This window comes from Acomys minous, assembly GCF_964271855.1.
Source record: "Acomys minous genome assembly, chromosome: 18".
Lineage (NCBI taxonomy): Eukaryota > Metazoa > Chordata > Mammalia > Rodentia > Muridae > Acomys > Acomys minous.
In genome coordinates, this window is record NC_140501.1 from 48,776,739 (window position 1) to 49,059,875 (window position 283,137).

At 47.0% G+C, this 283,137-nt stretch overlaps 9 protein-coding genes and 2 long non-coding RNA genes across 18 annotated transcripts; 5 read left to right on the forward strand and 6 right to left on the reverse strand.

Annotated features, from left to right (window-relative positions):
- Positions 1 to 30,401: 30,401 nt before the first annotated feature.
- LOC311589409 lies at positions 30,402 to 50,243 on the reverse strand. The gene is made up of 3 exons (XR_014776537.1): positions 50,124 to 50,243; positions 33,243 to 33,357; positions 30,402 to 31,599 (listed from the first exon to the last, which is right to left on the reverse strand). It is a non-coding gene; the product is annotated as an uncharacterized lncRNA (long non-coding RNA).
- Positions 50,244 to 55,341: 5,098 nt separating this feature from the next.
- On the reverse strand, positions 55,342 to 59,668 carry DOK2 (docking protein 2). The gene is made up of 5 exons (XM_084766987.1): positions 59,496 to 59,668; positions 58,183 to 58,464; positions 57,873 to 57,960; positions 56,954 to 57,135; positions 55,342 to 56,365 (listed from the first exon to the last, which is right to left on the reverse strand). The coding sequence occupies exons 1-5, from the start codon at positions 59,565 to 59,567 to the stop codon at positions 55,751 to 55,753; spliced, it is 1,239 nt and encodes a 412-aa protein (XP_084623113.1). The 5' UTR covers positions 59,568 to 59,668; the 3' UTR covers positions 55,342 to 55,750.
- Positions 59,669 to 68,561: 8,893 nt separating this feature from the next.
- XPO7 (exportin 7) lies at positions 68,562 to 169,038 on the forward strand. 3 transcript variants are annotated; one of them, XM_084766985.1, is made up of 28 exons: positions 68,562 to 68,709; positions 126,691 to 126,837; positions 129,351 to 129,444; positions 130,347 to 130,513; positions 131,646 to 131,738; positions 134,500 to 134,604; positions 136,125 to 136,290; positions 137,538 to 137,611; positions 139,364 to 139,483; positions 140,531 to 140,677; positions 143,107 to 143,279; positions 145,057 to 145,250; positions 145,863 to 145,968; positions 146,566 to 146,701; positions 147,202 to 147,275; positions 148,395 to 148,475; positions 149,476 to 149,539; positions 149,905 to 150,013; positions 150,960 to 151,066; positions 155,080 to 155,168; positions 156,106 to 156,213; positions 161,076 to 161,158; positions 161,527 to 161,741; positions 162,098 to 162,236; positions 163,364 to 163,524; positions 164,253 to 164,351; positions 166,344 to 166,471; positions 167,496 to 169,038. In XM_084766985.1, exons 1-28 carry the CDS (start codon positions 68,692 to 68,694, stop codon positions 167,587 to 167,589), a joined length of 3,291 nt encoding a protein of 1,096 aa, XP_084623111.1. In that variant the 5' UTR covers positions 68,562 to 68,691; the 3' UTR covers positions 167,590 to 169,038. The 3 variants fall into 3 exon arrangements, with proteins under 3 accessions (XP_084623111.1, XP_084623110.1, XP_084623112.1); XM_084766984.1 differs by lacking the exon at positions 68,562 to 68,709 and adding an exon at positions 126,105 to 126,211; XM_084766986.1 differs by lacking the exon at positions 68,562 to 68,709 and adding an exon at positions 126,106 to 126,211 and having other exon boundaries at positions 131,646 to 131,711.
- Positions 169,039 to 179,242: 10,204 nt separating this feature from the next.
- NPM2 (nucleophosmin/nucleoplasmin 2) lies at positions 179,243 to 187,375 on the forward strand. The gene is made up of 9 exons (XM_084767504.1): positions 179,243 to 179,430; positions 179,822 to 179,928; positions 180,038 to 180,123; positions 180,216 to 180,338; positions 182,637 to 182,730; positions 183,905 to 184,065; positions 184,331 to 184,371; positions 187,007 to 187,040; positions 187,129 to 187,375. Exons 2-9 carry the CDS (start codon positions 179,871 to 179,873, stop codon positions 187,171 to 187,173), a joined length of 642 nt encoding a protein of 213 aa, XP_084623630.1. The 5' UTR covers positions 179,243 to 179,430; positions 179,822 to 179,870; the 3' UTR covers positions 187,174 to 187,375.
- A 5,408-nt stretch (positions 187,376 to 192,783) lies between these two features.
- FGF17 (fibroblast growth factor 17) lies at positions 192,784 to 197,987 on the forward strand (the record flags this gene model as incomplete). Of its 2 annotated transcripts, XM_084767567.1 has the most annotated exons (5): positions 192,784 to 192,818; positions 192,981 to 193,017; positions 195,684 to 195,861; positions 196,096 to 196,202; positions 197,644 to 197,987. In XM_084767567.1, the coding sequence occupies 5 exons, from the start codon at positions 192,784 to 192,786 to the stop codon at positions 197,935 to 197,937; spliced, it is 651 nt and encodes a 216-aa protein (XP_084623693.1). In that variant the 3' UTR covers positions 197,938 to 197,987. The 2 variants fall into 2 exon arrangements, with proteins under 2 accessions (XP_084623693.1, XP_084623692.1); XM_084767566.1 differs by lacking the exons at positions 192,784 to 192,818; positions 192,981 to 193,017 and having other exon boundaries at positions 195,455 to 195,861.
- Positions 197,988 to 201,709: 3,722 nt separating this feature from the next.
- LOC311589257 lies at positions 201,710 to 213,692 on the reverse strand. The gene is made up of 3 exons (XR_014776473.1): positions 208,193 to 213,692; positions 205,003 to 205,172; positions 201,710 to 203,814 (listed from the first exon to the last, which is right to left on the reverse strand). It is a non-coding gene; the product is annotated as an uncharacterized lncRNA (long non-coding RNA).
- Positions 203,580 to 228,136, forward strand: DMTN (dematin actin binding protein). 4 transcript variants are annotated; one of them, XM_084767565.1, is made up of 14 exons: positions 203,580 to 203,780; positions 215,643 to 215,812; positions 216,682 to 216,837; positions 217,690 to 217,734; positions 218,070 to 218,169; positions 218,491 to 218,547; positions 218,816 to 218,968; positions 221,852 to 221,976; positions 222,459 to 222,564; positions 225,727 to 225,791; positions 225,959 to 226,011; positions 226,356 to 226,425; positions 226,694 to 226,774; positions 226,887 to 228,136. In XM_084767565.1, exons 2-14 carry the CDS (start codon positions 215,795 to 215,797, stop codon positions 226,998 to 227,000), a joined length of 1,143 nt encoding a protein of 380 aa, XP_084623691.1. In that variant the 5' UTR covers positions 203,580 to 203,780; positions 215,643 to 215,794; the 3' UTR covers positions 227,001 to 228,136. The 4 variants fall into 4 exon arrangements, with proteins under 4 accessions (XP_084623691.1, XP_084623688.1, XP_084623690.1 ...); XM_084767562.1 differs by lacking the exons at positions 226,356 to 226,425; positions 226,694 to 226,774; positions 226,887 to 228,136 and adding exons at positions 216,017 to 216,091; positions 226,181 to 226,340 and having other exon boundaries at positions 203,581 to 203,780; positions 225,959 to 226,007; XM_084767564.1 differs by lacking the exons at positions 226,356 to 226,425; positions 226,694 to 226,774; positions 226,887 to 228,136 and adding an exon at positions 226,181 to 226,342 and having other exon boundaries at positions 203,581 to 203,780; positions 225,959 to 226,007.
- A 2,240-nt stretch (positions 228,137 to 230,376) lies between these two features.
- Positions 230,377 to 249,698, forward strand: FHIP2B (FHF complex subunit HOOK interacting protein 2B). The gene is made up of 17 exons (XM_084767561.1): positions 230,377 to 231,682; positions 238,494 to 238,572; positions 241,370 to 241,542; positions 242,596 to 242,700; positions 242,792 to 242,914; positions 243,965 to 244,204; positions 244,296 to 244,492; positions 244,758 to 244,866; positions 245,074 to 245,150; positions 245,587 to 245,776; positions 246,293 to 246,438; positions 246,570 to 246,698; positions 246,830 to 246,920; positions 247,041 to 247,184; positions 247,520 to 247,660; positions 247,849 to 247,949; positions 248,110 to 249,698. The coding sequence occupies exons 1-17, from the start codon at positions 231,638 to 231,640 to the stop codon at positions 248,246 to 248,248; spliced, it is 2,229 nt and encodes a 742-aa protein (XP_084623687.1). The 5' UTR covers positions 230,377 to 231,637; the 3' UTR covers positions 248,249 to 249,698.
- A 3,295-nt stretch (positions 249,699 to 252,993) lies between these two features.
- Positions 252,994 to 255,954, reverse strand: NUDT18 (nudix hydrolase 18). Its single transcript, XM_084767651.1, has 3 exons — positions 255,649 to 255,954; positions 254,615 to 254,828; positions 252,994 to 254,387 (listed from the first exon to the last, which is right to left on the reverse strand). Exons 1-3 carry the CDS (start codon positions 255,808 to 255,810, stop codon positions 253,792 to 253,794), a joined length of 972 nt encoding a protein of 323 aa, XP_084623777.1. The 5' UTR covers positions 255,811 to 255,954; the 3' UTR covers positions 252,994 to 253,791.
- Positions 255,955 to 260,682: 4,728 nt separating this feature from the next.
- On the reverse strand, positions 260,683 to 278,831 carry HR (HR lysine demethylase and nuclear receptor corepressor). 2 transcript variants are annotated; one of them, XM_084767650.1, is made up of 19 exons: positions 278,690 to 278,831; positions 276,779 to 277,427; positions 275,353 to 276,148; positions 273,988 to 274,138; positions 273,711 to 273,898; positions 271,569 to 271,733; positions 269,975 to 270,064; positions 269,712 to 269,827; positions 267,585 to 267,666; positions 266,718 to 266,881; positions 266,378 to 266,611; positions 265,953 to 266,118; positions 265,647 to 265,716; positions 265,246 to 265,376; positions 265,003 to 265,122; positions 264,787 to 264,902; positions 262,645 to 262,809; positions 262,097 to 262,225; positions 260,683 to 261,902 (listed from the first exon to the last, which is right to left on the reverse strand). In XM_084767650.1, exons 2-19 carry the CDS (start codon positions 277,388 to 277,390, stop codon positions 261,840 to 261,842), a joined length of 3,558 nt encoding a protein of 1,185 aa, XP_084623776.1. In that variant the 5' UTR covers positions 277,391 to 277,427; positions 278,690 to 278,831; the 3' UTR covers positions 260,683 to 261,839. The 2 variants fall into 2 exon arrangements, with proteins under 2 accessions (XP_084623776.1, XP_084623775.1); XM_084767649.1 differs by having other exon boundaries at positions 267,585 to 267,669.
- A 5-nt stretch (positions 278,832 to 278,836) lies between these two features.
- HRURF (HR upstream open reading frame) lies at positions 278,837 to 281,670 on the reverse strand (the record flags this gene model as incomplete). Its single annotated transcript, XM_084767652.1, has 2 exons — positions 281,545 to 281,670; positions 278,837 to 279,285 (listed from the first exon to the last, which is right to left on the reverse strand). Exon 2 carries the CDS (start codon positions 278,939 to 278,941, stop codon positions 278,837 to 278,839), a length of 105 nt encoding a protein of 34 aa, XP_084623778.1. The 5' UTR covers positions 278,942 to 279,285; positions 281,545 to 281,670.
- Between the last annotated feature and the right edge of the window lie 1,467 nt (positions 281,671 to 283,137).

The following is a 283,137-nucleotide window of genomic DNA, read 5'->3' on the forward strand; positions in this document are numbered from 1 at the left end:
GTCTTTCACCACTGCCGCTGCTGCCAAGCACAGCGCCAGACGTGTGGGTTTCTTGTGCGGAAGTCCGAGTCCTGTCAGGTTCAGGGCAGAAAAGGGTGAAGTATGGAGTCAAAGGTTCCGCCTCTCCCAGGAGTGTAGGTGTCCGGGCTGAGAAGGGTAGAACACAGCACTGAGATCCGGGCCAGAAGATCCCCAGTACAGGCGGAGGTGTGGGAGAAAACATTTTTCTGAAATGAGTGTTAACTGCTCTTTTAGCTGGGCTGTCAGCACCAGGCCAGATGGTAGTGGGGCGCTCAGAGCTCCGAAACCAAGAGGCAGCGGCAGGAGCCCGGTTTGGTTTGGGTGAACAGCTTGCTGCTCGCCTTCACAGATGGGTGCTGTGCTGGCCAGAGTTAGGTGGCAGCAAAGGGCCCGGCCTGACTTGGGCAAGTCAGTGGCTACGTCAAAAACACTGGCAATGGCGGAGGCTCAGAGCTCCGAAACCAAGAGGCAGTGGCAGGAGCCCGGTTTGGTTTCAGGTGAACAGAATGGCTGCTTTGAGAACAGCCTGCCGCTCGCCTTCACAGATGGGCGCTGTGTTGGGCAGAGCCCGGGAAAGATACACGGTAGCAGCCATCTGCACTGACATGCTGGTGGAAGCTGGAGGCAGCAAGCAGCACGTGGCTGCCTCACCAGCACTCAAACCTGGAGGTCTAGTGGTGAATTCTTGGGAGAAGTGGGGAGCCCTTCTTTCCCCCAGAATAAATGATGAGTCTCAGACAGTCATGGTGGAGGAATGGAGTGTTTCTGGGGTGATTATGTGTGAGTCCCGGGGATGCTTCATTGGCATGCAGCAGCACAGTCCTTTCATAAGGGGAACCCAGTACTTAATTACCCTACGGGCAGCAGGGTTGGGGTGGGGGCTGGGGAAGAACTGTGGGTACCAATAAAAGTATGGGGAAAAGGTCATTGGCTGAAAGCTGAGGTACCAAGACATCCTATTAGGATGGGGGAGGGTATTTCCAGCGATCTCCAAGTGCACTCTGAGTGGGGTTTCATCAGGAAAGGGTTGGGCCCGTAATCTCCCTGAGGGCTAAGTGACACTCCTTGGAGGATCTGAGGAAGGGGGGTCCATCATTTTGGCCCTGAGCTCAGGGCCTTTCCGGTTAACGCCAGGCCTTGCCCTTGACAGCAGGGTCCAACAGGCTACTTACCTGAGTGTCGACCGGCCTAGCCCACTCTGACTCTGACCTGTAGCTGAATGCACATTCACTCCTCTGAAGGAAATGAAGAAAACCAGATCATTGTGAATGGTCACAACAGGCTGGTCACTCTGTAATAAGTGTCGTTTCCCATTGTTCAGAGACCAAATGCTCAGAGTCAATTTCAGGTGAAACACCCTCCTCTGGGTGCTCAGTTCACTTTTCTTATCCTAGGCCCCTCTCCAGCTTTAAGCCATGTTCAGAGAAATGCCAGCTTCTTTCCTTTCCTTATTTTTGACCATAGCCCCACTGAGCCCAGGCCATTGCATTTTTCTTGTGTACAACGCCTGGCCAGGTTGCTTCGAATCTGTAGAAGACTCCCGTGTATCCTGTTATTTCCCCTTCAGCCTTGTCCCCACTCCGTCTGTCCTGATTTCATTGCTTTCGCTATAATGAAACATCCTGACAAAGAGCAACATGGGGGAGAAAAGGGTTGGTCAGCTCACAGTTCCAGGTTAAAAGTCCACCACTCAGGGGAGGCCACGGCAGGAACTCAAGCAGCTAGTCACATCACAAGCAGAGAACAGAGAAAAACAAATGGACCTAAGCTGCCTGCCTGCTCCTTCTGCTTTTGTGCTCAAGCTGGTTTTCTTCACTCTTCTTTTTTCCTTAGATTCTTTCTTTTATTAATAATTTCATACGCTCATGTAGTGTGCTATGATCAAATATTCCCCCAGTCCCTCCCCTCCAATTCTTCTATCTTTGACGCCATTATTCCCTCTCAATTCCATGTGTTCTTTTTTTTTTTTTTAATCCCACAAAGTCTTCTCAGTGTTGCCAGTATATGTATAGGCGTGGGGCCATCTACCAGAGCACAGGCACTCCTTCCGGGGTCTCATTACTGAAGAAAACTAACTCTCCATCTTCATTCATACAGTTCAGGAGTTGCTGCCTAGGGCATGGTGTCACCCACGACTGGCTAAATCTTACTACATCAATTAACAATTAAGACATCCCCTGCCCCCAAAACTATGTATAGGCTAAACTGATCTAGACAATCCCTCATTCAGGCTCTCTCTCTCCAGATGATTCTATGTTGCATCAAGTTGACATTTAAAACTAACAGTAATGCCACACGAGTGAGTCCATCTCCTCCTCACAAGCACCTGTTCAGATGTGCCTGCAGCGTTCTAGAAGTACAGGCATGCCCTTTTCAAGCATGGAGCATCGTTCTGGATGCGTTGGTCTTCATAAGTGGTATTGTCTCCTCCTCACAGGCACCTGTTCAGATGTGCCTACAGCGTTCTGGAAGTACACGCATGCCCTTTTCAACCATGGAACATCGTTCTGGATGCGTTGGTCTTCATAAGTGGTATTGTCATATGTACACTGTTCTACATTTTGTTTTTGTCAGTCCTCACTGTCTTGTTGCCCTCCTACCTGGCTGGCTGATTCTAGCAATGCACAGGATCCCACAGTGAGCACCCGTCACAGTCTGCTCTTCTATCTCCCATCTATCCCCTTCCACCACAAACGATGCACTCAGCACGTGCCCCTTCACCCATGGTGGGGGACTCTCGGCAGGACTCTCTGCAGGATCCAGTCCCAGGAGCATGACCATTGGACCATAAGGCACACTCAACTCAATAAATTCATAATTATTTAATCTGGCATCTTAGTCTATTTGTGCTGTTATAACAGAATTCCACTATAAAGAACAGAAGCGTTCTTTTCTGGAGTCAGGGGTATTCAAGGTGAAAAGGCTCACACTTGGCCTCATCCCATGGCAGGAAGCAGAAGGATGAGATGGCATGTGAGAATGAGATAAAAAGAGAACGTATCCTTTCACCAGATGTCCATTCCAGAGATGACTAACCCACTCACTCCGTGACAGCACTAATCCACCTGGAAAGGTGTTATAAATGGTACAACTAAAGCAATTAAATAAATAAACAGCACTGAATTTGCCGGATTGCTTTCCAAAGCAAGTAGGGCAGTTCACACACACACACACACACACACACACACACACACACACACACACACACACCCTGAGTCAACAGGTCCTTCTCGGCCATGTCCCCACCAACTCCAGGTCTTGTCTTCATGTAGACCTCTGTCGTCTTGAGGAAGCCGGTTCCTACCAGCTGCGCTTCATTCATAGCCCTTGGGCCTCTTTTCAAAGACGTGTTGCCATTTGGTCTTTGTTAAAGGTGAGTTAGGAACTGTGTTTCTAGGGCATATAAATTTGAGGATCACATCAGCTAGAAGTTTGCCTCCTATCTTGGGACAGAAGAGGAAAAAAAAAAAGATGAGGGAAATTCCAAAGCAAAATAAAAAGGAGAAAGCAGAGGCAAAAACAAAATTATTTTCCTGTGTAGATAAATGGTTTCAGTTGGTCAACAAAGTTACCGTTACCCTTACCAATGGGAAGCCCAGGTTACAGCATTCTCACAAATGTGACATCTGAATCATCCTCAGAGTCACTGGTCCCTCCAGGCTGGGTGAGGTAGAGAGTCCATATTCCTAGCAAGTTCCCAGTTGGTGTTGATACCACAGGCCTGAGAACCACTGCGTTGAGAACAGGCCATACGGATCATCACAAAGCAAGACCTACAAAAACCCCAGCAAGCCTTTCAGAGGACACTAAACCCATTGGCCACAAGAAATACCCAACTCTTCTACATGAACGAAGGCCAGCTCTTACTTCCAGGATCCACTGGCTGAGGTAACAAAGACACTCAAGGAGCAGCAGTCAGAGGTCCTCAGAGTTGTCCGGCATGCCCCGTGGTAGGTCTTGCCCTGGCCGTGATGGAGAGGTCAGAATGAAATTGAGGAGAGACAGGAGATCCTTAAATGCTACATCTGGAACCTTACTTGACTCCCTCAGGCCCGACTCAGCCTTGCTCCCTCTCTCTCCTGCTTGACAATGGACCAAAATCACACACGTGAAGTGGAAGTTTCTGGTTTCTTTAAAAACTCAGTTGGGTCAAGTGATGTTTTGCTGGAAGCTGTCTCCTGGGAGAAGTGTGGTTTTTGACAACTGCAAAAACGTCCTTGTGTGGACTCTGAGAATACAAATAGAAGCCCACCGACAATGAGAACGCTTTGGTATTGCTACTCCTTGCCACAGTTTCCATCTCTTCCCTGGGCTTCACCGGGCTTCACTTCACAGAGAGAAACATTGCAGAGAACTTCTCATGGTAATCTGACTGATTCAACAGAGCCTTGCTGTTTCTGCTGGACCATGCCATGGCTGTTGATTCATATTGCTGTTTGGCGTTTGCTATTTGACTGGACTACTGCTATCTTGACAATGCAGAATGGAAGCGCCCCAAGGAACTATGTTTTTAAAAGTCCACACCCTCCACCTTTATTAACCTTCCTTCCCTCCTACCTCTGGTCAGTGGGTTGGAATGAAGGTAGAAGCACTTAAGAACCCAAATAAAGTAGGTAAAAAAAAAAAAAAAAAAACCAATGCCTATACACATGACATTGTCATTTCATTCATTTTTAGGTTCACATCATCTCTTTCATTTTCACAACAACCCTAAGGGCATTCATGTGACAATGTAGACACACTGATGCCAGAGAGGCCTGCAGCCAGTTAAAGATACCTTCCCCTTTCTCCAACTCATCACTGTCACTGCTGCTGTCCCAAAAGAATGCCACACAGCTTCCACCTGGCCACCATGCTGGGCCCTTCCATTGATACATCTGTATCAACCCTGAAGTTCTAGCCTTCAATGTCTTGAAAGGCAGTTGAAGTCAAGTCCAGCCCCTCCCCTGTCCAGGCCATTGGGAACTTGGTTAATCCCAGAGCATGCTCCTACAGCTGGTCGCCTGCCTGTCAGCAGAGCCACACCTCTCTTCCTCAATATATTTGTCTAACATCCTTGCTTCTCTAACCACAGACATATTGCAGTTCAGACAGCATCCTGAAGGACTTCCCTGCTCCTTCCAAGGCACTCCATCGGACCTTGACCCTTGCCCTCTTGGCTTGTGTCTGCCTCTTCTACATTGACTCATCTTTGCCACCATGTCACAAGGTCGTGTGTTCCATGAGGCAGGCAAGAAATGGCCTCTTGCTTGCTCCCCTGTATCTAAGGCAGGAAGGCAGTACACAGCCCCACAGGTGTCTCATCATCCCCGCCCCCCTTTAGCCAGCCACAGCAGCAGGCAGGCTCAGCTTCACTTTTAAAGGCAATGGGAGGAGGTGAGAGAACTAGCTAAGCAGGCATGGTCCCCTGCAGACCCTCGGTCTCATTCTCTGCATCCTTCCATCATTCTGACTGTGGCTGCATCCCATCATAACTTCGTGGGTCTATAGGGAAGAACAAAAGAGAGATACACAAGGACTGGCTCCTCTGGGAGACACCAATACTATGGAACTTGAGACCCTGCCGGGAGAATTTTAGGCTCAGGGCCTGGCCTTGGGGATCAGGGGTGGGGGGATGGTACAAAGCACAAAACTCAAGTCTCTGTCTCTCCTACTCTCTCACTCTTCACCTTTGGCTGAGGTCATCATATAAAGTACATATTAAATTGTCTTAAAATGGAAAAAAAAACTTGCCTGAAGACAATCTGAGATGGAGAACTAAGAGACAGAGGATCAAAGCCAATGTTCATACACAAAACACAATCATACATATGAATGTATATATGAATATGCAAATATACTTTGGGCTTTGGCTTTGCATCAGCAGATAGAGACATACCCCCTACTATGCACAGGTGTGCGTGTGCATACACGTGCACACCTTTGTCTCTTGTGCAGGCCATCCCTTTTCCTGGCCCAACCCTGGGGGCAGCTCTTCAGAGCATCATGCTAAGCATCTCAGAATCAAGCTTGCAGCTGTGATGATAGAGAGAGGACCAGGCCAAGAGCATCTCTAGAATCATGGGGAAAGGAGGCAGGTACTTGGGGCCAAAGAGAAGACAGGGCATAACCTAGCCAGATCAGTCTAAGGGGAGATCACCAAAGGCATACCCAAATAATAAGATGTAAATTGCCAGGGCTGGGGGCTCAGAAGTTGCTTATCTGCAAACGGGCATACCAAACCTCTGTTGGGATTAAGTTCAGTTTCTTTTCTTTCTTTCTTTTTTTTTTAACCCATTTTGACAGAATGAATGTGCAAGCTGAGGGAATGTGGAGCAGCACCATGCATTCTGCAGAAAGAAAGACAGAGAGCCAGCCACACAGAGCATCGGAGTGGGCTACAGAGAAGCAACGGCAGGCATTATCAAGCCTAAAGAGCACCCAGACTCCAGCCAGAGCCTCTCCCGGGCTCTGGGTAAATCTGCTTGCAGCCCAAACCCCAGGAGACAGATGCAACTAAGATGCCAGCCTGACAAGCAGCTGTGCAGGGCATGGGACCTAAAGGATGAAAAAGCAAGAGAGAGGGATCAGGGAGAAGCCGGGGAGAGCAATCAGAACAGACGAATGGATGCGACAATACAAAGAAGCCAGGTGCAAAAAGGGAGTGGTGCTTACAGCAGAGTCTCCCTGCGTTTTCCAGAAACAGAACAGAGTTGGAGCAGGGAAAGCCACTCACCAGCCTCCTAATGGAGCAGCGGTTCAGAGGGATTTGGAATAGAAAGACATTGGTCCTAATGCCCAGTTGGGGTAGGCATGTGACCTTGAGCAAGGCACTTAACCTCTTCAACCCTAGTTTCATTATTGGTAAAGCAGGGAAGAGAGATCCCAACTCCCCTAAAGAGAGAGGTGGGGGGAGGGAGGGAGAGAGGGAAAGAGGGAAAGGGGGAGAGGAGAGAGAGAGAAGGAGGGAGAGAGGGAGAAAGAGAGAGGAGGAGAGCAGAGAGAGGGAAAGGGAGAGAGAGGGGGGCAGGGGGAGGTGAGAGAACAACCAAGGCTCTCATGAGATAATGGATGTGAACTGATTCATCAAGTGCTACACATCTTCCTAGCAGGCAATCAAGTGAAGGTAAGAGCCTTCCTTACCACAGAAGCCATTAGGTGTGCTGGGATGTACTGGGCTTCACCCCTAATGTTTCCCATTCACAGTGATGTGGGGTGAGGTCAACCCCAAATGGTCTCCAAGTCACATTTGTCCTTTCTTCTGGCTCTGGCACGCATCACGTGTGTGGCCCTAGGCAAGTCACCTTTGAACTTCCACTGTGCAAAGGACATGGATCTGGGTGGTCCCTAGTCCTGGCTAGGAGCCTGTTGCTGTGATGGTGGTGGTGGTGGTGGTGGTGGTGGTGGTGGTGGTGGTGGTGGTTGTATTTTCTTTTGGGGTTTTGTTTTGCTTTGTTTTGTTTCTATGCAGATCATGGGTCCCACTACATGTTCATTGATGGTGACCCATAAGAACTTGCTTTTAGAAGTAGGTTGTTTTTGCTCCTTAGAAGTACTCCTCTGCATCATCATGCAGAGGAAAACATTCTCACTTCCCTCCACAGAGGAGAGGATGGGCCTTTCTGTCCCTAAGAGCTGGGCCAATCTTACTCTGGAACATGGTGGTTGTGGGTGTCTTTCAGTGGTGCAGAGCAGGGACCTCTGTGTCTAGCTCTCAAATCCCAACAGAAGAAAAACTGGGAGGACATGGGTACTGCACTATAGAGTGGGGCCCCTGCAACAGAAGGGGCAAAAGCCTAGGGAGTGTGAAGAAAAGAAAGGGCCTTGGATGTGCATGAGTCACTGTGTCCCACCCCCCTGAAGTTCTACATGGTGATCTAAAGAAGTGTCCCCCAGGCTCAGGCATTGGTGCCCAGTTGGTGACCCTGTTTAGGGCATTTTAAGAGGTGTGGAAAGTGTATCGCTGCGAGCAGGCTTTGAAAGGAGCCCTTCTTCCAGTGTGTCCACTCTACCTGTGCTTGCGCCTGCTATGAGACCTCTCAGCTTTCTGCTCCTGCCACCCACCTTCCCTGCTCCTTTGCTGCCACGTCTCCCCACCATGAAGGACTCTAATCCCTCTGGAACTGCAAACCCAAATACACACTCCTCCGCTCCTCTGAAGTTGTTCTTGGTCACGCTTTCTCCCTGCAACAGAAAAATAAGCAGTGCAGCCCAGGACCCACAACATGCCAAGTCCGCTCATCCAGACCACAAGCTCTAAGAGAACGCCAAAGGAGTTCCTCAGCTGAACATAGCTCAACATAGCACCAGAGCACATAGCTAGCCATGCCCCTCGGGCCACCAAGGCAGCACCCTACTGTGGCTGGGAGCTTGTCTCAACAATGGAGCTTACCCACTAGGCTTGTTTTACAAGGACTCTTTTCTTTGCCATGCAGGACATTCATCATGTCTTTACGTTCAAGGAATTTGGGCTCATGCTGGCCACAACCCCAAATGTCCACACCTCCAACTTGCAAGACCTTACCTCTGCCCTAGTACCATGGACACTTGGGGCCAAGTAACTCTTTGTTGTGAAGACTGCCCTTTGTGTTGTAGGATATTGAATTATGTCCTGGCTTTTCTACCTATTAGATGCTGGGGTTGGGGGGGTGGTATACTGCTAATTTCTGACCCCCAAATAAGTCTTATTCATCTCCCTTGGTAAAACATGCAGATAGAAAGGGATACAGCTTTTAGCCACATACACCCTACTAGATACCCCTAGCTGCAACACCAAAATGTCTCCAGATACTGCTAAATGCCAGAGAGGCAAAATCTCTCTCAGATGAGGACAACTTACTTACAAGTTTGAAGAGTACAGAGTCCAGAAAAAAATAATCGGGCTACAGGCCTGACCAAGAGAATGAGCAGACATTTGCTGTAGCAGGCTTTCTCTCCCCCTAGTCTTCTTGGACCCACTTTATCTCAGACCAAGACATCTGATGGATTGCTAAGGAATGATTAAAATCACGCTTCCCCCCGGGGACCATCACTTCCTGCAAAGAGATTTGGACCATATGATAGAATCAACTGGTAGATTCCATGGGCCTCAGATGCAAGTCATGCTGGAATATGCTATTAGAGGGTCATATGGGAGAGGAGGGCAATTTAGGATCTAAGGGGAGGGACTCAGAAGCAGAGCCCCACTCCTGGGCCCAAATCACAAAGCCCAATTTTGAGTCTAATCAAGCGACTATTGATGTCTGGGAGTCCAGTGGATCTTGGTCTCCCAGCAGGAGCTCCCCTTGATTTCAGAGAGGTCTGTCAGGGCTAAAACAAAAGCCTGGCTTGTGGATGAAAGAGCAGAAAACATCAATGACTTGGAAAAAACTAGGGGGAAAATTAGCCATGGGGCTGGTGGGATGACTACACAGTTAAGGGTGCTTGCTGCTCTTTCAGAGGACCCAAGTTCAGTTCCCAGCAGCCATGTTGGGTAACTCCAGCTCTATGGTTCCAACACCCTCTTCTGTTCCCCATGAACACTGACACACACATGCTTATATACACACTGAGGTACACAACAACACAAATAGGAAAGCAAATCATTCTGGAAATAAGGAAAACATTCTCCAAGCATCAACACTAAGACACCGAGGGAACCGAAACAACCAAAGCCCATTAATGGTGAGTGACAGACCATTGTGCCTAGCAGGGTTTGAAGGAAGAAGAGCTTCTTGTTGCTCGGGGACACCAGGCATTCACCAGGGACACAGGAGAGGAATCGCTAATATCCATACTTGATCATGATCTGGTGGGTGGATGCAGGTAGAAGGCAAAGCCGATCTATAGGATGGGTGCTCTGCTGGCTTCCAGGATAATACGTTGCCAATCTTCATTGGCTTTGGAAATCGAAGCAAACTCCTCCATTACCATCTACTGTGGTTTGAATGTGCCCCCAAATAGATCCATGTGTTAAAGGCTTGGTGTCCAGTGTGATGCCTTTAGGAAAATGATAGATCCTGTGGGAGACAGGAAGTAGCCAGAGGTCTGGGCTCATTGGCTGCATGCCTAAGAGTGACTGTGAGACCTTGTTCACTTGCTTCCGGGCTGGTGATGAGGAAGTCCTTTGCTCCACCCAGCTGCCACCCAGCACTCTAACCAGAGACCTAAAAGCAACTACTTCATCTGATCCTAGACTAACGCATCTAAAAGCATAAAGCCAAAAGTTACCTGTATTCTTCCTAAGTTGATTGTCTTAGGAATCTGTTACAGTGACAGCAAACTGATTAGCACATCATCTCTCAACTAAATCAAGCTTGGCATTTATGGAGTTTGAGGAAAGCTGGGGAGAAGGAAGGCTGCAGGGTGAGCCACACAGTAAGAGGCAGGAAGAACTGGCTGTGAACACAGAGCAGCCTACAGTCAGCTCACAGTCAGCCAGGCAAGGGTTACTGTGCCTAAAGCAAGTAACTTACTCTGTGTGAGTTTCAAGGTCCTCCCCTATAAAACAGTGCTAACAAGAGATACCTACATCAAAGGACTTGAGGATTTAATGGTGTGATAGTGTGAAATATATATTTGGTCTTCTGGTTTCCTGGCATACAATTACTAAAATCCTTAAACTATCCAAAGTGATACATGTCTTTTTGTATGCCAATGAATATCTGGTGGCTGACAGCCCCAAGGAAGAATAAAAAGGCTGGCTTCTGGAATATCAAGACAGGGCTAAAGGGTTGGGTCTTCCAGCCTTGCTTCACTGTCAACCTCCAGGCTGTGAAGAAAGTCAAATAATTTAGTCAATAATGTCTATGCAATGAACCCTCCATAGACTCTCAGAAGGATGCATTCCAGACAGCTGAACCCATGAGCCAGAGACAGATGTGTCCTTTCCCACACGTCTTGCCCTACACAGCTCTCCAACTTCGTCCCTATAATGTAGCTACAATAAACTAGTGGGTGTTTCCCTGAAGCCCTTGAGCTGCTTTAGCAAATTAAACCCCCCAAGAGGGGGTTGTGGCAATCCCTATTTGTAGCTGAGCTGGAAGAAGCACAGATAAAAAGACTTGAATTTTGTAATGGCATCTAAAGTGTGGGTGGGGTAAGAACAGTATTGTAAGAGTGGGCCCTCATGGGATCTGACAGAATAGAATTGAATTCTGTGTCATCTGAATGGTATATGCTGCATAATTCACTGTATTATGAATATGATATACAATCTATTGAGTTTATGTATTGACATATTGAAATATAATTAAACATATCATTGTGTATTCTATCGGTTTGTCCCTCTACAGAACCCTGACTAACAGAGAGCCCACACTAATTTCTCAACTAGATCCTATTTTTAAAAAGCCCAGAAATACATGTATGGCTCCCAACATTTGCTCTCATATATCTATGTGAATTGTTGAATGAGTACACAGGAAGCAACATATACATGTCATATATGCATTATATAGATATAAGTTGTTTATTCCTATGGTCTAAGAAATAAAATTCTATACGTATCACCTTAACGCTTTGCACAGCATAAAAGTCCTCAACAGGTGCACTTTTTTTTTTTTTTGTGACAACTCTTCCAGCACTCCAGAAGTGGCCTCTGCTCCCTCTTCTGTACAGGGAACATCTGCTGGCCTGGGCCACAGGCTCAGGGAACACTGACCCCAGGTGTCAGTCTCTGCATCCAAAGATGACCCAGACCTCCTGATGTCCCTCTTACAGCTCCAGAGCAGTTTCCTGCAGAGGAAGGTCAATTCCAAGAGCAACCGCTGTTCAGAAATCATAAAATGTGGGACATGCTGGTGTAGCCTGTAGCTCCTGGAAACTGTGAGTTTGTCTTCACTTTCTGAACCTACCAGGCAGCACGTGGGACATAGAAGTGGGGTTTAGCACCCAAGTAGCCTCCAGCTGGGCATGGATACTCTCAAAAATCAACAAGCGTTACCCTTCTAGGGCTTTGCCCACACCACCCTTTGAAGCAATGATTAAAGGCCAGCACACACATTCGGCACTGCAGCACTGACGATGCTCCTGTTGCTGGCCTGATCTCAAACAGGCAGAGTGGGAGTGAACCCTAGGAGAAGAGACAGGGACAGACCTTCTTTTTATAAACTAATTTATTCAGATTACATCTCAATTGTTTTCCCCTGACTTGTATCCACCCATTCCTTCCTCCTTCCTGTTTTCACCCTATTCCCCTACCCTAGGTCTATACCCGAGAAGGACCTCCTCCCCCACTATGTGGTCATAGGCTATCAAGTCTCATCTTGGTAGCCTGCTTATCCTTTCTCTGAGTGCCACCAGGACTCCCCACAACAGGGAAGTGATCAAATATGGAGCAGCAGAGTTCATGTCAGTCAGTCTCTGCTGTCCACACAACCGTGGAGAATGGGATAGACCCTCTTGGAAAGGAATCAGAGGCCTCAGTTTGCCCTAGAAGTCGAGGCAGTGCCAGGAGATCTCCTCAGAGAGTTGGACACTTGGGAGACAAGCAAGGGCCAAGGTTTGCTTACCAATAGGCACCCACAGTTCAGCATTCTTTCCATGACAATCATCAGGACTCTGCCAGCTCCTGTAGGCAGGACCACGGTGAACTCAGTGGACTCGCTCTTTCCTGAACAACCACGCCTACAGTCACTGTTTTAGTGAATGAGTAAATGTGCATCTGCATTCTACAGATGGCTACTTCTGTTTGAAAGAACAAAGCACGGGAATATTAAATCAGTTTATGTGAAAATACTCCATAAGCTAGTGAACACTGTTGGTGCTGATGCTGGATGGTTTGCTAAGACTTTGCGGTCACCACGTTGCAGCATCTTGCCCAAATCTTTTGAAAACAAATCAACAGAAATGCTCCTGGGGGCCCTCCGACAAGTGTCAGCCACTGAAGGAATCTATACTTAAGCATCTTAAAATATAGGACTCTTACTTGCCCTAGTAACTTCCTCCAGGTGGGGAGCCCTATTTTGAAATTACCCTACTGTGAAATCAAGAGTAGGTAAGCTCCCATCAGGCTCGGCACATCAGGTGTCTGAGTGAAGAGAAGTGTGGCTCAGGCCTCACTGTGGCCTCCTCCCCTGCTCTAGTCAGCCAATCCCTGTTCCTCTCTCACCACAAAGCGGGGGGTGGGGGGGGGTGTCTCTACCGCCCATGATGTATCTTCTCTCAGAGCAAAACAATAGCTCCCAGCCTTCTAATTCTATCCTGTGTTCTGTCCTTGAAAAGCAACAATCATGAATCCAATCTAACTCCTACTAGGAAAATATCCTGTGGTATTGGACTCACCGTCCTGAGGCCACTTCCAAGAATGCCATGCCATTACCGACCTCTAAGTCTGCACTGTGGTGAAATAAACATGATCCATCTCTGGCCGGTGATGCTTCGCCTCGCCCCACTGAGGCTATATACAGTCACAAGATGCCAGAGAGCTCTGATAAGCCAATTGCTTACCACTTGAGAGTAATGTCACCTGGCTGTGAATTGATAGAGACGCCTCAGAGATCACCATGAGTCAAGATGCCTTCAGACTAACTCTGTGTCTTTGCAATTATAAACCTTTTTTTTTTTTTTTTTTTTTTGCAAATCTTTCCCAAGGACAAATCTCTCTTAATTATGCTACAGTGTGCGTCTGCATCCCAGAAATTAGAGGCTTCTGCTGGCATTATGACTAGATACTTATCTTCAAGCTGGAATACGTACCCGTGACATGCTGATGTGCTCAGCTCCCAGCTCCCAGCTCCCAGCAAACACTCTCCAAAACAGCCTTGGGACAAGCAGCACGTGGACACAAAAAGAAAGATGGATCAGACATGGTACCGAAGATTAAAAGGAAAACCACTAGCTTCACGGAGAAAAGACACCTCCAGCCCCCAACCTCAGCACCAAACCAGAATGAGGCAACAGCATTAAGAGCCGTTTTTGCTCCTCAAAGGACAGAGGCAGAGAAGTACTGAGACACACACACACACACACACACACACACACACACACACACACACACACACCCGCCACTAAGCTATGGGAGGTGATGCACAACCTTTTGGTTTGAATGTCAGATGTCCTTTGTAAGCTTGTAGGGTTGAATTCTTGGTCCCCAGGTGGCGGCACTGCTTTGGGACGTTGTAAAGTGTTCAGAAGATGGAGATTTGCTAGAAAAGTTGCGTAGCTGAAATCCCCAACCGCACTTCCGGTTTGCTCCCTTTCCCAACTGTGGGCACAGCACGACCAATCGCATCCCATTCTTGCCACCAGGCTTTCCCTGATGGGCTGTATTCATTCTTAAATGGTAAACCACAGCATTTAGAACACACAAAGTTACAAGTGTAATGTCTGAGCGAGGGACTCAGGGGATGGTTCACTCTCAACAAGTACACAAGAGGAGACCTATGGAGATGACGCACTTCCCCCAAGAAAGCTGGGGTCCTTATAAGTAGATTTTAGTCGTTAAGTATCTTAGTATCTTAGGGTTTCTATTGCTGAGGTGAAACACCATGACCAAAGCAACTTGGAGAGGAAAAGGTTTATTTGGCTTACATTACACAGCGCTGTTCATCATCAAAGGAAGCCAGGACAGGAACTCAAACAGGCTTGGAACCTCAAGGCAGGAGAGCTGAGGCAGAGACCATGGAAGGGTGCTCCTTACTGGCTTAGTCCCCATGGCTTGCTCATCCTGCTTTCTTATAGAACCCAGCACTACAGCCCAAGGTAACATCACCCACAATGGGCTGCCCTCCCCCCCCCCCATCTATCACTAATTGAGAAAATGTCCTACCAACTTGCCTATAGCCCTATCTTATGGAGGCATTTTCTTAATTGAGGCTCCCTCCTCTCAGATGACTTTAGCTTGCATCAATCTAATGTAAAACTGTCTTCAAAAACAAAAACAAAAAACAACTATGTATTATTTTATATTCAACAGATCAAAACAAAACAATCGATAGTGTCAAATGCTGGTGGACCAGTAGATACTCCATTGGTTGCCTTTGTGTCCCCATGACAAAACAATAGAAACAAGTTAAAGGAAAAGAGAGCTGCTTGTGCTCACAGTTTCAGAGTGACCGGGCTATCATGGCAGGAAGGTGCGGTGGAGGAAACAGGACAGTATGCCAGTCCTAGCTGTGGCTCTCTTTTTATTCTGTCTATACCCCAGCTGTTGTGCTGCAAATTCCTCCAAGCTAAAACACTCAGGAAGGGAGGTGAAACATTCCATCCTGCAATGAAGTTCCTCAAAATCTGGGAAAATAACCACTCAAACACATCAGAAAGATAAATAATTCCAAAGCACTAGAAAATCCCCAAAACTGACTAGACTCACTAAGTTTCTCCCTCCCCCCCCCCCGTTTTTGTATTATTAAAAAAGGGGGGACAGGGCTTTTTAGAGACACTCTCAGATCAGACCAGCTGCCTGGGAAAGCCTCAGACCAACTGAGCTGCCTAAAGAGACATGCTCCGACAGATTAAGCTGCTACAAGTTGTGCAATGTGCTCTAGGTTCCCAACTTTGTGAACTTTCACCCAGTTGGGGTTGGCTTTGCGTGATGCAGCTGTCTTTGAGTCCTCTCTGCTCCAGTAAGTAACCACTCACCCACAATTCTATAAGGAAACCCAATAAACCATACTGGCTTCACCACATCGGACTTTAGTGCTATGGTCACTTTTGTAGATCACGCGTTCCTTGTCTGGAGTGAGTAGATCTCCCTAGATATAATGTCACTCAACACCAGCTTATAGGATGCAACTGACTCTTTCCCTCATCTGAAAATACATCACAGGTGTGCTTCACCAACCTCAAAACTAATTCAAAGTCCAGTCAAATCAACCATGAAGGCCAACCATCACAAATACCCTGGTCCACCCAGGACACTTACCTACCTCTAGTCACGTGGAAGACGTAAAATTTCCATTACCCAGCAGGCCAGCTCCTAACTACCCAGAAGTCTCCTCTTACACACAATTCTGCCTTGTGCCACTATAGTTACTCATGGTCAACTGTGGTCCAAAAATATTGTCCTACTTTGTTTTCTATTGCTGTGGCATGACCATGAGACCATTGACCAAAAGAAACTTAGAGAGGAAACAGTTTATTTCAGGTTGCAGCCCATCAAGGGAAGTCAGAACAGGAACTCAAGCAGGAACCTGAAGGTAGGAACTGATACAGAGACCATGAAGGAAGACTGCTTACTGTCATGTTCTCCATGGCTTGCTCAACGTGCTTTATTTATTTATTTATTCACTTACATCCTGATCGCAGCCCCCCTCCTCTCCTCCCAATCCTCCCCTCATATACCCCCCCTCATTCTCCCCTCTCCTTCTCCTCAGAGAAGGGGAAGTTCCCTCATGGGTACCAACCCACCCTGGCACATTAAGTTGCTGCAGGACTAGATGCATCTTCTCCATCTGAGGCCAGACACGACAGCTCAGGTAGAGAAATGAGATCCAAAGGCAGGCCTCAGAGTCAGAGACAGCCCTCGCTCCAGTTGCTGAGGAACCCACATAAAGACCAAGCTGCACATCTGCAACATATGTGTAGGTAGCCTACAACGAGTCTATGCATGCTCTTTGTTGGTTGATGGTTCAGTCTCTGTGAGCCCCCATGGGCCCAGGTTAGTTTACTCTTTAGTTTTCGTGTGGAGTCCTTGACCCCTCCAGCCTCCTCAATCATTTCCCCAACTCTTCCATAGAACTCCCAGAGCTGTGTCTAATGTTTGGCTGTGGGTCTCTGCATCTGTTTCCATCATTAACCTGTTTTTTTTTTTAAACAATCCAGGACCACCTGCCCAGAGGTTTGCACTTCCCACAATGGGCTAGGACCTGCTATATTAATCATTACTCAAGAAAATGCCCCCACAGACTTGCCTAAAGGGCAATCTTATGGAGACATTTTCTCATTAAGGGTTCTTCTTCCCTTCTTTCTAACTTTGTGTCACATTGGTAAAAATAAACAAAACTAACCAGTACTCCTATAAAATGAAAGATTTGAAAATAGGCTATTTCAGAGGCCTTAAATAATTTGTACTATAGGATATAGTTGCAATTATTCTTTTTTGCAATTACTCTATTTTATTATTATTTATTACTGTCAAGTAGCAGTAGAGGTCTCTTAAGGTCAAAAGGACTATTGTATGTTCTAGAAAAGTTGTGACAGCCAGAGCAAAAGGAGACCTATGTCTCCTTGCATAAATAAATACTTGAGTGCCCAACAGTAATGCTGGAAAGAGACAACATTAACAGAAGAATGGACAAATGACTTTGGAATTTCCATACAATGAAAAGTATACGTGGTTGAGGAAATTGAGCCAAGATAATAAGAATCACATGAGTAATCATTAATAATGTCGAAGGAAGAAAAGCAAGTTGGATATTTATGTGATGCTTTCATATATACTTTGAGATATGTAGAGCTATGTGAACCTTATACATACATACATATACTGTGTAGCTATGACCTCCAAATTGAAACATCTTCACCTAGAAGGAGGAAGAAAGCTCATGAAACTTGGGAAACTAAAGACACTTACAAGGCTCAGCATGGTGGTTCAAATGAGAAATGTGCCCGTAGACTCTGGCATTTAAACACTTGGTCCTCAGTGTTTGGTTCTCTCTTTGGGGGAGGTCATGGGGAAGTACGGACTGGCTGGAGGAAGTACATCACTGGGGATGAACTTTGAGAGTTCAGAGCCTCACCCTACTTCCAGTTCTCCACCCCTATTTCTGTCTCTGTTGCTCCTCTCTCTTTCTCTACCTCCTCCTCCCAGTTTGAGGTTAAAGATGTGAACTCTCAGATCCTATTCCTGCCACCATGCCTGCCCTTTGCTGCCATATCTCCCACCATGATGGACTCTCAACCCTCTGGAATCTTAAGCTCAAACAAATTCTTCCTTCCAAATGTCCTTGGTGGTGGTGTATAGCATCAAGAAAGTAACTGATACACTCATGATGTTCATGAAACTTGTAAGATTTGGCAAGCTCAGAAAGTCACAAGGCCCCACCCCCAAAGTTATAAAAACAATAAAAAAAATTATTAGAGGAAAGGAGAGAGTCCCTTCAACCTGCAAATTGGGCAGGCAACTCCAGGAGTGTAGCTTTGGTGAGTCCTTACCAATTCAGACGGGGAGGCAGGTGTCTTTCTGTGGTTCAACTGCCTTTGTTTCTTTCATACCTTGGTAAGCAACCTTTTACCTACATTTCTGTAAGTAACCCCTTACCCATGTTCCTGGAATTCTAGTAAATCCTGAAGTTGATTCTATGGCCTGTCTGTTACCAGCGCCCTATGCATGCAACAGCATGGAAACATGTATATGGTTTTATTTGCTTGGTTTTTTGTTTGTTTGTTTGTTTGTTTGTTTGTCTGCTGTTAGAGGTTGAACTCAGAATCTACCACTGAGCCTATATCCTCAAACCACTAGAAAGACATACATGGCCAAGTATAAAATTATGAGTGTGGGGATAAACTCCCAATTCAAAAGAGTTGATAGCCACAAAGGAAGAAGATGGGAAGGTGGTATCAAGGGTGCTGTGGGATTATCCAATGAGTTTCCATTTAATATTTAACATTTATTTAAAAGGAAAGAGAACCTGAAGCGAATGGGCCAAAATGTTAAAATTGGACAGGCCCCATGTGGTTGATAAATGTCTTTCACCTCTCTTTGTTTCGTTATTTTTCAAATATTTCACTACAACAGAATAAGAGAGTTAATGCATGGGGGTGGGATATCATAGGTGTCCTATCAGAAGCCACAGTCTGGGACATGCTTGGAAATGAGTCCCCAAGCCTCTGTATGTGTGCCCTCCCTGCCACCAGCAGCCCAGCTCAGACTTGAGTGAACCCAGATGAGTCTCGAACCTCCAGCTGAATGGAAATAGGACTGGCAGACAGGAAGTGAGACTCTCCACTTCTCCTCTCTCTTCTGCTAGTCTGTATTGATTTTTTCTCTTTTGTTGTTTTTGTTGTTTTGTTTTGTTTTGTTTTGTTTTGTTTTTCAAGACAGAGTCTCTCTGTGTAGCCTTGGCTGTCCTGGACTTGCTTTGTAGACCAGGCTGGCCTTGAACATACATCGACCCGCCTGCCTCTGCCTCCCAAGTGCTGGGATTAAAGGCATGCACCACCACACCCAGCCCATGTATTGATCCTTTCTTAGTGGTCCTCATGATCCCAAGATGTTTTATTAGACAGATGTTCTGCCTCCTCTATCATCTCAAGAACTAATTCAATTTGGGTCTCAAAATCTGACACAGAAAATGTTTGCCATGGCCCAGTGTAACCCAAGGAGTGAAGCAGTTAATTGGACTCATGGTTTCAGGGGGTTAGACAGAGTTCATGATGGGGAGGCAGCAGATGGCAGGCAGCTGGAACAGCTTCAGAGAGCTCACCTTTTAATCCACAAACAGGAGGCAGAGTGCACACAGGAACTGACATGAGCCTTTGAAACCTCAGACCCTATCCTTAGCAATAGATACATCCCCTCAAGGCTTCACCTCCTAATCCTGCTCAAACAGCCACCAACTGCAGTCCAAGTGTTCATACCGTAGACTTACGAGAGACATCTCATTTAAACCACCACAGATACCCAGACCCAAGTGTTTCAATATGGTAGTAGAAAACAGACACAAATGACAGTCGAAAACATCTCCAGGCATTGTCAATGGTTTCCTAGGAGGCCCTTAGTTGAGAATCATTGTGTAATGTTTATTCATCATTAAAGTGATACATACAAACATAAAACCGGGGGCTGGAAAGATGGCTTAGTGGTTTAGAGCAGGTGCTGGAGTTGTTCTGGAAGGGGACCCAGGTTTTATACCTGGCACCTACATGCTGGCTCAAAACCATCTGTAACTCCAGTTTCAGAGAGTCCAGTGCCCTCCTCTGGCCTTCACTGGCACCTGGAACTCAAGTGATGCACATATGTACATGTAGGGCAAACATTAATATATATAAAATAAAATGAATAAATCTTAAATTTAAAAAAAAAACTAAACTAAAATTGGGCTGTGGGGAAGGCTTAGTCAAAAGAGCACTTGCTACCCAAGCATGAGAGCTGAGTTAAAAGCCAGGCACAGTAGCATCCATATGTAATCCCTGCACACTTAGCAAGATAGGATGTTGAGACAGGAGAATCTCCAGATGCTGACACTCTAGCTAGCCTCCCATCTCCAACAGGAAGAAGGTAAAGTCTGATACCTACACTTATCCTCTGACCTCCACATGCATCCTGTGGCAATGTGTGCACCCACACTTACACACATGAACACCCACAGATTAAAACAATATTAAAAATTGTTCATATACATGGGGTACCATGTGCTAGGCATGTAACTAGCAGTACTCAAATCGAGCCAAACATAGCTGATGCCCTCAAGCATTCATCACTTTTTCGCAGTGAAGGCATTCCACATCCTTCGAGATTTTTGAAGCATCTGGTAACTGTTACCTACAGATGCTCAGCTGTGCAATAGTGCCTATTGCTTGTTTGTTTGTTTGTTTGCTTGCTTGCTTGCTTGCTTGCTTGCTTGCTTGCTTGCTTGTTTAGAGACAGGGTTTCTCTGGGTAGCCTTGGCTGTCCTGGACTCACTTGGTACACCAGGCTGGCCTCGAACTCACAGAGACCCACCTGCCTCTGCCTCTCTGAATACTGGGATTACAGGCATGCACCAGTGCACCCGGCTGGCTTGTAAAGTCATGATCTAGCCCACCAGTTGGCCTCAACCCATCCAGCCCCTCCCCTCTCTGAAGTCCCCTGGGGACTTGAAACCTAGTTCAAACACAGTCACCAGGGGACCACAATAAGTCTAGAGTAGTAAGGGTGTGTCCAGATGCAATTGACTTTGCTCCCAGTTGTAACTTCTGATTCCATTTGGAGCCAGTAGAGGCTGCAGAGTAATCGAATTAGGCAAATATTATGGGGAAGAAAATGGGTCTGTAAGTAGCTTAAAGTGATGGAAATGACCTGAAGGTGACCATGCAAATGGTCTGTATAATATCCTGTAATAACCCTGTCCAGGCAGCCCGAGGAGGCTGGCTTCCAATAATGAGGTGTCTGATTAGAATAATATTCAGTGGGAGAATGTGTGAGTGTCCGCATAAATCAGACCTGGAGAGCCTCCCCAATTAGCCAGGAAGGAGACAGGTAAGGTGAGTGCCAATTCTACACGGGGAGGCTGCCGGGCGAGCCGCAGAGGTGGGGAGGGAAACGAATCATCCTCTTAACAATTTGTGACATTTTACAGCACTTCACAGTTTATAAACCCTTTTCCTGGGCAATATTTCATCTGATCCTCCCACAGTTGCTTTAAGGATTAAATGAGACAACTTCTCTTGGGAAATAATGTTATCTTTGGGTTGTGTTTTTTTTTTCCCACCAGCAACCAGCGTGTGCTCAGCACCTAAGAGTTGTTCAGCAAACCGAAGCCTCTAAGGACTATTGATGATCATTTTCCAATCACCTGCTCTTCTCCCCCCCCCCATGTCAATACAGGAGACACAAAGGGACTCGCATCCACCCTCAGAGAGCCTCCTCTCCCTTCCTCTGCCACTGAAATAATGGCTACTCCAGAGTAAGCCTCTTCCCCAGTGGCCCCATCTCTGTTCCAACAACAGGTACAAGACCAAATGCACCAACAGGCACCGCCTGCCCAGCTCACTGCATTCATTTGGAAACTCATTCATTGAGACTCCCATCCTACAAGGGGTCATGCATTCCTACATAAATTCAGAAGAAGTTATTGCATGTCCGGTATGCATCAAGTCCAGGCACAGAGGGGAAGAGGAGAAAATGGAGAAAACCCACAGTCCTGGAAGCCCAGGTCTGCTGGAAGAAATGCTCTGGCTACCTGACCAGTGTGCTTTCGATATGACATGGGCTCTGCTGACTCGTGTTTTTTGAACATTTGTTCCCCCCAGCTATTTTGTGGAAGGTTATGCAACTTTCAAGTGAGAGGACCTAGAGGACAGAGGTAAGAGTTCACCAAGGGGGAGGCCCTTAGGGTTATACTCAGCGGCTAGGCCCTGTCACACTCTACTTCTAGTGTGCTGTGACATGGACAGCCTTGACCCATGCCCTGAGCTCCTCAGACTCATATACACCCTCTCCACCGTGAGAGACTGAAACCATGAGTCAAATAGGTCTTTCCTCCCTTAAGGTGTTTCTGTCAAGTATTTATTGATTATGGTCCTGGTGATCCCAATGTAACTAACATACAGAGTCAACAAGCCACGGGAAGAAAGGGCTTTCATGGGAAGGGCTGGACCACACAGCCTCAGGAAGATGAGCATCTGGGATCCTTCTGTCTGTGACTGTGGTGATGTTTACAAGGGTGTGCACACCTGTCCCCTTATCCTTGAAGCCAGATGATTGAGACGTCAGAATGAGCTAACTGCAAAGCGAAGTTATCATATATAAGGGCAGGATTGTTGGTTATCGGGAGCAGCTCTCGGCCGCCATGCAGGGGGGAGGGAGAGAGAGAGAGTGCTCAAAAGGAGAAGAGAGGGAGAAGAGGAAGAAGAGAGATACAGAAAATAAGGCGGGGAGAGCAAGAGAAGAGAACCAAAATGTCTGCATTATATAGTGAAGAGAGAAGGGAAGCCCCTGCTCCTGGGCTGGGAAGTTTGGGGTAAAGGGGGGGCTGGCAGGGTGATGGCAGTCACACCTTGCAGCAGGTAGGGACCGAAGGATGCTGGAAGAACCTGGAGCTGCTTGTCCTGGGTCTGACGCATAGCACCCACCTCCAAAGACTACTTCCTACCCTTGCTGCTTCGCTGATAATGAACTAGGACCAAAGAACCTGAGTGTCTTGCCTAAGACAACAGAATTAAAAAAAAAAAAGCAAGAAGATTGGTGCCAGAATTCAAGTCTTAGTCTTATGTGAGTACGTGGGGGGGAGGGGGGGGTTGGGGGAACGGATGTGGTACACGCATGAATGTGTGGGTCCCCATTCCCATGCATGCACATGTAGAGGTCACACCTTCCCACTCATGGCCCTTTTTTTTTTACCCAAGAAGTTTTTTCTATAACCCCAGATATATAAGCATATAAGAAAAGGTATACGAATCACGCATTTACTAATAATAAATCACCATAAATTCATTATAGAGGCTGGGACGACGGCTCAGCAATTAAAAGCACTTGCTGCTCTTGCAGTGAACGCACATGGCAGCTCACACTCAACTGTAACTCTAGTTTCAGGGGACCCAACACCCTCTTCTGGCCCCCCATAAGCACCAGGCCTGCACCCGCTGCACACACACACACATGCAGGCACTCACACATACAGATAAAACGAACATAAATAAAACGTTTTAAGAGTCAAAAAAAAGAAAAAGAAAGATTGGATTTATTTTAGAACAATTCTTCGTTAGATGTATACTTTTATCATGTATCGAAGACTAAAACGAATTTGGATACTAATAATATGGAGTGCTCTCAGCTGAGTATTTGATACTTACAGACTGCAGAGAACCCTCAACTTTGTTCAGAGTGGGTCAATACTTAAGATGTTATGATCCTCAGCGCTCACAGTGCCGCCTCTCATAAATACATAGGACAACACGGCAGACATGTGCTTCGAACCTGCTGAGGTTTGAATAGGACACATCCTCCATAACCTCAAGTGTTGGTACACTTGATCCCTGGCTGGCACTGCTGTTTGGGAAGTTTGTGGCGCCTTTAATATCTGGAGCCTAGCTAGAGGAAGAACTAACTGAGAGCGGACTTGGAGGTGCCAGGGTCTGGTCTTATTTCCTGGTCATCCTCACACTCTGCTGCCCTTCCATGTCCCTGTGCCACGCCTTCCCCGGCGAGATGAACTGATACTCGTACAGTCAGACTAGATAGACCCTTTCTCCCTTAAACTGCTTCTCATTAAGCCCTTGCTTACAGGCATGGTGGGAGGGGGCGGGGCGGGGCGGGGCGGTGGGAGGGGGCGGGGCGGGACGGGGCTGGGCGGCGGAAGACAACAACTAACACAGGACCAGTTCACAGTTGTATATTCCAGCCTAATTGCAAGCCAAAAAACCATGTAATAATTTTCCACAAAACTTGTCAGCAACTCAAATAGCAAGTTTTAAAAAGCAAACATCCTAATGCAAAGCAAACCAAAGACACGCTGATGTGGTGCTTGTATCCTGAGGAACGACTATAAGGAAACAGTTTTTATTTTCATAATCAAACCGTTGTATCTCTATAAGAACAGAAACTGTGTGTACAGTAAAAAAAAAAAAAACACACACACACACACACAAAAAAAAAAAAAAACTGCAGTCCATATCATGTAATAGTCTAACCAGGGTGCTCCAGGCAGCGTTCGTCAGTGCTGTGTGACACGATGGCACGCCCAGTGCAAAGTGTGCACACTGTGTGTTCAGAACAAGGCTGCAGTGAAGTCACACCATACAGCACGGACACTTTCTACCAGAAACATTCCTGACACGTCACTCATTTGATTTTTTTTTTCCTCGTGACACAGATATTCAGTGGCATGATCCCATACAGATGTCATGACCCATGCATGGCTTAAGGGGCTGTAACCTGTATCACACACTCCTAAGTAAAAAGGCTAAGATTCAGGCTGTACCCTAAATTCCCAGAAGCCCTTCCTCCTGGTTCCCTCCCAACACTGGAAGGCAAAGTTAAAGAAGTGTCTAGCTGCTGCCTCGCAACCTATCAGGAGCCGGCCTGTGAGAAGCAGAAATGAATACCCACAGTTGAGAAGTACTGTAAGCAGAGTCAGATTTCTTTTTTTAAATATATTTTATTAATTTATTCATATACATCTCAATGGTTATCCCACCCCTTGTATCCTCCCATTCCTCCCTCCCTCCCATTTTCCCCTTACTCCCCTCCCCTATGACTGTTCCTGAGGGGGACTTTCTCCCCCTATATATGCTCATAGGGTAGCAAGTCTCTTCTTGGTAGCCTGCTATCCTTCCTCTGAGTGCCACCGGGTCTCCCCATCCAGAGGATGTGGTCAAATATGGGGCACCTGAGTTCGTGTGAAAGTCAGACCCCACTCTCCACTCAACTGTGGAGAATGTCCTGTCCATTGGCTAAATCTGGGTATGGGTTCGAAGTTTACTGCATGTATTCTCTTGGCTGGTACCACAGTTTGAGCGGGACCCCTGGGCCCAGTTCTGCTCATCATAATGTTGGATCCTAAAAACCTACAACAATAACATTTTGATGGAGTCAGAGTTCTTGCATTCCAGCATGCAGAGCGAGAAGGGACCTTAGAGACGAGCCTGTCTGCAGCACAGACTTGACTCCTTTGCTTTGTTGTCCCTTTCAGTTGAGTCCCCTTCTAGCCCTTCCCTTGCTTTACCACACCACATTCTCCTGATTCTTCCCCCATGAAAATTTTCACACTGGTGCTTACTGGGTCCAAAGAGAAAGCATTTTTTTTTTTGTTTTGTTTTGTTTTGTTTTTATGTAACAAAGTGTCTGGTTCAAGAGCAGCTATTGGGCCATTCCGTTACTATCTAGGGATCTTTACTGGTTCATTTCCTCTGCCGGCTAAAGAATTAAGAGGCAGGAAGACTCTCAAGTGTGACAGGAAGCAGTGGAGAAATCTCAAGCACAGCAAACAGGAGCAGACAGAATTGCAGTAGAAGAGGAACTCTTACTAGGCTGAGGAAACACAAAGACAGTAGGCACACAGAGAGGGGCATCAAAGTCTGGCTTCTTGAGTTTTTAAGTCTCTGAAGGATCCTCGCCCCCCTCCCCAATTTAGGGTTGGCCGGTTCGAAGAAAAGCAGATGGCTGACTGGCCCACAACTGTGTGTAAACATGTCCTAATGAAGCAGAGTTGAACTGGTTGAACCAGAAGGCTCCCTACTGTATAAGCCCAGGGGGACTTTAAGCTTCCAGGCTTTGGTCCTAGGTCCAGGGCATGGGAAGAAGCCAGCCATCTTGAAGGTCATGACTCCTCTCTCTCCCTGTCTGCCTGCCTACCACAGCTCCTGGTCCCTCACTGCCAGCCCATTGTCAACATTCAGCTGTATCATCATACGGAAACCTTAGGTTGTTTTGTGGGGTTTTTATTTTTGTTTTCTGGGGTTTTGTTTTGTTTTGTTTTGTTATCTTAGCTGGATCTTTTGGGGATTTTGGTTATCTTTTAGAGGTTTTTTGCTTTTTGGTTTTTGTTTTGTTTTATTTTGTTTGTTTTTTGTTTCATTTTGTTTTTTTAGACTTTAAGATGCTATGCACACAGCACAACAAAACATTGCAGGACCATTGGTTTGTAATGTCTAGGATCGAGTCACCATTTACCTCTTACTTCTCTTCTTCCCCTCTCCTCTCTCCATTGGTAAGTCCATCAAGAACATGCACTATGACCCACCCACAGCTGAGGATTGCTGTGAATGCAGCCCAAAACAAAATCATGAGCTTATTTGTAATACGGTGATAGTTGTTGGCATTTTTTTTTCATAGTTACATTGCACTGTTCTTGGGGAAACACAGATGACAGCACCCTGATACAATGTCACAAAGTTGGACTTGTCGTCGTTCAACTTATCACAGCAGCCATCAATTTTAAGGAAGACTTAGGCCAAAACTAGCTTAAAGAAAAGACAAAGCAGATAGAGGGGAAACTCTTTCATTTCCAACCCAAACAGACATTTTGAGAATATATGTTACCGGCCTGAGTGTAAACCCTCTCAGGTCTCAGAAGGGAAATCACAGCTGTCCCTCCACACATATATTTCCACAGGCACCCCCTTCTGCATTAACCTGCTTCCCGCCCCCCCAGCACCATGATTCCATATAAATAAAAAATGAGTGCCTATTCAATTGAATTGCTTTTCTGTTTTGTTTAATTATTAGTATTGTGACAGTATTGTTTCCTGCCATTTCCAATGCAAATGAACAGTGTTTCTGCTTCACTGTGAAGTAAGCAATGTTTTATGAGCTGGCCCCTGGTAAGCCAACTACCACTTAAAAGACAACTCTCACGGGGATGTACGTGCCAAATCCCAAAGACTCGACTTTAACAAATCAGGGCCTGGAGGTGCAGTCAATTGCATGCTGAGTGCTGCCTGGGAAAAATGTTGTTGGAGGGGCACATTTTGCTTTTCACACCGCTGGTGCTAGCTTCACAGACTGTGTGGGTGAGAAGCATACTTGGCAACTACTTAGTCCACCCCCTCACCTCACAGAGGGGGAAATGTTTACATGTGAGAAAACAGAGCAATGAAGTAACATGGCCTCATACTCACAGCTAGACAGCAAGTGTCCTGGATCCCCAGGCACCTGACACAGAGTCTGCAGCCAATTCAGCCGAAGGAAGAAAAGAGAAAACAAGGAATTGGAGGGATGCCTCATGGCTTTGCTGCTCTCCCAGAAGACCCAAGTTCGATCCCGAACACCCACATTCAGGGGCTCACGATTGCCTATCAGTCTACCTCCAGAAAATCAAATGCCCTCTTCTGCCCTCCTCCACTGGCACACACAGCACACGTTCACATTGTTCTGTGGGGGTGGGGAGTTCAAGACAGGGTTTCTATGTGTAATAATTCTGGTTGTCTGGGAACTCTCTTTGTAGACCAGGCTGGCCTTGAACCTCACAGAGATCCATTTGTCTCTGCCTCCAGAGTTCTAGGATTAAAGGTGTGCACACCATGCATTCACAAATTTACACATAAATAAAGTAATAGAAATAAATCTTTTTAAGAAAGAAAAGAACAAGCAGGGCGTGGTGGCGCACACCTTTAATCTCAGCACTCAGGAGGCAGAGGCAGGTACATTGCTGTGAGGTCAAGGCCAACCTGGTCTACAAAGCAAGTCCAGGACAGCCAAGGCTACACAGAGAAACCCTGTCTCGAAAAACCAAAAAAAAAAAAAAAAAAAAAAAGAACTTGGGAGGTAGAGGCAAGCAGGATCTCTGAGGTCAGAGAAAGTTCCAGGGCAGCCAGGGCTACACAGAGACTCTGTCTCAAAAAAGGGAGCGGAGGAGTAGGGGAGGCTAAAGAAATAGCAGTGTGGCGAGGAGCACTTTTCTTCTTCCAGAAGACCTGAGTTCAGTTCCCAGCACCCATGTCATGTGGCTCATAACCACCTGTAACCCCAGCTCCATGGAATTTTATGTCATCTTCTGGCCTCCACAGGCATACATATACAAGAGGCACACACTACATGAATAAAACATAAAATGGATCTTGAAGAAAAAGAACAAGAAGAACAAGAAGAAAAACAAGAACAAGAACAAGAAGAACAAGAAAAAGAAGAAGAACAAGAACATGAAGAACAAGAAGAAGTAGAAGGAGGAGGAGGAGGAGGAGGAGGAGGAGAAGAAGAAGAAGAAGAAGAAGAAGAAGAAGAAGAAGAAGAACGAGAACGAGAAGAAAACAAAAGCAGTCAACATTTCTTACATTCATTCAAGCTGGGTGAAGGCTGGGCCTGGTTCTAGGCATCACAGCTGCTCAGTAACCGTTCTCTCCAGTTATGGATGAGGCTCCAGGAATCAAGCTGATTGCCAGCCACTTATCTGATGTCTCCTCCTTTCAAAGCCTGTAGCTGTCTTCAGTCTCCAGAGCATAGGAATTATTCTCTATCAAGAAGAACCAAGAGGGCCTCTTATTTTCAGACCACATGACAGGCAAGAAAATCTTCACTATAGGCTGGAGAGATAGCTCAGAGGTTAAGAGCACTGACTGCTCTTCCAAAGGTCATGAGTTCAATTCCCAGCAATCACATAGTGGCTCAGAACCATCTATAATGAGATCTGGTGCTCTCCTCTGGTATGCAGGCAGAATGCTATATACATAATAAATTTTTAAAATCTTTTTTAAAAAAAGAAAAGAAAATCTTCACCATAAAGAACAACAAAAAGGAGAGGAGAAAAAAGGAAACCAACATCACAAATGTTTCCCTGAGCTAGTGGAAAAGTGAAAAGAAAAATAAAAAGCTCCAAAGGTTTAAGGAAAAAAGAATCATCTGAAAGCCCACGTCCAAGATCCCAGGGTGAGGTCAGTGGTAATCACGTGAACACTGTTTACAGGGAACTTGGGTTTTAGTAGGTCAACATGAAGGACAAAAGTTAACAGATAAAAGGAGAAAGGAGAAAGGTTGAAAGACAACGGAATCATTTATTTATCTCATACTCTTAAAAAGACACAGCAGAAAATAAGAATGCCTACAGAGGGAGCTGGAGAGATGGTCCAGCCAGCACTTACTGGAAACTGAACCTGAGTTCAATTCCCAAAATGCTCATAGTGACCCACAACCATCAGAAATTCCAGTTTCCAGGGATTCAGCGCCCTCTTCTGGCATCTTCTGGCACTGTATGAACATGATGCACAGATATATGTACAGCAAGACACCCATATGCATAAAACAAAATAAAAATAATAAATAATTTTTAACAGAGTACCTATAGAGAAAAGTCAAATGGGAAGAAGTGGCATGGGCTGTAAATCTCTGTAGCCAATCCCAGGTCAGGAGAGTAAGTCGCAAGTAACAGTCACAGAATAACTATGTTGGTTGGACTTTACATGGACGCGTCCCTATAACGTTGACCCATATGCATCAAACCATAAACCAGTGGGCTCAGAGAAGGGGAGTGGCTAAAGGACTGTGAGAGCCAGAGGCTTGGGAAGACCTGACAAAATAGCGTCTTTTTGACCTGACAGGACTGGTCCACTTGTGAATTCAGAGCACCTGTGGTTGCCTGAACAAGATCAAGCTGGTCAACATCTAGCATGGAGAGGGTAGGTGCTCACAAGCTTCCATGCCCTACTACGGAGTCTGACATGGACTCTGGGGATGGCCAATGTTCAATAGAGGTGAAAGCTTGGTAGGTTGGCCGTGTTCTATGTATACACCCTGTGTACATGGGTAGCACAATGTGTGGGGTATTTTTTAAGAAGATTTGACATTAAGAGAGAGAGTGGAGGGGTGAAGAGAGGATCTGAGATAAGTAGGGAGTTAATATAACCAAAATGAATTGTATATGACGCTCCCAAAGAATTATAACATTATATTTAAAGTAGGCCTAAAATATCAGAAATGGAGTTTTACTCATCAACCAATTTCATGTTTTAATACTTTGATTATTACAACTTTGGGTTCAGATAGAGGACAAAGAAAGAAAATGAATGGTTGAATGGATGGGTGGATGGATGGATAGATAGATATAGGAACATAGATACATACATACATACATACATACATACATGCATGCATACATACATATGTACATACATACATACATATGTACATGATAGATAAGATAGGTGATATACTTATATCTTCACAAATATACATATACAAACATACATATACAAATGTATATACATACATACATACATACATACATCATTTGATGAGAGAGATATGTTCTGAGAAACAAATCATTAGAAAAGGCCATCTCCTGAAGCAAAAATCATGTAGCCTTCATGGGTCTACACTAGATTCTCTGTGTGTATGTTATGGTTGTGTAGCTTGGTGTTTTAGTGGGACTCCTAATAGTGGGAGTGGGGGGGAGGGTGTCTTCAGCTCTTTTGCCTGCTCTTGAGACCCTTTTCTTCCTACTGGGTTGCACTGTGCAGCCTTGACAGGAGGGTTTCTACCTAGTCCTATTGCAATTTATCATGCCTTGTTCGGTTGATATCCTGGTTGGCCTGCTCTTTTCTGAAGGGAAATGTAGGAGGAATGAATCCAGGGGAGAAGAGAGGTTGGAGGGGAGGGGACTGGGAGGAGTGGAGGGAGGGGAACTGTGGTCCAGATATAATGTATGAGAGAAGAATAAATTAGAAAAAAAGAGAAAAAGCCATCACTGTACGAACATCACACACTTCTTACACAAACCAAGGATGTCATGATACCTTAGCCCACATAATCTTAAGGGTCCACTGCCATGTATTAGATCCATCTTTGACTAAAACATCCTCGTGTAGCATGTGGCTGTACATATGTACATACACAAATATAAACACACATACAGCTCTTGGTTTAGAGCTGTAGACTAAAGTGAAAGAACCAAAGCGTGGGAAAGGCTGATGAAGTTGCAAGCCATCAGTCCCTGTTGTAGGAAATGGAGGCCTAGAAAGAGATGCCACCAGAGCATAATCAGAGTCCAGATGAGATCTCCTTGTTGTTGCCTGTGGAGGCAAGGTGGCCCCCCAGGAATGTTCACCCTGCTCAGCTCTGGGCCAGAAAGCTTGTCCTTGTGCCCCCTGAGGAGGGAGTGACATAGCAGGGCTAGCTCTGCATCTGACTGACCAGAAGCCAATTTCCTTTCAGTGTCACCTTGGTAAGCTGCTTCTCCCCAGACCCCTTTTGCAGAAACACCCATCGCCTTCCTGCTGACTTCTCTCTCATTCTGTGAAGAAGACCTGGCCTCAGGAAAGGATTGTTTGGTCTTCTCTGTATGTGAAGGTATGTCACTCTTTTGTTATCTGCTCCATTAACTATTTCTTCCTGTCCTGGAGGATTAAAAGAAGGTCTTATAGTAGCATTTCTGCCCACTGGCACCAGCATCCCAGCCTGAAGGGAAGGAAGCATATCCACAGCCTCTTTGTCAGCTGGGACAGACATGGCTGGTCCTAAGGGGTGAGGTAAGGGTTGGCTTCATTCTTCACCGTGTTATCTCCTTCAGCTGCCCTCTTCTTTGACCTGGAGTCCTCTTGTCCTCCTGCCTATAAAGTTGATAAAGGAGCATAACAGATAAGATTATGAGGTTATGAATCTGCTATTTTTTTTAACATGCTTAGCAAAATTTCTAATTCTAGATAAAGTCTGTCCCTTCAAAGCCTTCACCTTGGGGGACATGACATTTCTTTCAACAATGATCCTATTCATTTCGGAATCCCTGTTTTAGGAATATTCATAATTACCAATTATGAAATGCCCACAGATCAAAAACTGTACCAGGTACTTTATCCAACAAAGCAATCCTTAACAAACCTCATCAGAGGCCATAAAGAACCTTTTAGACATCATACTTAAATTTCAATAACTTTAGGCTACTTCCAGAAATCAAACTTACCCTTGAAATGCAAAGAGTGTCACCACCACCACCATCTCCCTTCTTAGAGAACGGATGTCAGGAAAGGATGTCCTATGCACAGTTGGGTTTCCCAAAAGAGAATTTAGAAATGCTTTGTTCCATGGTAACTTCTTTGTAAAAAGTCCATGATCTCCCAAGATGTTTTTGTTTTTTTCTTGTTTCTTACTTACAAAAAAAAAAGTGTGTGTGTGTGTGTGTGTGTGTGTGTGTGTGTGTGTGTGTGTGTGTGAAGGGGTACACAACACAGCCTGCATATTGAGGTCAAAGAACTTACAGGAATCCATCTCCTGCTTACACAGTGGAAGAGCTTGAACACCTGTCTTCGGGCTTGCCAGCAAGTATCTTTTCTCGCTAAGGCATTTTGCCTTGCACCTCCTCCACCTCTAAAAAGATTTCTTGATGTGCAAACTCACATGTTGTGTGCTGGAAGGGGAGGGCTATGTCCGTGTGTGCATGTATGCATCTATATGTGTTCTATCATCCCAAGTAAGTCAGAGACACAAGCTACACCCTCAGATTTCCCTAAATGGCTGTGAGAAGGAAGAAGGCAAGAAAAATGTGTTACCAACTTTCCTTCCTGTTCAGTGGGAGGCCTTGCTATGTCTCTGTGGACTCCTGTCTGGTTCTACACATTCCTTCTCACTCCACTGGCTGAATTTCTGTTAGCTTGGCACAGCTGTGGTACAGGAACTAGCTTTAAGATGAAGTGTTCGTCTTACCCAAGAGGCCCCTTTCTACCCTAGGTGCTTATGTGAGACCTATCCTTAGCGGGTCATGGGAGAACTTTAGGGTCAGCACACTCTCTGCCCCCATCAGCTTATCTTACACTTAAATATGAACAAATGAGGTTTTCTTGACCTTAAGTATTTCAAGAATCCATTGTCAAGCTCCCTTCTAAGCTGACCCACGCCCCTCAGTGCCTCTAGTATAGCAACTCCAGGCTTGCAGGGTCAGTGAGGTTGCTCAGCTTGGAAAGATGCCTACAGCCAAGGCTGATGATCCAGATTAAATTCCAGGGACACACAAAGTTGAAGGAGAGAGCTACCTACTGCAAATGTCTGCTCAATCTCCACTTCCTTGCTGTGACACACCCACATACACACACACACATACACACACACACACACACACACACACACACATACACGTACACATGTACAGTGTGGTGGTTTGAATGTTCCCCACAGGCTCGACACGTGAACACTTTAGTCCCCAGTTGGTGGCGCTATGGGCCTTGAGAACGCTATGGGCCTTGAGAATTAAAAGTCTCACCCCATTCACTCTCTGCTTCATGGCTATGATTGAGGCTATGAGCCCTCAGCTTCTTATTGCTGCTGTCACACTTGCCGACTGTTGCCAGGCCTTCCCAACATGGTAGATTCTCCCTCTGGAACCATAAGCCAAAATAAATTTTCCTTCATTAAGTTGTTATGGTAATAGTATTTTATCTTAACAACAACAACAAAAGCAATATACACAAAATTTTAAAAATATAAATATAAAAAAAATGTAAAAATAATTCTGGAGTTGCCACTGGTCATGTGAACCCTTCTAGTACTCTCCTGGAAGCCCCTTCTTTTCTCTCTTCAAACTTGCAGCACCCCCTTGATTCCCTTCTCAGCCCATGATCTTTTGCTTACATGAGAAAAGAGAAGTTACTGTGCCCTACTCCCACCCCTCACCTCCCCCAACCCCCACATTCTGCAACTCCTGATACAATGACTCACCAGCAGCAGCCAATGAGCAGAAGACTTACACCTTCCAGGAAAACATACTGCCCTTCACTCACATTGCAGGCCACGCCCTCTCTGTTGTATCTGCTGATCTGATTGGTCAATCCTCCTGATCCTGCTGACTACATTGCCCCAGGGGTTATCATTTGACTTCTCTAGAAACACTCAGTCTCAAAGCCACTTCGCTCTGTCTTGTGGCTTTTAAATACTCAGATGCTATGTCTAATCCAGACTCTTCTGAGTTCCAGATAACAACTCATACTTGTTACTGCTCAACCACCCTAGACACGTGGAGAAACCACATCTTAAGTAGGATTCTTGAATCTTCCCACCAGGTCAATTTTTCCTCAGCCTTCCCCATGTCAATCAGTGATGCTCCATCCTTCCATGCCAAAAGCCACTCTCCCAAGCATCAGGGGTCAGATCTCAGCACCCACCATCTCCGCTACAGTCACCCAGACATTCACCACCGCCATGTTGTCTGGTTTGCTGCAGGAGCTCCTCTATGCTTCCACACTTTGCTCTCAATGCCTATCTTCAGCATAGCAGAACGAGATGCTTAAAATTAAGTCCAATCCACAGCCTCTGGGTGACCCAGTTAGGGAGAAGCATTGCTATAAGAAGGACAGACTGGATCTGGTATATGGTAACGCACTCAATACCAGTACTAGGATGCAAGGATGCAGAGGCAGGCTAGTTTCTGTGAGTTCCAGGCCAGCCATACCCTGTCTCAAAAAAAAAAAAAAAGAAAGAAAGAAATGGAAAAAAGAATGCACCAAAGAAATAAAAGGAAGAGCCTCCTCCGCAATCCACAAAGTTGATCTAAAAGAGTAGAAGGGCCAAGGAAAAGATGGACCACACAACAACAACAACAAAAAGTCAAGCTGAGTACTGCTCCAGTTGTGCAGTTCCCTGGCAGGGAAGGAAAAACCACATGACCTCTCCAGAAGTACACCAGACAGCCTGAGGAAGAAACTGAGTGGCGGTCCAACCCCAGAGACAAGCCCACACAAACCTCACACACTTGCAGGTTGCAATGCGGTGGTGCTTCCTCTAGCGTATGGCTCGGCAGCAGCATGGAATCCCACTGTGTCCTTCGGTATGACTAGCAGTCCAGTGGAGGGGTCCTAATCTATGAAACTGAGAAATACTATCCTGAGAGACCAAATAAACAACCACAAACCTATCCTACCACAGAGACAGCCCTGAGAGGCAGTTGTGAAGAGCAGGAAGGCTAGCGCAGGCCAGCCGACTGAGGCTAACGTTAGAACTCGGTAGCCTTGAGCCTGAAGCCAGGGAGGGACTCGCCCATCTGCCATTCATTGATGCAGCGCTCTGAGCTCTGAAGTGCCTTCCCAAGGAGATGAATCCTTAGGACGTCTTGAAAACCCAAAGGCACACCCTTCACCTCTACAGATCACAGTACTGTGGTTACTTCCACATGGGAAACAGCCTCTAAGATATTAGCCAATCTCCCAGGGGCAATGAGTTTATGACTATCCAGAGTATGAGAGACCCAGCTCAGCTCACAGACCAAAGCTAAGTGGGGCGGGCAGAGTCCCCTATTAGACACACACACACATACACAAAAAGTAATGGTATCTATCCAACAGTTCTGGTAAGCATCAAACTTGTCCAAGAAAAGTTCAACACCAGCAGAAACCACCAGAGAGGCGAGACTCTTGAATTCAACTGCCCCTCCACAGCCCTATGCATGCAGCTGTCTGTCTCTAAGTTACAAAGGAGCACTCCAACAGTTGGGGGGGGATTTTCCTTTTTAATTCCATATCCTCTCCCTCTCTTGCCACATTGTGTGTCCTCTCCTTGCTCCCCCCCAACTCCCCCCACCCACACCCACCCCCCGCCCTGCGCCGCCGCAGCAACTGTGAAATCCAGAAGAACACGGAACAATACATGTCAGTGTCTGAAAGTAAGAACTCCCAGCCACGGCTGCTGCATCCAGCACAGATGTCTTCGAAAACTCATGGATAAAGAAGGGCATTGCGAGACAAGCACAGACTGAGGCAGTTCACAGACACCGAGGCAGTACCACAGAGAATGCTTTAAAAAAAAATACTATACACAAAGAAGGAAAACAGTCTCAGCCTCAAGAGCACAAGAAAGAATAGCTTTCATGAGGGAATGGACAAACGAAGAAGAGCTAGGAAGGAATGCATTATGGCAAACCTAACGCTAATGGAGAGGAAAGGAATGAATATTAGGGGCCTGGAGAGATGGCTCAGAGGTTAAGAGCACTGCCTACTCTTCCAAAGGTCCTGAGTTCAATCCTCAACAACCACATGGTGGCTCACAACCATCTATAATGAGGTCTGGTGCCCTCTTCTGGTGTTGCAGGTGTACATGCAAGCAAGACACTGTATACATAATACTTTTTTTTTTTAAATCTTTTTACAAAATGAATGAACAGTAATCCAACCAGCCAGAAAAACAACCCACAAAAATCATAAGGATTGGTACCCATCTTGAGAAAACCAAAGCCAGAAGCCCATAGAATGTACCCAAAAGATGCAAATTAAGTAAAACAAAACAAAACAAAAAGGACATCTACAGCAACTAGATAACAAGGCCAGCGTAGACAAGCGGCCTCCACACTAGCCTTGCCTGTTCACGCCTATTGTTTTTCTTCCCTCACTTGGGGGCCCTGAGCTCACATACAGCCAGGCTTCCTCTTGTCACCGAAGAAAACCACTGTGATGAACTGAAGTCGACTGATCTTCATGTCAGAGGATCCAGGTGACAACCACATCACTTGTCACCAACGTAATGAGTGATGTTGAGCAAATCCCTTGGTCTTCGGCTTCCTTTCTGCAAGAGTTCAGACTGTGTTCAGAATGTCTCCCTTCAGAGCTCAGTGCTTCTGGGACAGTGGCGATTTCGTGAACGTGCTCTAAGAGGACCATCTTCACTTCAAACAGACCTGGGGAAGGGCCCAATAAAGTCACAGGAGTGAGTCTCCAAGGATGAAATTCAAATTGACTGGCACATGAGGGACTTTTTTTTTTTTTTAATAGTGACTGGAAGGGACACTCCCAACACAGAGTTGGCAATCTGACTCTACACGAAACCTGTTTCACCGTAGATTCTAGGCCTACCTATGAGCCTCAGACCCCTACCTCCTCAGCAGAGCCATGCCTGTGCCCCGCCCTCTCCCCCCCCATCACCTTCCCACTATCAAAAATCAAGAAGCCAAGCCAAACGCAGCACTTTTGATCGTCAAACAGAAAACTATAGGTATTTTATTCACTTGAGTGTCTGTACACACACACACACACACAGAGAGAGAGAGAGAGAGAGAGAGAGAGAGAGGAAGAGGAGGAGGAGGCGGGTGGCCGATATTGAGGGCAAGAAAAGGCCAGGAGAAAATCAGCTTTGACAACCTAATAAATGTCAATTTCTGAGGGGGGCTGAGTGGAAGATGGATCCTTAGAACTTTAATTGGAGACATGGTGTTCTCCCTTTGCCAACAGCCCCTCCTGCTAACAGATCCCTCTACAGATAGTAAGTCCCTTGCCTACCTCTAATTGATGGTAGGCCTCTGCCTGCCAGGATTTGTTTCTGCGCTGTCAAGATGCCAGTGGGATGAGCCGATGCCCCTCAGAGAGAAGCAGGAAAGCAGCAGGATAGGGACCCTCAAAAGCAAGAAGCCCAAGGGGCTGAGCAACCACACAAACAGTGTTCTCAGAAGAGGCATGGTCCCTCCTGACTGGAGAAATTTACTTCTGACAAGGCAGCAACTCATGTGGTTTCTTAATGGCTCCTAATCAGGGCAAGATAAGGCGTGGGGGGGGGGCAGGGGGGCATCTTAAAGAGGCATCTCCTTTTATTTACTGCTGGTTTGGACCCCAGAACCTCCTGGGTGCTAGTCACATGCTCTACCTCTGAGCCCCACCTCTGGTCCAGAGTCACTCTTTTGATGACCCCTGATATGGTTTCAAATTTTTGCCTGTGGCAAACATCACTACAACAAAGAGCCATAAGCAGATCCTTGGCACTTATGCAAATATATTTATAAGATACATTCCCAAAAATGGACTTGCTGGGTCAAAAGAGCATTTAAAACATTGACAGCTACTGCCAAATTACCCTCTGTAGAAGCTATAAACATTTCTCTTCCTATGAGAAAGATGAGGGTGTCTATTTCCTCACAGCGTCGCCATTATAGTGTGTTATCAACTATCTGGCCTGTGGCCAATGTGATAGGTGAGAAAATTGTTTACCACGGTGCAATTTTAATTTACATTTCTCTTATTCTAAATGAGGTGGTGGGTAGTCATCTACATTTAAGAGCCATTTGTGTTTCCTTACATTAGACACACTTTGCTAGCCATTTATTTCCTTTGATCTTCCTAATATCCCTGTGAGATACACGAGGCAAATATTCATAATATCTATAGTTGAAAGTGATAAAGCTAAAGCTCAAAGCATTTAAGATTCTGACTCAAAGTCACAGGTTGATGATGCAGACCCAAGACACCTCGAAGGGTTCCCTTCCCCTGAGCCAGTAATTGTTTTGTTTTGTTGTTGTTTTGTTTTTTGCTTTTTGTTTTTTTATCTTCTCTTCTCAATTAAGGTGTAGAAATTTTTACCTACTTTTGGATATACACACACACACACACAGGATGATATGTTAGAAAAGCAAGCTGGGGACCAGGTTGGAACCCAGATTCCAGTGCTGTGAGTCACTGGTTGTGTGCCTCTGAGCATGTCCCCTGATGCTCTAGGCAGGCCTTCTTTCTATATCTGTAAAACCAAGATTGGAAGTAAATCATCAAAAGCTCCTTTTAGGAAATGTTTATAGTGGGCAGAACTCCATGAATTTTTTATTATTATTTCACCTTGCGTAGAGGAAGTAAACATCCTAAGATGAGAACTTTCAAATCAGGGCCGTTTACGTGAACCTAGTTTAATCAAAGGTGAGGAGTGGACAGGCAGGAGGGTGAGGGGAACGGGACTTCGGGGAGACCTGGGAAGGAAGGAGGTGCTGTTAAGGTGATAACGCTGGAGTCCGATGTAGAGTTTGCAGTGTTTCAAGCTGATTGATGTTCAGCTGAGGGCTTAAAGTTGACCATGGGGGCGAGCCAGGCCACAATGGAAATATTTACATCACGGCACTGAGCAACGCTGCAAATGGTAGCATTTCGTCTCACTTGCCCAGAGTTGCTCTTTCACCATATTCATCTCTGCCCAAAGGGAAGCAAAAACTAATAAGCAACAGGGGCAGTGAGGCATTGACAAGCAGTGTGTAGGGTGGGAGAACTGAGAAGAGTTCACAAATGGCATTGCCGTGCTTAGACAGGAACTACTGACCACAGCCTTACTCAGCCAGGGCATCAAATGACTCCATGTTACCTCTACGGGAAAGAACGTGGACCCTAGAGCAAGCTGCAGGGTTCCTATGCCTGCTCCCCAAAGACTAGCTGTGTGACCTTGAATAAAGGTAAGGCTGCACCTCAGGTGCTCCCATGACAGACGGAGAAGTAATAACCACTGTAGCGCTCTCGGTGGGGAGTGAAGATGAATAAGTTAGTACTGCTAGCATGTTAGAGCCGAGCCATATGGAAGCTACAGCTATACTGAGCTGAGAATAGGTTGGGAAGGCACAAGGTTTCTGGTCCACCTGTAACCATGGGATCTTGGGTAATTATCTTCTCCCCTCTCTGCCTGATTCTATACCTATAAGCAAGGGGGTTAGATCCAACCAGCCTCCTCCTTCTCTATCCATCACATGGGCTCTGCTCACAATGAGCTCCACTCTAATTAAAATGTCCTCCCCCCCCCCTCATCAGCTAGCTCTGCCTTTCCCACAGTAGACCGCAATGTCCTCTTCCCCTTCTTTCTCCACAGGGGCCTCCCCTGTGGCTTGGCGCCCTTCCTTTTCCCACCACACTCAAAGAACATTCTAGAATAACAAAGCATGGGTCTCTAAGCCTGCGGTGCTATTTTTTTCTTCTTCTTCTTCCTCTAGTTTAGGGGTGCTTCTGTGACACCATCCCTAGAAATCTGTGATGCTCGAGTAGTTGGGCTTCCTTCCACTGGGCCTCAAGTACCCCAGAGCTACACCCTCCATCAGCCCCAGTAATATCACATCACACCCTGGGGAGCTGTCAACCTCCCCCACTAGCGTCTTCAGGCAGCTCTGTGTGGTTTTCTTCCGTGTCCCTTCACCTAGTTAGAGAAGGTCCTCCTCCATAGCAGAGTGGAGTAAGGAGGGGAGGGAGTCGGAGCACGGTGTGAAACAAGCCCTTATCTACCCCGCCTGTCTTCACACTGTAACCCTTTTCAGCCTGGTGCTTCTCCCAAAACTGCACATGTTAATGTGGAAAAAGAAAGCGAGATCACCCAGATTCAGACCTGGAAAGAACAGTCCAGCCTGTGGAGCTGCCTGTATGCTGTGCATTGCACTTGAACTAAGGCCGGGTGGGCCTTTAGTAATGCAATTGTCTTTGAGTCATTTCCGCCTCACCCATACTCCTATAAGTAATCCCAATAAAACCCATCAGCTCACCAAGTTTGACTTTGGTGCTACCCATACTTTGGTCTACTGTGGGCTCCCTAATCTGGGGTGAGTAGACACATGTGTTGTGTCTCTCTAGGAAAAGTTTTGTCCCACAAGAGGGAACAAAGCATGTGAGGTGAGATGGCACCTCACCCACTAGTGTGAGAAGTAATCTGAATTATTACAATGATTGGGTTGAGAACCAAGTGCATTGGCAGAGCATGCACCCATGGATGTATCTGGGATGGTGTTTGCGGAGATGATCGGATATTTCCTGAGACAATCAGGTCACCAGGGTTCTGACCTAATGAATGGATTCATCAGTCACTTGACAGGTTCATAAGATGCAGCATTGTTGGAAATAGTGAAGAGGAAGGGATGGGGTCTAGTTGAAGAAGGTAAGTCACTGGGCTGTGTCCTTCAGACCATATCTTGCCCTGACCCCTTCTTGTATTCCCTGCCTCTGTTTCCTGTCCACCATGAGGTAAAGAGCCTGTGCTGCCGTAGTGTTTTATCTCTCCACAGGGCCAAAAACACAGAGCCAAGTGGCTGTGGACTGAACCCCTCTGAACGTGTGAACAAAACAGATCTTTCTTCCTTTCACTTGTATTTATTTTGGTTACAGCCAATGAAAGTAACTAACACATCCAAGAACTAGCTGGTCTGGAGCTTTCCAGCTACTGTCACTCTACCTGCCTGGAAACACCCCTCGATGGCTTCTCTTCTGCAGGGGTCTTGTCTCTGGTTCTTGGAACACTGGGTGGAGAAACAGGGTACATGGAGGAGGCAGGTTTCAGGGTGCATGCACCTCTAAGATGGAGTAAGATCTCCTTCGGGGCTGTGTCCCAGGTGTCTGCTGGCCATGTCCTCATCCTGGCACTTGCCATCACAAGCTGGTCCTTCCCCCACAGTCAAGCCCCGCCAGAAACCTCCTCCACCATACCCTCCCTGTCTTCCCTGCTGCGTTTTTCCCCATGCTTCCTGCCATCAGACTCACCTTCACCTCTAGTTACACTTTGTTTCTTGCCCACCCACCTTCTGTGATCTCCACAGGAGCAGGGCGGTTTGGGGTTTTTTTGTTTTGTTTTGGTTTGTTTTTGGTTTGTTTGTTTGTTTGTTTGTCCATTCTCCAGTCCAGCAAAACCGAGACTACCACAGCTATTAGTGTTTGATCAATAGTTGTTGAATGAATTTTTAAAAAACAAGCAAAAAAAAGGCTCCTGCCCTCAACTCTAATATGCACACACATGTAAACTATTAAGATCAGATTTCTGCGTGCCACCTAATTCCTATTAAAATGATCATACTTGGGGTATTGGCTGATAATGGACTCCAGGCATGACCAATTTATGGGGGACATTAGCCTTTTATAAGGTAGGTTTTAAGAATGATTTTTTTCATCTTTTATGAGCCCATGGGGGGAAGCCATCATGGATTAATTATATGATAGAGGTCACACACACACTAAGTGCCTTGAAGACGGTCTGCACGTAGGAGTCAAGGCCCCAAATCACACGACAGCCAGCCTCAGTCCCTTGCTGGAAGCACTTAGCTCTTCGGCTTCTAGGAGAGACTCCTCTCAGTCCTAGCCCCTGATGTTCCCAGCAAGCTCCCCTTCCCCAAACTGGCCCCTCCATAGGAGACCCATTCTGCCTTTGTTCAAAAGCTGCTGTGTTTATGTGGAACCTGTAGTTGGCTCTCTCTGGAGCAAGGCTCCCTGTAGTTGGCTCTCTCCATAGCAGGGCTCCCAGCCAGACTGGAAGCTGCTTCCCAAGTTCCTGCTACTTTAGGCCAGGAACCTCACATGCCAGAAGAACGAGCACACTGGCCCCAAGCAGTAGACCCAACAGCAAAGGGCCACAGTGATGACAGGTGAAATGAGAGACCTTAGCAGGAGTGTCGGACCTTTAACACCGTGACATGATACTGTCACCTACAAAGTTCATTCTGTAGAATGGCCCAGTCAAGCTACAACAGCAGCAAAAAGATAGAAAAAGAAATCTCCCAGTGTTTTGAGTAAGTTTCTGGCTTGGTGTGTTGGCCTGCATTCATAGCTACACTCTGACATATCTGACCTATCTACCAGTAAATGCAGCAGAAGAGGGCCCTGGAGGAACTGCCCCCCACCCCTCACAACCATCAGCTCTGGTCTTGGCCATGGATCCAGACAGGTGCACCCCTGAAAAATGGGGACAGGGGCTACAGATGATCCCTCCTTATGAGAAGTTCTCCTCAGTTTGGTGGTGGATATGGGACCCTAAACTGATGGGCAAATGCTGCCTCACCTTGGGGACAGTGTAAAGGGGATAGAATCTAGATCCACACTCATCCCCTGGAGGAGGAGCTAGCGGGGTAACAGAGGCCAAAGGGTAGTCATGGATGCCAGCAATGGCATGCCTATAGACATGCAGAAGGTGTCTGTTTGCAGACACTACAGTGTGAGCGCCCACTCAACATCCTGCCCAGTGTGAGCAAAACACCCCTTAAGCTACCAGAATACTGGATTGTAGCTATCCATACCCCTAGGTCTGGAACTGAATCTCATTTCTTCTGGGCTCTGTAGGAAGGGTTTCTGAGCTTTCCCAGAGTCAGGAAAAGGGCAACAAACAGCACTATTCTGTATGGGCCAGGTAGTAGAGTGCAGATGCTCACTAGTTAGCCCCTAAGTGCAGCCCCACCGCACAGATGGTCTCCATTGATCTGCCAGAGATTATGCCAACTGGTCTGTTCTCCAATCAATTCTTCTTCTAGCTCTCATCCCTCCTCCTCCTCAGACTGTCATCCATCTCTCCACCTGGACCAGCAGGAAGAGGCAAGCTCTAAAAGGAGTCGGAGCCTAGCTCTTGGGCACCTGTCAGCTGCCAGGGCTGACAAAGCCTCCCTCTGTCCTAGGGTTTTGTCATGACATGGCTGTTTCCGCAGCTTCTGGCTGAGCCCCAGAGAGACCCAGTGGAGCTAACAACAGGTGAATTGTCCAGGTACAGTGGTGCCCGCCTATCACCCCAGACAGAAGGATTGTACATTAGAGGCCAGCTTGGAAGAAGAAACAAAACAAAACAGGTGAACATGAGTTGTTTATGCTTCTGTCGGTCCATCCTGTGATGACTCATGGGGACTCAGACAACCCTGTGATCCGAGAACATTGGCATCTGATTCTCATTGGGTGCTTTTGGGAACAAGGACGACTTGATATTGAATAAAGAGACACAATTTGCACTCGCCTTATTTAACCCACGGGTTGATGGATGCTACTACTCATGGCTGAGATATAAAAACACTAAGGCTGATCTGGGCATGGTGGCACATGCTTTTTATCCCAGCACTGAGGAGGCAGAGGCAGAAGGATCTCTATGAGTTCAAAACCAGCCTGGTCTACAAAGTGAGTCCAGGAGAGCCAGGGCTGTTACACAGAGAAACCCTGTCTTTGGGGGGGGGGGTTGTACAGGGGGGAAGATCACTAAGGCTGGAGCCTCTCCTCCCAGCCTACCCCCAACCACTAGGGATTTTGTCACTTAGTACAGACCCAGAGTCTTCCTAGTTCTTTCCAGCCACTCCTTTCAGCCATTTTTTTCTAGCACATATCCACTCCTTTGTGAATCCTGCCAGCTCATACAAACAGTCTATCAAGGATGACCCCCCCCCAACCACCACACCTGCCTAGGACCCAGAGTGTACAACAAGCAACCAAAGAATGGAACACCCAGCCAATAAATATGAGACCAGATATCTACACCAAGAAATACTCCAAAATTAAAATTAAATTTAAAAAAAGAAATATTTCAAATGTCATAACTCTAGATGCCTAGATTTCTGCACAAAAACAAAACGAAAACAAAAGCACAACATGAACAGCCAAGACAAAACGTCTTCTCCAGAAGCCAAGAACGACATTGCAATAGGTCTTTTAAAAAGGCAATTTAGCTCAAGCACAAGACACAGACTTCAAAATAGCAGTTAGGATTATGTTAATGACCTTAAAAAGGGTAGGAGTAAATGCCTTAATGAGACCATGACCAAAAAAAAAAAAAAAATAGCTAAATGAAATAATGAAAACAATTCAAGACATAAATATAGAATTTAACAATGATATGTAATCACTAACTTAACTAAAACTGGAAATGAAGTTCTAGTTCAAGATGTCAAACAAATCCTCAGAGGTAAGCCTTGCCAACAGATTAAAAGACACAGAAAAGAGAATGTCAAGTCTTGAAGACACAGTAGAAGAAATGAATATACCTCAGTCAAAGGAAAGGTTAAATCTTAAAAAAAAAAAAAAATCCAGGCAAAAGTATCCAGGAAATCTATGGACACTATGAATACACCAAACCTACAAGTGATAAAAATAGAGAAAAGAGGAGAAACCCAGGCCAAAAGCACAGAAAATATTTTTAACGAAATCATAGAAAAAAATTTCCCCAATCTAAAAAAAGAGATGCCTATCATGGTATGAGAGGCATACAGAGCACCAAACAAACTGGACCAGAAAAGAACTCCACATGACTTAGCCGGACAAGACACTGGTAGCACAGGCACTAAGACCAGCAATGAACAAATGGGACCTCATAAAACTGAAAAGCTTGTACAGCAGAGGCCACCATCATTCAAGAAAAGGAGGTTAGCATCTAAAATACATAAAGAACTAAAAGAAAACAACTAAGCAATCCTTCTCAAACTTTGGCACCAGCCAAGGACAATACATGCAGTAAACTTTGAACCACTACCCAGATCTAGGCAATGGACAGGACATTCTTCACAGTTGAGTGGAGAGCGGGGACTGACTTTCACATGAACTCTGGTGCCTCATATTTGACCATGTCCCCTTGATGGGGAGGCCTGGTGGCACTCAGAGGAAGGACAGCAGGCTACCAAGAAGAGACTTGATACCCTATGAGTGTATACAGGGGGAGGAGGTCCCCCTCAGGAACAGTCATAGGGGAGGGGAGTAAGGGGAAAATGGGAGAGAGGGAGGAATGGGAGGATACAAGGGAGGGGATAACCATTGAGATATAATATGAATAAAGTAATAAAAGATTTTTTAAAAACCTCAGATTGCTTAATCTTTCTAAGATCTATACTTCTATCAATAAAATGTAGATTGTAATAAAATCTGATTAAATTAGGGGGAAAAACTAAACAAAAGCTAAAACAAACAAACAAACAAACAACCCAATTTAGGATCACCTAGGGGATGGGAACGTTGGACCCTAGAGTCTACTTGGGTGGGGGGTCGTCTCGAGAGACTACTTGAGGACCACAATGCTGATGTAAAAGCACAAGGTTTATTGCTGACATGGGTCAGGGTATCTCAGCACTCACTGCACATGGGTGTGCCTTTGGAAATTTTCCAGGAAGAACTTGAAGGGAAAGAGCCATGCCGACTGTGGGGCATCATCCCACAGCTTGGAAAACTTAAAAGAGCAACACCAGGAAAAAGCGCAGTATCTGCCCTCTATCCCCAGGCCCATCGTGATGTGTGCTGTTCTTTGCCCCACTCCACCACCACAATGGTGCTTCTGAAACCACGGGCTGAAATAGGTTCTTCCCCCTGTAGGTTGTTGGCTATTTTGGTCACAGTGACATCAGGACCGCTTTCTCTCGGGTTGAGATAATACAACCTCTCCAGCCACTTGGCAGCAGCAGGAGCCATTCTATTTCTCAAAGAAAGAGCCTGGTGGTGGCGGGGGGGGGGGGGGGCATGGAGGGAGATGATGGCCTCAGTTCAATCCCCAGAACCAACGTTTATAGAAAAAAGCCAGATGTCATGGCAAGCATCTATAACACCAGGTGAGATTAGAATTGGAAACAAGAGAAGCTAAGGGCCAACGTAGCAGCAGACGCAATAGCAAAGAAGCGGAACAAACTCCTCAAAGTCGTCTTCCCATCTCTACACTCATGCTGTGGCACATGTACCTCCCTCCCCCTCCCCCACACTCACAAAGAAGAATAAATATAAGAATAGGAAGGAGGAAGAGAAAGAGAAAGAAGAAAAGGCCTCTGAGCAGCGTCCCCATCAGCTGTTGTTCTCCAACCTCCGGACAACCCCCCAGTCCCAGGCACCTCTAGTCCCTCTCTCTGTCTTTGACGCAAGCCCATTCATCATGAGTCCACATATCCTTCTCAGCTGTATCCATCCCAACTCACCCCCCACCTTCTGCCTTCTCTGCACCAAGCTTGAACCACTTTTCTGGGCTTGTGGAGAGCTGCGAGGTGCCACGCCTTAACAAGGCGCAGGTTACCGCCATCCCAACTGTGAGCGCTCTCTAAGATAAACAAGTCCTTATATGGCAAAAGGCTGTGCAAGGGTAACTGGTGATCTGATGACGAGCAGTCCTGCTCTGGCACGGACCTATGAGGAGGTGACACCTGGCATGAGCTGATTGGCCCTTGAGTTGTACTTAAGCTTGGCCCTTCCCTTCTTCGGGGCCATTCCCACTGAGCTTAATCCTGAGTAAAGATCTCGAGAAGAAGTCTGGTTGTTGGTGTCTTATTTCCGCTGGACGGTGCAGCGCCGACATGGGCTCAGTGATCAAGCCAGTGGGAAACGGGGGTGGGGGGGTGGGGGGGCAGGGAGGAGGGCAGGGGATGGGGGGAGGAGGCGCGGGGCTGGCTGTTGCACCCTGTTTCAAATTGTCTGCAAAGTCAGTCACGGTGGCGCACGCCTTTAATCCCAGCGCTCAGGAGGCAGAGGCAGGCAGATTGATGTGAATTCGAGGCCAGCCTGGTCTAAAAACTGAGTCTAGGACAGCCAGGGCTACACAGAGAAACCCTGTCTCAAAAATAAGAATAAAAATGAACCAACCAACAAATCAAATCAAATCAAATTCCCTGCAAAGCAGAGCTCCTCTAGGACTACAGCACAGAGGAACAAGTAGGTACTTGCTGCCAGAAGAAACAGAAAAGGACTGCGTCCCCCCATCCACACAGCTTGCCCTTGGTTCAGATCAGTGAGGTGGCCAACAGGAAAAAAAACAGCCTGAGTCTCGGCTGCCCTCAGTTATTGTGAGCCTCACACACACCCTTGGGCATTTGCTTAGGGACTTGTAGGGTGATGTTGTGGAGGGAAGAAATCCTTGCTCAGAGAGACCTGTCCTTTTAGGGAGATAGAATAGGGGAACAGGAGTCTCCTTCCTTGTGGTACCCTTCCTGTCCACATACAAAGTCATAAATGAACTGCCTGAGGATGTCCAAGGCCTCCAATTCAGACACTCTGTCCTCCACACCCAGCACAGTTTTCATAAGACAGAAGCGTGTCTGAAAGAGATGGAAAAGTTGGCCTGGCCTCTGTCTCCTTAGGTGGGAAATGAGGCTGGAGTCCAGAGGATTCCTAAAGCCCCTTCAGGCTCAGGTATCCTATCTCTTGCACTCTGGGTTTCTTAGCCTCAGGGGACTCCAGAGAGCTCTAGCCTGTGCAGGCATGGGCTAAGGCAGAGAGCCATGTCTAGGGGCTGCTGCTGGTTTTTGTTTGTTTGTTTGTTTGTTTTTAATCAGTCAACCCCTGGTTCCAGGGGCAGGACGTTGGCCATCTTATCTTCCTTGCCTCCTGGCAGCTCTGGGGAACCTCATTTTCTCTGAGGAGTTGGACACTCCAACCATCTCACAGGAGGGCATTTTAAGAGGCTGGTAGAGGGCTGGAGAATTGTCTTCAGAGGTTAAGAGCACTGTAGGCTCTCCCAGAGGTTTCCAAGTTCAATTCCCAGCAACCACTTGATGGCTCACAACCATCTATAATGTGATCTAAGGCCCTCCTCTGGCATGCAGGCTTTCATGTAGGCAAAGCACTGTATACATAATAATAAATAAATAAATCTTTAAAAAAAAAAAGAGGCTGGGAGAATACATGCTAGCCCTGAGTTCTACACACACACACACACACACACACACACACACACACACACACACACACAGGCATGCACACAGGCCCACTAGGCAAAGTAAACATAAGTTCCTGGCAGGCTCGGATAAGAGATGAGAAGTTTTTAGACAAACCATCCTTCAGAGCACCACAAATCATGGCACATCTTGCGATCCTAGCTACTTAGAAGGCTTAGGCAGGGAGAGGAAGATTTTGAAGGCAACCCGAGCTATACAGTTAAGCCCCAAGACCGTGATAAGAGAGAATAAAAGGAGTCAGGGAGAGAAAAGAAAAGAGAAAAGAGGGGAGAGAGGGGGACAGAAAGAAATAATAATAATAAAAAAGCTATATTGTCTTAAGTGGTTTGGGGGTGCCTTATTTTATCTTAATTTATTCATTCGTTGGTTCATTTATTTAGAAACAAGTTGTCACTATGTAGCCCAGGCTAGCCTCAAACTAACAACCCTGACTCAGCCTCCCATATGTTGGGATTGTGGGTCTGCCTGCCATATGTGGCTTCTAAGCAGTCTCTGTGCTTTATGCCCTCTCCTCCTCAACCTCCTCCTTCAACACCACCCCTCCCGGCCCAGTTTCCCTTTCTGGCTGCGGGGCCGTGATCCCAGGACCTGTACTGACCACGCCAGTTGGCACTAGCTGGGCCACCTGGTGCTTCTTCCCAGCCAGAGGCCAGCTCCCTTGCTCCAAAGTAGTCCCCGCCTTATGTGAGAGGATGCTGCTAGCATGAAAGGCCGACTTCCCTGAGGCTGCCTAGCCTCCAGCCTTGCTTCCAGCCAAGTTTTTCTAAGGCTATGCAGCGGCTTGCCTGCCTGGCTCTACCGTTCCTAGACATCAGATTCACACACACAGGAATCTCCCCCTCCCCGACCTAGCAGTGGAAAGCAAAGGCCGCTGGCAATGCTTTCCTGACCTCTCCCTGACCTCTCTTCCTCTTTTCTTTGCTCTTTAGAGCCGAGGTGTGTCTCTCTCCTAGGCAAATCCTTCTACCTTTACAAAGCCGGCTCCTCTGCGAAGACCACGGGGAAGCTGCTTGTCTGTGACCCAGTGACCCTACTAATAATATGACAATAACTTGCCTGCTGCTCTGTGGAACTGTCAGGGTACCCCATGAGATTGGGGGTGGGGGTGGCGGAGACGACACCAGAGTCACCCACATGTGCCAGGCACTGTCCTGGAAGCTATGCTTTCATTGTTCCTTTCATCTTTGTCATAAGCTTCAAAGAAGTGTAATGTTACCCCTGTCCTTTTCCACCAGCAAAAACCGGTACTGGTGCCAAAGACACAGCAGCCATTGAACCCCCGCCCACAACACCAAGCACTCTATAAAGATGGAGGTGTTGTGGATACCACTCCCCCTTTCCCCACCAACCCTGGCCACAGCTTGGAGATTGATGGACTCAGCTCTGTGCCGGGCAGTAGAGGACCAGAGCCAAGCAGTGATGTACAGCCGCCTGCCACGGGGAAGCCAGCCTAGCACCTAATCGGATCAGACACCCCTCCCAGGATTCCTCTGCCTCCGTCTCTCAGCTCACCACCTCCCCCAGCCCTACCCCGCCTGAGGTCTGCAGCTGCCCCAGTTGATTTTATAAATGGCCCTTGCAGGAGGTGGGCACCTTGGCTAATTGAATCAGCGCCCGGGAGGCAAGAGGCGGTAGGCTGGTTAGCATCAAGGCTGAAGGGCGGTGGCAGCAACAGCTTGAGTGGAGTCACTAGGGAGGAACCTGAGTGAGCCAGAGAGGCCCAAGCAATCTGGACCTTCCCAGATGCCCTAGAAGTCTGTGGTGGAACCTCCTGAGGGGCCTGACATCCCCCGCTGTAAGCAGGTTTGTGCAGATCACAGCCAACACACACACACACACACACACACACACACACACACACACACACACACACACTTTGTACACTCTGGAGAAAGTAGGAACAGAGGGAAATGAGAGAGTCAGAGAAGAGAAGAAGCAATAAGGATGATGACATAGCATATTGGCAGTCGTGGATTTGGATTCACACCTCTAAGCTGGGACCTGAATTCTTACCTGCCCTGACGCCACCCCAGTTCACGCAACAACTTCTCAGCCAGTGGCAAGCTGTATATAAAGCCTGCAAGACTAAGGCAGATGAAAAAGTCCTCCTGCCTGGTATGTCTATGCTTCCTCTTCTATGCTTGGATGTTTATAAACACAAATATCATTATGCTACCATTACACCTAGTATTTTGTCATAAGCAAGCTCTACATGTGTGTATCCTAGGTGAAACAGGCTATGCCATACATGTAGAAAATATACATGTAACAGATACAATGTGAATAATATATAATATACATCATATATTACATGCACATATCTATGCCATATACTACGTAGCAAATACTGTATATTTACACATAGACATATCTAGGCATACATACACACATACAATGTACCTTAGGTATGTAGTTAGATATCATGTAGGTATAAAAATTCAGTGGTGCACCGAAGAGCATTCATGGACTGGACCCAGGCCCCCTACATGTATGTAACTGATAAGCAGTTTGTTTTGTTTTGTTTTTTGTTTTTTCGAGACAGGGTTTCTCTGTGTAGCCTTGGCTGTCCTGGACTCACTTTGTAGACCAGGCTGGCCTCGAACTCACAGCCATCCACCTGCCTTTACCTCCCAAGTGCTGAAATTAAAGGTGTGTGCCACCATGCCTGGCCAGATGAGCAGTTTGATCTTCATGTGTGTCCCCTAGTAAGTTGAGTCAGTGCTGTCTATGACATGGACTCTGTTGCCTGCTTTTGATCATGTCGCCCTAACGGGGCTGCCTGGCCTGGCCTCAAAGGGTGAGAACGAGCTCAGTCCGGATGTGACTTACTGTGCTGGGGGGGGGGGTTGGGGGGGCGGGGCTCCTCTTTTCTGAGGACAAGGGGAGGGAGGATAGGATGAAAAGGGTGGGAGGGAGGGAAGGACCAGGAGGAGGAGAGGGAGGGGCTATGATTCACATGTAAAGTGAATATATAAATTAATTTTTTTATTTTTTTTTAATTCAGTGGTACAAGAAAACCTACAGAATCAACTATCCTGGGCTCATAGGGGCTCGCAGAGACTGAACAGGGAACATTCATGGCACTGACCTCGGTCCTCTGCACCTATGGTACAATTTGTAGCTTGGCCTTCAAGTGGGGACTCCTAACAACAGAGGCAGGGGCTGTCTCTGACTCTGTTTCCTGCCTTTGGGACCCTTTTCTCCTGCTGGGCTGCCTCAGTAGGAAAGGATGCAGATGCCTGCTGCAAATTGGTATGCCAGGACAACATGGGAGGCCTCCCCTTTTCTGAAGAGAAACCAAGGAGGAGCGGATAGGGGAGGGGACTGGGAGGAGAGGAAGGAAGAGAAACTAGTCAGGATGTAATGTAAATAATTAATACAAAAAAAAAATCAGCGGTGACGATGTGTAGTGACAAATTTCTCAGAGTATGTCCATTCATTAGGCAACCTATGATTTAATCAATTAAAAGATTAAGTCAGTTTCTAAGTGTCCTGGGTACAACTAAGCTCCTCATAGTACCCGCAGGTACGAAATAGCTTGCCTAGAGCCCAGAAAGGGTTTCTGGGCAGGATGTCCTTTGCGGATCCGTTGCCCTGCCTGGCAGAGGCTGATGATCTGTTTCCTTACAAGTCAACTTGCCCCTGGCAGCAGCTCTTCAAGGAAGCCTTGCTTCCATGTGTCTGTCTAAAAAGGGTGCTTCTCTCAAGCTACTTTTCTCACTGATCCATCTGTGGCCACTTCTGCTCGCTGCTCTCCACTGGGAGCTCCTTGAGTTGGGACTGGGGCTGTGGAACCTTCCAGAATCCCAGTTTCTGAGTGAGGGGGACATATAGTGGGAGTTGCTTTGTGGCATTTGCTAAATGAATGATGCACACATCATGGAGACACAGACGCAGCTAGAGCTGGCTAGGAGGCACTCATAGCTCCCCACAGGATGGGGCACACCCACTGGCTCATTTCCTCTGAGAGGGCTGAAAGCCTAGTCAGCGGTTCCCCAACAGCCCTCTAAAGACTTTCGTTGCCCCTCCCAGCTTCCCCAAATGCTTTACTTCCGCAGCTACCAGCCCTCACCCCACTTTTCCCCAGTTAAGCTGTCCGCCACTTCCCCTTGTGAGATCACGTGATGTCAGAGTAGTGCAACTAGAAAGTTCTGTCCCCTGAAGGAGAAGGGGCGGGGATCAGCTCAGAATCCCATGTTTTGAAAGCGTATCCAGTTCTGGAGTGGAATCCTAAGGATCTGAAGAAACCCCCGCTCTAAAATGAAGACTCCAGAAGCTGCGCCCCCAGATCCTACAGGCAGGGAAATTTGTCCCTCAGGACTAGGCACCCACTACGCTTAACCCGGTTGCAATTTCCACAGGCTGACACTGCCCCCTGCTGGGCACATCGAGGACGATCGCGTCAAGTGAGGAATTTAGTAATGTGGCTTCCCTTTTTTTTTTTTTTTTTTTTTTTTTTTTTTTGCCTTGAGGCACAACCCAGCTACCTGACTCCTGCCCCAGTGTTCTTTGCCCATGTCGTAAGGAGCCTGGGCTCCTTGGATAATCGGACCTGCACGGACCCTGGAATTCAGATTGGATGCAAACCTTGGTACAGACAAAAGGGGCAGAGAAGCCTCTCACAGCTTACTCCTTCAATAACTGACAAAAAGCTACTATAAGACAAAACTTAGGTGCCCACTCACCTGGGGTCTTGAGGGTATCAATCTGTGTGTCTCACTCATTGTCGTCTTGGACTCTTGAACCTACTCTAGCTCCAAAATGCAGCCATCTTTTTGTTTTGGTTGTTTTGGGGTTTTTTGTTGTTGTTGTTGTTTTGGTTTTGGTTTTTGCAAGACAAGGTTTCTCTGCGTAGCCCTACCTATTTTGGAACTCTGTTCTGTAGGGCAGGCTGGCCTCAATCTCAGAGATTTGTCTGCTTCTGCCTCCCTGAGTGCTGAGATTAATAGTGCACCAACATCACTGCCTCACCACTGCAGGCATTTTAACCTCAGTATATGAGGATCCAACCTTAGTACCCAAAACCCCTACTAAGTCCCTCACTGGAAACCTCCCTTCCCCATGGGCCACACCCAGCAGACACCCGTGCTCCTCCACAGGAGCTAACTCTGAAACAGCTTTTGAGTGCCAGGAACCCTTTCAGTGGAGGACCTACGCTATACCTCTCACCCCAAGTCCACCTTCCCAAAGCTGCTGGGTTACTATCCTAAACAATTGTTCCTACGTCACTCCTTATCCAAAAGCCTCAAACCTTTCCCTCTTCTCCCACTCGATACAAGCTCCCCACAACCTATTCCAAATCTGCCACTGTAGACATTACTCCTCCACCTATGGCAGCTTTCTGTGCTGATAAGACCTCCCAATGTTCAAGTTATCCTAATTCAACGTTGCATGCGACACACCTGACCCACCAAGAGATCAGAGGTCACTGCCAATGCCTGCCACTGAGGAAAAGAAGCCTACCCATTATTGATCAGCAGGGGGAGAGATCTAAGTTCAAGGTTCAAAATGGGGTTTCTACCGGATGTGTGTTGTTTTCACACAAGCGCTAAGTCAAAATTCCAAGCGGACAATGGCGGCAGGGGTTCAGAAGTGTCATGCCTTCCCTGCACTCTGAGCTTCCAGCTGCTTCCTGGCTCCGTCTGTAGCTTCAGTACCATATCCCCCATCAAGGATGCTCTCTCTCTCTCTCTCCTCCGGCCCCTTAAGTACCATCAGAGGCCCACCTTAAATACCACCTTTTGCTGTGAAAGCCTTTCTTGGTCTCCCGACAACAAACAGCTATTGCCTCTAAAGCGTACGGAGTTGTGCTGCCTCTTGTGTGGCACTTATGCTCTCTTCTCAGGGACAGACATCTGTGCCCTGTCCCTCTTGGCTTTTCACATCTTGAGGCCAAGGAATTCTACAGTGTGGTGTTCCATTGCGTGGGCCGGCAGGACTAAGACGTACATGACGTGACCACTCCTTTCCGGAAGCTCAGGTTTGGGGTCACAAGAGAAACCATAAGGACACAAAGTTTCTGGGAAAGCTGGGCACAAGGGCGCCCTAAGGGTTTAGGGGAAATTGCAAAGCCGGAAGGGCTCTCAGCTCTCATGGTGTCACACACACACCCTCAAATTATAAAGGGCAAGTCTGGGGCAGGAGAGATGGCTCAGCAGTTGGTTAAGCACTTGCTGCTCTTCTAGGGGACCCAGGTTCAGGTGTCAGCACCAACATGGTGGCTCACCATTTGCATGTCTGTAAATCCAACTTCTTCTTCTGTGGGCACTAGGTATGAATGTAGTGCGCATACATATGTGTAGGAAAGTGTGGGGGTCAAATCCTAGGAAGGCTGGCCAAACCCATACAACTGCAAGTCTTCTTCCTAGTGCATAAAAGAAGCAATAAGTACTGCCATCTTGAGGCTGCCAAGATAGTTCAGCGAATAAAGGTCACCAAGACTGATGACCTGAGTTCAATCTCTGGAACCCACGTGGTGGAAAGAGAGAACAGACTCCTGCAAATCGTCCTTTGACCTCCACGTGTGCAATGTGGCACAGGCCCTGCCTGGCCATACATACAAAATAAGTAAATGTGATTGGTGGGTTTGTTTTTTTTTTTTAAGTTAAATGTCAAGTCTTTCCTACAATCCAGATTTTCTACCAACCCCTTCACACATCCACTGCCATTTTTCTGTTCTCGGAAAAAGAGGTAGATATGTTTGAATATTTTCATGCTTTGATAGAACCTTATATTGCCTGTGTTGAAAACAAACTCTCCATAGTAGCATGCTCAGGGACTTGGAGGTGGGGCCTTTGGGACCGGGCGGTGAGGGCACTGCCTTCGTGGATGAATTAAGTCATCTGTGGACTAGTGCATTATCCAGGACACAGCTTTGCTGTCTCCGGTAGGATTGCTATCTTCTTGATGATTCCTCTGTGGTATCATCATGCAAGAAGGCTGCCACTAGATGCCACTTTGTGTCTGTGGACTCCCCAGCCTAAAGGCCCATGAGCTGAAAAAAAAAACAAACAAGCAAAGGAAACTTTCTTCTTCATAAACCACCTACCTAGCCTCTAGCTTTCAGTTATAGCAACAGAAAGGAGGTTAAGGTAAATGTTTTCTATGGCACCCAGACCTTCTTGGGCCTCTGACTCTGTAGACAAATGCCTAGGCCCAAGGAAGACACCACCTAGGTGAAAATTGCAGTGGGTCATCCCACCTCATACATAGCACTCAGGCCACAAAGGAGTAGTTCAAAAATGGTTTAATGAACTGGAAAATTCTGGGAGCTAGAGGGACGACAGCCTCCCTAGTTGCTAACCAGAAGCCAAGGTTGTCCCAGGAAGGGAACATACATAGGCAGGAGGCCTGGAAAAGCCAAGGAACCAGGCCATCTGTGGAAATCCTTCCGTCTCCTAACAGAAATGGCCCTAGTTCCCTTTAGACCCAAGGCATGAGGAGGAAGTGGAAAAGTCGTAGGAGGAGGGTGAGTCCCTCCAGGGCCCTCTTCCTGCTCTGGGCTGGTGACTCACACAGTACACAAACAAGGCAGGCTGAGCCCGTGGCCTTAGGAAGGGGCAGAGCTAAAGGACTCTACCTGAAGTCTCCCACACAGGACCTCCCTGGGGACCATATCTCGCATCTTCTGGCCATCCCCCTTACTTTGGGCCTTTTCTAAGAATGGCATTGTCATACTCCATTACCTGTGGCCAGCCTGGCACAGAGGACTCTTGCTGGCGGGGATTGAGACCCCCATCAGCAGTGGCCCGCCCCCTCCCTGTCTCCCCCGAGGGCTCCTGCGGTCTCTCATACAGGGTTAGAGCAGCCACTCCCTCAGGCTCATCGTATATATGGTCAGGCAGAGGGGCCACAGGAACATCCTGGATGCTGTCATAGAGTGGCTCAGGAAGGAGCGTGGGAGGACCTGTCAGGATGCCCCTGAAGCTCTTCCTCAGGGAGCTAGCCACTGTATCAAAGGGTATGGCATATTCTCCCTCAGGACCCCCTGGCCTTATGCCAGGAACCGGTGTGCCAGGGGATGGAGAAGGTAGGGAGTCATGGGGCCGGGAATAGGGGCATTCAGGCTGAGGCAACACAGCGGGCATCACGGACCCTGTGGCTGGCAGGGACAGAGGCCCAGAAGGGGCGGTGTTCTTCTGGGCAGCAATGGCCTTTTCTAGGGCCTGGAAGATCTCGTTGCCTTGTCGTGTGTCAAACTCAAAGCTGCCTTCTCCAGAGACACAGCGCCGGCCAGCCTCAAAGGAAAAAGTCACCTGTGGTGAGGGGGCGGGACGAGGGGGAGAGGGGTTATGGCGCGGATGCTTCCTGGACCTCCACCCAAACGTAGACGTTCTGGCCTCAGCCCCGGTCCATCAGAAGCTTCTCTTCAAGCTCTCGGCCCTCTGGCCCTGTGTTTTGTTTGTCGGGGTCTGTTGCTTGGTTACCTGGGAAAAGGCTCTCACTATGTTGCCCAAACAGGGCCTCCAACTCCGTCTCCTGCCTCGGCCTCCTCAGGGCTGACATTATAGTTGTGTGCCACTGCACCTGGCCAGGTTTGTCCTAACACGAACACCCTCTCCTCTCCCTCCCTCCAACTAATAGACTGACTGACTGACTCAAGAAATGTCAGTAGCTCGTCAGCCCTTCCCATCCCTTCTCCACCTCAGCTCTCTCTCTCTCCACTCAGCCCTCTTGGTTTCCACGCCTTTCCCCTCCCTGGCTCTCTCACCTCCACTCTCTCTTTGGCTGACCTGCCTTCAGCCTTCGGTCCCTCTTTATTATCTCTCTCTGCCCTTCTCTGCCTGTTCCTCTTAGGTAACTCATCTTTGGTCTCAGCCTGCTCAGTTCAGTCCCTCACTCACCTTGTCACGCCCAAAGCGCCGAAGAAACCTGTAGGGCCAGTCATAGAGCTGTGTGCCTGGCTCAGGGCCATCCCATAGCGCCAGAGCACTCACCCCGAGCCGGAGAGTGTAGGACCCTTGGAGCCGGCACCGCTTACTGGCTTCTGTGGGTCTTATGGTCACAGGATATTCCTTACAGACCCCTGGGGAGGAGAAGAAAGAACAGGGAACAGCGGGCCTCCTTCCACACCGACCGATCCTAAATAAGCATGCCAGAAGTTCGCAAGAAAAAACTTGTTCATGTTACCTGTGACCCCACCACAGATCGTCAAGCCTAACCTGCTGACCTTCCCTCTCCTCCCCTGGAAGGCACTATTCATGCCCTCAGCCACATCAGCCCAACTCTGGGCCCACATCCTTCCTGCCATTGGTGCCAGAGCCACAGCTTGGTTTTTCGCTACCCCCATCCCTGCTCTTAAAGCTACAGGTGAAGCCAGTGCCCCTCGCCCTCACCCTCGGGTGGAGCTTACAGGGGAGAGTCTCTCTGCTGTTGTCTCCATCACCAGCTCAGAAAAGCACAGAGAAAGCGAGAACTGGGCCTCCCTTATCAGCATCGCGTTTCCTATTCACAGGACACCCTGTACAGCCAAACCCAGACAGAACGCAATTCTCTCCTCACACAATCACTCAGAGCCCACACGGAGAAGGAAGGTCAAGACCAAGACCCTCAGCCTCAATCAGGCAGGACAGGCTGAGCCAAGGGTGACAGACACTAGGGCTGGCTGGCCTCCAAGCACCTTGTGCCACACCAAGAAGCTAGAAGGAGAAGCTGATAAGCTGAGCCCAGCGGGAAACCACAAGGCAGGAAGACTTGACCGAGCCTGCAGCCACCCTCCTCCCGCCCGCACCTACAGAGCGCCCCTCAGGCCCCTCCCCTCACCTGTGCTGGAGCTGCTGTACAATTCATTCTCCTCCATGCAGGGTCTGTCATTCTTTTTCTCCAGTCCTGGCGACTCCTTCCTCTGGCCCTAGGGAGGCAGTCCCACGTCTCACTATCAAAACCCACCCGGAGGCCTCCCTCTGACCCGTACTTTCTTTCAGCCTGCTGGCTCTGACTGCACTTCAAATTGGGTTCCCATAAGGAAGAGAAAAAAAAAAAGACTTCTTCGTGTCTTCTACCACCTGCCCACAGGAAGCAGCTAACGTTCCCCCTCTCCCTGTGTGCCTGTGAACCCCTTTGTACCCCTCACCGAGAAAGCCAACAGGCAGATGGCCTGTATCCAGTCACTGCGCTCTGCTGAGGGGGCAGCCAACAGGTACAGACGCTCCTTGGTCTCCAGGATGAAGGCACTGGTGTCCCGGGGACTGCTGGCCTCACTGCCTAGCTCAGCTACCCGTAAGCAGTCACTGAGGCGGACAACCTTCCGAGTGGCGTCTCCTCGCCGGGTCTTCTCCGGGCCATCCTGGAGCTCCAGTCTGGCTAGGGCACAGCCAGACTCTCTATATAACACAGCTGTAAACCGGCGCCACTTCTGAGCCCGAGCATGGCAGGTGGAGGCCAAGAGGGAGCCATCAGAGAAGGAGAGACAAGTCATCAAAGAGGAGAAGAGGATCTATGGGAGAGGGGGTGGGGCGGGGCCAGCAACGCAGGACAGGGAGAAAGAGGTACAAAAGAGCCAGGGAGGCGGTGAGGACGATAGAGACCATGGAACGAGAGGGCTGCAGATGAGCCAGGGGGACCAAGATCTGCAGGCTGGGCAAGGGGCACAGTAAATGGCCTATGGGCACAGAGGGCAGGAAGATGGCAGGCCCATCTGGCAGGGACTGGAGAAGAGAAAAGCCCGAGGTACCAGAGCTCAGAGAGGAATAGTGAGGAGAGGCTAGCTTAGACCAGAGACAAGTCCTCATTCCGTAGGAAGGCTCTGGCTCCAAGGTCTTCCAACAACTTTCTTTTTTCTCACACTGATTCACAAGATGGACCATGAGAGACAAACAAAAACAGAGACCAAGACAGGGAGTGAGCCGAGCCGTGGGGATGGGGGGGAGGGAGAAGCCCAGCTGGGTGACCGAGGCAGGCACAGGAGCTTCTTCTCCTTCAAAGAAGCTAGGGAAGGAAGAGGTTGGGACAGCCCGGGGCTACAGCTTAGTAGCAGTCAAAGGTGAAAGAGCCTCCACTGTCATCCAGAACTGCCACCCCAACTCTTCCTTCCATCCCCTTCCAAATTAGCCCCCATTCAATACTAAACAAGACGCCAAAAAAAAAAAAGAAAGAAAGAAAGAAAGAAAAGATGATAATGTCAGCATCTGCTTCCTTCCCCACCACCCACAAACACACACAAGCACAAACAGCCCTCAGCAAAGAGGCCAATTCTTCGGGGCCTGGTTTAAGAGGCAAAGCACCTTAAGAAGGCAGATGCCTTGTAGAGTTCTTGTCTAACTTGGTGGAGCACATGGTCTCATAAGGATCAAGGACATTAAGATCCCCCTATACCCTAGGAATCAACAATCCCCTCCCCTCCCCGCAGCTGCCGGTGGCCCGCCGGGAGCCCAGCCTCCCTCTGACCTTGCCGAAGGTCTGCTGCTGCTGAAGATGCAGGCAGCCCTGCTTCACGGCCACCTCCTCCATCCGGACCATCACCAGCCGCCTCAGCTGGCCACTGCCATTGCCTCTGGCCTTTCTCTTCTCTCTTCTGGGCCTGTTCCCTCTTCTCTCTAGTTCATTTCCTCTCTGCCTAGAGTTTTTCTACACTATTCTAGTCTGCTTGATGACGACAGGCTGATAGGCCTTGTGGTTTCTTGCTCTGTGTGTGCACTTTTTTTTTTGAGTGCACTTCATGCTCAAGCTACCTTCCTGCATTTCCAGTGAGTAACATACAATTTCAAAAAAAAAAAAAAGCAAAATGCCACACTTCTTCAGAAGCTGGTGTGAAGGACTAAGCAGAGGAGAACAAAAGAGACCCAAAATTCAAGGGGCACAAGAGGACCAGCAGCGAGGGCTCTACACTCAGACAGGATGAGGAGCATGTCAGAGGTGAAGGAGCCCTTCGGAATCAGTCCACACAACGTACTCATGGAAAAGGGAAACCTGACGGGGGTGGGGGGGTGGGGGGGTGGGGGTGGGGATGATGGCCTGAAGGGGCTATTTGAAGGCTACCAACTCAGAGCCCAAGTTTCCCAGCTCAGGCAAAACTGACCCACATACCCAGTGATGGAGTGACAGACAAAACAACACACAAACACATGCATGCGCCCAGGTGCACCTGTCCCATTGCATGAAAGCATTTCCTGCCTGCCAATAACACAGACAATATACATCCCTTATGGAGAGTCTAGAAATAAGAAAATTCGAGCTGGGCAGTGGTGGCGCATGCTTTTAATCCCAGCACTCGGGAGGCAGAGGCAGGTGGATTGATGTGAGTTCAAGGCCAGCCTGGTCTACAAAAGTGAGTCCAGGACAGCCAGGGCTGTTACACAGAGAAGCCCTGTCTTGAAAAAAAACCTTTAAAAAGAAAGAAAGAGCCGGGTGTGGTGACGCATGCCTTTAATCCCAGCACTCAGGAGGCAGAGGCAGACAGATCGACCTGAGTTCGAGGCCAGCCTGGTCTACAAAGGGAGTCCAGGATAGTCAAGGCTACACAGAGAAACCCTGTCTCAAAAAAACAAAAAAACAAAAAAAGAAAAGAAAAGAAAGAAAGAAATAAGAAAATTCCTTCTACAGAAGGCTGACTCCCCAAGCACATCTCAGACTCTCGAGTGTTGCACAGACACTCAGGTTTCATGTGGAACTTAAGTCACAGGAGCTTCAGAAATCCCAATTGTTTGAGTCTCTCTCAGCAGCCAGTTTTTACTCCTTGACAAAGGCACGGTGGACCATGAGCCCACCTGTTTGCAACTTACCTGAGATCACAGAACTGTGGAGGCAGGTAGACTGTTAACAACAGAGTTTTTATTTGTTTGTTTGTTTGACTGGTTGGTTTTTGGTGTTTTCAGAGACAGGGTCTCTTGTGGTGTGGGACTGACTCTGCTGGATAAGATGGAAGCTGTTTGCTCTCAGTCTATGTTGGTAGAGTCCCTTTTCTCAGCCCGGATCTTATAAGGAGCATCACATAGACCTTAGGGAAGATTACAGGCCCAACCCTTTCCTGATAAGGAACTAGTTCAAACACAGGGAATTTCTGGAAGTACCTTGCCCTGTGCTGAGGAGATCCTAGTCTCCAGCAAATGGTCTCTAATCTTACTTAGAAGTTATCCCCTCATCCATGGGATGATTAAGTACTGTTTTCTCCTTCTTGTGATAGAACCCCCTTGTTGCTGCATGTAGATATCACGTACCATTGTATGTAGAGGAAGAATCCTGGCACCCTTAGCCCTAGCGAATCAGACACATTCACTCTCAAAACCCCTCCCCCGCCTGCCCAAGGTTTATAAATAAAGGCTGGCTGGCATGCTGTGGGTGTTCCCTCTCTTGCTTCCCATTCCTCCACCATGATCTCTGAGACTCCATTTATTCTGGGGGGAACTGCCACTGGATCCCCATGGTCAGGCAGTGATGGGGTTTTGGACATCCACCTGCTTTCTCTGCTGTGCTTAGCACAAGGAGATGTAACACTTGGTATCATCATGGGCTTGTGGGGCTCCTGAGTCTCCACCGACTTCTGAGACTGGCAGTCTCCTTCTAAGACTATAACACTCTGTGAAAAACTCATGTTCCACCGGGACCTTAGGACCTTTGATCTCAAGGTCCCTCCATTCTCATCTGGAGGTAAGCAGGGCCTGGACCAGCCCACCGGACAAGGGACCCAGGCCACGTGTCATACAGATGCTGAGCTGAACGACAATGTAGCCTGGGCTGGTCTCCAATACATGTTTCCTCATGACTAGCTATTGCAACTTTTTAAATCATATATACGAGCTTGAGTGCGTGCGCGCGCACACACACACACACACCAACACACACACACACATCATCCCTGTGGAAACCCTCCTGCCTCTCCCACCCACAGCGCCTGCTGTGATTGCAGGTGGTACTATGACATCTACTTATATAAATTCTGGAGATCTGAACTCAGCTCCTCACACCTGCATTACAATTGGTTTACCATTGACTCATTTTCCCGGCGTAATGCAACACGTGTAATGTAACTTCTCTCAGGCCCTAGTCAGAATGCAGATCCATGCAAAAAGGGAATCTCTTTTGGGAAAAGCCATGTTCTATGGTGAAATTCACCTTAGATCCAGATGGCTTAAAAAAAGCAGTCTGGAGCCAGGCGTGGTGGAGCACACCTTTATTAATCCCAGCACTCGGGAGGCAAAGGCAGGCAGATCACTGTGAGTTCAAGGCCAGCCTGGTCTACAAAGTGAGTCCAGGACAGCCAAGGCTACACAGAGAAACCCTGTCTCGAAAAACCAAAAAAGAAGAAGAAGAAGAAGAAGAAGAAGAAGAAGAAGAAGAAGAAGAAGAAGAAGAAGAAAAGAAAGAAAAAAAGAAAGAAAGAAAGAAAGAAAGAAAGAAAGAAAGAAAGAAAGAAAGAAAAAGCAGCCTGGAACAGTTGGGGCAAAGTGAGGATTAGACCGTACTCCTGGGGGCAATCCATTTCTCCTACCACAGGGTTTCAGTTGCTCCTTGTTCATGCCTTCTGCTGTAGATGCCATGTGCAGACCAAAACTGCTTAGAAAGGCGAACGGGACAGCTCTGGGTTTTGGGGATGTGTGGCTCTAGTTCATCACCCTCAGCTTTGCTGCCAGGGTTTGAGCAGATTGGGCCACACACCAAAGGAGAACCATCAGTGTGTGGTGGGTACACTGACTTGAGAAGCCGTTGGCACTATGAAATGGGCATGGCCTCCTGTGTCCTTAGAGCATCATAGACTCTTCCAATTGTTTTTCACCTGGGTGATTTTACTTGAACTCAGGTATATAAAACAGATATACAGGGGCCGGAGAGATGGCTCAGAGGTTAAGAGCACTGGCTGCTCTTCCAAAGGTCCTGAGTTCAATTCCCAGCAACCACATGGTGGCTCGTAACCATCTATAATGTGATCTGCTGCCCTCTTCTGGTATGCAGGCAGAAAACTGTATACAAAATAAATAAATAAATCTTAAACAAACAAACAAACAAAAAACAGATATACAAATCAAGCAGTTACTGATGAGCAATCATAGAGAGATGTATTTAAAAAAGAAGCCTTTGGTATACATTACCGTTTATTAAAAACAGAAGCAGGGCTGGAGAAATGCCTCAGCCATTAAAAGGCTCACAATCAAAAATATAAGGACAAGCAAATTTGCATACTGAGATGGGTGCACTTGCTCGTTGTCACACAGTAACTACATGCCGCCTGAATATTTGATAATGCTCGACATGGAAACCTCATGAATTAATCAGTCCCCACGAGCTACTCATTGACAAGTCAGGAAACTGAAGTTAGGGGTGGTCTGGACAGCTCCTGAAAGGCTGCCAGGGTCTCCCAGCTTCTCTCGTCTCTGCCTGCCATCTTGCCTGCAGGAACTGCAGACGCCACCACAATACCAGTTTATATAGCTCTGGTCTCAACGCTCTTCAGAGCCAATGACTGTTCTGATTTTATTATCGTCAATGCTAAGAAGACACTGCACATCCACACAGTACCGCTGGGTGTGGTGGTACATACCTGTCAGCCTAACACTTAGGAGCTGCAGGCAAAAGGATTTGGAGTTCAAAGTCATCCTTGCCTACATAGGTAGTTCACAAGGTAACCCTTGGCTACAGGAGAACCCTCCAAAAAAAACACATGCATACATACTACATATATACATACATACATATATACATACATACATAGTACGAAGTGGCAACGGTATGTTTAGGGTCATTTCAGAAACTATTGGAAATCCTATGCAAATCCCAAGCCAAAATACATGTAATATTATCTTTTGTGAAACAATCAGCAAGTCAAAGAGCAGTTTTTAAAATAAAATATTCAAACAGTACAATCCAAGGACATACTAATTTTATAGGTGCTGAGGAATGATTGTAGAAAAAATATTGTTTGGTTTGTTTTTTTTGTTTTTGTTTTTGTTTTCTATTATCAAGCCATGGTGTTTCTGTAGCAGCAGAAAACCTAGTGCGTGCTATAAAGACTCAGCAATCCGTGGTATATACTAAGTGTGTCTGAAGTAAGCTGTTTCAGGTAGAGTCTCTGGGATTACATGGCTTGACCATATGCGGAGCAAACAGTGAGCATGTTACCTGTTCAGAACTGTGGCTGTAATGAAGTCTCACAGTGCAAAGTGGGAAAGTGGTACCAGAATGACCTAAGAGTCATTACATATTTGGTTCCGAATTAACTTTTAGTTTTGCATGTCCAGAAAACTTTTACAGTTGTTGTTGCTGCCTGTGTGTTTGCTATTCCCTCCCCCACACTCCATATGGAATTGTGACTCCAGATACGACCCTAGGCTCTAGAGAGTCTGGTCTGCCTGGAACTTGGGTGGTCTTTGCCTCTGCCTCATGGAGCAAGATCAATAGCCTTCAAAACCTAATGTGCCAATCTTGTTAAAAGTGCAGGTTCAAGCTGGTGGGGGGGGGGGGATGGGGGAGGGTGCGCATACCTTTAATCCCAGCAGTGGGAAGGCAGAAGCAGCTGGACTTCTGTGACTTCAAGGCCAGCCTGGTCTACAGAGCAATTTCCAGGACAGCCAGGGAACACTGTCTCAGAAAAACAAAAACAACAAAAAAAAAAACGGTTCAGGTCCTATAATCCCAACACTTGGGAGGTAGAGACAAGAGGCTGCAATAAATTCAAGGCCAACCTGGTCTTCATAGTGAGTTCCAAGTCATCAAGGGCTACACAGTGAGACTATATCTGAAAGTTTCAAACGCGAAACAACCTAAAGAATACAGCTTCTTATTGGCTGGCTCTGGGGTGACACTGCTGTGGAGTAGTAGGCCAGGCCAGGACGTGCCTCGCAAGAATGCAAAGAATGCTTTCTTTTCTCAACCTCAACTGCTCTCACCTTCCAACCTGAAGGTAAACGGGATTTATACCACTCAGAACCACAGGAGGGCGCCAGAGTTCGCCAGATTCCTTGGAAACTTTTTAAACCTGACCCCCCCCCCCCTCACAATATTCGACACCCCCATCCCATCCCTGGCCTGTAGAAGCTGGAGTCATACTCTCCCCACAGCCATAGTCTGAAAGAAGACTGCTAAGGAGCTAGGGCCGACTAAGAAGAACATATGGCTGCCATCAAGCTCAGCTTCACCCAGCTGGCTTGGAAATCCTGCAGTAACCTGAAAGCATTGCGGAGCAGCAACCACAGTACCTTCTGCTTGGCCTCTGCAGAACCACGCCAGCAGAAATCAAGACACTGTTCCCAGACCCAACAGTGGTGCAGAGAGAGTTAGAGGGCTTCGGGATCTCCAGGCACCAGTGTGGGGAAGCAAAAGTGTCACCAAAGAAAGAATTCCCGTGGTTCATACTGAGGGGACAGGTGGGGGTTCGGCCTGGCCCTCTGGGCTTCCTTCCTCAGGGGATTAGGAAACTCCAAAAGATCTTCTAGGTGGGGACAGCTACTCAAGGGCATACAAGAGAAAGGCTTAAAATAGGCAGAGAGATGCAGGCGTGAGAAGGATGAAGGGTTAGCCAAAGAGGTGAGCATGAGACCAGAGCTGGTGCCTGCCACCTCAGCTCCAACGGTCCCTGACTGTGCAGAGCAGGACAATATACATGCCTGAATTCATCGCTAGCCCCTGCCCTTTCCCCATTACATACATACAATGGGCCTCTCTATCCATGGTATCATAAACTATAATCCAACAATACTAAATGGGACACTTCTGAAACAAGTACTCCTCTTGTGTGTGTGTAATGTCACACTTTTATTGGCCTATTTTATTATCTATTATTTTTCATTCTTTTTTTTTTTTTTCAAGTTACGGTTTCTCTGTGTAGCCTTGGCTGTCTGGGACTCACTTTGTAGACCAGGCTGGCCTCAAACTCAGTGATCTGCCTGCCTCTGCCTCCGGAATGCTGGGATCAAATACATGCACCACCACGCCCTGCCCTATTATTCATCTCTTAACTGTGGCCACTTTATAATCCCAGCACTCCGGAGGCAGAGGCAGGCGGATTGCTAGAGGCCAGCCTGGTCTACAAAGGGAGACCCGGGACAGCCAAAGCTACACAGAGAAACCCTGTCTCAAAAAAACAAAACAAACAAAACAAAACACAAACGAACAAAAACAACTTTATCTGTATGCTGTGGAGAAAACAGCATACAGATGTTCCCTCCCATGAAGTTTCAGGCAATACATCCTGTACAGATAAGGGAAACATTTCACTAAGAAAAGAGAGAGTTCAGAGCCGGGCGTGGTGGCACACGCCTTTAATCCCAGCACTCGGGAGGCAGAGGCAGGCGGATCGCTGTGAGGTGGAGGCCAACCTGGTCGGCTAATCCAGTCCAGGACAGCCAAGAGTACACAGAGAGACCTTGTCTCAGAAAAAAAAAAAAAAAAAAAAAAAGAGAGAGAGAGAGAGATCACATCTCTGGCATCTTGAAGTAGGAAACAGACTGAGTAATTGAGAGAGAGAGAGAGAGAGAGAGAGAGAGAGAGAGAGAGAGAGAGAGAGAGAAAGAGAGAGAGAGATAGAGAGAGACCACATCTCTGGCATCTTGAAGTAGGAAACAGACTGAGTAATTGCAAGAGCAAGAAGTCCAGAGCTGAGCCCAGAACTGAACAGAGCACTGTGAGGGAGGTTTATAAGAGAGAGGAACAGTAAGAGTCCTCTTAAGGACTTCAAACCAAAGTGTAATCTATCTGTATTGTGGGGTATGGGGATTGAACTACCAGGAGAAATACAGGAAGAAGGGAAATTGTAACCGGAATCAAAATAGGGTTTCGGAGAATTTTAACAGGACAAGGATACCAGCATTGAAGACAGAAGGAGTCCAGTGGGGTGTGTATTAGATATCTATTCAACTGACCAAGAGGGTGAAGGCTGTGGAGGACTAATGATGCCAGATGGTCTAGATGATTCCTGAGTTTATTTTTGAGAAACTGGGTGAATTGGGTGAGGTACCCTTAGAAAGAGAAGAGAAAGGGAGAAGCAAACGGATCCGGAGATAGTGAACAGAGATTGGAGTGGTCTAGCCTACCGACAAGCTACCGATCCAGCAGTCAAGTAGGGAAGCCAAAGATGTCACCACCACGAAGGCCTCGAGAATCTACAACTGGCACTCGGGAGGCAGAGGCAGGTGGATCTCTGTGAGTTCGAGGCCAGCCTGGTCTACAAAGTGAGTCCAGGACAGCCAAGGCTACACAGAGAAACCCTGTCTCAAAAAACAAAAGCAAAAACAAAATCTACAACTGAAGTGCAACACAAAGTCAGGAATCACGCAAACACACCCCCCTTCCGTGTCTCTATGGAATTAAACATTGGCCACTGAAGAATGGAGAAAGAAAAGAGGGTGAGAAAGTGAAAGAGTAACAGGGAAAGCTTGCCAGAAACGACAGTTGAAAGCTCTGCTTTACTTCTGCCTCCTAAATCTTCCGAGTCAGTCTCTTTCACTGAGCCAATTTCGCAGGCAGATGCCCAGTTACAAGGAAGTCTGGGTAATGTAGTTCCTACTTGTCCTACCTTTGCGAACTAGAAGACTACCGAGAGGAGTACTGAGGTTGAAATGACTGCTGAAAGCCAGGCCAATATATCCGAAACAGAATTACTGTGGGCCTTACTACCACTCTCATTTGCACCTCAAGCCGCAGCCCCCAATAAGAAAGCAGGTTTAGCCCTGTTAGCAAACTTAAAATAACTAATGTTGTAGAAATCCTGCTGATTTAATCCAGGAGCCTTGAATACAAACCAGAATGGAAGCCAGTGGTAAATTGGAACCGGCATTATGTAGCACAGAAAATTGTTGGTGGGGACTCCACCTCGGCTTGCAGGTATCGACTTCACCCGACCCGAGGGTTAGCGACTGAGTACCTCTCCCAACATCTGACCCTTTCTGGGGGCTGCCTGTAGCACTGGTCAAAATAGCAACCGATTTCGGAAGATTAAACGGCGGCTGGTTACGTTTTTGACCATCAGTATTTATTAAGACGTTAATAAAAAAATAAAATTAAAAAAACAAAGCGATTGCTACTGGGGTTGTTGGTGAAACTCGGGTCAGAACACAATGACTCTGGTCCAGTAGAACAAGATAAAAACATCCACACACGCAGACGCGCGCACGCGCGCGGCCCAGTTAAGAACAGTGTCCTGGGAAGTCAGGAATGGTGCAGGTATTCCAGGTGGGAGGTCTTTGGCCTTGGGGCTGGGACGTCCAGAGGCAAGCACGTGGACTGGAGATGCCTCGGGTTCAGGGTGGAGCCCTGACAGCGAACCGAGCAGCAGGCAGCCTGGTCTAATTCCACGCGGCGCCCTCCCGCGCGTGAGATCGAGCGCGGCCCCTTTAAAACCCATGTAAACAAAGCTTTGTTCCCCCAGCTCCCCCTCCCTTGCGCTTCCCCGGCCCTCCGCTTCCTCCCACCCGGCGTCTCCGGGCCGCTGACGTTGCCCGCGCCTCTACGCCGTCCCAGCCACGCTGCGCATTCTCCAACCCTGGCTGGCCGGCCGGGGCCTGCGCAGCCGAGCGGCGCTACGCCTCGAGCGTAGAGCGCCAAGCCCCCAGTGCGCAGGCGCAGCGGCGACGGCGGCGGCAGCGGCGGCGGCGGCCCCGGCCGAGGTGCGCGCTGGGGGGGAGGGGGGGCCTGAGAGGAGCATGAATGGAGCAAAATGGCGGATCATGTGCAGGTGAGCGAGCGCCCGGGGAGGGGGCGGCCGCGGGAGCGGGACCACCGAGTGCGGGGAGCACGCGGGCCCCGGGACTCGAGCCCGCCCGGGGGGCCCGACAGGCCGCGTCGCCGCCGCTCGGAGCCATCGAGCCGCCGCCCGTCCCGCAGCGCGGGGCCTTTCCCGCCTCCCGGACCGGGGGCCTCCTCCATCCCCTCCCACCCGGCCCCACGCCTCACTCGAGTCGCTGGAAGGATTGAGTGGTCAGCCGGCTCGCACAGCCGCGGCCCCAGGCCTCCACGCAGCCCTTAGGGGAACCCTCCAAGCCGGGAGGAAGAGGACCCCTCGCTGACTGTCCTAAGGGCCCCCCCAGGTCACACCGCCGGCCCTCCGTGATTAACAAAAAGAAGAGCCTCACCACGAGAACCCCGCTTCCCAATTCTTTCCTGTCGCCTCTCTCCTCATGCCCCCAAATCCGAGAGACCGCCCCCCCCCGTCCGGTCCCCTGCCCCGAAGCGCCCTCCGCTCCCACACTTTCCAATGGCACAGCCAGGAAGCCCGAGCACCCCGTCCTCCAAAATGGGAGCTGAGGCCTCGGCCCGCCTTCCCCTCGCGTCCCCCTTTGCTACAGCCTAGGAGTTGAGCGCCCACACCTCCGGTGAAACACGGGGTGGAAGGGGGGTGTGTCTGAAACCAGAACTCAGAGCTGGGTGCAGACAGCTCTCGGGAAGGGTCTTGATCCTGCTCTGGAGCTGAACCGGGAGTGGAGGGGGGGGGGCGCGTCTCTTTGGGGCCAAGCGACTTTTTCTTATAGATACAACACAGGCCGGGGGAGGGGGGTAGCCCACACCTAACCCAGTAGTAGCAGGAGCAAGTGCAAGCTGTTTCTTGCAAACTATGTAAAGTTTTTTTTGGGGGGGGGAAGGGGGCGCCGAGAGACTCCTGATACTCTATGACAGTGGTGCGGATCCATTGTCAGGAACCTTCAGATTTTCTAAGTAGCAGTCCCCAAAGGTTTGGGGTTTAGTAAAGATTAAAGAGCAGAGTCGCCTTTATTTGGCTTACGGTGTGGCATCTTTCCCCAAGTTCAAAGAGTAATCTTATTCTGAGTATGTTCAAAGAAAGTGGAATGGTGAGACTTCTAGACGTTTCTTTGACAGAGAAGAGACTGATTAAAGACTCACTTCGGAGGCTTGAGATTGGTGGAGTTGCACTCTGGAGTGGGAGGGACTTATCAGCGTAGAATTATAATCGCAAAACTTAACCACAAATGGAAGACCATAAGATCGTGTTCTGAAGCATCGTGGTGGCCTAATTCAGAAGGAGCAGTAAAACCTGACAGAGTGATGCTAATAATAGTGTAGAAGGGCACAGTAGTAACTGTTTATACTATAAAGAAGTGGAGGTGTTCGTATGATTTTTTTTTTATTTAAAATTTTTGGATCTTAAAGTAGGTGTTGCAGAATTACTTCTTGCACTTAAAGGAACAGAGCCAAAGCACACAACTCATGTGAGAGGTGCTTAAAGTAAACCCAGATGAACCAAGAGGTTTTGATTTTTTGAGTCCAGTATCTAAAGGCGGGGAGGAATGTGCAATGAGTATTCCAGAACCTTCTGGTTGTGCAACGGATCGAATCCAGGGCCTTGAGAACAGATGCCTTGCTTTGGAGAGGGCAGGGGAAGTCATTACTTACTTGTGAGGGAGAGGGGAGGGGGGCCCAGACAGACTGTGTGTGTGTGTGTGTGTGTGTGTGTGTGTGTGTGTGTGTAAGGGGGGGAGATGGCTCCCAGCACCCACGTGATGACTCAGAACTATCTAGAAGTCCACATCCAGGGGATTAGACACCTGACCTCTACAGGCATCAGGTATACACATGATGTACATATATACATGCAAGTATTCATATATGTAGAAGAAATCCTTTTTCCCCCTTTAGTTTTTAAATAAGTGTATATCAATGGGTTCTGTCCCCTCTAAAGGAGCATCTCTTCATAGCCAGTCCTCCTGTCCAGTATTTTTAAAGCAATACAGAATGTCAAAATGCATCAAAGCCCCTTCACAGCCTTTTTGCCACAAGAAAGGTCTCGTTTTTAATGGGATGTTTTAATCAACATCTCTCAAATGCAGGGAAGTGTACTTACTTTATGCGCCCCTCTGAATTAATTTGGAATTCTGGAACATGCTGGGTTTTGTTTATTAGGCTGCCAGGCTAAGTGTAGTTAGTATTGGATTTAGACCCTTTATGATGATATTTTTTTAATATTTATTTATTATTGTACAGTGTTCTGCCTTCGTGTAACACCTACGCGGTAGGAGACAGAGCTCCATATAGATGGTTGTGAGGTACAATGTGGGTATTGGGAATTGAACTCAGAACCTTTGAAAGAACAGCCAGTGCTCTTAACCTCTGAGCCCTCTCTCCAGCCCTTATGGTTGTGTTTTAATACAAAAACCTTCCCATAAAAAGACATATTCTTCCCCAGGTTGAGTAGAGACTAGTTTGCAGAACACTGGAGGGGGTACCTGCTCCACTGTTGCACGCACGGCTTGTGATTAGGAAGCCGCAGGTTTACAACTCATATCTGTGAGGGGTCCTGGAGCCTCCATCTTACCTCAGACTTCGTATGTAGCCAGTGTTGGCCTTGAATTTCTAATCTTCCTCCACCTTCTAAGCAATGGGATTTTAGGTATGCACCGCCACACCCGACTCAGGTTGTGTTTTATTGAAGAGTCTAAGTGCCATGAAACTTTAGTCATGGAAGTATCATAATACTTGGTTTGTGTGTAAGCTCTGTTATTGTCATAGTCAGGAGTCTTCAGTGGCTTTAATATAATGGTTTTCTTACTTAAAAGGTCTGATCGTGCCAGGCAGTGGTGGCACACACCTTTAATCCTGGCACTTGGGAGGCAGAGGTAGGCGGATCGCTGTGAGTTCGAGGCCAGCCTGGTCTACAAAGCAAATCCAGGACAGCCAAGGCTATACAGAGAAACCCTGTCTCCAGAAGGAAAAAAAAAAGTGTGATTTAACTTTGAATAATGTAGTTATAAAGCATTACTTGGGAGGAAAATGAAAACTATACAGTTATGATGGATAGATGGATAGATGTGGCAATTTAAAATCTTCCCATACTGGCTAGTTAATGCAAAGAGATAACGATAACTTGGAGAACAATGGTACTGAAAAGATTGATAACTTCAATAGCTAACAGGAGCATGAAGAAAAGGAAAGAATCCAGTATAATTGTATATTAAATAGATTGCTTAATATGTATATGTGTTAAACATAAATTTAATAAAAATAATTCTGGAGATTTGTTTATTGAGCTTTGCTTAAAACTATATAACATAAAAGACTTTGCAAAGTAGTCATAGTTTGTTTTAAATTTCAGGTGCAGTAATTAAATATTGACCGCCAGTGCAACTCTAGCGAGTTATGAAGAATCATTACAGCTGGCAGGTTAAAATTTAACAGAGTCCAAAAATGTAGCCTGATTATATACCAAAAGTGATTGCTGTTTTGTCTTTTTGAAATGTGCTAGGAAATGATAGGCACAATTAGTATATTTTGAGAACTCCACATGAAAATAAATAATAACTGTAGTAACTTTTCAACTAAACAAATTGGTGTCAAATTCTTATAGTTTACTATGCAAAAAATGCAGAATGAGAAAGACTGAGGGGCCTGAAGCTAAGTGCTAGATTCTCATGATTGCTTTGCAGAGGCAGCAGTAGCAGGCTTCAGCCACACAGAGACAGAGTGAACACGTTATTTCAGTGCATGGTTCCCTTCCCCGGATCCCTTGCAAATGTGATTTTACAAAATAATGTCTGTGATGTGTTTTATTTTTGTCATGAGCTTTCCCTGTGTTGTCTTGGCTGCCTTGAACTCCCAGGTTCACGTGATTCTCATCCAGCCTCCTGAATAGCTGGAGCTGCAGGAGTATACTACTCTGCATACATATAAGATTGCCTGCTTATATTTACTTGATAACTCTGACATTTGTTAGATTTCCTCTTGTGAGAAAAGCCTTGAGAACAATGAAGGGATATATCTGTGTGTGGCACCATCCAAATGCTTAAGCAGTAAAATAGAAAGTATATAATTGGGATAAAATAATCTCTAATTTGGATGGAGGTAATAGAAGCATTAAGAAGATCCCTGTCTGTATCTTACAGGAAGTAGCTTCCATAGTCACCAGCTGGATTTTCTGTGCTGGTTAGATTTTAGAAGTGATGCTGTACCATTGCCCTTCAAGAAGTGAGGTAGTCCCTATAAACCAACAAGCTAATATCTCTCTGTAGGTACTGCTACTTTGCTCCCTTCAATATGTGTAAAGAAGATAGTCTTTTGAATTCTTTTTGCTTATTTTAATGCCAGACATTTGTTATCTCACAGATTTTCTCAGGGCCAGGGACCTGGGAGTGGCTTATCTCAATGGTCCTGGTTCAGGGTCTAGTTTACAATCTGCACAGTCAGCTGGGGCTGCAGTGTCAAGGCTTGACTGAGGATGGAGGAGCTGTTTTCAGACGCACCTTCTTTGATGGGCTCAGTTCGCTGTGAGCCCTTGGCTGTGGTTCCTCACCAGCGGCTCTCTGCAGGCTTCAGTTCTTCAGCAGCAGCCTCACCTCGTTGTCATCTTCACAGACTTAGCTTTGTAAACTTTCTAATGACACCTGGTCAGTATAAGTGAGTCATCCTTGCTTCTTCTCTAACTTACTGAAATATGATCTACCTAAGACAGGTATAGAAATTTTCATTGTTCAGTTTGATGAAATTTCATCAAGTGAATGCTTCTTTGTAACCAACTCCCAAATTAATATTGTCAGGACCCAGAAGCCTTCCTGCTGCCCCTACTTACACCCTGTCACACGTGTCATTCCCACCCCCACCTCCCCCAGGATATCTTCTGTCATTTAGTTTTTTAACTTTTAAAAAAAATGTGCATTGGTGTTTTGCCTGCTTGTATGTCTGTGTGAGGTGTGTCGATCTTGGAGTTACAGACAGTTGTGAGTTTCCGTGTGGTTGCTGGGAATTGAATCCAAGTTCTCTGGAAGAGCAGTCAGTGCTCTTAACCTCTAGGCCATCTCTCCAGCCCCCTGTCAAAAATATGTTTTTACAACTCAGGCTGAGTAACTTGAGACTTTAAACTTAAAAACCAGGGGAAAGGCAGTAGTTATTCAGCTTATAGGGTATTTGTACCCATTTTTGAAGCTATGTTAGTACGCTCATGAGAGAAAGAGGGAATGTACCTACACAAAATTCTGTAATTTCAGATCGTTCATGAGACTTAGAACTACAGTTTAAGGTTTCGATCCTTTTTAGGTATGCATGTTCACAATATTTTATTAAGGTTACACATTATTTACAAATGGTCCTCTTGTGACCTCTTTTTGACCTAGTGGAAAGTCATAATATGTTCCTAGACAGTTATACCCAAAAATGTACGTAATGACTTACAGTGTTCTTTGGATCCCACAGTGCTAGAGGTTGAAACCAGGGCCTAGCATATATGTCAGGCGATCTACTACTCATCACGTTCTCGGCACTGTAATCTTAAGTGGTTTTTAGTGTGTGTGTACGTGCAATCGCCTTGGAGCTATAGTTATAGACAGTTGTCAGTTGGCTGACATGGGTACTGGGAGCCAAACAGGTCCTCTGCAAGAGCCGTACACACTTTTAACACATTAATAATTTCTCCAGCCCTTTCTCTCTCGGTGGCATTTGTTAGTGTGGTTTTTTGGGGTTTGGTTTGCTTTGCTTTGGCTGTCCTGGAACTTGCTCTGTAGACCAGGTCTCCCTGCCTCTCCCTCACGAGTCCTGACACCACTTCCAGCCCCTACTTTTTAATAAGTCATTCAGAATAGCCTTAAATTTTGAATCTTTCTGCCTCAGCCTCCCAAATAGCTAAAATTACAGGCATGTGGGACCAAGCTGGACTCTGACATACATTCTTGAGAATAATTTGTAGTGACTACCATAAGCCATCTTCTGTGTTGTGGGGACTCAGGAAGTACGCTACCCTCAGGGTTTTCTGTGTGAATTGGAGTGATAGTAAAAGCCTAGGTTATAGAGTTAAGACTTTGTAATGAGAGGCATGCTTTTGTTAACATGTCCCTAAATATGGAGCATTAATTGGTTAATGACCTTTTCCTCACATTATAGTACCTCTGAAGAAAGTAGTTCACTCTTTATAGCCTCTTTTAAATTTAGGAAATTCTTAATAGAATGAGGATAGCAAGAGGAAGCTGAGTTTCTATTGCTGCAAAGAAGTACCATGACCAAAAAGTAAGCTGAGGAAAGAAGTGTTTATTTGGCTTACACTTCCACATCACTGTTCATCAGTGAAGGAAGTCAGGACAGGAACCTGCAGGCAGGAACTGATGCAGAGGCCATGAAGAGGTGCTGCTTACTGGTTTGCTCTCATGACTTGCTTGGCCTGCTTTCTTATAGAACCCAGGACCTAGGGATAGCACCACTCACAATGGGCTGCGCTCTCCTTTCTTCCTCAATCACTAATTAAGAAAATTTCCTGCCGACTTGCCTACAGCTCCATCTAATGGAGGCATTTTTCTCAACTGAGGTTCCCTCCTCTCAGATGACTTTAGCTTGTGTCAAGTTAACATAAAACTAGCCTGGACAAATGACCCCTTGTCACCTTAACACACAAACACATCGCTCATCACTGTTAAGCCAACTTTCTCATTTTAAAAATATAAGTAATTTTAAAAGTTTCACAGTCTCTACAAATTAAATACATTAAAAATTCAGTACCAGGGTTGGAGAGATGGCTTAGAGGTTAAGAGCACTGACTACTCTTCCAAAGATCATGAGTTCAGTTCCCAGGAACCACATGGTGGGTCACAACCACCTATAATGAGATCTGGTGCCCTCTTCTGGCTTGCAGGCAGAATACTGTGTACATAATAAATCTTTTTTCCCCCCTAGTACCTTTAGCCAGGCATGGTGAAACACACCTTTAATTCCAGCACTCAGGAGGCAGAGGCAGGCGGATCTGTGAGTTTGAGGTCAGCCTAAGTCTACAAAATGAATTCCAGGACAGACAGGACTGTTACACAGAGAAACTCTTGTCTCAAGAAAACCAGAAAAAGAACAAGAAAAAAATTAAGTACCTTTAACACATCCAGTCTTAGTCAGTCAGTGTGTCTGTCTGTCTGTCTGTCTGTCTGTCTGTCTCTCTCTCTCTCTCTCTCTCTCTCTCTCTCTCTCTCTCCCTCCCTCCCTCTCCCCCTCTTCCTCTCCCTCTCTCTCCCTCTCCCCCTCTCCTCTCTCTCTCTCCCCCTTCCCCCATCCCCTGAGACAGTGTTTACTGTGTAGCCTGGCTGTCCTAGACTCACTTTGTAGACTAGGCTGGCTTAAAACTCATAGTGATCTGCCTGCCTCTTGCCTCCCAAGATTAAAGGTGTGCGTCACCACTCCTGGCTCACATCTTGTCTCTTTAAAATCCAAAATCTCTTAAAAGTTGGGAATCTCTCAACTGTGGGCCCAAATTAAAATTAAGTTAAATACTTTCTTACTTCAAGAGGGAAGAGCCAGGGCACAGTCATAATCTGAACAAAGCAAAACCAAACTCTATCTGAAAAACTCAGCCCCCAATGTCTGGGACCCACTCACCGTCTTCTGGGTTCCCTCAAAGAACTCTGGTCAGTCTCTGCCTCTCACTCTGCAGCACAATCTGTCCTCTAAGCTCTGTCAGGCCCCACTCCACTGCCGCTGCTGTTCTTGCTGCTCATCCCATGGTGCTGGCATCCCTAGAGTGCTGGGGTCTTCTGCTCGGCTGCACGTTCACCAATAGCCTCTCCTACGCTCTCTTCGTGGTGCGCAGCCACAGCTTCTCTCCATGACTACTTCAGTCTTGTTGTTGAGGGTGCACCTTCACTATGGCCTCTCACAGTGCCGCGCCTCAGCTGGTCTCCATGACCCCTTCATACCTACAAAATGAGTACCACCAGGGTGACTGTCCGACCCACACACATCCCACACAGGATTTTTCTGTAGAACAGCCCTGGCTGTCCTAGACTTACTTAGTTGACCAGGCTGGTCTTGAACTCACAGAGAACCACCTGCCTCTGCCTCTTGAGTGCTGGGATAAAAGGTGTGCACCACCACACCCAGCCCACCTGAGTGACTGGTTGTTGTTGTTGTTGTTGTTGTTGTTAATTTGTTGGGATTATATCCCAAGTGGTACCCCGCTCTTGTATCTTCCAATTCCCACTTTCCTTTCCTCTTCTTCCCTATTCCCCTCCCCTAGACCTCTGACAGAAGGCAACCTCCTCCCCCACATATGACCACAGCCTATCAGGTCTCATACTTGGGTGACTCTTACACTGCAAAATTTGGCTACCAGTGCAAGGTAAAACCTTGGCTGCCTCTGGAACATAGCTTCTGTGTGCTGACTCTCATGAAATCTCAGAAGATCTCACCTTAATAATTCTGGTGTGTGTGTGTGTCTGTGTGGTTTTTTGAGACAGGGTTTCTCTGTGTACCATTGGCTGACCACTCACTCTGTAGACCAGGCTGGCCTTGAGCTCACAGAGCTCCACCTGCCTCTGCCTCCCGAGTGCTGGGGTTAAAGGTGGTGCCGCCACTCAGTTCCAGGTAGTTTCTTTTTAAGCATGCTAATTTCTCAGCTCCAGCTAACCAGCATTTACTGGACAGTTGTGCCAGTAAAACAAAGGTTTCACTTCAGTAGTCTTGGTCACTTTCTAATCTAATTCTTCAACCCCAACTGACCAGAGTCACAGCATCTTAATTCAAAATAACAAATGGTCCCAATAAATTTTTTAAAACTTCCTTCTAAAACTGCACAAGCCAGACCCCTATCAGCTGCATTGTCCTCAACAGATTCTTACCTTCCAAGCATCTACCAGACAGCTCACAGAACTCTCTACACTCAGTGGCTTTTCTAGCCCAAAGTTCCAAAGTCCTTCCACAATCCTCCTAAAAACAGCATGGTCAGGTCTGTCACACAATACCTTACTATATGGTACCAACTTGACTTAGGGTTTCTATTCAACAAAACACTGTGACTAAGACAAACTGGGGAGGAAAGGGTTTATTTGGTTTACACTCCCACATCAGGACATGAACTCAGATGGGGCAGGAACCGATGCAGAGGCCGTGTATGGGTGCTGCTTACTGACTTACTCAGTGTGCTTCCTTTTAGAACACAGGACCACCTGCCCAGGGGTGGCACCACCCACAATAGGCTGGGCCCTTCCTCATCAATCACTAATTAAGAAAATGCCCTATGGGCTTTCCATAGTCCATCCTATGGAGGCTTTTCTTAACTGAAGTAGGTTTTCTCTTCTCAGATGACTTTAGCTTATGTCAAGTTGACATAAAACTGTCCAGGACAGGAGCATATATCAGAGTCATAAGAAAGGAAAAGGAATTGTTAACCACAAAACCTGGACCCTTAGTAATTCTGAATCTGCATCCCGGGCTCTTGACCACTTCACACAAATAGGTACTTTTATGTATGCCCACAAAACACATACACTCTTACTGCCATTAAATGAAAAGGATGTACTTCAGAGAAAATAGAAACCACCTACACATTAGCACTAATTGGACCTTCAGATGCTTGCCATTTTAGTGTTCTCATTTAACATTCAGAGCCATCGGTAAGATAGGCACCGTGGAGATGTTAGTGGTGGAATTTTCCTTGAAGATAGGTTGACTGTTAAGACCTGCTATCCCTAGAAGTCTGGGGGACCATTGAAAGATTTAGATATGATTATGGTGGCTGTAACTATGAGACTTAATGGGGCTAGGGAAAGGAGGTATCATCACTTAGCTCTTCACAGGAGATTGCAGACTTCTGATACATCTTCTTTAGGAAGATGTCACACTTCCCATATTTTGCCTGAATTTGGGGAAGGGTGAATACCAGCATGTTTCCAACCAAAGCCCAGATTGATGGGAGCTAGACTCAGAAATTACTTATTACATTTTGTTTGCTATGCCAGTCTGGGATTTTTACTACACTGTCCTAATAATGGTCTCCATCCAGCAACAAGTTACTGTTTCAATTAAATTAAAAATTAAATTCTTCGAGCTGGGCGTGGCGGTACATGCCTTTAATCTCAGTACTTGGGAGGCAGAAGCAGGTGGATCTCTGTGAGTTCGAGGCCAGCCTGGTCTACACAGCTAGTCCAGGACAGCCAGGACTACAAGAGAAATCCTATCTTGAAAAAAAAAAATTCAGTTCTTTAGTCATACTATATGGCTAATGACAGTTGCAATGCATCATGGAGATACAAAATATTTACATTATTATGGTCATTTTGCTGTGTGTTCATGTGCAGGCTGGGGCTGAAAATAGGGTATCTATCTCAATCACCCTCCATCTAGTTTTTTAGGGTCTCACTGAACCTGGAACTCAAAAATTTGGCAAACTAGCTGTCTAGCAAGCTCCAGGATTCCTCTTGTATTTGTCTCCCTCAATGGGATAATAGGTACCTCCCACTGCTCCTGGGTTGGTTAGTTGGTTGGTTGGTTTCCGAAACAAGGTTTCTCTGTTCCACAGAGTCCTGGCTGTCCTGGACTCAGTAGACTAAGCTGGCCTCAGACTCACAGAGATCCACCTACCTCTGCCTCCCAAGTGCTGGGATTACAGGCTTTCACCACCACGCCTGGCTCTCCAACCTGCCTTTTTATGTGGGTCCTGGGAATCCAAATCAGGTCCTCACCCATACCCACAGCCCATACCCCCACACCCCGCCATCATGGACGTTTCTTTTGAACAGTGCTAATTTATAACAAGTATGCATTGAACCAAAGAATATGCAGAAATGGGCCATGGGTTAGACAGTGTCCCCATGTGCCAATAAAAATAAGCTAAATCATTCTTTCAAATGTGTGTGGATATGGATAGGTGTGTTGAATGACTTAATTAAGATTATTTCCTACACTGTGTTCTGTTCTCTTGGCCAAGTGGTGACAAGCAGTGTACTCATAAAAAAAAAAAAAACTTAACTTGAAAAAAATCAACTTAATGTTTTCTTGCCCAAAGCACTTAACAAAAACAAACCTAATTGATATTCTTTATATAGGTATAAATAGAAATATGTCACATAGAGGTATCTTAGAGGCATCTAGAAGGTTACATGTTAAAACAGCCCGTCTGCCACTTCAGATTTCAAATATAACTTGTCACATCATTACCTTATTCAGTGTCTCTCAGATGTCCCCTAAATGTGTCACCTACTTGCTAAGTAACAAACTGCCATTGTTTAGGACAGTGTTACTGTATTGGTGATTTGGTAAGGTGAAATGATATCTAAATATAGTCATCAGTAAACATTAATCAGGCTTTAAAAGATCATATTCTGCACCAAAACTTTTAGGCATATGAGGATATAAATATGATTAAGATATAGCTCAAAGACCTTAACAGCTAAAGATGTATGTTTAATTTCATTTGTTTTTGTTTTTCCAAGACCAAGTTTCTGTGTATAGCCTTGGCTGTCCTGGAACTCCCTCTGTAGACTGGGGTGGCCTTGAACTCAGAGATGCGCCTGCTTCTGCCTCCCAAGTGCTGCCATTAAAAGTATGCATCTCCACACCTGGCCTAGATAGCTTATTGCTAACAGCAAATGAAGAGCCTGAGTGAAATCCTGATGATTTATTTTGCAACAGTTGTCATCTTTGGGTTTTCATTGCTGTGATGAAAGGGAGGAAAGGATTTATTTGGCTTACACTTTCCTATCACTGTTCATCATTGAAGGAAGTCAGGCAGGAACTCGAACAGGACAGGAACCTGGAGGCAGCTGATTCAGAGGCCATGGAGGGGTGCTGCTTACAGGCTTGCTACACCATCATGCCAGCCCACAATGGGTGGGCCTTCCACTAATCACTAATTAAGTAAATGTTCTACAGACATGATCTTATAGAGGCATTTTCTCAGCTGGGGCTCCTTCCTCTCTTATGACTCTAGCTTGTATCAAGTTGACATAAAACTAACCAGTACAACTGACCTCTTGTTAACTTAACGAATGCATCACTGTTAAGCCACAACTTTTTCTTTCTTGTTCATCTCCAAGATCATGCATAAGCATCACAATATAAAACATAAACTTATAAAAAGTCCCACAGTCTTTATAAATCCAAACACTTTACATTTCAGGCTCTTTAAAATCCAAAGTCTGTTGGTTTGGTTTTTCGAGACAGGGTTTCTCTGTGTAGCCTTGGCTGTCTTGGACTCACTTTGTAGACCAGGCTAGCCTCAAACTCAAAGAGATCCACCTGCCTCTGCCTCCCAAATGCGAGGATTAAAGGCATGCATCACCACTGCCTGGCAAATCCATAGCACAGTCACAGTCTGAACAAAGCAAAACCATACTTCAGCTATGTAAATAAGATCCACTGGAGGTCTATTGGGCTCCTTGAGAGGCTTGGTCACGTCTCTGGCTCTGCTCTCTGCAGCACACACAGCTCTGCTGATGTTGGTGTTGTCCCATCTACGGTTCTGGCATCTCCAAAGTGCTGGGGTCTTTTGCTGCATCTGGGCTGTACTTTGAGTATAGCCTCTCCTGTGCTCTCTTCAGGGACTCCAGCCCTACTACACAGTGCCAAGCCTCAGCTGCTCTCCATGCCTCATGCCTTCAAAACCAGACCACATAGGTGACTCTCACACTATCAAGTTTGGCTGCCAGCATGTGGTACAACCTTGGTTGCCTCTGAAACACAGCTTCTGTTTACTGATTTTCAGGAAACAGTTCTCAGAAGATTTCACCGTAGTGATGTTGGTCTCTTCTTAATCATTGTTAATTTCTTAGCTCCAGTTGACCAATATCTATGATCCCAGAAAAGCTGAGGTCTCACTTGAATGGTCTGGTATCTTGTTAATTACAGCTGACTCTTCAGCCCCAGCTAATCAGAACCACACGTTCTTGGTTGGGGGGGGGGGTTGATCGGATTTCTCTCTGTGGCCTTGGGTGTCCTGGACTCGATTTGTAGACCAGTCTGGCCTTGCACTCACAATGATCCACCTGCCTCTGCCTCCCAGATTACTGAGATTAGAGGCAAGTACCACCGCTCCCAGCTAAACCACACATTCTTAACTCAAAATTATGCAACAGCCCCAGTAGAATCTTTAAGTAACTCTCCTACTTCTCTCCAGAATGTCACAAGTCAGGCCTCCATTGTCTACATTTCTCTCACCAGTCTTATCTTCCAAGCTTCCACAGAATAGCTCACCAAGCTTTGAACACTCAATAGCTCTTCTAGCCAAAAGTTCCAAAGTCCTTCTATAGTCCTCCCCAAAACATGCAGTCAGATCTGTCACAGCAGTGCTCCACTGTCCAGGTACCAATTTCTGTCTTAGTTGATGTTATCATTGATGTGATGAAATACCATGACTAGAGCGACTTGGGGAAGAAAGGGGTTATTTGGCTTACACTTTCACATCACTGTTCATCATTGAAGGGGATCAGGATCAAAAGCAAGAGCCTCCAGTCAGGAAGCTGATGGAGAGGCTGTGGAGGGGTGTTACTTATTGGCTTGCTCTAGTTTGCTCAGCTTGCTTGCTTTCTTTTTAAATAATTCATTTGTTTTTATTTCATGTACATTGATATTTTTCCTGCATATGTGTCTCTGTGAAGGTGTTAGATCAGTTACAGACAGTATTAAACTGCCACGTGGGTGCTGGGAGTTGAACCCCTGACCTCTGGAAAAACAGTCAGTGCTCTTAACCACTGAGCCATCTCTCCAGCCCCCAAGCTTCCTTTCTTATAGAACTCAGGACTACCAGCCCAGGCATGGCACCACCCACTATGTATGGGCTGGCTCTTCCCTCATCAATCACTAAACACAGTGTTTCTCTGTGTAGCCCTGGCTGTCCTGGACTCCTTTTGTAGACCAGGGTGGCCTTGAACTCACAGATCTGCCTGCCTCTGCCTCCCCTTCTCAGAATGTTGGGGTTATAGGCATGTGACACCATGCTGAGCTCTACGGCTGAATCTTAGTGAGGCATTTTCTCAAGTGAGGCTCCCTTCTCTAATGAGTCTAGCTTGGGTCAAGATGGCATAAAACTAGGCAGGACAAGTAAACTCAGATTCTGTTACCTTTGGCAAGAGCAAAATCTTTCTGATAGTACTGAAATTAGTATACTGGGGTTGTTTTGTTTTGTTTTTCGAGACAAGGTTTCTCTGTGTAACTTTGGCTGTACTGGACTCCCTTTGTAGACCAGGCTGGCCTCGAACTCACAGCGATCCTCCTGCCTCTGCCTCCCGAGTGCTGGGACCAAAGGTGTGCGCCACCACACCTGGCTAGTATGCATTTAAAAAAAAAGATTTATTTAATTTATTATGTATACAGTGCTCTGTCTACCAGTACAACTGCAGGCCAGAAGAGGGAACCAAATCTCATTATACATGGCTGTGAACCACCATGTGGTTGCTGGGAATTGAACTCAGGAACTCTGGAGAAGCAGTCAGTGCTCTTAACCTCTGAGCCATCTGTCTAGCCCTGGTATACATTTTTATGTGAGAAGAGAAGCTCATATTCTTAGAGGTTTGCGTAAACTATACAACATTGACCACTGTGATCACTATAACCTCTTAAATGTTTTGTTGTTGTTGTTTTAATTGGGGCAAGTGAAAGATGCGATTCTTGTTTTGTTTTGAGTAAGTTGGTTTGTGAGATGATCACAGTATGTAGCCCTGGCTGGCTTGTAACTTGCGATAGAGACTAGGCCGGCTGCCACCTCACAGAGATCTGCCTGCTTCTGTGCTATCATGCCCAGCAACTAAAAGTAACTCAACATTAAACTGTCCTTGATTTGGTTTATCTCTATAGATAGATGGATGGATGTGGTTAGTTCTAGGATCTAAGGGTTGAACATAGCACCTTGCACATTATAGGCAAGAACTCTATCAAGCCTCTCATTCCTATTTTTTTCCTTTTGGAAAAACAGATTCCCTTCTCACAGTCACCTCATCTGCTTATCCCCCATCAACTTCTTTTGGGAATAGCCAGAAAAGGCTTCTTTTTAAAACTCTTCTATAAGAAAATTCTTCTAAATCTTTCATGTCACACTCTACCTGCTCTTTCTTATTTGATGACTTACTTTGCTGAAAAGTTTTTTTTATAGTTTATACAGAAGTTTAAGTTTAAAAAATGAATTGAAAATGATTGAGTGTGTGGAGTATGTATGCCAAAGCCTCTTTAGAAATATCTACGTATAACTCTTTCACTTTTTTTTTTTTTCAGAAAATAAATATGGAGCTATGATATTTTTTTCCTCAGAATCAAAGTACAGGGCTACAAGATTAAGTATTTCTGATTTCTTTTATCTTTTTCTCTTTAATGTTCTGTTTTGAATTGTGTTATGCTTCTGCCTTGTTGAGCCTTCTAAAAAGAATTCAGAGTGTATTCAGGGTTTTCTCGTGGGAAGAGATAAGGAGAGATGAGAAGCTTTCTTGTGGATTTTTATGTCAGTAAGAACTGTGTGTCCTTTTTTGTGCCTATATCTCTTATCTTCTCTTTCATTCTTCCTGACTTTCAAACGTTTGTATCAGGAGTTAGGCTAGATGTAAGTAGGCCAGAGGAGATTCTAAGTCTTAAAATAAGCAGCTAGTCTTAAAACTATAGGTTGTTCATTATGTGTGTGATATGAGTCTAAAGAAATAAAAGTCAAAATGAGAGCATTCAAGGAAAGTTGGCTGTATGTTAACTAATTAACTATGTTAATTAAGGAATCAAGGACATGTTTCTATACAGCACAAAAGTATTATTTTGTGTATGATATTTATCATATTGTTCTGCCAGGATTGTAGGCATAGATCACATTCTAGGACTTGAAGATAGGTGAAATTGTCTTCTAATTTTGGTGGATTTTTTACTATTATTTTATGTGTGTTAGTATTTTGCTTTTATGTATGTCTCTGTACCACGTGCAGGTCTGTGGCCTGCAAAGGATAAAAGAAGGTTGTGAGTTAGTCACCTTGTAGTTGCTAGGAATCAAACCCCAGTCTTCTAGAAGAGCAGCCAGCTCTTAACCACAGAACTGTCTCTCCAGCTCCATCTTTTTGCTGGATTTTGTGTTAGTATTTTTACTGTTCTCTGTGAGAAGCCCTGTCTCAAAAAAAAAAAAAAGAGCAAAAAGACTATCATTATCTGTGTGGCTAATAAAAAAAAAGCTTTGTTTTCAGTTTGGGTACTTGTTAGAATTTGCTCTTCAAAAACATGATGCAAGGCGTGGAGACACACACCGTTCATCCAAGTACTTGGCAGACTGAGACAGGTGGATCTCTTGAGTTCAAGGCCAGTATGGTTTCCAGAGCAAGTTCCAGACAGCCAGAGCTACATAGAGAATACCCTATCTCCAAAACAAAACAAAACAAAAAAAACCCTAAAATCATTTAATATATATATATATACACACACACACACACACACACACACACACACACACACACACATATATGTATATATATAATAGTATAACTAAGCCAGGTATGGTAGCGCACACCTTTAATCCCAGAGGCAGTTCCAGCCCAGCCTCAACTATGTAGTGAGTGATAGGGCAGCCAGGTCTATGTATTGTCTCAAAGGGAGGAAGGACAGACAGGTGAACGGAAGGACAGATGGACAGACAGACTAAAATAAGGACATTTGCATTTGTAAATAGACTTTCATTGAGTGAAATGCCATTTTTCTTCATGGTGATTTCTCTCTCTTAGCACTGCACTAGTTATGGTAATCGTTTTTCAAAATGCTTAGCAACAGAAATATTTTGGATGTGAGGGGTTTTTTTCTTAGAGGTGGGATTGAAGTTTAAATATGAAATTTCTTCTATATGTACTCTTCTCCTCCCCCCGCCACCTCCTGCCCCGCATCCAACAGGGTTTCTCTGTGTTGCTTTGGCTGTCCTAAAACTCAGAGTGAGCTGCCTATCTCTGCCTCCCCAAGTGCTAGCATTACAGGGTGCACCACTGCACCCATCTTTTTTTCTTTTTTTCTATATGTACTTTTTGCAAATACCTACTTATAATTTCATCTAGTATTTTCAGTGTATTTGGACTATGACCCCTCACTTAAGGTTACTTACAGAACTTTTATTTTTTCAAAAGCAATTTTATTGTATAACATAATCCTACTTATTCACGGTGATTTTATAGAACTTTTAATTTGTGGATTCATATTAGCTTTAGAAAGTTTTGTACTTTGGGTTTTCAGACTAGGAATGGCCCACCCGTTTACTTAAGTTGAAGTTATATGTCGCCACCTGTGCATTCAAGCACAGATATATATAACATAGTATGTCATAAAAATATAACTTGATAGCTTTAATTCCAGCTGACTCTTAATATCTATTCTAGTATTTTCTAGTAACCCAAACTTTTCATTAAGAATATTTAACGTTCTTTGATTGAATCTACTACTACATGAAAGTCTGTCTCTGTCTTTCTCCGTGTGTGTGTGTGTGTGTGTGTGTGTGTGTGTGTGTGTGTCTTCCTATACCTGTGACTTTTCTTTTTCTTCCATATCTTCTCCCACCCCTACCCTTTGTCCTTTTCTAAAACGAAACTGTAAGGTTGATATTTTACTTCAGGTTGCACGCCCCATTTTTCTGTCTGTTTGCTTGTGTGTGATGTTGGAGGTCAAGTCATCATCTTACATGTGCTAGGCAAGAGCTCTTCTGCTGACCTGTATTCCCCCCTCCCTTCCAGCCTGGTTGTTTGTAAGTGGACCAGTAGATCAATTCAGAGCCCTGGGCAAGCAGGGCATGCCCAAGATGACCCCCTCCTAGACCAGATAGAAGGCACCCAGAGGCCCTGGGTGCCACTAAGATGAGCAAGTAGGGGATGGAGAGCTGGAAGAGAAAGAGAAGCAGAGTGATGTGTGCACAATAAAGAAAGGCTAAACTGTAGACTCAAGGGAAGTAAGGAACAGCGTGATGTGAGTAGCTTACAGCAGCAGGAGTTTGTTAACCACTAAAGGCCATGTGGACATCCCTGGTCTGGGCTGCCGCCTCGGACCATGTTGACGTTGTTGTGGGTTGTGCCTGGCTCTGCACCTCACTGATGCAGCATTCAAGAGAGTTGGACCAGAGAGTGTAAGAGCAGGAAAGCTGGACCCATGCCCTCGCCTAGGAAGCACAGTAGAGCTGTCCCTGGTTGCAGGTGGACCTGCCCTGAGGCTGGGAGTGCAGGAGAGCTGGCTCTGCCCCTTGGGCACAGTGAGCCATCCCTGAGAGTGGTTTACCATATTGCTGGAACCAACACTCCAACTTACTTAGGCAGGGTCTCACTTTGTAGCCCTGACTGGCCTAGAACTTATTATGTAGGTCAGGCTGGCCTCACATCCTCAAAAGTCCTCCTTCCTCTGCCTAAATAGTGCTGAGATTGAAGGTGTGCACTGCCACTCTTGACTTGCTCAGCCTAATGTACAAAGTATTTTCATGTTTTTTTTTTATTTTAAGATTCAAGGTTCTTCCAGATTAACAAACTAATTGGAAAGTGGCCTTTTTACCCAAAGTCATTCAACCAAAGAGAGCCAGAATTTTTTTTATTTATTTATTTGTTTATTTATTTATTTATTTATGCACTTTACATCCTGATCAAAGGCCCTCCTCCTCTCTTCCCAGTCCCCCACTCACACGCCCCTCCCCTCTCTTCTCCCTTCTCTTCCTCATAAAAAGGGGAGGCCCCTCATGGGTACCAACCCACCCTGGCACATTTTAAGTCGCTGAAGGACTAGGTGCATCCTTTCCCACCGAGGCTAGGCAAGGCAGTCCAGTTAGGGGAATGGGATCCAAAGGCAGGCCTCAGAGTCAGAGAGGGCCCCCATTCCAGTTGCTGGAGGACCCACATGAAGACCAGGCTGTACATCACTACTTATATGCAGGGGGACTAGGGCCAGTCCATGTCTGCTCTTTAGTTAGTGGTTCAGCCTCTCTGAACACCCTTGGAGCCAGGTTAGTTGACTCTAGAGGTCTTCTTCAGGAGTCCTTGACCCCTTCAGCTCCTTCAGTGTTTGCCTTAACTCTTCCATAGAACTCCCCGAACTCTGTCTAATGTTTGGCTGTGTGTCTGTGCATCTGTTTCCATCAGCTGTTGGGTGAAGGAGTTATACTAACTCTGTGGTGGCTTAAATGGGAAATGTCCTCAACAGTATCTGGCACCGGAATACTTGGTCAGTTGGTAGTGCTGTTCGTTTAGAGGTTACAGCCTGTAGTGGAAGTTTTGGTTTCTTTAAAAACTCAGGGAGCTGGAGAGATAGATGGCTCAGAGGTTAAGAGCACTGCCTGCTCTTCAGAGGTCCTGAGTTCAATTCCCAGCAACCACATGATGGCTCACAACCATCTGTAATGTGGTCTGATGCCCTTTCTGGCCTGCAGATGTACATGCTGCCAGAGCACTGTATACATAATAATTAATTAATAAATAAATCTTTAAAGGAACAAAAAAAAAATCCTGTTATGTAAACAGGTTTTTTTCTTTTTAATCCCAAATGTGGGATATGAAGCTGCTTTTAGTTTATCCACAGCTGATAATTGCCTCCTGCAGCTCAGAGAGGGGCATGGTCTTTGCCAGCTGCAATTAATGGAATTCTAAGGGTATAAATACTGGGGTCCAGAGACAGAAAAAAAAGTGCTTCAAAGGACGCTTCCTGGAAGTCAGAAAACTCAGAGAAAGGATGCTGGGGTCAGGGGAGGGGCAATGCTTCGAGAGACCGCTTCAAGGAGATGGTGGGAGGAGGAGGAAGGCTCCTCCTGGTTTGCTGTGCTGGACTGCTAGATAACCTGACACCTGAGATTGGTATTGCCCCAAAGACCTGAGCGACCCTAACCAGCCTGAAGTTAAGAGAGCTCTGCCTCCTCTCCATAGCCTTTTTTCTCTCCTACCTAGTGTTGGGGGGCGGGGTTAGTGGAAGGGAAATAGAGGTTAAAACAAATGAACAAACAAAAACATTAAAATAAAATAAAATAAAAACACCAACAAGAGCCATCTAGTACTCCCTCTTTTCCAGTAAAAGCGTAGGACAGTAGCATATATTTGGTGTATACATACTGTTTTCACTGAAAAGAAACTTTTCTTCTTTCTCAGAGTCAGGACTTTAAGGGAAATTACTTATTTTATATAGTGTGGTTTAGCAAAACAAGATTGGATTTGAAGAAAGACCTAAATTTTTGTTTTGTTTTGTTTTTGAGACAGGGTTTCTCTGTGTAGCCTTGGCTGTCCTGGACTCGCTTTGTAGACCAGGCTGGCCTGGAACTCACAGTGATAAACCTGCCTCTGCCTCCCAAGTGCTGGGAAGACCTAAATTTTAATACATTGAATGGAGTATCTTAGACAAGTAACTTTAGCATTCACTCGGAGCTTTACTTTTCTTGTGCATAAAATGGTGTTGAGTATATACTGACTAAATCCACAGTAATGTTAAACCCATCAGGGTACCAGAGAGGAGAATGCATAAAGGATGAGATCTGGCTCGCTGACCTGCCTGCTCTGCTGCTTGTCTATCTACTCAATTTGTACTAGGTAGTCTTGGACACTTTCCTTTTTATTGTTTGTTTGTGTGCCTGTGTGTGTGTAGGTGCCCACAGAAGCCAGAAAAGGGCATTGAATCTCCTAGGATCTTGACATTTGTGCTGGGACCCAAATTCAGGTCCTCTGGAAGAGCAACAAGTTCACTTAACCACTGAGCTATTTTTCCACTAAGGCTTTCTTTTCAAAACAGAACAAAACAACAAAATGTAGGGTTTCTCGTCTGACCGTTCTGTCAGTTTTACTCTTAACCAGTAGTGAGTCCTAGATCCACTCTAGTAACGACACCAGTCTCAGCTCCGCATGTGTGTGTGTCACCATCCATGCTCAAGTAAGAATTCTCATTGTGACGTTTAGACTTACTTTTTAAATGTGTACCCTCATGTGCTTCTAGATAATAATTCTTCTGCCTTGGCCACTCCATGTCAGTAGATATAACCAGTAGAAAATGTTTTGTTGTATTGTTTCATCAGACAGTTTGAGCCATAGACTCATTGGTCCTGCGTAACATCCAGGTCACTGGTTTCCTGCCCTTTAAGGAATGGCTCTATGCAGTGCTTTCCTCACCAGTGTGATTGCCAGGATTAAATAAGACAGTCAGCAGTATGGAAAGACTAATCTCCAAAGGGGCCAGAAAAGCAGCATTTCCTAGGTAATTCATGGCTCATGGGTCTCAGAAATTGGGAGACTGAGTACTGTGTATGCTTTTGTTTGAAACTGCTTTTACTCTTCACTTGGCAATTCCCAAGGTGAAGTTTCTTTGATTCATAGAACCCTAAAGTAGTTGTGAAATGCTCACTGTTTTGTAGGAAAAGTTTTCTGTAGGAAGAGTACCTTCCTTACATGGTGGTGTTGACTAAAATGCAAGTGAGAGTTGAGTGGTTTACTCATTGTCTAATTTAGTGTCTATTATCCAACTCAAGTGCCTTAGCACAGTCAAAATTTATGCTGGAGGCAGCAGGATAGCTCTGCATAAAAGAGCTTGCTGCCCAAACCTTTATGGTCGAAGGAGAAAACTGACTCCTGTACGTGTTCTCTGAGCTTCACTTGTGCACATAGCGCGTGAGTATACATACATAAATAAATAAGCATATGGTTTTTTGTTTGTTTTGTTTTGGTTTTTCAAGACAGGGTCTCTCTGTATAGCCTTGGCTGTCCTGAACTCACTTTGTAGACCAGGCTGGCCTTGAACTCACAGCGATCCGCCTGCCTCTGCCTCCCGTGTGCTGGGATTAAAGGCATGTGCCTTTAATTAAATAAAAAAATTAAAGCTTTTATTTATTTTATGTGTATGGATATTTATAATCTCTGTGTATAATGTGTATGCCCGATGCTCTTGGAGGCCACAAGAAGGCATCAGATCCTCTGGGATTCTTGTCACAACATGGTTGGGAACCACCATGTGGGGGGCTGGAAATCAAGTCTGTGTCCTCTAGAGGAGCAGCCAGTTCTCTTGACCAATACATGAACTAACTTTGTAGCCTCTTAAATGCTTTAAAAAGGCAAAAACAGAAACACAAGCTTACTCTGTCATAAGCCCTAGATCAGTCTTGATAGTTGGGATTCATCAAATCTATGTTCTTTAATGATGAGTGGAATAAGGGCGCAAAGAAAATTCAAACCTGTATATCTTCTGTGATTTTCAACATGTTCAAACACTGTTTATAATAATGTCTATAATTTACACAATTATTGATAGGTTACAAATTGCCACTACTAGCATACACAAATATATATTGATTACACCAATCAATTTTATCTGAGTATAAGAAAGTTATTTCTGCAGTATGTGTTGGCTCGCACTTGTAATCCCAGTACTCAGGGAGGCAGAGTCAGGTGGGTCTCTGTCAGTTCTAGGCCAGCCTGGTCTACATAGTGAGTCCTAGGACAGTCAGAGCTACATAGTGAGACCCTGGCTTAAGCAAAAAAGAAAAAAGAAACCTTAACCTCCATCATGAAACTGTTTGATTTTTAAAGGATCTTGAACCATTGTGTTCAAGCTGAGGCATTTTGATCTCTCTACTTCTCAAAAGAGGAACCTTTTTAATGCTCATGTACAACAGGAAAGGCATTTAATTGATGTTTTGCAGGCAGGCCTGCAGGAGCTGGACTTAGTGTCCTTTTCAAACTGTGCTTGTCTAGTTCTCTTAGATTCCAATGATGCTCCTAGCTGTGTCCTTCCGTTCCCATCACTGCTCCTTGTCATGCAGTATGCCACTCTACAATAGCTACCAGTTGGTGGCACAGTTATTTCCTCTTTTTTTTAGTTTATTAGTTACTAGTCACTAGCGGTTACTGCCTACTAACTTGGCTTGACTGTAGAAGATCATGCAAAAACTAAAATATCCTAAAGCAACAAGGAAATTGGTACCTGATTCTAGGTGTCTTTGATAAGACAGTGAGAATTTATTGAGTAGGTACTATGTTCAAATTGATAGCAGTTTTTGCCAGTAGCGTGTTACATGGATAAAGGAAATCCTAAGGCCTTGGAGTAATTTATAAAGGAAATAGGAATTTTGCACTAAATTTCCACTTCTATTAAACTGTTTTATTACTAAATGTCAAATAAAATAAAGATAATGTTTATCAGTTTCATATCAGTTTTTCCTCAAACTTTCTTAATATATAGCCCCTTTTAAAGGCGCAAATGATATCTCACAGATGGCAGTATTAATTTACTATTTTGATTACTGTAATAGATACAGGCAAACATATAACTAGGTATGAATTCCTTGGGGCTGCCATTTGTTTTGTTTGTTTTAATCTATAAACTGATTTACGTATTTTAAACAAAGCTAAGGGCATTAAAATTAACAGTATACATTTAACATGCTAGGTAGTACTGTCTGTAATACTGGTTGCAGTGCTATACATTTATTTTGTTTTTACTGAGATAAAATTCACCACTAAAAAGAATGACTTCCAGTATAGTCACAGTGGTATGCAACCATCAGCACCATCTGATTGCTGAATATCTTCATTTTGCCCAAAACAAACAGGATGACTACAGTGACTACTAAGCAGTCACTCTAAATTCTGAGTTCAGCATGCCAGTGCCACCATGCCATGCAATGACCCATTTTTCATTCAGTGCACAAGATATCTAATCCCACCATGTGACAGGCATGTCTTCTACATACCAAGCCTACCTCTGCTCCCTTTTAATTAGCCCTCGATTACTAAAGCATACTTGTGTGTCAGTAGGCCACCAGCAAACTTGAATGTATCCTAAAATCATTAAAGTGGTCTACCAGATGATCCAAAATGTGCCTATGTTCCTTTTTTCAGTACTCATAAAGTGAAAGTCTTTTATTTGTAAATGCCCACGAGAACGAGCAGATAAGACTGTATTTCAGGACCTCGGTTTAGAAAGACCATTAGCAGATATTCTTGATGTGTGGCAAGTGCTTCTAATGAGAAGGAGAAGCATGGGCATTCCAAACCCCTGCTACTCGTCTAAATGTTTAGGATAATGGCCCTGCTGTCTACAGATCACCTTGCCGGGGAGGGAGGCGGGACGGGAGGGGTTTTTTGTTAGTTTATTTGTTTCTTGTTTTGGTAACAAGATTTTAGTGACATAATTTTTTTCACTGGGAATATAAAAATACTCTTGAAAATTTAAAGTCGGTAATAAAGTGGGGTGATACTGTATTTTTCCTTATATTCTTTCTTTGCTCCATATGTTGACATTTTTTATAGCTTAATAAATTTTACCTATACAATGTGCCATTGTCTTCAAGGAGTAATTATTTTTGAATTTATAATTATATATTTTTTGAACTTCATTGTTGGTAAAATAGGATTTAATTTGTTTTGGAAATAACTTTCATATACTCAAATAAAGCTGGTTGATTAATCAGAATGAATTTTTATATGCTCCATAATGGTAATTTATAATCTGTCAATAGTTATGTAAATTATATATGTTATTCTAAACAGTCTTTGGCCCTGTTAAAAACTACAGAATATATGTAAGTTTGGATTTTCTTTGAGCCCTTGTTACACCATCAAAGAAGATAAAACAGTTTTAGAACATAAATTGAATTAAGCCTAAATCCATCAAGAGTGACCTAGGGCTAAGGACAGAGTAAATTTTGCTTGTTTAAAGTATTTAAGAAACTGCAGGTTTGCCTTAATAGTTAAGAGCACTGGCTACCATGTGGATGCTGTTAAGTCCAGGTCCTCTGGAAGAGCAAGCAGTCAGTGCTTCTAACCACTGAACCATTTCCCAGTACCAAGGTAACTTTTTAAGCTTTTACATATTAATGAAAACAATATAATAGCATTTGTCTTCTTACACCTGCTTTTCTTTTGCTTTGTTTTCTTTTTCACAATTGAGTCGTTATTGTAAAATAATCGTGATATGAGCTGATTCTAGGCATTATATCAGGAAGACAGCCTTTTGGGGGAAGACAACTTTTAGAAGTTTATACTACCTTGAAAAACCAGAGCGTGGGTGAAGAGGTGCCGTGAACTGAACTCAAGAGGAGATAGTCTGTTCTTTAGTTCAGGCTGGCCTTGAACTTGCTTTGTGAGCCTCCTTCCCTCCAGTCCCCCAAGTACTAAGATTACAGGCTTTTGGAGACAGTTGTTTTGTGAGATTGCTGATCTCACTGAGACAATTGTTTGTTTGTTTTTGTTTTTAAAGAATGTTCTAAACAAGGTGGGGTGCACCTTTAATCCCAGCACTAGGGGAGCAGAGGCAGGCAGATTACTGTAAGTTTGAGGCCAGCCTAGTGTACAGAGTACTACAAGGTCAGCTAGGAACTACAAAGAAACCTTGTCTCAAAAAACCAAAAAGGAAAGCAAGCAAGCATGCTTTTAACAGATAATAAAATATACTAAGATAAAACAAAAACTAGCACATTGGATTTTTGACAAGACACCCAAACAGAAGGAAAAGAGCCCAAGATAAGGCACAAGAACCAAAGAACCACTCAATCACACACAATAAAAAGAAAAGAAAAAAACAAACTGGAATCCACAATATATATGCAGAAGACCAGTACAGGCCCTGTGCATGCTGCTTCAGTCTCCTGGGTTCATATGAACTTTGATCATGTTGATTTAAAGAGCCTTATTTTCTTGGGCTCTTACACTCTTTGCACTTCCTCTTCCGTAGGATTTCCTGAGCCACAAGGGGAGGGATTTGATGGCGACATACCATTTAGAGCTGAGTGTTCCAAGGTTTTTCTACTCTGTATAATGTCTGCCTGTGGGTCTCTGTGTTTGTTCCCAACTGCTGCTGAAGTAAGGTCTGATGATAGCTGAGCCAGCTACCGATAGCAGAATGTTATTAGGAGTCATTTTATTGCTACATTGTGTGTGTGAGTGCATGCATGCGTGTGTGTTAGAACCATAGGTCTATGGGCTGTTTCTAGTTTTTGGTCACCCAAGCAATGTTGGGTATGGGCTCCATCTCGTGGAATGGGCCGTAAGTCAAATCAGATATTGGTTGGTTGTTCCTACAAACTTTGTGCCACCATTGCCCTAGCACGTCTTGCAGGCAGGACGCCATTGTAGATCAAAGGGATTATGGCTGATTTGGTGTTTACGTTTCTCCTCTGGGAGTGTCCAGAGTACCTTCCTGTAACGTGAGTTGTGTAGGTATATCTTCAGCAGTGGGGCCTTGCCAACAGATTATGGAGAGCAAACTATAGTCTTGGTAACAGCCTAGGTTATTTGGGGATTCCCATCAAACTCCTTTGGCCAACAACTCAATTAGATGTAACCCAATCATGGTACTGACAGCTTCATTTGGTAAGAAGAAAATGCCAGATGGGACTCTTGTCTCCCCCATTACTTGGCAATTTCATTTAGATAACATTTATGTGTATATATTTTACAAAGCTTCTACTATATTAGGTCTCCATACTAACCCTCTAATTTTAGCTAATTTTAATTTTAGCTGTCTCTCCCTATATTACTTCACTCATCTCCCCATTTGGTCCTCCTGTTCCAGTTCCCCCATTCATTCATAACTATTCTATTTACCTTTCCTAAGAAGATCTAGCTGTACTTCATGGTTTTTTAACTCTATACTTAACCTCTGTGAGTCTGTGGATTGCAGCTTGGTTACTACTGACTTAGAAATATAATCCACATATAAGTGACTACATATTTGTTTTTCTGGGTCTGAATGATTTTTTTTCCTAGTTCCATCCATTTACCTGTGAATTTCATGATTTAACTTTTTTTCCTAAAGATTTTATTTTATTTTTTGGCATATACATTTATATTATTACACATAAATAACCATGAAAACAGTCAGGAATTATATGCATGTTACATTCAAAGTGTTTTGGCTAATTGTATTTGGCAATGATTTACCATATTTTTTGGACCATAAGACGCACTTTTTCCCCCCCAAAGGAGAGAGGGGTTAGGGTGTGCCTTATGGTCTGATTGCTGTTTTTACTGTTTTTCTTCTTTTACTGCTCTAAAAACTGGGTGCATCTTATGGACAGCAGCAATGTTGAACTGTCTCTGTGGTAGAATGAAGCACGTTCAAGTATATGCTCAAGAGTGGTACAGCTGCATCTTGAGGTAGATCAATTTTCATCTTCCTGAGGAACTATCACACTGATTACCATAGTGGTTGTACAAGTTTGCACTCACACCAGCAATGGAGGAGTGTTCCTCTTACTCCACATCCTCACCAGCATGAGCTGTGACTTGTTTTATTGCTCTTAGCCATTCTGACAGGTGTAAGATGGAATCTCAAAGTAGTTTTGATTTTTATTTACCTGATAACTCAGGATGTTGAACATTTAAGTGTTTCTCAGTCATTTGAGTTTGCTCTTTTAAGAATTCTATCTGTACCCCGCTTTTTAAAACATATTTTATTAATTTATTCATATTACATCTCAATTTGTACCCCGCTTTTTAATTGGATTATTTATTTTATTGTTATTTGTGGGTTTTTTAAATTCTTTATATATTTAGGATATTAGCCTTCTATGCGCTGTATAGTTGGTAAATATCTTTCCCATTCTGTAAGCTGCTAGTTTGTCCAATTGACAGTGTCCTGGGCAGAAGCACCTGAGGTTTATGAGGTTTATTAATTGTTGGTTTTTCTGTTCAGAAAGGCTTTTTGTTTGGTTTTGGTTTTGATTTGGTTTTTTGGTTTTGGTTTGGTTTGGTTGAAATAGGGTTTCTCTGTGTAGCCCTGGCTGTCCTGGACTTACTTTGTAGACCAGGCTGGCCTCGAACTCACAGAGATCTGTCTGCCTCTGCCTCCCAGTGCTGGGATTAAAGGTATGCGCCACCGTGCCTGGCTTAGAAAGGCTTTGTTGTGCCAATGAGTTGAAGGCTATTTCCTACTTTATCTTCCATCAGGTTCAATGTATCTGATTTTATGTTGATCTTGGGGGGGGTGTGTGTGTGTGTGTGTGTGTGTGTGTGTGTGTGTGTGTGTGTGTGTGTGTGTGTGTGTGTGTGTATCACAATGTGAGTATGTGCAGTGAGTGTAGTTGCCTATGAAGGCCAAAGGTATCTGATCCCCTATAGCTGGAGTTACACAGAATTGTGAGGTGCCTGACATGGGTGCTGAGAATTGAACTTAATTCCTCTGAAAGAGCAGTACGTGCTCCTAACCGCTGAGCCATATTTCCAGCTTCAATGTTAGCTCTTTTATCCATTTGGAGTCGAGGTTTTTTTGTTTTTTGGAGACAGAGTCTCTTGTGTAGCCTTGGCTGTCCTGGCCTCACTTTGTAGACCAGGCTGGCCTCAAACTCAGAGCGATCCACCTGTCTCTGCCTCCCAAGTGCTGGGATTAAAGGTGTGTGCCGCCACCACCACCCAGCTTTGGAGTTGAGTTTTGTGCGGGATGATAAGTATGGATCTATTTGGATTCTTTTACATGCAGCTGTCCAATTTTACCAGCACCATTCGTTGAAGATGCTGTCTTTTCCAGTCTGTATTTCTGCCTTCTTTATAAAAAATCAGGTGGTCATACATGTGTGGATCTATGTCTGGGTCTTCAATTCGATTCCATTCATCAACATATCTGGTTTTGTGCCAACATCATGTTGTTTTTATTACTATAGATTTGTAGTACAACTTTAAATCTAGGTTAGTGATACCCTCAGCAGTGCTTTTATTATTCATGATTGTTTTAGTTTTCCTGTTTGGGGGCGTGTGTGTGTGTGTGTGTGTGTGTGTGTGTGTGTGTGTGTGTGTGTAGCTGAAAACTGTCCTGTCAAGGTCTATGTAGAATTGTATTAAAATTTGATGGGGATTGCATTGAATCTGTAGATTGCTTTTGGTAGGATGGCCATTTTTACTACGTTAATCCTACCAACCCATGAGCATGGGAGTTCATTCCATCTTCTAATATCTTCTTAAATTTCTTCCTTCAATGTCTTGAAGGTTTCTATTACACAAATCTTTTACTTTCTTGCTTAGGTTGCCTCGAGATATTTTATTGGAGGCTATTGTGAAAGGTATTGTTTCCTTGATTTTTTTCTCAGTCCATTTATTATTTGTATACAGGAGGGCTGCTGAGTTTTTTTCATTAATTTTGTGTCTAGCTACTTTGCCGAATGGTTTATCAACTGTAGGAGTTTCCAAATGAAATTTTTAGGGTCATTTACATGTATGTCATACCATCAACAAATGTATACATAGTGTGTGTGTGTGTGTGTGTGTGTGTGTGTGTGTGTGTGTGTATGTGTGTTTCATAATTGGGGGGGGCCAGTTCAAGACAGAATTTCTCTGTGTAGCCCTGGCTGTCCTGGTACTCTGTAAACCAGGTTGGCCTTGAGCTCAGACAGGCACCTGCCTCTGCCTGCCAAGTGATGGAATTAAAGGTGTGTTCCACTGCTGCCCAGCTCCTTCCATTTACTTATTGTTCTGCTTAAGATTTCAAGTACTCTATTTTATCAATGTGGAGAGTGGACAGCCTTGTCTTCTTCCTGATTTTAATGGAATTGCTTTGAGTTTGTTGGATGTGGGCTTGCTATAAATTGCCTTTATTATGTTGAGGTATATCTCTTGTATCTCTAATTTCTCCAGGACTTTTTATCATGAAGGGCTGTTGAATTTTTGTCAAAGATTTTTTCTACATCTAATGAGATAATTGTATGGATTTTGTTTTTCCATTTGTTTATATGATGGATTATATTTATCAATTTACGTTTATTGAACTATTCCTGCCTTTTTGAGATGAAGCCTACTTGATCATGGTGAATTATCTTTTTTTTTAAAGATTTATTTATTGTATGTATTAAGTGCTCTGTCTTCATGTACACCTGCATGCCAAAATTGGGCATCAGATCCCAATCAATATAGATGGTTATAAGCCACCACATGGTTGCTGGGAGTGGAACTCAGGACCTCTGGAAGAATAGACAGTGCTCTTAACCTCTGGGCCATCTTTCCAGCCATGTATTCTTGAATTGAGAATTTCACATCTATATTCATAAAGAAAATTGGTCTGTAATTCTTTTTCTTTGTTGAGTTCCTAAGTGGTGGGTATCACGGTAACTGGCCTTGTAAAATGAATTGGTCAGTGTTCTTTCTGTTTCTGTTTTGTGGGATAATTCGAGGAGTATTGGTGTAAACTCTTCTTTGAAACTCTGGTTGAATTCTTCTCTAAATCATCTGGCCCTGGGCTTGTTTTGGTTGGGAGACGCTTAATGATTGGCTATTTCACTAGGGGTATTAGGCCTCTTTACATAACATATTTGAGCTTGACTTAAATTTGGTAAGTGGTTTTGGGTTTTCCAATATAATGGCCTTAAAGTATGTCTGGATTCTGTGTCTGTTGTTAGGTCCCCTTTTTCATTTCTCATCTTGTTAATTTGGCTTAATCAGTCTTTTAGTACATTTGGATAAGAATTTGTCAATCTTACTGATTTATCTCAAAAACAAACTTTTTTTCTGCACTGAGTCTATTGTTTTTGTTGCTGTTCTGTTTTGTTGTTTTCCATCCTGAATTTGACTCTTTTGGGGTGTGCTTCCTTGTTCTTGTTCTAGCTCTTACTAATAGATGAGCTCACCAGGTTTTGGTTTTTGGTTTTAATGTAGTGCTATGAACTTGCCTTTAGAACAACCTTCACTATGTCCTATAAGTTTGGGTGTATTGTTTATTCGTTTTCATTCGGCTCTAAAAATTTTTTTTTAATTTCTTTTTTCATTTCTGTTTTGACCCATGTTTCATTCAGTAGTGGGTTGTTGAGTTCCCATGAGTTCATGAGCTTTCTCTTGTCTCTGTTGTTGCTATCTAACTTTAATCCATGGTCAGGTAGCATGCAGAATGTTACTTCAGTTTTCTTGTATCTTTTGAGACTTGCTTTGTGTCTGAGTATGTGGTCAGTTTTGGAGAACGTTCCTTGAGATGTGGAAAAAAGTTGTATTCCTTTGTGTTTTGGGTGAAATGTTCTCTGAGGATATCTGTTAGGCCCATTTCATTCATACCATCTGTTAGCTCCAGCATTTCTCTATTTAGATTTTGTCTGTCTGACCTGCCTTTTGGAGAGAGTGGATATTGAAGTCTCCAGTATGTGATGTAAGCTGTAATAGTGTTTCTTTTATGAATATGGGTGTCTTTGTTTGGTGCATAAATATTAAGAATTGAGTGTGCTCTTGGTGGATTTTTCTTTTGAGTATGTAGTGTCCTTCCCTATCTCTTCTGATTAGTTTTGATTTGAATATTTTGCCAGACATTAAAATGGCTGTACTAGCTTGTTTCTTGGGTCCATTTGTTTAGACTGTCTTTATATCATCCATTTACTTTGGGGTGATGTTAAGATGTGTTTTTTAGATGTAGTAAAAGGATGGATCCTGTTTTCACATCTACGCTGATAGTGTGTCTTCTTATTAGGGGAATTGTGATTGTTGATGCTGAGAAACATCAGTGAGCAGTGTTGATTCCTCTTATTTCCTTTGATGATGGTAGTGGTGGTGATGTGTTCATGCTTCCCTCTTGTTATTTGTTAATCTGATTACCTATTTCCTCTGTTTTTTTAGACTTAGTTAACCGCTTTAGGGTGTTTTTTTTTCTAACACAGTGGTTCTCAATCCTCCTAATACTGCAACCCTTTAATACAGTTCCTCATGTTGTGGTGACCCCACCATAACATTATTTTCGTTGCTACATCATAACTATTATGAATCGTAATGTTAATATCTGATATGCAACCTGTGTGAATGGTTGTTTGCCGGCCTTCCCAAAGGAGTCACTCCCCACAGGTTGAAGACCATTGGCACCCTCTGTAGAGCTATATTTCTAAATAGATATGGTGTAATTTGGTGTTCTTATGAATGTCTTATTTTCTTCATCTATTGTGTCTGAAAGTTCTGCTCAGTATAGTAGTCTAGGCTGGCAACTGTCATCTCTTAGAGTCTAGCACATCTGTCCAGGCCCTTATGGTTTTTAGTCTCCATTGAAAAGTCAGGTGTAATTTTAATAGGTCTGCCTTTATATGCTACTAGCCCTTTTTCTCTTGCAGCTTTAATATACTTTCTTTGTTCTGTACGTTTAGTATTTTGATTATTATGTGCTGATAATTATTATCTTTTCTGGCTTAGTGTATTTGATGAGCTGAATGCTTCTTGTACCTTGATAGCTATCTCCTTTAAATTAGGGGAATTTTCTTCTATGATTTTGTATGAGAATATTTTCTGTGTCTAACCTGGGTTTCTTGTCTTTTGATAGTGCCCCAAATTTCCTGGATGTTTTGTGCTAGAATTTTTTGTTGATACAAGCTTTTCTTTGACCAAGGTATCTATTTTTTCTTTTGAGTCTTCGATGCGTCAGTTTGAGTCCCTTCCACCTCATGGGTTCTTTGGGGAAGCTTGTCTCTGTGGTTCCTGTTCAAGTTCCTAACTTTTTCATTTTCAGATTTCCCTTAGATTTTTTCTTATTGAGTCTAATTCCACCTTCAGGTCTTGAACTGTTTTATTCATTTCCTCCTGGTTTTTGTTTGTTTGTTTTTATGTTTTTTTAGATTTCTTTAAGAGACTTATTCATTTCCTCTTTAAAGACCTCTATCATATTTATAAAAGCTATTTCAGGGTTTTTTCCTTCTGCTTCAGCTATGTTGGAGTACTCAGGGCTGCTATGGTAGAGTTGCTGGGAGATACACTGTCCTGGCTGATTGTGATTGTGTTCTTTTGCTGGTGTCTAGGCATCTGGAACTGAGAAGATTGTAATTCTAGATGCTGATGTGTGCATGTATTTGTTGAGTGGATATTTTGTTCCTTGTTTTTTGCTTCACACAAATATTATAGTGGAAAGGGAAGAGTATTTTAATAGCATTTGGGGATTGTTTTGGGTATTCTACAAGTTGTTACATGCATTGTGCAACCTAAAACTTTTTCTGACCATTCCTTTCTCTGGCAAGTGAAAACCTATTGGTCTGCAGAAGTATTTTATAATCATATCTATACGTGCAATTTTCTTGGTTTTATTGCACTACTAATTGTGTGCATATCAGAAAGCAGCATATGTGTCCCAGCTATCAAACTCAGGTCATCAGGCTTGGCAGCAAGTATCCATAACTCCTGAGTCATCTCTCTGGTCCTTAGGTTGAGATTTAATAAATGTAATTTTTCTCCATCAATTAGCACAATGTGGCTAGCTTTTATTTTGCTTTACAGGAGTGGGTGGCATGCTTTGAAGTCACTGTTATGGTTTGTGCTAAAGCACCATTGGATTTGTCTACCATTGCTTTAGTGCCTTTGCTATGCTATTTGTGCAAGTGTCAGTACAGCAAAAAGATACAAAATATTTTAGTGCCATTAAGAGCAACAGCTTGGGTCTTAGAGACCTCTTGGAAGTCTAAGGAAACTTCAGGGGTCCATGAACCATATTTTTGAGAACTGTAAACCAGAGAATTGTATGTATTCTCTCTAGCTGATATATTTAGCACTCTTCTTAGTTGTATTTTGAGGGGAAATATGAAAATAGCTTGTTTTTAATTAACCGGTACACAATATGGCTTTCCTTGGCTCATCAGGAATTAAGAACTTGATATTTTATGGCTGTTCCTTTAGGATGTCATAAATTAAATAAAATATTTAGGATTGTAGTGTTAGAATGATTGACAGTGTGTTGCAAAATACTCTGTTTCACATTGTCTGAAAACATATAAGCCCCTTCTTTACTCTTTGGATTGCTGTAACTGAACACATTTCTTTCACAAGTATATGTTTACTGTAGTACATGAGTTTGAAAAAAGAAGGGTAGAAGAATAACTTTAATAGCACTAAGGGATGAGTTATATTAGTAAACGGGCACAAAACTCCTGTGTATGTCCCTCCTTTTTGAGGGTAAGGCTGAAATGAGAGTTCTCATTTTTCCCCAAGTATCATAGACATTTAAAATCCATGCCTTTATAATAAAAAAGTCTGTATTTGGACTTGGTGGTGCTTGCCAGTACTCCAAGCATTAGGGAGGCTTTGGCAAATTTGCTGTGAGTTCAAAGCCTGGCCTACATAGTGTGTTCCAAGCAGCCTACTGATCCCTGCATGGATCTGAGCTAGGTCCTCTGAATATGCATTATGTTGTTTAGCTTGGTCTTCTGTAGGACTCCCAACAGTGGGGTGGGGGTGTCGCTAGCCCTTTTGCCTGTACTCAGTACCCTTTTCCTCCTACTGGGTTGCCTCATCCAGCCTTGACATGGGGAGTTGTGCTTAGGCTTACTGTAACTAGTTGTGCCATGTTTGGTTGTTTAAAAGGAAACAGAGGAGTGGATCTGGGGAGAGGGGAGGTGGAGGAAAGAACTGGAAAGAGGAGAGGGAGGGAAACTAGTGGGGATATGATGTATGAGAGAAGAAGAAGAAATTACAAAGAAGTTACAAACTCATTAAACAAAGCTAAGTTAACATGGTTACAGTGTAAAACTGTGTATTGGTGAGTACTTGAGATCGGTATGATCTGAGTATTCAGAAGGACTTTGGGGGGGGTGGTATTTTTTGTTTTTGAGGCAGAGTTTCATTATGTAGCCCAAGCTGCCCTCTCAGATTTGCTGTCATTCTGCCTCAGCTTTTGGAATACTTGGGTTTTAAGAGTCTACAACCATATTCATGAGAGATTTAAAGGAAACCAGTAGTGTTGGTAGACAAAGGGCATGTAAATATACTTTATCTGGGGGCTGAACAGTATTACATGTCTAACAATATAAAATGTGTACACATAGAGGCAAGATCCTCCATGTAGGTGTGGGGAAACTGTGTGTGTGTGTGTGTGTGTGTGTGTGTGTGTGTGTGTGTGTGTGTGTGTGTGTGTAAAATCCAGTTTAACATGCCTAGAGGGGGAAAAAAGAACTATGGAATTTCTGGGCAGTTTGGCATGATATGATACCTAAACCTATTGTATAACCCCAGCAGTGGTTATTATAAACTCTTTTTTAAGAATGTGGCGGTGAGCAGAGCTTGGTGGCCAGTCTGGTCTACAAAGCGAGTCCAGGACAGCCAATGCTACGCAGAGAAACTCTGTCTCCAAAAAGCAAAAACAAAAAGAATGTGCTGGTACTGATGGTTATTTTTATGTACAACCCCTTGATACCAAGAAATAACTAGAGGAGGCTGGAGAGATGGGTCAGAGGTGTTCAGAGTACTCATTGCTCTAGCAGAGGGTCCAAATTTGCTTCCCACCTGTTACTCTAGCTCCAGAGGGTCCAGCGCCCTCTTCTGGACTCCATAGGTACCTGCATTCACATGTGCACATAGATATATAGACATATAATTTAAAATAAAATCTTTTTAAAAATCACTCTAAGAAAAATTTTAATTGTCATTTTTATAAATACTAGGTTGAGGCATATAAAATAACCATTTTTGCAGATCAGGAGGAGTGGGTGTTTTGACACTTAACATATGTTTCAACCAAAAGAAGATGAAGAATTGAGCTTTGTTGTTTTCTTATTCATCCTCAGGAAAATAAGCATTGGGCCATATTCAGCATCCTTTCAAAAGCATTTATACCAGAACATTCCTGAATGCATTGGAAGGCGTCTCGGGTGCTACTAAAATGTCACATTCTCAAACTAGTGGATGTGGGACTATTTCAGTTATACTGTGCTCCTTTAAAAGCCAGTGAGAACTTTAGTGAATGTGAACCCTAAATGTATATGGTCTCATCCATGGCTGACAGTCCTCACCAGGAAAAAACCCTGGGCTTCTGTCAGTAGTACCAAATTAGTAAGCCAGGGTCCTGAAATGGGACCAGACAAATGTCTCTACAAATCAGAGTAATGTTCTAAGCTTCCTTGGTTGCTAGGGAAAGCTTTGGATACATTACTGCTAGTTTCTGTTTCACTGTTAAATCACATCTTTCCAAAAATCTCATAAACTGACACTGTTGCAGAGGTTAACACCACATGCCAGATTAGTTCATTGTCAGTTTCCACGTTTATGTTGTGGCTTCTGGTGTCTTACAAGTCTCCTAGTAGAACCATCTGTTGCTCTTTGGGATTTAGTTACTGCTCTGGCAACCATCAGAGACTGTCCCAGGCAGCCTCGGCTTCTTTCCTGCAGAGACCACTGCCTGCAGGGCTACTTTCCACTGATAGCAAGGCTCTGACAGTAACGAGAAGTAGGATGCCTGCCTCCCCATGACTGCCACTCAGTGGAAGTTGATTATTATACAGTAATTGTTCCTGAGTAGTTATAGAAAGTGCTGGCATTTAAAATCCTTTAGTTGGCCAACCATGGTGGTGCAAACCTTTAATCCCAGCACTCAGGGAGGCAGAGGCAGGCAGATCTCTGTGAGTTCAAGGCCAGCCTGGTCTACAAAGCAAGGCTACACAGAGAAACCCTGTCCCCCACCCTACCCCCAAAATCCATTAGTTAAAAGCAGTGGAGGGGGAGAGAGAGGGAGGGAGGGAGGGAGGGAGAGAGAGAGAGAGAGAGAGAGAGAGAGAGAGAGAGCGCACGCAAGCGCACTTGTGTGTTATAAAGGCCAAGAGCTTAATGCTCTTTCCCCCGCATCTTTCTGAGGTGTGGCAGCCATTCTCTAACTGAAGAATCAAGTGAGGTCATGACTACAACAGTAAACATTGTTGACTAATTTTGTTAGGGTCTTTAGTTTATTGTAGTTTAGGAAGTCTTGGGTTTCTGAAGAAACTGTAAGCTATCTATGAGCACTTTAATTATAAAATGGAAAGATAGAGTTCACTATACAAAATCTGTCTTTGGATCAGTTTTGTTTTGTTTTGTTTTGTTTCTTGAAATAGAGTTTCTCTGTATATCTATGGCTGTCCTGGAACTCACTTTGTAGACCAGGCTGGCCTGGAACTCAAAAGATTCACAAGTTCTGGGGTTAAAGGTATTGGCCCCACAGCCATCACCATTCTTATTTGGGATCTCAGTTCTGTTTGTTTGGGGTTTTAAAAGGTGTGTGTGTGTGGTGTGTGTGTGTGATTTGTGTGGTGTGTGTATACATACACTAGGTAGCTTGATTTTTTTGTTTGTTTGTTTGCTTTGTTTTGCTACTTCACAGCCACACCCTAAAATGTTTTCCTATTCAGTAGAGCCCAGTGGGCCTAAAATTACCTCATTTCCTCAGATAAAAGCTTTTAATCTTACTTATCTCTAGACTTTTAAGGACATTTCCAAAGAAGCTCTTGTCTGAAAATTTAATTAGCATAGCACCGTATGTGGAAGGGATGCTTCATGCTCATAAACTACAGAAGCTAAGTGCTGCTCGTCTGAGGAAGAACAGATTGTCTCCTGTCAGACGTGTAAGATTTGTTGGTGAAGTTCTGCTGAGATGTTTAGGAAGCTCACGTCTGTGTTCTGGGAGCGTGGCTGTTGTCATTTCGGCTGCTACAACATCAAGTTAGTTTCAAGTGGTAGTGTACACAAAATGTTGCTGTCCGCCTCAGGATACTGTCCTTAAGCTAACTGATGTGAAAGTCATGTGTGCCTTTTATTTTATTTTAAATAAGAATTACTACAGATCTTAAATTTGTACTGAAACCAAAACGCATATAAAGTGCCTAGCACAAAGTTGGCCTCTAGCAAACTAATCTTCCTTCTAGGAAGACTTGGTATCCACTGAAGAACCTTATTTGGAGGCACAAGTAGATGTCCTGCCTATTTAGCTAATCCCACTTGCCCACTAAAAGTTTGGACTATCTTTTTTTCTTCTTTTTTCTTTTCTCTCTCTCTCTCCTTCTTCCTCCTCCTCCCTCCCCATGTACCCACACATAGTCTTAGTCTTCCTTATGATGCTTTCTGGTTTGCATAGTGTTTATCACCCCTCACAGTTCCATATGTACTTCGTATGGTTAGTACATTTGTCTTCCCTCACTGGTGACAATACCAGGACGCCAACAGCCTTTGCTTTGCTCAGTAAAATTACCAAATATTTTGAATGGTGGTGTTTGTTTGATACATAGTAGGCACTCATATCTGCCTTTAAATGGATCCTACTTTCCATGTGATAGAAAAGGAGCTTTGAAGAGTAAGACGATTTCTCATGTCATGTAAGTAGTCCAGCAGAACTGCACATAAACTACTGAAAAACACACTTCTGACTCAGAAGTCAGTGTTCTTTTCATTAGCCTACTATTCTGCCCATTTGGTGTAAATATCAGTTCAGCCCTCAGCACTTGCCCTCACTTGAAGAAAATAGCAGCCTTAGATATGTGATCAGTGGGCTGTTACTGAATTAGTGCTGTTTTCCAGAGCATTGTGTTCTTAGCCAGTAGTTCAAGAAATCCTTTTTTAAAAAGATTTATGGGCCAGGCATGATGGCGCACACCTTTAATCCCAGCACTCAGGAGGCAGAGGCAGGTGTGTCTCTGTGACTTTGAGGCCAGCCTGGTCTACAAAGTGAGTCCAGGACAGCCAACGCTACACAGAGAAACGCTGTCTTGAAGAGGAAACAAAAAGAAAATATTTATGGCATTCAAACTTAGCTTCTGCTAACAATAATTATATACGTAAGTGGCTCGTATCTGACTATGAGTCATTTGGTTATGTTGGTGACAATGCTGTCAAAACAGTGAGAATCCCTAGAAGTGATGGAGGATTGGTGACACCTCAACCCAGTCACAACAGCCTTAAGTAAAAATCATCCAGTCCCACCCTCGTATTGTAACCACCTAGCATGCCAGATGCATTCACCCTGTCTGTTTTCTTTATGAGAATTTGTGATGGTTTGTTTTTTTAAAATACCAGTTTAAGAAGGAAAGAAAAATTACCTTTTGTCATTTCCTGCAACAAGTGTTTTAATAAAAGTACTAGTAGGGGTAGAGAGATAGTTTAGCAGTTAAAAGCATGTACTGCTTTTAGGGGACCCAAGTTTGGTTCCCAACACCCACATCAAGCAACCCACAACTACCTGTAACTCCAGTTCCAAGTGATCCACTGCCCATACCTGCACACATATAGTACATAGACAGACAAGGGGACACACCCATACATATAAAACATAAATTAGGGGCTGGAGAGATGGCTCAGAGGTTAAGAGCACTGGCTGCTCTTCCAGAGGTCCTGAGTTCAAATTCCAGAAACCATATGGTGGCTCACAACCTTCTATGATGAGATCTGGTGCCCTCTTCTGGTGGGCAAGCACACATGCAGGCAGAAGATTGTATATATAATAAATAAATAAAATCTTTTTTTAAAAAAGACCCTATAAAACATAAATTAAAGAAAATATTATTAGCTGCAGCCAATTAAGCCAGCCAGGCTTCTTTCCTCTCAGGGGCCTTGAGCAGCCTCTTCACAAGTCTGCGTATCCTGCTGCCAACATGGTAGTCCTAAGGGACCTGGAGACAGTTTTCTGGAGGCTGTTCATGTCTGGCTAGTTTGCATGGTGCCTTTGGGAAGCCCCAGGGCAGTGGCCAGGGTTCACACTATCAGGTCATCGTGATCATCCACACCAAGCTGCAGAATAAGAAACATGTCATTGAGGCCCTGTGTAGAGCCAGGTTCAAGTTCCGCATACCTCAAAGAAGATCCGTGCTTCACTAACTTAAATGTAGATGAATTTGAAGGCACGGTAGCTGAGAAGTGGCTTATCTTGCATGGCTGTGAGGTCAAATGCACCCCAGTAGTGATCCCCTGAGCAAATGACAGGCTCTGCACTCCAGACCTCCGTGGAGGTTCCACCAAATGATGTTCAGCAAAAAGTCTCACAAGTAGTCAAAAGTGTGTGTGTGTGTCTTCAGTAAGTAATAGTATATAACATACTTTATTGAGCTTACACATTTTGTTGGTTGTGCATGTAGTAACACAAATGTTGAAATTTACTGTCGACTCCTTCAGTAAAGTGACTGTAACGCTTTTAAAAAATGCATTACTAAGCTATATGAACTTAAAGAGGGAAGAACAAAGTATCAGGAATATAAAAAATAACAGACCAGAAGGCAAACATATTTTGCTGCCCTGTCCGAGGAAGGCTTTTTTCATAGCACATTGCTGCAGAACACTAAGCTAGGCCTGCAGAGCCACTCTCTGTCCAGCTGTGGGTGACAGTGCTGTGCCTGTTGAATTCAAGTGGATGAGGTATGTATGTATGTATGTATGTATGTATGTATGTATGTATGTATGTACAAAAATGAATATATGTGTGTGTATATCTGTCTATCTATATACATATATATCAGACAACATTACAGTAAAGTCTGAGGAGGAAAAATAGAACTTTTAAAACTGGCACTTGGATTATTTTTCTTGAATTAAAAAAAAATTATGTATATGAAAAGAAAAGAGGAGCTGGAGAGACGGTGGCTCAACAGTTAAAAGAGTACAGGTTATTCATTTTTCCTAAGATCCAAATTTGAGCATCCACATAGTGGCTTACAACCATCCATAGCTCTAGTTTCCAGGGGATCCAACATATGGTACACAGACCTTTATGCAAGTAAAATATCCATATACATAAACTTCAAAATGATCACTTTTTCAGAGACAAATACATGCCATAGACCATTTTCAAAATAAGTATTTGTTTATTTTATGTATTTGAGTACTCTATCTGCATGTACACCTGCCTACCAGAAGAAGGCATCAGATCCTAGTAAAGGTGTTGTGAGCCACCATGTGGTTGCTGGGAATTGAGCTCATGATCTCTGAACTAGCTAACAATGCTTTTAACCACCGAGCCATCTCTCCAGCCACATAGGTTAATTTTTAAAAACTCAGTTCATAACTGACCCACTCCCCAAAAGAGTTGACTTTTCATAACATTTCATAATATCACTGCTCAGTTTAATCCAGAGGACCATCTAACTAGGGATTCTTTTTGGTTTGGTTTTTCAAGATAGAGTGTCTCTGTGTAGCCTTGGATATCCTGGAGCTCACTTTGTAGACCAGGCTGGCCTCATACTCAGAGATCCACCTGCCTCTGCCTCCCGAGTGCTGGGATTAAAGGTGTGCGCTATCTTGTGATGCTAGATGTGCTTTTCTCAGTATTTATTTAATTATGTACTTTAGTTTATCTTGAGCCAGATTATTATTTCCTATATTTAAATGTAGAAGAATTTCTTCTTATTTTCAAATATCCAGCTAAAAATGAAGAATTTGTAATGTTTTTTCACATCTTCTGCAAGCAGACCTTACCAATAAATTGATTTTTTTAACTGAATTTTTATCTGTCATAGAGTATTTGGGGTTTTTGTTTGTTTTAGGAGGGGTTGGTTTTGGGTATTTTCGGACAGGGTCTCACTGTAGCCCTGGCTGTCTAGGACTCGCAGAGATCTGCCTACCTCTATGACTAATCTCTCCTGAGTGCTGGAATTAAAGGTGTGCGCCACCACCACCCAGATGGGCTTTTATTTTTTATTATTGCATTTATTTATTAGGGAATTGCACATGTAGAGATCAGAGAACAACTTTCAGGAGTTGGTTTTCTCCTTCCACCATGTGAATCCCACAAATTGAATTCAGGTTACCTGGCTTGCCAGGACCTTTGTCTCCTGAGCCATCTTACCAGCCCTGTTTTTAATTTTATTTGTTAAACTTGTTTTTACTGCTTTTACTTTGTTTTTTAGCTTACTGAAATTTTGAGTAAAAAGTAGTTTCTACATAACCGTCTCCTGTCCCATCCCCTATAGTTTCCCATTTTCCCATTTTCACTGTCTGTGTTGTGCAAGGCTACATTATATATTTGCTGTTACAGTATTGTACAGTCATTTCACTGCTCCAAACACCCCTTGTGCTCTCCTTGTTCAGCCATCTAACCCTGAACTGGCAAGTACTGCTTTTTTACTTTTTCTACTCAATCTGTGGTGTTCACCTTTCCTGGGATGTAAAATACAGTTGGAGTCATTAAGTATACCACATTTTCAGTTTGGTTTTGCATGTACTTAAGTTCTTAGTGTTTTCTTCTAACCAAGTTTTGCAATTAAGTTTGCGTACAAGTTTTGATGCAGACATGAGCTTTCAGTTTTGAGAGATACGTACCAAGGAGCTCGGTTGGTATATGTTGCGTATTTAGTTTCCTAAGAAACCACCCAACTGCCTTCTAAAGCGTCTGCGCCCATGTGCGCCCTCACTTAGCAGCCCTTATTGTTCATGACTTTTGCCAGCATCTGTCTGGTATTTGTGTGAGGGCAGCTCACTGCCGTTTAAATACAGGACCTGATGATGTTGAAATTAAGCTGCTTGGGGCTGGAGAGATGGCTCAGAGGTTAAGAGCATTATCTGCTCTTCCAGAGGTCCTGAGTTCAATTCCTAGCAACTACATGGTGGCTCACAACCATCTATACCCTCTAACACCCTCTTCTGGCATTCAGGTGTATATGCATCATATACATAAAATAAATTTAATTTAATTTTTTGAAAAAAGAAAGAAATTAAGCTGCTTGTCACATTTGTACCTGCCATCTGTGTATTTAGTGAGGTATCTGTTCTGCTTTGGAGAGAGAAGGGTTTTTTTTATTTGATTTAGGAAGTTTTTGTTCATTTTGTTTTATTGTCTTTCCTGATTTTGTTTTGTTAAGACAGGGTTGAACTCTGTAGCCCAGACTGTCCTTAGACTCAAACCAGTCCACCTGTCATAGGCTCTCAAGTGGTGGAGTTACATACTGTGCGTGTGTGCGTGCATGTGTGTGTGTGTGTGTGTCTGTGTGTGTCTGTGTGTGTGTCTGTGTGTCCGTCCGTGATATTTACATAATTGTTTGGGTTTTTTTTTAAGGTGGGGATTTTAAAGGAATGTTGAGTTTTAAGCAGTCTTGCTAGATTTTTTTTTTTTTTTTAGTGCTAGCCTGGTTTCAGGTTTTTTGCAAAGATTTTTCTTCAATTCTATTGCTAATCTTTCAATTCTTTTAAGCAAGTTAGATTCCCTTTGTAAGTGCATTTAACATTAATCATAGAAATTGTAAGGGCTAGAAGTGTAGAGAGAGATTGGGGATCCTGGCATATAGACAATCTAACCACTTAGGGTCATCCTTGGCTAACAGCTAGTCTAAAGCCAGCCCAGAATAGATGAAGCCCTGGGGAGGGGCGGAACCTCTAAGGCCCTGGAGTTTCCTGTCACAACCCCTCCAGTGGAGTCTATGTGACAAATACTACACAGGCCTGAGACTACGACCCCCGAAAAGGGAAGGATCTCCTAGACTGGGGCTGATGTTTCTGCCAGGAGAAAAACTACAGTTCTTTTCTCTTATTGTGCTAAAATCTATTCTTCTTAACTCTCCTTCACTCCCAAATCAAGACTTCTCAGACACAACCACGGTCGCTAGGAGATGGCCCTGACTCAGGACGACAGCCAGGGACTGTCCAGGCCGAAGGAGTTCTACTTCACTTCCACTTATTTTTTTAAAAATGACTAAAAATTAATCATTAGTTAATAAGTTATATTATAGCTTACAAAAAATAGAGTATTTCAAAATATTCCAGATAATGACACTCAAATATCAAAAAGAGAAACTTTAAAAAAAAAAAAAACCTGTCTTGACACACAGATGCTGCCACAAGTTTTGTTACGAGAGAAAACATTAACCCTGGACAAAGGAAACACATACATATTGATACCAAGCCAGTAACTTAAAAATGATGACATGTTTTCTATGTGGTCTGTACCCTGTATCGTTACATTCAAAGTTGTAATTCAAAATATGACAACACAATAAATTTGCATTCTGTACCTGTACTGTTCATGCCTGATTGCTCACTGACTTCCTTGAATCTGCTCTGTAAAAAAATGTAACCACAAGCCCCCCTACTTTTAAAATGATTGTTTAGAAACTTAGACTGCTTGACTACAAAATACACTCAGATACAGACTTGATCTTAAGTTTTGTCTATGTTTGTCAACTGCCTTATCTCTGTTTACCGACACTTCAAGAACTCTCGTCCCCAGAAACCTATCCCCGACTGAGCCGGTCCGTGGCAGTTTCTGAAATCTTTTTCTAGTCATTAGAATACAGTGAGAAGACTTGATGATTAATGACCTCAGAAAATTGATGAACATATGATCACTTCCTTTCCTTTGCTCTATTGAATATAATTCAGCTTTTACTACTTTAACAGGATTTTGCATAAAATACTCTTTAGGTTTGAATGCGATGCAAAAACGTTATTAGAAGCATAGGTTTTAAATCATCAATGTGCACTACCCAACAGCATCCCATTACAGTGTCAGTTACCTAATAACTCAAATAGCTCTTGAGAACTGTCCACCTACTGTAGACGTTTATGAAACATTCACACTTTGACTCCTCTAATGCCTAACTAATAGGTTATCATTTTCCCAACTTTGAAAGTCAGCTATTTAACCACTCTTGCTACATACCAAAGATTGCTATTACATCTCTTTAAAATCTGATAATATCAAGATAGTATCACACCAGTTTAACTTGTTAAAGATGTGGGGTGACACTGTTATCAGGAATATTGAACTGTCGGGAGGACTGTTTATGTATAGTCCTGCTTATAGAAACACAGTTTTTAGGGGACTAGTTTGTTAGTTATGTTCTTGTTGCTGTTATAGAATACTTAAAAGAAGCAACTTAAAGGACAAAGTACTTAGCTTGTCTCAGTTCCAGGCATACAGCCCGTTGTGGTGGGGAGGGGGTGGCAGGGGGAGACTCTCTGGGCTGTGGTGGGTGGGAGAGCATGTGGTGACTGGTTCACAGCTCTTGGAAGCTGAACAAGAAATAAGACTTGAGCCTCTAATCAGTGTTCGGCCTCTAGGGCCTTATAACATTAAGGCCATGTCTACAGGGTTCCATAACTTCCCAAACCAGTGTTTCCAGTTGAGAACCAAGTGTTCAAACACATGACATACGGGCTCTCAAATAACTAGGTGTCCATTTACTTTCTTGTGTGGCCTGCTAGTTAAATACTCCTTTTCTTTTAACTTTGCTATTTCCATAGCAGTGTACACTGCTTAGGTCTTTGTCTTGTTTTTCTTTTCTTTTCTTCTTCTTTTTCTTTTTTTTCTTTTCTTCTTGAGACATAGCCTCTGTGTAGCCTTGGCTGTCCTGGACTCACTTTGTAGACTAGGCTGGCCTCTAACTCACAAAGATCCGCCTGCCTCTGCCTTCTGAGTGCTGGGATTAAAGGTGTGCGTCTTTTAATGCAGATCATTGTAAATTCAAAGCCAACTTGGTTACAAAACGAGTCTGTGACAGCCAAAGATACACTGTCTCAAAAAAAAATTTTTTAAAGATGGTTTTAAAAACAATCACAAGCTGCTGCAGATGATGGTGGCACACTCCTTTAATCCCAGCACTCGTAAGGCAGAGACAGGTGGCTCTCTGAGTTTGAGGTCAGCCTGGTCTACAGAGAGAAGGTTCCGAGACTGCCAAAGCTACACAGAGAAACCCTGCCTTGACTGTTCATGGGTGGATATTTGTACCTCAGTGCAGCGTCCCTAGAAGCCAGAAGTGGACATTGGAGCTGAAGTTCAGACTGTTGAGTTGCCTGGTGCAGGTGCTGGAAACCAAATTTGAGTTCTCTGGAAGAGCATAAGTGCTCATAACCACGGAGTCATCTCTCCAGCCCCTAGAGTTTCTTGTTGGCTTTTAAATGTAATTATACTACACAATGCCAATTTTAAAGGTAACATTTTATATTCCTGTGCTAGGGAGCAAAGACAGGGCATAGGACAACTTGTTGAAGATCTTGGGCTTAATTTGGTGCTTGACATGTTAGTTTAAAGTATTGTGCAGCTCAGTATAATTTTTATTTTGTAAAAGTTGTTACCTTACCAACCTTACAGCTTTCTCTCCCATGAACTAAACTTGCACATGGATTAAGTAGTCATGCTCAATCTGTGTATATTGCAACGTCAAAAAGTTGGAAATCCCTACATTTAGGTGAAAGTGAGAATTCACCCCTTCTCATACATTCTGTCTCCGTAAAGAGGGCAGGAATGGGAAGTGGTCTTGTGACTGAACGTGACTTACCCCTTAAACTGTTGCTTCTAAACGGTCTGACTATTCTCTGCAGTCAGCTCACAGTTGTCTTCTTGGGACACTAACCCATCCTTTTTGGTATTCTTGGCCTGTCTTGGCTTTCTCATACCTGATTCCATTGCTGACCTTATGGATTCCTCCTGTTTGAGTGTTGCACTTTCTTAAGCAGTTCCTAGAAAGAGAGGGGGAGTGTTGGTGAGAAGTGAGTGTGACTTTGCATGTCCCTTTGTTCAGCTCACTCTTTGCCTGAGTAGAGCCTTCTAAGACAAAGATCATTGCTCTTCAGTGTTCATAAGACATTGTTTGGGGGTTTCTTTTGTTGCCACTAGTATTTTTGTGATAGCCAGAGCCGTCAGATTCTTAATCTTTTATTGTTTTGTTTTGTTTTGCCCTATCCCGTTCTTCAGTCAATAATTTTCCACCCCCTTTCCCTTTTCTACTGCTTTCTTTCTGCCCATGGAATTTTCTCTTCTAGGAAAAAAAATACTACGCTTGACTTACTTTATTTTATATGGGCGTGTACCCATGCGCTACAACACACATGTGGTGGTCAGAGGACAATTTGAGTTAATCAACTGTAGACTTCAGTCCATGTCATCAGGCTTGGTAGCAGGTGGCTTTACCTGCTGAGCCATATCATTTGTTCTCAGGGCTCTTGGGTGAAGGAAGCCTTTCATTCAGTGCTTGAGCACATCCATTACAGTGGACTGTTTCAGTCTGCTGTTCTTGAGTTCTGGGAAAGCTTTTTTAATTACTCTACTGAGAATTTTTTCTTCCCCATTCTCTGTTCCATCTGTAACTCCCATTAACTGGATGTTTCTAGAACCTAGACTCAGTACTTGACTTAACTTTGCTCTTATTTTCCATCTTGGCTTTTGTTCCATCGGTTGTACAACTTTAACTTTATTACCAACCTTCTGTCTCTTCTGTCCTATTTTTATTTTCTAAGATCTTTTCATCTCTTCAGCGTCTCTTTTTCTCTAGCATCCTAGTATTCCACAGTCACAGTTTATTTTTCTTTTAAATCTCTGGTGGGTTCATCTGTTGCAGTTAAACTACCAATATGGCCTAATAATGTTCATCATTAGGCCTATAATAATTATAATAATAATTATTATTATTGTTGTTGTTGTAGTTGTTGGCCTAATAATGTTTATCATTAGGCCTATAATAATAATTGTTGTTGTTGTTGCTGTTGTTGTTGTTATTGGCAGTATTTTCTAACCCACTAGTAGTCACAGACATAGACACCTATTTTATTTTAAAATAGCCTTAGTTAACCTGGGCCAGGGCAGATATTAATCCCCTAAACTACCTCCATAGTGGGGCAGGTATGGAATCCCTGCCCCAATCCCATGCCGGGCCAAGTCTCCATCCACGCTGGCCACGTGCTTCTCCACCTAACCCATGATGATGTAACCTTCTTCTCCTCTCCTTTCCTCCTGTCTCTTCTTTCCAAGATTCTCTCTGTCTCCCCAAGCCCAGGAACCTTAGCCATGCCTATCCCATTTGGCCTGCCCAGGTGTGATGGCCTTTCATTGATCAAATAGGTTAGGCTCTAGGCAAAGTGGGTCACAGAGACAGCAAGCAGTAATTAGCATCAAAATACATCATACCAACTCCCACAATTGCCCCTTTCTGTCTAAATAAAGAGCCCATTCTTTTTGTATACAGTAAGAACAACTATGAAAAATTATAAAAAACCAATAGGTAAGACTTACATATATAATGTCTAATCAAAAAGTGTTTGGCAACCGTGAAGAAATGTTATCTACTTTGGTAAGTCTAAAGTTTTTAACCTAAATCAATATCTATTAAAGTTCATATCTATCAACCTAAAACTGACTATCTAGACCTAAAAGTATGTTTTTAACTCCTAAACAACTAAGCTTAATTTTAAAACTAGCTGGTCTTCAACCCCATCAGAGACTTGAGAAGGAATAAATTTAATTACCTGAGTAAACAGGAAGTGCAGGCTAGCATAATCCAAAATGGAAAACGAAAAATGATACAGTTTGCTGCCTGAACATTCACCCCAAACTCTCTCTAACATTGGAGCATCATCTTCAGCCTTCTGGCCCAGTATATCTGACAGACGCATTTGTGAAGCAGGAACTTGCTTACCCTGTCTTGGCAGACTTTGGCCATCAACTCTGCCTGCATCCAAGCTTGCCCATTTTAGGCAGAATTCTGTCTGTGACAGATAGAAGGACATTTTTGCCCAGTGGCTGTTTTGTCACACTCAAAGCCATCTCCACAAGGAGTTTCTTCAATGCTCATCATCTTCTTTGAGGTAGGCTGGGTGTTGCCAGGAGTTAACCTGTCTCATTGTCAGAGAATCGGTAAAATAATAAAAACATCTTTAAATGCTATGTTCTGTAGGTCTCTGAAGATTTTGAAGACCTTATCTATCTAGAGAATTATATCTATCTGTTAAACCTAGGGTGTATATTCCTATACTTGATATGACCATGAGTTGATCAACTAACAATTGACTTGTATTACTTAATTATCCTAAACAGCCTGCAATAGCATTATCAGAATATTAGAAATAAACCAAGTATTAATTGAGTTGTATGTGTACAATACCTCATATTGGAGTAGAAATACAATGTGTAAAGCATAATATTAAATTTGAATTTTATTTCAATGTGTCAAAATTAAACTTATTTTACATCAGTATACAAAATTCTGTATCAGTGAATTAAAATTAACCTTATTTGTGAGTAACAATTAAGACCTTAAGTTCAGGAGTAGATTGAATAATCTACTTTTTGTCCTATCATCCCTACATATTTTTATAATTCCCCTTCTTTCTTTTTAACCCCTATCTCCATACCTAAGAAAGAAAGATAAAGGAAAAGAGAAATCTCTAAGTCCAACCTTGTTTTCTCTCTGAATAAGACCAATAATACCTTATAACCAACTCCCAATGACAATAAACATTTATAGCCCAAGAAAACAACCAAAAACCTACCCAACCCCCCTTAAGGGAAACAGGACGTCTTTTCCTTAAAGTTTCTTCTGGCTGATTTGGGACAAATAATACCGATGTAGGGGCCCAAATAAAATTGGGGGGGGGGGAGTGGTTAAACAAGCTAGGAACAGTATTTGTGGTCCAGTCTCTAAATGTTGAGAAATTCCAGGCTTAATACCTCCAAATTCAGTTCATGGATGGTACGGCTTGTTCTGTTGGGTAGATCTGCTAGACGCGGAGAAATTACACCAGGGGAATTGCCCCAGGGAACTGATACCCAGAAGGTTTCTTTCTTGTTCCTCTTAATCTCCTTTCCCTCCTATTTAGGGTAGTTGGGTTGTAAGGGAGGCACATGCCTTTAATGAATCCCTAATAAAGTAGAATTGTTAAGAAATTGGCGCCAACACTCTTTTTTCCCCTTTCTTCTTGTCCTTTCCTGCTTAGTTTCTGTTTGTTCCCAATTGATTCTTTTGGCTTGTTTAGCTCTGCCTTTGAAACTAAGATTTTCCTGGTTAAAACCTGATTGCCATTTATCCTCAATTACTTGTTCATTCATAATCAACATGAAGAGCCCACTCTGGAGCTGAGAGAAAGCACATAGGATGAGGTGGGTGAACTTGGGCGGCACAGTAAAGCTATCTGTGTATTTGTTGGGTACCTCCATGTCAGTGTATCTCCAACTGTAGGGAAATTCTTCCAAACTCCTGTCTGAAGAGCAAGGTCTATCCACCAGCATGGTGAGGGAGACTCTGTTGTGTGGAGTGCATGTCCTCAAGTGTACTTCCTGCTGTCTGTCTCCCATGAGAAGAAAGAGGCATTTAGAGACATGGAGTAAGGGAGAATACCTGCGTATGTGACATTTTAAATGCTTGCCTTGTACTTTATGGGCCAGCCTCTTCACTCTACTCTGATCGTGCATTATAAATAAGTTTGTTGTCTCCTTTATCCCTGCTGGAAAGGAACTTAACTGTCTTAGGACATTCAGATCAGTCACTACTGACATTTCTGGACTTTAAAGTCTTTCCTATACTTGTTGAATTGAGTTGACATCTTTTCTTTTTTTCTTTTTTTCCCCTCCCTAATCTTTTTAGTGTTACTTTAGTTGAGTTTGGGAAAGAGTAAAACTAGTGTATGCTAAATTGCAGTTTTAACCCAAAGTCACTTTAGAACTCTTCTTAAAAATTTAGTTACCTATCTATACAAGACATTTTTATGTCCTCTTACTGTATATCAGACACATTCATCTTTTTTATCCATTGTTTGTATTAGTGTTCAGTAGTATGTATGTATGTATGTATGTATGTATATACACATACTTATGTATACACACACACATATAAGACAAGTGGCAGTTGAAACAAATATTTAAAATAATTGTCAGAGTTTGAAACATATTATAGATATTAATATAAAAGTTACACAAATAGAAGAGTAAATAACTGTTTGATCAAGTATAAGAACAGAAACACAACTGTATTGTAACCTCATTATTCTCTATAACTATGCTGTATAAGATGACTGGGAACACTGAATTGGCAGCTTCCGAACCAATTTTCCTAGGGGAAACACAGGGTTACGTTCCTGCCAGTCTGGACACATGTTTATCAGCCAGTCAAGCTGGCTTCTGTTCAAAGTACATTTTTTAGTACTTATTACTGGCACTTTAACATTGAACCCTTGACCAAGAGCACCGAACAAAGCTTTATCAGACACATATAATTTCTGCATAAAGCACATCATAAACATAGGAACACCAACTAGAAATACTATGTTTAGAGGCCATTTTCAGCAGTGAAATCGCCAATAAAAAGCACAAAACTAAAACACTGAAAGCCCAAAACATAGTACTAAATAAAATATAACAAAAGACTATATACTTGTTTGTAGTGTGAGAGTCCTCCTTTAGGGAGAAATGTGTGTCCAGCAACTTTGGCCTTTTCCCTGTGCATGTCCAGGGCCTGAGAGCACTGTGAGTGAATGTAGATTTGGGGGCTGTAAATATGTTTTAACAAGTAGGTGAGTTCAGAAGGACAGAATTCATGAAGAATAAGGAGAATAAGGACCTCTGCCCTCACTTCCTCTAGCTCCACAAGGAAAAACATTTATAATCCATTTAGTAGAACCATTACAGATTTTGTGTGCATTTATGTGCAAGCAAATGTAAAGACTGCTCTAGTCTAGTAGATAATAACCAGTAGCAATTTGCATAGATTACCTCATTGATTTTTTACAACCTTATAAAGTAGGTGTGACTTCCATTTAAAAGAAGGACAAATTAAGATAATTTCCCTACCCTCAGCCAATAGAATGGGGATTAAGTATAATTCACTCTTTAATTTGTATGTGTGCATGTGTATTTATATATATGAATGGAGGTCAGGGATCAAACTGGGGTGTCATTCTTCAAGAGATGTTCATATTGGCTTTTCTGAGAAGGGTCTTAGTGGGACCAAGGGCTTCACTGATTAAGTTGGGCTGGCTGACCAGCAAGTTTTGGGAATCTATTTGTTTTAGGCTCCCCAGCACTGAAATTTTAAGCATGTGCCACGATGGCCAGCTTTTTAACCCCTTAACAGAAGTTCCAGGGGTTGAACTCAAGTACAAGTACTTTATTGACTTGAGTCCAACTCCCATGCCTGGAATTCACTTTTAAAGCAAAAAAATCAGGTGCCCTAATTGTTGTCTTCACGAGCATTTTAATATTTGTTTGTTTTTAATACCAGCACCAGGGAGGCAGAGGCAGTCAGAACTCTTCAGTTCAAGGCCAGTCTGGTCTACAGAGTTAGTTCCAGGCTAGGCAGGACTACACAGAGAGACCCTGTCTTAAAAACAAAGGAGAAAAAATGAACAGTAGTGTTATTCATAGAGTTGTAGAACTAGAATTTCTTTCAATGATCATGTGAAAGCCCAGTGTAGTGGCCATCCCTTCAGCATCCCAGCAAAAAGGCAGAGGCAGCTTCATCTCTGAGTTCCATAACAGCCTAGTCTACATAGGAAGTCTAGGATAACCAGGACTATACGCTGAGACCCTGTCTCCAAAACACAAACTCCAGATAATGAAATCTACCCACTTCTTCAGGAAACAAACTCCCATGATTAACTTGCCCAGAGTCGCACATTTACAAGATCAGTATCTAAGCTGCTTTGCATTTAGAATCACTCTTCCCTAAGTTTTATGTAGCCCTCTATGTTCAAAGAATTGTGTTGACAAAATTTGTACAATCACGATCGTTACCTGTCTTTCTGGAGTGAACCACTGAAGAGAGAATTTGCAGTAGGGCACAGGGAAAGAAAGAGCCAGGTCTTCTCCAGGAACGTGTAGGAGCCTGTCTTCTGGGAAGAACTTCCTTCTTGGCAGATTCTGGCTAATGACACTTCAAAATAAAGAACCAGTGTTTTCCAACCTTTTACCTTTTTGTGGAAAGCTGGAAAACCAGATACCATTTTTGACAATTTTGTCAAACTTCAAAGCCACACTACAAGGCCAAAACTAGAAATGTCTCAGTGTCATTTCAGACTGCTTGTGTGAAACCTCTATTTGCAAGAATATCAAAATGCTGTAACTTGTAGGCTTCTCTACTGTTCGTGACTATGACAAGGAACCTAAGCCAGCTTCTAGTGACAGATTAAATGAATGCTGGTGGGTTAAACATATAATTTTAAAAAACATGAACTGTCTGGGTAATCAGTCTGTTTATTTCATAAAAGGATTGTTGACATGTTTTGGCTATATATTACCCACAATGCAAAGAACGTGTGTGTTTATTATGTTAGAATTGATTCATATTTTGAGTCAGTATGGTGTTTTGCAGTCTCACATGGTAGCACACTTGCTATCGTTATCTAAGGCACGCAGTCCTCTGCAGGGCAGTATCGGTTGCTGAAGTGTGCAGTTTATCTTGCTTTAAGTCAGGAGACATTACACAGCACCTGCAGCCAAAAAGTGTTACTTTAACTCTTAAAAGTAGGATGTCCCCGAGTATATCCAGAGACTTTGCCTAGTTACTTGCTGAGCAAATAACAGGAAGCCTGTTTCCAGTGGCATGAGCTGATGTCACTAGTCTGCAGCGTAGTTGCAGGGTATTGATGAGCATCTCTCCCATTGCCTTCAGAAAGCAGTGGACAAGAAGTACCTAGAGAATTGGGGAGAGCTGTGTTATTTATCTGTCCATTCAAAAGGCTGCACAGATTATAAATAGACAGCTCAGTGGATATAAGCTAGACGCTCCTGGGTAACCTACACCCAGACTAGGAAGCAAAATATTTATTCATACAACTATTAATGGGCATCTGGCTTTCCATTTGGGAGCCATTCCATTTACTACCAGGTTCTGATGTTTGAATCATGTGGCTTACAACTGCCTGTAACTCCACTTTTAGGGGATCCAACACATTTTGGCCTCCATGAGCACACACACACACACATACACACAAACTCACTTAGGCTCACATACAGATACTTTTTATTTTTTAAGTTATAAGCAAGGTATAGTGGCTCACTCCTTTAATTCCAGCACTCCAGTGACAGAGGCAAGTTTGAGGCCAGTAGGGTCTACATATTGAGTTTCAGGCCAGTCAAGGCTGCATAAAAACTCCTATTTTCTCTATATTTAAAAAAAAAAAAGATGGGCCAGCAAGATGGCTCAGCAGGTAGGGGTACTTATTGCCAAGCCTGACAACCTCCGTTCAGTAACTGGATCCCATACTGCGGAAGGAGAGAAGTCCTGCAGATTGTCCGTCTCTTCACACTCTGGCCATAGCAAGTTCACACACACACTCATATAAATTAACTAATGTAAGCTAACCTTTAATTTTCTCAAGTTACAGAAATTTCAAATCTCCTGTAATCTCACTTCTCAGTGATAACTAACTTTATAGTCATCCAGATTTTCTTTTATAAATTAACATACAAATGATAATATACTTGCATTTTGCTGTTTGGTGTGTGTGTATACACAAATGCCACAGTGGGTGTGTTGAGGTCAGAGGACATCTTTGTAGAATCCATTCTCTCCTACTTTTATGTGGATTCTGAGGTCTGTGAGTTTAATAGTAACAGATGCCTAGCCATCTTAGTTGAACAGCAGCAGGTTACGTGGCAAGCACCTTTACCTGCCACTTGCTGGCCCACCGTTAGTTCTTTTAACATACCAATAATAATTGCCACCTAGCTCTTAAGAGTCCTTTAGCTACTATCTGTGATAATTGGATACTTACTATTGGCAGTAAGATGCCATCTTGACTAGACTTTTTCTAAGTACACCTTTGTACATCAATCCCATTTACCTTCTAGGTCCTCGGGGTAGCCTGTTTTCTGCCAAAATTTCAGTATCTTCTCTTTTAATATCCCTAACACTAGTGTTTTTCAGTATGCAGAATTCTAGTGAAGAGGACCTAAATGGTTTGGGTATGGCCTAATTTTTTTTCCAGTAATTCTTTTTTATAGTTGAAACATGTTAACTATGAAAGTTCAGCTACTAAGTTAGTAAATCTCTGGTTTTGGTTGGTTGGTTTGCGTGCTCGCTGCCTTCCCATTGGGACTTGTGCCCTATACCTTCTTTATTAATACCATGGTGGCTTCTGTTACTTCACATGATCAGATAGCAGTCAGGTCAAGGACACACTTTCAGAAAGACATCTACAGATTTGATCCATGGGTTTTACTCATTGCCCAGTTTTACTACTTGTATTTAATTAATAGGAAAGTATTGAGCCTTTCCAAAAAGCAAGTATCCTAACCTGTGAGTGGAAATCTCCCAAGTAGATATTTTTAAGCAGTAGGCTAATTTGACTGGTAGGTAATTTGAAATCCAATAATATATAAACTAAATATAAGATAAATTTCAAGCTATTCCTGCTTTGTGAGGTGATATTGTATCCAATGTACAAACAAAATTATTTTCCTTATGTAAAATCAACTCTATAATATTGCTGGTAACTATTAGAGGTGAGCAGGCATTGTGGCACACGCCTGTCATACTAGTTTCCATAGGCTTAATAGTAGGAAGATCATGAATCCCAGGCCAGCATGGACTGTGTAGCAAGTATGAGGTTACCCAACCTACATAGCAAACTCATGTCTTAATAAAATAAATATTAAAGGTGGTTTTTTATATGTGTGAACACAAGCATTTTTTAACATCATTGTAGCTGTTGGCAAAAGCAGTCTGGTTCTAGGTGTGTTGGTTAATGGGCTGAGTTTCTTGTAATAAAGTAGTACTTTGCCAGTTTGAAGATCACCTTCCAGTTTGTAAATGTGCTTTTATTTTGGTGACACTAGATAGAAGTTGCTCTGTGAACTATATGCATGACAGTTTTAGGACAGAAAATTGATCTTCCTATCTGGAGTGTGTGTGTGTGTGTGTGTGTGTGTGTGTGTCAAGGTTAGCATCATACAATGTGCCATAGGGAGGGGTTGACCGTTCGTTCTCATGCTGTGGTGGATTGTTGCCACTTCTTAGAATGTGAATTAGTAGCTTTGATAGCTAATTAAATAATAATAATAAAATTTAAACTCACCCTTGCCCTTACATTTGCTGTGGAAACACTAGGAACAAAAAGACCATACATACATGCCTTATTTTTCTTGCCTTCCATGGTACTTGGGTCTTTAAGACACTGCCAGTGATTGTGTGGGAACAAAACTGTTACCCATTTGTTCTGGAAACAGAGATGGAGCTGTGTATATGGTCAGGTCGGTTTTGTTGTTTTTAAACAGCCTTGTTTCCTGTTACCAGTCTTACTCCTCAGTATGTTTTGTCTGCTAAACTAGCAAATCAAAACAGCAGCTAAAGTCCCACCATGGCCTATATGTACAATTTGGTACTAAGACATGCGTAGCCATCCTAGAGTGAACAGCTTTGTTGAAATAAACATGGAGACTTGTGGGGAAGCTACTAAAACTGACTGATCCAACCTTACAGAGCGCATCATTCATTATACCTAAAGCAGCAGCAGGTCTGTTTACAGGGTATCTGTTCAGGGTGTGGGAGACCTTGGGGTGCACTCCAGAAGTTTAGGCAGTTGATATGATTACTTGATGTTGCCTGTTTTAAATAGTTTGTTCCTTTCATTGCAAGGGAATCATTCTACATGAAGAAATCGAAGTCAGATGTTGAAACAAAAACCTTGTGAAGGAGACTTAATTAGCCAAGTATGGTGACACACATCTTTAATCCCAATACTTGGGAGGCAGAGGCAGGTAGATAGATCTCTGTGAGCTCAAGGCCAGCCTGGTCTACATAGGGAGTTCCAGGATAGCCAGGACTCTGTAGGGAGACCCAGTCTCAAATAAGGGAGCAAAAAAAAAGAATGTTGGGGTTTATAGTTAAACTGATTTTATTTTCAGGGGAGGGGGGCAGTACTAGCAAGCATAAAAATGACATTCGTGCCCAGGAGTCCCACTCAAATGAAGGCACCAGCCAAGGACAATACAGGCGGTAAACTTTAAACCCCTACCCAGATCTAGCCAATGGTCAGAACATTCTCCACAGTAGAGTGGAGAGTGGGATATGACTTTCTCACATACTCTGGTGCCTCACCTTTGACCATGTCCCCTAGAGGGGGAGACCTGGTGGCACTCAGAGGAAGGACAGCAGGTTACCAAGAAGAGACTTGATATCCTATGAGCATATACAGGGGGAGGTAATCCCCCTCAGGAACAGTCATAGGGGAGGGGAATAAGGGGAAAATGGGAGGGAGGGAAGAATGGGAGGATACAAGGGATGGGATAACCATTGAGATGTAACAAGAATAAATTAATTAAAAAAAAGGGAAAAAATGACATTCGTGTTTTGTGGGATATGTACAGTTAGATTTCTCCTCTGCTTCCCTGTTTGTAAGTTCTGTGGAGTGGGGGAAGCAGTAGTGCTCACAGACCTTCAGACTGGAGAGCTAGTTTCACAGCTGCATCTCTCTCTGCTCTAAACTGAAGCTAGTGAGAAGTAGCTGAAAGTCAGGAGAAACAAGTGAGCTCCTTGCCCTCTCCAACCCTTTTGTTTGTTCCCTGTTGAAGACAAAGGATGGATTTTTATTCCTTGAGGGTTTTCTGGATGGTGCTGGTGGGATCTACCTTTGTTGCCTTTTGTTTAATGTTGGGAATTTATTAATCACATTGAATAAGAGAGGAATTCTGCCCTAAGGGCTTTCCTGCCTTGTGGAAGAGCCATGACTGAAAGTCCAAGCACGGAAAGCTTTAGGCAGGTATGAACTACATCCAAGCAATTTCCACAGCTTCTTTCATTGTCACTATTTTTATCAGAATGGTCACTTCCAATAGCAATATCCCTCAAACTACTTAACCCAAGCCTTGCTTACTGCTGTGGAAAGTTCTTAAAGTCCAAGCCATTTGTTAAAGACTAACACGTTTGCTGTCCTCTTCAGTCAAAGAGGGTGATTAAGTGTGGATTTAACCAGTTCTTTTCGCCTTTGCCTTGAACACATGTTGAGTAGAGGTAGATTTGTTTGCATCCCCTTTGGGGTTGTAACCACAGCACACACCCAAACCCTTCCTGCCTCTCTGGAACTGGTTCAAGATTTGGAGAGACGGGTTTGTGTGTGGGCGTTTCCCTCTTATCTCCAAGTAAGCAGGTGCTAGGGTTGAATTTATTTTGACCCTTTCACTTTAAATGTGGAGCTGAAGCAAGAATTGAAACACATCAGAAGAGTGTGTGCTGTACTTGAGACATGAGGGACTCGGGGAGAAAGGTGTGTACTGTATCTCCAGTGTTCTAGAAGCTTTGCAGAGGTGACAGCTTTATTCATATAGGTAGCTGCAAGCTAGCAGCTATTACCCAAAAGGAAAATACTTAAAGCCATGTAAAGGTCTGTGTTGCATTGTAAATTGTGTTTTATGTGCTAGATTTTAGCATTGGTGACAAAATATGTTTTTAATTTAGGTTTGAATTTGGTTTGAAAGAACTTAGGAGGTAGATATTTGCAAGGGAAAGTATGTCATTTGTGTTTATTTCCCAAGGAAATGACTCAAATCTGTATAGATACTTTTAGTATTGTATTATTTTGTTTTCTAATGCTTCAAATACACAGGGTTATTAAAAGCTGCTCTGCTTCTGATGATAGCCGTCCTTGCCTCACTGAACATGGTTATCTGTGTCAGGAATCCCAGGTTAGACTGCATGAGATAGGTAGTTGCCTAGACTGACATCTTTCTTACTCATCTTTTCTAGAGCCTGGCCCAACTAGAGAATCTGTGCAAACAGTTGTATGAAACAACAGATACAGCCACTCGACTACAGGCAGAGAAAGCCTTGGTTGAATTCACCAACAGCCCTGACTGCCTGAGCAAGTGCCAGCTGCTCCTCGAGAGAGGAAGTGTACGTAAGAGTTAACAAGTCCTGAGGGGTAGCAAGTTAAGGGAATGCTCTGGTTCTAATTTTAGGGACAGACTGGGGCTATCTGTATCTGTATCTGTTTCACCCCTGAACACTGTATATATGCTAGGTTGATGATAGCCTCATCAGTAAACTCTGTACACGTTTCTGTCCTGCACCAGCTTCCAGGGGTGCGTTCTCTATTTTATGCAGTGTTGCCCCCTGTCCTTTATAGGATATAAGGGGGTATATAAGTCCTCGTTGTTGTATAAACTTCATGGCCTCCTGTCCCTTTTCTCCTCAGCTCTGCATACTGCTTGTTTAGCAAGTTATCCTGCATCTGCCTCCCATGCTAAGATTTAAAGTGTGGCCATGTTTAGCTAGAGGTTTAAGTTTTAGAATTAGAATCTCTCCTATGCACCTGGTAGAGTTGGAAATAGAAATGATAGGGTAAGTTAGTGTATTGAACAACAGTGTATACCCCAAAAATTGTTTTTAACATTTAATTTCCAGAAGCCAGGAGCAGTGAATAAGTAGCTCATGCCTGTAATCACAACAGTGGCATAATTGCCATCAGTTCAAAGCCAGCTTTGGCCAAAAAGTTAGACTCTGTCTCTAAAAACTACCAAGTAAATAATTTGTGTTCTAAAGAAAATCCTTCAGACCAAAGAAATATAAAAATATGAAAGTACTGATTGGTTTAAAATAGGATTTTAATTGATTTATTGTTTAGTTTTCATTAACATTGTCCAAATGTTTATGAAATAATTAAATTATAGATGGTTAGCCGGGCGTGGTGGCGCACGCCTTTAATCCCAGCACTTGGAGGCAAAGGCAGGCGGATTGCTGTGAGTTTGAGGCCAGCCTGGTCTACAAAGTGAGTCCAGGGCAGCCAAGGCTACACAGAGAAACCCTGTCTTTAAAAAAAAAAAAAAAATATATATATATATATATATATATATATATATATATAATTAAAATCACTGATCTTTTGAAGTTCAGTAATCTAGTTTTTGTTTGTTTGTTTGTTTGTTTGCTTTTTAATATCTGTAGATTACAAAGTCATGAAAGGTTAAATACTTGTCTGACTGAGGCTTTCTGCATACAGTGTCTGTGAATTTCTTTTCTTTCTTTTTTGTTATTGTTGTTTGGTTGTTTTGTTGTGTTTTGCTTTGTTTTGTTTTTTGAGACAGGATTTCTCTATGTGGCCTTGGCTGTCCTGGAACGTCCTTTGTATACCAGGCTGGCCTTGAACTCACAGAGCTCTACCTGTCTCTGCCTCTGAGTGCTGGGATTATAGGCGTGTGCCACCACCACCCAGCACTGTGTGTTTTAATTACTGTTTGTGAACTGGTGCAGAGCATGTGTCTTGGGAGATGGATAACCAACTCCTCCTTTGGCTTCTTGCTCCTAGAGCCCACGTGCACTCTGAACTGTTTACTCTAGTTTCTTATTGGCAGTTAACAAGATAGAAGAAAGCAGTCAGCACAGTACTGAAAACCAACTGTGGTGGATTCCTCATATTTAATCTCTGCAGACTTCTCAGTGGCTTGTCAAGTTTATTAAAATTATGAATAAAAGCTTTAAACTGTGTTCATGTGTATGAGTATAGATTACATCCAAGTCACTTTTGCAGGTTTTTTTTTTCTGTTGTAGTACTCATTTTGTTTTCGAAATATCGTCTTGATGTATATAGCATTAGCTAGCTTTCCTGGCTGCCCTCCTGCCTAAGCCTCCTGAGGGGTGGCACACACCTGTAATCCCAGAACTCAAGGAGGCAAAGGCAGGTGAGTCATGAGTTCCAGGCTAGCCTGGTCTACAAAGTGAGTTAGGATAACCAAAGCTACACAGAGAAGCCCTGTCTCAAATACTGACATGAATAGTTGTCTTTAAGACTTAGTTTTGAGCCAGGTGTGGAGGCTTACACCTTTAATCCCAGCACTAGGGAGGCAGAGGCAGAGAGATCTCTGTGAGTTCCAGACTAGCTGGATCTACAAGTCCCTGACAGCCAGGGCCACACAGAAACCCTATCTTGAAAAAAACAAACAAAAAAAGATTATCCTTGACCTTCAGTTAAAATTTTAAGTTCTGAGTCTTTTCCTGTCACATGATTTTGTGTAGGATCAGCACACATGATTCCTCCTTGTATGTTATGACCAGTTGGAATGTTCTAGTGCTCTGAAAGTCCAAAATTTATTAAGAGCCCCACTGGAGAATAAGGTACTATTCCATTAAGACACAATTTTTCTCAGAAATAGTTGATCTGGTGCTTACTATAAAGCCATCATGTGCACACCTCAGCTGTGCTGACAGGCAGATACAGTTTGGAGGTGAACTATGCAACCTGGTGGGCTGTGCTGTCTAATAGCTCAGTTTCCCTTTATTTTAATGCTGCACTGCAGAAGTGTCCCAAGGTCAAACTTTGTGACAGACACATCATTAAAGCATCTCAAACAAAAACCTTATAGCTGATTGACCCAATATAATGTTCAGTGTTTCTTCACTCTTTTCCACAGTCATCCTACTCCCAGTTGCTAGCAGCTACATGCCTTACCAAGCTTGTGTCACGAACAAACAATCCCCTGCCATTGGAACAGCGGATAGATATCCGTAAGTACAGAACTTTCTGTTTTGCCTTAAAGAAATCTGGCTAGTGGTATGCTAATAGTGACTAAATAGTTGAGTGTAGTTAAATGTATTTAGGATTCAGCTTTTCCCCCTAGAGTTTTGGGTCCAGTGTAATTACTTCAGATGATCCCTAAGCCATCCCTTTGGTTACTAACACATTTTCTTACTCAATTTTTTGTTTTCTTTTGTTTTTGAGACAGGCCTGCACTTCATAGCTCAGGCTGGTCTCAAGCTCCCATTCCTGTTGTCTCACCTTACACCTGCTAGGTTTATAGGCAAGTACCACCACACCCAGCCTCTTTCGTTTTTATTGTCACTGATAACTCAGAAAAAAACTTCTTAAAGGCTTTTTTAGTTCACATAAATGGCATTATTTAGCCATGTAGGAGTACATTTAAGGCTGCTATTCTTTAGATTTGTCATTATGATGATATAAAATTCTAAATTCAAAAGTCTGTAATTTTTTTTTCTGATAATAAAACCATCACTTTAAATATCCCCATCTTGTCTATTTTTAAATGTCAGCATTCTCGGTTAGACTTGAAAACGCTTTTAAACAAGTCCTTGACAATCTCTGAATTACTCTTGATGATCTTGATAACCTTTGCCCAAAACTGAGGTCAGTAGGGTAAACTTACATAGTCTTAACTTGGAGGCTAAAAATGGGCTCAGTGATGCTAAATCATGCACAGAACCCTGGGTTCAGTCCCCAGAACTATGAAAACCACCACCATCTTTAGTCTGGAGCCCGTTTCTCAGTAACATAAAAGAACTAAGAGAGTTAAGTATTACTTTACCATTTCTGGCTATTTAATGTTGGCTTTATTTAAAGGTTAGCTTTCTGTGTTTAAGGCCTCGTTAGCATGTACTATTTGATTTCATAGGAAACTATGTGCTCAACTACCTTGCCACCCGGCCAAAGTTGGCTACTTTCGTGACACAAGCACTCATCCAGTTATATGCCAGGATCACAAAACTGGGCTGGTTTGACTGCCAGAAAGATGACTATGTCTTCAGAAATGCAATCACAGATGTCACAAGGTTTTTACAGGTATGTTGTACATATATGTGAGTGTCTGTGTCTGTGTCTATATGTGCACACACGCACCATAATAGAAATGGGGAAACAACAGAAGTAGACTTGATACTTACTTACTTTTTTAAAATTTAACTGCTGTTCTATAAATGAACATTTAGTATGCTTCAGCTGGGGGCTGTCAGGTGTTCAGAAATTATCATAGAACACACATTTTATCACACTTTGAGTAACTGTCAGGTGAGCTAACCTTGAAGTTAACAGAAGGATAATACTATTTATCACTTTCAAAGATATTTCAGATAATCTTCAAAAAAGTTCAGTTTTTAAGACAGGCTGGAGAGAGGCTCAAAAGTTAAGAGCACTAGCTGCTCTCAGGTCCTGAGTTCAATTCCCAACAACCATATGGTGGCTCACTACCATCTATAATGAGATCCGGTGCCTTCTTCTGGCCTGCAGGCACACATGGCAAGCAGAATACTATATCCACAATAAATAAATAACTCTTTAAAAAAGAATAGTCTCTTCCTTTATCTCAGCTCTAGAGGATAAGCATTTTTGGTTTAGGTAAAAATAATTAGTATCATTATTTGGCTTTTGAATGAGGTAGAACAAACTTATGTATTCATTTGCTGTTTTATTCTTCTGTGAACTTCCTATCCAGTGTATATGGGTGTTCTACCTACATGTATGTCTGTGGTCCTGGCGCCTGCAGATGCCTTCGAATTCTCTCTGGAAGTGGAGTTACAGGTGGTTGTGAGCCTCCATGTGGGTGCTGCAGCTTGAACCCAGGTCCTCTGGAAAACTGCTGAGCCATCTCTCGGGCACACATCTTTACCTTTTTCTTATTGTTATAAACAATCCCTTTTTAAACGTTGTTATTTGTCATTTGCTTTACAGAGATAAGTTTTACAGTTTCTGTTTTAATCGTGTTTAGGCTTTGGAGAACTTCCAAATTTGATATGGTCAAATACAGCAGTATTTCTTTATAGAAGGTGGTTTTTGTGTTCCACAAGGCAACAGGTTGAAGCTAATTGCTTGCTGCCTTCTCTAGGCAGTTTTCTTAACAAGGAATTTGTAACTCAGTAGTATGAGTATGTTCCAAAATAAAGCCATGCCAACTTTTTCCTGTTCATTTGCTTACCAGGACAGTGTTGAATACTGCATCATTGGCGTCACGATTTTATCTCAGCTCACCAATGAAATTAATCAAGTAAGTGCTACAGCCTTCCTTATTGAAGTAAGTGACACATTTTTTTCCCTTAGTATTGGTGCTTTCTGCTCTGTGTGGGTGATCTTTTTTGGCAGTTGTGTGCTTTTGCGGTAAGTGATTAATGCCTTCTTAAAACAAAATAGATCCATTTGGTTTTCCTCTGTAATGCAACCCACATTACTCTTTTTATTCTGGCCCACTTCTGAGATCACCAAAGTAATTTACTCTCCTATATCAGTTTTCATTATTAGTATCAGTGTTATCTTTAGAGATGAGAGTGATGATGCCTATGTCAAAACTTGCCAGAATGTGGGAGGATCTGCTAAAGTTATTTGAAAGTCAGTCCCCAGGCTTGGGGGTGTAGCTTAGTTGATAAAGTGCTTACAGAGCATGTACCAAGCCCTGGTCCTTAGACCCAACACTCTTGGCGTAGTGGTGCACTTCTGTCTGCACATGGTAGATGCAGACAGAATGATCAGGAAGGAGTTCAGGGCCAGCCTGAGCTAGAGAGCCTGTCTTTTTTTTTTTTTTTTTTTTTTTTTTAAGATAAAGTACAGTTTAAAATTTTTTAAAAATCTTTCGATAAATAGAAGTCAGTCCCCGTGTGTTACTGCTAAAAATCTTGCTGGTGATCTTCTCAGAGTGAATAAAATATTCCTTTATCAGTTATTTTTTCAAGCAGTCATTGATGTCACCAAACATTACAGAGGAAACACCAGTGGCTGTTTCTCCTCCTCCTCCTCCTCCTCCTCCTCCTCCTCCTCCTCCTCCTCCTCCTCCTCCTCCTCTTTTTTTTTTTTCTTTCTTTCTTTCTTTCTTTTTGCGCTGGCTTTATTGTTTTGGTTGTTTACTTCTATATTTAGCTGGACTTTTATAGTTATTAAATAGGCCAATATTGATACTAGTTATAACATCTCACACTTAAGCTGCCAGCATATTAATTACATTGGCATTACTGTGGCTATTGCTAATAATTTGCAGATGTTTTATTAACCCTGAGAACTTTGAACTGTAAGTTGGTACTCTTTTAATGCTCTAGATTACAGCCTGTTCCAATTGGAAGTCATTATTGTGTTATCTTTTAGATGCAGTTGCCATTGTGAACAGTAGTTTGTCAAAGTACCGATAGCTTAGGCTTTTGAGTAATTATGACGGGCCAGCCACTATTCTAAGCTCTTTAATGAAAGCTAACTGAGTTTTATTCTCCACAGTTTTGTAAGTTAGTATTGTGTCCATTTTCTGCATGAGGAAACTGACATGCATGATAACTTGTCTACAGTTTCACAGTTTGTGTGCAATAATATCTATTTGAGACCAAATAGTAGACTGTTGAACCACTGCTACCTTTACAGTAAAGAGAGCATACATACATCATGCTGGAGAGATGGCTCAGAGGTTAAGATCACTGGCTACTCTTCCAAAGGTTCTAAGTTCAATTCTCAGCAACCACACGGTGGCTCATGACCATCTATAATGAGATCAGATGCCTTCTTGTGATGGGCAGGCACACATGTGGGCAGAATACTGCATAAATAATGAAAAATAAATCTTTAGAAAAGAGAGAAAGCATCCATTAACTAAATGAAAAGACTGTGGGATGTTACTAGGTTTTACTTAAGTGATTGGGGTAGGGGACATAGATCCATTGTAAAGATCTTGGCTGCAAGCACAGGACCCCTAAATTCAGTGCAGGACAAGGGGCATAAATGAAAATGTGCCTGACATAGTTAACGTGTGTATTATGACCAGTACAGCAGTATATGGTACTGTATATGTATGAAATCTAGCAATGGCTCACATAGTGGCACATGCCTATAGTCCCAGCATGAGGGAGGCGGAAGCTGGTGGATCTCCGTGAGATCGAGGCCAGCCTGGTCTACGTAACCAGTTCCAAGACAGCCAGAGTTACGTAGTGAGACCCTATCTCAAAAACAGACAAGCAAAAAAGCATGGCTTCATCAAATGTAAGACATATACAACACAGTGATATGGACAATAGAATTGGAATATTTTGACCCTCTAAGTAATTTTCCATTATTTATTGGTTCATATTTCAGTCAAAAGTATACTTCTCTTTACCATTCTTGTTTGAACCTAGAGGTGACATTATGGAAGCTTCTGCTATGTGTGACTCTTTGGTGTGACTAAAACAAAGTGAGCCACTGTTGGATGAATTGATTAGTAAATAGAAATTTGAGTTTTCAATAAGTATTTAGACTACAAGTACTGTAGACAACCTTAATTCTTTTATTCCACTTTTTGAGTGTCTATTATGTGTTAAAAATATAGGATATATTGTTCTATAGCAGCTGGGGGAAAAAAAACAGTAAAATGAGAGAGTCTTAGAACTATTTAAGTTCTTGTTTCCATGTTGAAATAGATTAGAGAATGAAGTGAGGCTACACACCATCCCTTTATATTCAAGATCATGGCTGTTAATGGCTGTTTTGAAATTGTGCAGTTGCTTCAGCCATGATGGGTCAATTTACCCAACCTTGCTGCTCTGTCTGGTTTTGTAGCTAAGCCATGAGATGACATGCTAGCAATTGCTAGCAATGTATGCCAAATGTGCACAGTTTTGCTTTTCTTCTATGTGCTAGAGAGAAATGAAATCATGATAGCCATGAACAGCCCCCTGTTCTTCACATCTTCCTCTGTGGTCTTATTTAATATGAACTTTGTATTTATATTGGCTATTGGAAATTCTGGTTTGTTTTAAATCTATAAGAACCACCCCACCCCCTAGATTAATTTTAAAACTTGCATTGGGTTATTCTTTATTACACAGGCGGACACCACCCATCCTTTAACCAAACACAGAAAAATAGCCTCTTCGTTCCGAGACTCATCACTGTTTGATATCTTCACACTTTCCTGCAATTTACTAAAACAGGTAAGGTTGTAAGTCAGATCATAATTCCGAGTTCCTCTTCCAGGTAAGAGTGGGTGGGGTTTGTTGGATAGGTCAGTACCTATCCAAGCCCCACCATTGCTCACATCACACACATCTAGAGATGGAGAAACAGCTAGCCAGCTTGGTTGCTGACTTAGAGAAAGGATTGTGTGCTTTTCTTCCAGGTAAAAAGCAGTGAGTGTCTTCACAGGATCTAGTTTACTGCAGAGTTAGAATTGTGCTGTTTGTTGTTTTATAGCCACATAAAACATCTTTATACAGAATGAAAGCATGTTGGCTTTATAGTGTTTAGGTCTTAAGTGTTATGCGAGCAGGTTCAGATTGCATTGTTAGCACACAAAACGGGTGACTTCTGTTCCCTGCTGCATTAAAAGCAACAAATAAACAAGCAACATCTGTAAAGAGAGTAAGATTTGGATTTTTTAGCATCCATTTAGATTTAATAACCTGAAGGGATAGGCAGTATCACATAAGGAAATTATCTGCTTTAAATAGAAAGCTGGTTTTAATTTCATTTATTGATAGCATTGAATTAATCAAAGAAGTCAGGTAGAGTACTTACCTACCATGCATGAGAGCCTGGCTGGGTTCAGTCCCCAGTGCCACAAAAAACGGTAAGCCCATCATGAAGCTGTATGCCTAGGCTCCAGAATACATCCCTGTCTCAAAAAGATGAAGGAAGTGGGTAGGGAGGAGAGCCGTATACACCTTTAACAGTGCAGGTGCCTCTCCAACATGCAGAGCTAATTAGAGATAGCCTCTGGGTTTTTTGGTTCACTTTTGTGTGTTTTTATTCTAAGTGTCTGATCTTTCCCAATTTTAGCTTCAGAAACAAATTTGTATTCTTTATGTTGTCCCTATTAATGATGCCCATCCTTTTGGTTATACTCCAAATTACAAATGTTCCTTTGCCCAGCGAGCTGCCTGACAACGCTGTGACATCCACTGAGAGAAAACTAAGGATCAAATCCTCTTCTCTGATCCTATCAGAAATAATTAACCATTTCATAACTGAGGCCCAACTAGTAGATCTTTGGAAACTGTTACCATAGTTATGGATCAGTAGCTAGCAGTAAGTCTACAGATACACTGTAGATAAATATGCAGTATTTAGGGTAATTTTGTTTTAATTCTCATTAGAAAAAAATTGGTAGACAATGTGGAAAAGAATTGTAAAGCTTATTCTGAGTTCTGTCCATTCTGTCCATAGTTTTATTTCAGCCATGCCTAGAAATTATTAAGACCAACCGTCCAGGTGCCTCATCCCATATGCTTAGGATTCCCAGCGGCCATTGTGGCTACAACATATGAAGAATAAGTCTTAGCCAGGGGCTTCTCTAATATCAGCTTCATATTTTCACATACATGTGAACACTAAAAGAAAGAAAGTATAGCATCTTCCTGGAGTAAAAGCATTTTACTCTGCTGAAGTGCAGTCCTTTTCTGGCTTACCAGCCTACTTCTGAAGCTGGGAGCTCATGATGTGACAATTTTTCCAGGCATCAGGAAAGAATCTGAACTTGAATGATGAAAGTCAGCATGGCTTGCTAATGCAGCTACTCAAACTCACCCATAACTGTCTGAACTTTGATTTCATCGGCACATCTACTGATGAGTCCTCAGATGACCTGTGTACAGTTCAGATCCCCACCAGCTGGAGATCAGGTAACAGAGCTCCAACCTGAGTCTGATAAGTGTCTGTCTGTAGGATAATCCATAGGGGCCCTGTAAGTCTTTATTTACTTTGAACAGAACGTAATGTTCCCATGCCTTTGTTTACAACATGGTGAGGGGTCATAGAGGAGCCCTGTAGAATCCCAAGCATAAGAGAACTTAAAATTACTGAATAACACCTCTGCCCAGACACTTCTGAGGGGTGGGTGGGTTTGGTTTTGTTGTTGTTGTTGTTGTTGTTGTTTGTTTGATTTGTTTGTTTTTTAATTTTATGTATATGGTTGTTTTACCTCTATGTATGTCTGTGCACCACTTTCGAGCCTCAGGCCAAAAGAAGATATTGAATCTGCAAAAACTGGAGTTACATATGTTTTGAGCCGCTATGTGGGTGCTAGGAACTGAACTCAGGTCCTGTGGATGAGCATCAACGGCTCTTAACTCCTTAACCATCTTTCTAGCCCCTATTTCTGTAACTAAAAAATAATGTCATGAGGTGGCATTTACCTGTGGTGCCAGCTGATAGAGGAGGATCCCAGGTTCAAGGCTAGGATGTATGACAAGACTCTGTCTTTTAAAAAAGCAAAAAAATAATCAAAAGAATTTCAGCTTTTGTTTTTTCCAAAAGACATTTATAGAGGGGCTAAGATTATCTAAAGTTGGGCTGGAGAGATGGCTCAGAGGTTAAGAGCACCATCTGCTCTTCTAGATGTCCTGAGTTCAATTCTCAGCAACCACATGGTGGCTCACAACCATCTGTAATAGATCTGGTGCCTCTTCTGGCCTGAAGGTGTACATGCAGGTGGAGCACTGTATACATAATAATAAATAAAAATTTTTAAAAAGATTATCTAAAGTTCCACGACAGTCAAAAAGATAAACAGAGTGAGCACAGTGGTGCATGCCTTTAATCGCAGCACTCAGGAGGCAGAGGCAGGTTGATCTCTGTAAGTTGGAGATCAGCCTGGTCTACAAAGCGAGCCCAGGATAGCCTTGGATATCCTGGATAGCCAGGATACACAGAGAAACCCTGTCTGGGGGAGGGGGGAGAAAAACACTTTACAGAGAGTTGAAATCAGTACTTTTTTTAACCTGGAGGTGGGGGAGGATCTTTACTAGTATATTACTTTCTTTTTGACAAATAATCAGAAGAATGTGGTCCCTAAAGTATAATGCAGTAGTGTAATGCATGTAGGCCTGTGCAGGGCTAGTAAAGTCATAGCCTTTCTTTTTTCCCCTAGCCTTCTTAGATTCTTCGACTCTGCAGCTGTTTTTTGACCTGTATCATTCCATCCCTCCCTCATTCTCACCTTTGGTAAGTCAGAACCACAGTTTCTAAAGCAAGCCTATTTCTAAAAAGTAGCATTGTAAACCATAGGTCTGCTGTTTGCTTTTGCAAAATCATAGAAGTAAGCCAGACATGATGGTAGGAAGACCTCTGTGAGTTCAAGTACAACCTTGTCTGCATATCAAGCTCAAGGACACCCAGGGCTACATAGTCCTGTTTAAAGGGGGGATAAAGAATGAAGGAGGATTAGTTACCAGTTGATGCTGAGGTTATAACCTGAAGGTTCTAGCAGCAGAGCCTTCATTGCTTTTATTGCTCCTTCCGTTGTTAGGATACAGCTAGCTGTCAGCTCCTTCTGTCCCATCTTGCGTCTATAACCCTAGTGATTCCCACAGGCTAGTGTGTGAGGATTCATGATACTTGTCTAGCTAAACATTGAGACTGGCTGGAGATGTTTTTAACTCCATCAGGCACCCCTGTAATACCAGCACACGGGAAGTAAAGACCACTGTATTGAAAACTGAAAGTCATTCTTCCTCTCACATAACAATTTTGAAGACAAGAAAGTCCTGAGGCCAAAGTTACATAGTGATAAATAATAAAGTGAAGCACCAATGTGCCTTTCTCCTAAAAAGCACTGGGATGCTGCTTTTTAGAGCAGTAACTTACCTTAGATTACAGGGTCATTCCAGTTCTAAAACACTGTTGGTCCAGGGATTTTTGGACTTAAAATACTGTTGTTCATGAAATATATACAATAAAGTAATGGAAGCTCTGTGCCGTGTTTCTGCAATGGATCACTTTCCTAGTCATTGTACTTTTCCAAATTAACAAAGGTCTTCCCTTTAGCATAAATACAAATTCAGTGTTATTTACATCCTCAAGTTACTTCCAGAAAAAATAGCAGTCAGGAGGGTTAGGGTTCAGTGAAGCAAACTCACAGTGACCAAATAAGGCATGGTAACATATACCCTTTGGGGCTAGTGGAAGTGGAACCTGCGAGAGCTCAACCTATATACTAGGAGACAGCTATACAGCAAAAGCTGAGCCAGTTGATAGAGCAACTGTCTGCTTGTAGTCCAGCCAGGGCTGGGAAGGAGAGCACCTTTGTCTTTGTACCTTCTGACCTAGTGCTTCCTGTGCCTGAAGCCAATCCAAAGCAAGAGCAACAGCTGTGTTGCTGCTGGGAATGGAACATGTAGAAAAGACCAGAAACTAGATCTGGAAGGACAGACAACAAATAGCACAGTGAGAAAAGGAAGAAAACACTGATGTTCAGGACATGGATTTGACCTGATTGTTTTACCACAGTTCTGTAACAGAATAAAAAATAGAAAAAAGGGCTAGAGAGATGGCTCAGTGGTTAAGAGCACTGACTTGTTTTTCCAGAGGTCCTGAGTTCAGTTCCCAACAACCACATGATGGCTCATAACCATCTACTGTAATGTATTCTGGTGCCCTCTTCTGGCGTGCAGGTGTACATGCAGACAGAGCACTGTATACATAATAATAACTCTTTTAAAAAACAAAAAATCTAAACCTCAAGCCTTATTAAAACTAAAAAATGGTTAGCATTTTTAAGGCATATATATATATAGATCAAAGAAGTAGTTGAAGTAGCCATGCTATCTAAGGGAGTTTTCCAAGCTGATTGTAGCCGTGGGTCATTGCTGTGATGAACTGGGATGGATGTTTGTTTCTTTGATAAAGCTAATGAGTGTTACAGAGGCCACAGCTGCCTGTCTCACTGAGTGCATTTGTGTTGTGCCTTGCTTGCAGGTACTGTCCTGCTTAGTACAGATTGCCTCAGTCCGGAGATCCCTATTTAACAATGCCGAGAGGGCCAAGTTTCTCTCTCATCTTGTTGATGGTGTTAAACGAATACTGGAAAACCCACAGGTAAGGTTTCTTACTGCGTTAGTAAATGGCTGGGTGTAGAAGTTCATCAGGGGCTGCACATGGCAGAAATCCCAGGGAACAGCTTAGTCTGCACTTCTGAAGATCTATGGATACTGTGAGTTGCATTTGCTCTAGAATACAGAAGTCACAGGGAGAAGTCATCAGACACAAGCCAGCAAACATGGATCCAGTTGATTTTTTTCTTCCTCACGAAATTAAGTCTCTAAAGAGTGGTTTTGTTTCTCAGTGTTTAACACTGACACGATAACATACAAGGCTTTTTCAGAAATAGATTCCATAATTTGGTGACCATTTTTTGTCCCCTAAGTACCATTTTTCTTCCAGATATTATACTGTTGGAAAAAATTTTAGATACATTGTGTGTTAAGTATACTTAGCTTTGTTCCTCTCTTTTAAAATGCCTTTATTAGTTCAACAAACTGTATTAAGACATACTATGTGCCAGATTATGTAAGTGAATAAAACAAAGCTTCTGCCCTGATCAGTAATAGAGAGTAATATTCATAAGGAAATACAAATATACTTATACATTTACATCTTACAGTATTGGATATAATTATATACTAGTATATGATAAATATCAACATGAAACCCTTGAGCAGCTTTTGCTTATTAGAAAATCTTAAAGTGCTTTGTAATCACTTCAGCATACATGGAAGTGACATTAGTAAGATTCCTTTTGATCTCTGAGAAGCAGACACATCTGAGGTGGCGCCCATTTTTGCCATTGATCACTTTTAGAAAAGTAGTATGATCCTGTTTCCTACTCTGCCACTTGAGGCTAATGACCCCATCTCATGGGTGAATATTTTGAGCTAAAGGGATAATAAATGTGATCAAACCTTTTAAAAGTAACTTTGTACTTATTTCCAAGCCTTCTATAGCTGTGTTTTTCTGAATTGTGATTTGCAGCCCAGACGCTGAAAAACATATTCTTGCCCTTTCCTATGCAATGCCAAGCACATGTCATTCTTGGAATGTGGTGATCAAATTTTCCGTTTTATTTCCTTCCTATGCCATTGCCAGAGTTTATCAGACCCAAACAATTACCATGAGTTCTGCAGACTACTGGCCCGGTTAAAGAGTAACTACCAACTGGGAGAATTGGTAAAAGTGGAAAACTACCCTGAGGTTATCCGGTTGATAGCCAACTTCACAGTGACCAGCCTACAGGTTTGTCTTTGATCACTGTCTTTCTATTTCGTTATTGCAATCTTTTCTCTTGCATACTGGCTTTAACCCTATAAAAACATTGTTGGAGTTGGAGTGTTGCTTGGTGGTTGAGCACTTCCATAGTATGTGTGAGGTACTGATTTAACTTTCAGAATCATGCCTACACATACCCACAACATACCCTGCAAAGTAGTTACTATTACAGACTATTTGCATTTATTAGTATAAGGAAAGGTTTGGAGTTTTGAGGCTCTGCATTTGATCCCATCATCACAAGAAAAATAAGTTTAATAACTGTGGTTAGAGGAACTTGTAGAAAGTATAAGGACAATATTTTGTTTTACTTTTTTATTTTTAAGATTATAAGTACATATTTATCTTCTCCTTCCTATCTTCATGCCCTTCTATACATTCCTCCTTTCTTTCTTCAAAATTCATGGCTTTCTTTTCATTTTTATTGTATGCATATACTATGTGTATATACATATATATTCCTATATGTAACCCATTCTGTCTATATAATCTTACTTGTGTGTATGTTTTTAAGAGCTGACAATTTGGTGAAGTGATTAAACTGCTTCATTGTTATTATTTTTTAATTAATTTATTCAGATTCTATCTCAATTGTTATCCCATCCCTTGTATCCTCCCGTTCCTCCCTCCCTCCCGCTTTCACCCTATTCCCCTCCCCTATGTCTGTGACTGAGGGGGCCCTCCTCCCCCTCTATAAGTCTAATCTTGGCAGCCTGCTGTCCTTCCTCTGAGTGCCACCAGGCCTCCCCATCAGGGGGACATGGTCAAATGTGGAGCACCAGAGTTCGTGTGAGAGTCATTCCCCACTCTCCACTCAACTGTGAAGAATGTCCTGTCCATTGGCTAGATCTGAGTAGGGGTTCAATGTTTACTGCACATATTGTCCTTGGTTGGTGCAGTAGTTTGAGCAGAACATCTGGTCCCAGATCTACCCGTCATAGTGTTGTTCTTGTAGGTTTCTGGGACCCTCTGGATCCTTCTATTTCCCCATTCTCCCATAATTCTCTCACCTTGAGTCCCAATAGGAGAGAGTCTTCTCATCTATCCCAATTTCCTGGTAAGTGAGGACTTTCATGGGACATCCCTTTTGGACTAGTGTCCAATTATGAGTGAGTATATATACAATGCAAGTCTTTCTGCTTCTGAGCTAACTCACTCAGTATGATCACTTCTAGTTCCATCCATTTGCCCACAAATTTCAGGACTTCCTTGTTTTTAATAGCTGAGTAGTATTCCATAGTGTAAATGTACCACAGCTTCTTTATCCATTCTTCAACTGAGGGACATTTAGGCTGCTTCCAGGTTCTGGCTATTATGAATAAGGACAATATTTAAATTAGAAAGAGAAGGGCTGAAGACATAGCTCGGTAATGGAGCGCTTGCCTGGCATACTTAAAGCCCTGCATTATATTCAGTACTGAGAGAAGGAGAAGTCTTTTTACTACCTTTCTGAAAAACAGAAGATAGAACTGGGACCTAGGCTGAAGAATGAGAGAAGATAGAGCGCCAACCCCACCCCCTGTCATGTAGCAGTACATTGAGGATCTTTTGTTTTGTATTTTACGTCGGTCATCTATGAGCGTTAAGGAACAGAGAGAGCTTGGGTGGGACTTTGGCATCACTTCTTCCTAATAAGCTGACCTGCAATTCTCCTGCATTCTAATGTCTCAGACCCACCTTCATCCATCTTTCCTTGTCATCTGGATTTATACAGTCAGCACTGAACCACCTTCTTTCTCATTAAACTCTTAAATCTGAAGTACTAGTACAGCATCACTTTTTTGTTGATTTAATAAAATACCATGACTAAAAGCAACTTTCAGAAGGAAGGGCTTATTTGGTTTGTGGTTCCAGAGGGATGAGTCCATTATCAACCAAACATGGTTGTGCATGCCTTAATCCCAGCACTCAGAAGGCAGAGACAGGTGGATCTCTGTGAATTCAAGACCAGCCAGGGCTATATAGGGAAACCCTGTCTCAAAAGAAACTAAAAAAGAGTTCATCGTGGTAAAGAGGCAGCAGCAAGGACAGGCATAGTGGCAGGTAGGATCAGGACGCTGAGAGTGCACACCCTCAATAACAAGTACAGAGCTGAAAGAGCGAACCCGGGCAAAGCTATGAACTCTCAGAACCCTGCTCCTGTGAGAGACTTCCTCCAACAAGACTACTCCTAACCCTTCCCAGACAGCACCACCAACTGGGGACCAAGTATTCAAGGGTCCAAACCTCTGGGGAACATTTCTCTTTCAAACCACCACAACTAGTGTCTGCTTGAATGGGCTGCCATACAGATTCAAGCCTCTAAAAACTTATTTTGTTATTCTTTGTGTCAAATGGCCTGGGATTTTGTGTACAGAAAAAGAAAACATCCCTTTTGTTCTCTTGTTGTTCCTTAGCACTGGGAATTTGCCCCAAATAGTGTGCACTATCTCCTGAGCCTGTGGCAGCGGCTGGCAGCCTCTGTGCCATATGTCAAAGCCACAGAGCCTCATATGCTGGAAACATATACTCCTGAGGTCACCAAAGCCTATATCACATCCCGTTTGGAATCTGTGCACATCATTCTGAGGTAAGGACACATGGACTACCACCACATTCCCTTACCTGCAGCCCTGTATCAGACTTAAAGCAATCAGATCCCAAACTGACAAGGGGAGATGGTGTTAGAGCTCTGTTTGTTTATGGCCGTCTGTCTTTGCCTTTCCCTCTAATGCCTTGATATGTCCCGTTGTATCAGTGTCCATAGCAGTGTCTGTGAATACAAATACATTGCATGTGCTTGCCCTTGCTTCTAATTTTCTTTACAAGTGAGGCCTGTTTATAGGGCACAGGGAGTAACGGTTATAATGTCCAAATATAGAATTTAGTGAGAATTCATAAGGAAATAAGTAGATAAATAAGATTCCAAGATCAGGTCCTAACTGACTTTAATTTCAGAACTTGTAAGTTCCAGACAGCTCATCATTAACTTGTCGTGTTAGCGTAAGAGTTCCCATCTACCTTGACTGTTAACTGGACAGAAACCCATGGTTAAAGAAATGTTAGACAGTGGCTGGAGGGATGCTCAGCAGTTAAGAACATTGGCTGCTCTTCCAGAAGACCCAAGTTCAATTCCCAGCACCCACATGGCAACTCACAACTGTCTGTAACTCCAGTTCCTGGGGATCTAACACCCTCACATAGACATACATGCAGGCAAAAACACCAGTGCACATAAAGTAAGAATAAATAAGTCATTTTTTTAAAAGAAAAATTTAATGTCATATTAAATCAAGTTGCCCCTCTTGTATATTTTCATTGCATTTCTCATAATATACTTGGATTCTAGGGTCTGCAGTATTTGGCTTTGGTTTTTATTTGTGGTGTTTTGTTATTGTTTGGGCATTTTTGTTTGTGGTTTTTGGTGGTTGTTTGGTTTTTGTCCTTTATTTGCTCAAACACATTTCAGTTGTCTTTAGTCTATGGTTGCTTGGGGTGGGGGGTGGGGGGCAGGGCGAGCGGGCCAGGAGTCAATTTTATTCTTCCACCATGTGGTCCCAGGGGCCAAACTCAACTTGATAGCAAGTATCTTTGTCTGCTGAGCCATTTTACAGGCCCAAGTTTGTAGTCTTAAATGTTCATGACTTGGGTCCTTTCAAAATATGAGTATTCATGAAATTTACTGGAAAGCCTTTGTCTAATTCACTTGGCTTCCAGGAGGGAATGCTGTACAATGGAGAAATGTATAGAGATTCTAGACACAATAAGCCAGTTTTAAAAGCTGTATACTCTTGGCATGTTCCTGCATTTCCTTTTTTTAAAAGCTACAAATAGTTATAAGACTACCTTGTGATCTTATGAGAATCTCAGAGAAAAAAATTTTTTTCTTTACATTAAATAAAAGAAGGTAAACACAAGAGTTCAGAGGGGTTAGAAACACAAGACTACCAGGTTTGGGGCTGGAGAGATGACTCAGTGGTTAAGAGCTGTTGTACCAGAGGACCCGGATACAATTCCCAGCACCCACATGGCAGCTCAAAACTGTCTGGAACTCCAGTTCTAGGGCATCTGACACCCTCACACAGATAACTATGCAAGCAAATACCAATGCATATAAAAATAAAAGTGAATAAAAACTTAAAAAAAGAAAGAAGACTACCAGGTTCAATGCAAAGGTATTGAAAAGATTAAGTGTCAGTAAACTGTCTGGTGCTAGAGCAAAGGCATCTGTACTAAGACTTCTTAAGTACCCTTCCATGGGTGAAGTTAATGTCGATCCTCTGTAGTTGAGGAGAAAGAGCTGCTGTGTCAGGGAAATTAATGGGCATATTTTTTTAAAGAGAGCTGCCTTTTTTTCTTGGGAGTAGGGATGGCCTGGAAGATCCCTTGGAGGATACAGGTCTGGTCCAGCAGCAGTTGGACCAGCTGTCCACCATTGGACGTTGTGAGTATGAGAAGACATGCGCACTCCTTGTGCAGCTGTTTGACCAGTCGGCCCAGTCCTACCAGGAACTGCTGCAGAGTGCCACCGCCAGCCCAATGGACATTGCAGTGCAAGAGGGTGAGTGCAGTGTCCAGGAAGCACAGAGATCCAGTCAATCCCCTTTACCTCTCTCTGCCTCCCTTTGCTCCCCCAGCAAAAAAAAAATAAAAATAAAAATAAAAATCTATTAGCTGTTATTACCTCCATGTACACAGAGTGAACAAATGAACAAGTGCCAAAAGGGGACTAAGACCAAATAATAAATTATGTGCAGGGCTGGAGAGATGCCTCAACAGTTAAGAGCAGAGAGGTCCTGAGTTCAATTCCCAGCAACCACATGGTGGCTCAGCCATCTATAATGAGATCCAGTGCCCTCTTCTGCTGTGTAGGCATACATGTAAATAGAGCACTCATATAAATAAGTAAATCTTACAAAAAGAAAAGAAAAAAATTATGCCCACAGTGGGTCTTTTTCAGGAAACAGTGCACTCCAAAAGTAACGGTCTTGTCTGATACAGGAATGCTTATTATGTGACCACTTTCCCTCTTGGTATCCAATTACCAGAGTAGAAAGATAGTCATCCTCTATCAGAAAAGTAGCTTTACTAGCGTACTTTCAACATCAAGAGGTCGTCAACTTTACGACAGTGGCGACAGAGCGGACACTAAGGAGTCTTCTTCCTACTCCAGGACGACTGACGTGGTTGGTTTACATCATTGGAGCTGTGATTGGTGGCCGAGTTTCTTTCGCCAGCACTGATGAGCAGGATGCGATGGATGGTGAGCTTGTCTGTCGGTAAGTGCCCGTGGAAGCCTTTCGATCTCCTTGACTCCTCAGTGCGTGTTACAAGGGCCTGGTGGCACTGGCCGCCAGCTGTAGAGCGTCTCTTAGGCAGCTGCCCATGAGGATGTGGAGCTGCTGGGCTTACCTAGTTAGTTCTTATGTATATGCAGTAAGACCTCTGCCTACAGCTGGGCACAGTGGTGCACGCCTGTAATCCCAGCACTAGGGAAGCAGAGGCAGGTGGATTCCTGTGAGTCCAGAAGCCAGCCTGATCTACAGAGTCGGTCCAGGACAGCTGGGGCTGTACACGGAAACTAGCAATGAGCTAATCTAATCCCCTTCATCTGCAAAGTGAATTTGAATGCAGAAGATTGTTCCATTCATAATCTCAAGGAAGTTCCAAAAAAGATGACTAATTTTATATTTGTGTTTTAGGCGGTTTAGGCAGTAGAGACTTGGTTTCCTCACCAACATTTAGAACCTGCAGAAAAGACAATCCAAAGTGAGGGATGAGGGGAGAGACATGTGTGGTGGTTCTGAGCTAGCTTACGTTGTTGACGGTGCCAAGGTGTCCTGCTGTTGAGGCCATCATTGTGCTTCTCCCTCCAGGGTGCTCCAGCTTATGAACCTAACAGATTCCCGCTTGGCTCAGGCTGGCAATGAGAAGCTCGAATTGGCCATGCTGAGTTTTTTTGAGCAGTTTCGTAAAATCTACATTGGGGACCAGGTGCAGAAGTCCTCGAAGGTAACAGGCTCACAGCTCCATTTCTCACTTCTCAGATGTGGAGTTACTGATGGAGGGGAAACAGTTGATCACAGTTACAATAAGCCTCCAGATTTCCAGTATTGGGATAGTCCAAATGTTTTCTCTTAGTCTGTAGAATTCTGAGAATCATCAGTGCATTGGGCCTGTTTCTCTAGTGCTCCATATGCTTAACAAATGGCTAGTCGAAACATCTGTTGTACTTCCCCATATTGGCAGTTCCTAGTCACTATACATGAATTAACGTTGAGAACAGCCGGTGGTTTTGGCAGTTAGGAGAATTTTAGGATTGAAGGGAACCAATAAGGGAGCACAGCCTCCACCTATTATTTAGAACACTGAAACTAGCCAATCCTTTCAGTAAATACTTCCTAGGACTGTCCCACGTCTTACTCTCTGAGTGTAGACACATTTTAGACAGCCCAGATTTGTGATTGTTCTAATATGTGTCATCTGATTACTATCTCTTTGCATGACACCAGCTGTACCGCCGACTCTCAGAAGTTCTGGGACTGAATGATGAGACGATGGTGCTGAGTGTCTTCATAGGAAAAGTGTAAGTGTTGTGGCTCACCGTCAGCAAGAGGCCCTGCAGTCCTGTTGCAGCTGTGCAGTGACCCAGGCACTGCGCTGCCACTGCCTTACTGTTCCAGCCTTGATCGTTTGCGTCAGAGAATTGTGCATTTGAGTGTGTGACACGCTGTGCTTAGAGATACGGCCCGGCCCCAGAGCATTCCAGGCTTGTGCAGGATTTTGCCCAATCTTCTCTTTAGCCTATGGAGTCACAGTTGAAACAAAATGGAGCTCCTTCCCGTGATTGGTGTTTGCTCTTTCACTCTCCATCACTGAGCTGTCTGGGATGCCCAGAGTAGGCATTTGCTTTCTGGTGCTGATTTCCATTAGGAATGCCTGCCCCATCCACAAGGGGAAAGCCGCACTCTCACATGGGCTTATTACTATCTTCAGGAAGCATCATATCCTTCAGCAGTCTTGAGTCTCCAAAATTTGCTCCTGCTATTTGAATGTCTTCAAAGTCAGTGCTCCTAATTGGCCCTTTTCTCGTTTTGTTTTTGTTCTTAAGTTATGTCCCTTGGTTACATTTTCCTCTTTTTAGGAGCTCAATTTATCAAAGCACACACTAGGAGTCAAATAATAACCCAGGGCTGTGTGCAAAGTACCATTTTGCTTCCTTGCAACTGTCCCAGCCTAAACACTGATATCCATGTGCTGGTTAATAATTTAAGATGGAAAAAGCAAAGGGGGTCTAAAGGACTCTGCCAGCCAAGAATCCAGAGCAAGGGCTACTAGAGTTCTGCAGCTGACAGTGGATGGTGCAGGTGCAGAGTTGCATACGTCTGCATGTTATCACTGCCGCAGAAATCTCTTACCCTTGCTGCAGAAATCAGCCCTGGAGTGCCCCAGAATTCCAAGGGCCTGGGTATGGGCCAGTGTAGCTTTGGAACCAAGTAGTGAAGATTATCTGAAGGATAATTTTTCTAGTCAACCAAATGTAAGTACAGAGATTTTATACCTTTTTTTTTCTGTGGTTGTGATGTCTGTGAATTGGTGATACAGATGTGTGGTGACTTGACTGATGAATTTCTTCTTTCAGCCCTCAAGAAAATCAGGCACATCAAAAGTTTCTCTTGCTTTTTCTTTTCTTTTTGTCCTCCAGCATCACCAACTTGAAGTACTGGGGACGTTGTGAGCCAATCACCTCCAAGACACTGCAGCTTCTCAATGACCTCTCCATTGGATATCCTTTAAAGTCGGCTCTAAGCAAATCAGAGCGTGCTTGCTTTCCTGCTGCCACTCTGACTCAGGTGCAGCTGGTTCTCAAGTGTCTTCTGTTTCCATAGGATCCAAAGGCAAGACTCACACAGAATCTGAAGTAATCCCAAGTCCCTAAAAGTGAGGCACTGCACATTATAATAGTTGACTACAGATTTATCTCTGACTGGTCCTAAGACTCATAAATAAATACTAGGGACTCAGGACCTGGATCGCTGATTTGTTCTCTGACCAAGCTTTTAGCATCTGTAGTGGAAACAAAATCTCTTGGCTCTTCAGTGTAAGCTTTCCCACAGAAGTAGTGGCTTGCTACCCTTGAATTGAACATCTGCTGTAAAGTTTGAATTGCTCCACAGTTGGGAGCCAGGAAGTACAGGAAGCACTGTACAGTTTGTTTATTTGCTTTGGGTTTTTGTGGGGTTTTTTGAGGGTGGTGGTGGTGGTGGTGGTGTTTGGGTTTGTTTTTATTTTTTTGTTGTTTTGTTCTGTTTTTTGCTGTTGTTTTTGAGACAGGGTTTCTCTGTGTCCTCTTAGCTGTCCTGGACTTACTTTGTAGATAGACCAGCCACGTCTGGGACTCACAGAGATTCGCCTGCCTCTGCCTCCTGAGTGCTTGCACTGTGCAATTCTTAAGCACCGTTTTCTCAGTATTCAAAACACTGTTCATAGCTAGTACTTTCGTCTATTCACAATGCACAGTGGGTACTCAGGCAGGCCCAGGGAGAGATATTGTAGGCTAGTCTGATTCTAAGGGGAAGTAGCTGTGGTACTGATTTTCTTAAAATTAGCAGTTTGGTGTGGGTGTTCTCTTTTTAATCAGTTGAATACAAACAAACACTTTTGCCTATTTAGCAGTATCCTGCCCCTGGGGCTAAGACAATACGGTATCTAGGGGACGCATACTTACTCTGGAGCAGTTCTTAGTCTGCACCCTACTTTCCTTGACTGTGTCCCTTTGTCTTTACATACAGTAGTGTAAGGAAGCTAGTGAAGCTTAGCGCTGTACAGTTCATGCTGAACAATCACACGGTGAGTGGTCTCAGCCCTTCTCCCGCCCATCCTCCAGCCACCCACACACACGTTCTCAGCACTGCAAAGCGGGTGTTTCAGTTGAGGCCCTGGGTCCTGCATCTCTACCAGACTACACTCCTGTCACCAGAGCTGCTTTTGTGGTCAGGATGCCTGAACTGTATTAAAGTCACCTATTGCTGTATATACTTGGAATAAACCAGTAATAACAGCCACAATAACTTTAAAAAGTAAAGCATCCATGTATTCTTAAGGAATGGCCATGGGGCTGGTGTGCAAGGGTTCAGTAATTCTGAAATTACTGACTTGCGTTCTACCTCTAACCCATGTTTTTACCTTTTAACTTGTTTTCTTTTTTTTAATAGAGCGAGCACTTTTCATTTTTGGGTATTAACAATCAGTCCAACCTGACAGACATGCGGTGTCGGACTACCTTCTACACAGCACTTGGGCGTCTCCTCATGGTGGATTTAGGTACTGCTATAAACCCTAGAGGCTCAAGAAGTAATCTGGCCCTGTACTAAATTTTTACCTGAGGACAGAGTATGGGGGAAGTCTTCTCTGCTGTTTCAACAGTAACAAAAAACATCTGAAATAACCCCTTCTTTTCACAAAGAACACATCATGCTGTCAGGCTCCCTGTACTGGAATAGAGTAACAGTGTGCAACCAAGTTTTCATGTTGACATGCCGGAGCGATGCTCTCCAAGCCGAGTACAGGAGCGAGCACCTGTGATTCTGTTGTTTGGGAGACTGAGGCAGGAAGACTGTGGTTTTGAGACCAACCAGAGAAATATAGTGAGATTCTTGCCTAAATACTTTTTGAAGAATATAAAATTCTCTGTATCAATGCCACATCTGTAAAATAAGAGAATCTTGAGACTCTTGTTGGCCAGAACCACCTCCACCTCACACTAATAAGCAAACCCACCTGCGTCAACAAAGGTATGACTCTGTAGGCCTCCAGTGCACGTGGACAGCAGAGATTAGTCACCCAAGTAGCACTGGTGGATCAGCTACCCATTGAGGCTCGGTGGTGTTTATCATTGTGGCTTTGAGCTATTTTAATTCAATCCCACTAAAATGGCAGGAGATTTTCTAGGTGTATGAAAGGCTACTAAGGAAAGTGCATGTGAGTACAGCCTCCAGAAGCATCTCACCTAGTTCTAACACAACAACCTTGGTCTTTTCTCGACTGATAACTTTCTCACTGAGCACAAAATAAACAGCATGTAGTACCTGTGTACATGCATGACTCTGCTAACGTTTACTTTAATTACGACTAACGCCCCTTGGGATAGGTGCGGGAGCCTTTGGGTTACCTTGGGACCTCCTCCTCTCTTACCCCATCTTATTTCTCAAGCATTCACAACTCAGACTTGTTGGTATCAGAGTCACACCCAGGGTTCTTTCCTTTGCAGGAGAGGACGAAGATCAGTATGAGCAATTTATGCTTCCACTCACAGCAGCATTTGAGGCTGTGGCCCAGATGTTCAGCACTAACAGCTTCAATGAGCAAGAGGCAAAGGTGAGTCCTCCACCTAGCAACTGGTTGGCTTTTGGCTGAAGGCAGTCCGGGGTAGAGCTGGGCTTATGTAGCTCCCAAAAATGTGCACCTTATTGCAAACTATCCCCTGGTTGACATCGGGCCTCCTGTGCTGTTGAGACTTTAAACTGAAGATCTGAATTTGTTTTCTTACTACTGCCTTTTGGATCACTGCTATGTCTTAAATTATATCCCACTTTAACTTTTAATGCTGTTTACTAGTGATTTCACTGTTTTTCTAGAACAGCTCTGCACGTAATTAGTTTTTGCAAAAAAAATAAAAATAAAAACAAAAAGGAAGCTTTTTTTTTTACTTTATTTTATCTGTGTTTTCTACTCTTACTTTTGCTTTCATGTTAGAGTTAGTCAGCTCTTTTCCACTCTTTCTTATTGTAAAACTCTCAGTACCTCTAAGTATATTATTCCAAAAGTATTCCTTTGTTTGATGTTTTTTAGTTTGAAAGTAGACTTTACCATCTTTACTGTTTTACATGTATAATGTTAGGTGTTTCTCTACTACCATAAACAGATTTTCTTTTTCTTTTTTTTTTTTTTTTAATTGTTAAAAAGAAAAAAAAAATGTTTTTCTCACCATCTATTCTGGTCACAGTGTCCCTGCCTGCAGCTTCTTCAGCTGCTTCCTGCCTGCCCACCCATCTAAACAGACTTTCAAAACCCACAAGTGCTGATAGATGGCATTTTCATTATCATTGGTTTCTTTATAATTCCTTATTTCTGTGAAGATTTATTTTGAAGAGTGTAGGAATTACAGCTCTATGGTAGGAAGGACACTTACCTAGAGTGCTAGAAACCCTGGGTTCAACCCCAGCACCACAACAAAACAAGCAAAGAAAAAAAAAGGATTATTTTTTGAATTTCCATATTCCATATATAGAAATTTAAGTTAGTTTTTTAGTTCTTATTTTCTGGCTCTCAAAATTTTCATTCTATCGTTACTCTTCTGTTTTTACTTCATGCATTCATATCCTCCTGACCTATAAATACCTGTGCCAAACTCAAAGATCTGAGGATTGGTACCAGTTCTTTCTGCAGTATCCTACAGGCACCCAAGCTGAGCTACCTAAAGGCCACCAAATAGCCAAGGGGTGATGGGTAGGAAATGTGAAGTTTTACCTGACAGAACATCTTTTGGAAGCCAGCAAGATAGCTCAGTGGGAGCTGGAGAGATGGTTCAGCGGTTAAGAGCATTATCTGCTCTTCCCAAGGCCCTGAGTTCAGTTCCTGGCGACCACATGGTGGCTCACACCCATCTATAATGAAATCTGGTGCCCTCTTCTGTCCTGCAGATGTACATGCAAATAGAGCACTCATACGTAAAGTAAAATCTTTTTTTTTTTTTTTTTTTTTTTAAAAAAAAGGCAGCTCATGGATAAGGACACTTGGCCAGGCCTGATAACCTGAGTTCAGTCTCCATTACTCACACAGTGAAAGGAGACGACAACTCCTTTAAGTTGTCTTCTGGCAACTATGATATGCATGTGAGCACGAGCACACACACACACACACACACACACACACACACACACACACACAATATTTAAAAACTTTTTAATTTTGAAAGATGGAAAACTAAGAGACTTACAGCAAGGTAGTCAGATAGCAGTCCAACTCATACAGTTTCCAAAGGGGAGAAGATCATAGAGCATGACAGTGATTCAGGCTGCAGTGTCAACCAATACCAAGAACCTGCTTCAGAGGATCAGTTAATACCAGCTCTCTCCCATCATCTTAGCTCCATTCAAACCAAGTAAAATTGCCTAAAGAAACCACCTTGACCGTGAACTGCAGTGCACACCCATTATTTCTGTCATGGCCCATATAACAAGTCTTTTAGATTAGTATGTCTTAGACTAGAAAGTTAAGCTCAAAGAGAATTGTTTGCCTGCTTAAAGGAGACTGTTTATAGTATAGTACAGCAGCTTTTGCTAAACAAGTCGACATCCTCAAGTTCCCAAGCACTCTCATGATAATATCATTGCTTTTTGGTTTGGTTTGGTTTGGTATGACTTTTTCAAAACAGGGTTTCTCTCTATAACAGAGTCCTAGCTACCCTGGAACTCTCTCTCTCTCTCTGTAGACCAGGCTGGCCTCGAACTCACAGAGATATGCTTACTGCTGCCTCTGCCTCTGCCTCTGCCTCTGCCTCTGCCTCTGCCTCTGCCTCTGCCTGAGTGCTAAGATTAAAGGTGTCTACCATTACCACCAGGCTAGTATAATAGATTTTTTTTTTAAGTGGTTATCTTATTAATCAGGATGCCCAAGTAGAAATTCTATTGAGGAAGAATATTGAGTTTATAGTTTGAGAGAGTAGGGGTGATTGCATGTACCACAGAGTGTATTTGTATGTGTATGCAGGGGACAGCTTTATGGAGTCAATTTTCTTCTACCCTACATGGTCCAGGGATCAAATTCAGGTCACCAGCTTGCAAAGAAAGCACACTGAGCCATCTTACCAGCACCAGCTACAGGATTTTGATTGATTGGTTTGGTTTAGTTTTAGATTTAATTTTTATTATGTATACAGTGATCTGTCTGCATGTATGCATACATGCCGGAAGAGAGCACCATATCTCATTACAGATGGTTGTGAGCTACGATAGGGTTTCTGGGAATTGAACTCAGGATGTCTAGAAGAGCAACCAGTGCTCTTAACCTCTGAGCCATCTCTCCAGCCCAAGATAAGGGATCTTGATACAAGCTACATGCCCTACTCTGAGAAGCAGAGTTACTAGGCCTCTTCCATAAATAGAGAGTATAATGTATAAACAGCTCCAAGGTTTAACACATCAGTTTTATTTTTAGGTGGCCAAGATACAGTATACTATGTATACCCCCTAGAGTCTGCACTTGAGACTTCAGAATGAAGAGCTCGCTCGGGACATAAACCTCTTCTCTCTTATGAGCCTTGTCTCTTGCCTTTTGAAATTTTGGATGATTTTGCTTTCCTGATCTTTACATGTCTTTAATGTCTTGAAATTTACTATGCTCAAGAATCTTTTCCTACCGGGTGGTGGTGCACACCTTTAATCCCCGTTCTTGGGAGGCAGAGGCAAGGGATCTCTGTGAGTTCGAGGCCAGGCTAGCAGCCTGGTCTACAAATCAAGTCCAGGACAGCCAGGGCTATACAGAGAAAAACCCTGTCTCAAAAAAACAAAATAAAGCAAACAAACAAACGTCTTTTTCTAGCATACATGAGACCATGGGTTCAAGTTCCAACATAGGGGACAACATTTTTGCAGTAGTGAGCCATAAACCATGCTGGTTTCTGAGTATAGAGAGTGTGTGTCCCTTATCTGCAATGCTTGGACCAGAGATGCGTGGGAATTCTGGTTTCCCTCCCCTCCCCTGCCCCCCCCCCCATTTTGCCTTTTTTTTTTTTTTTAAAGATAATCTTGAGAATGGGACTCTAGTCTAAATAACAAAATTCACATGTGTTTCACATACACTTTATGCACTTGGACTGAAAGTAACTTTTTGCTTTTACTATTATTCATGAGGACTTTCTTATTTTTTTTTGCAGTGCTGAGGGCTTAGGGGGTCACAGCACTGACCTGTCTCCCCAGCCCAGTAATTCTGTGTATGAACAGTTTCATAATTCTCCACTTCCTAGTCATACTCAAAGTTAATTTGGGATTTTAATGGTGTAGGCTGTGGGAATCAGGGGTAAAATGCTTTTCCCCACATATGAGGCCCTCAGCATTGCCCCTGCCCCCCTTACTAAAAAGTATTTTGTGTTTTGGAGGATTTCGGATTTCAAATTATGTTACAATAAATCTTCAGCCTGTGATTCAAGTTGCCAAAACTAATTTTCCAAGTGAACAAGATTACATTCTAGCATGAAGAAATAGATTCAGAATTTGGGGGAAAGGGGTGTTTATTGAACTGTGAAAGGAAGAATTTGATTGCAATTGTGTGAATTTCCTGTCAGAAGTTATAATTGGGGTGTTATCTTTTGTTTCTGCATCCTGCTACAGAGAACTCTGGTTGGCCTAGTGAGAGACTTGAGAGGGATAGCTTTTGCCTTCAATGCCAAGACCAGCTTCATGATGCTCTTCGAATGGATGTATCCTAACTCATTCTAGAAGTATATTGCACAAACCATAATTGGAGTGTGGTTATGCAATAGGAGTGGGAAAGAGAAGAGGAAGGAGGTTTGATGGCACAAGAAAATGGTTATACAAAAGCTCCACTACCCTCTGATTAGTACATAAATAAAATTGTTTGCCTCTTTCTTGTCTGGGTTCCAGATAAAAGTTGCCATGGAACAAAGCACCAATGTGGAATTGCTACGTGTAGATTTTATTTGTATGGAAAAGCTACACATGGTGGTGCATACCTTTAATCCCAGCGTTCAGGAGACAGGGACAGAAGGATCCTTGAGTTGGGAGCCAGGCTGGTCTACAGAGTGAGTTCCAGGACAGCCAGGGCTACATCAAGAAATCCAGTCTTGAAAAAACAAAAAAAGCCAGGTAGTGGTGGTACACATCTTTAATCCCAGCACTTGGGAGGCAGAGACAGGAGGATCTCTGTGAGTTCAAGGCCAGCCTGGTCTACAGAGAGAGTTTCAGGGCATCTAGGGCTGTTACCCAGAGAAACCCTGTCTCAAAAAAACAAAAACAAAAAAAAAGGAGAAAGAGCCAGACATAGTCTCCCTGTAATTGACTATAAAAAGACTTGTAGAAAGTCTAACTACCAATATTTTGACCTTGTATATGTCATCAAAATCTGAGTACCTATTTCTCCCATAGTTTCTCCAGTATTAAAAAAAAAATAGTTGATCTCCTGTCACCTAAGTGGTAAAGTATAAATAAAAAATATGAAACACACTGTTGTTCAGAAAAAGGCACTAAGAATTGCTCACATAGAAAAACTCCCCAGGTTAGCAAGCAAGAAGGAAAATAAAGAACTGTTATATAAAATTGTGCTTGATGAGCACTGAAAATTATTAAACCCTGTGACATCTGGATTCAGAATTTTCTTCCTTAGCACCTCCTTTATAGATATCCCTCCTACATGCCGATTCTCCAGCGGGCAATTGAGCTCTGGTACCATGATCCGGCCTGTACCACACCTGTGCTCAAGCTGATGGCTGAATTAGTTCATAACAGGTAAGTGTGATGGTGCATGCTCAGCTGCTTTAGAACCTCCCTTCCTTGTGCTTTGGGCAGAGTGTGGAACATTGCTATCAAATTCGAAAGCTTCTAAAAGTGTGTGTGTTCTTGTTATTTGAAAGATAACCCAACCACGCAAAGCCACTACTATCTGCAGGAAATAAATCAACAGAAGGGCTCGGGGCAGCCTTTATTTGTAGAGAGGGAGGCAGGGTGTTCTTGTTTTGAGACAAGGTTTCGGCAGCCTATGTTGTTAAACAATACATGACTGAGGATAACCTAGAACTCCTGATCGTCTTCCCTGCTCCCAGGTGTTAGGATTACAGGGATTTGCCTACATACTTGATTTTTGTGTGCTGGGGATCAAACAGGGCTTCCTAACCAGGGTAGAGCCCCAACTCATGGTGTCCTATCTCATTTTTTTCCCACCCCCACCCTCAGGATATCCATTCTTAGTAAGAAGTAAACTTGGCAACCAAGATTGTTTTGGGGGATTTTTGGTTTTGGCTCTTTGGTTTTTCGAGACAGGGTTTCTCTGTAGCCCCTGGCAGTCCTAAAACTCTCACTGTACACCAGACTGGTTCCAAACTCATAGGGATTTGCCTGCCTCTACCTCCTAAGTGCTGGAATTAAAGGCTGCTGTGTCACTCCCAGCCAAGTTTTTTGTTGTTTTGTTTGTTTTGGGTTTTTTTTTGGGGGGGTGGGTTTTTTCTTCTCCTGCCCAAACAAACACAAGTTGACATTTAGTAATTGTGTTCTCTCCATTATATTTCAGAGTAAGGATATATGAGAAATATCTTTTTTTTTTTTTAAGAATTTATTCTGTTTTTAGCCGTGGATATAAGTATGTGCATGAGTGCAAGTGCCTGCAGAGGTCAGAGGCATTCGTTGTTGGCTCACTCCAAAACTGGAATGTAATTACAGGTGCTTGTGAACCACCTGACACGCGTGTTAGCAAGCAAACTCAGGTCTTCTACAAGAACAGCAGCACATGCTCTTAACTGCTAAACCATCACTTCAGCCCCTAAAATTTTCCTGTAACCTTTGTTTGTTTGTTTGTTTGTTTAGGTGGGTTTTTGGGTTTGGTGGTGGTGATAGTGGTTTGTTTATTTGTTTGGTTTGGTTTTTCAAGATAGGGTTTCTCTGTGTAGCCTTGGCTGTCCTGGACTCACTGTGTAGACGAGACTGGCCTCCAACTCAAAAGAGACCCATTTGCCTCAAAGGCGTGCACCACCATGCCCAGCTTTTTTGGTTTTTCAAAGACAAGGTTTCTCTACATCGCTTTGATTGTCCTGGAACTTGCTCTGTAGACCACCTGCCTGCTTCTGGCTTCTGAGCTAAAAGGCGTGTGCCAGCACTGCCCAGCTTGAACCTTTTCTTAATAAAGATGTGGGCAGGTGGCTCACACTTAACTCCCCTAACAGTCAGAAAACTGAAGCAGGAGAATTGTTTCAAGCTAACCCACACTACTACAAAGTGAAATCCTGTCTCCACACAAGAGAAAGGGCTGAGGAGACACAGCAGGTAACGTGCTACAGAAGGGTGAGGATCTTAGTGGGTTCCCAGCACTCATAAGGGTCAGGTATGGCAATACAAATCTGCCGTCCTATACTGAAAGGAGCAGGGAGGGGACAATGCTAATGGCATGCCGGCCAGCCAATCTAAGCAAACACTGAACTCTAGGTGCAATAAGACACTTTGTTCCAAAATGTAGTTGGGGAGCCAAGCATGGTGACTCATGCCTTTGGTCACAGCACTCAAGGGCAAGGCAGCTGAATCTCTGTGAGTCTGAGGTCAGCCAAGGCTACATAGTGAGTCCCTGTCTCAGAAAAAGAGGTGGGACAGTGTAAGACCCCTTGTCCCAGCCTTTGACCTCCAAACACATAGGCACGGAGGTACACACATGTGCACGCACATACACACAGTTGTTTATTAGCCTAACTGTAGCTGGACCAATAAAGATTCACCTCTTTTTAAAGTGATAAAAAATTTTTCAATACACCAAATTTTCAATTTATCTTACATTTTAGGGTAAAAAGGGAAAAAAAGCTGCTTTAGCTTTGCAATTGTGGGGATGGTCGTCAATTTCTCATAGTATTAACTTGTTTTTAGGGGGTTTTGTTGTTGTTTTGGTTTTTTGAGGTAGGGTTTATTTATGTAACAGCTCTGGCTGTCCTGGAACTCACTCTGTAGACCAGACTGACCTTGAACTCAACAGAGATCCACTTACCTCTGCCTCCCAAGTGCTGGGATTAAAGGCATGCACCACCACTGCCCGGCTGGTTTTGGTTTTTTGTTTTTGTTTTTTTTTTTTTTGAGACAGGGTTTTATTGGATACCCCAGCTGTCCTGAAACTCAAGGAGACTGGCCTTGACTACCTGCCTCTGTCTCCTGAGTACTGTGATTAAAGGTGTATACCACCACCTCCTGGCTTTTAAAAGTCCTCTTGAGTAGCAGAGGCAGGCGGGTCTCTGTGGGTTCGAGGACAGCCTGGTCTACAAAGCGAGTCCAGGACAGCCAGGGCTATACAAAGAAACCCTGTCTCTAAAAAACAAAAAAGGGCGGGGAGGCTCTTGAGCACATTTCATTCATGGCCTGCTGCTTTTTTTGTTTGTTTGTTGTTAGTTGGTTTGGTTTGGGTTTGGGTTTTTCAAGATAGGGTTTCTCTGTGTAGCCCTGGTTTTCCTGGAACTCTTTATGTAGATCAAGCAGGTTATCTGCCTCAAACAAGAATTTTTTAAAACTACTATAGTGGGGGAGTGTTTCATACTCAAAGGGGCCACAACTTCCCATGAAGCCTACAGTTAAGAGCTAATCATTTGTAAATAGTTATCTGAGAGCACCAATCTTTGCCAAGCAACTTCCTAGCTGCTGTGGACAGAACCTCTGCCCTCAATTGATGTAACATAACATAGTAAGAAAGACTCAAAGTTGAGTGCATGTGAGGCAGGCGGGACTGGACTATATGAGTGCCACACCAGCCTGGGCTGCAGCATCAGATTACCACCCCCACCCTCAAAGGAAAACATACCGAGAAAATGTTACCAGTGATTAATTCCCTCCCCCCCCCCCCCTTCTTCTTTAAAGTAATAAAATTCAGAGGAGTAGGAAGGAGAGTCAAGGAAAGCCTCTCAGAAACTGATATTTAGGCTGGGATCTGAATGACAGAAATTCTGGTAGAACTCTGTGTAAAAGTTGTAAGCAGATGATACTGCTATAACTTGCTAAAATAGGCTCAGCTTGCTGGGACTTGAAGCAGAACACTGCTCTAAGGCCATAGAGAAAATCAAGTTTGTGAGCAGAGGCACCAGTATCCAGAGTCTTGATGACAAGAGCAGACATTTTTCCTCACTGCAATAGGAAGTTGCTAAGCCTTTTTGTGCAAGTTTGTCCATGGTCTTGGTTATTTCAGTTAAACGTGTCATTCTAGCTGCCTGCCATGTGAAGAATAGAGTGTAATGAAGCAAGAGTGGAAACAAGAGTATATAGGAAGTAAGTGGGCGCTGGGCTTATTTTAAAAGTAGGTCTTGAGTGTCAGGCAGGGCGACAAGAAGGACCTCTGAATCTTGAAGATCTTAAGAACAGTAGAGAACTAAAACTAAGATTACTAAAATGTATCCTTCCCTACCTGATATTTGATGGTAAAGCATTCTAAGTCCATTTGTTTGTTTGTTTGTTTTTAAATATTCATCTATTTATTTATTGGTGTGTACAGTATTCTGCTTGCGTGTACACCTGCAGGCCAGAAGAGGGCATCAGATTATATTATAGATGGTTCTGAGCCACCATATGGTTGCTGGGAATTGAACTCAGGACCTCTAGAGGAGCAGTCAGTGCCCTTAACCTCTGAGCCATCTCTCCAGCCCCCCTTTGTTTTCTTAAAAAGCAGTAACAACAAGTCCAGGCATGATGGTGCACAGCTGTAATCCCAGCACTTGGGAGGCAGAGGCAAATGGATCTCTGAGTTTGAGCCCAGCCTGGTCTGCAAAGCAAGTTCCAGGATGGCCAGGGTTACGCAGAGGGCATTAAAACCCTGTCTCAAAAACAAAACAAAACAGAAAACAGTGGTTTCTCCAGCCATAGTGGTGCATACTCCCAGCACTCAGGAGGCAGAGATAGGCAAATCTTTGTGAGTTCAAGATCAGCCTGGTCGGTAGAGTGAGTTCCAGGATAGCCAGGGCTACACAGACCCTGACTCAAAAAAACAAAAAAGAAAGTGGTAACATTACTTCTACCCCTCCTTTTCTTGCCACCAAGCCTATGAGTATATACAAATGAAGACTTATGAGTTAAGACCAGTAAATGAATAATAGAAGCTAGCCTTTAAATAAAATTGAGCAGTTTTTTTTGTTATTTATTTATTTATTTATTTTTATGGTTTTTTCGTTTGGTTTGGTTTTTGGTTTTCCAAGACAGAGTTTCTCTATATAGCCTTGGCTATCATGGCCTCAAACTCATAGCAATCCACCTGCCTCTGCCTCCTGAGTACTAGGATTCATACACCACCATGCCCAGCTAATATTGAGAATTCTAAAGGTCTTAATTTTATCCACTGTCCTGTTGTTTGGTTTGGTTTGGTGGTATTTTAATGTTTTCATTGTTTGAGGAACAGAACTTGAACCTAAAAAATGTTGGGCTTTAAGAAATAAGCAACGTGAGCCAGGCAGTGGTGCTTCATGCCTTTATTCCCAGAAGCTCTGCAGAGTGAGTCCAGGACGGCCAAGTGTGCTGCTTTCCTCAGCGGAGTAAGCAGCTTGCAGCAGAACTCCTGAGTCACCCATGGAGCACAGTGAGAACCTAGAGCAACCTTGATCAGCAAAGAAATCCTTTGACTTTGTCTTCCTGTGTTTTCTGCCCAGATCTCAGCGACTCCAGTTTGATGTTTCATCTCCCAATGGTATCTTACTTTTCCGAGAGACCAGCAAGATGATAACCATGTATGGTAGGTGCTTTAGAGAAACATGCCCAGAGGTGAATCCAACAGTGTGTGGTCTCGGATTACACTAACAATAGCTGGGACAGCATTCCCATAGGGTCATGTGTTCCTTATGCATAAGTATTAGGCTGTCAGATGTCACCAAAGACCTGATGAAATGTATATTGTATATGCCTTTGGAATAGGTTTGGGCTGACTTAAAAACTGTGAGTACAGGTATGGTAGCAAATGTCTTTATTCAATCTCAGCACTTGGAAGGCAGAGGCAGGCTTTTGTGAGTTCAAGGCCAGCCAAAACTACATAGTAAAAACCTATTTCCAAAAAAGAAGTACAATGAACGCAGTTATATAAACACTTCCTATATGTTTTCTCAGGCAATCGCATCCTGACACTAGGAGAGGTGCCAAAGGATCAGGTCTATGCTTTGAAGCTCAAAGGTATCTCCATTTGCTTCTCCATGCTGAAGGCTGCTCTCAGTGGGAGTTATGTCAATTTTGGAGTCTTCCGTCTCTATGGAGATGATGCCTTGGAAAATGCCCTGCAGACCTTCATCAAACTGCTCCTCTCTATTCCTCACAGTGACCTCTTGGTAAGCCCTAACCTCCATTGGCAGCCTCATCCTCAGATCATGTTTGTTCTTTTTGCCTGTTGCTGACTGGATGTTTTTTCCTAAGAAACTACATCCTAAGCCTTTAATCCCAACACTTAGAAGGAAGAAGAAGGCAGATTTCTAAGTTCAAGAACAGCCTGGTCAACAGCAAAGTCCAGGCCATCCAGGGTTATAGAGAGAGATTGTGTCTCAAACAAGAAACCACAACCTCATTCCTTCCTGCTATAACTAAGTCTTTTGTTTTCCCAACTCAGAACTATTTTGCTAACGACCTTCTCCCTCCCTGCTAAAGTACCAAATGATTCAACTGATTTTTTTCCTTCTCTTCTGCTCAGGATTACCCCAAGCTCAGCCAATCTTACTATTCACTACTGGAAGTCCTGACCCAGGACCATATGAACTTTATTGCAAGCCTGGAACCGCATGTCATCATGTACATACTCTCTTCTATTTCTGAAGGACTTACTGCACTTGGTAAGCACCTGGCTTATCTGGTTCGTGCCATAATTACACACTTTACATAGAATGACAGGTAAGTACAGAGGAATGAGGACAAGAGAAGATGGGGTCAGAGAAAACCTGGCATCAAAGTGTACAAGTAAAAGCTGACTAGGAAGTCCATGAGGGTTGCAGAAACTGCAAGCACTGGCATTTATAGGCAAGAGGAAACCAGGAAATCCAGCTGGCTTGCGCAGAAGGGTTATAGATGAATAAAATCAAGCTGAAAATAAGCAACCACAGTACAAATCAAACAAGGTCCCCTTAGGCCCATTAGGGGATTAATAGATAATCCCTTGAGCATTATAGAAGCTACAGAAGTGTTTCTCTCCTAGACCGTATTGTCTCGCCATCCATTTCAGTATTAGGCTGAGCAGTCATGATAAAAAGGACTTTCGAATTATCCATTGTGAACTATCTACACCTCGCTGCCACTTGCATGGTGCATTCGTTCTTCTCCCAAGGACAAAGCCATATCTAGGACAGTCCTGTCCCAAGGAATCAGCGCTTGCCCTGGGAGGCTACCTGCACATTGCCAGGTTCCTCAGGAGAATTAGAAGTGATTTGTTTTCAAGTGGTCTTCACTTTTTCCTAGTCAGCATGTACTCCTGTGTCCCTTGGTGAAAAGCACAGATAAGCCATGGATCTCCCCCAGATGCTCCCCCATAGCCCGTCCTCCGCCGGTAACTCAGGCTCATGCTTCTGCGCCCGCGCGCGCGCTGCCCCCCCCCCTCCCTTCTGCAGCTCCGTCCTTTTTTAGCAGTGTGGTTAGGTGACTCACCACCTCTCCAAGCTGGTGTCTCTGTTGCCAAAAGCCACACTCACCTCCTAGAGTTCTCAAGGACACATATTTGAGACAGTACTTGTAAAGCAGTTAACAAAGTATTTGGCACAAATACAGCACTTGTTGAATAGGAGCTTTCTTTAATGAAACAAAATGCATTATACCAATAATTTAATATTTACATTATGTATCAAACTCCATTTTAAAGTTGGGCCTTGTGTTTACTCAACAGTAACTTTGGCTTGAGGTCCCAGTCTTGCATGAGTACTCTTATGGGATTGCAGCTCAGTAGTCCTACTCTTCCACATCTCTCTTCCAGACACCATGGTATGCACGGGCTGCTGTTCCTGCCTGGACCATATTGTGACATACCTCTTCAAACAGCTGTCACGAAGCACCAAGAAAAGGACAACACCCCTGAACCGGGAGAGTGACTGCTTTCTGCACATCATGCAGCAGCATCCAGCTATGATCCAGCAGGTAAGGAATCTGACGGTTAATTGACAGTGGTGCTGTGTCCCATCGTGGATGAGCTTCTCCAAGAGAGGGAGGGCCAAGGTGACACATATCACTGTGTTCCTGTCTTTAAAATGGCAGTGCATTTTGAATTTTATAGATCAGAAAAACATCTGAAATGACCTGAGTGTCACCAAGCCCACACCTTCATCTTATCACAGGAGCATTCCCTCTCTCTTCCATGAAAATTGCTTTCCTACCTCACTGCTGGGACATAGAGCATGAGTGAGCCATGCCTAGCTTTCTTAGGACTTGTGCTCCTTTTTGCAGAGTGGGAATAAAAATGTAAGACAGGGTTGGGGATGTGGCAATACTTAGCGCAGTGCACAAAGGCCCTGGGTTCAATCACAAGCACTGACAAAGACTGTAAAGCAAAATTAAAATTAAGAAAAAAAAGCCAACACACTTTTAGTCCCAGCACTTGGGAGGCAGAGGCAGGAGGACCTCTGTAAGTTGAGAGGCCAGTTGGTCTACCGAACAAGTTCCAGAACAGCCGTGGCTACAGAGAAACCTTGTCTCGAAAAAACTAAAAAGAAGAAGGGGGAGGCAACAGGGAAAGACTACCTATAAATAGAATTTTTCTTAATGAACTTAACAAATTCTTCTGGCTTACCATGCACAGAAAAGGCCTCTTTGGGCCCTGTCCTCTCATCTTAGGTAGCCAAACTCATCACAGCCTTTCTTGCTTCTAGATGCTGTCCACGGTGCTGAACATCATCATCTTTGAAGATTGTAGGAATCAGTGGTCCATGTCTCGACCCCTACTTGGCTTGATACTACTTAACGAAAAGGTGAGAACCAGCAGGAGACTCAGGAGATACGGACTTACCATCAACCATGACAGCCTGAGTTCCAGCAGCCTTTTTCTTCTTTCTTTCTTTCTTTCTTTCTCTCTCTTTTTTTTTCTTTTTTTAATTTATTTATTTATTTATTATATATACAGTATTCTACCTGCATGCCAGAAGAGTGTACCAGATGGTTGAGAGCCTCCATGTGGTTGCTGGGAATTGAACTCAGGACCTTTGGAAGAGCAGTCAGTGCTCTTAACTCTGAGCCATCTCTCCAGCCCTAACCTCTTTTTCTTAAAGTCTTTCCTTTATTTTATATGTCTGGGTGTGTTGTCTGCATGTGTGTATGTGTGCCTAATACTCTTGGAAGCCAGAAGAAGACATGTTTCCCCTGGAACTGGAGTTACAGGTGGTTATGGCTGCCAAATGGGTGCTAGAAACTAAACTGAGGTCCTTTAGAAGAGCTTCCAGTGCTCTCACTACTGAACCATCTCTAAAAGAAAAAGGGTCTAGAGAGATGGCTCAGTGATCAAGCATATTTGCTGTTCTTCCAGAGGAACCAAAGTTTAATGTCCAGCTCCCACATCAGGCAGCACACAACTATCTGTAACTCTAGCTCCAAGAAAGCTGGCACTTCTGTCATTAGAGGGCACCCAGACACAAACACTTGTTGGTGTATTTTTAAAATGTATTTTTATTTTGGGTTCCTTAAATAAATCTCTTTCTCCCTTCTTCACCCTAATCCCTTCCAACACCCCAGCACCAGGTAGGACAAAAAGAAGGTTCGTGGGGAGAGGGAACGTACTTTTTCTTAGCTACTTCCTGCTGTTTAGGGTCGTCAGGTTCCTTGGGGCAAGTCCAATTCTCAGTTCAGGATCTCTCCAACTTCTTCTCATCCAACTGCATCAACAGCAACCAGGAGCAGCAGAGGGAAATCACCAGCAGCTTTCTTCATTCTTGGAGCCCCCAGTCTCTCTCCCAATCTGGCTTTTATTCCCCCTGGCAAAGACCACACCTCTGTATGAGGCACTTCCCAGCTGACAAGCATCACATGCCTACTCAGAAGGCAGTTATCAGTTGTGGACAAACTGGAGCAGCCCCCATATCCCACATCTGGGATTAAAATAAGAACATATTTACATATAAACCAAAATTTCCACAACAAACACATATTTGTGTTTGTGTTTTTATAACAGAAAAATAATAGAAATAAATCTATGAAAACAAAAAGGAAAGGTAGGCAAGCTTGAGGCTTATAAGGTAATAAACTTTCATACGGCTGGCACCATGAAACTCCTACAAATACTTGGCAAGGAGATGGGGGCATAGGCCATCGACTATAAATATTCCCTGTGCCTATTTGCCTATTCAAGTCAGCACACAGGTTTTGTGGCCAGTGATAATAATCTTGGCATTTGGGAGGTGAAGGCAGGAGGGTCATCCAGTTTGAGGCCAGTCTGGGCTACATGAGACCCTGTCTAAAACAACAACGAAGTCCACAGCACAATTCATGGAAAGAATCAAGGAGCACTTTTCTCTAAGTAGTGAGATAGATCCTTTAAAGGGAATATTGTCCCTGACACCAAAGTGCCTAAGACCCACGCTCTAGGTCCAGGTCTGTCATAAAGCCTTGAGATCCCTGGAAAGGGAATCTGATGCCAGGTCTGGTATTACATGCTTACAACTCCAGTATTTGGGAAATGGAGGTCAAAGCAGGCAGATCCGGAAGTTCAGGATCATAATGAGTGCCAAGACAGTCTAAGCCACTTGAGACACCCTGCCTTTTAAAAAAAGGATGGTCAGTAGGGAAAGGGATGAGCAGTAATCTTGAACAAACTGCCTCACAAATTAAACTTTTTTAAAAAATAATATAAAGACATTATCCTTCAAGTGTTTGATTTCTTTAAATATGAATTGAATTGTGGTAGACACTGCCTTCCTTGAAGAACACATATCTACCTTCTCTCACTTTCTGTTTTGCTCCTTGACCCACAGTATTTTTCTGACCTAAGAAACAGCATTGTCAATAGCCAACCACCAGAGAAACAGCAGGCCATGCATCTGTGTTTTGAAAATTTAATGGAAGGCATTGAGCGGAATCTTCTGACGAAAAACAGAGACAGGTAAGTGTCTTGGTCTTACCAAGAAGTGTTGTTATTTTTCAAACCATTGAAATAAGAGCAGTTCCATAAACATCTCTGTTCACCAGATGTGATTTACCTAAAGCAGTGCTGTCTAGTAGAGAGGCAAGCTACATGTGTAATTTAAATTTCTCCATGACAAGTTTAATAGTAATCCAAAACATCTATAATTATCTCAATGTATGATGTTCTAAAATTGAGAATATAGACTTTACTTACCTTTGAGAATGTAAACTAAATCTTTTTTTTTTTTTTTTTTTTTTTTTTTTTTTTTTTTTTGGTTTTTCGAGACAGGGTCTCTCTGTGTAGCCTTGGCTGTCCTGGACTCGCTTTGTAGACCAGGTTGGCCTCGAACTCACAGCGATCCGCCTGCCTCTGCCTCCCGAGTGCTGGGACTAAAGGCGTGCGCCACCACGCCCGGCTTGTAAACTAAATCTTAAAAGCACTTATAAGTTACTTGTGGCATACTAAACTGAGATGCTAAGTTTTTGTCAGAAACATCTAATCTGAATTATATTTTATAGCTTAGGATAGAGTGTGATTGGAGAATTTAATTTAAATATTATTTAATTTGAGTCAGCTCTCATTCTCACTGGCCATGGGCAAGTGCTCACTGGCCATCCGTGGTTAGCAGCGTCCATATTGGACAACACAGCTCTATGTCCCTGGTCTTTTAGCCCTGAGAAGTGTAGCAACCTTTACTTCCTAAGGTTAATTCCCATCTCTTGTCATGCAGTTACTGTGCCTGTGGTGTTGCCATGCAACCAAAGTGGCCATCCTAGCTTCAGGTCTGACCATCTCAGGTCTGCTATGAAGTTGCAGGAAAAAAGTAGAGTGTGAACAAGGCCACCTTTCCCTAATAGTCTTGAGACCAAGGCTAGCTGATAAGACACATTTCTTGTGTTCTGCTTCTCAGTAGCTATTTCTGCGCTTAGGAAAACAACACTTTTAGGCAAAGGCCTTTCCTTTCTACTCCTCCCCCAACCCACATACATCCTTTCTGCAGGTTCACCCAGAACCTGTCAGCATTCCGTCGAGAAGTCAACGACTCAATGAAGAATTCCACTTACGGAGTGAATAGCAATGACATGATGAGCTGACAACTCTTGGACTCTACCTGTACAGAGCAGCAGCCCTTTGGTCTGGTCCAGAGGGTGAACAGTTGCAAGGGAGAGGGCCTGGCTGATCCCGGCTTCTTCCTCCAGGGGTATGGGGGGATGGCAAAGGTCAACTAGCTATTTCCCCAGTATGGGGTGTGCGTGCACTCATTAAGGGGCAGGCGCTGATGGTTCCTGGGGGACTGGGTGGGAAGGGTGGTGGGAGGAGACAGAGACAAGCATCTGAGACTCCAGCCCACTCCTGGGGCCACCCACGCAGGGAGAACCCAGTGTCCTGCCACAACCTGCCTTGTATAAACATGTACATTTTTTCATAACATTTTGAACAAGGTTTATATTGACTCAAGTTTAAAAACAAAAAGTGTGACTGAAAAATTTTTACAGAGTCTAGTGCACCAATGCTGATGTGAGGGGTTGTGTATGGCGAGTGAAGACAATGTGTATTGTGGTGGCCTGAAGCTTTATTGGACAGGATGTGTGAAAGTGCAGAGATATATTTAGTGACACAGTGTAGGGAGGCAAAAAGAGGAAAAACTCCAAATGTATATTTTTTCTTAATGCCCTTTCCCCACCCCAATGATACGTTCCTATTGCTGTATTAACCCTTGTTATTAGGAACTCTGAGCCATGCGGGAGCATCGTCCTCCCCACCATGGATGCTGCCCTGGGTCCCCCAGCCTCCTGCAGTGACAAATAACTCCCGCTAAAAATGACCTGGTGTCCTTATCTCCATCCTTTCTCCTATTTTACTTACCCTCATCCTCAGACAAATGCCTCTTGCTGTTAAAAATTGGATTTATGTTTTAGGATTCTTGGTCTCTGTAGGGAGACGACGAAGAATTGAGCCATTTGCTCTCTTGTTGAGCAATTTGCATGAGTCCACCAGAGGCCTGATGTGTGTGGCCATAACTTTGTCTTCCCCAGCCCTTGAGGCAGTGTGTATGGATGCGTGTGTGGATATTTATGTATGTGCCCTGCACTCATGAATGTATGAACTGGAGGGAGTTACTACAGGGGAGGGTTCTTAATAACAAGGTCTACCTAGCATGAAGTATTTAACATTCTCCCTTGAAAAATATACATTTTTATAAAATAAAAACCATAATAAATGTTTTGAATATTAAAAAAGAAAAGTGAACCTACAGAGGAAAATTCAATGGAGAAAGCTGTTTGCCTTGTACTTTTCCACAACTGTTGCTGCTAGTTGTACACATCTCTAGTTCAGCTCTTATCCACGAGACATTAATCAATTAGGTTTTATTTTTATTTTCCTCAACCCTCACAAACAAGCCTATTAATTTTCCTTCTCCTCTGGCGACTGTGTGGTGAATCTTTCCTTGCGTGATCAGGTTGCGGATAGACTTGTAAGGGTGTTTGCTGCATACAGTGTAAGCATTGTGACCGCCAATAAACTTCAATGGTTTCTACTGACTTGGTTTCAGCAGTCAAGTGTAGTGTGTTCAGGGATGTGTCTCGCTGTAAACACATGGAGATATTTAAACAAACGTGCTTTCTTTCTTAAAAGCCAATAGATGGAGAAGGCCCTCTGCCTTATCAAAGTAACTCAGACTATGTCTGACTCAACTCTTTAAAAGAATGACTGGTTCAGCTGACAGACTTAAAGGATAATGTTACGTTCTCCAGCGTTGTCAAAATGAAGCCACTGCCTCTTTCCAGGAAATCAAGTGACCGCCTGCATATAAGCAGTAGCTGAGGAAAGCCCCATTGTGTTCGTCTACGCTGCCTCCCTGAGACAGGCCGGTCTTCATTATTAAGCCTGGACAAGTTTCAGTGGTTCCCCTGGAATACTACAGAATACACAGGCCACGTGAGGCACATGAAGACTAGTTTCTGGGATTTATGGCCTGTACTGCACAATGCCTTCACTATGAGGGATCTCCATTGCTGGGACCTTTGAAAAGCACAGAAGTATAGGACAGTCGTAGGTATCTTACCTACAAGGGCCCAAGTGGCAATCCTGAGCGCCTCTTAAGTGTACCGGAACCTTCTTGTGCTCTTTATGTCTATACAGCTGATCTTGAGCAGTTCCAACTCTTAAGTCTAGGCAGAGTACAAAGTGATTAATAACCTGATGAAAAAGTCATCCTGACCCGTATTCAGGAGAACCTGGGATACTAAATCTGAAGTAAATGAGACAAGGGGGTTGGGAACCTTTCTCACAGATACTAGAAAAGTTATCTTGAGGTAAAAGATGGTCAGTAAAACCCCAGTGTCCTCCTTCTCTCCTGAAAAGTAATCCCAGAAGCAAGAAACTCACTAGGGACAATGGTGTCTTTGTTGCAGTCATGGCAAAGTGGTCATGGTAAAAAAGATCTTGAACAGCAAAAAAGCCAAACCTTATAACCCTTTGGGTGAGCCATAATGGTGTCACTCTTCAGCTGACAAAAACAAGTTTCTGCCCTGGCATGGTATTGCATGCCTTTAGCCCCAGCAACTGGGAGGCAAAGGTAGGCAAATCAAGGGTCTCAAGGTCAGGTAGGGCTATAAAGAGAGGATATCTAAAGAGAGAGAGAGAGGAAGGAAGGAAGGAAGGAGAAGAAAAAAGTGTTTAGGACTTGGGAAATGAAAACAGGATTACTAAGATAGCACCTGACACACAAAGGCCATTCTGGGCTATGTGATGCCTCTCTCTCCCTCCACCTCCCTCCCCACCCCACATCCCATACACACATTACTGATTTCATAGATTCAACCTAATAAGAAATCCAGTTATCTTTAACTTATAATTTTCTCAAGATATCATGGAAGCATATTATGGGTATCTGCTATTCTTGGACACTAAGTTCATCAAAGCAAGTGTCTACACAATGATTCCTAGAATAAAGCTATATTGAACAAATAAATTATTTTACTGGTGATTATCAAATTTTATTATGTGCATATGTATTTATTAGTCCAGATAAAGGTAATATTTTCCTACTAAAATGCAAGCCAAAGAAGGGATTTTACTCAGGGTCAAAATGTTAGGTTTTTAAATTCTGTTGTTTTTGTTTTGCTGGTTTTTTAAGCCAAGGTTTCTCTGTGTAGCTCCTGCTGTCTTGGAACTCTAAAGACCAAGCTGGCCTCCAAATCAAGATTTCTGCCTGCCTCTGCCTCCCAAGTGCTAGGACAAAAGACACGCGCCACCTCATCCCAGCTAAATTCTGTCTTTAATATGTGTTCTCATGTAGGCCAGGTTAGCCTAAACTGACAATGTAACCAAAGCAAGCCTTGAATTCCTAGCCCTCCTGCCTCTCTCCCCTAAGTACTTGTATTAAAGGTATGTGCCACCATGCCTGGCTAGGCTTTGAAATTTTAAGAATGACTTGAGGCAAGCATGTCCGCTTTGTAATGGAAAGTGGCAGTCTACTCAGATGCAGTATCTTTCTCCAGAACATAGGCCAGCTCTGAGTGCTCCTCTCCTGGAGAACAGTGTTTCAGTGTCCTGTGATGAATTTCTCTGAGCACACAGACCACTTTCAAAATAGCCATGGTCCTAGAACATGAAGTAGCCTAGAGAGCCAGACAGACCCTAGCCAGCCCTGTCTAACCCAGAACTTCCGAGATCTACTAACGAATGCGTCAAAACACCAAAGCAAAATCGGACAGCTTACAGTTGGATTAACCTGCAAAACTGTTACTACGGAAAATGAATTTGAAGGAATTAAAATGTGTGTCCCCGACTATAATGAAACATCTATTAACTTAGACGCCAGATCCTAGAGGGGAGGCTTCCTGCTAGCTGTATTCTGTATCGGTAACACAAGTGTTTTCCAAACTTTGAGTGCTGGCTGGTCATCAACTTTTGTGTACTTCAGAAACTGCCCATTAAAGGAAGCTGCTACCAATGGGGCTGCAACCATCAGGGTGAGGAGTAGAAGAAAGTTTGAAAATGACTTTGCTTTCTCAGCAATTCATGGTTCTCAGGACAACCTGACTGCTACCCTAGTTCAGTGAGCAGGGTGGGCTGGACTCCAGTGGTAGAATGTTTTTTTCTGCACATCCCAGTCCCTGGTTTTAATCCTCAGCACCCCACTCAGTTCCCCAAGAGAGTGAACAAGCAAACAGTATAATAAAAGCAATATACACCACGTTTATACTTTTAATTGTAGACCTCATAAAGCACTCAGCACACGGAAGCACCTAATAGCCTAATCCATCTCATCCCTGGGTTGCAACTGAGTTCAAGCTGACCAGAAGAGAATCACCTAACTCCTACAAAACTACAGATATGCCAGTCAAGCATTGGAATCAAGGTCTGGAGAACAAGCCCTCAGGATTAAAAAGCCAGACATGCCTCACACCTGTGATAACAGCATTCAGCAGACTAAAGCTGATGGAAAAAAATGGAACAAATGCCAGGTCAGCTCCAGCTACAAACTGAAACCCAGCCTTGGGTTACAAAGTGAGGGATGTTGATGGCGCCCGAGGCATGGCCAAGAGCACCTGCTGCTCTTGGACAACATCTGAGTTAGCTCCCAGCACCTATGTCAGGCAGTTCACAACTGCCTGTGCCTCCAATTCTGTGGATCCGGCAACTCCAGCCATGCACTGCCTGCTCTTCCAGAGTTTCTAAGTTCAGTTCCCAGGAACCACAGGGTGGCTCACAGCCATCTCTAATGAGATCTGGTGCACTCTTCTGGCATGCAGGTGTACATGCAGACAAAACACTGTGTACTTAATAAAAAATAATTTTTAAAAAAAAGTGTTGAGCGGGGTGTGATGACACACGCCTGTAATCCCAGCAGAGGCAGAGGCAGGTAGGTCTCTTGAGTTCAAGGTCAGCCTAGTCTAAAAAGCGAGTCCAGGACAGCCAAGACGACACAGAGAAACCCTGTCTCTAAAAACCAAAAAATAGAGTAGTAAACATCCAAGCGTGGGCGTGAAAACGAGTACAGCCGGCCATTACTTCATCTGGTTACCCACCTCTTAAATCCAGTCTGAGGCACATGTCACAAAGAATATCGAATTATAAACTTTAACAAGCTATGGACACTGCAGCAGAACCCTTCCACTCAGCTAGACAGGTGACACAGGTCTCCGCAGCCACACCATTCCACGTGCCTTTTACGTCTGCAAAACCCGATTTTATCGGTGTATAAAGTATGTTCTTTGCTCATCTGCAGGCCCAGATACCCAAAGATCCTCCTCACTCCCTACTGTCCCCATCCCTAAAGTCTTAGGACCCGCTTGCTTGTTTGATGCGATCCTGGTCTTGTCCCTTATCCATCCCAGCAACCAAAAATGTGTTCCTTCCAAGCCAGTACTAAAGGATCAAGTCACGTCGTGATGAGTGAAGAACAAAGATGCGGCTTATTGGCCGCAGAAGACGGTAGCCGGTGGGTGGAAAGAGATACTGAAGTGAGTGAAGTCCCTGCCGAGATCACAGCCTTACTGGCTGCAGCTGACGCCAAACGGAGCGCCTGGAACCAAAACCTGCAAGTGCACGGCCCCGGAAGTGATTCCGCACGTCCCTTGCGTCAGAAGAAGACGCTGCGCTTTGGTTGCATCTGGCCTGCCCCCAACCCGCAGGTCAGGTCCCGCCCCTATTGTCCTGCGCACGCGCACTGAGAACTCATTGCGCCCGCTGGTTTCCGGCTGTAGCTGAGGGGTTAACCTATCCAGAAGATTCCTGGGCCCTGCGCTGGCAGAAACCTGAGTTTATTTGCGTGGCATCCTCTCACCGGTATCCGCAATGCCTGTCCCTGTCCCAAAGTTGGAGAGCTGAACCCGTGAAGGAACTCACAGACGCAAGGGTGCTCTACGCCGCACAACTCCCAACGAAGCCCTTTCCTGACAGATCAAGAAGGCACGGAAAAAAGGCGTGAAACACCTGATGAGCACCAGAAATAATATGACCGGAGGGGGAGTGCAGCCCTCTTTGTGTCTGATGGGAGAATGGGGCTGCAAGAGCTTGGGCTTTGATTCTAAAAACCGGCTCCTGAACCTAAGTCCCCTTAGCAAAGCAGCCTGGTGAACAGTCTGCTTAACCCAGGTTAGGGCTGTGAGGGAAAGTTGAGGAATATTGAAAGGCGGACTCAACACAACTTCGTGACCAAATGACTTTGAATGATTCTCCTGTGATTTCCCCAGTTCCAGAATGGAATGGCACCTGAGAAACACTGGGCAAGACAGCGCGCCAGGTGAACCTAAGAGAAGGCCCAGCTCCTGGAGATGTCAAAAACATTTCTACAAAATAAATTTCAACCACACAGAAACTCAGCAGAGTAGGAACTCTATCATTTTACGAAGCAAATATGTCTCAAATGCAAAGTCCAAAGACATTAAGGAGTCAAAGTTTAGGGAGCTGGAGAGATGATTCAGCAGTTAAAAGCACTGGCTGCTCCTGTAGAGGACCCAGATTCCATCCTCGGCCCCCACGTGGTGCCTCACAGCAGTCTGTCACGCCAGTTCCGGGGTTTTCAACAGCCTCTTCTGGCCTCTTAGAGCCAGTGGCACGCACATTATGCACAGACCAGATACTTTTTTAAGGCTTTTAGACTAGTATCTCTTACAAACTTAGATACATTCTTACCAAAATGTAAGCATGTCAAAATAGATATATGAAAAAAAGCATAGGCTGGGTGTGGTAGCCCATGCCTTTAATCCCAGCACTTTGGAGACAGAGGCAGGTGGATCTCTGAATTTCAGGACAGCCAGGACAGCCAAGGCTACACAGAGAAACCCTGTCTCAAAAAACAAACAACAAGAAGAAAAATAATACAACATGATTAGATGTAGGTGATTTGAGAATGCGATGTTGATTTAATTTTCAAAAGAACAAGAGGCTGAACAGGGCTGTGGTGGCACAGGCTTTTAATCCTAGCACCCGGGAGGCATAAGTATTCAGATCTCTTGAGTTTGAAGCCAGCCTGGTCTACAGAGTGAGTTCCAGGATAGCTAGGACTATACAGAGAAACCCTTATCTCAAAAATAACTCAGAAAAAAAAAATTCTGAGTGATGGTCTTGGGGAATAAACTGAGTATAATCCCAACATACTTGAAGGTTAAAACAAGATCTCTCTTGTTAAAAGACAGCAAAAGGCTATGTGTGGTAGCACAGACCTGCAATCCTAGCACTTGGAAGGCTGAGGCAAGGGGCTCAAAGTTCAAGGCCAGAGAAAGGCTGTATGTCTCAGTCAGAAAAACTGAGAGAAGGCAGGCCAGGCTTGGTAGTACACACCTTTAATCCCAGCACTTTGAGAGCAGAGGGGGAGGGGGGGTGGATCCTTGTGAGTTCAAGGCCAGCCTGATCTACAGAGCAAGTTCCAAGCCAGTCATGGCTACGTAGTGAGACCCTCTTTCAAAAAGAGGATGAATGTTTTACCAAAATGTCCCATCCAAATGACTGCATCTCCAAAAGAAAAGGCACATGGATCTTAAAGGAAGAAGGGAGTCTTGTCTTTATTCTCAGATGTCATGATTTACCAAAAAGGCCACAGGAACTACTAAGTTGACTAAGCAAAACTACCAAAGACAGGGCCAGTTGGTTAGTTGTGGGTTGTTTTTTTTTTTATTTATTTTTTGTATATGAGTGCTCTATCTACTTGTACACCTGCATGCCCTCAGAGGGCATCAGATCCCAGTATAGATGGGTTGTGAGCCACCATGTGGCTGCTGGGAAGTGAACTCAGGACCTCAGGGAGATATCAGAGAGAGCTCTCAGCCGCTGAGCCATCTCCCCAGCCCTGTTGATGGGTTTTTAGTTTTCAGTTACCATACGATGCCTTTCATGGTGGTACTTCATCATAGAAAGGCACAGTAGCTTGTTCTTACTTGTTCCTTTTCCACGTGTCCCCTCCACACCACCAACTAGTTCCCTTTCTTCCCTAGAAAGCTAGTCATGTGACATGTTTATTTACCTACACAAGTCCCTGGGTTTACCTAGATTTGTTCTCTACCACAGGGGGGGGGGGGATGAGGAAAGGTTATTTGTGTGTACTTAAAAACAATTAGATTAAAATGTTAAATACATACTAATTTTCATGGCATCTAAGAACGTGAAATACTTGAGTAATTTTAGATCTATGCTAACACTATAGAATAATTATCAAGGAAAAATAGACTGTAATGTGTTGTGTTCATAATTGGCTGACTCCAAAAACACTCCGATGTCGGTTATATTCATAGCGGGGGAGGGGGGGTGTTTGTTTGTTTGTTTGTTTGGTGGCTTGTTGTTGTTATAGAGAAAGAACACCGGGGCTTCACACACACTGAGCAAGCACCTTACCATGATATCTCCAGCCCCTGACATTGATCTCTGTGGTCAATAAAATCTGAAGTGTTTTCAAATAAGTACTGTAAGTTTTTATTGATGTATATTCATTGTACATAGTGGTGGGTTGCATAAAGAGTGTTGTGGGTTTGGGGGCATTGTTTGTGTTGAATTTTGGTTTTGTTTGTTTCTTTGTTTCTTTGTTTGTTTGTTTGAATCAGGTTCTAACTATGTAGCTCTGGCTGTCCTGGACTTTCACTATGTAAACTAGGCTGGCCTCAAACGCACAGAGATCTACCTGCCTCTGCCTCCCAAGTGCGATGACAAAAGGTATGTTCCACTTCTCAAAAAGACATCTTCATATATGAACTTTGTCCAGTAGAAAGAAATTTTAAAAGGAGCCACCTTTAATCCCAGCACGCAGGAGGCAGATACAGGTGGGCCTCTGCGTTGAAGGCCAGCCTGGACTACAGAGTGAATTCCAAGATAACCAGGGCTATACCTGTCTGGGGCAGGGCATTCAAACGGCCTTCTTGTAGAAACTAATGTTGATTGTATATCTGTGAAAATGCAAATAGTCTGAAATAGCTAAAAATTGTGATTCTAATTTCTTTTTAAAGATGTATTTATTACACGTACAGTGTTCTTCCTGCATTTGCACCTACATGCCAGAAGAGGGCACCAGATCTCATTATAGCTGGTTATGATCCACCGTGTAGTTGCTGGGAATTGAACTCAGGCCCTCTGGAAGAGCAATCAGTGCTCTTAACTGTTAAACCATCTCTCCAGCCCCTTTGATTCTAATTTTTCTAGGTGCACTTTATGTGTATGAGTGTCTTGCCTGTACATACATACATATACTTGCCTTAAAAGTCAGACTAGGGTATCAAATCCCCTAGAACTGGGGGTACAGACAGTTGTGAGCTACATTGTTGGTGCTGGGAACTGAACCCCTCTGCAAGATAAACAAGTACTTTTTGGGGGGTTGGTTTTTGGTTTTTGATCTTTGAAGACAGAGTCTCAGGGCTAGAAAGATGGCTCAGAGGTTAAGCACACCATCTGCTCATCGGAAGGTCCCAAGTTCAATTCCCAGCAACCATATGGTGACTTTAAACCACCTGTAATGAGATCTGATGCCTTCTTGTGGGTTGGGCAAGCACATATGCAGGCAGAATACTGTATAAATAATAAATAAATCTTTAAAAAAAAAAAAAAAGATTTGTTCTTGAAGACAGAGTCTCTGTATTGCCTTGGCTGTTCTGGAACTTAATTTGTAGACAAGGCTGCCCTCAAACTCACAGACATCCACCTGCCTCTGCCTCCAGAGTGCTGGAATTAAAGGTGTGTGCCACCACTGCCCGGCTAAACAAATGTTCTTAACCACTGACTAAGCCATCTTCCCCAGCCCCTAAAGTCTTTTCTTCTGATGCTCAGAATGGAACCAAGGGCCTTTCACAAGCAGCGAAGTGCTGTACCACTAAACTACACCCTCAGCCTTCAAATAGTTTTAAAACCAAGATGACCAGCTGGAGCACTCATCCACCTGATCTCAGGGTCTATTCTGAAGTCAGTGTGGCTTTAGCTCGAGGGCAGACATGAGACCAGTGAAACAGAAGACAGAGCAGAAAAGAGACAACAAAGATGCCAGGTCAGTGTATGGGAAAGGATAAGCTTCTCCGGTATTGGGGCTGTATGTGGGCAAAGGAGGAAGAGACGGGCCAGCAGTGAGCCTCTCCTACTATGTAAATAAGAATGAACGCAAAATGATGTGGTATCACATGCCCGAAGTCACAGATACTCAGAGGGTAGAGACAAGTGATCCCAAGTTCGATGCCAGCCTTTGCAACCTGAGACACTGTTATGGAGTTCATGACCCCTGGGGAAAGACCACAGACTCCATCTGAATTATGAGTTAAATGTATTAAAGCAGCTAATAAGACAACCATCTCTGGGTCAAACGAGTTTTCTGTGTAAGGAGATGAGAGGTTTTTTTCGGTTTTGTTTTGTTTTTCAAGACAGGGTCTCTCTGTGTAGTCTTGGCTGTCCTGGACTCACTTTGTAGACCAGGCTGGCCTCGAACTCACAGCGATCCACCTGCCTCTGCCTCCCAAGCGCTGGGATTAAAGGCGTGCGCCGCCACACCCGGCTTGAGGGGAGGATTTTTAAAGGCAAAAACCCATAAGAAGACCTTGAATATCTGCATAAGCAAGCCAAAAGCTGCTTGTCTGCCAAGATTAGGTAGTCAAGGCAACCTCAAAATAGTCAATGAATGTCTGCATAAGCAGGTTACAGAAACTAAAAACCAGTCATATCATAAGAAGTAGATGACACCGATACACATTTTTGTGTAAAGATGACTAAATCCAGGCTACTGGGAACTTACGTTCCAGGGATTGGAGTTAGAGACAGTTAGTGGGTACCAGGATGGATGCCAAGATCAAGAGGCATTTCTTTAGCCATCACAACTTCTAAGAAAAGTTAACTCAAAAAATATCATACACCTGAGAAAGCAAAAATTAGAGTCAGGTGTGCTGGTGCCCACCTACAATTCTAACACTTGGGAGGGAAAGGCAAAGAATTCTGAGTTAAAGAGCGGCCTTGCTACATGCGGAGACCTTGTCTCAGGAAAGAAAGAAGGAAGGAAGGAAGGAGACAAGACATAATTTGACACAAAACAAATATCCAGAATATATAAAGAACATCTATAACTCAATGAAAACAATCTCAACTCAGTTTTAATAACTGAACAGGCATTTTGAAAATGCCAGTCTGTACACAACTAATAATTGCTTTAACATTCAACATCTCCTATCATCAAGGAAATGCAAAATACAAATGAAATACTAGTGCTGGAGAGATGGCTCAGCGGTTAAGAGCACTGACTGCTCTTCCAGAGGTCCAGAGTTCAATTTCCAACCATGTGGTGGCTCACAACCATCTATAATGCGATATGATGCCCTCTTCTGGCCTGCAGGCAGAGGACTATATACAAAATAAATAAAATTTTAAAGAACGAAATACCACCAGCAGGCTGAAGACCCAGCTCAGTGGTAGAACATTTCCTTTGAGGGAAGGAAAAGCAGACTGTTATACATCCCCTAGAATAGCTACATTTAGCAACACCAGCAATGCCAAGTATTGGCAAAGATGCAGAGCAGTTACCATTTTCATGCACTGTAGGTAGAAATGTACGGCGGTCGTCATTGCTGATGCTCCCTGCCAGATGGCAAAGCATCTCTCCAAGTCAAGTCAAGGACACCCTATCTCGGTAACCTCAGGAAATCCCCCACTGGCTGTGAACAGTGCTTCTCACATAGGCTTCACCTGAAAAAAATGGCTGGAAATGCAAATTCTCTTGGCCCCACCTAGACCTGCTCAATAGGACACAGTGGAGGCGATACTCAACAATCAAGTCTTAAGCAGGTGCCAGGTGATTCTAGGGCAGGAGGGGAGGAAGAAAGAAGAGCTACTTCTTTAAGCCTGATTGGACCACCCTCCCTCCCCTCCTCCACCCCAGGCTTCTTAACAGCCTGGTGTGGGACACTGTTCCTTAGGTGACGCCAGAGAAAGATCTGCGCTTGGAGGTGAAACCCATGACGGGCCGCACAGTAAGCTTTGAGCAGGGGATGAATGAGACACACAACCTGGTGTCCCCTCCCTCTCCACACTGGGCTTCTGGGAGGGCCCCAAAGGGCAGTCAGGTGGCCTCTCAGCGAGCTTCCAGACTTGGGCTAGGCAAACATCACCATTCTCTCCACGGCTGTTTTTGAGTGTTTCTGTCTGGGGATGCTCCATCTGGTTGAGGGGGGCAGGGGGTGCTCTGGTGTTGGGTAACTTGGCCTCTAGGTTTTAATGGCCGTTGGTTGGCTGTAGCCAGCATTCCCGGAGTCTCAAGCAAGCCTTCCTTATGGAAGGCTGTGAGCTAGCCTCTGCATTACTCAGGAAACAGTGATAACAGCTGAGCTCAAAGCAGGGACCCAGGGCTTTGTCTCACCGCAGACTCACTTCTGCCATCCAACACCACCACCAAGCCACCTGGCAACGCGCCATGAGTCGCCACAGCACCAGCAGTGGGACTGAAACCACAGCGAAGACCGTGCTCTGGGGTAAGGGCAAGGGTGGGATGGGGTTGCTGGTGAATTGTACCTCTAAGGTGGATGTGGATGAACCCATGAGCCTCCCTGGCCAGCCCACACTGCCACCCTCTCTGTGCAGGTGGTGAGCTCAGTCAGGAAAAGCAGATTTGTACCTTTAAACCCCAAGGCGAGAGGAAAGACAGCTGTAAACTGTTGCTCAGCACGGTGGGTGTTTCTGAGGAGGGGAAGGAAGAGGGAGCGGGAGCGATGCTCTAGTCTCAACAGGTAACCGTTTTTCTCCCATCCCCCCTTCTCAGATCTGCTTGGGGGAGAAAGCCAGAGAGGAGATGCATCGTGTGGAAATCCTGCCGCCAGCAAACCAGGAGGACAGAAAACCACCAGTCACCATTGCCACGCTGAAGGCCTCCGTCCTGCCTATGGTGAGCCTCTCCAGGCCCAAGGAAACCTTGACTTAATTGCCTTTGCTTCATCCTGGCATGGGCCTAAGTGTGGATGCCTTCATGCCCCGGGCTTCTAGCCATGCTAGAAAAGCAATGTGGCCCTGACCACAGTAGGAAACCATTCCAATTCATGCCCCCCACAGCCTTGCGCCCGTGGGCGAGGCAACTCTCCTCTTGGAAAGTGTGTCACGTTTAAACCGTTTACTACTAGTCACCAAGACATTGTTGGTAGCTTGTCTTTGGGTTATGAGGAGTCTGGAAAATCTGCTCCTTCTAGTAATGTATCTCGTACTGTCCATCCACAGTTAATCATTGTCTGTGAGTAATGGCAGGTCTGTAATTTGGAGGGGTGAGAGAGATCAGGAACATGCTCCACAGTACGTGTGGAGATCAGAGGACAACTTTCAAGGAGTTGGCTCTCTCTCTTACGGGTTCCAGGACTCAAACTCAGGTTGCCAGGCCTAAGCTCTCTCCTCCCTTTGTCCGTTGGAGACAGGATCTCATATTGTATCACAGGGTAGCTATTAGTTTCCTGCCTCACCTTCCCTCCTCGGTGCTGGGTCAATAGGTGTATTCCACCACCCCGGCCCTTCTCCGTTTTCTCAGTGCATTGCTCCATGGGCTAGGACTTTTGGTGTAATACAAAGACTCTCTGACTTAAATCCTGGCTTGTGGGTTAAAAATATCATAATTAGAAGAGTGCCTTACTGTGCAGTCTACTGGAGCACCCTAGTTTAACACCACAGCCTACTGTAGAGGTGTCCTGTACTTGCCTTTGCCTTTAAGAAAGCAGAGCAGAGGGAGCAGCGCGATGCTCATTGCCATGGCCTGGAATAGGCAGGAATTTATATCACTATCCCTGGGCCAGGAAAAGGTCAAAATTCAGAATGGAAGTGTTTTTCCCACTAAATGGCTTTAACTTCTGCATCTTTATAAAGTCAAAAACTCTGATGTAAGTGGAAACTCTAACTGGGTAAGTATGAACTGAACAGCTGACATCTTTTCCTCTTCCCTGATTTAAGATGCCTTTCCGTGCTGGGCGAGGTGGTGGCACACACCTATAATCCCAGGATTTGGGGAGGCAAAGGCAGGTGGATCTCTGTGAGTTTGAGGCCAGCCTGGTCTACAAAGCGAGTCCAGGACAGCCAAGGCTACACTGAGAAACCCTGTCTTGAGGGAGAAAAAAAAGATGGCTCCTCACAAAGTGTATGACAGTTATGTTTCACCAAATTAATGAAGTCCCCACCTAGTACTCCTGTGCTTTAAGTTTTTATTTTTACTCCTAGGTAGAGTGTTAAATTTTGTCAAAAATTTTTTTTCAATTTTGACTTATTTTTATTTTACATGTGTGAGTGTGTGGCCTGCAGATGTCTGCACAGCACATTGGTGCCTGGCTCCCACAGAGGCCAGAAGAAGGCCTTGATACTGGGGATGCAGGTGTTTGTAAAACACCATGTGGGTGCTGGGACTCGAACTCAGCTCCTCCAGAAGAGCAGTTTGTGCTCTTAATAGCCGGCCCTTCTCTCCAGCCTGGCAAATGTTTCTTGACTCGCCTGATCCCAGATTCTTCCTCCATCATCCCATTAATAGACCCTCATGTTGGAAAAAAAAAAATATTTGGGCCTTCTGGGTTTCTTACTTGGTCATGCGAACTCTTGATTCACTTTAATATGTTGCCATCTTTACTTAGGGATTCCTGGGGTGGGGGAGGTAAACATGCACCCCACAGCACTCACTCGTGTGGTAATCCGAAAACAGCTTTGTGGAGTAGTTTCTCTCCTCTTCTGTGAGTTGAAGGGTTGGACTCTGACCTCCAGGCTTGCTCAGCAAGTGCCTTTCTGACCAAACCATTCCACCAGCTGAGCCAGCTCACTTCCTTTTGCCTGTCTCTTGTTTTGTTGTTGTTGTTGTTGTTTGAGACAAGTTTATGTAGCCCAAACTGGCCTCAAACTCACAGTGGTCCTCCTGACAGTCCCTCCTTCCAGGCGCTAAAATGCAGTGCACAACCCCCCCACCCCATCCCACCCCACCCCGCACTGACTTCCTCTGCTGTTCAGTGTGGTCACACTGGGAAGGGGGATATCTGTTTAGGTGTTTGGGGTTCCTGTTTTCTTTTGAGACGGTGTTTCATGTCACCCAGGCTAGCTGGAATTTCCAATCCTCCCGCCTCTGCTTCCTCAGTGCTAGTTATAGCATTGTGTGACCAACCCCCTGCCAGGGGGCCAGGCTGAGTTATCTGCGTCTTCTCCAATGCCTTGATGTCCCTTCCCACCGCAGGTCACAGTGATAGGTATGGAGCTTTCTCCTCCAGTCACTTTTCGGCTCCGGGCTGGCTCAGGACCTGTGTTCCTCAGTGGCCAGGAATGTTATGGTGAGTTGTATCCTAGGTACCTGAGTCCTCAAGAGACTCTTGACTTTTGTATGTACCCTCCAAAGGCAAATGATGGCCAGTGGCCTGAACGTAGAAGGCTGTGGGAAGGGCTGAAGCGATAGATCTTCTCTCGCCTTTCCATGGCCTCAGCTGTGTCATGAGAGTGGAATGGCCCTTGTTTCAGCTTCACAAAATATTGTAGGGTAAACAGGGTCTTCCAAAAGACTGACTCTCTCTCTCTCTCTTTCTCTCTCTGTCTCCCTCTCACTCTCTCTCTCTCCAAGACAGGGTTCCTCTGTGTAGCCTTCTCTGTCCTGAACTCACTCTGTAGACCAGGCTAACCTCAAACAGGGATCCGTCTACCAAGTGCTGAAATTATAGGAATGTGCCACTATGCCCAGCTTCAAAAGACTCTTAAAGTGCGCATGGTGGCACAGGCCTGTAATCTCACCTCAGGGCCAGCCTGGCCCACATAGCAAGCCCCTCCTCCCAAAAAGGGAAGCTCTTACTGCAACCAGTGTTTGGGAGGATCTCCAAGACTGGCACCTAGTAAGCACGAAGCTACAGTGATACTGTGAGCCACAGCAACTTGCCACGTTATCACCTTTACGATCCACTTCACAGCCTAGTGATGGTGGCGCACGCCTTTAATCCCTGCACTCAAGAGGCAGAGGCAGAGGCAGAGGCAGGAGATCTGAATTTGGGGCCAGCCTGGTCTACAGAGTGAGTTCCAGGATAGCTAAGGCTACACAAAGAACCTGTATCAAAAATAACAACAACAACAACAAACTTGGCACCATGTTTCTAGTACGTGAGCCTATAAGGGCCAAGCAGCACTGCACCCTCACCATCTACAGCCCCTTCCCCTGCTCCCCAACCTTCAGCCTTGTTCTAGCCACCTCCCAATACACACCCTCCTGCTGCCCGCCCTCCTCCCCCTAGCCTCCGTGGAGACGTCCTGCCCTTTCCTTCTCCCTGGCCCCTATTTTGGAGGGAGGAACAGAAAGGATGAGGCCCACTGCAGAAGATTAAACCCTCTCAACCCCCAGGGCTTGCCTGGGATAAACTCGGAGCCAAAGGGTCCTGGTCTGGGAGGTTGGCATTGAGCCTGTAGGTCATGCTCTAGTTTTCCCCCACCCTGACCTAGTCCTACCTACTTTCCACACCATTTCAGAAACTTCAGACCTATCCTGGGAAGAGGAAGAGGAGGAGGAGGAAGAGGAGGACGATGAGGAGGACGAGGAGGAAGAGGAGGAGGCGGATATATCATTAGAAGACATCCCTACCAAGCAAGTCAAGAGAGTGGCTCCCCAGAAGCAGGCAGGCACAGCTAAGGTAAGGGGGAAGAAAAGAGAGAGGGGGGGGAGGGAGGGAGGGAGGGAGGGAGGGAGGGAGAGAGGGAGGGAGAGAGGGAGGGAGGGAGAGAGAAAATGAGACAGAGCACCAGGACCTAAGTGGGCCTCTGAGGTTGGGCATTTGGGACAGGCCGATACACCACCACTAAAATTCTTCAGGTCTCAGCTACGTTTGGCACTCAGAAGTGTGTTCCTGCCCTGGGTCTTGGGTTAACGCTCCAAGTAACATTTGGTTTTGTTCCCAGAGAAAAAGAATGGAAAAAGAAGAGGAGGAGACAGTAGTAAGGTAGGTGTTTGTGCTGTTACATTCCCCACCACAACCAGCACTCAGTATTGAACCCAGTGGCTTGTTACTACTGAGCTACAGCCCCAGACTGTTTGGCTTGGTTTGGTGGTTTTGATTGGTTTGGTTCGTTGGTTAGTTGGTTGTTGTTTTGAGACAGGGTTATCAGTAAGCTGCCTAGGCTGATCCTGAACTCACTGTGCAACCCTGGCAGGCCATGGGCATGTGACCTTCCTGTTTCCACCTCCCTGGGGACTGGGATTACAGGCCTGCACCCCAGGCCCAGCTGAAACAGCATGCATTCTTCCTGTGAGATAGCCAGCTAGTCCTGGGAAGCAGGGGCAGGCAATGTGTTTACTTACACGCACACACGGGGATTCAACAGCCCTGGATGTCGGCACAGCCCTCGGAAAATATAAACAGTCCTTCTGACCTGACTTCACCTGAGGTAATTCCACCCCAAAACAAACAAACAAACAAACAAAAAACCAGCTGAAGATCTACACTCAGAAGCTCACACTGCCCTGACTCAACAGTCCTGGAAGTAGCAGCATCCTAACTGCCTGTCAACATAGATGTGACATAGTGTGCCCCATCACTGTGTTTCTCTGTGGTGCAGGGTAAATGGAATATATGCAGGCTTTGGAAGCAACGCTAACAACTTGGAAAGGGCCAGAATCAAGAGAACAGGGTGTGGATTCATGTTCATTTCACGTCGTGTTTTAGAAACAGCTTGGCTAAAAGCTATGCAAAAGATTAACATTGGAAAGTAATGGAAAAACATAAGCAATTTATTATGTCTGTTTGCTAAATTATGTGCAGTGAGGTTAACATTACTTTTTTTAGTGGATTTTTAAAAATTATTTATTTATTATTATGAATACAGTGCTCTGCCTGCATGTACACCTACAGGCCAGAAGAGGGCATCAGATCTCATTATAGATGGCTGTGAGCCACCATGTGGTTGCTGGGAATTGAACTCAGGACCTCTGGAAGAGCAGTCAGCGCTCTTAACCACTGAGCCTCTTCTCCAGTCCAACATTACTTTTAAAGTAATTTTATTTTTGGTTTTTCAAAAGAGGGTTTCTCTGCATAGCCCTGGCTGTCCTGGAATTCGTTCTGTAAACCAGGCTGACCTCTGCCTCCCATGTGCTGGGATTAAAGGCGCGTGTCACCACTGCCCAGCTTGACCTTGTATTTTATTACGAATTTGTTAAAATGTTCTTTAAAAGACATCTTATTTCATCCAGACCAAGTGCAATGAAACACTAGTCTCGTGGTACACAGAACAATGAGCAAGAGAAAGAAAGCTGCCAAGGCTGAGGCAAACTGTTGAGGTTCTCAGGCTACAGAAGCCCTTCTCCTAACACTGCACCATGGAGACAGTGTGGTGCACGTGAAGACCAGCGTACCTGAAGTTTGCCCAGACAAAACAGCTTAAAGGAGTAAAGGACAGAGCAGAGGCAGCAACGGCGATGGCAGAACAGCAAGTGCATCCGCATCCAGACATCTGCACATGCGATGAACAGCCCAGCAAGTGCACCCATCGACAGCCTAGTATTCAGTGAACAGCCCAGGCACATTTCAGAGTCGCCGGGGGTTCTGGGATGCCTTTGGTTTGTAATTCTGAGGATAGATTGCTTGTGTGTCCCCTCACCCCAAAGAGATCTACACATCAGTCATGTCAGCAAGCCTCTTAACAAGAGCCTGTAAATGAAGTCTTAACAGAACCACCCCTCAGTCTGCCTCTCTACACAATTGAAATTCTAAGCCCAGGTGTGGGAGCACACACCTTTGATCCCAGCACTCGGGAGGCAGAGGCAGGCGCATCTCTGAGTTCAGGAGCAGCTGGGTCTACAGAGTGAGTCCAGGACCACTAGGGCTATATAATAGACCCTGTCTCAAACAATCAAACAAAACCAACAAAAATGTATTTGAGTATATATTGTCTACTGAGTATCTTCTCATATTCCCTAACCATCCCTTTTATGACCAGTCCCCCTTCTATTATGGAAAGGATACTTTTTATACCTGGAAGAAAAAGAAAAAGAAAAAAAAAAAGCAACAGAACTCTAAGAAGAAAATGCACACTTCCCCCCCCCCAATTTATTTAATTTGATTTCGTGTAGATTGGTGTGAGGGTGTCAGATCACTTGGGACTGGAGTTACAGACAGTTGTGAGCTGCCATGTGGGTGCTGGGAATTGAACCTGGGTCCTTTGGAAGAAAAGGCAGTGCTATTAACCACTGAGCCATCTCTCCAACCTTGAAAAAACCTTGTTAAGAGGCAGAACTAAAAAGGGAGGAGGCAAAGCCGAGGCTGAGCTCAGCGGCAGAGGGGACTTGCCTGGCTCCCCAACACCACAAAAAAACCCGAAACTCCAAAGTGGGCTGAGAATATAGCTCAGTGGGAGAGTGCTTCCCCCGATGCATAAAAGACTCAAGTTCAACCTCTATAGCTGCAATAAATAAATGCAAAAATAGGGGGAGGGGCAAACCAGCAGGAGGGGTGACCAGGTAGAGGGACAAGCCTGCAGCTTTCTGTCTCTGGGCCAGGCGCTCTGTCTAGCTCCTGCATGCAGCTATTGGGAGGGCTCAGCTGCGCTCCTCTTGCCCAACCTGTTCCTATTCCTTTCCAGGCCCAGCCCTCAGGACAAGAGCCCCTGGAAGAAGGTAAGCAATGAGAAGTTTGGGGTGGCTCTGCGGATGGCTGCCAGGCCAGGGAGGGTGGTAGACCCTTCAGTCTTTCTCACCTACACAGGGGAAAGCTACACCCAAACCTAAGAAGCCGCCATCCAAGAAATGAGGAGCTCACTTTGGCATCTCCTGTATCCAAGGGAGGATGGCTACCAGCTGTACTCTGGTGCAGGGGTCTATCTGGTGCAGGGGTCTAAGTTGTGGGGGCCATACAGGAGCCCCACAACCCAGCCTTTCAGTTTCAGGAGGCTCTTGGAGAAGAACACCCCAGCAAGCTTGCATAGGGCCACAATAAAATTTGCATGATCAGAGCCTGCCGTCTCTCCTCAACCCCCGACCCCTACCCCCATGGGTCTCCTAGCTGCTGCGATACCGCGTATGCCCAGCAGAGGGCAACTGTGAGCAGAAAACTGGCCCCATGTTGCTTTTCTTGGGCTTTCTACCCCAGGACTGAGGGAAGGCCCAGGCAGCTAGTCTCAGTCCTGTCTTCAGTGACTCGGGCCTGGGGAGGTTTACAAGTGCACAACCCTAGGGCCCAGCCTGTTTTTGCTACCAGGAAGGGTCTGATCCAGGCGCAAACTGCTTCATTTCCCTGCTCTTATCAGGCAATTGTCAAAGGTATAGGGGACAACTTAGGAAGACCCACACATAGGACAATTAACAGGGCACAGGCCTGTGACAGGGTGAGGCCAGCTGACAACTGGAAAACAGTGGGTGACCACTGCATGGCTCTGGCTTCCTGGACTCATTAACATGCTGAGGATGCTTTGGAGCCTGGTCCCTAGGGGGAAAGGGTGCAGGGATGAAGCCTGGGGCCACTGGGGTGGCTAAGGCCTTGTCCCTGATTGGAATAGGACACAAGATAATCCTAGGACAAGGGCCTGTGCTCCTGCCCCACCCAGCATCCCTGTAGGCCAGGCCAGAAACAAGCTGGCAAAGAGCTGCCCAGGACTCAAGAGGCTACAAGCAAGCTCTGACTCCCGTTTGGCTCCTCGGCCTTTGGTGCAGGTGATGTGCACCCAGCCTGGTTCACTGGTGTCGGCCACAGCTGTATGGGGGAGCCAAGGCCCCCCACCTCCACCCCCATTCAAGTCACCTGCATCCTGGTGGAAACACAAAGCCAATACCATGATTTCAGTTCCTGGCAAGTGCTTTGGAGGAAGGAAACCAGGGTATTAAGAGATCTGAGGAGGCCCCTGGGAACAGGCAGCTGACGTGAAGGGGAATGGGGGAAGCTAACAAAACCATTCCTGTGAATGCAGCTGATCTGAGGCGGGGAAGGGCTCCAAAGTGTCCATCCAGAAGGAAAGCTGTCATGGCAGCAGTAGCTACAAGCCCAGGCTACACGTGCTGTCCCCAGACTTACTCCTTTCATCATCACAATACCTTGAGGGGGTTGCACCTCTACACCTAAGGTGCAACAGTCTGCACCTAGGTCATCGAACAGAAGGGGGAGCTAGAGAGCCTGGCCTCAGAACTTTTGCTTTTTGACGGCGCTTACTGGTGGAGAATTTTCTGCCTGTATGCAGGAAATCTTGTAAACTGAGGGCGAGGGTTCCAGTGCAGTCCTCTGTGTGAGGGAGGCCTATTCATGGCCGGGTACAGACATAGCAGGGAACTTTTCACCTCCTGCAGCCCAGGCAAGGCTCTTCATACAGGGGAGCTTAACACTAGAGGCCGACCAGCAGGTACACTAGTGACCATCGACTGGATTTGCAGACCGACAGTAGGAGCAGATGTCAGTCCACATCGCTACGGGTGCCCTTTGCCCTAACCTTCCTGTGTTTCGACAGGAAAAGGCTGGATAGGCTGAGGCAGGTGGTAGGTCTGCAGCTGGGCTGTGTTTGCAGCAGCTGGGCTGTTAGGCGCAGGTGTGAGACAGCCTCCACGGGGGCTTGGCACTGAGGGGTAAGGATTAACTATACTTTTGGGAGCCGCTTCTCACTGCACTTAGCACCTCTCACAGCTCCCCATAAATGTTAATAAACCCTCCCTTCCTCCCCCTTCCCCCATGGGTGGGGGGGGGGGAAGTCTGCCAAAGTTTAGGTAAACTGAGGACGAGCCACTTAGAGGGTCCTTGTTCCTCCTTCCTCCTCCTTGCAGTATGAGTCTGTCTCAACTGACATTCGTGAGAGCCATTTCTTTTTTTTTTATTGGGCATGATAACATGCATTTTTTTTATAAAGACTTATTCATTTATGTATATGAGTACTCTGTTTGCATGACAGAAGAGGGCACCAGATCCCATTATAGCTGGTTGTGAGCCACTGTGTGGTTGCCGGCAGTCAAACTCAGGATCTCTGGAAGAACAGGCAGTGCTCTTAACCCCTGAGACATCTCTCCAGACCTGGTTTTTGTTTTGTTTTTTGTTTTTTGTTTTTTTGTTCTCTAGGCATAGTTTCTCTGTGTAAACCTGGCTGTCTTGGAACTCGCTCTGAAGACCAGGCTGGACTCAACTCACAGAGATCCCACTGCCTCTGCCTCCCATGTGCTGGGATTAAAGGTGCGCCACCACCACCTGGTTCCATTTCCTTCTTCCAAAAGAGAACCTGGAGGCAGAAAACAAACTTTTCAAGTCACATAGCAAGAGGCGGAGAGGAGGTTCGGAACTCAGGCCCCACCCCCCACTCGCCATGCTGCCTCCCACCTATGGTCTGCTACTGTCGCCCCAAGTAGGACAGTAAGAGTAAGCCTAAAAGCCAGGCCCGAACGTGCCAAGTAACAAGGGGCAAGAAGTCAGGGGTAGCTCACACACAAAGCAGGCTACCCTTCCCTATGTTCGCTCTGGTACCAGCCCCTGGCTGAGCCTCAAGACCAAATTTCACTGCTGGCATCTGTTACCATGGAGACTGCACTGAGGGCTAGCCAGTGAGTGACAATGGGCGTATACCCAGCGACAAGAACCAGGAACTCAGGCTCAAGAAGCCTTGAGCAGCTCCCACTGCCTCCTGGTAAATGAGCCTCGCGCTAGAGCAGGAGGTGTTGATGCCCCATGGCTTCAGCTGTCTCCTGAGCCCTCTGACCTGTGAGCCTGCCTGACGCCTCAGACTGGCTCCCCGGTGGAGTGGCCTTTTAGACGCTGCCTGGGAGCTAGAGGGATGTAGGAAAGGGGAGGTCAAAAGAGGCGGATGGAGAGATAAGGAAGGCAACTTTTCCTTGAAGAAGCAGAGACTGGATTGAGCCTCAAACGATGGCCAAGAGTGTGGAAGATGGCAATGCTGTGGGATGGGAGGTAGAGGTGTGCCTCGCAGGGGCGGAGAGGTGAACAGGCTGAGAACGTCAATCGATGTTGCTGCACTGTGCTCTGCTGGGCACTGGGTCCTCAGACCCTCGGCCTAGCCACACAGTCACTGTGCTCTGCTGGAAGCTGGGTCCTCGGCCCCTTGGCCTAGCCACACAGTCACTGTGCTCTCCTGGGCGCTGGGTCCTCGGCCCCTCGGCCTAGCCACACAGTCACTTGCCGTTAGACATGGGTTAGCACTTCACCTCATCCACCATGCCGTCTGCCTTCAACCTCTGAAGTGTGAGGATTACAGGCATGCAACACACCTGGTTTAAGCAGAACTAGAGACTGGACCCAAAACTTCACGAATGCTAAGCCAGCCAGCCTATCCCCAGCCGACCCCCAGTTCTAACTTTCTTTAAAATTTTTTAAAATTTATTTTTATGTATATGAGTGCTCTATCTACATGTATACCTGCAGGCCAGAAGAGGGGATTATAGGGTTTAGATGGTTGTGAGCCATCATATGGTTGCTGGGAATTTAACTCAGAACCTCTGGAAGAGTAGACAGTGCTCTTAACCTCTGAGCCATCTCTCCAGCCCCACTTTCTTTCAATTTGATTGCAAAACCCTCCTGTTTTTTTCCTCCCTCTGGTAATTCCCACCTTCTCAAACAGCTCACCGAAATTCATTCCCAGGCCCCCTGCAGTGGCACTTTGTGTCTGCAGAAGAGTGGGCGGGGCTCCAAAGCCTTCCCTCCCCCCCCCCCCCCAGCTGGGCCAAGCCCCTGGTTGGGGGGACCGGAGGTATCTGCTATCTCGGGGCTGGGAGGCAGGGTGGCAGACCATTTTGTGGATTGCTGGGACTTAAGAAGGTGAGAAGGAACCTAGAGGGGACAGTGTCACCTTCCCAGCCAGCTCTTTAAAAGACAAACAACTCTACGTCCGCGCTGCCCCGTGAGCTCATTCGTAGACTCCCCAGATGGTTCCTCCTCTCAGTGCTCCACCACCCACATTTTCTGTAAGGAGAGAATGGCCACCAGCTTTCAGAACCTCGGCTGTCTGTCAAGTACGGTGGCGCAGCCCTTAAGTCCCAAACCTTGTTAGATAGAGGCATGTGGGCCCATAAGTTTGAGGCAAGACTGGTCTACACAGTTGAGTCCCAGGTCAGCTGATGCTGCATAGGGAAACCCTGTCTCAGGGAGAGGGGGTGGGGGGGGGTGATCCAGTAAGGTCTCTGAGCTCTAAAATGAAGCCAGCGACCGGCTGGAGAGAGGAAAGTCACAATTCCAGGGAACAGTAAGAACCTAGCACTAGAAATGTGGTTTCTCCACTTAGCAGCTTGCTTGTTCCCTCCCTACGTGCCTGTTTCCTATCAGCAAACTACAGTTAATGCACCTAGCTTGGGTACCCAAGATACATGGAACTAGGGACCCTATGTCCACACTGCTGGGCACTTCATCCTGGGCAACTGCTGGGGACACTAATGGACGGGACCCGAGAGGTCTTAACCCCAAAATAAGGTCCAAGTATCTTAGGAATTTCTAAGCTGGCTCACTATATCATCTCATTTGGTCCTCCAATACACCAATAGCTGTCCAGTTTTTGTTTTTGTTTTTTTGTTTTCCATAGGAAACTGCGGAGGCCCAGGCAAAAGTGACCGCACTCATCATCTTCCGGTCTCCATCTCAGATCAGTTTTTGAGACCTTTGAGATCTTTCCAAGGGCCCTAGCCACACCAGACTCCCCACTTCTGGCGCCAACCTGTTGCACCCACTGTTCGCAGCCTTACCCCTCCTTCCTGGTGGCAAGGGGTGACAGCCGAGTAGCGGAGCCAGCAGCCGCTCAAGCCAAGCCCACCCCTGCTCCCTGGAGGGAGGCTCCTCCTTTTAAGACTGCTTCTGGGAATTCCCCCACCCCGAGCCAGAACTCGAGACCCTAGCCCCAGCTTGGTACCTGCAGCTCCTTCTTAAGGAGATGAGGTTGCCGCATCAAACCTGAGGGCGGGAGCGGGTGACCCTGAGAGGGGGAGGGCAAAAGGCGCCTCCTCCCTTCCTTTGCCTGCCCCTCGCCCCGCACTTCACCGAGGCCCGCAGGTCCGTGCGGGTCAGAAATAAATCGAGAGATTGTAGGGCCAGCCTCCTGATAAAGGACCCTCTAGCAGCTCCATCCCTTGCGCCTGGGGGACCCCTGCCCGAGGCTGGTAGCCCAAGGGTGCGAGTACGCCAATCGGACCAGCTCCGGCTTCGCAGCCTCACTGGCCCGGAAGGTGGACACCTCGCACCTCAGTCTCCCAATTACGCCCCTCTTCCCCCCCTTTCGCCCCCCCCCCCATCACCCTCGGCTAGCCTCCTTCCCTCCGTCTTCCTTTCATCCCTGAAAACCTGTGGCTCCGAGAGATCTTGGCTTCTCTGGGACTCTACCCCAAGGGCCTGCCCACATCCGCTCCTGAGTTTGGGGGGCAGAGGGGCAATCGCCCCCAAGAAGTCTCTCCAGCGATGGGAGCCGCCCGCCTGCTGCCTAACCTTACTCTGTAAGTGTGCTGCCTGCGACTGGACTTCTTGTTGTCATTCCCAGCCCGAGGAATGTACTGCCTCCCCGGGACAAGCATCGGGCAGGCGGGGCAAGACAAAAGGTGGGGGACGAGGATGCACTGGGGTGCCCACACCTGGAACTGCCTTGTCTTCCCAAACAGGTGCTTGCAGCTCTTGATTCTCTGCTGTCAAACGCAGGTAGGCACCCCTGCCTAACCCCGTCCCAACCGTCCCAACCTTTCCCACCTCTCCTCGAAGGAGGGGAGAAAAGGACTGGACTCCCCCAAGCTAGCAACTGCTGAGGTTTGGATAATCAGTTCAGACGGTGGGTTGGAGAACAGGCTGAACGGGGAGTATAGATTGAGGCTTTACCTCCCAAGCCTTCCTAATGAGCCTCCTGGCTTCCCCTGGGTCTCTGCTCTCTCCATCCCTCTGCCCCTGGCTTTGGGATGGCTGAGGGCAATGTGGTGCTTATGCCTTAGAAGCCAGTGGAGGAGCTCAAGTTAGGTTTGTAGCTGCGCGTACCTGATGGGTTTGGGTTCGAAACCACTTGTTTGGTCCATGCACCCACCGTCCATCTACTATTATCAACATGTTTGGGCCATAGGGGGCCAGGGTCTCAGGCATAGTTGGAGTATCCGACCAGGTAGGGAGTTACCCATTAGCATAGTTCCTAGGTCAAGCCTAGAGGTTTGTTTGGATGGAATTCAGGGCTTACCTCTCCACACTCGCCCACACACCTCCCACTCCCAAGCCTCAGCCCCCAGCTCGAGGCGAGGCCCGGTCCCCTTTTTTGTGATCTTCCATAAAAGTGCAGCTATTAAAATGCACTGGTCCAGAACCGCTCTGGGGAGAGATGGCCTGGCTTTCCCAGGCCAGAGGCCTGTTGCTCTTCCCATCCAGTGGGGACTTTTTTTTTTTTTTTTAAGGTAAATGCCTTTTCTCTGGAGTAGGAAGGGGCTGCCTTTGAAGCAGTGGGGGGGTGGGAAAGAGACAACACCCCCCCCTTTTTCCTTCCCCCTTTTGCTCTAGCCCCGTTGCAGGCCTTTTGCTTCACACATATAGGGAGAGTAAGAAGAAAGCCCCTAGCTTGGCAGGGAGGGGGCTGGGGGTGGGTCCAACCTGTTCTGGAAAGGAAATTAGCACAATGCTGCTGCTGGCCTGGGCGTTTATGGCCTGGCTGAGGCCCCATTCAGGACTCAGGGAAGGTGGCAAGGCTGTCCTTTCCCCCTTGAAGTGCCCCCTCACCCCCCTGGGAGGGGGGGCAACAGGCTGAACCACAGCCATGCTTGAGGAGCTGTCTGACAAGCAGCTGTCTACCGTGGTGAAGGGGAGGTCCCCCCACAGCGGGAACATGAAAGGAACAGGCAAGGTCCTGTGGGAGAGGGACTTGTGGGCTGGGGGTGGAGTTGGGGGGAGGACGTGGGCTACTTTTGTGAAAGACTTGAAGGGGGACAAGGAGAGGGAGGGTAGTTTTGGGGGGGGGCTGCTATCTGCCCCTGACCTGGAAGAGACTGCCAGGAGAAGGCTGCCCGCCAAGTGGGGCGGACATCCTGAACCTGGGCCAGAAGGCTAAGGCTGAGGTAGACAGGAACCCACCGGGGGCAGGAAGGCCTGTGAGGGCTAAGCGGTACACTCCCCACCACAAGTGCTAGCCTCAAGTTTCTCTAGGGTAGGGTGCAGGGTAGGTCCCAAAGATGTTCTCATTCTGTAGAGGTCTGTCAACTCCTGGCCTTTTAGACTGCTGTGGGGAGTGGACAGCGACGAAACAGTGAGTTGGAGGGGGTCAACCCTAAGCAGGTTAAACCTTGGCCTTGAGGTTTACTCTTTCACCACCACCCTCTAAGTTGATATATATCCCACCCCTCTAGCTAGGATAGTGTCCCTTAATTTATGCTGAACTCTGGCTTGGTCCATGACTGACATCCAGCATAATTATAGTTGGTACTGGGCATTAGGAGCAGGGAGCTGTGCCCCTACACAAGCCCTTACATGCTGAGTTGAGGCTATACACAGCAGCTGGCAACTGCCACCCTAGAGGGCACCTTGGAGGAGATAGGGCAAAGATTTGCCTGTCCCATTCAGGTAAGGCAAAGCTCAGTGTAGAAATGTGGTACTGGATAAGCCTGGTGTGTGGTGGAAACGGCTCCTTTCACCACCTAGGAGGAAGGCCTTTAAATAGCTAGGAAACTGCCACAGGCAGGCAGGTGACCATAAGAGCAGAGCCACTGGTACCATTTTCTACTGTTGCTTCCACCCCCTACACTATTCATATTCTCTCTCTCTCTCTCTCTCTCTCTCTCTCTCTCTCTCTCTCTCTCTCTCTCTCTCTCTCTCTCTCTCTCTCTCTCTCTCCCCTCACCCCCTCCAGGACACTTTGGATAAGGACCTAGGTTAAATATTTAGCAAACCAGCTGCTCTGTTCTGGGGCTGGGTCCTCTCAAGGCTAGTGGAGTTGGGGGGGGGGGCTAGTGGTCCTGATTTGTGGAGCCAGGCCCCCAGAGAAAGAGAAACGGGTTCTGGCTGTGAGTTGTGTGTCCCGTGCACCTGTCCTATAGAACATGGGGACAGGACACACAACCTTAAAGGTTTCTTCTAGCAACCCATTGTGATTGCAGATGTATGCAGTTTCACTGTTTCCCAAGACTGACAACTACAAGTCCCCCCAAAGTCTCAACTGGTTCATGCAGCATCCTGGGAAGGCCATGGGCGTAGGTGGTCTTCAGCGTGCACCACACACTCATACACTGCAGGGCACACAGCCAGCCCTGCTTCATTTACCTCCTCACCCCACTCCCCAGATGGGCCAATGGCGGTGTCATCCAAAGCAAATTGACACTATTTTTCCCTTGGTAACCGCAAAGGGGGAGAATCACCCGTCTCCTAATTTTAACCAGTACGTGAGAGACCAGGGCGCTATGACTGACCAGCTGAGCAGGCGGCAAATCCGTGAGTACCAGCTCTACAGCCGGACCAGTGGCAAGCACGTGCAGGTCACCGGGCGTCGCATCTCCGCCACCGCTGAGGATGGCAACAAGTTCGGTAAGACCTGGTCCTTACTCCCAGACCACTTGTACCCTGCCTAGTCTGGCCTGAGAGTTTCTTCCCAGCTCCTGGGTCCAGGCGTCTTGAGGCCTTATGGGCAGAGGGAGCCTCTTGGTACTGCATGCCTGATAGTTTCCCACCCCTTTGGTCTGACTGCTTAGGGGAAACCCTTACCCATCCCTGAGCCGGCAGCCCTGGTAGACAAAGCTCTTTCTTTTCCTTTCCCCACAGCTAAGCTCATCGTGGAGACGGATACGTTCGGCAGTCGGGTCCGCATCAAGGGGGCAGAGAGCGAGAAGTACATCTGTATGAACAAGAGGGGCAAGCTGATCGGGAAGGTGAGGCCTGGGGCACTGGGTAACAGACACACTGGAGTAAGGGCAGCCAAAGACACAGCAACTGCTCCAGCCCAGCTCGTTTAAAGCTGGGGCTCCTCCTACTTGACAGGATGAGGTCTTATTTTACAACCATCCGCCCCCCCATCTCTATTTAATATTTTTTATTTGCCTAAAGATTTATTTATTTTTATCTTCTGCGTTATGAGCGTCTCGTCTGCATGTATGACTAACTGTGCAGTACATGTGTGCCCGGTGCCGATGGAGGGATTGAACCCCTTGGAATTAGAGTTACAGATGGCTGGGAGCTACCATGTGGGTACTGGGAGCTGAACCCAGGCTCTCTGCTGGAGCAGCCAGCACTCTTAACCACTGAGCCATCTCTTCAACTCTCTATAATTTTTTTTAAGTATTTATTTTTATCTTATGTGTATGGGTGTGTTGCCCGCATGTATGTCTGTGTACCATAGGCATGTAGAAGCCAGAGGGAGTGTCTGATCCCCGAGACCTGGAGTTATACTTTTTAGCCTCCATGTGAGTACCAGGAATCAAACTATGGTCCTCTGGGAAAGCAACCAGTGATCTTAACCACTGAGCCCTCTCTCCAGCCTCCATATCTTCTATTCTTGTGGCCCTTGGCCTGCTGAAGTGACGGAAGATTCACAAGGAACCTGAGCTGGTATAAGGGATGTTTCCCCAGCAGTGATGAGGAAGAGTTTATCATCTCCGTGATGTTGTTTGTGGTTTATGTTGGTGTGGCAGCCCATATGAAGGGCTAAAAGGTGATTAAGAGTTGAAAACTGGGGCATTCCTGTATGGTAGAGGCTCTCCCAGGTTCAGTAGGGGGTCAGGTCATGGACAATGTCTAGCAAGATGCACGCTATTCACTTACTGAAGCCTCAAAGCATTGTGGGTACAGAACACTGCACTTCCTTTAGAATTGCCCAGTTTGACTTCTAGCTGACTAGTGTTCACCAAGTAGCCCCTCACTTCTCACTAGTAAGAAGGCAAAGCATGTGGGGGGGGGTCATGTGTGTGGCACCTCTGGTCCCCCTCTCTACCCTGTGACAGCTTTGACCTAGCAAACAGAATTCTCATGAGCTGTGTCCATGACCCCAAGCCCCAGCACTGAATTAATGTATCGCCCTGATCTTGACTCTACATGGGAGCCTCTGAGGGAACTGCAATTCGGTGCTGTCTCAAGGCTTCCTCAAGGGACAGAAGTGCCTTAATGATTTAAGTTTAGCTCTGATTCTAAGTAACAAACAGCCTGTGTGTACTGCTCACTGCTGCCTCACTAACAAAGGTGCCCACCCCGCCAGACAGTTCCTCGGACACAATGACTCCTTGCTCCCAGGTGGAGCCTACAAAAATAGGCCCAAAGGCAGACAACCTAGCCAGGGTGAGTGGACAAATTCCCCTCCTCTGCTCCTTTCTTCCATAGCCGAGCGGGGAGAGCAAAGACTGCGTGTTCACCGAGATCGTTCTGGAGAACAACTACACCGCCTTCCAGAATGCCCGGCATGAGGGTTGGTTCATGGCTTTCACTCGGCAAGGCCGGCCGCGACAGGCCTCTCGGAGCCGCCAGAACCAGCGAGAAGCCCACTTCATCAAGCGCCTCTACCAGGGCCAGCTGCCTTTCCCCAACCACGCCGAGAAGCAGCAGCAGTTCGAATTCGTAGGCTCGGCTCCCACCCGCAGGACCAAGCGCACTAGGAGGCCCCAGCCCCAAACGTAGTCAAGGAGGCAGTAGTGAGCAACGTGGTAGATGCCCCTCAGCACCCTTCCCTCTCTCCTCTAGCTCATCCAAAGATGGGGGCTGGGGTCAGGGGTGGGGTGGGGGGTGGGGTGGGGAGACGGACCCCAAAAGGACCCCAAGGGCATGAAGCTTCTGATTCCCAGCTGAGAAGAAGTACTTGTGTATCCCAGGGTGGGCACCACACTCTGGAAACAGGCTTTTTTGAGGCCAGGGGCAGACCCTGGGAAAAGAAAGGGTCTCCCTGACCTAAAATGCCTGCATCCCAGCATCTCCCTGAAGCAAGTGGGCAGGTCAGCAGATTTCAGACCTTGCAGAACTATACTCGAATCTTGTTCCCAGAACCTCACTCGGCCTGAATCAAATATCTAAACTCCTGACCCGAAATAAAAAGGGACTTTGGGTTTTGTTTCCAAAAAAGAGAGAGATACAGGCAGAAAGAGAAACAAAAGCCATCCACTCTTTAGATTCCTAGCCCTTAGGCCTGCGCCCTCACCCCAAGCCCCAGAATAAAACCATTTTCCTGCAACCGGGTCCGCTGAAGAAAAGTGGGCAGTCAGACCGCCAGAACTCAACTGTAAAGTGTCTGGTGCTGGCGGCACCGAGAGGCTAGGTGCTAGCTGGGGAAGATGGGCGCCTGGGCACACAGGTGCTGCAGCCTGCGTGTCCCGCTGTGCGGCACGGGGAGGCCAAGACGCGCCCAGGCCGGGGACTGGTGGCCCCTCCTTCCGCGGGCTCCGATGTCCAGCCTCACGCGACTCATCCCTGCTACCTGTAGGCGAGAAGAAAACCCAGCCCTCAGCGGCTGCTGGCAGGGACAGGCGTCCTGTGGGGCCCAGGCCCGGGGGGAGGGGGGGTGGCAAGAGCGCTGCCGGGGGACGCCAGAAGTCACCTCGCCGGGAGCAAGATTGCTTTTTTCCGGTGAGCAGGCCTGGGAGGGGGAGGAGGTCTGGGACGAGCGGAAGCGAGTGGGGGCGAGAATGTGTCCCCTTGTTCTCCCCCCCACCCCCGTCCCTACTAGGGGCGGGGGCGGGGGCCACACCTGAGGGCAAGCCTCAATTAGAGGCGGCCGCAGGCTGGGAGTGAAAGGAGTGGGCGCCCAGCCCCCACCCAGCCTCTGGGGTGGGCTTTCCCAGAGGTTTCCAGGTGTGCCTAGGGGTGGAAGCCGCAAAAGCGCCTTTTCGCACGGTGCGTTGGCTTTTAATCTTGTCAAGAGGGAGATTCTTGTGTCTGGGACCCTCCACTCAGGCTCAGTTTCCCCGGTTAAGGAAATGTTGGGGAGGAAAATTATTAAGAGAGATGAAAAAGGATGAAAGCTAACCTTCCACTTCTCCCAAGAACTACTTCAAAAAGTCCGGAACAGGTTGTAGGGCGAGGGCGCTGATTTAGTCTGAAGCGGAGGTGGGCCGCGCCAGACAGAACCAACTCAGGCCTTGAACAGAGCCTGAGCCCCCAACCCTGGGCCATTTAGAAGGTGGAGCCGACGACAGCCAAGAGGGAGGTCCCGCAGGCCTAGGACTGACATTCTCCTTCCAGCTCGTCATAATTGCTTTTCACCAGGTTGCTTTTTTTTTTTTTCCTGTCCCCCCATCACAAAGAGCCTTAATCCTAGTGAAGACCGCCGGACGTGTTGGGGGTAGTTTTCTGGGGTGTGTGTAGGGCGGGTGGTCTGGGGCTGCAGCTGATAAACTGGCGAGTTCAATGGGACTTTTAAAACTGGGGCAACACCCAGCAATTACTTGAGGACAAAGAGTTGGGGCTCCCAAGGTGTGGAGTATTGGGACTCTGGGGGGGCTGGGAGGACTTTGAGAAGGAGGGGGCCACTGATCCCTCTGATTATCGCTGGAATTTGAGACATTCTTTAAGACTCTAGACTGCCTCTCCAGCCGGGCCTTGGCCCACCCCCACCCCCCCTCTTGGGTTAGAGACAGCTTCAAAGGTGGACTGGGCCCTTTGTCTGGCCTCGGCTTTCTTCTCAGGCCTTTCTCGGCCCCTCCCTCCCTCTTTGACCTCCCCAGCACAGACAAACCTCTTGGGGCCAGCTCCAGAAAGCCCTCACTGTTTCCTTTCTTGCTGTCTGAGGTGAGGCCTGGCAGGCAGGGACAGAATATGTCAAAGAGTGAACCTTTGTAGAGCAGGGCTGTACCGGAAGCTAGGAGCATCTCAGAGAGCCTTCAGTCCATCCTATCCCTGGCTGGCCTCAAAACCCACTCCTCACAATAGCTCTCAGCGTCTCTGGCCAGCAGGCATCTTCCCTGCCCTAGGGAGCTTTTCACATCCCAGAGCCTTCTGGGAAGGAAGAAGCCAGAGCCAAAGGTGACAGGCCTACCCCTGTAATCCCAGCCCCCTGGAAGCTAAGACATGAAGACCGAAAGTTCTTGCCTGAACTACCTGAGACCCTGTCAAAATAAATAAAAGGAACGAGTCTCCGGTGATAACATTAGGATAAGGGGTTTATGGTAGGAAAGAGACTTCTCAGTGGATTTCAGATCACGTAAGTCGACTCTTTGACAATAGCTTCTTGCTCTAAGGGGCAAGATGAGTCCATCCAGGCAGAAAGGGTGGAGGGAGGCAGCCGAGCCCGGACTCAAGTCCTGCAAGGCAGCATCACCGTGGTCTAGGAATGGCTTCCACGTCACTGTCTTTTTCTCTGTCTTGTCCCTTTGTCGTCCAACCCTCTGAACTCCAAAAGAGCTGGCGCAAGGAAGTCAGGGATGATGTCCTTTCGCTCCTAATGCCAAACAGCCACCAGTTCTAAGGCACATGGTTCAACAGTGTCCATTGCAGGCCAGGAGCCTCTGGCCTCCCAGTTTACCCAGCCCTCAGGCATGGCCTGCAGTAGGCTATGCTCCCTCCTGAGTGTTGTCATCTTGGAGGCCATGGGCACCCCTCAGCCGTCACTCCCTTGCATTCTTTGCGTTGGCAGATCTCCGTAGTTGGTAGGTTCTGTATGAATGAAGTCTATGCGGGCCCCCACTTCTGTGCACACACTTACTTGCCAAACAGACTTCAGCAAGGTCCATCAGTCACTAGTATTTTTTTCTTTGCAAACATTCTGTCCAGCCTCCATGTGGAGTGCTTACAGGCACTAGCAAAACAAGAACATTTGCCCCTCACCGCACACACAACACATCCCTCCCTGTTTTGCATGTTTTATTCATTATTGCGTGTGTATGCACGGCGAGTGCGGCAGTATTCGTGAGAAGGACTGAACAACCAGGGTTCCTTCTCCCCTTCCACCTCTTAACACAGCAGCTTCCAGGCAGCAAATGGGGCCCTCAGTTTGAGAGCATCTTGCTGAGTCATTTCAATGGTCCTGTTTTTTCATTCTTTTAATAAAACTTTGTTTTTATTTATTTATTTATTTATTTATTTATTTATTTGGTTTTTCGAGACAGGGTTTCTCTGTGTAACCTTGGCTGTCCTGGACTCATTTTGTAGACCAGGCAGGCCTCGAACTCACAGTGATCCGCCTGCCTCTGCCTCCCGAGGGCTGGGATTAAAGGCGTGCGTCACCACCACCTGGCTGTTTTTATTTTCTGTCCTGCCTGCATGTATGTTTGTGTTCCATATGTGTGCCCAGTGCCTTCAGAGAATAGAAGTTGGAGCTAAATACCCTGAAGGTAGAGTCGTGGGCAGTTGTGAAACACAAGATGAGCGCTGGGACCTGAACTTGGGTCTTCCAAAAGAACAGCCAGTGGCCTTAACCTCTGAGCCATCTTTCCAGCCCCTTGAGTTTTGTTATTTACATGTGTGTTTACATGTGTGTGTGTGTGTGTGTGTGTGTGTGTGTGTATGACAAGTACATATAAGATATCAGAGGGTGACATTAGTCAATGCCTATATACATATGCATATATGTATATACATATGAATGGTCTCATGAGTTTTATTCTATAGTGTACACTGACCTAGAACCCACTTATGTAGCCCAGGCTGACTTCAAACCTGCAGCAGTCTCCCTGACTTCCAGGGGCTGGATTCCAGGTGTGAGTGACCACAAGCCTGTTCCCATGTCACAGTTCTGAAAGGTTCGCCACTAGTGTGGCTTTGTCTGGCTACTCCGCAGCAGGCCGGTGTTGTGTATCCCTCACACTGCAGGCAGGATGGGAAGACAGACCCCTCAGGTGAGCTAAGTGAAGAGGGGCTCCTGAGCAGTTACTTTGAGTTAAGTATTCATTTCCTCCCTTTGGTAGTGAGGCACTGCGTAGATCCTCCAGTTAATTAAAATGTTGGAGAAGACTGAGCTTTTGGGCACTTGAATTTTAATTGGAGAGATTAACCCATAAAGCCATGGCTCTTTCGGTGGGATTTTTGGGAATTCTCTCTCTTAAAATGAAAATGAAAAGGCATCCAGGTGTGGTAGCGCAAGCCTGTAATTCTCTCACTGAATCAGGGGGTTAAGGCATCAAGTTCAAGGCCAACCTGGACTACTTACATAATGAGATTCCTTTTTAAAAAGAAAAAGATCCCCCAAAGAATAGATGAGAAGTTTGGGGAATAAAGCTGAACACTATACTCACGTCTCTAACACCAACTCTTAGGATAAGACTTAAGGAGGACTGGTGGATCTTTGAGGCTGGGCTACAGAGTCTCAAAAGGAGAAAAGTTTTGCAAATAGCAACTAAAATGAGCTATGCTCTAGAGCTAGGCTAGGCAGGCCCACGTGGACTGCCATAGTTATGCTGCGAAAAGCTTTCTCACTGGTCGTCCGAGTGAGTCCTGCACTGGATCCTCGCTGTGTGCAGGGCCTCAGTATGAGGCCCCACTCCTTGTCCAGGTCCATAATGGTTGAAGCTGGGAGCTTACGTGGAAACTTAGCTGGAATGTTGAGTCAGGTATGAAGGTTGGTTTTGGTGCTGTCTGTGGCAGGGAAGAGAACTCAAAGAGAGGTCTCCTTGAGAAGGGAGTGACAGACTCATTGTTCTGATGGCAGCACCCTTGGGGCTGAGTCTCTGGGGTTGTAGAGGCTAAGAGTCCAGTTTTGAGCACAGTGGTTCTCAACCTGTGGGTTGCAAGCCTTGGGGGGTGTCGAGTGACCCTTTCCCAAGGGTCGCCGAAGACCATCAAAAAACACAGCTATTGACACTACAGTTTGTAACAGCAAGATTACAGTTATGAAGCAACCATGAAAATGATTTTATGAGGCACTGTATTAAAGGGTTGCCGTATCGGGAGGGTTGAGGACTTCTGTCCCAGCAGGAAAGGGAAGTGTGTTCCAGTCTCTGCTGAGAAAGCCTAACTTTAAAAAAAAAAAATCATGCATTTTTACTTTCTTTCCTTTCTTTTTTTCCTTTTTAAAATTTATTTATTTGTTCGTTCGTTTTTAAAATATGATATGTAGCCTGGGCTGGCCTCGGATTCATAGCAATCATCCTGCCTCTGCCCCCCAAGTGTTGGGATTACAAACGTGACACCATGTCCATCCTAAACTGGCTACTTTGGGCTTTCATTCAAATCCTTTTCTTCTTCATCTAGCCTGGGTCTTTGTCCCCTCTCCTTCCGCTCCAAGTGTCCAGGGGCCCTGGCTCAACCTTTCCAGGAGTTAATATTTAGACAGACCAGGGGCCCCCCTGGTATTACCCCTCCCCAATAGGTTGCTGTAAGGGGTGGGGCCTGGGCACTGGAGTGAGACATGGACAGAAAAGTTTGGTGCTTGGGTCGGTCACAGTCCTCTCAGGAAGTGTGGCGCCAGTGACCTCTGTGGAGAAAGCAGCCCAGATGTAGGTGTCTGGGCCTGGAGCCCTCTTCCTGAGAGCAACATGAGTGTCCATCCTCGGCCGGGATTGCAAGTGCCTACTCACAAGGCCTGAGATCTGCGAAAGGTATGCTGGTCCTTTCTGAGGGAGGCCTCCTTGCCTGTTGGGGTGTTAAGGATACAGAAGAAGTTCACCTAGGACCAGAGCCAACTGGCACCTGGGGTTAGTGTTGCCTGCTCCTGGGGAGGAAAATGTATATGATAGAGATGGAAAAGGGTCAGAAGAAGAAATTCAGATCAGCTGGGCTTCTGAAGGAAGTTGAGCCTTCCCAGGACCCTGCTGGAGGGATTCCTGTTCTCCACAGATAGGGCAGGACAGAGATAAGCGGAGAAAGGAGATACAGAATTGTAAGGGGAAGAAGGGTCTGGCAAACTCCACCACCAATGTGCACTTAGCCAGCGCCACACACACACACACACACACACACACACACCAGATTCCTCCTAGCAAGCAATGACCTTGACAACCTGAGGTCGACAGAGGGAGCCCTAACTCTATAGACCCTTTGGCTCCTGAGCTGACTGGGTCTAGCCTGTTTCTGTCCAAAGAGTCTGGCTGTTGGGGGCTGGGGGGTGGGGAGCAGCATTCCCAAGCACCATGTGACTAAGGTGCTGGGGGAGTGAATTTGGGCCTTGAGGGACTAAAATAGGCTGTCTTAGACTCTTTTGCCTAGGTCAGGAGGTGGGGACAGGTTGGGGATTTGAAAGAGGTACCCAGGTAGATAGTAGAGGTAGAAGCCCACGGCCACATGGCCAGCGCAGCCAGTGACCTTCTAGGATGTAGTCCTTCCAACACCAGGGCTACGAATCCCTTGTCCCTGTCACCTTTCTCCCCCGCTGCAGGATGGGCTGCCTGGAATAGGGCTGTCATCTTCCCAACCAGCCTGTTGTCTGGCCTTGAATTATGGTTCCCTCCAGACCATTCCCGGAGCCAATCCTGGCTTAGGAGGGAATAGGGGGAGGGCACACCTTGGTAGGGTACAGTTAGGGGGACAGTCCCAGCTCTATAGGCTGTGCAGGCCCCCTCCCTCTGTCCCTGAGGAAGAAGCAATAGGAGTCAGTTTTTCTCCTCCCCCTCCCATCGCTGCTGAGCTGGGCCTGGGCTGCCAGGAGGTTGTCTTGGCAACGGGAGGCGGAGAGGAGATGCGCTGAGGGATGGAGGTGTATGTCACCGCAGAGGCTGCTGTGTTCCTGCCCCACGCCCCAGGCCCTTGAAGGTACCGAGAACCCTCCCCTCGTGTTCCCCTCCTCCTGGCCCCTTCCCTGGACTCTCCCCGACTCTTCCCTACCTCATAGGCTGGCTCCCATCAGGCCAGGGACTCCTCTCCTTCTGGATCTTGGGGCTCCTGGCACCTCATTCTAGGCTCTCCTGTCTACAGCTGTCCTTTCTGACATCGGCTCATTCCCAGCGCCCCGCCGGAGACCCTTGGATAGGAAGACATGGCTCCTGGGGTGGGATCTGGAAAGGACTGATAGTCAATGGAGAAAGAAGCTAGGCGCAAGCAAAGTCAGGAATCTGAAGGGTTAAGTGTCAGATCCCAGAGTACTTGGGTCTTCCTGAGGGAGGGATGGGGACCGGTTAGGAGTAGGGCCTTTCCCTCCCTCCCATTCTTTCAGACCCAGACTTGGGGCTACAAGGGTGGGGCTGAAGGGACAAATGGTGAGAGGCTGAGGCTATGGGAAAAGCCTGGTAGCTCCTCCTCCAAGGCTGTGTTAACCCCCCCTCAGCCCCCAGTCCTGCACATTAAAGGTATACCCCAGGTATATCTCACATAGCTCTCCTGGCCTTTCCTCCATGCTACTGTGGATTGGATGTCCCTCCCCCACCCTAGGTTTCTTTTGGGCTTTTTGTTTTGTGTTGTTTTTTTTTTCCTGTATCTTCCACAGCCCCCCCCCCCCGCCCCAACCTGGGCTGCATCCAGCAGCTAAACCTGGATCCCCTTCCCTCCTTCCCTCTTTCTCAGCCAGTCAGCTACCTGCCCTCATCATTTCTCCTTCTGTTCAAGCCACTTTCAGGTCTTCTCTGTCCTCTGCGAATCCAGATACACCACCTCCCTTCCTGTCCCCTTCAGGCCTCCTCTTTTTGAAAAAGGACGCCGGGACCATATTCTTACCTGTTTCCTTCAAGCCCCTCCCCCTGAGATTTTTCCATTCAGAAACCCCAGAGCCCCCTCTCCAGATCCTAGCTTTGCCCCAATAGCTGCTGATATCATCAGCTGACCGGCTGTGGGCAGCGGTTACCAGGGCAACCGCAAGGCTGCCTAGGTAGGCAAGTCTGCAGTCGACATGGAGGTGGAGAGGAAGCCAGTATGTGCTAATAAGGGTCAGTGTCTAGGCTTTCTCAGTGCACCCCAAAGCCAATTGTGGAGGCCTGCCTGGACTGGTTGAAGTTTTGCCAGGGAAGGAAGGCATGCCTCCTAACTTGCTGGGCTGGAATGGGTGCCATCTGCTAGGAAGCTTCCTTTTCAAGCCAAGTCCTTCATTCTCTCTACTGGTTCCTACTGCAATTCCCAGGGGATCAAGGTTACTGAAAGTCCAGTCTGAATCTTATATATTTATGACCTGGTTCCTTCCACTCATCCCTCCTCAGAAGAGGGTTAAAACCTTAGATGACCAATTCTGGTGCCCCTGCTGTTCCTCCATCCCAAAGGTGGAAACCCCAACAGAGCCTCTCAGCTGCTTCTGGAAGATGGTGGAGCACTTCGAATGGGTGCCCCAGGTGTTACAGGTGCCTGGAGAGCTGGCCATAGCTCCCCTCAGATATCTGTAACAGCCGCTAACCCCCAGCAACTTGAGCTCTGCTGGAGGAACTGTGAGAGTGAATGTTGCAGAGCCGGGGTTTGGGAAAGAGGAAAAAGGCAGCGTGGCCAATTCTGCTTCGTCATGATGCCAGCCAGCTAATGCTCCCCTTGTTTGAAATGGATCAGCTGCGGCTGCAGCTGAGGTGGACTGGACCAGCAACACACCCAAACACACACACCCTGGGGCCGGCCACTATCAGTTGTTGATGGGGAGGGGCCCGCCCTCCCGCTCAGCGACCGCCAGTCCTGCCCGCCCACCAGACATCAGACGCGCGGACTCCCCAGCTCCCGGAACCCAAGCTAGTGGCTTGCCGAGCAGCAGGGTACCGGGTGAAGGGGGGTGGGGGCTCAAAAGGGAGATGAGACCGCTGAGCTGAGACCAGCTCCCCTCCTTCGCCAGCTCCCACCCCACCCACCCTAAGCCGGCTTTCTTCCTGTTATTTGTGCTTCGCTAAAGCACGGCTGGGTTCCTGGAAAAGCCGCCTCTTACCTAGATTCCTGAGAAAACGCGGCAACTCGTGGACCAGGGCCTAGGCCTTTTGCTTCTTGGGGCTTCAGAGGGCCTGGGCCCCACTATCTGGGAGGAGGTAGGTGGCAGGGTCCCCTGCCTCTTTTTATTTCCATAGGCATTTTAGGCTGTACCTCTGGCTCCGGGCATGGCTTTTGGTAACAGCAGGGATGCTAGGACAGGATCAGCTTTGGACCCTTGATCAGTGGGTAAATGTGTCTAGGTGGCCAGACCAGGAGTTCAGGTGGGTTTGACCTTATTTGAGGAAGGGGTCTAGGGTATTGCCATGCTAGGAGTCCGTGTGTCCCCCAGCACGCTATGTCCTGGGTCCTCCGTCCTGCCTACCTAGCTTCTGTGTCCAGAATTTCAAGGGGTGGGGTCATGGGGGCATGATCGGTGGTGTGGGGGCGGGCTGTTAACCATTTTTGCTGAATGACACAAGAAATCTTTGCCAGCCTCCCTCCCACCAGGCCAGAATCCCTCTGGAGTGCAAGGGTTCGGTGAGGGACCCAAAGCTGCCATTTTACAGCCTGCTCTGGAGCCCCTCCTAGCTGAGCCTTGACCAAGTTGGGGTGGGGATTCAATGAAGAATGAGGCTGTGGAGCAGGGCGTGTCAGCAGCGCTAGCCTGGCTCTCCTCTTGCCAGCAGCTAGTGTACAGAGAGAGAGAGACTGGCTGCTGAACAGACCCAGAGATCCTTGGGGTCCTGAGGGCTTTTCCTTTACTCATAGCTCCCTTGGCTGGGCAGGCACACCTGTGTGTCTGCTCCCAGAAGACTGGTTGCCAGGTTATTGTAGGTTTAAGACAAGAAACAGTGAGGCAGTAGTGCTGTGGGGGTGGAGAATGCGGAGAAGTCCCCCCCCCAGGGGATGGGTCAGGTGAGGGCACTGTGAGTATTGGGGGGGGGGGGTGCCACGTGCTCAGCACGGGGATGGGTTCAGCCGACCACGCTAGGGGGATGTGAGCCTAGATAACGGATGCCAAGGTGGGGGGGGGGGGAGGAATCAGTGGGTGGGTGCAAGTAGGTGTTCTCGGCACCATGTGTCATTGTGCGGGGGTCTGGCAGGGAGAGTGGGTGAGTGCCCTGGCAAGGAGAGCTGCAGAGTTACTGTGTGCACCCATGTGCATGAGTTCTGTCAGCAACCATGTGTCGGGCGGAGCTCTTCATACCTTTATGCTCCTGGGAGTCTTGCCTCAATAACAGCTGGCCTTTCTGTGGTCGGGACGACATCTATCCACCGGTGGGCCATGTCTGCAGAATTCTTTCAGAGCTCAAGTGTGAGGAGAATGGAATGGGGGACCTCGCCTGGATTCTGAAAGCTGGGTTTAGGGTGGGAGATTTTTCTCCTCTTCCCCACGATCTGCCAATCCAGCTGCACCCCAGGACTCAGATCTAGAAGGCCAGAATAGGAATATGTTGGGACCAAGCAAGTGTGAGGGGCTGGGGTGCCTGGAAAGGAGGAACCTACCTCTTCTGAGGGAAATGTTACAGAAATGACCTGCCAACCCAGTCAAGAGAGAAACCTAAGAAAACTAATGAACCCAGGCATATTTGGGAGGTCAGAGGAAAAGGGGCACTGTGGCTCGGGGTTGATGTCATTGAGCTTGGGTGGGCAGGTCCTGGAACAGAAGGACACTCTGTTATCTACTCCCTGTGGCTGCCTGATCTTCTTCACTGTGACAGGTGTCATACATACCGTGTTGGTATTAGGAGTGCGTAGTCTAAGTAACAGGGCTTTGCTGGCCTGAGAAAAAGCCAGGGATAAGCTTGACTTAAGCAAGGCCTTTGGTGAGGCACTGGCCTACGCAGGCCCAAATCATGCTGTCCTGTGTCTCGCCCCACCCTACAATACACACATTCATTGTAGTGCTCCCGGGTTCTGTTGGTTGCCTACTCCGCCCTTTTCCCACCCTAGGATGCTGTTTTTGGGAACTGGTGACCTAGCTGGAGCCTGTCTTTATTTCTGGCATTGAGTTGTTGCCACAGCAACTGTGGAAGTGGGCTGGGAGGGGGAGAGGGAGAGGGTGAAAGGGGGAGAGAGAGAGAGAGAGAGAGAGAGAATGAAGAAGAAAAAGAGGAAGGCAGGAAGAAAGAGAGACTGAATGAAATAGAGACCAAGGATAGACCTCCCTCCCACCTGGCTGACCTGGCCCACGCGTGGCAGGCTTATTTAACTCCTTCACTGCCTGTGGCCTTCTCCAGCATAGCTTGATGATGCCCAGATGCTCCAGGGTCAGATCCTAAGGTCTCACCCAACCCTTGACTCACAGCCCCTGCGCTGCACGAGAGGTGCAAGGCAGAGAGGTCCAAAATCATGTTAAAACAGGATCTTTGGGGATACATTGGTTTGGCTTCAATATAACCTGGGTGGAACATCAGCTTGCCTTCCTTTGGGTGGCCTTGGGTAACCTCATCTCTCAGCCCTCTTTGTCCTTTTTTTTTTTTTTTTTTTTTTTTTGAGACAAGGATTCTCTGTGTAGCCTTGGCTATCCTGGACTTGCTTTGTAGACCAGGCTGGCCTCAAACTTAGTGATCTGCCTGCCTCTGCCTCACAAGTGCTGGGATTAAAGGCAGGCGCCACCACACCTAACCTTTTGGAGTCCAGCCAGGCTGTATGAATACCCCCAGCACAGACAACCACAAGGAGAAAGTAGTATCTGGCTTAGGATGGAAGCAAAGGCTGGACCAGCCCCTACACGAGATGGTGGCTCTGCCTCCTGCTGAACCTTCATTTCTACAAGTCCAGGGGCATTAATCTGGGATTCATCCCTGCCTGGGATGGGTGGGTACAAACTTGGAGGTCCCTGTGGGCAAGTCTTATCACCCACATCCTGGGGAGCTGCAAGGTTCTGGTTGCTGTGGAGATGAGAGGGTGGGTAGTTTGAGGTGGGGCTTGGCTGGTGGCTCAGATAAGGCTGGGGCGCCCAGCTGAAGGTGGGTGCGGCTGAGATGGAAGGATGGGAAGCCTGCTGCCTACTGACCTGAGCCTGGGAGGTTGAAGTGAGCCTTCCGACATCTGGGCTTGCTTCCTCCGCGGAGCTATCCCTCCCACCCCTTCCTCTCTCTCTCTTCCCTCCCCTTCCTGCTGCAGGCTGCCCTTTTAGTCTGTACCCACAGAGGTTACAGGACTTGGGGAGGGGGTGCTGAAGTGCTCAGGACTGTGCCTGGGGATGGAAAAGGGATCAGGTTGGGAGAAAGCAAAGCGGGAAATTAGCTTGGGTGAGGGGCACTCCACGTGGGTGCAGTAGGCGGATGCATGTGCAGTGTGACTTGACAGAAGCTGAAAAACCCTTCCCCCACCCCCACCCCCGACACACACCCCTCCTTCCCTCCCACTCCCATCTTCTTTCTTTTCTCATCTTCCACTCCAAAAAACGTTTTTCCCAGCTGGCCTTCTGACAGCCTAAAATGTCTCCAGTAAGAACCTTATTCATAGCCCGGGGTTGTAGCTTCTTTAGCAGAGTGTCTGGCATGCATGAAGCCACAGGGTTTGATCCCTACAGCACCACATAAAGCCAGGCTTGGTGGTGCCAACCATTCCAGAACTCCTGAGGTGAAGTTCAAGGTCATCCTAGGTAAGGTTTGTATAGTTGGAGGGAGAGCTTTTGCCTAAAACGAACAAAACAACTAAACACCCGCCACCAAAACTTTTCATTCAAATGCAAATGTCCCCGCAGCTGTAAGGCTCTGCTATTAGCATGTCTCCTAAAATTGCTGATATCCTTGCTCTGGCACCAAGGGATGCAGGACCCTGGTGGAGCCAGGGGAGGCACCCTAGTGCTGTGGGGCACCTCAGGCAGGAGCCAGCTGTGGAGAGCCTGGGAGTGGGAAAGGGACCTAGGAACACAGTAACCTACGCTGAAGTTTTGCATGCAGTAATATTGTGGTCAGTGGCTTAAGTGTGTCCTTGACCCAGGACTTACTGAAGTCTCAATTTCCTCTTCTACAAACCTGAGGTAAAGGTCAATTGGCAGGACTAGGATGCCAGGATGAGGGTGAGATGCAGGACTGTGAGGTGTCAATCTCACAGTCAATCTGTGGACACTATTAATATGACTCTGCCCATCAGTGTTTGGAGTCGGGCTCCTGAGTGGCTGTGTGTGGGGATGCTGGTGCTTGTACACACCTTAACTGTGGGGTTCATGCCTGACCACATCCCCTGGGGCCCTTTGCTTTCCTACTCTCGGATGGGCAGCCAGTGCTCCCATAATGCAGCCTACTCCTGGCGTTCCCTGTGGGGTGCCTGCCAGCCCTTGCTTCCCAGGGCGTCCCTTTGCACTCCCGCTCGTCCCTGGTAAAACAGAGGCCCTCTTGACTGGCTGCTTCCAAATGCCCCGTTCTCTTATTACCCAACGACTTGCTCTTTGCCCTTCTTTCTGAGAATCATGTGCTCTCTCCAGAGCCTGTCCCCTGCCTGGGTGCTGATAAGTCTTTGTTCCCTGCTGGTGCCTCCCTGCTGCAGCCTCAAGCCCAGGGCTTTCCCCCTTAAAGCCTTTTTGCTAGAGCTCTGCACAGACTCCACTCCTCCTGTGCACACGGCCTTCCCTCACTTTTCTGGGAGCCTGCTTGCTTCTTCCCCGGTGATGGGCTCTGGCTTCCCTGGCATTTTCATTCCTCTGCCCTCCTTCCCTCTCCTTCAATGTTTACTCCATGCTTTCTTTCTTTTTTTTTTTTTAATATTTATTTATTTATTATGTATACGGTGCTCTGGCTGCAGGCCAGAAGAAAGCATCAGATCTCATTATAGATGGTTGTGAGCCACCATATGGTTGCTGGGAATTGAACTCAGGACCTCTGGAGGAGCAGTCAGTGCTCTTAACCTCTGAGCCATCTCTCCAGTCCCTACTCCATACTTTCTGTGGTGTACCAGACCCTCTGTTTTCACTCCTCAAAGTGGGTCCTACGATGACATTTTGACTTTCTTTCCCTGCTAGCAATCTCATATTTAGACTCCTACCTCTAGGCCAGCAGTTTTCAACCTGTGGGTCATGAGCCCTTTTGGGGGTTGATCAACCGTTTCACAGGGTCGCCTATGATCATGTACATATCAGATATTGACATTATGATTCATAACAGTAGCAAAGTTACAGCTATGATGTAGCAAGGAAAATAATTTTATGGTGTGTGTGGGGTCACCATAACCTAAGGAACTGTATTAAAGGGTCATAGCATTAGGAAGGTTGAGAACCACTGCTTTAAGGCCCCCAACATGAAACCTCTTCATCCCCTGAGAGACACCGCTCTAGCGACTTCCTGCAGCCCACTGCCTTATCCGAGGTGTGGACCTCTCCATTTTTCATAGAAGTTATCTTTGGGCGAGCGCTCTTCCTGGAGGGGCCTGAGTCAGTCTTTTCGTTCATCTTTCCTTTGTCCACAAGGCTCAGCACAGAGCTTGGTACCATGTTCAGAGGGGAAGAGATGAGATGCTCCCAAGTGGGTGGGTGAATAAATCAGTGGCAGATATGCTACTAAGCGGTGGATAATGGGTAGATGGATGGGCGAGCATTCACTAAACCATGGGTATGGACCTCGTGACAATGGCTAGGCCATAGGTATAGACCTCGTGACAATGGCTAGGCCATAGGTATAGACCTCGTGACAATGGCTAGGCCATGGGTATAGACCTCGTGACAATGGCTAAGCCGTGGCTATAGACCTTGTGACAATGGCTATCAGCAAAGTGAAATTCAGAGCCTAGTGGAGAGCGCTGACATGTCTTCTGTCTGTACTAGCGTGCATTCTGCTCATAAGACAGCTAGTTAAAGCCTGTCATAGCCAGCTCGAGGAAGCCTGGGGAAGTGTGAGGCTCTAGGAGGAGAGTCCTGTTACCACAAACACCAGATTCCTCCTGTCTGTTAATGGAGATGCCCTGGTTGTAGAATTCCTTGTTTTGTTTTGTTTTTCAAGGCAGAGTTTCTCTGTGTAGAACTGTCCCGGAACTCATTTTGTAGAGCAGGATGGCCCCCAAACGCAGAGATCCGCCTGTCTCGGTGTTCCAGGTGCTGGGATTAAAGGCGTGCGCCACCACACCTGGCCTCTGGTTCTAGAACTCTAAAAGAGCATGCAGGCCACATCACTAGGTGCCCACCTTGTAGGCACATAGCTTGGTGCTATGCTAAAGGCACTTAACTTGAGCTACTTGATCTTGGGTATGTCCTTAACCTCCCAAGCCTTGGTTTGCTCCCCTGTGAGATGGATCTACCCTATGAGAGTGTCCTAAGGATGCATAACCTGTGTGCAGTGTTTGCCTGTATCTGCTAAATGGTACCCAACACAGCGACTCGAGAACCGAAGCAGGAAAAGCTCCCAAGCTAAAAGGCCTGATAGAGTGAGTGGTTCAAAGCCAGCCTGAGAAACCAACTGAGACCGGGTCTCAAAACAAAGAATGAGAAATAGAAGGCTCAGGAGAACACGCTAAGTTCCATCTCTGGCATTTCACATGGAGTACTTAGCACAGAACAGGGATGTGTTCGTCCGTGACAGCTCTGGAATCACAGTTGCTCTCTGGACATTATCCAGCCAGTCCACCTCAGGCAGGAAGGCAGCACCCATGCCTAAACACCACCTTCTCTGTGAAGCCACTCTTCAGAAAGGGGTTCGCACTAGCAGGAAGCACTAGGCCAGGATGAAGGGCTTTCACCTGGACCTCGCAGGATGAGTGACTAGAGAGAGCCATGAGAAGGTGAGGGCTGAGGTTCAGGAGTGGGATAAGGGCCATGTGGGCGGTGAAATGGTTGAAGATAAAGTACAGGTGAAAAATGGTTGGGAGAGCCAGGCACGGCCGTGCAGGCCTGTAATCCCAGAATAACAGAGGCTGGGCCTGAGACAGAAGGGTTGAGAATTTGAAGCTACCCAGGGCTATACAGAGACACCCTGTGAGGGGCAGGGGACTTAAGAGGACATGGCTTTGCCCCCCTAGAAAGAGAGAGAACAAACCAGCGACCTCATTCTTTCGTGACTGGCTGCAGAAAAGCCCCCTAAATTCACTAATCCCTGGGGAGGTAGAAATGCTATTAATAGCTTGCCCACTGCATGGACTAGATCACATTTTATGCACTATGTATGCCCTAACTTACCTACTTCCTTGGGGCTGGAGCGATGGCTCAGTAATTATCTTAAAGGAGTAGTTACGCCTGCCCTTTCAGAGGACCCTTGTTTGGTTCCTAACATTGACATGGCCATTCATCTATAACTCCAGATCCAGGAGATCTGATGCCCTCTTCTGGTCTCCATGGACACCAGGTATGCGTGTGGTGCACAGATGTACATGCTGGCAAAGCACCCATCCACATATACATACATACATACATACATATAAAATACATACATACATACATATATACATACATACATACAATCAGCTAGCCAGAGCAGTCTATGACAAGAAATCATTACCATGCCTCACTTTGTCATTGTTGTTTAGACATGGTTTCACACTATAATTTAGGCTGATTGGAACACTCCATGTAACCCATGCTGGCCTGGAATTCAAAGCAATCCTCCTGCCTCAGCCTCCCAAGTGCTAGGATATGTTAGCATATACAGAGTATAAATGACTTACAGAAGACCACACAGCATCCCAGAAGTAGTTACCGCTTAAGCCCAGGCACCCTGGTTTGAGGGGTCCTGTTCGAAACCATCCCACTATCCTATTCCTGCCCCCTCAGTACCCAGCTCTCCTCACTCTGCGGCTTCCAAGGCCAATGTTGCGAAGAGGGGAGAGGAAGATGGCTGAGGGAGTGACCAGGAGGGAGAGGACATAGCTGTGGTCACCACCTAGTACATAGACCGGCCTGAGATCCTAAGAACAGACAGTGACGGGCGTGGTGGCGCTCGCCTTTAATCCCAGCACTCAGGAGGCAGAGGCAGGTGGATCACTGTGAGTTCGAGGCCAGCCTGGTCTAAAAAACGAGTCTAGGACAGCCAAGGCTACACAGAGAAACCCTGTCTCAGGAAAGAAAGGAAGGAAGGAAGGAAGGAAGGGAGGAAGGAAGGAAGGGGGAGCCAACCAGACACTCAAGGAGCAGTGTGGCAGACCCTGAGAATGCACTTTGCAGCAACAGAAATGTGGCCCAGGCCCTAGAGGTATTTTGCAGTGACTACACAGGACACTGCCTGCCTGTAGGGAGCAGAGAAAAGTTGAAGTGGGGCCTAGCCTCTGAGACCCAGCAGCAGGCCATGGCTTCACCACCCCACCTGATCCTGGTGGGTGGGTTTTCTTCCTCCGGCCTCTGGCTCCGTATGCTTCTAGTCTTAACTAATGACTCAGTGTCTCCTTGTTAACCTTCTGGGGAAAATGAAGACATGGCTGAGCAGACTGTGGGGCGTGGAACCAGAGGCTGGGATGGGAGGGGCCAGCACCGCCTAGGAGACGGCCCAGGACAGGGCAGAGGTGACCAGCTTGGGGATATAGAAGCCTGACCGCCCTATGATGCCAGCTGACCCCTGCCGTCATTTCCTTTGGAGCTAGAAAACAATGGTTTAAAAAAAAAAAAAACAAGTGCAGCCGATTCGCATAGCCACCGCCTGGCCACATGCACGCACAACTCCCTGGTGCTGAGTCCAGCGCCGCGGAACCTGGCAGCCTAACGGGTCACTGGCCTCTCACTGTCCTTCCAGCCACCCGCGGTCAGCAGCCCAGAGAGGCCCAAGGGATGAGGACACCACAGCGCTCTGCGACGCCCTCGCTGCCGGAGCCGGGCCGAGCCTGACGTCTGTCCTATCCACGTGCGCACCGGCCTCCAAGGGAGCAGCTGGCCAGTGGCTGCCGCATGGAACGTCTGCAGAAGGTGAGCGGGCTGCACCCCGGGCCTGGGTGGGGACCGCTGCCCTCCGAGGCCAGCTTGGGAGTCGCCGGCGCCACCTGGTGGCCACCTCCACGAAGCACGCCGGGTTCCCCCACTCCACCCGATCCTAAGGCCTAGGGCAAGACCCATGCCCACACCCTCGCACCCACGCACATGCCCACTCCGCCACCTTCTCGCTCTCTCCAGCAACCTCTTACCTCCCCGGGGAGCGTCAGCTCCTCCAGAGACTCCAGTGTGCCCGGCTCTCCCTCCAGCATCGTGGTGAGTACTTCTGTTGGCCACCTGCACCTCAACGGGGAGGAGGGAGGGGCGGGATCCCTTCACCCCTCTCTTCCCCCCCTCACCCCCACTCCCGCATGGAGGAAGGTCCTGTGAATTCCTGCAGGTGGAACTGTCCAGAGATCCCAGTGGAGCCTCCCTACTGCCTTGGAAAGGGCTGGTCTAGAGCCTCAGAGGCAAAGAGCTTTTATTATTATTATTATTATTATTATTATTATTATTATTATCAACATCATCATCATCATTATTATTTTAGGGATGTTTCTAGGGAAAGCACGGCGAGGCAAGCTTATAGTCCTAGCATTTGGGAAGTGATAACAGGAGGGTGAGGAAGTTCAAGGCCAGAGGCAGCTACAGAGAGGGTTTAAGGCAAGCCTTGACTAGATGAAATGCTGTCTCAAAAAAATTAAATCGAGTGCTCATTCTAGATCCTTAAAAGTAACAGAATGGAGTTGTTAACCTGAGAACTGACATCTAAAAATGTTTCCTGATGACCACATCCAGCCAGTGAGGCCAGTGACCTTAGTGATGCTATGGGGGAACTCTGTCCCATCTGGACCATTTCCCTTCAGGCCAAAATGGACAACCAGGTGTTGGGCTACAAAGACCTGGCTGCCATCCCCAAGGACAAGGCCATCTTGGACATTGAGCGACCTGACCTCATGATCTACGAGCCTCACTTCACCTATTCCCTCCTCGAACACGTGGAGCTGCCCAGAAGCCGGGAGGTAAGAAGGGGTCATGTGTGCAGGCCTGAGTGGAGTCGGGTGAGTGATGGATAAGGATAACCCTGGCGGAAACAGACTGTGCACTGGGAGTGGGCCTGTGTTTTGCCACGGTGACGTACAGTACGCCTTTAATTCCAGCACTCCCTTACAGGCAGAGGCAGGCAGATCTCTGAGAGTTGGAAGCCAGCCTGGTCTATGGAGTGAACTCCACGCCAGACAAAAGGCCACATAGAGAAAAACCTGTCTCAAAAAAAAAGGAAGGGAGGGAGGGAAGGAGGGAGGGAAGGAGGGAGGGGCTAAGGCTTGAGCATGCGTTTAAGCCCGAAGACCTAAGTGGGACCCCAAGAACCAATGGTAGAAGAGACACCTGACTCCTGACCTCTACACATGTGCTGTGGCATGTTTGTGTCCATATTCACACACAAAGCAGGAATCAAAAGAATACACTTTGAATTCTAGTCATATCGGGGTGAGCAGGCTGTCAGGCTGGAACCCTTAAGTACCAAAGAGCGGAGGAGAACCTATCTCAGCCACTGCTGCTTGTTGGTTTTGTCCCTCGGCTCCTTGTCTGGCTCTGAAGTCAGGGTCGCCCTTAGGGACTAGCTGACCCTCAGGGCATGAGGCACACTGCTCCCCAGCTCTGAGCCTCCTAGGAAAAGACTTGGGACTGGGAGAATACCCGGCAGAAGAAAAGTGGAGGTCAAACCAGAGAGATGAGCAGGCACTTAAGAGGGAGGTGGGGTCGGCTAGGAAAGTGGGTGAAGCCGGCGAGCTAGGTGGGGTGAAGCGGTCCCTCTGAGGCTCTCGGGGTTCAATTCTACACGTGACAGTTATCATCCTCTTCATTCACAGTGTTCGCTGTCACCCAAATCCACATCCCCCCCACCGTCCCCAGAGGTAAGTCAGGGGGCCCCCAGCTCCCCTCCCCCCCCCAACGCGCCCAGCCTCAGCAAAGTCCAGAGCTTGATAGGATCGGCAAATCCTGGCTGGCTGGTCCCTGGCCAACTCATCTGGCTGCCAGACCCAGGGCCTCCTTTAACCCTTTCTCTCAGGGTAGGGCACCCTGAGCAGATAGATGGAGTCCTCGAATGGGCTTATCTCTGCTGCGCCATCATCGCTCTGGGGTTGGAGACGTGGGCTGTTGGTGTGGGAGGACGTGAAAGGGAGCCGGAAGTGAGGCCGCGTACATGGGAGTCGGGGAGGCGGCGGAAGCTATGTACTTCTCTCTGTAGGTGTGGGCAGAGAGCCGGACGCTCGGAATCATCTCTCAGACTTCAACACCAAGGACCACAGGGACCCCCAGGACCAGCCTGCCCCATTTCCACCACCCTGGTAGGTTTCATTGTCAGCCTAGCTATGTTCTTTCCCTGCGACTTCATTTTTTTCCTTCGGGACGCCCCGTACCCCTTCCTCTCAGTCCTTACTCTTTGGGTCTAGACCTAGCGGGACCCTCTGGTGCCAGGGTGCCAGGCAGAACTAACGGTGATAATGGTCTTGTTATGCCTTCCCTTTCACCCGCCCGGAAAAGTACGGGAACCCCCACCTCATGAGGCACGCTACCAGCTGTCTTTCTCATGACCCCATTCTGTACCTGGACCCACCGTCCCCTGCCACCGTGTCCCCCGTCACATCTGTTCTTGTTCCCTCTCTCAGAGACCACCCGACCAGATTCCAACATCTACAAGAAGCCACCCATCTACAGGCAGAGAGGTAAGGGTTCCCCTGACTTCCTGGGTGCTTCCTTCTCCTGCCACATACCCGTGGGGGTGGTGCCGGGCTGTGTGCTAAGATCTGGGTGGGGATGTGAGAGTAACGTCCTAAGGGCCCCCCGTAAGGCCCTGTGCTCTTTAGCGTGTGTCACCGTCCCATCTGAGTTCTCGTGGGTGTGAAAGGAGAGGTGAGGGGCTGGGGCTGAGGGCGGGCTGGCTGCGTGGCTGGCTGGGGCGCTGTGTGGACTGATCCCGGGGCCCGTTTGCAGAATCCATGGGAGGCAGCCCTCAGAGCAAGCACCTCATCGAGGACCTAATCATCGAGTCGTCCAAGTTCCCTGCGGCACAGCCCCCTGACCCCAACCAGCCAGCCAAGATAGAGACCGACTACTGGCCGTGTCCCCCGTCGCTGGCCGTTGTGGGTAGGAAACACTGGGGAATGGAGAGAAAAGAGGCTAGCTAGGATCCCTGCGCACTACTCTCTTGGTCCCATGAACCCAGTTCCGGCCCACTCCGTGGCCTATTCTCAACCTTTTGTACTCTCCTCGGTTGATAGTTTTATTTACCTCTACCCTGCACCTCTTTGTGTTGCTGCTTAGCTTGTTAATCATTTCTTCCCATCTTGCTCATTATATTTTACTACTACATTATTATTATTATTATTATTATTATTATTAATTGATTTTTTTTGAGACAGGGTTTTTCTGTGTAGCCCTGACTGACCTAGAACTCACTATGTAGACCAGTCTGGCTTTGAACCCAGAGATCCGCCTGCCTCTGCCGCCCGAGTGCTAGGATTGAAGGTGTGTTCCACCATGCCTGGTGTTTATATATTATTTAAGATTTTATTTTATTTGAGCTATATGTACATGTGTGTATGTACGCGCATGAAAGCACAGTGCCTAGGAGGCCTGAGGCACAGGATCGCTCAGGACCTGAAGTTACAGGAGGTTATGGGAGCACCCGTTTAGGTGCTGTAAATAGAACTCAGATCCTCTGGAAGAGCAGTGCACGGCCTTAACCACTGAGCCATCCCTCCAGCCCGCGTTCGTTATTCAGTCACGTAACAGACATCTCTCAAGCTTCTGCTGTGGCCCAGGCCCTGTGATAGGAGATTTGAAAGAGAGAAAATAAATGAGAGACAATCTTGATTCCCCAGAGAATTTAAATACGTGTTTCTAACCTAGTTTATTAATTGCTATTGCCATGCTATTAATGTTATTAGTGTTGTTATTATCATGCTGAGGACTGTCCTGGGCCTGATACACATTAAGTATATGTCTACCACTAAGTTTCATGCACTCTCAAATCTGTGCTTTGTTTTTTGGGTTTTTTTGGGGGGGGATTTAAATATTTATTTTTAATGTTTGTTTATTTATTTATATTGGGGTTTGTTTTTGTTGTTGTTGTTGTTTTGGTTTTTGTTTTTCAAGACAGGGTTTCTCTGTTTAGCCTTGGCTGTCCTAGACTCACTTTGTAGATCAGGCTGGCTTCGAACTCACAGCGATCTGCCTGCCTCTGCCTCCTGAGTGCTGGGATTAAAGGCGTGTGTCACCATGCCTGGCTTTATTAATTTATTTTTTAAAGAATTATGCATTTATTAAGTATACAATGTTTTGCCTACATGTACATCTATAAGCCAGAAGAGGGCACCAGATCTCACTGCAGATGGTTGTGAGCCACCATGTGGTTTCTGGAAATTGAACTCAGTATCTTTGGAAGAGCAGGCAGTGCTCTTAACCTCTGAGCCGTCTCTTCAGCCCTTATTTATTTTTATATCATAGGTGTTCTGCCTGCATGTCTATGTGAGGGTGCTAGGTCCTCTAGAACTGGAGTCATAGGCAGTTGTGAGCTGCCGTGTGGGTGCTGGGAATAGCCATGTGGGTCCTCTGGAAGGCAAGCCAGTGCTCTTAACCACGGAGCCATCTCTCCAGCCCCCATTTTTTTTCAACCTTTTTGTTTGTTTGATTTTGGTTATTTGTTTGTTTGTTTGTTTTGTTTTGTTGAGACAGGGTTTCTCAGTGTAGCCTTTTTTTTCAACCTTTAAAAGAAGTTTTATTTCCAATTTATGTGTATGAGGGTTTCTCTGTATGTATGTATATATGTACATATGTATGCATCTTTGCATGTGCCTAGTGTCAGGGAGGACAAAGAGGGTGTCAGCTCCCCTGGAACTGGAGTTAAAGACTGTTATGAGCTGCTGTGTGGGTGCTGGAAACTGAACCCAGGAGCAGCCAATACTCTTAAATAATAAGCCATCTCTCCGGCTACCTTATTCCATGGTTTAGGTGTTGTTGTTGTTCTTTTGTTTTGTTTGTTTGTTTGTTTTTAAAAGACTTTGTAGTGCTAAGCATGTTGTCACATCGAGATAGCCCAGCTACTTCGGAGCTTGAAGCAAAAAGGTTACTTGAACCCTTGATTTCCAGGCCAATATAGGCAGGTGACATTAAAAGACCTTGTCTCAATTTTTTGTGTTTCTTGTTCATTTGTTTTCTTTGTTTTGGGGGCTCTTTTGTTGTTGTGTTTTGTTTTGTGACAGGGTTTCTCTGTGTAGCCTTGGCTATCCTGGACTTGCTTTGTAGACCAGGTTGGCCTCAACTCACAGAGATGCACCTGATCTCTAGGATTAAAGGTGTGCACCACCACCCCCTGCTTATTTTGTTTTTCAAGACATGTTTATCTGTGTAGTGGGCTCTGAGGACCAAGACCCTCTCTCATATATTTTCTCTTTTCTAAATCTCCTACTACAGGGCCTGGGCTGTAGCAGAAGTTTGAAAATGTCTGTTAAGTGACTGAATAACGAACCGGGGCTGGAGGGATGGCCCAGTGGTTAAGGCCGTGCACTAATCTTCTTAAGTAAAAATGAAAAAGAATTTAACCAGGTGGCAGTCGGGCATGCCTTGGGAGGCAGAGGCAGGCAGATCTCTGAGTTCAAGGCCAGCCTGGTCTACAGCAAGAACTCCCGGGCAGCCAAAGCTACACAGAGAAACCCTGTCTCTAAAACAATAAATAGAAGCCGGAGAGATGGCTTGGTAGTTAAGAGCACTGACTGCGCTTCCAGAGGACCTGGGTTCAATTCTCAGCATCCACCAGGCAGCTCACAACTATCTGTAACTCTAATTCCGGGAGACCCAACACCCTCACACACACATGCAGGCAAATGCATATCGAATACAAACAAACTGTTTAATAAATAAATAAAATGTAAAAAGAATTTGTAGTATTCCAGGCCCAGCCTGGTCCCACAAGTTGGATAAGCTCGTGGCTGCGTGGCCACATTGATTCTTGGGCCCTATATCTCCTAGAGACAGAATGGAGGAAACGGAAGGCCTCTCGAAAGGGGGCAGAGGAAGAGGAGGAGGAGGAAGATGACGACTCTGAAGAGGAGATTAAAGCCATCAGAGAGCGGCAGAAAGAGGAACTCAGTAAGGTAGCATCTTGCTCCCCTGCCCCATGTCAATTAAGTGACAAATCCTCCGGCCCAGTAGCCAGTCTGAAAGGCTTGTGCCACAGAGGCACGTGCGTTAGAACAGGTGGGAGGCGCCTCTCCCAGCATCCCAGGTGTACTTGCACTTCCGGCTGCCTCTGGATTGGTGCTGCTAGGCATCCAGCTCCCAATCACAGGAGAGGGAGGGTCCATCAGCACCAGGCTCCTGCTGGCTGATTTAGGGAAGGTGAGAGAATTTGCAGTCATGGAAAGGCCCTTGGTTGGACTCTCCGCATGGTGACTTTGACTAGAGAAGCCACTGAACCTAACATGTCTGAATGTCCAGTAAAGGGGCTCCGGGTGTGGACTAGCCACCTGGGAAAGTTATTGCTCATTCCCATAGACTGTACCCCAACTTTGCCCTTTTTAGAGACCGGAAGCTGACGTCTCAGGCGTGGCTCCATTTTCCTCCCTCCTCCAAACAGGTTACTTCCAACTTGGGAAAGATGATCTTGAAAGAAGAGATGGAAAAGTCGTTGCCCATCCGGAGGAAAACACGCTCGCTGCCTGACAGGACGCCCTTCCACAGCTGTGAGTTTTTTTTTCTTTGTGGTTCTTATTCAAACTACCACAGACCCTATCTCCAAAACAAACAAAATGAAAATGTAAGTTTTCTAGAAATGAAACTAGACTCAGGGCAGAAACAGGGTTCTGTTCCTGATTCAAGGAACTATAAGGTTTCATTGTAAAAAGGAAGCAAGCTATGTGCTTCATCTTTTTTGTACTTGCCTGTAGCTGAACATACTAGTCAGCCTTCTGGCACTGCATGGAAATACCTGGCCAGGTCTTGTGGAGCAGGCCTGTAATCCAAGCTGCTCAGGAGGCCGAGGCAAGAGAATTTAATGTTTAAGGCTATTTGGGCGGAGTGGCACATGCCTTTAATTCCTTCACTTGGTAGGTAGAGACAGGTGGATCTCTGTGACTCCCAGTACAGCCGGGGCTACATAGAGAGGTCCAATCTCAAAAACAATAACAAAGAAAAAAGAAAGAAAAGTTTAAGGCCTACCAAGGCTTAACCGCAGGCCAGTCTGGTAGGGGCATTTTCCCAATTGAGGTTCCCTTTCCCAGACCATTCTAAGTAGTGTCAAGTTGGCTGACATAAAGCCAGCCAACATGCATTCTGAAAGTGGTTTGGAGAAAAAAAATACCCAGCATCTTATTTTGTTTGTTTGTTTGTTTTGTTTTAAGACAGGGTTTCCCTTTGTAGCCCTGGCTCTCCTGGAACTCATTCTGTAGACCAGGCTGGCCTTGAACTCACAGAGATCTGCCTGCCTCTGCTGCCATAAAGGTGTGAGCCACCACTGCCCAGCTTCTGAAGTGAAAAAAAAATTTTTTTAATATGTACTTGATATAATGTAATTCTGTCAATCAAAATATAAATGTTCCAGCCAGGTGTGTGGTGGCTCACGCCTTTAATCCCTGCACTCCAGAGGCAGAGTCAGGAGAATCGCTGTGAGTTCAAGGCCAGCCTGGTCTTTAAAGTGACTCCACGACAGTCAAGGCTACACAGAGAGACCTTATCTCAAAAAAACAAAACAAACATACATACATACATACATACATACATACATACATATTCCTTATTATTGTAAGTATATGACATACTTTGGTAACGAATGGTAACTTAAGGACCAGTGACTTGCTTTCTGTCCCCGATCCCTTTGGTTGGTTCTGAGAACCCAAACTAAGGTCCTCAGGTACTCACAGCAAACAATCAACCCTGAGCCATCTCCTCAGCCTCGAGCTGCTGGTTTTCTACGCAGGCTTATTATCCCTCATCCAAAATGCTTAGTCCTGAGGCTTTCAGACTTAGAAAGGCTTTTCATTTTACTTCCTGGGTTTTAGACTATTTGAATAAACTTTACCAAGTTGGAGACACCTAACCCCAAAAATGCAAAATCTGAAACAAACACTTCCAAATCCAAAGCTGAGAACTGCATGGACAAGACTGAGGAAGTCTGGTCTCCAAGCAGAAGAGAGTTCAGATTTTGAACTTTCAGTTTAGAGATGCTGAATTTATTTGAGAATACATGTTAGGCTTCCCCATACCTGCTTTGTTCTTACCTCCTAAACTTCAGTAGACTTTAGAGAACCGCTGCGTATGGTGTTGAACCTACCTTCGCTGGACACTTACCACAGTGCCTATCAGGGCAACCGCAACACAGTGGCAACCACTTCTGATAATTGGAGACGAGGGGCCTTTGAGGCTGGCCCCACTAGCCGTGATGGTGAACACCTTTAATCCCAGCACTCAGGAGGCAGAGGAAGGCAGATCTTTGTGAATTTGAGTCCAGGACAACCAGGGCTACACAGAGAAACCCTGTCCCCCCCAAAACAAACAAACAAACAAACAAACAAAGAATGGTAGTTTGTAGATGTGGTGGCACATGCCTGTGATCTCAGCGCTTGGGAGGCTGAGGCACCAAGATCTTGAGTTCAAGGCTAACTATGAGGCTGGAGAGATGGCTCAGAGGTTAAGAGCCCTGGCTGCTCCGCCTGAGGTCCTGAGTTCAATTCCCAGCAACCACATAATGGCTCACAACCATCTATAATGAGATCTGGTGTCGTCTTCTGGCATGCAGGCATACGTGCAGGCAGAACATTGTATAAATAATAAATAAATAAATCTTTAAGAAAAACAAAAACATGCTAACTATGGCTATACAGACCCCAGATTTAAAATAATAATAATAATAATAATAATAATAATAATAATAATAATAATAATAATAATAAACATCTGGATGGTGGTGTTTTACACCTTTAATCCCAGCACTGGAGAGGCAGAGGCAGTCAGATCTCTGTGAGTTCAAGGCCAACCTGGTCTACAAAACGAGTTCCTGGACAGCCAGGGTTATTATACAGAGAAACCCTGTCTTGAAAACAAACAAACAAAAACCTCCTTTCAGGAAAACATTATTGAAAACTAATCTCTTTAATTATATAACTTGTAGTTTAAAAAAAAGTTTAGTGATTTTGCAAGTGATCTTCAGTAAATCAAATAGGAAGTGTGTGTGTGTGTGTGTGTGTGTGTGTGTGTGTGTGTGTGTATGCATGTGTGGAGGCCAGAAGAGGACATTGAGTGTCCTGCCTTACTCACGGGAACTGAAAGCTAGACTAGCAGTGATTCCCCCTGTCTCTACTCCCCACAGTGCTGGGATACAAATGTACGCAACCACGCTCTGCTTTTTATGTGTGTGCTAGGATCCAAACTCAGGTCCGGTCTGCACACTCACAGAGCGATCGATCCCTCTTACCCGCTGCGCCAGCTCCACAGCCTGGGAAAATATCTTGACTGCATTCACTGTGCTAAGATGACAGCTGTGTCTGAACTGTAATGTCAGGTGCCCAGCACTGACTGCTGTTAATACCGTTGTCAAAGCTTCCAGATTTCGCTTAGAGCTTTCACGTGTTGTGGAGCTAGAGCTTTTACTTCATGATGGCTCCTTAGGACTCAATTCGTGACGGCCAGCCTCAGCCTTGCCTGGGATTCCCACCAGGCTTCCTGCTCACTTCTAGTTAGAGAGAAAAGGGGGGGAGGGGGGAGATGTAGACTCAGTAGAAGACAGCACACTCACTGGACACCCATAGACGCCCACTGGGTTCTGGCCAGGGAAGACCATAGAGACAGCCCTCATAGAAAGGACTGTCAGAGTCGAGGGACTGAGCCCGGGCCCTCTTGCTTTCTTTCAGCCTTGCACGCGGGAACATCTAAGTCCTCTTCCCTTCCTTCCTATGGCAGGACCACCCTGAGCCGGGTAAGGCCTTAGGACCAAGCAGGGGCTGCCTGGGAGAGGTGTGTGTGCCCGGCGCTTCTGAGCAGCCCAAGCCCTTGGAGGCCCCGGGCAGTAGGGAGGCCTCCGAGTACAGGAGACTGCTGAGGGTCCTCCTTGGCTCTCTCTGATCTCTTTGTATCGTTTCCTAGCTACAGTCCACAGAATTCAGCCCATCGGGTAGTGAGGCTGGGAGTCCAGGTGAGTAGCAGGGACACATGTCACTGGAATTGGGGGCTGATGGGGGGGGGGAGAGAAATTGCTCCATAGACCTCATAGGCAGCCTGTGTCCAGTGTGGACAGTGGTTTGTTTAAGCTGAGGTGAGGGTGTGCCTTCTGGGGCTGTTGCTAAACCATGGCTTTTGTCTCCTTAGGCCTGCAGGTGAGTGCACCCTGGAGGGGAGCAGTACAGGAAGCCATGGCCTGGACCGGGTACTGGTAGGGGAGAGGGTATGGGCTGACAAGTTGCCTGGTGAAGACTGAAGACGCCTAGGGTAAGGCTGGGAAGGTCCCCCTGACCCACTCTGGCTCACTTCGGCTTTGGTCTCCCCAGAACGGAGAGGGCCAGAGGGGGAGGATGGATCGGGGCAACTCCCTGCCCTGTGTGCTGGAGCAGAAGGTGAGGGCAAGGGACCTGACCACAGTGGGGTGGGCTTCAGGGGGGTGGTGAAGCCCCCACCAAGCTGAATGCGCTCAGGGTGCTCCTGGAGACGATGGTGGAGGGGGTGGGTGGGGTTGGGGCAGCAGTGAAACTGAGGGAGAGCAACGGCGAGATGGCATGAATTCAATCCCAGTGGCCTCTGCTGGTTGGAAAAGGGACCTGGGGAGCCAAGAGGGTTACGGAGGACAGGAGACTGAACCTAAGAGGGCTTTCTCTGCCTCTCCAGATCTACCCCTATGAGATGCTGGTGGTGACCAACAAGGGGCGAACTAAGCTGCCTCCAGGTGTGGACCGCATGAGGCTTGAGGTACGCAAGGAAAACGCATGGCGTGGGGGAGGGGCCACCTAGTGGGGTTGCCTTTGATTTTGAGGCGGTAAAGGCTGCCTCCTCAGTCACTCAGCTGCTCGTGTCCCCACAGAGGCATTTGTCCGCAGAGGACTTCTCTAGGGTCTTCGCCATGTCTCCCGAGGAGTTCGGCAAGCTGGCCCTGTGGAAGAGGAACGAGCTCAAGAAGAAAGCGTCCCTCTTCTGACATCCCTGCCGGCTCGCCCTGTCCGTGACAGCACCTTCCCTCTGCTGCTTCAAGGCCCTGAAGCTGGGGCTGTGAGACCCCAGAGCGTCTTCTTCCTCCGCTGGCCGGAAGCAGCAGGAGGCAGGGCAGAAGCGTTGGGCTCTGTTCCTCAGGGAGAGAGAGAGCCAAGAAGTGCACAGTCCCAGAGTCATGAGGCATGGACTTCTTCCCCAGGATGGGCCAGGGGCCGGGGGGCCTTATCGTTTCCCTGGGCTCCACTGCCTAGCCAAACCCAGCCCAGACTTCCGGCACACAGTCAACTTTTGCACCCTTTTCCTGTCTGTCACCCAACATGAAGGTCCCCACAAGAGGGTGAGGAGAAATGAAGGGGGACTTAGTGGTGAGGTCTGTCTGCTGTCCTGTACAGGGGGTAGACTTGGCCAGGCAGGGGCAGCCCTGGGACCCTGTGCCTGTCCACCCAAAGGCTCCAGCCGCCTGCGTTCCTGACAGCTCCTTGCACCTGGGCCCGATGCTTCTTTGACTGGCAGAAGCAGGCTCTACCTGGGCCGGGGCCTCCAGTGGGGAGGTCATCCTCCCTCCAGCTTGTCTGCCCTGTACTTTGCAACCCCTAAGCTTCAAGCCTCTTGCTCGAGACCCAGGGCCCATTCAAAGCTGTGGCTAAGAGCAGAGCTGCTGTTGACACAATGCCTCACCACCACCAGCCTCCAGGCCAAACCAGCTAGGATGCATCTTTCTAGCACCTGTCCAGGGACCACTGAGCCCAGGCCGAGGCCTCCCTTAGATGGAATTGAGAGGCCTAGCTTGATGCATCTCTGAGAGTCCAGGCTCCCAGACCCCCTATTGCCACGCATCCCCTACTGTGCTCTCTACAGAATGTAACTTATTGGGGCACCCTCGGCTGCTTTCCTTCCCTGACTCCCTGCCCTACCTAATTGCACTCCTCCCCGCCTCTCCACATATGTACGTGTATATAATTATACATACATACATATATATATTTTGCCCAGGTCTGGGTTTTGTTTTTACCCAGATCCTGGCACTCCCTGTCTAGTGTGTGTGTGTGTGTGTGTGTGTGTGTGTGATCATGCTGGGAAGGGTAATTGCTCAGAATTAAAAGGTTGCATTGGGTCCCTAAATCTATTTGTTTTCATCCCCCCTTTGTAATCAAATCTATGTCCTTGCATATGTTAGGCAAGTCTCCTACCATAACCAGTACTCTTACCTTTAAAAACAAATTTAAAAAAAAAATATTTTGAGGCAGAGTCTCATTGAGCTGCCCAGACTGGTCTTGACCTCTTACTCTGTAGCCTAGAAAGTTTTTTAAAATCTTGCTTCAGTATCAAGTAGCTAGAAGTACAGGCTTAGGCCACCAGCCCAAACTATCTATTCATTTGTTTCGTTTTGTTGTTTTGCTTGAAATAAGGCATCTGTTAGCAAATGCTAGCCTTAAACTTTCCAGGTAACCAAGGCTGGCCTTGAACTCCTGATCTGGCTTTTGCTTTCCAAGTGCTGGGATCACAGGCATAGACCACGTATTTGTAGGCTTTATTTGTCTTCCATAGCTCAAGCTGGCCTCCAACTCTCCTTGTATGTGAGGTTAGACATCTGATCCTTCTTGCCTCTGCCTCACAGGTGCTGGAATTACAAACATGCACCGACAGGCATGGTTTTTTTTAGTGCTGGGACTCGAACCCAGGCCCTTTTGCTTGCTAGGTGTGTGTGCCACCGGTTGAGCAACATCCCTGACCCACTTTTATTTCCTTATAAGCTCCCAGTTCTGAGTCAGAGGGGCAAGTGACATCAGGTTGAGAAAGCCATGGGGAGGGTTTCACATGAACTGGAGGGGGCGGAGGGACAGTACCCACAGTAACTTTCCTTTCTCTAGGACACAGGAGCAAGGGCTGGCTTAGACAGAGTGCTATTTGCCACTTCTCCAGGGACTCCGAGAGACAGAAACCCGTGTTTCACGGTTAGAGGGAACGTGAGAGGGAGGGTCACCTGAAATACACTGGCCTCCCCACGACCCCCAAGGTGCTTGTGCAGTGGGCAATCTGAACAGAAAGCGGTACCAGTAGGTGGTAAGCTGACTGCCCAGCCCTGGGCCGAGGAAGAAGCAGGAATGGAGGACAGGCGACTGAAGGAGGAGCGGGAGGGTCAGCTGGAGTCAGGGCAGGCGGTGGCGACTCTGGCTGCCTTGGCGAGGCCTCCTACCTGCAGCCGACACGGAGGGGGCTGAGTGTGCAGTTTATCTCGAAGATCAAAAAGAAGAAATGATGTGGGTGTATGAGGGGAGAGGACCAGCTGGCCAAAAAGTGAATAGATCAGAACCATTCAAATCCAAACACTGAGCTGGGCGGTGGCAGCGCACGCCTTTAATCCCAGGCAGAGGCAGGTGGATCGCCGTGAGTTCGAGGCCAGCCTGGTTTACAAAGTGAGTCCAGGACAGCCAAGGCTATACAGAGAAACCCTGTCTCAAAACAAACAAACAAACAAACAAACAAAAAACCCAAACACTGATTTTATTTGAACTGGATTTATAGCTGAAGACTGCCTTGAGTCACATCTTCCTCCTTCCACTCCTGAGTGCTGAGATGACAGCTATATGCTGTTACACCCAGTTTATTTGGTGCTGCGGAGCCAACCCAGGCTATGTGTATGCTAAGTAGGCAGTCTGCCTAGTGAGCTACAGTCCCAGTCCCTGAACAATGACTTTAAGTAAAAGTTGTCTTATGTCTACAGTGTTGTTTGCTCTCGAAACAAACCTGTGAGGCCAATAGGACAGATTGTTTCACTCCTTCCAACAAACGAGAGAACATTTTACCTGAAACCCAAAGCTACATAAAACCAATGAGTAGAAGATGTATGGAGGTAGGGCGGGCAGAGGCAGTTTCCTGCCTCGTTTTTTGTGTGGAGGGCCTTCAGGGGAGTAGTTACTGCTGGAGACGAAACCCAGGGTCTTGGGTAAGGTAAGCAAGTACTCTTCCACAGGGCTGCGCCTCCAGCTGCCCAGCCCTGGAGATTGATAGCAAGGCCTGGGCTGCCCACATGCTATCAGACATCCGTGGACTGTGCAGAGGTGTTCTCGTGTGGACCCTGTCTGTCCACTTGGAACTCACAGGCCACGGCAGAGAATGTCAAACTCACTGGTGACCAAGGGAAGCGCCATATGATCGGAATGGCTGGAAAGGTTCGTGGTGGGACACATTTCCACACTAAGAACCAAAGGTTCTGAAACTCTTGAGAGTTTAGAATCCTTCAAAGTGAGGCTCTTGGCCCCTAAAACAAAGCCTTGCGGAGAATCCTTCAGGCTTCCTACTCATAACACACAGGAAGATGTGTAAGCTGGGAACCTCATTCTAATGCTTTGGTTGGTTTGTTTTGTTTGTTTTTTGAAACAATTTCTCTGCGTAGCCTTGGCTGCCCTTGACTTACTTTGTAGATCAGGCTGGCCTTAAACTCACAGAGATCTGCCTGCCTCTGCCTCCTAGAATACTGGGATTACAGGCGTGTGCCATTTTCTTTTCTTTCTTTCTTTCCTTCTCCTTCTTCTTTTTTAGTGTTGGCTCTGCTAGAACTTGCTCTGTAGATCAGGCTGGCCTCGAATTTATAGAGGTCCCCCTGCCTCTGCCGGGATTAAAGGCATGTGACACCAAGGCCAGTTTATATGCCCAACTCTTTGTTTCTGAGGTCTTGTTGTTTCTGAGACTGGCTTGGAATTTACTATGTAGCCCAGGCTATCCTGAAGCTCACCATTTTTTTTTTTTTTTTAGATTTCAGCCTCGTAAGGGGTGAAATTATAGGCTTATGTTACTATGCTTGGCATTTGTTTGTCTATCTATCCAGCTATCTATCTATCTATCTATTGAGAATTGAACCAAGAGTCTCATGCAGCTCTTGTTTTTTTGTTTGTTTTAAGCTTTCATACCTCTGTCTCTTTCTGTCTCTCTGTGTATGTTGTGTGTGTATGTTGTGTGTGTATGTGTGGCACATGATCTCACTATCTCCTTGAACTCTTGGTACCACTGAGTGCTGGGATGGATTGCGGGTATGGTGCACTGAGGGCCTTTGCCTTCTTTCCCTCGAGTGTGGGGATGTGAGATGGATTTGGTAGAGACTTTTCCCCTCAATCCCTAATCGAACTGCAAACATTACCCAATGTCTTTTCCAAGAACCACTTAAAAATAACTAAACAGATGAAATTAATATTAACCATAACCTAACCCAATAGTCCTAACCCATTACATTTAAATGTGTTGTCAATATCAATAGGGAAGTTATCAAATCTCCCCACTATGGCTTCACCTTTTGAAGTGTCCTTGACACATCTTTTCAAGACCTGGACATTTTAAATGCAACACAGCCTTGTGTGACTAGGGCTACTGTTTTGGATAGGACTGTAAGGACATGAGGAATTGGGTGTTACTCAAAGGGACGTGGAAAGGGTAGGTCGGGGCGTCATCAACTCCCAGGGCGGGTTCCTTCAGGACCTGGCCAGCTCCAGGCTGAGAGCGCCCCCAGCCCTCCGGCAGGGGCGGGGTTCCAAGGCCGGGTCCCGCCTCCCGCCCTCTGGGCCGCCTCCTCCGCCACCGCCGCGCTGCCACCCGGAGCCGGGCCGCGAGCCGGGCCGGGCCGCCATCATGCTGAGCCGGCTCGGGGCACTGCTGCAGGAGGCCGTGGGGGCGGTGAGGCCGGGCCCCGGTCGGACCGGAGGGGCGGGCGCGGGCGGTGGGGGCAGGCGGGTGCGGGCTCCTTGGGCAGGGCCCCTCCCCTGGTTGCGACGCCGCTTCCGGGCCTCCGTCTTCGGGTCGCGGCCGCCCAGGAGCGCCTAGCTCCGGGATTCTCTCCAGACCGACCGGCTCCCTCGGGTCTTGTGCCCGGCTCTCCTGATCCTACGCCCTACTCTCGTGATCCTGAGCCACGCTCCCTTGATTCTGAGTCCCGATCCCTCGATCCTGCCTCCGCACCGCTTCCTGTTATGCTTCCCGTGCCCTACTCCCCTGATCCCTGCGCTCCGCAGTGCTTCTTGTTACCTTCCTGAGAGCTTCTGCTTGCTTTCTAACTCTTCTCTCCCCAAATGCTCCCTTGTCACCAGTCCTTTCTCCTGGATCTGCCCCACGTCTCCTCCTCAGCCCCTATCAGCCCTCCTTCCCGGTTCCTCTCGCTCCTCCATTCCTGCTCACCTGGGATTGTAAATAGCTTTCCCCTTACCCTCTTAGCTGCTAGAGAACTCCCAGGAGTTCTTGCACTGAGTTCCCTCTTTTTTTTAGAGTGGAGAGTTGTGGCCCTGAGTAATTAAGTCTCCAGGAAAGTGTTAGAGAGCTTTGCAGGGGTAGGTGGTCGCGGAAACCGGGAAGCCTCAGGCCACTGATCCAAACTGACCTTGAGTTAGAGAGGTCGGCCTGCCCGAGGGGCTTGCACGGAAGAATATTTTAGTTAGTTGTTTGTTTTTACAACTGTCAGTTTGTATTTGGGTCTTCTTTCTGGGAGCGTATGTGCCTCGCTTCCCACTTCATTCAGCCCCCTTGCAAGAAGGTATCTGGAAAGTTAATTATTTTTTCTCATTGTATGAGAACACACTCTATTTGTTTATTTAATTTATTTTTGTTTTTTGAGACAGGGTTTCTCTGTGTAGCCTTGGCTGTCCTGGACTTACTTTGTAGACCAGGCTGGCCTCGAATTCACAGTGATCCTCCTGCCTCTGCCTCCCAAGTGCTGGGATTAAAGGCGTGAGCCACCACACCCAGCTGAGAACACACTCTAATTGATGTGTTTAGTCTATCAAATTGTCTCTGGAGAAACAATCTTGGATTCGACTCCCCTTTTGTCCCCACATTCCCACCCCAGACATTATTGTTGGTTGTTTTTTGTTTTGTTTTGTTTTGTTTTGTTTGAGACAGAGTTTCTTTGTTGTAGCCCTGGCATTTAATGATTAATAAATTAAGAATATAAGGTATAAGGCACCAGATATTATGTTGTAGAGGAGTTTATTAAATGAGCATGGGAGGAGAAGGAAAGGGGTAGGGGTACAAGAGAGAAAGAGAAAGACAGAGACAGAGGAAGAGAGGGGAGAGAGGGAAAGAGCAAGAGGAGGGGTAGCCCTGGGCAGGGCCTTGACATCACAGGTAGACAGACTGAAGCAGAATGCTAACACTGGCTGTCTTCGAACTCACTCAGTAAAGCAGGCTGGCCTTGAACTCAGAGATCTGCCTGCCTGAGTGCCGGGGTTAAAGATGTGTGTGCCACGGCTATCATTTAAACCTGGTAAAGGAGCCTCCCCTCCCCTCCATCACTAACCTGCTTGGCTGTGAGGAGCAGGGCCTGGGATACCCGAAGGAAGAGTGAGAGTTTCCGAAATGACCTTTTCTTCCTGTCCCAAATAAAAAACAATCTGGTCTACAAGTGAGTCCAGGACAGCCAAGGCTACACAGAGAAACCCTGTCTTGAAAAATCAAAAAAGAAAAGGAAAAAAAAAGCAATCTGATAAACTAATTCATCCTTCTGGACACAGTCCTGAGTACAAGGAGGGTTGGAAGGGTAGTCAGCCCTAAGCTTCCTGGATCCTTACACTCTGAGTGCAGAAAGTTCAGGCACCAGGGGTTGAAGATGCAGGAATAGAGGGACATGGGTTCCAGCAGGTGACCTGCATACAGACCACATCCAGAAAGTGTGACTTAACACCTCTGTCTGGGCGTTAGGTCCTCCCTTGGACCACCAAGTCAAAAATGACCCACTCAGGCTGCTTGGGTAGGAATCCTCATGGCTCTTTCTAAACATACTGCTATCTTCTAGAGGAAGTTGTTCTGTGGTTTCTTTGGCCTGGTATCTAGTAGTAGGTTCATGAGTAGAGAGATCTTTGCCCTGCTGTCTCCTGTCCACCAGGTTTCGGTGGCTGCTCTGCCTTCCCTGGGTCTCCTTTTCTTACACGAATAGTCCTTTTCATGAAGTCTGGCACAAGGCTTTTTGGACCGTATAGATGGAATCCGAGGCTCGATAAGACCCTATCACAGAAACCCCGGTGAGGTCACTGGGGTGCTGGCTGAGGCTCCAAGGACTTTCCAGGACAAGAAAATATGGCAGGAGTATCTTTGGGAGCTTCCTGGGAGTTGGTAAAAGCCCTTCTGGGGTTGCCAGATAAAAAACACAGCCAAGTGTGGTAGCACACGCTTTTTTTTAGGGGTGGGGCACACGCCTTTAATCCCAGCATTTGAGGCAGAGGCCGAGGGATCCCTGTGAGTTCTAGGCCAGCCTGATCTACAAAGCAAGTCCAGGACAGCCAAGGCTACACAGAGAAACCTGGTCTCAAAACACAAAAGCAAAACAAAACAAAAAACACAGCCCTAAGCCAGACAGAGGTGGTACAGGTCTTTAATCCCAACACTTGGCAAATAGAGGCAGGCAGATCTCTGTGAGTTGGAGGCCAGCCTGTCTACAAAGCGAGTCCACGACAGCCAAGGCAACACAGAGAAACCCTGTGTCAAAAAACCCCAAAACAAAACACAGCCCTAAGCCAGGCGGTGGTGATACCCAACAGTTGGCAAACAGAGGCAGACAGATCTCTTGAGTTTGAGGCCAGCCTGGTCTACAGAGTAAGTTCCAGGACAGCTAGGGCTACACAGAGACTTTGATTTGATTTCTTTTGTTTTGTTTTGGTTTTTTTGGTTTTTCAAGACAGGGTTTCTCTGTGTGGCCTTGGCTGTCCTGGACTCACTTTGTAGACCAGGCTGGCCTCGAACTCACAGCGATCCTCCTGCCTCTGCCTCCTGAGTGCTGGGATTAAAGGTGTGTGCCACCACCACCCAGCCTTTTTTTTTTTTAAAGGCTTATTTATTTATTATTTATACAGTGCTCACCTGCAGTCCAGAAGAGGGCATCAGATCACATTATAGATGGCTGTGAGCCACCATGCAGTTGCTAGGAATTGAACTCAGGACCTTCTGAGGAGCAGTCAGTATGCTTAACCTTTGAGCCATTTCTCCAGCCCGAGACCTTGATTTAAAAAACCAAAAGACAGCCCTGGCTCTTGGGAAGCTCACAGTCTATATGATGAGTCAAGTCACTCCTTATGGATGGGATATCTTACTGTTGCATTTGTTTACCCCATGTATGTGGGGTGTGTGCCACAAGCATGCATATGGAGGTCAGGGGTCCTGGGAGTCAAACTCAGCAGCAAGGTCTTTAACATGAGCCATCTTTTTAGCCTGGGATGGATTATCTTGAAGGATTGTGGGAATTGCCTTTCTGGAAGAGTCACTGACCCTACATCTGTTTTGGGTTTTTTTTGTTGTTTTTTGTTTTTTGTTTTTTGTTTTTTAGGTTTTTTTTAGTTTTTTGGATAGAGGATCCCTCTTTGTAGTTCTCGCTGTCCCGGAACTTGCTTTGTAGACTTGGCTAGCCTTGAACTCACAGAGATCTTACTGCCTCTGCCTCCTGAGTACTGGGATTAAAGTCACCACACCTAGTGATGACTCACTTTGAAAGAGTCTACCGCCTGCAAGGAGGGTGGAGAATGTTCCAGAGTCTCTGATTTAGTTGTTCCTTACTTCTCTGTTGCCCTAGCCAGCTAAACATCTTCCTACCTTTGTCTTCTTTTCTGCACGACACTACCATATAGATCTTTCCAAAACCTTCCTTTGAAGGTGACACTGACCTTGCTGCCTTAAAAAACACAGCTCAGGCTTCTTGACTTGGCCTTGGAGACCACAAGCTCCTCCTGCCCTTTTCCCTAACGCACTCTGCCCAGATCTTTGTGCTGGGAACATCTTTGCACTACTGAAATTTGATCCAGTTGGAGTTTTTGTTCTTTGTCCTTGGAAGGTACCTATTAGTAGTCCCTCTTTTCTTAAGATTTATTATTATCATCACCATCATCGTCGTCATCATCATCACTATTACTGGTTTTTCAAGACAGGTTTCTCTGTGTAGCTTTGGTTCTCCTGCTTGCTTTGTAGACCAGGCTGGCCTTGAACTCATAGAGATCCACCTGTCTCTGCCTCTCCGAGTGCTGGATTACAGGTGTGCGCCACCACACCAGGCTTTAAGAATTATTTTTATTTTTACTTCGTGTGTATGCGTCGATGCCGCCTATGTTCGGGTGCCCATGGAAGCCGGAAGAGGGTGTTGGATCCCCAGCTGCTGGAGTTACAGACAACTGAGAAACATCTTAACATGAGTTCTGGGAACCAAGCTTCTGTCTTCACTGAGGCCCTAGAAGTGACTCCCTCCGGGAGCTGGAGAGAGGGCTCAGAGGTTAAGGGCACTGACTGCCTCTCCAGAGGTCCTGAGTTCAATTCCCAACGGCAACCACATGGTGGCTCACAACCATTGATAATGTGATCTGATGCCCTCTTCTGGCCTGCAGGTGTACATGCAGCAGAGCATTGTATTGATGATGAAAAAAAAATAATCTTTTTAAAAAAGAAGTGACTCCCTTTAAGAGATCCTTTTCCACTTCTACTTTCTCATAATTAGTGGTTTGGGGTGCTTTTTTTTTTCTTTTTCTTTTTTTTTCTTTTTTTTTTTTTGGTTTTTCGAGACAGGATTTCTATGTGTAGCCTTGGCTGTCCTGGACTTGCTTTTGTAGACCAGGTGGGCCTTGAACTCACAACGATCCCCCTGCCTCTGCCTCCCAAGTGCTGGGATTAAAGGCATGCACCACCACCGCCCGGCTTGGGGTGCACTCTTGCAGTCTTTTCTTGGTGGCAGCACATTCCTGGAAGCTTGGTTATTGTTGGATTACTTGTGGCATGTAGGATAGCCTCCTGCACCCAGAAGCCACTCACAGACATGTACCAAATGAGTGATTCTAGAAGATGCTCTTTTCTGTGGCACCATGAAAGGCTGAGCTAGGAAGCCGTGTGTGCAGGTGGGAGTCAGGGCCAAGGCTTTCAGACAGCTGCCCAATTGTCCACTGACCTCACTGAGGACTCTCAGGACCTAGACAAGGGTAAAGAAATGACGGACCCCAGGACATTGTGGACTGAGCAAAGACCTAGAGGGTAAACACCCATGGTAGGGGCTGCTGCCGCCTTTCTGTCCTGTTAACAGTTTTCTCCTTTCCTCAAAAAAAAAATTTTTTTTTTCAGAATTTCATATGAGTGCTGTATTTAGATCATTTCTACACCTTACCACCCCCCAACTTCTCCCATACCCCCAACTCCCTCTCACATTAATGACCTCTTCTGTAATTATTTTTGTTACACACACACACACACACACACACACACACACACACACACACACAACTTGCTGAGTCCATTTAGTGTTGCTCATATGCACACGTGTTTAGGGGCTGACTATTTGGTATTGGATAATCTGTCAAGGGGTTCATCCCTGGGGAAGACGGATTCTCCAGTCTTCAGCAGCCATTACCTGTCTGTAGCTTCTTCTCTAGGACTGGGGCCATCTGAATTTCCAGCCACCCCATCCATGTTGGCACGCCAACTCATGTTGTCATTGTTCAAGTCTTGACTAGGTGACCATATTGTTGAGACTTCATGAGTGTGGCTTCCCTGTCACTATCTTGCGGCAGATGTCCTGGTTGTCCAGCAAGTCCAGCCTTTCCACCCCCCACCCCCGCCACTTCATCACTGTTCCCTAAGCCTTAGGTGTAGGGATGTGTGTGGATGTATCAGTTAGAGCTAGGAACGCCACTATCAGCTGTTTTCTGCATTTTCTGTACAAAGAAAGAAGGTTGTTGTTGTTGTTGTTGTTTTTATTGTTATCAGGGCCGTTAGTCACCCTCAGTTCAGCTAGGGTGCCAAGAAGGAGAGAATACTTTTGGGGAGGGGGAGTTGAGGGGCTTGCAGAAAGCAATGTCAGAAGCCTCCAGGTGACAGAAGGAGGTGGGTAAGAGGGGTGCTGACTGTGGCCTGGGACAAAAGACAACAGCACTCTATTGTAAGGCATTTCCTTTAAAGGGTATAGAAGTGTTAACTGAGCTGGGTGTGATGGCACATGCCTTTAATCGCAGCAGCAGCAGCACTCTGGGAGCCAGAGGCAGGCTGGATCTGAGTTTGAGGCCAGGCTGGTCTGCAAAGTGAGTCCAGGACAACCAAGGCTACACAGAGAAACCCTGTCTCAAAAAACAAACAAAAAAAGAAGTGTTAACCGTCTGACTGAGTAGAGCCTGCCATAGCCTTGGATATGGGTTTTCCTAGATTCCAACAAAGGAACCCCTGTATTGTTTGCAGTCCCCCTCTTTAGCATGTACGGATTTCGGATTGTGCAGAAATACTTGTATGTGTTCCTCCTTCAACATGCTTACTTCTTGGGGACAGAGCCTTGTGGGCTGGGGAGTCTGTGATGCTGTGTCCTGGAGCAATGAGTGAATGAATCTTCCCTTTGAAAAGCTGGGAACAGAATGCTTTCTCTAGGACCTAGAACTCACCCAACTGGATGTTGACACAGGCACATGGGCTTCTGTTCCTGTGAGCGCTGGTACTAGTGGGCCCTTGGTTGGCCTTCCCACAAACACCGTGTCTACTCTCTCTGCAGCGGGAGCCCAGCATTGACCTGCTGCAGGCCTTTGTGGAGCACTGGAAAGGCATCACACACTACTATATCGAAAGCACAGGTAAGCCTGCTGACCCTAGGGAAGAGCTGGGAAGAGTGATCACAGGTGTCTAGGAAGGTTATGTCAGGGCTATGACATCAGGACATCTCTGGGCTGAGCCAGGGAGGATGGGAGCAAGACCCAGAGCCCTAGCCATTGCTGGTCTTCATGGTTAAATTGTTGGCCCCACTCGGACCTGTTTAGGAGAGGAGCTGTGTGACTTACGAGTGAGGACAAGGAGACTGGGGACCTCATAGGGCTGGCTCTGCATAGTAAAGGTGGCTCCACTTGCTTTAGTTTCCAGCTAGGTACAGCCCCTGGGCCTTCTGTCCCAAGTGACTATCACGAGGACTATTGGTTAAAGGCAATGCAGCAGGGTTTAGATATAGCTCAGTTGGTAGCGTGCTGGCCTAGCCTATAAGAGACCTTACATTGCATAAACCGGGCGATGGTGAATTCCTGTAATCGAGTGCTTAGGAGATGAGAGCAAGCGGATCAGAAGGTCAAGGTCACCCTGGGATACAGGAGACCTTGTCTTAGAGAGAGAGTTGGGGAGAGGAGAAAGATGTGCAATAAATTATTTTGCTGTAGCCAGGCAGTGGTGGCGCAGGCCTTTAATCCCAGCACTTGGGAGGCAGAGACAGGTAGATCAATGTGAGTTCGAGGCCAGCCTGGTCTATAAAGTGAATCCAGGACAGCCAAGGCTACACAGAAACCCTGTCTCAAAAAACAAAAACAAAAAAGACAAAAAAAAAAATTTATTTTGCATGAACCTTAAGAAGTGGAACATGATGTGTGGGTCCCTTTTCTCCTAGCTGACATCTCTAAGGGTCAAAGCATTCATATGTGTTAACCCACCATAATGACTCAGCGAGGGTCAGAATCTGATTGGGTGCTTTGTAGGCTGTAAGCCTGGTTGCCAGGTAACCAGATCCTATATCCCTTAGCTTTCCATTTCCTTGAGTTCAGACTATGTCTGGGCTTTCTTTCTGGCTTGAACCAGACCATGGAATTAAAATGGCCTTTGAGCCCTCTGGGGGAGCCTTGGTGGGTGGAGGTTGGGGGGGCTGGGGCGGGCCTCTGTTAGACCAGGCTTCCTTCAGTCTTGGCAGGTGGGCCATTTGTGTTAAAGGAGATAACTGTGCTGTCTGTTGAGCAGCAATTCTGGTCTCTCCCTACTCCTTTCTAGTTTCCTGTCTTTCTTTCTTTCTTTCTTTCTTTTTTTTTAAGATTTATTTATTTAATACACAGTGTTTTGCCTGCATGTACACCAGAAGAGGACACCAGATCTCATTACAGATGGTTGTGAGCCACCATGTGGTTGCTGGGAATTGAACTCAGGACCTTCGGAAGAGTAGTCAGTGCCCTTAACCTCTGAGCCATCTCTTCAGCGCCCTAGTTTCCCATCTTTCAACTGTGACATACATAAATGTCTCTAGATACTGACATGTTTTGGGATGGGAGAAGAATTTCTTCCCACTTGGGAGCCCCTCTTTTATACTAAATCATATGCTATATCTCTCTGTGTATTGGGGATTGATTGAACCTAGGGCAGGCCTCCCCACCTCCATGCCCCACTGAGCGACATCCCTTGGCTCTTTTTGCTTTGAAACAAGATCTCGCTTATGTTGCCTAGGCTGGCCTTGAACGCACTCACTCTGTGGCCCAGCCAGGCCTTGAACTTGCAATACCCCTGCCTCACCAGCCTCCTGAGAAGCTGAGATTACAAGTGTATGCCACCAAACCCAGCCTAAAGCTAAGAGTCCTCCATCTCACCTGGGCCCTTTCTCTGCATCTAGGCCTTTAGTTTCCAGAATGATCTCTAGACCAGAGTTACAGGGAGAAGGTGAAGCAAGCTGCCTTGCTCAACAGCCTATGCCTTAAAGGAAAGCTAGGGGGTGCTCCAAGGCCAGAGGGAAACTGTTCTCTACTGAGGTGCATCACCCTCCTGACTGACAGATTGGCTGTGCTTTCCTCTGATTTCCCTGAGTAGAAGAGGGGCCAGGGCCAGGCCCTAGAAGCTGCTAGGGAGGAAACTGCTGAAAAGTAGCCTGGACAGACTCCATAACTGCTCACTACGCCTGGGATAGACAGGCCGCTCTCAAAACATCTCCTTCTATGGACCTATGTCCTCCTTTTGGTCCCATGAGGGGTCCCTAGTAGGGAATGTTGCTGCACACATGACACACTGAGGCAAGCACACACTCTCAGTCAGCAGGCTGTATCCTTGACCTAATCCCCTGCCACCTTGCCTTTTTTTTAAAAATAATTTATTCAGATTACATCCTGATTGTAATCCCCTCACTTGTGTCTTCCTATTCCTACCCTCCCTGCCTCTTCCTCCCTACTCCCCTCCCCTAGACCTCTGACATGTGGGGTCTTCCTCCTCTTGCCCCATTGCCAAGGGGCAGTGATCAAATCGCAGGCACCCGAGTTCTTGTCAGAGGCAGTCCCCACCCCTTCCCCACGTGGAGCCACTTTGTCTTTTTATTTATTTATTTATTTATTTATTTTTATTTTATTTTATTTGCATTGGTTGATGTTATTAGATCCCTTGGAACTGGAATTACAGACAGTTATGAGCTGCCGTGTGGGTGCTGGGAATTGAACCTGGATCCTTTGGAAAGCAGACAGTTCTCTTAACCAGTGAGCCATCTCTCCAGCCCCACACTTTGTCTTTTTAAATATACAAGCATCAGCTGTAAACTTTCATTTCCTGGTGGCGCTCAGCCCATTAAGGCGAGACTTCCTCCTGGGCTGGTCCTGAGAGGGTCTAATGTGCTTCATGCCACCTACCCTTGTCCTTGACCTCGATTAGATGAAAACACGCCAGTCAAGAAAACGGATATTCCCTGGCGGCTGAAGCAAATGCTGGACATCCTGGTGTATGAGGAGAAGCAGCAGGCGTCCTCTGGGGAGGCTGGACCCTGCCTGGAATACCTGCTACAGCACAAGATCCTGGAGACCCTGTGCACTCTGGGCAAAGCGGAGGTGGGCATGCTCCTGGGGCATCTGGAAACTTCCACCTCAGTCAAACCTTTTAATTCCATGCTTTTTGACCTGTGCCCCTCTGTCTTGAGGGAGCAAGTATTACCACTGTTACTTAGAATACATCATTACCCCATCACTCAGCAGAGAGGGACCTGCCATTTGCTGGCCTCTATTCCAGGTGCTGGGGACTGAGGGACAGGATAGTCACACACAGTGGGTCCTTGCAATCCCAGACAGTTGGTCCCAGGATCCTGCTACCCCTCCCCTCAGATCCAAAACTATGAGTGTTCAAGTCCCTTATATAAAATGGACCTGGGGGCCAGCAAGATGGTGCAGTGGGTGAATGCATTTGTCACCCTGCCTGACAACTTGAATTCAGTTCCTGGGATCCACTCTAAATTGTCCTTTGACCTCCTCATGTACAATGAGGTACATGTGTGTGTATGCGCGCACACACACACATAAATAAAAATTTAAATAGGGCCCAGAAGGAAAGAGAGAGGGAGGGAGACAGAGAGAGAGAGAGAGAGAGAGAGAGAGAGAGAGAGAGAGAGAGAGAGAGATGTTGGATAGATGGTGAATAACAGAAAGATAGGTTCCCGGAACCAGGATCCCACAAATACCTATGGGTGACTGTGTTTGTAGATAACCTCCACACACTCTCCTGTACCTTTAAATAATTTCTAGGCTGCTTATAACTAATAAATGTAAGTACTATAAAACTCACAGCACTACAATAATTAGGTAATAAGAAAAAGGTCTGTACATGTTTCTGAATAGTTTTGGTCTGAGGCTGATGAAACCCACAGTTACAAAACCAGTAGATACAGATGCAATACTGCGTTCACTAACGCCCCAGTCATGAAAGGTACTGATCCAGGAAAGGGGGCTTGGTGAGGGGTAACAGGGCGGGGGGGGGGGGTGAAAGAAGAACTGCTGGGTGGAAGGAAAGAGGCCTGGCAGGGAAGAGGGCCACTGAGCCCCGTGGCTCTGGAGAGCAGTGTTTCAGACTGAGGGCTGAGGCCTCACCTGTGACAGAATGCTCCGTCTCAGTACCCCCCAGGCATGCGACAACAGGTGTTCCAGTTCTTCAGCAAGGTCCTGGCCCAGGTGCAGCACCCACTACTGCACTACCTGAATGTCCACAGGCCCGTGCAGGTGAGGACCAAGGACACAGGGTGTCTGAGGCTAGGGCTTTCCCTTCCCTAACACCCCACTCCCCTGGGGTTCTGTCCTGTTCCTCTTTCAGAAACTTCTCCGACTTGGAGGGACGGTCCCTGGATCCCTCACGGAAAAGGAAGAAGTTCAGTTCACCAGCGTCCTCTGTTCTAAGATACAGCAGGACCCAGAGCTGCTGGCCTATATCTTGGAAGTAGGTGCTTCTGTGGGGACCTGGCTGTGGGGCAGAACCCTTGAGGCAAGCACTGGTGACTCCGCTGAGGAAGCAGCAGGACACGGTGCCCCCAAGCACTCTACAATGAGGCTCATTTTTTTTTTAAGATTTATTTATTATTTATACAGTATTCTGCCCACATGTGCACCTGCCCGCCACAAGAAGGCACTGAATCTCATTACGGATGGTTGTGAGCCACTATGTGGTTGCTGGGAATTGAACCTGGGACCTTTGAAAGAGCAGATGGTGCTCTTAACCTCTGAGCCATCTCTCCAGCCCAAAGCTCATTTTTAAAAACCCACTCTGCATTCTTTTAGTGCAGTCTGGAATTTTTTTGGGGGGGTGGGGTAGGAGGTGTGTCATAGAGCCCAGGCTGGCTACAAATCCACTGTGTAGTCAAGGGTGACCATGAACTTTTGATCTTCTGCCTCTCTCTCACTAGTGTTTAGTTGTAGGCATGTACACTCTGCCCAGTTTATGGGGTGGTAAGGATGGAATCCAGAGTGTCACATGTTCTGGGAAAGCGCTATACCAACTAAGCCATATTCCTAGCCCCTGGTGTATGTGTGTGTGTGTGTGTGTATGCATGAGTACACGTGCATTTAGGTCACAGTGCGCTCTAGAGTCAGTTCTCTCCTTCCACGTTCACATGGGTTTGGGGGGTTTTACTCAGGTCTCTAAGTCTCCTATAGCAAATACTTTCACTCAATGAGCTAATTATTTGGTTTGACTCTTTTGGCTTTTTGAGACAGACTCTCACTACATATCCCAGGTTTGCCTCAATCTTACCATCCTCCTGCCTCAGTCTCCCAAGTTGTGGAAATACAGTATATACTACAATGCCTGGCAAGACACACAGGGGGGGAAACTCTGTAGTCCAGGCTGGCCTTGAACTCGTGCTCCTCCACTAAGATTATAGGAGTGCTCCCCCACACCTGGCTCTCAACCCTGCACTCTCAAGGAAGTGATGCAGGATGGAGCGATCGCCTTTCTGACCTTGACCTTGGCCTCACCCTACCTTCTTTGCAGGGTAAAAAGATTATAGGTAAGAAGAAGACAATCCAAGAGTCTACAGTTAAGGATGTAGCTGGCTACAGGGACAAGGATTGTCCCCGCGGCAATGCTCCTGGTGGGGATCCTGGACTGCATAGGGAGCATGGTGGTGTCCCAGCCTTGAACATCCACCTGCCTGCGGAGACCGAAGGGCCAGAAAATGGGCCTGGGGAAAGCAATCTCATCACCTCCCTGCTCGGGCTGTGCAAGAGCAAGGTGTGGCCGCAGAGGTGGCAGGGGTAGGGTGGCAGGAGTGGGGAAGGGTGAGGAGAATAACGGACTCAGACATCCTCTCCCCGTTCCCTAGAAGAGTCGGGTGGCCCTGAAGGCGCAGGAGAACATCCTGCTGCTGGTAAGCGTGGCGTCACCAGCAGCTGCCACCTACCTGACACAAAGCACCTCCTGTTGTGTGGGGATAGCTGGGCACCTCTGCCAACTATACCGGTCCATGCCTGCCTGCCTTGACCCAGCAGACATTGCCACGTTAGAGGGCATCAGCTGGAGGTGGGTTCCTGGCCTGGAAATATCTTCAGGGGCTGGTAGTTACGTAGACTAGGCAGCCTTGCTAGCTATCTTCTTCCTGGGGGGTAGGGGTGAGAGGGGGAAGCGACCGGTCCCCGGGCCCTTCCCAGCCTCCCAGGAACACCTCTTCTGCAACGTGAGCACAGCAGCAGAGGTTCTAGGTGGAGTGGGGGCCTCTCAGCTATCCTTCAGAAAGGCCCTGAAGGTTTTTGCTCATCTTCTGGATTCCCGATTCCCTTTCTCTTAGGTTACCCAGTGCCCCGTCTGATGAGGCCTCTTTCCCTGGAAAGGAGGCTCTGGCTGCCTTCCTGGGCTGGTTTGACTACTGTGACCACCTGATCACAGAGGCACACACGGTGAGTGGGGGCGGGTGTGACCAGGGTGCTTGCCTAACTCCACTAGGTGTCTCAGTGATGGAGGGGAGCCGGTGCATGGTGACTTGGGGCCAGATGGCAGCTGGGCTCTGGTTAGCCAGTATTTGGGGGCTGCACGAGGACACATGATTTTGGGGGGCGTAAATGTGATGGGGTGTGAGTCCAGGAGACATGCCCTCTGGCTCCTAGGTGGTTGCGGATGCCTTGGCAAAGGCTGTGGCTGAGAAGCTGTTTGTAGAGACCCTGCAGCCCCAGCTCCTGCATGTGTAAGTGTCTGTAAAATCCCTTGTCCATGCTCTGGTCTGTGTCTGGTCAGGCTACCAAGCCTCTTGCCATAACAGAGGCCAGGGACCTACTGTTAATAATGCCAGGTCTAGCCAGGCATGGTGGGGCACACCTGTAATCCCAGCACTCAGGAGGCAGAGGCAGGCAGATCTCTGTTAGTTCGAGGCCAACCTGGCCTACAAAGTGAGTCCAGGGCAGCCAGGGCTACACAGAGAAACCCTGTCTCAAAGAACCAAAAATGTTGCCAGGTCTAACACGCACATGGCTCTAAGCCCCATTGGCTGAAACACAGCCTCCCACTTGTAACTGTAGCACCTCATGAGGGATGGGGAGGTTAGCCACCAATGGAAAGAAAACGGGGAAGGTTCTGCTTTCCCCCTGACCCTCCTCTCCTCTCCTCTCTCCCTCTCCCTACAGGTCGGAGCGGAGCATCCTGGCCTCCACTGCCCTCCTGACAGCCTTGCTGCGACAGCTGCGCTCCCCTGCCCTGCTGCAGGAGGCCGTGACCTTCCTCCTGGGCACTGACCGGCAGCCTGCAGCCACAGAGGACAGCCCCCAAACTCTGGGCACACACCTCATCATGCACTGTGACCATCTCTCTGATGAGGTAAGGCAGGAGGGGCCTTCATCTCAGTTTGCTCCACAGCCGCCACAGGGCTGCCTCAGTTGGCCCAGGTAGCTCAGCCTCAGGCTTCAAGCCAAAGCAGTGATTGACAGCCACGCTGTCTTTGTCATGGCTTTCTGGTGTTTGGCGAACTGCTCTATGCACCTATTTTTTCTAATACAGAAACTGAGGCACAGAGAAGTCAGTGAGTTTGCCTGAGATGGCATATCAAATGAGAAACGGGACACTTCCTTTAGCCCCTAACCAACAAGGGAGAGGTGCCGGGTAGCCAGGAGGAGCCTGGCAGTGGCAGCACACGCCTTTAATCCCAGCACCCAGGAGATAGAGGCCACCCTGGTCTACAGAACAAGTTCCAGCCAGGGCTACACAGAGAAACCCTGTGTCGAAAAACAGAGAGAGAGAGAGGAGGAGAGGGAGGAGAGAGATAGAAGAGAGAGGAGAGAGAGGTGCGCCAGGAGGGTTGACAGGAGGGTCCCCCACTGCTCTCTTGCACTCTAGATCAGCATTGCCACCCTGCGGCTATTTGAGGAACTGCTGCAGAAGCCCCATGAGCAAGTCATCCGCAGTCTGGTCCTGCAAAACCTGGAGGGCCGCCTGTATGTGGCCCGGGGCTCGCCAGAGCCGGAGAGCTATGAGGATACCCTGTAAGTGACACAGAGAGGGGTGCGTGGTGCCACCCGCAGCACAGCACACCCATGCACACCCACTCATCCCTCTGTTCATCCGTGTGTGCGTGCGTGCATGCGTGCGTGCGTGCGTGTCTCCCTGCCTGCAGGGATCTGGAGGAAGACCCCTACTTCACCGATGGCTTCCTCGATGCTGGCCTTCAGCCCTCCACAAAGCCTGCCCCGGCTCCTGCCACCAGCTCGGATGGCAAAACAGCAGTGACGGAGATCGTTAACAGGTGGGGAGAAGGTTAGGCAAGCGGAGTCGCCTGAATTCTGTGCTGGTTTTGGGGGGGGGGGACCCTGTGAACCACAGAGAGTGGGGGCAGACCTGGGGAGGCACCTCCACACCTAGGCCCCTGTCTCTTAGCTTCCTTTGCCTGGTCCCTGAGGAAGCCAAGACATCAGCCTTCCTGGAGGAGAACGGATATGACACATATGTTCATGATGCCTATGGCTTGGTGAGTGAAGGTTCTGTGGCTCCCCTTCTCTGCTGGGCCCCTTTATGTCCCGCTGACACGAGCCTTTACCCCATGCCATTTTTAATGGGGTTCCTCAACCCTTCTTTCCCTCTGCTTCAGTTCCAGGAATGCAGCTCCCGTGTGGCCCCCTGGGGTTGGCCTCTGAGCCCAGCACCCTTGGACTCTCATGAGCCTGAAAGGCCTTTCTTTGAGGGCCGCTTCCTCCAAGTGCTCTTTGATCGCATGGCCCGGATTTTGGATCAGGTAGCTGCAAAGACTGTGCCTAGGGAGAGCGCCAGGCTGGGCCTTGTACCTTTCAGGGGAGTAGGGCTTGGTGGCCACAGTGGACCCCTCTTGGGTTCCTTAGCTCCACGGCCCCTTTACCTTTCCCCCAGGCGGGCAGCCCTGTCTCGCCTGTTCTCCACACGCCCTAACATGCTCTGGCCCTCAGCCCCAGGGAATCCATGACATAGCCACATCACGTGAGTCTCCCACCCCCACATGCATTCACACCAGCCAGGCGCCTTCTTGCTTGGGGAGTGCAAAAATGCTCACCGCCCCTTGCCAACACTCAATGTTGTCCATCTTGTTCCCTACAGCCATACAGCCTGAACCTACAAGTGACCTCAGTCCTGTCCCGGCTCGCCCTGTTCCCCCACCCCCATATCCACGAGTACCTTCTGGATCCCTACATCAGCCTGGCCCCTGGCTGTAGGAGCCTGTTCTCTGTGCTTGTCAGGGTAAGGCCGAGGGCGTGACAGGAAGGAACAGAGCCGGGCGAGGGGTGGGAATGGAGTCGGCACCCTTTACAAGAGTCAGGAACAGCACAGGTTTTCCAATCCCATCTCCCACCTCCTATGGGATGGCAGAGCCGGTGGCAGCTGTGGGGCGTTGTCAAGTTCTCATCTTAGTCCTTTCTGGACCCTAGGTGATTGGGGACTTAATGCAAAGAATTCAGAGGGTACCCCAGTTTCCGGGCAAGCTGCTTCTGGTGCGCAAGCAACTGATGGGCCAGATTCCGGAAGAGCAGTAAGTAGCCAAGGGAGGTGGGGTGCCCAGGGTCGGGAAGGCAGCACTGAGGACTCTGTCCTGTGTCGAGCCTTGTGGACATGGGCTGTCATGTTGTAAGTACACATGCAGACACCCTCCCCCCGCCCCACCCCCACCCCCCGCCACTGTCTCTCCACAGTCTGGACCATCAGACCCTACTCCAGGGCGTGGTAGTATTAGAAGAATTCTGCAAGGAACTGGCCGCCATTGCCTTTGTCAAGTTCCCCCCACATGGTCCTTACCTGAACTTGTCTCCACCCCCGGAAGGGCAAGTCTGAGCCAGGAGCATGGAGGGCGGGCGGAAGACTCCTGCCTGTACTTCTGCCCACGAGAGCGGAGCGGCCTCCTGCTTGGCCATGCTGCCATTCTGTCCTCCATGCTGGGGACTTTGGCTGCAGGCTGTCTCGCCTGCTGACCACATGAGCTGAGGTTTCAGGGAGGTGCCGGCTTCTAAGGCAGTGGTATTCTCGAGGGGGCCCTCTTTGGAGCAGCTGGAGGATGGTCAGTGTGCACCTAGGCCCTGCCCTGCATGTGTTGTGTGACTACCCCTGCTATACGGTGACCGGGGCCACAACATGAGACAACTCCAGGGCCATGGGAAACGAACTGCTGCTGCCTTGGACACTGGCTAGGAATCCAGTCCAGAGAGATGAGGGGCGAGAACTGTCTGTCGTGTTAGGTGTCGTGGAAGCTGCTGAGACTTGGCAGGGTCTTCCATGGCTCCTTATGGTGTGAGCAGCAGTGAAGAAGAGAAGGGGACACAGGAGGCCCCCTCTTCCTGCTCTGCCCTCCTGGAGACTGTTGCAAAATTCCCAACTGCCTCATGGCAGATGCCCAAAGCATGCTCCTCGCCCAAGCGGGGGCAGCTGCTAACAAGAGCCTTGGCGCAGCTGCAGCCTGGGCAGGCGAGAGCCTTGGAGCTGGGTGCCAGGCTCCAGTTCCAGCTGGTTCCTCTCTGGCGCCTTCTAAACCGGTCTCAGCAAGTCCACAACACCTGGGCAGAGAGGTCATTGACCAAGGCTGGTGGGTCTCGGCCTCAGAATCCTGCCCAGCGCCCAAGGATCCCATTGGAACGCAATCCCGGGGAGCACAGGAACTCAAGGTACAGCTGGGATAGGGCACCCCAGCTCCGGACCGTGAAGCCTAGTAAGGAGGGGCTTGAGATAGCGCTGGTATTGTTCCTCCTGTGTCCTCCGTGGCTGGGGCTGCCACCCCACCCGGCCCGAATCTGTCTCAACCTGCAAGAACACACGGGCGGCGCCAGGCATTACCTCACAACAGGCCCGCAGTTGTTGGCTTCGCTCCTGGGCAAGGAGGAGCAGGCCAGAGCCCCTTTCGCTTCCTTTTCCTGCCCATGCCGCCGCTCGAAGCCGGGCACAGGTTGCCAGGAGGGTGACATGAAAGAGGAGGGAACTCCATGACCTCTACCTCTCCCGCATTCCTCCCAGCGGGGGAGGACTTCTCTGCTGCTCCGCAGAACATCATGCACTCCTGCGTGTGTGAGAGCCGTGTGTGTGTGTGTGTGTGTGTGTGTGTGTGTGTGTGTGTGTGTGTGTGTTCACCAAAGCATATGGGTGCTGGTGTGGGGACAGGAGCAGATCTTGGAGTGGGTCTACAGTCTGAGATACTTACACGTTCGAGGGGCTGGGCAGTACTCAATGCACTTTGGCATTTGCATGGTGTCTTCGCAACAGCACAGCAATAAACAGTGTGATTGTGTGGACACGCTGACTGTTCCTGGCCTACTTTTCTTTTTCCCAGCGTTTTTTCTGCCACTTTGAGCCCATCTTTCACCCCAAGGGAGACAAACTAAATTCCTTTTCCAGAACTGGGGGAGAGAGGTGGGAGGTAGTCTGAGTTCTGACTTCGCAACATTGTTTCAATTCTGCTCACCTTCTGCTGAATCTTCCACCTTAGAGTCACCACGAGTGGTCAGGCAGTGTGGCACCTCATCTTGTGTCCTGCTGTGTGCTGTGTGACTATGCTATGCATAACACTTGGGATTGACCAAAACTTGCCCATGGATGGTTGGAGAGGGGATCTGAAGGTATAATTTAGAGTAAGATCCCCTGATATCCCCTGATTTAGCTGAGCAGTAGTGGCACACACTTTTAATCCTAGCTCTTGGGAGGCAGAGGCAGGCAGATCTCTGAGTTCCAGGACAGCCTGGGCTACACAGAAAAACCTTGTCTCAAAATACAAACATACAAAATAGAAAATTACAAAAAATACAAAAACAAACAAAAGAGCTTACTTAGCATGTGTAAGGCTCTTGGATTCAATCCTTAACACTGTTCTTTATACTTGAATAGTGGGGTGGGTTTTTTTTGTGTTTTTGTTTTGTTTTGTTTGAGAAAGGGCCGTGCTATATACCCAGGCTGGCTTTGACCTGGATAGATCCGTTTGCCTCAGCCTTCTGAGTGCTGGAGGTACAGGCATGTACCTTGAAGCCCAACTCCAAGCTTTGTTTTAAAAGGGGGGGGAGGGGGAGAACAGCATGGGATGGGTATTCTGAGTCGGCAAGAGTACCCAGAGGCCAGACAATCGAGAAGCTGGTCCTCAGCAGGGCTCCTGCATCCTAGAACAACCTGGAGAGTGGGTTAATAGCTAACATACTCTTCTTGCAGAGGATTTAAGGTTGGTTCCCAGCACCAATGTTGGGCAGCTTTCAACTGCCTGTGACTCCAGCTCCAGGGGATCTGAGGCATCTAGCCTCTGAGGGCACCTACACCACACATAGAAACACACATATATAATTAAAAACCATTAAAAGGCATTTTTTTTTAATTTGGTTTTTTTGAGACAGGGTTTCTCTATGTAGCCTTGGCTGTCCTGGACTCACTTTTGTAGACCAGGCTGGCCTCAAACTCAAAGAGATCCACCTGCCTCTGCCTCCTGAGTGCTGGGACTAAAGGCCTGAGCCACCATGCCAGATCGATAATACTCTAGGCTTCTTTTTGGGGTACCAGTGCCAAGCTGAGGAGGTGGCTTGAAGGGTGAGAGCAACTGCTCATGAAGACATGAGTTTGAATTCCCAGCACCTGGGTTTAAAAATCACCCAGGTTTTTTTAAAAAGTGAGGTGTGACTGCACACACAGCTGAAACCGTAGCACTTTGGGTAAAGGCGACAGGTGTGCTGAGGCTTGCTGGCTGCCAGTCTAGCGCCAGGTTTAGTGAGCAACCCCCATCTCAAGGGAGGAAGATGGAAAGTGATTTGAGCAGAACGCCCAGCATCTCCCTCTAGCTTCTGCACGTGTGCATGGATGGACACACAGATAAAATGCCAGCGCCCAGCTGGTTTCAGCAGCTTAGTACAGTGGGCAGACGGAACTGAGATGGCTCTGAGTGATAGCAATGTGTACCTGGGATTGAAAATGCCCAGGCTAAGCCGGGCGTGGTGGCGCATGCCTTTAATCCCAGCACGTGGGAGGCAGAGGCTGGTGGATCGCTGTGAGTTCGAAGCCAGCCTGGTCTACAAAGTGAGTCCAGGACAGTCAAGGCTACACAGAGAAACTCTGTCTCGAAAAACCAAAAAAAAAAGAAAAAAAAAAAGAAAAAAAAAGAAAACTCCCAGGCTAAAGAGTGGGAGTGGATGTCACTGCCCTTCTCTCTGTGTGTGTTTGCTCAGGAGCTGGAGGAAGATTCCTGGACAGAATAAAAGTTTTCGGTTCCCATTGGGACTGTTAGGTGGCCTCCTTACCTAGGATGTGTGAAACCCGGAGTTCAACCCACAGCACTACAAAAATGAAAAAGAAATAGGGAAGACATCATTTATTTTGTTCTATTTTTTGAGGCAGGGTCTCTCTCTCTCTCTAATGTAATTCAGGCTGTCCAGGGACTTGCTATATGGACCAGGCTGGCCTCAAAGCTCACAGCGATCCTCCTGCCTCGGTAATGTTGGGATAAAAGGCATGCACCATCACGGCTAGCTTTGGTTTATCATTTGGAAAATTTAGAGACCAGACAAGATGGTTACCAAAAGAGGCCTGGGCCAATAGGAAAGGATCAGCACACTTCTCTCCTCTGCTCAGGCTAAGCAGTGTCCTTACTCAGTGAAAAGCAATGCTAGGATGCATGTTTCCCTGCTCAGAAACCAGAAATCTTTTCCTTAGATGTGGGGATTAGCAGCACACATGGTCCATTCCCCTTGCCCTGCTGCTTTTGGTTTTTATTGACACTTTTATTTTCAATTATGTATTTCTGTGTAGGGGGTGTGCACCTTGAGTGCAGTGCCCACAGAGGCCAGAGAGGGTGTTGGGTCCCCTGGAGCTGGAGTTAAAGGTGATTGCGAGCCACTTGGTGTGAGTGCTGGAAAGCAAACTCAGGTCCTTTGCCAGTGCATGCTTTTTTTTTTTTTTTTTTTGGATTTTCAAGACAGGGTTTCTCTGTGTAGCCTTGGCTGTCTGGACTTGCTTTGTAGATCAGGCTGGCCTCGAACTCACAGCGATCCACCTGCCTCTGCCTCCCGAGTGCTGAGATTAAAGGTGTGTGCCACCACGCCCGGCGTAAAGTGCTGAGCTGAGCCATCTCTCTGGCCCCCAAGTTTTCATCACATAATAAAGGTGATGTGCAGCAGCAGCAAGCTTGGCCTTGGCATGCTGGAGCACATCTGTATTCCTGGGACTCAAGAATCAGAGGCAGGAAGATCACAACAGACTTGAGTGAGGTCAGCCTGGTCTATGTGGGCGGAGTCTATCTCAAGAAAACAAAATCCTGTTATGGCCTGGGAGTAATAAAAAAAAAATACTCGCGTTCTGCAGAAGGAAGATGATCAGAAATTCAAGGTCATGGCCAGCTACCTTATAAGAGTTCATGGGCAGCCTAGGCTACATGAACTGAGGAAAGGGCTTGAAGGAAAGCTAAAAAGCCAGGACCAGAGAGCACATGGCTACAGTCAGAGGCCAGGAAGCTCAAAGAAAAGAAGAAGAAGAAAAAAAAAAAACTTGGACAGAAAGGCCAAGGTGTCATTCTCAGCTCTTGTTCCACATGCAATTTCACCAGACCAAATTGTTCAACACCTGGACAGGTCTGAGCTGTGTTTTTATTAGGGGCGTGGTCCCTCCAAAGTCCCACACCCACCCCAGCAGGACAGAAAAGCTAGAGCGAGCCTAGGTGGGTTGAGGCTTCAGTGAGCAGCACTGTTTACCCCGGGAGCCCTATACCCCTGCATAGCATCAGTGTGTCCACCATGAGAAAGACCTGGGTGGCACTGGGGCAGTGGTGGCGCACGCTTTTATAATCTCAGCACTCGGGAGGCAGAGGCAGGAGGAGCTCTGTGAGTTCGAGGCCAGCCTGGTCTACAAAGTGAGTCCAGGACAGCCAAGGCTACACAGAGAAACCCTGTCTCGAAAAACAGACAAAACAAAAAAACGACCTGGGTGTCTGTGGGTGGGAGAGTGGGCCCATACCTTCCCCACACAGATATTTGGGCACGAAGGGCAAGTTAAGCAACGCCTTTTTACTCACAATGAGGACTCTGCTCTAAGGATGCGGGGGGGGGGGGGGGGGCATGTCCCATCCCCCTATACATTCCTAAGGGCTTGGAAGGATTGACATGTGGGGGAAGGGCTTTTCCAAAGTGGACAAAGAAATAAAATTGTGCCGGTTAGGGTTGAAAACACTCTTCACCGTCTTAAAGAGAAGCACTGTGTACCCTCAGAACAACTGAGCCCTTGAGCACTGGATTCACGGCACCCTCCCTTTGGGCTCAGTGTGGGGTCCCTGTGCTTGTGCACAGTGCAATGAGATCTCACATTGCCAGCCTCTTCCCTGCCGCAGAGGGAGGGCGGAGGCTCAGCTGCCCGTCAACACTGGCACCTCTCTATCTGTTCAGGGGGATGACGGAAGATTCCTGGACCCTGTGTAGAAGCTGTTTTTGTAAGTCTTCCTCTAAGACCTTCCACCAAAAGTAGTTCTCACCCCGAATCTTTGGGGGCTCATCTTGGATCCCTGGGTTCCGAAAAGCCACCGTCACCAGCACATTCAGGCAGATGCCATCCATGTGGTCTCTGCCTAGGTGCTGCAGCCCAAGCAACCCCTTGGTCTCCACTGCCAAACTGTGCAGAGTCAGACATTCCTGTAGCAGCCGCAAGATGGCCACGTTGATGCCGCCCCTTTGCTCCATAGGGGTAAAGCCACAGGCAGTGATGGGCAAGTGAGGTGTCCCCACTGTGCCCACCAGCACCCACACCGACTGGACTGTTGAAAAGATGGCCACCAACCGCTGGCAGACCACACTGCAGGGAAGTTCTTGAGGCAGAGTGAGAGGGTGCATGGCTTGTTGGCAGAACTTGGCACCCAGCTCCACCAGGGGCAGAACGTCATGGGCTCTAAGCGGAGTAGGCAGGGAGACCCGTGGGTACCAGCCAGCCTGTAGGGACTCAGCATCGGCATTCTTGGACGTCTTCAGAACTCCACCTAAGGGGAGATTTGGAGGGGTGGGGGAGAGGGCCGGTATGAGAAGTGTTGAGTCTGAGACAGTAAATGACCACCCAGTCATCCCACAGGGAGACCCCCCCCCAACCCCCCACCCCCACACAAGCTCTGAGTAATAGGTCAGTGGCAATTGGCCGAAGCCACAGTATGGCTGGCTAAGGAGGACAACGTGTGAGAAAGGTGCCCGAATGCCACCAGGTGGGTTGTACCTGTGGGTCGAGCAAGGAATACAAAACGGATCCAGGAGGCGCCCCTCTCCTCCACGGACAGCAGTGTTACTGGCTCACAGAGCAAGCCAGCCTCCTCCTTCACCTCTCGCTGCATCGCCTCCACGATGGTCTCTCCTGGCTCCATTCTCCCAGCCGGGAGGTACCACGATCCCCGGCACTCCCTCTTGGCCTCTTGGATCATCAACACCTCATCCTGAGAAGGATGAAGAAGCAAGAGAATCTTCACTGCTATCCAGACAGTCTGGGGGTGGGGGGGGGTGGGGCTCCACCTGGAGGGTGGCTCAAAGCTCTCTTCTTGGTAGACAGACACCTTCGGGATGCTGGATCCTGAGGAGCCAGGCCCTGGTGTGGTTGAGCCAGCTGTGGCTGCCTCCTCTTTGTTGTAACTCAGCTTTGGATCCAGAGGGCTTTCTGTTGTAGGAAGGAGCTGAGGTGCTTGGGTGTAGCTCCAAGGACGCCCCATCCCGAAGGTTGTCACCACTCCTATACTGACTCAACTATGCCACTGTGTTGCTCTTGTTCCCAGGAGACTTATAAACAACCGTTTGTGTCAGGTCCCCAAGCTAGGGTCTGAGGCTTTGAATCTCAGCTCCACCTCCATACCAACCTACCCCCTACTCGGCCAGGATGTTACAACCATGACTTGTACAGAGGTGATCGATTACTAAGAACTCTCAGAGGGGATGGGTATAAGCTCCCTACTACTTACTACTCTTAGGGCCAGGAGGGTCTAGGAACCCCCCCGCTGTGGGTCAGGCACTGTGCCAGACTCCTGGTAAGGAAGGAGGCATACTACAGGCCTCTGCTGGTGGAGGCGAGGTCTAGTAGATGAGACAGACCGCCCCGGGGGCCTCAGCTTCCTCTATATTATAGACTTTTAAAGGATTCAGCTCAGCTGCTGCTAGTGTGAAAGTGCTTTGCAACACTGCGAAGCGGCCGTTGGCTCGCCTGTTCCCACCAGTGCTGGCGGCGCGCTCCCGAGACCAGCGGAAGGCCGGCGTCCGGACGCTCACCTGCTCGTTGAGGAACACGGCCAGCACCACGTAGCAGACATTCTTCCGCAGCCGCACGGGCGACAGCGGCTTGCCGGCCGGCTCCGAGTCACAGCTCTGCACCAGCAACCCCTTGCCCCCCAGCACGGTGGCCAGCGCCCCCGCCAAACCTTCCGTAGCCATCAAGTCTCCGGGGAGGTGGCAAGCTGGGACCCGCCAGACCCCCCCCCCCCCGGAGGCAGGCAGCGGGGACCTGAGCTGCAGTGGGCCGCTGCGCCCTCGCCCCCTTCCTTCCCTGCCTTGAGGGCCAAGGCAACGCGGAACCTCCGGGAGAGACCTGGCCGCTGATAGGCTGCAAATCACCGCGGCCTGCCTGGATTGGCCAGGTCCCGGCAGTTACCGAGGGGGCGGGGCTCCGAGGATCCTCCCTCCCTCCCTCGGCTCCTCCTCCCTTGCCCCCTCCCCGCCCCCGCCGGGTTTTAGCCGCTGGCCGCTCACTCCACACTCTCTCCCAGCTCTCTGTTAATTCACCCCAGCACGCACTTGTCCGCACGGGTTCCGACGGTGATGTCATCCTGCCTGTAGCGTGTTAAACACCACTGCGACCAGGGTCGATGGCGTCACCACTCGTCTGATGACATTACGGAGGCCTAGGCTCTGCCGTCTGCTCCCACTGTCCAGCTTTTATCATAAACAAACTAGAGAAGTGTTCAAGGCAGAATAGGTCCCAAAAAACTTTCTGACTTCGTTCAAATGTTATGGATGTCATGTTATATGCCTGGGCACATAACGTTGCGATGGAGATTCTGATCTGCATAGATCGATGGACATAGGCATTTTAAAAGTCACAGGCTGGTCATAGACTAAAGGATTGGTTTGGGGCAGGGGTGGCGGGTGGGCATGTGATTGACAAGGCTCAGAGGAGGGCTGAGACAAGGCTGGTATGGTCCAGGTGGGACAAAGTTGGGGATGAGAGGAAGCGATTGGGGGATGAAAAGGAGCTTGGAATCGGCAAAGCAGCCTTCATCAGATTACCCCGCGCTCAAAGCGTTTCCCATGCAGTGGCAAGGCTTCTGCAGCAAACTGCATCCTTAGAGGGTAGGGGTGGTGCCCTCCTACCCAGCGTGCAGGGCCTGGCCATGGGGAACAGGGTGTGGGCTGTTTTGGCCAGCTCCTGCTTCTCTCCCAGCCTGACCTTTCCTCCTCTGAGCGTCTTTAACCTCCTCTCAGGACAGGAAGGCAGGGCCAGCTGGGAGGAATCCACAAAGCAGGCCAAGTCTGGGCTCCTCACCCCATCATAGCCTTCTCTTTCCTCCGCCCTCCTGCTGGCTCTGTGTGCCTCCTTTGGGGGAACAGTGGCTTGGTGGTGCTGACAAAAGCTCCGGACTTTCAGCCAGACGTCCAGTCACTGCTGGCTGGCTTGCTCTGTGCCCTGGGTGCCCTCAGTGTCCTCATCTGTGCAGTAGGTCTATAAGAGTCCTCCTTCTCCATGGTTGTTGAGAAGCCAAGAGAGCCTGAGAGGAGCTGTGGACTATCTGCACGCCGTCACCAGGCAGCCCGGCCTATTCTCCAGGTAGGGTCTCAAAGCCATGGCATTTGTTACTACACAAAAGTCAGCCCCTAGAGCTCCCCCCCCTCAGAAACAAACAAACAAACCAAGTAGAGTACATGCTAGGCAAGTACTCTAGGCTCAAACCCCAACACCACACAAAAACAGACAGACAGACAGACAAGCCTCTGTGCCTCTTGGATCTCAGCCCCATGGGACCCGTGTCCTAGCCTTTCTCCTTGATGCTGATGGTGGCTGATTGCAAACTCCCTGGACAAATCTTCTATGTAAGGTAGGACTCACCAAGTGGCCCACCATATTTTGAGGCACTTGAATCCTTCTGGCTTTAGGCCATTGAAGACCTCCCACCCCCAAATACCTGTAGTCATCGGCAGAGAAGCAAGATCAGGTGCCAGCGTGCAGATCCACCTGTTAAAGTTCTCCTCTCGTCTTCTCTCCTCCCCTCCTTCCTCTCCCCTTCCTTCCGCTCCTCTCTTCTCTATTCTCCTCTCCTTCCCTTCCCTCCTCTCTGTTCTCCTTTCCTCTCCCCCTCCCTCCTTGTTTAGATCGCTCAGTGCCTCAGTTTCCCCATCTGTGAAGTGGAGGCAGCACTAGTCAGAGACTCCATTCTGCCTCCCAGGGATGATTTGGGAGAGAGTGAGGTCATGTCTGGGCAGCTGGGAGAGTTGCAGAGGCGTCCTAAGATAAACAGCCTAACTGCCTGGAAGAGCAAAGGCTGCCACACCGCAGCTCCATTCGCCCATTACCGTGGGGGAGGGAGAAAACACCCCTCTGCTGTGGAGGGCCTAATTGCCTTGTCATAAGCCACACGGAAGCAAAACAAAAAACAAAACAAAACAAAAAACACCAAAAAAACAAAAACAAAAACACCAAAAGCCCTTTGTAAACTGTGAAGAGGACACACAGAAGGTATTGGAAAGGGATATAGTCCTTCCCAGAGTGCTTGGGGAGGCAACAAAAAGTTTGGATTTCTCAGCTGGGTGTGGTGGCGCACGCCTTTAATCCCAGCACTCAGGAGGCAGAGGCAGGCAGATCTCTGTGAGTTCGAGGCCAGCCTCATTTACAAAGTGAGTCCAGGACAACCAAGGCTACCCAGAGAAACCCTGGAGAGATGGCTCAGTAGTTAAGAGCACTGGCTGCTTTTCCAGAGGATCTGAGTTCAAATCTCAGCACCCACACAGCAGCTCACAACAGTGTAAATCCAACTCCAAGTGATCAGGCACCCTCACTCACTCACACAGGCATACATGCTTGAAATACACCAATGCACATAATAGAAAGAAAAAAAAAGGTTGCATTTCTCAAGGAAAGAGAGCAGTAGTCAGAGACAGGTGGATGAGTCCTGGACAGAAAGGGCATCTTGAGACAGGGGAGGAAGCAGGGACAGACCCTCCCTCAAAGTATGTCTTCAGTCATCCGAGTGGGGAGCAGGCCACTTTAGGGCACACTGGTGCACAAGTGTTTATGACCTTATAAGCCGGGAGATCTGGGTTGGCAGAGTCAGGGACATGGGGACAGACAGGGACGTCCTGGGCAGGCAAGGGTGTCTGGGATGCTAGAGTCCTTTACAACATAGCAAATCCTGTCTCCTGATGAAGAAGAGATGGATGAGAAGAACAGTGGGAGGATGAGGCTTGGGCCTCTACCACTAGCTCCTTGAACAACTTTGGAGGAGTCACAGCTACAACGGAGATCAGACCTAGGCATTTCTAGATCCTGGGACACAAAAGGGGATATTAGTGGGAATGGAGGTGAAATTCCAACAGGGCTGTGGCTTCCCAGATAGCATTATAATAATGTTAAGGTCTTGGTAATGATGAGAGCACCATGTTTGTATAAGATATTCCCACTGTGGGGCACTCGGTGAAGGGAAACTGGAAGCTTTATGTGCCATGTTTATTTTGTGTTCTAGAGACAGGGTCCCGCGACGTAAACCTGGCTGCCCGTATTAAAGGTATGCGCCACCACAATGCTATGTGCTATGCTTATAACCTGATTGTAAACCTGCCACTCAAGATAGAATGCAGGAAGATTTTCTAAGGAAAAGGGAAAAGCAGCCAACGGAAGGATGGAGATGCACTCCCAAGCTTCCCTCCAGCTCTAGCTGCTGTTGTCAGTGTGAGTCGGCGAGAAGCGCCAGAGCCAAAGGCTGACAAGGAGCCACTGATCCCCCGGGGCCTGTACAGGGAACAGTGCCAGCCAAGGCCCTGGCCTGTGTCTCAGGGTCAGATCTATTCTTGGTCCAAGCCTAGAACAAGTGAATACTGGCTCAACCGCTGGCTTTAAGGGCCAGACAAATCCACCCTCGAGGGAGCTGTGAGGGTGGGAGACGGGTGGGTGTCCAGGGAGCCTGAGGCCCTAGTCTCCTCCCTGCCACCCCACCCCAACAAACGAGGTTCAGTGTTCCAGCTTTCCCAAGAAGCGTCCCATGTTGGTTGATGTCAGGACAACGCTCTAGAACGCAAAGTGTTAAGAACAAGTCATTGAGTGACAGCGCCTTCTCTTGGGAAGAGGATGGAGAAGCAGGAAAGACCATCTTTAAAGCCACGAAGCAGCAAAACTAGAATGCAAAGGACGTGTCTTGGGTCAGTGAATTTGGTTCAAATCCTATTCCGCCACTTACATGGCCATGTAACCTCGGGTGACTTACTTAGCCCCAAACTGCCAGTTTCTTCTATAAAATGGAAATAGGTCATCGGTACCTCAAACTACTGTCAGGCACTAAACAAGATGGTTTAAGTGAAATAAAAAGGACACAGTGAAACATGGCTGCTCTCAAGAGTTCACCCTCCTTTTAATCAAAAAAAAAAAAAAAAGGATGAAAATGACTAAACTCTTCAATAAAAAAGCCTAACTTTTTTCTTTTTAAGATGGGGTCCCGCCAGGCATGGTGGCTCACGCCTTTAATTCCAGCACTCGGGAGACAGAGGCAGGTGGATCGCTGTGAGTTTGAGGCCAGCATGGTCTACAAAGAGAGTCTAGGACAGCCAAGGCTACACACAGAAAGCCCATCTCGAAAAACAAAACAAAACAACAACAACAACAAAATGGGGGCTCCAGGCATGGTAGCACACACCTTTAATGCCACCACTCTGGAGGCAAAGGCAGGCAGATCTCTGAAATCGAGGCCAACCTGGTCTACAAAGTGAGACTAGGACAGTCAGGTCTACATGAGAAACCCTGTCTTGAAAAAAAGAAAAAGAAAAAAGACAGAGGCTCATTAAGCCCAAGCTGGTGTCAAAAATCACAATGTAGCCAAGGCTAGCCTTGAACTTCTGATTCTCTTACTTCTCTATCTCTCCCCTAGAACAGGGGTCACAGGTGTGTTCCATCACACCCCGCTATAACACAGCCTTAAAAGAAAGCAGTCAAGATTCCCTAAAGAAAATGCTGGAAGGAAACATAACAAAAATCAAGCGATGCTTGGGTTAGGTAAGAGGAGATTGCGGGTACCTTTGTTGTCTTCTAAATGCTCTGAACAGACGTTCTGTTTATAATAAAAACTTTTATTTAATTAAAAAAAAATCCCCAAACCACAGCAGGAACTGTTAAGTATAACAAGAGCTGGCGCATTTGTGCGGTTGAGAAACACAGGGGAAGAGGTAGGAAGGCAAAGCGTTATCATAAGGGCCATGGGGCAGGGGTCAGCTGTCTGAGGCCATGAAGCTCTGTCCCCAGGGCCGGGATGCCAAGAGTAGCTGGGTTGAGCAAGGGTTCTCCTGGGTGTTTCTCCAGGTCAGAAGACACAGGACAGGCGGGACAGAGGCAGAGGTGTCTGTCATCTCCACAGGCTGATGCCACCCAGGGAGGCCATCTCAGTGCTGGGCCCTAGAACTCTGCCTTTCCCCACTGTCAGTCAGGAATATCTTCAGTCCTCAGAACGCTCCAGGGGTCCAGGCCTCCCCAAAGATCTGGCAGTGGTATTGGAGGTCTCTGTCACCAGGTCCCCAGTCCCTGCTCATTCTGTCCACCGGCCTCTGAGTCTGCCTTCTTTCCCTAGCCCATGTGGCTGGCAGAGTAAGGGCCAACTATGCTAGCAGCAGCCACCAAACAACCGATTTTTAAAAGAGACTGGGGAGGAGAGAGGTAGGCGCAGGGCACAGTGGTACTGCCCGTGTCGTTCCCTCCAGTCGGTCTGGGCCATTAACTGAGGTTATCACCTCCCCAAACCCACAGCTCCTCTGTAAAGGGAAGAGTCCTGTGGCTCCCAGCGCAGCAGACCTATGGTCGGGAGGGTTTCATCTGGATCACGGTGAGCTATAGCGTAGCTGGGGGCCCAGGGACAACACAGGACAAGTCGGCCAAAGGAAGTGTTGCTTAAGCCAAAACATTTCCCAAGCTTCCCTAAGGGAGGGTGTACATCCCCTGGGGTGGAGAATAGGGGTTAGAAGGAGTCATTTACCCCCTAGTATGAACCTGATACCACGGAGAGGGAAGCCATGGTGGAGCAGGTGTCAACTTCAGTGGCACTACAGTTGTTCCCTTTAGGGCCAGGGAGAGGAACAGGGTCCCCTGCTTGTGCCCAAAGTGATATTTGTAGAATGGACCACACCTTAGTTCTCCTGTACCATTCCCTGTTGAAGTTATGCGTAGACTGAGCACTTGGTTACCTGCCCACCACCCCTCTAGGCACCAGGATCCTCTATTTAGCATCCTGTAATGTTCCCACAGCCACCTTCACTGCTTGAAACACAGCCCGGTCCATCTAGGGAAAAAGGAAAAAACCGACGTAGAATTTTCAATCACGTTCGAGCCCCCACCCTCACTCCCTACCCTTCTCCAAGCATGCTTTTCTCTGGCACCGACAAGCCATGAGCCCACTCCATCACCTACTGTGGCTGTGCCCCCCAAAGAGACCGGGCAGCAACACATGCTCAGCCAGCCCGGTATCACACTCACCTGGGCATAAAGCATACGGTGGTCAGGGGGCAGGCTGGCACCCTGGTGGCACAGCTGAGCAGAGAGGGCACAGGTCTCAGGAGACAGAAAGTGCTGAGTGACACTGACTGTGCTCACCAGGCCCTGCACCTGTGCCATGGGGGACAAGGGCAAGAGGGTAAGTTGAGGCTCAAGCCATGCTCCCCCACCCCAATAAGTCCAATAAAGCCAACAAATCCGCTTCCCCATCTAACTTTCAGAAAGCAGTAGCCTTGGTTACAGTGCCGGGTATCCCAAAGGGTGTGGCCAGAACAAGAGCCGAGGGACCCTGGGGTGCTGAGTGAGTTGGCCAAGACTAGATCAGAGCTCTGGAGAGAGTCCCACACAGCACTGAAGACATCAAGACCCTCACCCAGCCTTGCAATCTCCATGGCTTCCTGGCCTGCCTAGCTTTCTGTCGGGTAAAGAACCCCCATGTGATCGGGACTCTGCCCCCCCCCCCCCCCCCCGTGTCCTTGCTAATTCGGATACTCTGATCTTCTGCTAAGCTCCGCCCTCCAGGGACTCACCTGATGGGGTGCCCCAGCAGGCACCAGCACCGCCTCTCCAGGGGCCTGTAGCAGGGTCCAGCAGCTCACACCCCACTCCTCCCTTAGCCTGCGTCGCAACCCTGCATCCAAGTAGCAGCTGCCTGGGGCACCAGGCTCCAGGGTTCCTGCTCCAGCTGGGCACACCTTAAAGAAAAGAAAGAGAGATGAGCATCCATGGGAATAACAGCAGGGCGTCAGAGAGGAAGGTGAAAGAGGGTGCTGAAGTTGTCTTGAAGGCCAGGAGGAAGAGGAAAGAGGTCGGAGAGAAGGCTTGGTGGTAAAGGCTTGGGGGTACATCCAGGTTGGGCTGGAAGTAACTTAGAGTAAAGGACACTCAAGCTGGGGAGGAGGAGGGATCTAAATCTGCTTTTCTTGGGATATGCCTTTCATAGCCTCTGTGACCCTGGCCTGACCTCTTGTTCTCTCAGTGTCCCTTTCTCCAAAACCCAGGAAGATGTCCTGCACAAGCCCCATTCATAACCGTTTTCACAGGAAGTTCTTGAGTTTTTGTAAACAGCCTGTATTGGAAGCTAAACTGGGGAGAAACTGGTAGCTCTCTCTCCGCCCCCACCCCTGGGGGGGGGTACAATCCTAGGTCCAGGAAAGGCAGGGCCACACAGAAGCTCTGACTCAAAGTGGGTAGATAGGCTTGAGGCTCCTGAAGCAGGGCCAGCTATGGCGACTGTCATGAGCCCAGACACAGGCAGAGTTCCATGACAGGCAGGGACAAGTAAAGGCCAGAAGAGGTGCCCAGGGAACCTGTACAGGTGAGCGCCAGCATCGTGTTCTGATTGGCCACCAGCTAAACCCCACCTCCTTCAGCTAGGATCTCAGCCATTGTCCCTGGATTGAGAGGGTGCTGGCAGGGGTTGGCTGGGGTTGGGAGGCTAGGGAACCCCATCCCCCTGGAGGATCCCAGGAGGATGCCAAGTTTCCTTGGTTCCAAATATTCAAGTCCATCCTGGGGCTACGGCAGTAACAGGCCACCCAGTGAGAAAGGGCCCCTCAGACCTCCCCATGAGTCACGCCACTGGGCCATATGGGACTGCCAACAGCCAACCACACCCAGAGCAGACAAGGCCATCTGTTGATGATGGTGCTCTTTGTTGGCTCCTCTCTGTGTGTCACAGCATCTGGGTGTGAGCCCGTGGCAGTGCATGGTGGACAACACCATATTGACACTTGCATGTTTGTATCTTAGCAGGAGTGACAGTATTATTATTATTTCTGATGGTGCTAATCGGGCAAAGTTTCAGACAAGGCTCTCATGTAGCCCAGGCTAGCTTCAAACTAACCTTGTTTGCCAAGGATAACCTGAACCTCTGATCTTCCTGTTTCTACCTCTCAAGTGCTGCAATTATAAAGATATACCACCATGCCTGGCTCAATTATTTATTTTATTATATAGCTTGAGCAGCCTTAAGCTCGTGACTCTTCTGGCACGGTACTACTATACCCTGCTATAATCTTTAGTAATCCTGGCCTCCCATCTTCCCTGCCCTTCTGGAGTTCTTTGACTTCCTGTCTCACTACTGCTACCACTAGGCCCCTATGCTGGTAGGTGTGTGCCCCACCTTCCTACCTCAACCCTCTTCGTGGCTAGTTTCTCCCCTAGAGATTTTTCCTCAACTGTAAGAAAGGGGAAGGCTGTTTGCCAGTCTCTCAACCCTACAGGCCAAAAAAAGGGGAGAATTCCTGTTCCCAGGAGGAATACAGGATAGGAACTTAAAGTTGATGGAAGTGTAAAAGCTCAGGTCCCAGGGTTACCACTAAGCCTCATTTTTCCCATCCATAAAGTGGGAAAGTAGCTGTCTTTGCTTAGGTCAGGAGTAAGGAAGAGGAGAAAGGTACCATAAATGAAGACAGTGCACCAAGGCCCTTAACACAATGCCTGCTCTATAGTTATTGCCTCGTCGCCTCACTAGATTCTGCCTCTCCTGCTACACTCTTTCCTTATATGGAGCCCCAGCAGAGAATAGGACTTCTATCCTGCTCTCTCTGCACCTGTCTACCTGAGTCTAGCTAACTCATCATCAGGACAAGGAAAGCTCATAGGAGATAGGAGCATACAGAGAGACGGGCGGGGGCAAGGGGTGGGTTCCAGACTCCCTCCCTCCTCACCATCTGGAGAAAGCGACGGATGCGCTGGGCGTCCTGGGCCCGGAACACATGCCACACAGTGCTGGTCTGGCTACCTGGAGACCAGAGCCCTTCCCCATCCAGGCCTGAGAGGAAATCTGCAGGAGAAAGATGGCTCAGGTGAGCCCAGGGTAGGCAAAGGCAGACATCCTCATTAACAGCTTGACTTGCAAGCATTTCCAGCCGAGGAGGCCTTACCTTTCTGTGCTCGGTACCAGGAAGGCAGCTGGGCCTCAGCGTGCACCAGGATACTGATTAGGTCAGACACCTCCACACATAGGTTCTTGGTCCCCAGGTGTCCACGGTGTGGGTTCACACCTGTAGGGATGTAGAACAAGGACACACTCTCAGGCCCCAAACCTCGACACGATGATGCACATGTGCCCTATGATGATACGGAAGGCAGAGGTAGGGAGGGGCCCGGAGCAGAAAGGTACTCACCATAGGCTGCCCAGAGCTGGGGCTCCAGGGGATGCAGGGTGAGGCCCAGGGGGAGGTAGGAGGCCAGGTTGAGTTTCCCTCGGTGGGCACAGTACTCTGGAAGTGGAAGGCTGGAGGCAAGGTTCTCCACCCTGGGGATAGCGGTTGCAAGGGGGAAAATTATGCACAGCAAGTCCAACGCGGACCCCTGAGGCCCATCAGAGCTTCCCACTGCTAGGGTAACATCCAGAGGGCAAAATCCATCCCCTTCCCAAGGATTTCTAGCACACCCCCTAAGACAGACCCCCGTCCCCGACTCTAGCTATACATCCACTCTAAGCCCCTTTTTAGAGGGTGAGGGGTAGAGAAGCAAGGGCTGCTGGCAGCTGGGAGATAGGGCTGGTCTTTGATACTGTACCTACCTGCTAGTGTCCTTATCCCCCAGGGTTCGGTGTAGCAGGAGGACAGAGCCCTCATCTATCTTTGGACGTGCTAAGGGAAGAGAGAGATGTCAACCCATGGTGGGACCTCTTGGCCTAGAGACTCCTTCCCTGTCTCTATGGCCCCCATCCCTAAGGTCAGTTTCTACTTCCTGTTCCACCCCCCCCCCCCCACCCCACCACTACCACCACCACCGCCATCTCCAGAGCTACTCTAGGGTTCTCTTGATACATGACACCTCAGGGTCAGGCCCCCAGCTCCCTCTACTCCTTGTTAGGAATGCTTACTCTCAGGGTGAGAGAATCCCTCCCAGAATGCCTTGCTGTCCAGGCTTATGGGCTGAGGAGGCCCGAGGGCAGTCAATGTCTGCACCTGGCCACCGAGTGTCCCAAGAGCTTCCGTTCCCCACAGGCTAACTCTCAATGTCTTCTGGATGCCTGACACTAACACGGGCTGCAGGGAAGAAAAAGAAAGCACACACACACACACACACACACACACACACACACACACACACACACAATGGTGAAGGTGTATGTAGCCAGGCTGGGGCACGTTGTGACAGCTGCGGGACATGTCGGGGAGGGCTTGGGGAGAGATAGCTTTTGCTGATCCCTCTGGGTACCAGCACACCCACCCTGAGCCTGGGGACCAGGACCCTGTGAAGCCGGTGAGGCCATAGCGTTGGAAAGGAAGAGGCAGGCCAGCTTACCTGGCCCTGCCGCCAGTGTTCCTGGAAAAGGTGAAAGGCCTGCTTAGGCCTGGGTTCCTGCAGCCACAGCAAAGCTCCAGGAGGAGACAGCCGGGTTCGTACTGGCGACAGGGGCAGGCTCAGGCCCTTGCGTAAGCCTGACCCTCGAAGGCCTGGCCCCAGGGCCTTCTCTTGGATCTTCCGTTCTACTACCTGCGCAATAATGCTGTCCAGGATGTTGGTAATGCGGTCATCCTGTGGGGAGGGAGGGACGGAGCGGCAAGAAGGTTCAGGACTCACTCAGCCATCCCAGCCTCTGGTCCTCAGGCTCTTGGCCCCCTCCCTCTGAGCCCTTGCTCACACTGGGCAGAGCTGGGGTGACAGGGGCGAAGGCCATGTGAATCCGCTCGTGTCCCAGGCAGAGTTTGACAGCTGTAGAGGCTAGCAGCTCACAGAGAGAGGGACAGGGAAGGGGCGATCGGCCAGCGCGGTCCTCTGCTGGGGTCTCAGTGGAATCTGGGGTTTCTGTTGAAGAAGCAAAGGGTGAGTGACTTTCCTTTGGTCGTTAGCTCAAAAAGATGTCCTCTCATGTCTTGGCCAAGCCTGTTCTGTCCCCGGCAGCGCTCCATCTTTACTCTGCCCTGTCCGGGTGTCATTCCATCACTGCCTTCCCGAATGAAGTTGAAGAGTCTCTAGGAAAAGGGACTCCAAATGGGAGTCGGGTTGGGAGACAGTTGAGTAAGCGCACAGTATTTCTGTGTAAGGATGAGAATCTAAGTTCAAATCCTCAACAACCACAAAAACAAAAACAAAAAAACGCCATCACTGTCATGCCTGGCACCTCAGCTCTTGGGTTCAGGAGGGAGTGATGCAGAGATAAGAGCATTGCTGGCTGAGGTTTGTTGGCCACCAACCTAGCTTCAGGTTTAAAGAGAGACCCTGTCTCAAGGGGGTAAGAAAGGAAGTAATAGAGCAGGGCACCCGATGTCTTCACACGCATACAATAAACAAACGAATGCAAAAATAAACAATAGGAGAGTCTGGCTGATGGAGTCAAGGCACCTGTCTGGAGGTGAGGGGTGGCGATTCCTGTTCTGTGCCTTGTGGGGGGAGGGGAAGGGAGGAGAGATGATTGCCAAAGTAACGCCAAGTTTCTACTGGCGACGGTTATTTCTCCATTGCCCTCCTGCATGCCCAGTCCAAGGAGCATGGGGAGCCAGCCACTCACCTTCTTTGATGTCCTTGGTCCTATTGGAGTCTCCATTGCAGGTAGGTTGTGGTGCTGGGGGAGTTTTCTCTGTTGGTTCCTTCTGCTAAACCCATCCACCACCACCCCCCAAGTCCAAGCAGAGGTTTTAAAAATGTGCAGACACAACCGAATTCAATGTTCAAGGGCTAAAAATGTGTTCTTTTTTTGGGTTTTGGGGGCACAGAGTTTCTCTGTATAGCCTTGGCTGTCCAGGCTGGCCTTGAACTCATAGAGATCCTCCTGACTCTACCTTCCAAGTGCTGGCATTAAAGGTGTGCACCACCACACCTGGCTTCCTTTTTTATTTGTATTTGATGTGCGCTAGTGTTTTGCCTGCATGTGTGCCTGTGTTGGGGTGTTGGATGCCCTGGAATTGGAGTTACAGACAATCTGAGCTGTCGTGTGGGTGCTAGGAATTGAACCCAGGTTCTCTGGAAGAGCAGCCAGTGCTCCTAACCACCGAGCCATCCCTCTATCTCTAACAATGTTATAACGAGCCCTAAAGTTGTTTGCGAGAGAGTGAAATGTTAAAAAAAAAAAAAAAAAAAAGAACAAAAGAGAGAGAGTGAGTGAAATTATAAAGAATTAATAGGGCCAGGCGTGGCAGTGCATGCTTTTAATCTTAGTACTTGGGACTCAGAGGCAGGTGGATATCTGTGAGTTTGATGCCAGCCTGGTCTACAAGGAGAGCCCAGGACAGCCAAGGCTACACAGAGAAACTCTGTCTCGAAAAACAAGAAAGAAAGAAAGAAAGAACAGCAGTGTAAGAGATCATTATTATTTTCTTACTTATACTTGTCTACATTTTTTTATTTTTATACAATGGATATGTGGCAGTGTCTGGTATATAAAATGTACTTTTCAGCCAGCTGTAGTATATGTAGATGTATGACATCTGTAATTCTTGCACTCTGGAGGTCAAGGTAGATGGATTGCAAATTTCAGCTAACCTGGGCTACATAACAAGACCTCATCTTTAAACAAAATCTACAGGACAATAAAATGTACTTTTTTGCTTTCCTTAGTGAGGATGGGACCCAGGGCCCTAAGCGTGCCAGGGAAGCACCCTGACACCAAGCTATAGTCAACCCTCAGCTTTTATGAGACGATCGCCCTGTGTTGGCTAGGCTAGTCTCAAGCTCCGGTTTCTCCTGCCTCTACCTCCCAAGACATGTACCATCATGCCCAGCTCATAAAATACTTTTAATAGGTTCAGCAAGATGGCTCATCAGGGAAGAGCACCTGGCATGCCTGGGAACTTGAGTTCTATCCCCAGAACCCACACACTGGGAAGAAAAGAACCAACTCTCACAACTTGTCCTGTGACCTCCATGTGTGTGCCATGCCAAGTATTGTGCTCCCAACCCCAAAATAAAATAAATAATAAATAAGTAAATGTTAAAAATTTAAATACCCACTGGGCAGTGGTGGCACACGACTTTAATCCCAGCACTTGGGAGGCGAAGACAGGTGGATCACTGTGAGTTCGAAGCCAGCCTGATCTACAAAGTAAGTCCAGGACAGCCTAGGCTACACAGAGAAACCCTGTCTAGAAAAACCAAACCAAACCAAACCAAACCAAACAAAACAAAACTCCTAATTAACTCTTTCTTAAGTGAGTAGCTTTTATCACAGAATCACAAAGTTCATTTGAAAAAAGCAAAACTTTTTTCACAGTGCATGTTAAGTGCGTGCCATGAGCTGAGGGGCCAGGGCTACTAAGAAGGTGGTTGATACTGAACCAGAAAGGACCCATGGCTGGAGTGGTAACAGTAAGATAAAGTGGCAAAGGCTGGCCTAAAAGACCAAGTGAGGAAGGACTTTAGGGAGCAGGGAGAAAGGGCTTGTGGTCGGGGGCGGGGGGGGGGGGTTGCGGGGGTGGCGAGGCGGGGGGGGGGGGTGGAAGGGAAAGGCACATGCTAGAGTCAATGTTTTGATCCTGCTTCCCATGAAGGTGGGAAATGGCTTGTTCCACCAGCTTTGTCCCCACCCACAGAGAAAGGCCAGCTCCCCCTCCCCATACAGGTTAGCCATGTGCGTGCAAACTGCTCAATACAGGAGCCCAGCAACTGGTGCTTGTCACTCAGAACACGTCCTGGTTCTTACCTGCTGACCCCCATCACCAGGGGCCCACACACGGGCATCAACCTGGCAGAAACAGTGCCCCCGAATGTCAAACTTGGCCCAGACTTGGTGCATCACAGCGCTCAGTTCTGCCAGTGCTGGGTGTGTGGAAGAGAGATGGACATGGAGCAGTCTGGCCTCACCAACCAGGAGGCCATGTCACCAGGGTCAGGAACAACCGAGACAGTATCCTGTCTTCCTTGGGTCCCACCCACTGCATGCCCCACCCCTCCACAATGGCTCACCCTGGCTGGAGACAAACTGGGTCAGAATCAGAGAACAGGCAGCATGCCCAGCCTCCTGGGCACACTCGTCTCTGTGCTGCTCCCGGGAGCCTGTGGGGTAGGAAGAGAGGAGCTGCAGGTCCAGAAAGCGAGGTAACTACAGGTTAAGGTCAAGGAAGGAGGCCAAGTACATGATACTTAAATCAGGAGTTCGGCAAGTCACAAAACAAGTGCATGCTGGGAAGCCTGGGTGTCCGTAACAGCGTAGAATTCTTTGCTTTTGGAATGGAGAGGTTTTCATGTGCTGCCCTGCTTTGCAAGAGCCTAAGGTGTGTGTGTGGGGGGGGGTTAGGGGCGGGGCCTGTGAGATGGCTCAGCAGGTAGAGGTGCTTGCCACCAAGCCTAAGGACCTGAGTTTGATTCCTATGACTCACATGGTGGAAAGAAAGAACTGATTCCCAAAAGATGTCCTCTGACCATCATATATGTGCTGTGGCAAGTGCACACATGTATGTCTCTCTCTCTCTCTCTCTCTCTCTCTCTCTCTCTCTCTCTCTCTCTCTCTCTCTCACACACACACACACACACACACACACACCAATAAATACACAAACAAACAGATCAATGAATCAATATTTCCTCATTGAAGTCCCCTGGGTGGTCACATAAGAATGCACCTGACTCTAGAACTTTTTTTTTTGAGCCATGGAACTGAAAGCTGAAAACCTTAAAAAGGATGGGACTGGATCAGAGGGCCTGAGGCTAAAGTCTTGGCTTTAACCCTGACTTGCTTTGGGTCTGTGGACAGTACATTCGACCTCCTCTGAGTTATTCTTATCTGGATAATGGAGAAAATCACACCCATTTCACCATATTGATGTGAGATACATAGAGATACATAGAGAAGGCACCTGATTGCTGTGTGTGCGCATCCATGTGCATGCATGTTCGTATGTGTCCTCCTTATCTTTTGAAGCTAGATCTCTCTTACTCAAGCTGGAGTTCATTAATTCAGCCCAGCTTTCTGGTCAATAACCTCCAGGCATCTGCCTGTCTCTGGTCCCCAGGTGGGCCACCATGCCCAACTTTAACAGGCGTGCTAGGGAATCTGAACTTAGAGCCTCCTGTTTGCTTGGCTAGCACTTTACTGACCAAACTCATATACCCAGTGCCCAGATACTTGACTATTTCCCCCGCAAGATAGAGTTTCTCTATGCAGCCTTGGCTGTCCTGGACTCACTTTGTAGACTAGGCTGGCCTCGAACTCACAGTGATTCGCTTGCCTGTGTCTCCCAAGTGCTGGGATTACAGACGTGTACCACGCCCGGCGATGCTTGACTTCTTAAAAGAGCAGGTAAGGAGGGAGCCCTTGCCGCTTTTACAGAGGATTCGGGTTCAATTTCTTTTCTTTTTTGATTCAGGTTCAATTTCTAACATACACATGGCCGTTTACAACCACCTACAACTCTGGTTCCAGGAGCTCTGACCCACCCACCCCCCTTTTGACTTCCACAAGCCTCAGGCACACATGTAGTGCACACATACATCATGGAGACAAAACACTCAGACATATAAAACTATACAAATCTAAAAAAGCAATTCTGTTTTTCCTCACCCGCTTTCTCCCTGGTCTTTCCAGCTCCGGCTATGCGACCACAGGCTACACACAGCCGGTGGCTGCAGTGGGAGCATCTCCAGTGTGTGTTGAAGAGTCCATGGTGGCAACGGCTGCAGCAGTGTGGAAGCCCTGAGCTGTCCTCTGTCATGGCTGGCCCCTGGCCTGTTGGCCACAGAAGAACAGGGTCAGAGGACTCATGTACGTATAGCCCTCTAGGGGAGCCATATGTAGCAGTGGTTCTCAACCTGTGGGTTGTGACCCCTCTGTGGGGGTCAAACTACCCTTTCACAAGGGTCACGTATCAGATATCCTGCAAATCAGATATTTATATTACAATTCATAACAGCAGCAAAAATACAGTTATAGCTGGGTGTGACGGCGCACGCCTTTAATCCCAGCACTTGGGAGGCAGAGGCAGGCAGATTTCTGTGAGTTTGAGGTCAGCCTGGTTTACAAAGCAAGTCCGGGACAGCCAAGGCTACACAGAGAAATCCTGTCTCATCATCATTATCATCATCATTTTATTATTATTATTATTATTATTATTATTATTATTATTATTATGGCTGAGGGGGTTGCCATAACATTAGGCACGGTATTAAAAAGTCACAGCATTAGGAAGGGTGAGAACCAGTGACATATTGGAAGCAGCATGGGCGAGGCAGGGAACAATTTCAACCCAGAGCCACTGGAAGAAGGGAGCTGGGCTCCTCCTCCATTCCTTGTAGTTTACTCAACATACTAGTCTGGCAGTAGCGATCCTTTCCAGCATGCACTCCTACGGCAGTCGTAGCCTCAGCTGCCCAGGCCACCCCACCCCAAGCCTTGCCCCAGAGGTCTCCCGAGTGTGCCTGTGCCTCTAATCCGCACCACTTCCAGCCACCTCCCCACCCCACAAGGGATGGAAAGGCGCAGCACCCACTCAGGTGGCCTTTCCTCTAAGTCCAGGGGGCTTAGTAGATTAGAAGAGGAGCCCCAAAGAGGCTGCTCTTGCCCTTACCCACAGAAATGGATTGTTTGGTTTGGTTTTGTTTTTTGAGACAGGGCTTCTCTGTGTAGCCTTGGCTGTCCTGGACTTACTCTGTAGACCAGGCTGGCCTCGAACTCACAGAGATCTGCTTGCCCTTGCTTCCCAGAGTGCTGGGATTATAGGACCACCGTGGCTGGATATTTTTTTTTTTTAAAGAGCCAAGGTTCAGACTAAACCGTGATTGGTAGGTAGAAAGGGCCCCACAGAACACGCATTCAAGGCACGTGATCATGTCCCAAGTGGGCACGGGAGACTCGGAGTTTCTCAGGAGTAGTTCTTGCCCCACCAGAATTCATATCCCCGCCCAGGGAGAGAACCCACAGCCACAGTGACGACTGTTGGACTGCTGGCTGAAAGGACCATGGAAAGATGAGGGTGACGTGGCCCGGGGAACTTCACAAATGGCCCCAAAGGATGAGTAAGTTCTTATCCGTAGGTACGATGGGATGATCAGGGCATTCCAGATCGAGGGAACAGCTAGTGCCAAGGCCCCAGGGGACAGACGAGCTTTATGATCCGGGAAGGGAAAGACGGATGGGCATGCATGCCAGAAATCCAGGCTGGGAGTGGCAGCCATGAGCTGGCTCATGACTGGACAAACTAGGGGCTGTCCTCTCTGGAGTGAGATGGTGACACTGGTGATCCTCATGCAAGGAGTAACATGTGGGCCCAGGGCTGTGGTTTACAAAGTTCACACTCTTGCTAGAAAGAGCAGCATAGAGGTGGCCTGGACCGAAGGACCCAGCTGAAGGCAAACATCTCCACCTTCAGCCAGAATCCCACCAACTTTTGAAGCCCATGAGCCTCATCACTCTAGAGGCCTTCCTTGCCCTTAACTTCACTGGAGCCTTCTCATCTCCCAGGCTATGGTACTGGCTCGGTTCCTGCCATAAGCCCTATTGTTCTCAGAGAACTGGACTGAACCAAACTTTTAGACTTCCCAGGAGGATTCCCCACCCAGGGCCAAACACCTCAGGGTTGACTAAGAATCCAAGTAAGGGATAGATAGGGACGGAGATCTCCTGAGTAGGCCTGGGAACCCCAAAGCACTGGCAAACGTGGGTTGTGAGAGACACGCAGGAGCAGGCCCACAAGGGAGGTCAGCTTACCCTCACGCTGTGCCCACGCGAGGGCCTCCCGCTCCCTCCGCAGCAGGCGGCAGAGTCGGTCACCCAAACCACTCAGCAGGTGCTTAGCTAGGCCCTTATTGAGCGGAGCTTCCAGGCCAGACCTTCCTTCATCCTCAGAGCTGACAGAGGGGTCCTCTTCCTCCAACGGCTTTGCTTCCAGGGGCAACCTGGAGATGAGACGAGACAAAAGGGCTTGAGGAGAGAGGCCATGGGAGCCAGCGGGGATGTTGGTGACTCTGACTGGGGCAACATTTACCTATGTGAATGCTGGGAGTGGCTGGTTAGTACTCCCACGTCTCCAGCTGCCTGGGCACAGCTTTGGCACTGAGTGACACCTGCTAAGTGAGCCTGGTGAGATGTATCATCGAGCCTGGATTCCTGGAGGCTAGTCCTGCCATCCTGGGGTCCTGAGGAGATAATACAGTGGCTTAGGGAGTCTAGTTTCTAGGGCTTATGCTAGCGAAAGCCCCGAATTAGCAACCACCCTGTCCACAGGCAGCCAGTTCGGCCCCGGGTCCCAGGCTTGTGAGACTAAGTCAGAACCCGAAATAGGACCCAGCAGGTATAAGAGTCACGCACAAGGCTGAGCAGGAATGGAGGATGAGAGGGTGGTTTAGCATGTTCAGCCCAGGGCTTTGGGAAGCCTGAGCAACGGTCCTTGCACTTGTTTGGAATCCAGCCATTATTGACTGTAGATAGGTTGGCTAAAGGCTCTTTGGCCATGTGACACCGTGAGGAGATGATTCCAACGTGGACGGATGGATGGGTGGACGGAGGGCACCGGAAAGTGAGAAGGCCAGAGTTTCAACACAGAACACAGGTGCTGTAACCCAAGAGGAGTTGACAACTTCCCAGCCCAGACTGAGACGTGTGAAAGTGCAGACAGACCCACACCAGGTGCAGGGGCTTTAGGGGCCAGGTCAGAGAGACAGTCTTCTGTGGGCCCAGCGTCCCAAGAGGCTGAAAGTGAGGTGATCCTGCAGAAACCAATCTGGCTCCAGGGTTGCTGGAACCCTCTGTGAAGGACACAGTGTAGCCAAGAGTCCACGCTGTACCCAAAAGGCCGTCAGGTCCAAATTGAGTCTCCGTGATTCATCTGGCCAAGAGAGGTTGAGAGTGGTCCTCCAGGAGAGATAATGGCTACACTGGGATTTGTGGTACAAATAACCATGGCATTTCCTAAGTGCCACGAGTTCCTCAGAGCCTCGACGAGCGGTTTAACCCTCCTTGTAGTCTTCATAAGGTGGGGGCCATCTTTACTCCCACTGTATAGATGAACTAAGGTCCTCAGAGGTGAAGCAACTTCTTCAGGTCCCAGTTACTGATCAGCACGTCAGGAAGTGGCTGTCTCTGGAAACTCTGTTCTGGCCCATGTCACTGGTTCGCCAACAACTCAGGAAGAGGAAGGGATGGAAGCCACCAGCTAGAAGACTGTGCTGAACAACCCTGGGAGCCAGAGCACTGTGGTGACTCAGGAAGGAGACCTGCCATCTAAGTATGGCCCATCAGAAAGGCCGACGGACAGACTTCAGGTCCTTGTAAAGGTCCAGCCCTGTTGCCCTTTCTTCAACAGATCCCTCCCCTCTTCCCCAACCCCCACAACAGCCCATCACCCCCTTACCTCTCTGCTCTTCTTGTTCCTCTGCCATCGCTGCCTTGCTTCCTGTGGCTGTGTCCGGTGCCTCCTCCTGCCAAGCCCTGGGCCCCTGCCTCCCAGTGCCTGGGAAAGGGTGGGATGGCCGTTTGGGAGCTGGGCCCCTTGCTGCTCCCTGGACCTCTGGACTGCCTGCCCTTTTGAGTGCCCGGACACCAACAGCTGGGCTCTCTTCCTTTCCAGGACAGCCACCCGGGCACTCAAACTGTTCTGAATGGCGTGTGAGCCAGGTCTTCTTCAGCTTGGTGTGATGGCTTGGGAGACAGGCCCTGGATCTAGCCTTGTTCCTTTCTTCACTAGAGTCACCCGGCCCACTATTGCCTCCCTCTGGGCTGTCCTGGCATTTCCTGCAAGAGCCAAGATCCCCGTCTCTGGCAGGTAGGTGGGATGAGCAACAGCCACCCGGAGGGGTGGGCGGCCCAGGAGATGGGCACCTTGGTGTGACTGGTGGTCCTAGCTGGTACCCAAGGCTATTACTTCCCGGCCCAGCCCAAATGTTGCCAAGAGTGTGAACTAGGCCTGGGGGACAAGAGGGCCAGGGGGTCCTAGGAACAGTGTCTGGATACCCCAAGAAAAGTGGGCAAAGATTCTGCTGCCTGCTGGCTCCTGTCTCCCCATCCCTCTGGTGAAGTGAGGGGCCCTCTGCCTCACAGGAGATGCGCTGGAGATGCCCACCAGGGGCTAAGCCCAACAACCCAGACCCTGACACTGCCGAGGGCTCCTTTGCTGGCCTGAGGATGTTCGGATCCTTGTGGTAAAAGCCCTAAAAGAGGAGAAAGGGTTAAGCTAGTGCTGATGTGGGCTCCCAGCATTCAAAAGAACAAACAGGAGTAACAGCAGAAGTTATTTACAAAATAAAATACAGCTATAAGAAGTCATTGGTGAACTCACAGGCTATCAGGTGAGTGGCACCTCCCCAGGCAGCTCCCCTACTACCCTGGGCCCCACACCATCTTCTCCCAAGATTTTCAGAGACTGAAGGGTTACTGCTTGGCTTACTAGAGAATTCTGTGTTTTGGTCCACATCCCCTTTGGTTGGCTTTGGTTTTGGAGAGAGGCTCTTTCTATGTACTCCAGACTAGCACGGAGTTCACAATCCTGCCTCACATTTAAAGACTTTTTTCTTGGCATACGGGGTGGCCCATCAGGAAGGAGCCCCAGAAAGAGGTCTGAGGCCTGCACGTCTCACCCACTCTTTGCCCCCTCAGTAAGGCCACACATTCCAATGGGCAGAGTTTCTAAGGCCCTGATCCTGGATGAACTGTGAGTGAGTCAACGGCTGCAGAGGCCCAAGGGCAGGGCAGGGAAGGGCCAGGGAGATAGAGCTGCCCAGGGTTTGGGTTGCCTGCAGGGCTAGGGACAACCATGCACCCAATTCTACCCCATCACTCACCTTGCTGCCTAAGCTGAAAGCAGAGGGCACTTTTGGCTGGCCTCCGGGGTGTACCCAGGGGGTCGGGGCCAAAGGCCAGTCATATGGACGTTCTGGGGGCAGACTGGACATTAGGTAGGGCGGCAAGCAGGTGGGAACCCAGAAGGGAGCTCGCTCTAGAATCTTGGTCTCCAGCAAGAAAGGGCAGTGCAAAGGCCGGAAGGCCACAGGGTCACTCTTGGGATGACTACCACTATGCTCAGGTATCAGGGGGGCACAGCGAGGAGGGCACGCTGGCCCACAGAAGGCCAGTGGATGGGCCAGCATCGCTTCCTTCCAGCGCAGTCCTTCCTTGCTACCCAGCCAGCTGGACTTCCTCTCCCCATTCCGAGGACCCTCACCCTCCACCAGTGAGAGTGTGTCCTTGGGGCCTTGGGGGAAGCCGGGAGGGAACCAGGAGTCCGGAGTGCTCAGGACACCCCTCCAAAAAGGAGCAGGGTCTCCTAGGCACAGTGCCCCATGGCGCAAGCCATCCTGTGGTGGGGTACCAGGCTCCTGTCCCACAATGCCGTTCTCGGGGGCTATCTTCTCCCAGGCTGGAGTGTCCTTCAGGAAGCTGGGCACACTCTCCATCACTCTCCTACCCTCATGGGGCTCTCCCAGGGGGATCCTGAAGCATAAGGACAAAGTAGGAAGTCTTTAGGCACAGGCCCCACGTACCTTAGCCATGAGCACCACCCTGGGAATACCAAAGTGGCTCAAACCAGTAAAGCAAGTGCCAGGGCACAGCAGGGCACAAAGCAGCCTTCCACATGTGGCCAAAAGGATTCTGCTTTGTGGCAGGAAGTTGATGCCTCTTCCTAAATTCTGGCCCCTATCTGAATTGGGGGGTGGGGGGAGTCAAAACTCAATAGAAGGTTGTCAGTTCCAGGGTGAAAGGCTCTGTCTGCCCTTATGGAGCTAGGGATTTGGTTACAAGTCTTGGAAATGGACAGGAAGCAAGAGGTTAGCCCAGTAGAGGCAAGAGAGTCCAGAGAGCTCAGCTGGGAGGGCAGGGAGGCAGGATCCTAACTCTGGCCCCGGCCCTGTTCTGTGGATGCTTAGCAGATCACTTTCTCCTCCCGGCTTCCATGTGCCCGTATGTAAAAGTGAGACTTGGAACAGAGAGGAGCCTTTCTAAACTTCAGTCTGTTTTTTGGAGGGTGCTGCTTGCTCACTCCCATCTCCAGCCCCCATCAGGCATGCAAGACTGGGATGTTCAGGCCCAGCAGGCTCAAGAGTCACTGGGCAGGGCAGCTAGCCAGGGCTACTGGCTGGTGTCTCTCCCTACACCTGGGCTGCCTGACTGCCTTTTTATGGCCTCTAGTTTTTTGGCATCTCCAAAGAGTACCAGGACAACTGCTGGGGGCTAGGATCTCAGCCTGGGGTGGGGGGCGCGGGAAGAGGAGTAAACTAGCAATTGAGAAAGGATTAAGAGGTTTCAGACTAGGGTGGGTCGAGCTGCCCAAGGCAGTGCTAGGGCACCGCTGCTAACTGAAGCCGGGAGTGGGGAGGGAAGGAGGCGGGGAAAGCAGGCTGGGCCCAGAGAGACGCAAGCGAGGGAAAATTGAACACTCATGCGAGGGACCAGGATGACAGGTGGCAACAGATCAGCTGGACCCTCCCGGAGCCGTCTCCATCGCCATCCGGAGGAAGCCCCAAGAGGGATGGGTATACAGAAGCCTTGGCGGAGGCGCCAGGATATTTTGGAGCTGCAGCCTGCGCGCAGTCCAATCCCCTTAGTTGGGCATCTTAACTTTTCCCCGTTAAGATGTAAGATTCAGTTCTGAGTGGCACCGGCACTTTATTCCCTTACTGTACTTTGGGATCAGCTCATAACCCGCCCCTCTCCCATTACAATTACTCCAGAACGCGCCACCTCTCCGCGTTTACCTGGGCTTCACTGGCCGGGCGCGGTGTGGGCGGCGGTCGTGCTAGTCGGCGCTGGGCACTCGCTCCCCATGGGCCGGCTTCGGGGCGTTCTCCCGCTGTCTACTCAGCGCGCTCGCGCTCTCTTTTCCCCAGGGCCTCCGGGGCTCTCTAGGGCCGCAGGTTGGAGGGGTCGGACTCCGGGATTTGCAGGATGCGGCACACGGCGCGGATGGGCCGCACCAGCTTCTGGGCCGAGGCTGTAGGTTGCGCCATGGGACGCCGAGACTCCGTGCTGCGCTTTGGGGAGGGTCGGGCCGGGGCTAGGGAGCGGGTGTCCCCGGAGGGAGAGAAGGAGCCGGGCCGGGGGGAACACGCGCCCCGGGTCGGAGATGGCTGAGTGGGGGGGAAAGGCCGAGGGGCGGGGAAGGGGGTCGTGCCTGGAAGTGGGGGGCCGATCCCGTGAGCCAGGAGAGAGGCACCAGCGAGGGCGCAGCACCGCGTAGCGCGGCTAATGGAGGGAGAGCGCAGCGGAGAGCGCAGCAGGACCTCTGATCGCCATCGCCAGACGCGCAACTGAGAGTGGGGAAGCTGTTCCGCCGGTTTCCTCCTCCAGCACCCTGCGGGAAACAGGAGCCCGTGATTCGGCGGCCCCGCCTGGGCCTGCCCCCTTCTGAGCCCCGGGGGCTTCCGCCAACGCCCCGGCGATGCCACCGGCTGCGCACGGGGAGAATGAGCCCTTTGTTCCCCCCTCCCCCCCGCGGCACCCGGGCGCCTGCCGAGAGAGGCTCCCCTGGGGCAGTGTGCCAGCTTCCCAGCCGCCCCACCCTCCCGTGGGCCCGGCCCGGAGCCTGGCAGGCGGGCAGCACCCCCACTATAGGTGCCAAGCCCGGGAACTGGAGCAAAGGGCGGGAGGGGCCGGACTAGGCCAGGATGAGGCGGGGTGCCCCCCAGGGTGTTAGGGCGGGGCGGCAGGGAGGGGTCAGTGCCAGAGCTGGCAGGGGCAGTCGGGTTCTCACGGGTCAGTGATGGGTGCTTCGACCCACGCCAGCAGGCCCGTGCCTGCTGGACCACTCTCTCTCCCTGTCCTTTTCAGCTCTGGGCACACCCCCGTGGCTGGTGTCTTCCCTACCTCTTTCTTTATCTTCACCTGGCCAAGCCACTCTTCATGGTGTCCTGCCCAAGCCCCTTCCCAGCATCCCTCTCTGGGCACAATCCTATGAAGTGCTATGCTTTGAACCTGGGAGGGCCTGCTGTCTGGTCTGTTCCCTGGCCTAAGGACCTTGATTTCTACCAAGTGTCCGGAGTGGTGAGGGGACCAGAGGTCCACAGCCATCGCAGGCTCCAGTTGCCCCATCCTCAATGTTCCTGGTGCTCCCAGGCCCAGCCTGGAGAGGAGCCCATGGGAGTGGCTGCTGGGAGGGAACAGCGAGTAGGAGAGGAAATGGGCAAACAGGGCACCCTCCACCCGAGGAAGCATCCCTGCTCCTCTGCGGGGGTGGTTCCAGAGCGCACACACAAACAGACAGACTCAGACACACACAGACAGATTCAGACACACACAGAAACCCACACGCCCAACGGGCGCTTCCCTTCCCTGAAGGCACCCACCTCCTGCCCCTCTACTCCTCTGCCTCCCCGGCCCAGTCTGAAACAGAAGCAACACCACCTACTCGCGCCCATCGCCCATCGCTGTGGAAGGGATGGATTCTGGTGGCCACAAGCTGGTTTCAAGTCACACCATCAACTCTGAAGACAGGGGGTACCATGAAAAGCCCAAGGCCTTACTCTCAAGGGACAGGGATGAAGGCAAGAAGCCTTCCACCAACCGTTGAGAACAGGCTGGGTACTCTCAGGAGACAAGGTCCATACCAGCTGCCACTGCTGAGACTTGAGCGTTATGGATATAGATCCTTCTAGCCCCTCGCCTTCACAGGGACCAAGTCTGTGGTGGGGTGGGCTGGCAGAAGTTGTTTACATGGCTGAGTTTTTCCATACTCCTTTTCTTATCCTCTCCCTAGGGGGGTGGCCTGACCCTAGTGTGCTATGGGAGATAAATGAGACGGGTCGGACAGGGATTGGAATACCAAGGCTCCAGCCTGGCCCCCAGCTCCAGGCCTGGCTCCAGGACAAGGTGGTGGGCTGGTGTGTGTGTGTGTGTGTGTGTGTGTGTGTGTGTGTGTGTGTGTGTGCGCCTGTGGTCCCACTCTCCGGCCTCTGGCCTACCTTAGCAGAGGCTTGTGGGAGAGGCCTGTGGCTTCAGGTCTGGAAGAGATCAGAATGGAAGCTTGGGCTGTCCAGAGTCCTAGGGGCCTGTGGCTGGCTGTCTTTCCCTGGGGTGACAGGGACTGTCTCAGGGGAGCTGAACAGATAACCTCCCACCCCCACCCCTTCAGTTGCCATATCTGCCTGTCAGCCTATATTGCCTGGACTAGACCAGAGCTCTCAGGACAGTCTTCTGGAATGCTTGGGGGTTAGTGGAGATGAAGGTGGGGGAGAAAGAAGCACCACCCCCATCTCAGCACGTTTCCCCATCCTTGCCTTAGAGCCTATGCTACAGGCCAGAGTCCTTGTAGCTGGCTGTGCTGTGCCTGAGGATGGAGCAGAGCTGAGGACACACACAAAAGACACAAACACAGAGGGGAATGCCACCCAGTGTGTGGTCACAAAACCAGACCAAAGACCTGGCAAACTGACTAGCACCCCCAGACTCACATGGGCCCAGCCCTAGCCCGCAACAACCCCTCGTGCACTGACACACATGCTGGTGCACACACACACACACACACACACACACACACACACACACACACACACTCGTGCCGACAGGCACAGCCTCACTCAGCCGGCTGCCCTTTCTCCACCCCAGAGACCCTTACCTGGGCAAGCACAGTGCCCCTCAGGCAGAGTAGCCCCCTGCCCAGGGGTGGGCAGCAGGCAGGGCGGGGGAAGGAGCCCCGGAGAGTCAGGCCAAGCTGCCACTAATCCGGGCGGGGAGAGGGGGGGCACCCACGTCAGAGCGGGGACTGCCGGGTGGAGGGCATCTGAGGACATCCCCTCCCACACACGCGGCCGTCTGGGCACCTAGCCCTGCTTCCCCAGCCCCTCCATCCTTCAGACAGCTGAGGCTGGCTTCCCCCTACCCCACCCCCACCCCTGTGGCCATGGCTGAGGAGGGGGACACGGAGGACGGGAGGGATACCGGGAGAAATCTCCCAGGACCAGGGGGGAGGGGACAGGGAAGGGAAGTGTAGAGATGCTGCTGGAGCCAGGAGGAAGCTCAGTGGTAGATGCGATCCTCTCCTCTTGCCCACCCACCCACATCCTTGACCTAATTCCTCTTCTGGAGCCCTCCTCCTCTCTAGCCCTCCCCCACCGGCATCTAGCCTCCATTGTATTCCAGGCTGAGCTTGGGATCTGTGTGTTGCAGCAATGCCAGCTCTGCCCCCAAGATCCCCCAACCCTAGGCACCAGCCATCTGCAGTGAAGGTCACCTGTTTGTGGGCACCAGTCTCAGATGCTGGATGAGAAATGGGAACAAACACCTGAGCAGTTAACCAACTGATCCCACCCCACCCCACCCCACCCCACCCCACCCCACCTCCACCACCTCCTCTGCCTCCTCCAGTGGAGTACAGAGCCTGCTAGGACCCCCAATTTAGGCCCCATGTGTGTGTGTGGAGTGGGGTAGGGGGCGGATCTAGAGGCTTAGTATGCTGCTGAGAGTAGCAGCTAAAAATACAGCCATGGGTTCCTGTGTGTTGTGACATAGAAGTCAGAAAAGAGGAAAGTGACTAGGACAATGAAGGGCCACAGGTCAGAGGGACAGTGATGGAGCCAGAAGCAGAGGGCTAAAGGGATGACAGGAGGTGAGGCAGAAAGAGAAAAGAATATGAGAAGGAAGCCTTAGCTGTCATGATAATAGTCCAGGAAGGGTAGGAAAGGCTGAGGAGTGAATGGGACCGGACACCACGCAAGGTGTGTGCTAACCAGCCTAATCTACAAAGAGAGTTCCAGAACAGCCAGGACTATTACGCTGAGAAACCCTGTCTGGGGGGGGGGGGGGAGGGGGGAGGGTGAGGGGATGGGGGAGAAAAAGAAGGTATGTGCTAAGGATCAGCCTTGATGGTGTCAGGTCCTTTCCAACCTTGATCCTATGTGGGGAGACTAGGCACACTGGTAGCAAGTAGAAAATCGGTGGCCCTTGGAAGGCAGCAACAAAGCCTGACCCCCTCCCTTAAAGAGGCCAGGCTGGAGGATGAGTGGTGGGCTAGGGACCCTCTCCAGAGGAGCATAGTGTAGGTGTGTCTGGGTGGTTCTCAGAGAGGCAGAGGCGCTCTGAGGAACATTTAGGTGCCACCCAGTGCCCCAAGTCTCAGCCTCACATTTATACCGGCCTGGAAATGCTTACAGCTGGGACTCCTACTCACTTCTCCCTCTGTGGCCTCAGGATGCCTTGGCGGCCATACAAC

Excerpts from the sequence above, each read along its gene's own strand:
- DOK2 (XM_084766987.1), bottom strand. The coding sequence starts at position 59,567 with ATGGTCCGGATGGAGGAGGTGGCCGTGAAGCAGGGCTGCCTGCATCTT. Across the intron at positions 58,465-59,495 it reads AGCAGCAGACCTTCGGCAAG|AAGTGGCGCCGGTTTACAGC; the intron begins GTCAGAGGGAGG and ends GCTCGGGCTCAG. Across the intron at positions 57,961-58,182 it reads TCTGCCTGTTGGCTTTCTCG|GGCCAGAGGAAGGAGTCGCC; the intron begins GTGAGGGGTACA and ends CTGCCTCCCTAG.
- XPO7 (XM_084766984.1), top strand. The coding sequence starts at position 126,191 with ATGAGGGACTCGGGGAGAAAG. Across the intron at positions 149,540-149,904 it reads TCATGCTGAACAATCACACG|AGCGAGCACTTTTCATTTTT; the intron begins GTGAGTGGTCTC and ends TTTTTTTAATAG. Across the intron at positions 156,214-161,075 it reads GCTGAATTAGTTCATAACAG|ATCTCAGCGACTCCAGTTTG; the intron begins GTAAGTGTGATG and ends TTTTCTGCCCAG.
- NPM2 (XM_084767504.1), top strand. The coding sequence starts at position 179,871 with ATGAGTCGCCACAGCACCAGCAGTGGGACTGAAACCACAGCGAAGACC. Across the intron at positions 180,339-182,636 it reads AGGCCTCCGTCCTGCCTATG|GTCACAGTGATAGGTATGGA; the intron begins GTGAGCCTCTCC and ends TTCCCACCGCAG. Across the intron at positions 187,041-187,128 it reads ACAAGAGCCCCTGGAAGAAG|GGGAAAGCTACACCCAAACC; the intron begins GTAAGCAATGAG and ends TCACCTACACAG.
- DMTN (XM_084767565.1), top strand. Across the intron at positions 226,012-226,355 it reads GAGGCTGGGAGTCCAGGTGA|CCAGAACGGAGAGGGCCAGA; the intron begins GTAGCAGGGACA and ends GCTTTGGTCTCC. Across the intron at positions 226,775-226,886 it reads TGGACCGCATGAGGCTTGAG|AGGCATTTGTCCGCAGAGGA; the intron begins GTACGCAAGGAA and ends GTGTCCCCACAG.
- FHIP2B (XM_084767561.1), top strand. The coding sequence starts at position 231,638 with ATGCTGAGCCGGCTCGGGGCACTGCTGCAGGAGGCCGTGGGGGCG. Across the intron at positions 247,185-247,519 it reads TGGCCCGGATTTTGGATCAG|CCATACAGCCTGAACCTACA; the intron begins GTAGCTGCAAAG and ends TGTTCCCTACAG. Across the intron at positions 247,661-247,848 it reads TGTTCTCTGTGCTTGTCAGG|GTGATTGGGGACTTAATGCA; the intron begins GTAAGGCCGAGG and ends TCTGGACCCTAG.
- NUDT18 (XM_084767651.1), bottom strand. The coding sequence starts at position 255,810 with ATGGCTACGGAAGGTTTGGCGGGGGCGCTGGCCACCGTGCTGGGGGGC. Across the intron at positions 254,829-255,648 it reads CCGTGTTCCTCAACGAGCAG|GATGAGGTGTTGATGATCCA; the intron begins GTGAGCGTCCGG and ends CATCCTTCTCAG. Across the intron at positions 254,388-254,614 it reads ATTCCTTGCTCGACCCACAG|GTGGAGTTCTGAAGACGTCC; the intron begins GTACAACCCACC and ends ATCTCCCCTTAG.
- HR (XM_084767649.1), bottom strand. The coding sequence starts at position 277,390 with ATGGAGAGTGTGCCCAGCTTCCTGAAGGACACTCCAGCCTGGGAGAAG. Across the intron at positions 271,734-273,710 it reads CGCGTGGGCACAGCGTGAGG|GCCAGGGGCCAGCCATGACA; the intron begins GTAAGCTGACCT and ends TGTGGCCAACAG. Across the intron at positions 270,065-271,568 it reads AAAGACCAGGGAGAAAGCGG|GCTCCCGGGAGCAGCACAGA; the intron begins GTGAGGAAAAAC and ends CCTACCCCACAG.